This window comes from Molossus molossus, unplaced genomic scaffold (assembly GCF_014108415.1).
Source record: "Molossus molossus isolate mMolMol1 unplaced genomic scaffold, mMolMol1.p scaffold_m16_p_1, whole genome shotgun sequence".
In the NCBI taxonomy this organism is placed as follows: domain Eukaryota; kingdom Metazoa; phylum Chordata; class Mammalia; order Chiroptera; family Molossidae; genus Molossus; species Molossus molossus.
Genome location: NW_023425344.1, coordinates 214619035 through 214907392, shown reverse-complemented (window position 1 = coordinate 214907392; position 288358 = coordinate 214619035). Strand labels below are relative to the sequence as shown.

Sequence of the window (288358 nt, the reverse complement as noted above, 5' to 3'; positions counted from 1 at the left end):
CCCTTCAATCTGTAGGCCGACACTCAAACCAACTGCCAAACCAAACCAGTAAGTTCCCCATGGCACCTTTTTTTTTTTTTTTTTCCAGTCTTCACCCAAGGACATTTTTCTATTTCTCTTCAGATAGAGTGGCGGGGCGGGGGGAGGGAGAGAGAGAGAGAAACATCTGTGTGAGAGGAACACATCGACTGGTTGCCTCCTGCATGACCCAGACCAGGGCTAGGGCTAGGGCCAGGGACAAACCACAACCAAGACATGTGCCCTTGACCGGAATCAAACCCATGACTCATTGATCCACGGGCTGATGCTCTAACCACTGAGAAACCGGCCAGGGCCCCCATGGCTCCTTTTAAAATAACCACTTAGAGTTGAGCTCTTGATCTTTGCCCCAACCCCCTTACACATAATGAGTGCTTGCTACCCTAATCTCCATCTCCTGCTCACTCATGACCTGAGACAGAGAACTGCTCTTCTCCTGGTTCACTTCTAAACACCCCACCTCCATTCTGGGATCTGTAAATAATAAATCTTTTGACTTTACTCCCTTTGTGTAAGTGTATTGAACCTGTGCTTTCTATCAAAACAACCCCAGGATTTTGACATCCCCATGTGGAAGTTTGGATGCTAAGGGATTTAATTGCCGACCCAGTCTGGGTGGCTTGTACCTCCTCGTTCAGCAGGTCATAATCTGTATGTTCTTAATTTAATTCACCAACTATGGGTCTACCAAATCTCTCTTTTTTTTTTTTTGATGAATACTTCACCATATTTTTTGTTTTCATCATATATATATTTTTCATTGAAACACAATCGACATATAGTATTAGTTTCAGGTGTAAAACAGAATAATTCAATATTTGTATATATTGAAATTGCCACGATAAGTCTAGTTAATATCCATCACCACATCTGGTTACAATTTTTTTCTTATGATGCCCTCAAGGTCCTCCCATGTTGTTGTGAATAGCGAGACTTCCTTCTTTTTATGGTTGAATAATTTCCATTGCACATATATACCACACTTTCTTTATTCAGTCATCCATTGACAGACACTTAGGTTGTTTGCATGCCTTGGCTCTTGTAAATAATACTTCAAAAGATATGGGGGTGCACATATCTTTTTGAGTTAGTGTTTTTAATTCCTTTGGATAAATATTCAGGGGTGGAATTGGTGGATCATTTAATAAAAAATTAATCTCTTTTTAATTTTTTGAGAAGCTCTTGCTCTTGAGGGAGAATATTCTCTCCCTACACTTCCTTAGTCCCTCTTTTCACTCATAGGGTCTTTCTCTTTTTTCCCAGAGACTGCCAACCTTGGAGGATCTGGATTTCTAAAGTTATTTTTATAGATGCATTTATTATAGAAGTTGGCAGTTTTCTTACACACAACTGCCTTCATCTTGGCTGATCTATGCTGATAGGACCTGAGCTCATACCGTCAAAAGTGACCATTGCTAAAAGTAGGGAAGTTGGGATACCATTCTATTACAGCTGGAATTAAAAACTAAGGTTACTGAGCCCTGGCCAGTTTGGCTCAGCGGTTAGAGCATCGGCCTGCGGTCCTGAGAGACCCGGGTTCGGTTCCCGCTAAGGGCGTGTACCTCGGTTGCAGTTTGTCCCCGGCCCTGGTTGGTTGTACAGGTGGCAGCCACTCGATGTGTTCCTTTCACATCGATATTTCTCTCTCTTTCTCTGTTCCTCTCTCTCCCTCCCACTCTACCTGAATAAAAAATGGAAAAATGTCCTCGGGTGAGGATAAAAAAAAACAAAAAACTAAGGTTACTGATTATATAAAACAACTTTAGTTAGGACTTTAGTCAAAGCATTTCAATGATAATTAGAGAACAATATCAGACATAGTTCTCATTAGAAATAACTATTAAAAAGGTGAGACTAGGGAGGAGGTGATTATGTCTTTAGGTTGCCCAAAACATTTTTCTAGAGAAGGATGGGAGTGGGGAAGAGGGAGTGAAGGTTTGCAGCAGAATTGGAAAGAGAGAAGGAAGAGCTGTTTACGACTATATAATTACTGCAAGTAACATTCTTGAAGATATTTCAAGATGAAAGGAAAGTTTGGTAGGCAAGACTGGAAAATAAAACTGAGGAGGGAAGTTGTGGTCTTTTTCACTTTCATTATTGTTTTAAAGTTGTATTTGGCTTCTGCCAAGGAAAATAGGCATCAGAGCATACAAGGTATTCCAGGAATTAGAGAGCTTGGATGTTCTGCTGCATTAATGCCTAGAACTTTCTCCATTTGACAATCCATTGTTCTCAGCCATGACCTAGTTTCTATGCAGCTAACTGGGTCCCTGTGAGGCTTGTGGATTGAAAACCCTCTTGCTTTTAAATACTTAAAACTAAGAAAGTTGCTGCTGTTGATGCCTGTCCAACACATGTAGGTGTTAATTAGGGAGCAATTAAATGTTCTGAAGCTCTTTCTGTGGAAATTAATAAAGAATAGCATCTTAATATTTTGTGTAATTTAGATTACGGTGTTTTGATTTCCTTCTGTTTTTATAGTGTTGTTTACTATTAGGATGTGAATCATGGCTTGGGTACAGGAGGAGTTCGCTCCAAACTAGAATGTGGTTTGCCAAAAAAGATACTTTAGCTGAGAGTAAGCTTGTGTGTTGTCAGAATCATGTTGTAAGGTGCTGAAATAGAGTATATGATTTCAATCTTTTTCCTTAATTGTGAAAGGACCCTGTCCTAACTGATGGACCATTGCCTTGGCTTGTGGAGCCTTGCATGATGTTCACATCCGTTAATGCTGTCCTGGCCTCATGAAAAAAATACCAGAACTTGAGGAAAGAGAGCAGCCAATGCTTCTTCCAAATGGGAATTGAGAAGGGGGACTAAACAACAGCGATTCTCTCCCTGTCTCCTGCAGTTAACTTAGATTTCCCCATTCACAGAGGAAATAATGTAGCTGATGTTTGAATCAGTTTTTTTTTAATTATTAAAATTTTATATTTAAATGTTTAATATTCTGTCAGCTCATGAATGGACTGACCCAGGAGAGACTGGGGTTCCACTGCCCCATCGGCCTCAGAAGACTCCTTCATTTGTCTATCTGTCCTTTGTTTGCTTTCAGCACTTTGGCTCCAAGTTTTGTGATGAATTCTGTGCAAAATGGGAAGAGGCAATTCTGATGGCTGCTGTTTGTGAAAAGAGCTTGCTGAGCTCTTCCCCAGAGGCAGCAGATTCAGAGGCTGGATTTTTCTCACTGGTGAAGAGAACAGATGAGGACAATTTTGCACTGCAAAGACACGAGGTATAATAGTTGCTTTTCTGATGAGAGTAACAGATTCTTTAAACATAATTGAATTCCAAAATGAATTATGCCTTTATTCAGGTAAATTAAATTTTCTGATATTGAAATTTGTATATTAATGTGTTGTTTTCATTTTCCAGTACATGAACTGCTGTTGAGGTGAAATGACTGTGTGGTTTTATTTTTTATTTTTTTTATCCTCACCTGAGGACATTTTTCTATTTTTTGTTCAGGTAGAGTGGGAGGGGGAGAGAGAAACAGAGAGAGAGAGAGAAACATCGATGTGAAAGGGACACATCGAGTGGCTGCCACCCGCACGACCAACCAGGGCCAGGGACAAACTGCAACGGAGGTACATGCCCTTAGCGGGAACCGAACCCGGGTCTCTCGGGACTGCAGGCTGATGCTCTAACCGCTGAGCCAAACCGGCCAGGGCCTGTGTGGTTTTATTATAGTTTGTGTATTAGACATGGTTCTCCACAGAAATAGAACCAATAGGAAATACATACGTGCTCGTGCGCGTGCGCACACACATACACATATGGACAGAGACATAGAGAGAGATTTATTTTAAGGATTTGGCTTAACCGATTGTAGGCGCCATCTTGTCTGAAATTTGCAGGCCAGGCCAGCAGTCTGAGACTGAAGAGAGAGCTGATGTTGCAGCTCAAGTTCAAAGGCAGTGTAGAGTCAGAACTCCATATTCTTCTGGGTACCTTGGTCTTTTTCTATTTTTAACTTAAGGACTTCAACTAATTGTACGAGACTCACCGACATTATGGAGGCTAATTTGCTTTTCTCAGAGTCCACTGACTTAAATGTTAATCATATCTAAAAAATACCTTTATAACAACAATTAGACAGGTGTTTAACCAAAAACTGTACACCATGCCCTAGCCAAGTCAACACATAAAATTAATCACTATAGCTTATAAATGAATAAATGCATGTACATAAAATTATGTATATAAGTTTACAGTAAGTACCTACACCAGAATGAATGAGACAGTCATACTAGACCAAATCATCAGATTAAAAAACAAAGACATTTTTGAGACATAGATGTTCAGAGCTCACATAGAATTCTTAATATCTAGGGCTGGACAGAAAAGAGGTCATATTATTTGGGTGTTTTTCCCCAGTCCTGGGCCTGCAGTCCCTACTGCCATAACTGCAATGTGCAGCTCTGTCCCTTCACCCTGCCAGCAGCTGGACTTTGTGATAGAGAATTGGGTTTACTCAGCCATAGTATGGTCTCGCTTGGGACTCTACATCCAACTCAACCCTTGTATTTTACAAAAAGGGAAACAGGCTCAGAGAAAACTCTTAGAATTTGTTCACTGTAGTGAGACTCAGTGTAATATTTTTAAGCACTTTGTTTTAAACGTCAATCATCATAAGGAACATAAAACTCCTATCGCAATGGTGACAAGCCAATGAGGGCAACTCTTGAGCAATATTATTCCAAGTTGTAATTGGGGTAAACAATCAGTTAAGATCAAAGTTTAGCTAGCTCATAGCTTCTTCAAGGAATCAAAAACCATATAACAACCATTTCTGATTCATCACAATGTAAACATTCTTACTGCTTTTGCATGTGGGGGGAACTCTACGGGTGCAGAATATACAAGTTTATAAACAAAGTCCCTGACTTTCAGGTTGAAGTTTAAAAAATTATGATAATGAATTTTGTTTATTTGTGTCCTCTCTCTTTGTTTCTTGGTGAGTCTGGCTAAAGGTCCATCAATCTTATTTATCTTTTCAAAGAACCAGCTCTTTGTGAACTGGGCTATTTAAAAAAAAAATCAAACTCCACTCTGATCAGTTATTCCCACATGGAAACACCCGAGCAGTTTTCTAAAAAACCTGGGGCTGACACCCAGAGGAACTGTAAAGATAAGGGGTTAATGATGGCTTTGGGAAACTTGAAGGGACCATAAAAAGAAAGAAATTAATGACTGCCCTAACCCCTGTACCCCTTCTCCTCTGGAGAAGTCTGTATCAGCCCTGATGCCAATTAAGCACAGCCGGGAGGAATGTAAGTTTTTTCTTTGAATGTAGCTCTTTCTGTTTTTTGTTTTTTAATGTAGTTATTATTTTTTTTCCTGTAGTTTGTTCCTATATAAGCAAAGAACAAAGGAAGCTCGGGTCTGGGATTTGGGAGATCCCCCCAGCCCACTGGTGTAATAAAGTGCTCCTTTACAATTAGGCTGTGCATCTCTGGTTATCTCGCTGACACGTTACATTTGTTTCATTGATCTTTTGAATTTTTTTTTTTCAGTCTCTGTTGTTTATTTCTGCTCTGACCTTTACTATTTCTTTTCTTCTACTTGCTCTGGGTTTTTCTTTTTGTTTGCTTTCTAGTTCTTTAAGTTGTGAGGTTAGATAGCCAATTAGAAATTTTTCTTGTTTCTTGAGGTGGGCCTGTAGTGCTATGAATTTCCCTCTCAGGACTGCTTTCTCTGCATCCCATAGATTTTGTGTTGTTGTGTGTTCATTTTCACTGGTTTCCAGAAAGTTTTAAATTTTTTCCTTGATCTCCTTGGTAATCCATTTATTGTTTAATAACATGCTATTTAGCCTCCATGTGTTTAAATGTTTTTGAGTGTTTTTATTGTAATTGATTTCATGCCATTGTGATCTGAGAAGATGCTTGATATGATTTCAATCTTCTTGAACTTGTAGAGACTTAGTTAGTGTCCTAACATGTGGTCTATCTTTGAGAATGTCCCATGTGCACTTGAGAAGAATGTGAATTCTGTAGTTTGGGGCATAATTCTCTGTAGATATCTATTAAATACATTTGATCTAGTGCATCATTTAGAGTCTCTGTTTCCTTGCTAAGTTTTTGTCTAGAGCAGCGGTTCTCAACCTGTGGGTCGCGACACCTTTGGGGGTCTAACGACTCTTTCACAGGGATCGCCTAAGACATAACAGTGGCAAAATTACAGTTATGAAGTAGCAACAAAAAGTAATTTTGTGGTTGGGGATCACCAAAACACGAGGAACTGTATTAAAGGGTCACAGCATTAGGAAGGTTCAGAACCATTAGAGAGGATCTAACCAGTGTTATCAGTGGGGTGTTGAAGTCCCCTGTAATGATTGTATTGCTGTCAATTTCTCCTTTGAAGTCCTTCAGAAGTTTTTTTTAAAATGTATTTTGGTGCTCCTATATTGCGTTCATATATATTTTTTTAATCTTTATTGTTGAATGTATTACAGATGTTCCTCATTTATCCCCTATTGACCCCCTCCTCTGCACTTCCACCCCCCTCCTGCCTTTTCCCACACTGTTGTCTGTGACCACTGACTATGCATATAAGTTATTTGGTTTATTTCTTCCCACCCCTTAACCACCTTCTTTTTGAGGTTTGTCAGTCTAGCAACCAATTTGTTTTTCTTAATCCCTTCACCTTTTTCACCCGTTCCCCATCCCCCCTTCCATCTGGCAACCAACAAAATGTTCTCTGTATGAGAATGTTTCTGTTCTGCCTGTTCATTTTGTTTGTAGATTCAATTGTCGATAGATATGTATTCATTGCCATTTTGTTTGTTCATACATTTTATCTTTTTCTTCAAAAAGACTCTTTAACATTTCATATAATAATGGTTTGGTGGTAATGAACTCCTTTAACTTTTTCTTGTCTGGGAAATTCTTTATATGGCCATCGATTCTAAAAGACAGCTTTGCAGGATAGAGTAATCTTGGTTGTAGGTTCTTGCTTTTCATCACTCTGAATATTTCTTGCCACCCTCTGGCCTGCAAAGTTTCTTTTGAGAAATCAGCTGACAGCCTTATGGGTACTCCCTTGTAGGTAACTAGCTGCCTTTCTCTGGCTGCTTTTAAGATTCTCTCTTTGTCTTGAACCTTTTGCATTTTGATGATGATGTGTCTTGGTGTGGGCCTCTTGGGGTTCATCTTGTTTGGGACCCTCTGTGCTTCCTGGACTTGTATGTCTGTTTCCTTCACCAAGTTAGGGAAGTTTTCTGCCATTATTGTTCCAAACAGGTTTTCAATTTCTTGTTCTCTCTCTTCTCCTTCTGGCACCCCCAAGATGCGAATGTTGGCACACTTGAAGCTGTCCCAGAGGCTCCTTACGCTATCCTCACTTTTTTGAATTCTTTTTTCTTTTTGCTGTTCTGATTGAGTGTTTTTTGCTTCCTGATATTCTAAATCGATGGTTTGCTTCTTGGCTTTACCTACTCTACTATTGAATCTGTGTAAATTATTCTTTATTTCAGTTAGTGCCTCCTTCATTTCTGACTGTGCTTCCTTCATTTCTGACTGGTCCTTTTTTTAATGCTCTTTGAGGCCCTCACTAAGTTTATTGAGCATCCTTATAAGCAGTATTTTGAACTCAGCATCTGATAGGTTGCTTATCTCCATTTCGCTTAGTTCTTTTCATGGAGATTTGTTCTTTTCTTTCATTTGGAACCTGTTTCTTTGTCTCCTCATTATGGCTGCCTCCCTGTGTTTGTTTCTATGTATTACTTAATGAGAGGTATGGGGCTAGCTGAGACCAGATGCTACTTGTTTGAAAGAATTTAGGAAAACCTGAAGCAGGATCCAAGGCAGGCCAATCCTATGGTCAAGCAACTGCCAACAGCTTGGGTGGGCCTGAAAGTTGGGTGGGGTGGGGCCTCAGGGAATCACCTGGGCAGGGCAACCAGTGTGAGCCAGGTTGCTGGAGTCCCAGATATGGCGGATGTCTGCTACCCCAGGGAAGGGCTCACCAAAGGGACAAAGGCCTCTGACAGCACATTTGTCCTGGAGAAAGCCCCCTCTCCAGCCCTCGCTCCAATGCTAAACAGCTCAGTTCTTCCCTGTATGTCTCTGGTGCCCCTCGAGCTGCTTTCCCTCCAAGTTTAGAGGGAGTGAGTCCGATAAGCGGTGTGCGGGCCCTTTAAGGAGCTGCCTGGGACTCCAGCCTCCTCAGTCTCCCTGAGCCTCAGTTCCCGCTGGTTTTTCCAGCCAGAAGTTATGGGGACTTCTCTTCCTGGCACTGGAACCCTGAGCGGGGCACCTGGTGTGGGACGGGGACCCCTCAGTCCTCAGGAAGGACCTTCCCAGCCGAGGTGTCCTCCTAATTTTTATCTACCACACGTGGGTGTGGGACCAGCCTATTGCGTCTCCGCCCCTCCTACCCGTCTCAATGTGGCTGCTTCTTTAATTCTGTAGTTGTAGGACTTCCATTCAGCTTGATTTCAGGTGGTTTTGAATGGCAGTTGTTCTGTAGTTTAGTTGTAACTTTAATGTGGTTGTGGAAGGATGCAATACCGCATTTACCCATGCCGCCATCTTGACCAGAAGTCCTGGGTGCATATATGTTTACTAAGGTTATATCTTTCTGTTGGATAGATCCTTTCAATTTTATGTAGTGGCCTTCTTTGTCTCTAGTTATTGGCCTTCATTTTGAAATAACAACTGACACCACATAAATACAAAGGATTGTTAAGAAATACTATGAATAATTATATTCCAACAAATTGGGCAATCTAGGTGAAATGGATAAATTTCTAGAATCACAGTCTCCCAAAACTAAACTGGGAAAAGATAGAACAACTTGAACAGACCAGTAACAAGTAAGGAAATTGAAGATGTAATCAAGAAACTCCCAGCAAATAAAAGCCTGAGCTCAGATGGCTTCATGGGGGAGTTTTACTGAACGTTCAAAGAAGAACTAACACCTATTCTCCTCAAACTCTTCCAAAAAATTCAAAAAGAAGGAAGACTTCCAAACTTGTTTTTATGAGGCCAGCATAAATCTAATTCCTAGATGAGATAAAATCACTACAAAAAAAGAAAACTATAGGCCAATATCCCCAATGAACATAGATGCCAAAATCCTTTACAAAATATGAGCAAATCGGATCCAGCAATATATTAAAAAAATTATTCATCATGAGCAAGTGGGATTCATCCCCAGGATGCAAGGCTGGGACAATATTTGCAAATCAATAAATGTGATACACCACACAAACAAAATGAAAGATAAAAATCATATGCTCATATCAATAAATGCTGAAAAAGCATTTGACAAAATCCAGTAACCATTTCTGATAAAAATGCTCTGCAATGTGAGAATACAGGGATCATATCTCAACATTAAATAAAGGTCATATGTGAAAAACCTACAGCCAACATGATACTCAATGGGCAAAAACTAAAAGCATTTCCCTTAAGAACAAAAACAAGACAGGGATGCCCACTTTTGCCACTCTTATTTAACATAGTACTGGAAGACTTAGCAACAGTAATTAGACAAGAAGAAAAAAATAAAAGGGATCTAAATTGGAAATGAGGAAGTGAAACTGTTATTTGCAGATAACATGATATTGTACATAGAAAAACCCTAAAGACTCCATGAAAAATCTACTAGATATAATAAATGAATTTGGCAAAGTAGCAGGATACAAAATTATATACACAATGGAGTACTATGCAGCTGTAAGAAAGAAAGATCTCTTATCCTTTGAGACAACATGGAGGGACCTGGAAAGTATTATCCTAAGCGAAACAAGCCAAACAGAGAAAGATAAGTATCATATGATCTCATTTATTTGTGGAATATAATGAACATAACGGTCTGGGGAATGGGGTAGTCCCAGAGACATGGAAGTGGGGTACAGACACACAATCCCCAGAACAAGGGGTAGTGGGGGAGAGATAAACCACAGAACTTATATGCATGTATGCATGAAAAATGGATGTGGACAACAAAGCCGAGGACAGGGCAGAGAGGGAGGGGGAGGGGAGAATCAGTGCGGGGGTGGGGGGAGGAGAAACATCTGCAACAAAAATAAATTAATTAAACAAAAAAGAAATTGATGACATTCTTTTTAAAATTATTTATTTATTTATTTTATTTTTCTTACAGATGTTTCTCCTTTTTTACTCCATTAACACCCTCCTCCCCATCCCCCCCAACCCCATCCCTGGCTTTGTTTATGTTCATTGGTTATGCGTTCATTCATATAAGTTTTGAGGTTTATCTCTTCCATCCCCCCACCATCCCCTCTTCTGAGGGTTGTCAATCTGTACCCTACTTCCATGTCTCTGGGTCTACCCTGTTCCTCAGACTGTTATGTTCATTATATTCCACATATAAGTAAGATCATGTGGTATTTGTCTTTTTCTGCTTGGCTTGTTTAGCTTAGGATAATACTTTCCAGGTCCCTTCATGTTGTCTCAAAAGATAAGTTCTTTCTTACACCTGCATAGTACTCCATTGTGTATATGTACCACAGCTTTGTTATCCATTCGTCTACTGATGGATACTCGGGCTGTTTCCAGATTTTAGCTATTGTAAATAGTGCTGCTATAAACATGGGGGTACATATATTCTTTCTGATTGGTGTTTCAGGTTTCATAGGGTATATTCCTAGAAGTGGGATCACTGGGTCAAATGGCAGTTCAATTTTTAATTTTTTGAGGAAACACCATATTGTTTTCCATAGTGGCTGTACCAGTCTGCATTCCCACCAGCAGTATACTAGAGGCCTCTTTTCTCCACTCCCTTGCCAACATTTGTTGTTTGATGATTTGTTGATGGCAGCCATTCTGACAGGTGTGAGGTGATACCTCATTGTTGTTTTAATTTGCATCTCTCTGATGATTAGTGATGTTGAGCATTTCTTCTTATGTCTCTTGGCCATTTGTATGTCCTGTTTGGAGAGGTGTCTATTTAGGTCCTCTGCCCATTTTTTAATTGGGTTCTTTGTCTTCCTTTTGTTGAGTTGTATGAGTACTCTCTATATTTTGGAAGTTAACCCCTTATCTAATATATCATTGGCAATGATGCTCTCCCATACAGTGGGTTGCCTTTCCATTTTGAGGGTTGTTTCTTTTGCTGTGCAGAAGCTTTTTAGTTTGGTGTAGTCCCATGTATTAATGTTTTCTTTTGTTTCTCTTGACTTAGGTGATGTATCAGTGAAAATTCTGCTGCGTGTGATGTCCAAAATTTTGTTGCCTACATTTTCTAGGATTTTTATAGATTCACGAGTCACATTTAAGTCTTTTATCCATTTTGAGTTTATTCTTGTGTATGGTGTAAGTTGATGGTCTATTTTCATTTTTTTGCATGTAGCTGTCCAATTTTCCCAACACCATTTATTAAAGAGGCTGTCTTTACTCCATTGTATGCTCTTGCCACCTTTGTCAAATATTAATTGAGCATAATGTCTTGGGTCCATTTCTGGGTTCTCTGTTCTGTTCCATTAATCTATATTCCTGTTCTTGTGCCAGTACCAGGCTGTTTTGATTACAGTAGCTTTGTAGTATAACCTGATATCTGGTATTGTGATCCCACCTATTTTATCCTTCTTTTTCAAGATTGCTTTGGCTATTCGGGGTCTTTTTTGGTTCCTTATGAACTTTTGAAGTATTTATTCTAGTTCTGTGAAATATGTCATTGGTATTTTGATGGGGATTGCATTGAATCTATTGATTGCTTTGGGTAATATGGACATTTTAATTATGTTAATTCTTCCAATTCATGAAGAAGGTATGTGCTTCCACTTTTTTATATCTTCCTCTATTTCTTTTTTTAATGTCCTGTAGTTTTCTGAAAATAGGTCCTCTACTTCTTTGGTTAAGTTTATTCGTAGGTATCTTAATTTTTTTGCTGCAAATGGGATTGTTTTTTCAGTTTCTCTTTCTGTGAGTTCATCATTGGTGTATAAGAATGCTGTCGATTTCTTGACATTAATTTTGTATCCTGCTACTTTGCCAAATTCATTTATTAAGTCTCATAGATTTTTGATGGACTCTTTAGGGTTTTCTATATATAATATGTCTTCTGCAAATAATGACAGTTTCACTTCCTCCTTTCCAATTTGGATCCCTTTTATTTTTTCTTCTTGTCTGATTGCTGTGGCTAAGACTTCCAATACTATGTTAAATAAGAGTGGCGAAAGTGGGCATCCTTGTCTTGTTCCTGTTCTTAAGGGAAATGCTTTTAATTTTTGCCCATTGAGTATGATGTTGGCTGTAGGTCTTTCATATATGGCCTTTATTATTTCAAGATATGATTCCTCTATTCCCACATTGCTGAGCGTTTTTATCAGAAATGGATGCTGCATTTTGTCAAATGCTTTTTCAGCATCTATTGATATGATAATGTGGTTTTTATTCTTCATTTTGTTTATGTGGTATATCACATTTATTGATTTGCGAATATTGTATCAGCCTTGCATCCCTGGGATGAATCCCACTCGGTCATGGTGAATAATTTTTTTGATGTATTGCTGGATTCTATTTGCTAGTATTTTGTTCAGGATTTTGGCATCCATGTTCATCAGGGATATTGGCCTGTAGTTTTCTTTGTTTGTAGTGTCCTTTTCTGGTTTTGGAATTAGAATTATGCTGGCCTCATAAGACAAGTTTGGATGTCTTCCTTCTTGTTGAATTTTTTGAAATAGTTTGAGGAGAATGGGTGTTAGTTCTTTTTTGAATGTTCGGTAAAACTCCCCCGTGAAGCCATCCGAGCTGAGGCTTTAGTTTTCTGGGAGAGTCTTGATTACATCTTCAATTTCCTTAGTTGTTATTGGTCTGTTCAAGTTTTCTATCTTTTCCCAGTCCAGTTTTTAGAGACTATGTGTTTCTAGAAATTTTTCCATTTTGCTTAGATTGTTGAGTTTCTTGCCATATAATTGTTCATAATATTTGTTAATGATCTTTTGTATTTATGTGGTGTCAGTTGTTACTTCTCCTCTTTCATTTCTGATTTTGTGTATTTGGGTTCTCTCTGTTTCTTGGTGAGTCTAGCTATGAGTCCATCAATCTTGTTTATTTTTTTAAAAAACTAGCTCTTTGTTTCATCGATCCTTTGAATTATTTTTTTGGTTTCTATGTCATTTATTTTTGCTTTGATCTTTACTATTTTCTTCCTTCTATTTGCTGTGGAATTTTCTTTCTGTTTGCTTTCTAGTTCTTTAAGTTGTGAAATTAGATAGTCTATTAGAAATTTTTCTTGTTTCATGAGGTAGGCCTGTAGTACTATGAACTTCCCTCTCAGAACTGCTTTCGCTGCATTCGATGACATTCTTATACACCAATAATGAGTTCACAGAAAGAGAAATGAAAAAAACAATCTCATTTACCATTGTGGCAAAAAAATTAAGATACCTGGCAATAACCTTAACCAAAGAAATAAAGGACCTATTCACAGAAAACTACAGGATATTAAAAAAAGAAACAGAGGAGGATATAAATAAGTGGAAGCATATACCTTGTCCATGGATTGACAGAATTAATATCATTAAAATGTCTATCCTACCCAAAGCAATGTATAGATTCAATGCAATCCCCATCAAAATACCAACGACATACTTCACAGAACTAGAACAAATACTTCAAAAGTTCACATGGAACCAAAAAGACCCCAAATAGCCACAGCAATCTTGAAAAAGAAGAACAAAGTAGGAGGGATCACAATACCGAATATCAGGTTATACTACAAAGCTACTCTAATCAAAACAGCCTAATACTGGCACAAGAACAGGAATATAGGTTAATGGAACAGGACAGAGAACCCAGAAATTTATCTGAGACATTATGCTCAATTATTATTTGACAAAGGTGGCAAGAGCATACAATGGAGTAAAGACAGCCTCTTTAATAAATGGTGTTGGGAAAATTGGACAGCTACATGCAATAGAATGAAACTAGACCACCAACTTACACCATACACAAGAATAAACTCAAAATGGATAAAAGACTTAAATGTGACTTGTGTATCCATAAAATCCTAGGAGAAAATGTAGGCAACAAAATTTCATACATCACATGCAGCAGAATTTTCACTGATACAACACCTAAGTCAAGAAAAACAAAGGAAAACATTAATACATGGGACTACATCAAACTATAAAGCTTCTGCACAGCAAAAGAAACAACCACCAAAATGGAAAGGCAACCCAATATATGGGAGAGCATAACTGCCAATGATACATCAGATAAGGGGTTAATTTCCAAAATATATAGAGTACTTATACAACTCAACAAAAGGAAGACAAAGAACCCAATTAAAAAATGGGCAGAGGACCTAAATAGACACCTCTCCAAACAGGACATACAAATGGCCAAGAGACATAAGAAGAAATGCTCAACATCACTAATCATCAGAGAGATGCAAATTAAAACGACTATGAGGTATCACCTCACACCTGTTAGAATGGCTGCATCAACAAATCATCAAACAACAAGGGCTGGTGAGGGTGTGGAGAACAAGGGACTCTAGCACACTGAAGGTGGGAATGCAGACTGGTGTAGCCACTATGGAAAACAATATGGTGTTTCCTCAAAAAATTAAAAATTGAACTGCCATTTGACCCAGTGATCCCACTTCTAGGAATATACCCTATGAAACCTGAAACACCAATCAGAAAGAATATATGTACCCCCATGTTTGTAGCAACACTATTTACAATAGCTAAGATCTAGAAACAGCCCAAGTGTCCATCAGTAGAGGACTGGATAAAAAAGCTGTGGTACATATACACAATGGAGTACAGTACAGCTGTAAGAAAGGAATATCTCTTATCCTTTGAGACGACATGGAGGGACCTGGAGAGCATTATGCTAAGTGAAATAAGCCAATCAGAGAAAGACAAATAGCACATGATCTCACTTATTTGTGGAATATAATGAACAAAATAAGCTGATGAACAAAATAGACCCAGAGATTTGGAAAGGAGTATGGTTCAGACTAACAAACCTGAGGAGGGGGGCAAAGGGCGGGGGGGAGATAAACCAAAGAACTTATTATATACATATATGCATAACCAATGTACACAGACAACAATCCTTTGGGGGGGGTCAGGATCAGGAGGAGGATGTCTAAGGGGGAAAAAGGAGAAACATCTGTAACAAAAATAAATTAATAAAAAATTATAATAATGGAAACAATGAATAATTAATAATAACAACTAATAGTAATAATTACAAAGGAATGAATTACTGTGTTTGAGCCACTGTGCCCAATACAGGCTCTTTCTCATTTAAATCATCCTCCATATTGTTTGTGTACACAGCTAAGGACATGATTTCATCAGGGTCACCAAGGGTGCAGTTACAAACTTACTTTAAGTGGGTTGGCTCAGGTCCCCAGTCTGAGCTCCTAGCGCTAGCACTCATGGGCAGTCATGGCCGAAGCTGCACTTTCTTGTCCAGCAATGAGGCAAAAGTCATTTGCAAGGTGCTTTCCAAATTTAAGTTTACACTGGGCCAGTTTAACTCAGAGGCTGGGTTAAATCCGTGGGGGTTGGATCAATTTTATTGTTTGTTGGATTCATCTAATTAAAGAAGTAAAACTAGGAGGAGTCCGCGTCCTTAGGCTGAAATATTTGTGCTCTTCCTGTTGACACAACTAGGGCCTTGAAAAGTCCTCAAAACTGCTAAAGAATCATTTTTTAAAAAATCCTCCCCAGAGGACATTTTTGCACTTATCTTCAGATAAAGCGGGAAGGAGAGAGGGAAACGTCCATCTGAGAGAGACACATCCACTGGTTATCACCCACACGCCCCTAACCAGGCTGGGGACAAACTGCAACCGAGTTACCTGCCTTTAGCGGGAACCAAACCCGGGTGTCTTTGGTCCACGGGCTGACGTTCTAACCGCTGAGCCAAACCAGCCAGGACTAAAAAATCGGTTTTGATACTACAAACCCATGCCTCTCATTCCTTACTGCAACCCTTAATTGGGCAAACACGCAGGCAGAATTTATGCAGCAAATGGGGGGGCACGCCCACGCGCACAGCAGGGAGGAGGGGCTAGCGAAGGTTGTGAGAGTCTGGGCGGAGCCTAGCGCGGGGCTTGAGGGCGGGTGGGCGGGGCGGCAGCAGCACTGATCCCTGAGCAATTCTGCGTGGCTGGGTGCGGTCTGCCTTCCTCCCGTGGAGCCGGCGCGTGCGGCCGCAATGAGCTGGGACTTGCTGCTCTGGCTGCTGGCGCTGTGTGTACCGCTCGCGTTCGTGGTGCAGCTGGTGCGCTTCTTGAGGGCTGATGGCGACCTGACCCTGCTGTGGGCCGAGTGGCAGGGGCGACGTCCAGGTGAGGACCCTTAGGTGCCCCTCGGGAGTGGGAGGCCGGGCCCCTTGCAGCCGAGTCTGCGCTGCCCTAGCCTCTCTCTGGGTGGCATGGAGCTTCGGTGTCGCAAGGCTGAGCCTTTTCCAGCGGCTGCGGGTGGGGGAGGAAGAGGCGATTCCGCCTCTGTCTTTTGTACTGCTCGTCTGGACTTGCCTGGTCGCCAAAGTAAGAGAGTGCTGGAATGGACCGGCCCCCTGCGGACCCTAAGGTCCGGATCCCAAGGATTCTGGTGCGTGTGGGAGGACCGTACTCTGAGAAATAATGCCGCATCCCCCTGGTTTGTAAGGGAGACCCCTCTTGACAGGAGCCACGATTTCTACTTGCTGAAGTTGTTTTCCACCAGTTCTGACTGTCCCCGGGTTTTGAAATGGTAAAATGTGAGATTGTCAAAGGAAAGAAGTTCTGAACCTCTGTATATTTAAGAAAAAAAGTTTTTATTTGGGCCAAATTGAGGACATGTCCGAGAGGAGAACTCCAATAAGCCTTAAAACAGTGCTCTGACTTGGAAGATTGAGGACTACTTATATAGGTAGAGGGATAAGCGAGAAATACATACATTTCCAAGAGCAACAGTTTTGCTTCAGGTGGAAAGGACGTACAGCACAGATTAAGGGTGGGTCATCCTCCATGACATAGGCGAATCTGAAAATAAAGTTTGGAAACATTTATTCTTCAAGGCGACTTTTATCAGGATGCAGAAAGAACAGTTACTGCTTTCTATAATCATTTATTTTTCATGTTGAAACTGTTGAAAAGTATACATGATTAATCTCATGGAATATGTATGCCTAGAAAGGAATTTGAAAGGCTCTATATTCTCCTTTGGCTACTGATATTTAGTTAGATCAGTTAAAACATCCTTTCTTTTGCCACATAATCTGGAGTTCTCCACCTGTTTTACTGATTGGAATAGTACAAGTTGAACTCTGCCCTCATGCCATATCGCATGGGGGAGGAAAGTCTCCGCGTCCCCAACACTGTTGGGGGAAAAGTCTGCAGAGTTAGCTCTCTCCAGGCACCAGACTCTCCCTTCACTGAAGCTTCATCAGACTCTTTGCTTTACATCCCAGTCTTCAAAGACACAAATTCAAGGCTTGGTTTTTACCTTCCTGTACTCTTTTCTTACCAAGTACAGGCCTATCCAGAGATTTGAGTTATTCATAAGAATTATCATTATTTTTTTCTGTTAATCCTACAGGGGAAGATCTGTAGCATTTCACAGAGGAGGCGGCCTGGAAGGAATGATGAGTATGACTTCCCAAGTTTTAGGGAAATCATATTGCAAGCATAGTGGCAATTTACAATAAAAAATGTGTGAAATTCATTTACATCATGAGATAAGATGTTCAGAGAATAAAATAGTTCAGCATGACTGCCCCTGGGATGTGTATTTCTGGGTCAGGGCTTGGGTCATGCTGTGGAAATTAAGCCTGAAAGGAGAAAACCCCTCCTGAAGCTGTGAGGAATATGAAGGACCTTAATCTGGATTAGATCATAGGAGGTCAAGACTGTAAGCAGTGAAAACCAGAGCTATTGCCATTATTACATGTGAATTTATAAAAACTGGAAATAAGCCAGAGGTTGTGGATAGATATAGAGGTAGGGAAGAATTTGAGAGAAACTTAAAAAGGCAAAATCAATGGGATTTTGTGACTAACTAGAAAGAGGCGGGAGGGAGAAGGGATGTTGGAATTTTCACTTGTTTCTAGGCTGGGAAACAAAATCTGTGGTTTTGAAATGCAGAAGTGAACAGAAAGTAAACAGACTAATCCAGAAGGCCACTTGAATACCATTAACTAGAGATTTGTAACAGGTCTGTTGGGCAGACAGAATCGATTCCTTGGCTTCCTGAGGTTTTTCCCTGCTCTTGTGCCAGCCATCTAAAAAAAAAAAAAAAAAAGTATAACTCTGAAAAGAACTGAATTGGCATTTTGCCTGGAGTAAAGATCATCTTTGGCGTCCTAAGGGGGCATTCTTCCTGTCCCACTTGTATCTATGCCCTGCTGAATATTTGCTGATTGTTTACTAAACACATTCTATGTGCTAAGCAGTGTGCTTGGCCCTTTACACATATGACCTTTATTTTTTACAAAGGACTTGTACAAAGTAGGCTTTGCTAATCTTATCTTCCAGGTAGGGAAACTAATATTCAGAGAAATTTAATGACCTACCCAAAGTTAGGCTTTGGATCCATAAGGGCTAGGGGAAGTGTTTTTTCTGGACCAAGTTTCCTGTGTGAAAAGATTCATCATGTGAGGTTTACTTGGAAATGAGAGCTACTCTGCTCTCAACATGGGGCCAGGAGAGAAGGGAAGCAGTTTTCCTTCTGTGATGGGTGGAAATTGGTTCTTGGAGATTGAAAAAATATCTTAGAGGGTACACTGTTTTGTGTCCCTCCAAAACTCAGCCTTGCCCAACAAAATCTTATTCTTTAGTATTTAATTTCTCTCATTTGGGGGGGGGGAGGGGACAGAGTATAATGTGCAACACTGACATTATTGAGTTCATGGAGAATACACTACACATATGCAAGGTCAGTGCTGTAGAACTATGGCAAACTGGCAGACTATGGCTGTGACTGGCAGACTCTCTCTTGTCAGTTTGCTCCATCTCAGACGGAATACATGGGCCTACTGGCTGCTTTGTGGATATTTGTGTTTGTTCCTCAGGGTTTTTGTGTAAACTTGGACTTTGAAAAGTACATAAAAATAGTTTATATTTTGTTATTTAATTTTACACAAATTATTCAACCCTTAATTTTGTCAAGCACTGAAAAGGAAAAGTGTTGACAATACGTAGCAGCTATTTAAATTACAAGTTATTTTCACATATCAAGCAAAAGTTAAAAGTTAAAGTTACTAAACATAAATATTAAGAAATTTATGTAATTTTTTCAATGTTTTAATTTTGCTGGTAAAATAACAATGTTGGAGGATTTAATATACATTTAATTACATTGTTTTATGTAGTTATATAATTTGCTAACTTGCATATGTATTTTGATATGTTACCATTTATCTAAGTAAAAGTTATTCAACAGCCCTGGCCAATTTGGCTCAGCAGTTAGAGCGTCCGCCTGCGGTCCGGAGAGATCCGGGTTCGGTTCCCGCTAAGGGCACGTACCTCGGTTGCAGTTTGTCCCCAGCCCTGGTTGGCTGTGCGGGTGGCAGCCACTCGATGTGTCCCTTTCACATCGATGTTTCCCTCTCTCTCTCTCTTCCTATCTCTCCCTCCCACTCTATCTGTACAAAAAATGGAAAAACATCCTCGGGTGAGGATAAAAAAAAAAAAAAAAAGTTATTCAACAGCCCTGCCGGTATGGCTCAGTGGTTGAGCGTCTACCCATGCACCAAGAAGTTGCCAGTTCGATTCCCAGTCAGGGCACATGCCCAGGTTGTGGGCCAAATCCCCAGTCGGGGGCATGCAGGAGGCGGCCAGTTGATGTTCTCTTTCACTGATGTTTCTATCTCTCTCTCCCTCTCCCTTCCTCTCTCTCTAAAATCAATAAAGAAAAAAATATTTTTAATAAATAAATAAAAGTTATTCAGCAAATACAGATGTAAAGTTAAGTTAAAAGCATTTAATTTTTAAATTTAGCCATTCTGATGGAAGAGTAAACTTTATAGAACTTATGTATAAAGCTCAGATATATGTACGGTACATAAACAGATATATACTATATTAGTGGAATTAAAATTCTGTGGGGGTGGTTATTAGGAGAAAACATGACATAAAGAACTCCTGGGGGTGGGGTGATAATGACAAAAGTTAGAGGAACACAGGGACAGATGCGGGCTCCAAAACGGCCCAGACTGGAAAGCTGGGCAGACTCTATTAAGGTGAAAAAAAATTATCCTAATATCCTTTGGAGATTCATTATCTTTTTGTTACTTGAAAAATAAACACTACCCTCCCATAAGAGAAAATTAGAAATTCTCAAGGTTACATGGTGTAAAGTAAAGCTCTTTCCCAGCCTCGTCCCCCACCTACCCAGTATATTGCCCTGGAGGCCACCGCTATTTCCCACCTTTTATGTACTCTTCCAGGGAAATTCTCTGTGTTTCCAAGCATATATCTCACATAATGACATTTAAAGGTCACTAATTTTAGATGCTGCACGATGATCCAGAAAAGAATCTGTGGCACAAGTCCAGAGTAGGGAAAGTCTCAACAGCAGCACATGTGAGGAAGACTCAGGTTTTAGTTGACAGTAACCTCATTATGAGTCAACTGTGAAGTGAATGCCAGAAATTAGGCAAGCGTGGAGATATTTAGTGTCTTGAAGCAACAAACTGCAAACAACAGATGTCTTCTATAACCTGTGTCAGTCTCTGTGCTGGGCACTGGGGACACAGCAGTGACTGATCCAGCCACTGCCCAGGCCCTCACACAACCTGCCTACTGGGGGACAAGGGAAGCAATTTAGCCATCTCACCCTGCTCCGAATCGTACAGAACCCGTGGGAATCCTGTATCCTGCTCTGGCCAGCTCCTTCAATAGGGACATTGACCAACTAGAGCTTGTGCAGAGGGGTGTGAGCAGAAGAGTGGGAAACCTGATGCCATGTCATCTGAGGGAATGTAGCAGAAATTGGATGTGTTTATGTGTTTAGCCTTAGAGAAGCAACAGAGGAGAGGACTTAGAGAGGACATAACAGCTGTCTTCGAATAAGTGAAGGATTGTCATGTGCAAGACAAGCTTGATTTATTCTTTCTGATGCCACAGGGCATTGGATACTGCCAGGTAGAAGTTAAATGTACATCGTATGAGTATAAGAATCCTTGAACTCTTTGAATGATTAGACTGGTCCAAAAAAGGAGCAAGTTCCTCAGAGGTAACTAGCTTCTTCCTATGAGGAAATTAAGTAGAGACTAGTCCACCTGAAGAGAGAATTCTCAAACTGGGTTTGGGATTGCACTATACGTTTCCTTCCAACTTTGAGAATCTGCTTTCAGAGGCTTTTTAGGGAGGCCACTGTGTGTGCCCGATTCTTTGGAATTGGTAAACAAAAGTTGATGCTAAAGAAAAAAAAAAGATTTTCTTCTCCAGGAAGGTGGCAGAATTGTAGGTGTACTAAGGTAAATATTAGCCTGGGTTTTCCTCATTGGATTTAAATAATATTTGCATATTAGGGTAAAAATGAAATCTTTGTTAGTCCTATGCTAGTTAGTAAATAGTTACAAACACACTATATTTACCTTAGAGTCTGAGTATTGCAGAACTTTGGAACAATGAGTAGTTGATGAATGAATAAATGACACTCTGAATGTACGTTTTGCTATTCTTGAGAAAGTCCTTCAGGACGGTGGCTCAATTGTGCCTTTCCATAAAAACATGTCATGATGGGAAAGCACTGTAGCCTAGACACGGTATTTGGGATGTTTCCATCCTTAGTTCAGATATTTACATGGAACCTCTTTCCCGAGGACAAGTTGCTTTTTCTTGAATGGCTAAGAAACAGTTGGGTTTTAAAATACTGATCATATTAAAATGTGGGCACCATAGGCCAGTGGTCAGAGTGTGGGCTTTGGAGCTAGATATACCTGGGCTCATATCCCAGCTCTGCTAGGGCTCTTGGGTGTTTATTCGACAGTTATTTATATTACAGTGTGCTAGGCACTGAGGACATAGCAAGGAACAAGGTGGACAGGGTCTCAGCCTTAAGGGAGTTTATAGTCTAGGTAAATTAATTTCTGTAAATCTCAGTTTCCTTTTTTTTTTTTTATAAAATTGAGATAATTCTTATTTCATAAGGTTGTTGTGAGGGTTTTAATAAGGTTATGCATTTAAACACATAGGAAGTAATTAAAAAAATGTTAAGTCATTATAATTAGTAACCCCATTTCCCTGGCTGGAGAAATTGAAACACACAAATTAGTGAGTGAATATCTTATGTTTTGCTTCCAAAACGTCTTTTTATTAAATAATTTTAGCAATAATTACAATTGACATTTTATTAAACACGGTATGTGTCAGACACTGCTCTGAGAACTCTACATGTTTTAACTCATTCCTCTCAACAGTTCTGTGGAGGAGTTTTTGTTATTAATCCCATTTTCCAGTTGTAGAAAATTAAGGCTCTGGGTTCTCACACAGGAGCATTTCACTGCTATGTGTGGGGGAGCTGGGATTTGAACTCTGGCAGTTTCTAGAGCTCAGACTGTCCACCTGACAGGTTGTAGAATCACTTAATGAAATCAGTAAACTAGATTCCTGATTTTTAACTTTTCTAATTGAAAACCAGAAATGTATATGGTAAGTGGTACCTGGTTTGCTATTTTTAATAAATAGCACATATTTTAATTAACAAGGCACATAGGAACGTTGCATCACAGTGACTCTATGATTTCAGATAGAAGGTGGCTATCATCTCCTGCAGTGCAAATAAGTGTTTTCATTGGACAGGAGAATAAAGCACACCTCATTGTGTTATTACTGCAACATTTTTACAATCTTTAAAATAATATTTTTATTAATTAATTTTTGTTATAGATGATTCTCCTTTTTCCCCCATTGACACCCTCCTCCCGACATGCCCCCCCCCCCAGCATTGTTGTCTATGTCCACTGGTTACATATACACGCATATAAGTTCTGTGGTGTAACTCTTCCGTCCCCCCACTCCCCTCTTCTGAGGTTTGTCAGTCTCTACCCCATATCCATGTCTCTGGGTCCATTCAGTTCATCAGTTTGTTTTGTTCATTATATTCCACAAATAAGTGAGATCATGTGATATGTATTTGTCTTTCTCTGATTGGCTTATTTCACTTAGCATAATACTCTCCAAGTCCCTCCATGTCGTCTCAAATGATAAGAGATTTTTCTTTCTTACAGCTGCATAGTACTCCATGGTGTACATGCACCACAGCTTTTTTATCCACTCATCTACTGATGGACACTTGGGCTGTTTCCAGTTCTTAGCAATTGTACATAATTCTGCTATGAACACAGGGGTACATATATTCTTTCTGATTGGTGTTTCAGGCTTCTTAGAGTATATACCTAGAAGTGGGATCACTGGGTCAAATGGAAGATCAATTTTTAATTTTTTGAGCAAACACCATATAGATTTCCATAGTGGCTGCCCCAGTCTGCATTCCCACCAGCAGTGCACTAGAGTCCCCTTTTCTCCACACCCTCGCCAACACTTGTTTGATGATTTGTTGATGGCAGCCACATTTTTACAGTCTTTAACAAGAACATAAACTGGGCAAGCAGAATCCATTTCATCTTACTGTCATATACATTTCACAAGGGGTAAACTACCAAGTTCTCCTAAGATGAAAGTACAGGCATGTGGGGAACATTTTTACCAAATGGCCTTTATGTGATAGGCATCATATACGATTGACAGATGGGGAAAACGTGCCTTTAAAAGTCCAGGAATGGTTCCACCATGCCATAGAGTAGAACTTAGCATATTCAGATCCATTATCAGTACCTCCATTGCAAGAAATTGGAATATTAGAATTGAAAAGTAGATGGGACCTTTAGTGATCATCTTATCTGAATCCCTCATTTTATGGAGAAGGAAAGTGAGAAAGTGAGTCGAGGCAGACTTTCTATTTACTTAGCCTTTTCCTCCATCAGATTTATAGATACGTAGAGCCTTGAAGTCAGACCATGGAGTTATAAGGCTTACCTTGAAGTAAAGTCTGGAAAACTCACCCAAGAATCTGGAATACACAAAATGAGTTGATAATTGTTAATATGTATTCAGGCTTTTAAAAATTTTTATTGGGTAGGAGTTGTTTTCTTAGGATATTTAATTTAAAAATTTGAATCACTTTGAAGTATGATGATCATATAAAAGAGCACGTAGTTAATACATACAACTTGATGAGTTTGGGGATAAGTAAACACCTGTGAGACCATCACCACAATCAAGGCCATAAACAGGATATTTAAAATGTTAAGTTCCACACATTATATCTTCATAATTAGTGGCATTGTTTAAAACACTTTTTTTTTTTTTTTTGGCTAATCATTGGATATTATATGGGTGTAATTCTAGCTTATTTTCTCCCTTCAATCCTCACTTTTTTCTCAATAGAATGGGAACTGACTGACATGGTGGTGTGGGTGACCGGAGCATCAAGTGGGATCGGTGAAGAGCTGGTTTACCAGCTGTCTAAACTAGGAGTTTCTCTGGTGCTGTCAGCCAGAAGAGTGCATGAACTGGAAAGGGTGAAAAGAAGATGCCTTGGTAAGTAAATCTAAAACAGCAGCACTGCTTCCTAGAAATAAATCAGAATCCAAACCCAAATACAGTTTGGGGAATTTCAGTGGTAAGAGTAGGATTTTCCAGGGCAGTACACTCTGGTTCCACATGCTCCAAGTGTTTTGACCCAAATCCTCTTCCTTTTGTCATCTCTTAATTAGCTGCCGTTGCCATTTTCTTCCCTTTTTCTACTATCTTTCTACTTTTTTTTTTTTTTTTTGCACTACCTCTTGGCATTAGGGAATGACCAGCAATTCTCTCAAATGTTGGTGAGTTTTTAGTAACCAAATAAATGCTTTATATTTTTGTCTTAAAGAAGAAATAGTTTGGTTAAGTATGACATACATGATGTAAACATAAAAATTTAATAGAAAGAATCCTGACCTATGTTGTTGAAATGTCAGTTATTGAAATCCTATGGAATAGTATAAGCTTTTTGTTATAAAGGATGAAAGAACAGGAATTAAGTTTAAAGGGAATTAAGTTTAAGAAAATACAACTTGAGCTCTGGCTGGTTTGGCTCAGCAGTTACAACATCGGCCCGAGGACCAGAGAGGCCTGGGTTCGGTTCCCACTAAGGGCATGTACCTTGGTTGCAGTTTGTCCTCGGCCCCAGTTGGGGTCATGTGGGTGGCAGCCAATGTGTCTTTCTCACGTCGATGTTTCTCTGTCTCTCTCTCTTCCTCCCTCTCTCCCTCCCGCTCTGTCTGGAGATAAATGCAAAAATGTCCTTGGGTGAGGATAAAAAAAAATGCACTTGAGATATTTTTTATATTAATATATAGGGCATCAATGTTTATTTTTGTTTGAGTTTTAGTATAGTTATGTTCACATTGAAAGCAGTCTTAAATAATAAAGTTATTATTTCTCATGGACATTTATTATCTAAACTGAACCAGTTTCGAATATTCCAGCAGACCACTTTTTTGGTCACCTACCTGTCATTCTTCAGAAATCTTCCTTTTCATTTTGCTGATGGAACTGACCACACAGAAATAAAAGTTAGCTGCCAAAACCACAAGGGCTCTTCCATGATAGTGCTTTCAAAGGCCACCTGTGTTCCCGCCCTGGGCCATTTCTGTGGAAGTTGCTCCTCCAGTGTTGAGACTTGCAACCCCTGTACTGGCAGAGATGAACTGGATCAGCATGTCTTAGTTGGAATGAGGCTGATGGTTTTCCTTTTATCTGTCAGACAACCGGTGCAAACTTTTCTCTTTTAAAACAGTTCACATCTCACAATTTACTCCTTTGCCCATTAAGACTTTATGTACCTTATAGTTTCTCTACTTGCTTATTTTTTTTATTGGCATTACTTGTATTCCAAGGTTAGAGTTCAAGAGAATTAGTTGCAATTTTTTTTTTTATGAACAGAAATAAAAAGGTCCATTACAGTGCAACATGTTTCTTGGTTGCGAATTCCAGGATTTTGTACTTTTCCTTGTTTGCCTCCTGGGATCCTTAGCCTCTGGAAGGAAGCTTCTATATGTCGTGTCACTGGAGGGCTCTGAGCTTTTTACTGATTTTAAGCATAAACTTTGTTTTTCAATGTGTGTAAAAGAACAATAACTGCCCTGGCCAGTTTGCTTAGTGGTTAGAGCATCAGCCCGTGGACCAGAGAGTACTGGGTTCAGGGTTCAGTTCCTGCTAAGGGCATGTACCTCGGTTGCGGTTTGTCCCCGGCCCCTGTTGGGGTCATGTGGGTGGCAGCCACTTGATGTGTCTCTCACATTGATGCTTCTCTCTCTCTCTTCTTCCCTCTCTCCTTCCCACTCTATCTGAAGGTAAATGGAAAAAATAAATAAATAAAAAGAGCAATAATTTTGTGAACCTATAATAAAACAAAAGTACCTATGGACTTTAAAGAAATTGCTCCAGCCCTGGACAGTTTGCTCAGTGGTTAGAGCGTTGGCCTGTGGTCCAGAGAGACCTGGGTTCAGTTCCCGCTAAGGGCACATACCTCGGTTGCAGATTGTCCCCTGCCCTGGTTGGGTCGTGTGGGAGGCAGCCACTTGATGTGTCCCTTTCATGTCGATGTTTCTCTCTCTGTTTCTTCCTCCCTCTCCCTCCCACTCCATCTGAACAAAAAATGGAAAAATGTCCTCGGGTGAGGATAAAAAGAAAAAAAGAAATTGCTCCAAAATTTTGGCTTTTATTTTTAGTGTGTAGTATAATCTTGATTTCTTCTAGAGTCTGTTCCAATGTTAGACTGTTTATATATAAGTCGAAGAGAGACATTTTGTTTCCTGGGTACCCAGCCAGCTTTTTGTCCAATAAGATGTTACCACATTACCACCAGTCTTCTTGATCACGGAGAAACTCTTCTACAGGGCTACTCAGAAATGACTTTGTTGCCAAGTCTGGTTGTAGGATGGGTATTAAACTTAACACAGGTAGCAAGGAATTTCAATGAATTATTGCATGACTTCCACACTAATTTGTAAGTGTCTTTATTTAGAGAATGGCAATTTAAAAGGAAAAGATATACTTGTTTTGCCGCTTGACCTGACTGACATAAGTTCACATGAAGTGGCTACCAAAGCGGTTCTCCAGGAATTTGGTAAAGTAAGTAGCACTTTGAATTGATATGTTTTGCTTTGAAGTAGCTGCAAGAGATTCCCACGTGGTGCTATCATTAAAAGAGCTTGAAGCAAATGGGTCAGTGCAGTGAGACCAAGGCCCATGAGTTGGGCCTCTTAATCTCTGAGTCTTTGCCTTTGTGAAATTAGTACTTTTCATACCTTAACAAGTACTAACTCTTCCATGTGGAACAAAAGAAGCTAAAAATTCAGTGCTTTTATTTTTATGACATTTACTACTTTTCTTTCTTTAAAAATATGTTTTTATTGATTTTTTTTAGAAAGAGGAAGGGGGAGAGATAGAAACATCAGTGAGAGAGAAATATTGATGGGCTGCCTCCTGCACGTTCCCCACTGGGGATCGAGCCTGCAACCCAGGCATGTGCCCTGAGCGGGAATAAAACCAGGACTTGTCAGTCCATGGGAGGACGCTCAATCCATTGAGCCACAATGGCCAGGTGACACTTACTACTTTTCATAAAGGGTCACCTAAAATAGGAATTTAATTCCATATGTGAATTCTGTTTTTTATTTTATATTTTTATTACTGGCTTCTGGAAAGACACCATTCTGTTCCAATAATTCTTCAGTTAACACTATAAGCAATGATCCCTATCAGTCTGTCTACAGGTCTTCACCAAAGTGTCCCTTTTCTAATTTTATTGACTAGATTGATATTTTGGTCAACAATGGTGGAAGATCCCAGCGTTCTCTGTGTGCGGAAACTAGCCTGGATGTCTACAAGGAGCTAATAGATCTTAACTACTTAGGGACAGTGTCCTTGACAAAGTGTGTTCTGCCTCATATGATCGAGAGGAAGCAAGGAAAGATTGTTACTGTGAACAGCCTCATGGGTATCTTCTCTGCGCCCCTTTCTAGTGGATATTGTGCAAGCAAACATGCTCTTCGGGTAAGGCTGCTCAAAATAACTTTGATGGAACTGACCTAAATGTACATGTGGGATATGGCCATCACTGCAAGAGGTGATAGAAATGGGCAGTGATGTAGAGAGACATAGAAAAAGACCTTTGATAGATGACATCACCGGGAAATGCTGAAAAAGACTTGAGCCTCACATGCCTCTTTCTAATTTAACAAACATGTACTGAGCACCTGCACTGTGTCATACACTGCAGCAAATCCAGGGGGTACAAAGATGCTGAGATATGGTCCCTGCCCTCAAGAATTGTATAGTCTAGTCAACATGTCACCCTTCACCTTCTCCTCATTTCTACCGCATATTCATAGCAAGTTTGGGGTCTACCCCTCACTTCTTTACATACTTCAGGAAGTAGTCTTCCTCCCTCTTTCTGTGATTTCTTTTTCTTTTCCCCTTGTAGGTGGAATTTATCTTACCTGGTCTAAATATATAAGCATGTCAGAAATAGGAACTATCCACTAGATGATTAGCCCTGAACTTCATATCCCTTGCTAGGACTAGCTTTGACTCTGTTTACTTTGGGTACATTGGAAGAAGAAAGTCTAGTCAATGCAGAGGCTAGGAGAAGAGCTTGATTTAGTTTGCTTAACTTATGAGATGTGAATATTAGAAACGAATGAATTTTTAATGTTGGCTAAGAGTGGATATGAAGAAATGTTATTAAACTATAACATGGAACAAATTAAATCATAAGGCCAAGAGGAGAAGAGTGATTAAAGGAGACACATGATTTATAATTAATGCTGTTGAAGGTCAGTTTATATAGAACGTTTCACTGTTGGAATAATATGACGAATAGCTGAATGATCATCAGTTTCATGAAAATTTGAAGCTTTGGTTCCTTAGGACATCCTTTCTGTTGTGAAAAGAAGACAGTTGAAGAGAGTGATGAAATGGAATGCTACACGAATGATTTCCTCATAGCTGGTAATAAAGGGTATCAGTCACTTCCTGCAGAGCAGTTGGGCAAGCCTTAGGCTGGTAGGTGAGGGAAGGTGGCTACCCCATCTGTTTGTCACCATGTATCTCATAAGACATACAGGATGCTTTCAGTCAAACACATTATGAGTCGTCTGGCCTGCCCTCAAAGATTCACTGTTTTATTACAGGATTTGATCCTCTGACACAATGTGGCACATTGAGACTCTAGTTACTTGTAACATTAGCTGAACACTGAAACCAGAAGGCTCTTTGAAGGACACATTTCCTTTTCCAATGCCCAGCAAGCTATAGAGTGAACTTGTTTATCAATGAAAAGTTCACATGCGATACTAGGTGTGATTTCAAACAAGGAGAGGTTTTAGTGTCTGATGTGTTGGTTCTCATGGCGTCTGTCCTCTCTCCTCTCTGCTACAGAGGGGCAGAAAGTTAAGGGTATGGGAGTTCATTTATGTAGAAAGCCTTTTTCCTGTTCATCTGAATAGGCACTGTATTAGTTTCTGACAGAATGAATTCTCATAGGCCCTGTGTTCGTTAGGGGTCAGCATTAAGGGCTGGTAACTAAAATTGTTGGATCATAAATAAATGTACCCTGGGTTAACTATGTAGGCTTTTCAGTAGTTGACTTGGCTTATAACAATGTAGTCTTGGGTCATTTCCTAAATTAGGGAAAGTAGATGTTTACTCCCTGTTTGGTTTAGAATTGGCAAGTATCTTTAAGTCTAGAGGGTCTTACTGCCCAGGAAAGATCAATGTTAGCTGAAACTAATTGTCTGTTAAAATAATAATAAGTAGAAAAAGTTGAATTCTTTCTTGTTGAGAGGTTCTGTTGAGTACTGATCCCTCTTACTCCCTCTGGCCCCAATATTGGCACTTGAGACCACTTTGAGGGATAAAAAGAAAACAAATCTGAGAACATGTGCCCCTTTGGCGATATAGGGATTGGTCTAAGGAGGTCTATCAGAATCTCCAGGGGGTAGTTTTTCACCTAACCAGAGCTTCCCTACCATAAAAATCACTGATGGCACGATCCATTCATACCCAGAAAGAGCTGAGAATGCTATTCTTGATTTCCTCCAGTCTTATGGTTAAAAATGCCTAATAAGATTGCACAATTACATTTCCTGTTATTTATTCAGGCATTTCAGAACATATGTTTGTAATGTGCTCCTGCTGTCCTTCACAAATAGTTGAAGAAAAGTAATTTCATGCTAATAGTAAACATGAGATATGTCTGTATTTATTTTCTTTTTTCTTTTTATTTTTTGGCCTAATAGGGTTTTTTTAATGGCCTCCGAACTGAACTTGCCACCTACCCAGGTATCCTAGTTTCTAACATTTTCCCAGGACCTGTGCAATCAAATATTGTGAAGAATGCCTTAACTAATGATGCCACACAGGTAAAACTTCTAGTTGGGATATACTTTGAATGCTTTAGTAGTCATATATTGGTTTGGTATCACTGTGCCTCAGGGTTTTCATGTTAGAACTGCTTATGACTTATTTACAAATCTTAACTCGTGGCATTAGGAAAATTGTTAAGGTTAGCTGATAGTGCTTTCACAGCTAGTTTTAATAAAGGCTAAAGAAATTGCTGAGATACTACTGGTAAGTAATCTATTATGTGATTTAAAAAACCCAGTTTTTATCAATTCACAATTACAGCAATACTGAAAGATTCTGTGTGGCTGAATTTTAGTATATTAAACTTACTGGGATTTTTTTTTTTTCTTTATTGATTTTAGAGAGAGAGAAAGGGAGAGGGAGAGAGGGATAGAAACATTGATGAGAGAGAACATTGATTGGCTGCCTTCTGCATGCTCCCCACTGGCGATTTGGCCCACAACCTGGGCATGTGCCCTGACTGGGATTCAAACCGGTGACCTCTTGGTGAATGGGTCGACACTCAACCACTGAGCCACACTAGCTGGGCTAAACTTACTGGGCTTTTAAAAAGGAATCACAGTGAAGGAGCTTAGAAAAAGACTTGTTGCATTGTGATAATTTTAGACTAGCCTCACCCAGGCCTGTGCTGCCCTCAGCTCAGATTACACATAGTGGTTTATCAAATGAATAGCAAATGTCTCATGAAGAATCTAGTGTCACTCAATAATACAAAATCCCTTTAAAGACCGTGAAATTGTCCCTCTCCATTAAGATCTGTTTCTACTGAGACATAAATCTGTATATGCTTCTGTGTAAATGTTCACAGATATTTATATTTTCACACTTCTGTGGAAGCTCTAAGGTGAAATAGCATAATCATCTAGTTATAGGACTCAAAGGACTTGAAATGGTTATTATAGTGATCTGTGTGAGCACAGATGAGTTACTACCTTTCTGGACCTCAGGTGGCTTATTTATAGAATGGTAGTAGTTTAACTGGGTTAACAGTACCAGATTTGTTCACTGCCAAGAAACTGCTTTTATATTTTTCCTCCATTTTACCTCCATTGACCCTATGTTTTCTAGAATTTCATTTGTTAAATGTATGTATTAATTTGCTTAAATATTTTTATTACTAAAATGATATATAATTATCATTAAGTACATTATGATGATACAATTTGAATAAACAACAACCTTCATCTTTTAGTTAGCCTGCACTGTCTTATCTGGTAAGTGTATGATTCCTATTAGGCTTTTTGAAATATTAGAGACACCTATTAGTACCTATGGGGTCATAAGGGCCATGAGGTCACATTGAAAAGTCACTCAACTTCTGGGTTCTTTCTAGCTTAAAAGTTCTGTGAAATACCTTGAATAAATACTCACCATTCACTTAATTTTTAAAAAATTTCTTAGACTTTATGTAATGTTGGAGACCAGTCCTACAAGATGGCAACCAGTCGTTGTGTGCGGCTGATACTAATCAGCATGGCCAATGACTTGAAAGAAGTGTGGATCGCAGATCAACCTTTTTTGTCAGTGGCATATTTGTGGCAATATACCCCAACCTGGGCCATGTGGCTAACAAACAAATTAGGGAAGAAAAGGATTGAGAACTTTAAGAATGGTCTGGTAAGAACAATTTATACATTTCTTAATACACATCAATCTTTAGGAAAGTATGAAATTTTCTAGTGCTTAAAAACTTTTCTTACTAACCTCTACTAATCTCATGCTATCAATACAAAACATATAAAAAGTATTCTATCCCCCAGGCATATCTATTGGTTTATTATAAATTACTATTGGTCTTGGAGAAAGAAGCTTTCTAATCAGATCAAAGGTGGCCATTTTTCCTTCTACATTTACTGTTTGACCAGTGTATGTGCCAAATGCCCTTAGTCCTCACAAACTCCTGCTCATCCTATAAGTCTCAGCTCTGGTGTCAACTCCTTGGGTTGATACCTGACCTCCCACCTCACTTCTCCCCAGAACTCCGTGAACCTCAGCCCTGTGCCTACCTCTGTTAAAGCACTTACTGGACTGCTAAACTAATGCACTCTCGCTGTGTGATGCTGGGCCTTGACTTGATCCAGAAGCACTCTGCACATCTGAGATGTGCCTAAGTCCAGGTCCAAGAAAATATGCTGATCACTCATTATTTTGGAAAAGTGAGGAATATAAACTATTTCTGAGATTATTCTGACCATCAAAAGAGTTTAATGCAGAAACAGCACAGGAAACTTTGTAAGGAGTTAAGCCAAAAATTATAGATATTATCCCACAAAAAGTTATTTCGGTAGATGGTTTTATTGTTGAAGTATTTCAGTGATACTACCTTCTTTTAGAAATAAGTTAGTAGGGATTATATAAAGAGAATTCTAAAATTGGACCATGCCATATGTATTATTATATAACCTACCACTAAGCAATCCATGATTTGTTAGACATTTAATTTGCTTCAACTTTTTGCAGGACAGTAACAATGAATTAGTGAAAAAGCAAAAATGCTTAAAACAAAATGCTTAAAGAGACTTAAAAGTTATAAAATTTTCATGCTACATTAACCCATCCAGAGCTTGAAAAATCACGAAGGTGGGGGACTATACTCTTTCTACCAACTTGTACTATGGACCAGTTTGCTTTGGGCCAAATCATTTCTAAGTGTTTTGGTAATTCTGGGGCTTGGTAGTGTAGGATGGTTTAAAAGGTGAGCTTCATTCAAAGATTATATCTGGGTTTTAAATTTGGAGTACAGCTGATATAGTGATATTGTACCCACTGATGGATAAGAGTCCAGAGGGAAAGGCCACCTTACTGAGAGGTGACATAGCATCCTGGTGCCAGGTTACATGGGTTGAAATCCCAGCTCTACCCTATTCAGTCCCATGACCTCAGGCAAGTTACTTCTCTATAAGTCAATGTCCCCATGTACAAAATGGAGATTAATGATGACAATAGCATCTAGTCATAGGATTGTCATAGGGATTAATGAGTTAGTACATGGAAAACTCTTAAAACACACCATGGAGTTTCAGTTCCACTACAGCAGATGTTATTTTGTTGTATGTACACAATATCTAACTGTAAAATATAAACAGCACTCAGTAAATCCAGCATTTGATTACATCTAATTTTTGCTAACGATGACGGTCTTTCTCTTTCTACCACTGTCTTTAATATATGGCTCATTACATGGCCTTAATGCTTCATCACTTTTTAAAATGATAAACTGGGCATCATTTCATTTCCCAGCACCATTTCTGAGATATCATACTTCATTCCTCACACAAACCATAGAAACTATAAAAAATTGTTTCTCACTTTTTTTACTTCTCTCCTCCCAGTTTCTTTCCTCATTATTTTCTATTATGTATGTATGTGTGTGTGTGTGTGTGTGTATATATATATATACACACATATATATATATATATATATATATATTCATCTCCTTATTATGATTTGCTTATAAGTAAGTTAAGAGAATGCTAATATAGCTTTATCCCAAACTAAATGTTCTTGGTGACAATGCTTGAATTTGTTTCTCTCCATTAGGCTAGGAACAGTACATCTGGAACTTTGATGAATCATTATTTTTAGAGATAGAGAACAATAGCTGCATTGAATTTGTGTTTTATTTTTGTCTTAGTACAAATTCTTGGAAGTAGTAAATGCACATCTTCCCAAATAAAATGTCACATGAGTAAGTTGCCTTGTTTTACATTTTAAGCAATATACTAAAAGTTCACAAACCATTTAAGAGTTATCTGTCAAATATTTTAATTCTAAATATTCTGAATCTTTGGAATTACGAAGGCAAGTCAGTGTAGGTATGATATGCTGCTCCAGAGAGTAATAATAGAGACTTCAGCATTTGTAAAAGGACACGAGCAGATGCTTACCGGTGATAGAGGAGGTAATGATGGTAAGCCCATTCTGTAGATCTAGAATTTTAGCTGTTATTTTTATTCTACTCTAAGCATTTGCCCAGGTTTTATAAGGATCCTCAACAGCGAATCATACTTATATAGCTCCTTAAAACAGAAGTAATTGTCAAAAATTGGGGTAAATATAAGGAGGGGCTGATTTGTGTTACTGTCACTTTTTTTGCAGGATGCAGATTCTTACTTTAAAATCAGGAAGACAAAGCACGACTGACAAAGCACTTGCATTTTCAAGCCACCGGAGGGAGAAATTGAAAACAAGAAAATCGCCCTCTTCTTGTGCAGAAAAGACTAACTTGTGATTTTACTTCTTACTAGATATAACTTTCAACATGTAATAAACAACAAATAAAAGATTGCCATGAATCTTGCAGTAAAGATGGTGATACATACTACATTCTTGGATAAAAGAGCATTTTAACATACTTTAGCATTTATGCTTAAAATCGAGGTTAGCAAAATGTGAATAAAAGAATTACAGTAATCCATTTAATGTAAACATATGGAATATTACACGAAGCTTAAAAGGTCTGAGCGGCGGGAGATCACATCCACAACACAAGGCCAATGTAGAGCAAAATAGCTTTATTGCATATGTCTGGGTGCAGGTGTGCTGAGCTGAGACGAGCTCAGCATTGAACTTTTTTTGCTCTCTGGCTTATATAGATACAAACTACGGAAACTAGAAAAAAAAAAAAAAAAAACTACATTAAGAAAAACCCCACATTCTCTTGGCGCCACTTTTTGGTGCGAGGGCCGATACAAGCTGTCTCAGAGGTAAGGGAGGAGTCTACTTCAGCAGAGGTTAGGGCCATCATTAATCTTTCTTTTTATGGTCCCTCCAAGTGTTCCAAAGCCACCATTAACTCCTTATCTTTATGTCTCCGCTGGGTTTCAGTCCCAGAGTTTTTTAGAAAACTGCTCGGTGTTTACGTACAGGAATAACTGGTCAGAATGGAGTTTAATTTTGTTAAAACGTTAACCCTTTCAAACCTGAGTGCTGGGTAATGAGCAGATATAAAGAAATACCTGAATGGTTCTTCAGCCAAGGTGCTTACGCTCTCTTAGAAGAATTGATAGGTACAAATGACTGTAATTTGAAGCAGGAGGTAGGACTCATAGCTATGATTTATTAAACACCTATTATATGTCATTTGCTGTACTGAAGTACTTTGTATTAGTTAATTCATTTATTCCTATCCACCTTTATAGATGAAAAAAGAGATGCCCAAAGCAAGTTTGTGTTAACTTGCCCAAGGTCACAGGGCTAGTAAGGGGTAAAGTCAAGATTAAACTCCAGGAAGACTCCACTGGCAACTCCTTACTGTATAATTAATTTCGTTTTAATGTTTAGCACCTTACAGTAGATAACATGCATAGTACACAATGGAAAATCAACAAATGCCCCTTAACTACTGTCAAAGGGGGAGGGGTGTAACAAAAGAAGAAAACCATAGTTCTTTTTTTTTGCAATTTTTATTAATTTATTTTTGTTACAGATGGTTCTCCTTTTCCCCCCATTGACACCCTCCTCACATCCTCCTGTCCCCAGCATTGTTGTCTATGTCCACTGGTCATGCATATATGCACATAAGTTCTGTGATTTATCTCTTTCTTCCCCCTGCCCCTCTTTTCTGAGGTTTGTCAATCTGTACCCTACTTCTATGTCTCTGGGTCTATTTTGTTCATAAGCTGGTATTGTTCATACTCCACAAGTAAGTGAGATCATGTGATATTTATCTTTCTCTGATTGGCTTATTTCACTTAGTATAATACTCTCCAGGATCTTCCATGTCGTCCCAAAGAATAAGAGATCTTTCTTTTTTACAGCTGTGTAGTATTCATTGTATATATATACCACAGCTTTTTTATCCACTCATTTATTGATGGACACTTGGGCTGTTTTCAGATCTTAGTGATTGTAAATAGTGCTGCTATGATTATAGGGGTACATATACTCTTTCTGATTGGTGTTTCAGGCTTCTTAGGATATGTTCCTAGAAGTGGGATCACTGAATCAAATGGTAGTTCAATTCTTAATTTTTTGAGGAAACACCATATTGATTTCCATAGTGGCTGCCCCAGTCAGCATTCCCACCAGCAGTGCACTAGAGTCTGCACCCTCGCCAACACTTTTGTTTGATGATTTGTTGATGGCAGCCATTCTGGCAGGTGTGAGGTGATACCTCATAGTCATTTTAATTTGCATCTCTCTGATGATTAGTGACGTTGAGCATTTTTTTATGTCTCTTGGCCGTTTGTATGTCCAGTTTGGAGAGGTGTCTATTTAGGTCCTCTGCCCATTTTTCAATTGAGTTCTTTGTCTTCCTTTTGTTGAATTATATGAACACTCTATATATTTTAGAAATTAACCCCTTATGTGATGTATCATTGGCAATGATGCTCTCCCATATAGTGGGTTCCCTTTCCATTTTGATGCTTGTTTCTTTTGCTGTGCAGAAGCTTTTTAGTTTGATGCTGTCCCATGTGTTCATTTTTTCTTTGTTTCTCTTACCTTAGGCATTGTATCATTGAAAATTCTGCTACATGTGATGTCTGAAATTTTGTTGCCTACATTTTCTTCCAGGATTTTTATGGATTCATGAGTCACATTTAAGTCTTTTATTCATTTTGAGTTTATTCTTGTGTATGGTGTAAGTTGGTGGTCTAGCTTCACTTTTTTGCATGTAGCTGTCCAATTTTCCCAACACTATTTATGTATGTATGTATGTATGTATTTATTTTGTACGTGCCTCTAGCGGGAACTGAACCCGGGACTCTCTGGTCCTCAGGCCAACACTCCAACCGCTGAGCCAAACCGGCCAGGGCCCAACACTATTTATTAAAGAGGCTGTCTTTACTCCATTGTATGTTCTTTCCACCTTTGTGAAATATTAATTGAGCATAATGTTTTGGGTCAATTTCTGGGTTTGCTGTTCAGTTCCATTGATCTATAACCATGGTTGTTTTTTATAAGCAGTTCACAGTTTAGCTGTAGCCAAGGTAACATACATAAAATTACTAGAATAGTTGAAGTTGGAGGCCACCCTTGTGGCTATCCTTGAAAAAGAGGGAAGGTGATATGTGGTGGAGGTACGCCATGGGGTACAACAAGTAAAGGCGATAGAATAAATGCACACATAGCAACGTGTATATGTTCTAGAAGCATGATGATTAGTGAAGAAAGTAAAAGAACTATAACAATTCTGTTTACATAAGTTATGTGCATAGAAGGTAGTGCTCATTTTGCAAGAAAACATACGATGAAAAGGTAAACATTAGGTGTATTATAATGGTTGTTTAGGATGGGGAGAGGAATGGGGGGTGTAGTATGGGGATAAAATGAGATAAATAAGAGAGGGCTCTTGTGCGATCAGTGATGGAAATTATGATTAATAAATCAACACTGCACCTAGGGTAAAAAAAAAAAAGGATGGATTGGTGGAACAATTCTAGAATGTTACAAAATAATATGATGTGGCATGGTACAGATTAAGTGCAAATAGTTCAGAAAAGGGAGAGATTTGCAGATAGATTAGTGTGGAAGCTCTTTGTAGAGAAGATATGACTTGCACTGAGCCTCGAAAGGGTGGAATTTAGACTAAGAGAGGCTTCAGGAAATTGGGGTTCAGGTGAATTTTGTGTTACTTGTCATTGAATCTACAGTGCTTGGCATTGTGCTTGCCAGTGTTTAGGGTTGGTTGAGTAGGTAAGCCCAGCATTCTTTGCCTCCAGAATGTATTGAATGAAAACTCACAGAGACTGAAATTAGCATGGTATGGGGATCAAGGAAAAAGGAATTCAGTTTGCTTAATTACACCAGCCAATGAATGGTAGAAGAGGTATAAATAATTTTAAGAAATTCATCTATATGATGTTTTCCTATAGATGTAATTAATATCATATAAACCCTTTTTCATCCTCAGGCTCTCTCTCTTGTTAGCAGCCCGAGAAGGAAAGGCAGATTTTTGTCAAAGTTCATTTTCTCAAAGATAGTCTAGAATTGTGAAACCAAATGTTCACACATTGACTTTTCAAAAGTGTTAATTATTTTACACTGCAATCTCATTTCCTAATTATTATCTCCAGGGACCCTCTGAAATAGGAAGGAAATAGTGTGTTCCATTCTCCCAGTGCTGAAAGTGAGGCACAGGTGGGGTTGTGCAAGAAGGAGTCAGTAGAAGAGTCACCAGAAGCTACGGCTTTAGGGTTACTCTGCTCAACTCCTGGGTGCACTGGTAAGTGTTGTGAGACCTTAGACGCCATCAGTTATTGACAGGCAGATTTAATACACATCCTGTTTTTAACTCCTTTACTAAAGTACAATTGATGTATAATAAACTACACCAAATTAAAGGGTACAATTTGATGTTTTTTTTCTTTTTTGGTTTATTATTATACTTTCCTTCTTGATTAGCTTAGTAGTTACATACTCGTTTTTGTTTTTTACTTTTTAAGTGGTTATTCTATAGGTGATGCAGTCAAGTCTAATTTAATTACTTGGTTATCTTTACATTTTTTTCCTGGATAATGCGAGGATCTAGAACTCTTTAAAACTCTGTTAATTGCTGCATCAACTTATATATTGTTATTGTTATGTACTTTAACACATTTTAACCTCCAAAACTATTTTATATCATCACTATTAATATAGATTTAACCATATTTTTTCTTTCTTACTGTTCATCCTTTCTTGTACCCTGAGCTACTTCAGGATCATTTTGCTTTTGTCTGAAAATATACTTGTTTGCTTTTATGAGAATCTTCTGTTGAATTTACTGTTTGAAAGTGTCTTTATCTTCATTCTTAGAGAGTTGTTTTTGGGGAAAGGCTGAGTGTAGATTCTGTTTGCAGTTACTGTCTTTTAGCAAATTTAAGATATTCCACTGATTTTTTGGTTTCCATATATTCTATTGAGTAGTTGTTAGTTTAATAATACTGTTGCTCTTTTTTTTTTTTTTTATCCTCACCCGAGGACATTTTTCCATTTTTTGTTCAGGGACACATTGAGTGGCTGCCACCCACACGACCACCCAGGGCCAGGGCCAAACTGCAACCGAGGTACACGCCCTTAGCAGGAACTGAACCTGGGTCTCTTGGGACCACAGACTGATGCTCTAACTGCTGAGCCAAATCGGCCAAGGCACTGTTGCTCTTTTGATAGTACTATTATATCTTTGTGGCTGCTTTTTTGATTTCCTTTTTATATGTTTTTTTCTTATGATGTGGTCTAATTTACCATGCTTTGATCTTGCAGGGATTGATGGCACTTAACAATTTGATAAATTCTCAGTTATTACCTCCTCAGATGTTGCTTCTGCCTGATTCTCTTTTCCTGGAATTCCAATTACTTGTATGCTAGATCTCATGATAACCCCTATGTCTCTTATCCTTATTGTATTTTCCATTCTTTATTAAAATCCTTACCCGGGGATATTTTTTTCCATTGATTTTTAGAGAGTAGAAGGGAGGGAGAGAGAGGGGGTTGAATGGGAGAGAGAGAAAGAGAAAGAGAGAGGTGAGACACTCACATCAATTGATTGCCGGCAGCATGTGCCCTGACCAGGGCTGGGGATCAAACCTGCAACCCAGGTACATGCCCTTGACTGGGAATTGAACCCATGACCCTTTGGTCTGAGGGCCGATGCTCTAACCACTGAGAATACAGGCCAGGGCATATTTTCTATTCTTTTGTGTCATTTTTCATATCAGATATTTACTTCTGACCTAACTTCTAGTTCACTAATTCTTACTTGAGCTGTGTCCAGTTTCTATTCATTGAGTTCTTAAACTTGACTGATACATATTTCAGTTTGAGACTTGTCAATTCTTCTGTACAGTTTCTAATTCTCTGTTGACACTTTCAATCTTGTGTTTTATATCTTTAAATGTACCAAACGTAATAATTTTCAAGTCTGTGCTTAAAAACTCATTATCTGGATGTCCTGTTGGTCTGTTCAAATTAGCGATCATTTCTCTTGGGTTTTGTCATGTTGTCTTATCTCCTCAGGTGCTTTATTTTAGATTGTCCAATATTAAATATGAAAAATTATAAAAATAACTGGAAACGTCAGTCCAGAGAAGATTTACATTTGCTCTGGGTAGTGGCTAGATAGCCAGGGTCACCTAAATCTAGTTTTAGGGATTGTGAAGATTCAAACTGCATCAAACGGATACTTGGAAGAAAACTGCATCAAACGGATACTTGGAAGAAAAATATTTTATTGGAAGAGATTTTATTAAACATTATTAAGGTTTCTGAATTGAAGTATATGTAAAGAAAATAATTATATGAAAACATTCATACCTTCTCCCCATTTTACATGTTACAATACAACAGCACAAAGTTTGAAAATACTATAAAATTATATTTTAAATAAATATATATACATTATGTAGCCTTTAATAGCATCCATTATCATTATACTTAAACACAATGACATGTATATCTTTTAAGTATGTAAAAATTACACAGATATTGACTTTTGTAAGTCACGGCACCTATCACACATTTAAGAAAGCATTAAAAAATTTGTTTACCAATCTTATACAAATGTTATATATTTAACAAAGCCTACCACAATTGATAGGGCACAAATATTGGCCAATAATTCTAACTTTGTTAGACATAAAGTTTTTTTTTAATCATTAAGATGGCTAAGAGAATCAAATTCATAGAGCTTAGCTTTTCCCAGGCATCTGACTTGTGAGAGGAGAGAGGGAAGGTCAGTGAAGTCTGAGAAATCACCCCGTTACTCTTCTAGAATGAAAAAAAATAAAGACATCTCATTTGATGACAGTACATTTACAAGTCAAAATGAACTCTAATACAAATGTACATGGAGAGGCTTTGAAGAATAAATTGGATATCCCAGGGGAGGATCAGCCGCTTGTACCGTAAGGTTTCTTAAAAGTAGTGGATGAGCTTGTATACTGTAACGCTCCTCATCATCGTTTGTGGCATAAAGTAATTCCCAGGAAAGATTGGCCCACTGGCCTCTAACAGCTTCAGCATTTAACTTCCCAACCTGGATCAAGAATTCTTGAAGGGTAAGTACTCTCCCAGTGTAAACTCCCTGTAAAGTATAAAAGGGTGGATGGAGAAAAAAAGAGATTATATTATATTCAGGCTTTTATATTTTATTTATAAACTTAGAAAAAATTCCAATGTATTGAGGCAAACTTAGAAAGTAGTGTATTAAAATGTATACACAGAAGTTTCTTATTTTTAGAATTAAGAGTCATCTGTATTTGGTAATTATCTGAATAAGTATGACAGAAAAATTCCCTGACATTCATTTCACTCAATGAACAGAACAGCAAAATGCCACTACTTCTCTTTCCTCTCCTTCTCTATTCCTTCATCCCATCTGGCCTCAGCAGTGCATAAGTCATAAACACTAGCCGGTGGACAATCACATAATAGGCTCTTTTTAAAAAACAACTTCACTAAGATATAATTCACAGTCCATACAATTTAATCATGTAAAGTGTACAATTCAACAGTTTTTAAAGTATATTCAAATATGTACAACTATCACCAATTTTAGAACATTTTCACAACCTCAAAAAGAAACCTTGTATTCTAGCTGTTACCCTCCTATCCCTTCATTCCCCCAGTCCTAAGAACCATTCAAGTATTTTCTAATTCCATAAATTCGCCTATTCTGGAAATTTCATATGAATGGAATCATATAATATGTGGTCTTTTGTGAATTAGCATAATGTTTTCAAGGTTCATTCATGTTGAACATGTAATAGTGCTTCATTCCTTTTTTGTGGTCAAATAATATTCCACTGCTTGGATATACCACAATTTGTGACGAATAGTTGGGTTATTTCTATCTTTTGGCAATTATGAATAACACTGCTATTGACACCCATGTACAAGTTCTTATTTGTACCTATGTTTTAATTTCTCTTGGGTATATACCTAGGAGTGATGTAACTGGATCAGATGGTAATTCTATGTTTAATCACTTGAGAAACTGTCAGGTTTTTCAAAGTGGTTGCCCCATTTTACTTTTCTACCAGCACTGTAATAGAGTTCCAATTTCTCCATATCTTTGTCAACATGTTATCTGATTTTTTTCACTTTTTAAATATTTTTTTTCCCTTTATTGACCTGAGAGAGGAAAGAGAGAGAGAGAGAGAGAGAGAGAGAGAGAGAGAAACATCAATGAGAGAGAAATCGATTGGCCACCTCCTGCATGCCCCCTATTGGGGATTGGGCCCATAACCTGGGCATATGCCCTGATTGGGAATTGAACTGGTGACCTCTTGGTGCATGGGTTGATGTCCAACCACTGAGCCACACTGGCCGGGCTGATTTTTTTCATTTTAGGTAATACTTCATTACCTCACACACACTAGGATGGAGTCTTTAGGGTTTTCTGTATATATTATTATCATGTTATCTATAATTAGTTGCAGTTTTACTTCTTTTCTGATTTTGATGCTTTTTATTTCTTTTTCCAATACCATGGTGAATAAAAGTGGCAAGAATAGGCATCCTTGTCTTGTTACTAATTTTAGAGGAAAAGCTTTCAGCTTTTCACTGTTGCATATGGTGTTAGCTGTGGGCTTGTCATATAAGGCCTTTATTATGTTAAGGTATGTTATTTTTATACCCATTTTGTTAAATCTTTTTAAAGCACGGTTTCCTTCAGTCTTTTGAACATATTTATCACTATGAAATCTTTGTTAAATCTGACATCTGGTCACTCTCACAGGCAATTTCTGTCGTCTCCTCCTGCCCTCGGTGTATGGGTTAGACTTTCCTGTTTCTTTTCATGTCTCATAATTTTCGTTGAAAACTAGATATTTTAGATAACACTTAGCAATTCTGGGTGCTGAATTTCTCTTCCCCCTACTGCAGGGTTTGTTATTTTATTAGTTTAATGAGTTTCTGGATGATTTAGTGAAGTTAATCCCCATCTCCTGGCCAAGTATGAAGTCTTTGACGTTGCTCCTTGGGTAGTACAGCCTTGTGAATGCCCAGTCATACCCAGCTGTTAAATGCCACTGATTGTTCAATAAGGATAATATCATTTTCGATAATAATCTAGGGCATAAATTGCTCCAGAGACTGATTCAATTAAATTTGGGCTCCTTTGAAAGAATACCTTTGGAGATGAAAGTCTGAGGTTTATTCTGACCCTAGGAGGGCTCTTCTCTGCTCTTTCCAGGTTCTTTCTGTTAATCTACCCAGCCTATAGTTTAACTTATATTGCTGATTAATTTACCAACTGCCTCTTAATTACTTTTTACCACAACTTCCACAGTTTTTGAGAGAATCTTAGGCTTCAATATGTCCACACTGTTTTGTAAATAATGGTACTTCCTTTGGGAAGAGATTAGTTTTTTGTTCGTTTTTTGTTAATGGTTTGCTTCTCTTACTGGACAAAATCTCGGAGGAAGAAACGATGTTCTTCTCTCTGGGTGACACCTCTGCTTTAGGAGATAAGTGCTCAGTAAAGGGGAGCAGTAACCTCGAGTCTTCTTGTTTTGCCTCTCCCAGTGTGGAACCTCCACCCTACAGGAATACAAGGGTGATCAAGGCCCTAGTATTCTCAGTGGCACCATGTCCAATTTAAACCTCCACCCGATGAGCTGGGTTATCAGAAAGGAGTTCCCACATCTTGACTACACATTCTCAGAACCTAGCCGCAAAACAGGTAGCTGAGAGTAAGGTGAACAATGCTGAAGTCCTGTCAATTCTCCAACTGACAGCTGAGGGGGGAGGGAGCTGTGTTCCTAGCCATACTGCCTGAATTAATGTTTCTGTCTTACTGAGCTGGGAGAAAACGTGTTTTGGCTCAAATACTACAGTCTTTCACTGTACTTACTGGGTTTTAGTTGATTTTCTTGAATAAATGTTTCTTCATTTGCTGTATACTTTTAGGACCATTTCCAAGACTGTTTGTTTAAAATAACTTTCATCATTTTCATTAGGGAGCACATCTACAGAGCTTCCTAGGTTCTAATGCCAGACATGGAACCCGTAAGTGCATAACATCGAATCTTTCATACTGTGTACTCTCAGTAACATTTTAGTTTTATTTTATTTTTTTGGGGGGGTTATATATGTTTTTATTGATTTTTTAGAGAGAAAGGGTGGGACAGAAACATCGATCAGCTGCCTCCTGCACACCCCCTACTGGGGATTGAACCCACAACCTGGGCATGTGCCCTGACTGGGAATGGAACTGGGACCTCTCGGTCCATGGACAACACTCAATCTACTGAGACACACCGGCAGGCTACCACTGTTAACAGGAAACACCCATTAGCTTGAAGGGAAAAAGCTGTCTCGGTAAGCTCTGGTTTTCCACAGGACATGGAACCAGATTAGCAAAGTCAGGACCTGGGTAACCAATCCTGGCAGTGCAGGACTTTCTCTCATTAGATGCATGGGTCCCTGAGAAGAGTCTATGAACACTTTAAACTTCCAAGTAAATATTGGAGTGTAGGCATCTTTTCTTGGGGAAATGGTCCTTCCCTTCTCACAGGTCTAAGAATATGTTAAAATCCTGAGCTAGGGTAAGGAAGCCACCAGATACATATAGAGCCAGCCAAGCCTGAGAGCTTACAAAGCTGTCACTGAAGTTGGAACATGAACTCACAACAGACAACTGAGCACTGTTTCTGCTCCTCTAAATGTATTTCAAGTTCTTTCCAAAACAAGCTTTAGGAACCCCCAGGTTCAAATATGCCCTTGGGCTTGGTATGCTGCCATCTTGTATTCATGCTTGGGCATCCATTCATTATTAAACCCCTGGATAGAAGATGTGATGAAACAGAACCCCTCCTCCCTGGCATGAGTCCTCTTCTGATTTCAGAGGAGGCGGCACTGGCCAACATGGAAAACACACTGGATTTTTCTTTTGGAACTGGGCTGTGATGAGAAGTGCCTGCCAGGAATATCTCCATCTTTTCCCTGACCCTTCCCCTCCAGTTTCTGAAGTTGTAGCAAAAATAATAATCTTCTTTGAAGATACTGGATGATTCCAAAAACAAAAACACATGCTTCCAATGGACTGTGCTTTCAGATATTCTGGATTTGGTTCAGCTGCCAGATGAGCTGATTGATGCATTCACTTCGATAGCCAGGTGAGCCCACCTCCTTGAGGAAGCCTACTCTATCCTTGCTAGCTGATGAGCCACTGAGAGATGGAAAGGACATAAGAACCCTGAGATCACCTGGAAATTCTTCCCTGGGAAGGCAATTTCATGAATGAGGTCTTCCAAGCAAATGACACCAAACTTCCCCAGGTGCTCCTCAATCACTGTGTTGTCTGTCAAAGGGATGATTGTATTCTTGACTTTGGCCTGTCCACATTTCAAGATGAGTTCCTGGACAGACTTCAGATTTGGAAATCCCCAGGTCACATAAGGTTTGACTAGCCTCAGTGTTTTTATGGTTTGGGGGTCACTTTGACAAAGACACCACTGAAAATCTTCAGGCGAAGCCTTGCGATGGTCCTCTGTACCATCAAACTCACTCTATTAATCCTTTAGATGTGTACAGCAAAGGCCAAGGAGTGTTCATTTGGCACTTCCAAACCCCGAGGCTTCACTTCTAGTTGTCTAGGCGCACACTGTCATGTTGTTGCCGCCAGGCATCATGTAGGAACCATTCCAGTCACTTAAACTCGAGATCTTTTCCTTCCCTCTGCTCCTTCTTTTCCAAAACTGCCTGCTTTGCCTGGGTGGCTTTGAGGGCCTGATAAGCCTTCCTCTTTTTCAGAAGATTTTCGGGAACCAAAGGGATCTTTTTTCTTTGCTCTTCACCCCCACCCTCAGTTATCTGGAGCCTTTTCTATTCTCTTCCTTCAGTCCACAAGTATCCTTATTTTCCCTCAGTAACATTTTATTTTATTTATTTATTTTTCTTTCTTTATTTTTGTTACAGATGTTTCTCCTTTTCCCCCCACTCATTCCCCCCTCCCCCCCTTCCGCCCTCTCCCCAGCTTTGTTGTCCCTGTCCATTGTTCATGCATACATGCATATAAGTTCTGCGGTTTATCTCTACCCCACCACCCCTTTGTCTAGGGCTAGTCAGTCTGTACCCCACTTCCATGTCTCTGGGACTACCCCATTCCTCAGACTGTTATGTTCATTATATTCCACAAATAAGTGAGATCATATGATACTTGTCTTTCTCTGTTTGGCTTGTTTCGCTTAGGATGACACTTTCCAGGTCCCACCATGTCTTCTCAAAGGATTAGAGATCTTTCTTTCTTACAGCTGCATAGTACTCTATTGTGCATATGAACCACAGCTTTTTTATCCATTTGTCTACTGATGGGCATTTGGGCTGTTTCCAGATCTTTCCCTCAGTAACATTTTAAATGCAATGAGAACAAGTACTAAATCTCAAAAAAAAAAACTATTCACTATTTGAAGTCTTTCTTAATTTTCACAGGTCAGATATACTTCCAATAAAGTATAAATGTCAGCAAAAGAAATACTTTGCCACTTATAAATTAATTTTCCTTCTAGGAATCAAATCCAAAGTGATAATTCCTACAATTGAATTTAGCATAGAAATATAATCCTTTTGCTATAGTAAATTAAATTTATTTGACTATTCCATACGTCAGTTATTGCACAATGATTACACAACATTTTAAATTGGCTATTAAGTTTGTAAAAGTAAATAAGCAGTCGTTTTAGAATTGGACTATGTTGACCATGATTACAAAAGCCTTAAAACTAATTAATATAGGTAGAATGTCATATTTCTATCACTAAGTTCAAATACTTTATAACCGATTTCCGTTCAAGGTAATATATGAAAACGTTTAAAAATTCATTTTTAACCTTACCATATTAGGATCATAGCCCAGAGAAAACAAGTATGGTTTTTCTTGTAAAACTGCTTCATTCCACTTTTCATCAGATACCAAACCAATGTACCAGTCACTTTCATATTCTTCAAGGCAGTTAGTTAACTCTTTAAAGTCTTCTATTGGACCTAAACTTGCTTTATCAATCATTAGTTTCAGAGTATACCTAAAAAATAGAGAAACAAAGTATTTCAGATTTTTAAATCAACTTTATAAATGAAATAGATTTTGTTGAATCAATATTTTTTCTTTATTGTTGAATGTATTACAGATGTTCCTCATTATTCCCCCATTGACCCCTTCCTCCCCACTCCCACCCCCCTCCTGCCTTTTCCCACTGTTGTCTGTGTTCATTGGTTATGCATGTAAGTTCTTTGGTTTATTTCCTCCCACCCCCAACCCCCTTCTCTTTGAGGTTTGTCAGTCTAGCAACCAATTTGTTCTTAATCCCTTCACATTTTTCACCCATTCCCCCCATGCCCCCTCCCATCTGGCAACCAACAAAATGTTCTCTGTATCTATGAGATTGTTTCTGTTCTGCCTGTTCATTTTGTTTGTAGATTCAATTGTCGATAGATACGTATTCATTGCTATTTTGTTTGTTCATATATTTTATCTTTTTCTTCAAAAAGACCCTTCAACATTTCATATAATAACGGTTTGGTGGTGACAAACTCCTTTAGCTTTTTTTTTTTCCTGGGAAAGTCTTTATATGGCCATCGATTCTAAAGGACAGCTTTGCAGGATAGAGTAATCTTGGTTGTAGGTTCTTGCTTTTCATCATTCTGAATATTTCTTGCCACTCCCTTCTGGCCTGCAAAGTTTCTTTTGAGAAATCAGCTGACAGCCTTATGGGAACTCCCTTGTAGGTAACTAACTGCTTTTCTCTTGCTGCTTTTTAGATTCTTTGTCTTGAACCTTTTGCATTTTGTTGATGATGTGTCTTGGTGTGGGCCTCTTGGGGTTCATCTTGTTTGGAACTCTCTGTGCTTCTTGGACTTGTATGTCTGTTTCCTTCACCAAGTTAGGGAAGTTTTCTGCCATTATTGTTTCAAAGAAGTTTCCAATTTCTTGTTCTGTCTCTCTTTTCCTTCTGGCACCCCCAAGATGTGAATGTTGGCACGCTTGAAGTTGTCCCAGAGGCTCCTTACACTCTCCTCATTTTGTTGGATTCTTTTTTCTTTTTGCTCTTCTGATTGGGTGTTTTTTGCTTCCTTATATTCCAAATCGATGGTTTGCTTCTTGGCTTTACCTACTCTACTATTGAATCTGTGTAAATTATTCTTTATTTCAGTTAGTGCCTCCTTCATTTCTGACTGTGCCTCCTTCATTTCTGACCGGTCCTTTTTTATGCTCTTTGAGGCCCTAAGTTCACTGAGCATCCTTATAAGAAGTATTTTGAACTCAGCATCTGTTAGGTTGCTTATCTCCATTTCTCTTAGTTCTTTTCCTGGGGATTTGTTCTTTTCTTTCATTTGGGACCTATTTCTTTATCTCCTCATTACGGCTGCCTCCCTGTGTTTGTTTCTATGTATTACTTAACGAGAGATATGGGGCTAGCTGAGACCAGATGCTGCTTGTTTGAAAAAATTTAGGAAAACCTGAAGCAGGATTCAAGGCAGGCCATCCTATGGTCAAGCAACTGCCAACAGCTTGGGTGGGCCTGAAAGTTGGGTGGGGTGGGGTGGGGCGGGGCCTCAGGGAATTACCAGGGCGGGGCAACCAGTGTGAGCCAGGTTGCTGGAGTCCCAGATATGGCAGCTGTCTGCCGCCCCAGGGAAGGGCTCACCAAAGGAACAAAGGATCTGACAGCACATTTGTCCCGGAGAAAGCCCCCTCTCCAGCGCCAAACAGCTCAGTTCTTCCCTGTATGTCTCTGGCGCCCCTTGAGCTGCCTCCCCTCCAAGATTAAAGGGAGTGAGTCTGATAAATCCGTGTGCGGGCCCTTTAAGAGGAGCTGCCTGGGGCTCCAGCCTCCTCAGCCTCCCTGAGCCTCAGTTCCCGCTGGTTTTTCCAGCCAGAAGTTATGGGGACTTCTCTTCCTGGCACTGGAACCGAGCTGGCCGCCTGGTGTGGGACGGGGACCCCTCACTCCTCAGGGAGGACCTTCCAAGCCAAGGTGTCCTCCTGATTTTCATGTGCCACACGTGGGTGTGGGACCAGCCTGTCTGCCTCCGCCCTTCCTACCAGTCTCGATGTGGCTGCTTCTTTAATTCCATAGTTGTAGGACTTCCATTCAGCTGATTTCAGGCGGTTTTGAATGATGGCTGTTCTGTAGTTTAGTTGTAACTTTGATGTGGTTGTGGGAGGACACAATACTGCGTTTACCTACGCTGCCGTCTTGACTGGAAGTCTGTTTAATCAATATTTTTAAGACATTAAGTATTTCAGATCAAAAGGGAGACATGATGGGAGTTAAAATGAAGAAATCTAAATGAAAAATAATCCCCCCCCCACAAAAAAACAAAAGAAAGTATAAATTAAAGTGTACTCCTGATAAAATCACAATACCTACACTAAGCCATTTTTTCATTTTTTGGAAAGTGATTATTTTTAAAAATTATAAATAAATGTGTATCTCCTTCTAGGTTATTAAAAAATTCAACATATTCCTGCCAATGTTACAACTTGTATATATAATAACAATTAATTACCTGAAAGCTTTCAGTGTTAGCTGGAACAGTTCTGGCTTTTCAGTCAGCCAATCTTGTGCACTAGACCAAGGCAAAACACCACTGTACACTCTCAGTATATGACCAGGACCAGGATCCATATCATCTACTCCAAGTAAACTAAAATAACAAGTCATTACTGCATGAACATAAAAGTCTTTTAAAACTCTGTCCTTTGCAATTTCTTCTAGTACATTTGGGACATTTTCTTCTGAAGGAAAACATTCCAACTGCTTTAAAACAAATTGGTACCAGTCTTCTGGAAACAATAAGCTCATCTCCCGCATTTTGGAATTAGGCAAACAGTTAGATGTCCACTCTTTAGGTAAGCTTAACAGGTGAGAATGAGAACAACTGAACTCCATGAGGGGAATATATGCCATGTCTTCTTGTTTTCCTCTGTCAATAGCAGGGTATCCCAATAAAACTGTTTTGTAAAGACTATTTTCAGAAACTTTGACTATAGAATGATCACCAACCATCTGTGATTCTGCTGATCCTGGAAGAGGCACATTTATACTTTGCAAAACTTTTAATTGATCTTTTTCTTCATTTCCTTTTTTGGTAGTTGGCTCATCACCCAAAACATCATCAGACCAGTCATCTAAAGCTGCTGAATTTAAACTAACTGTATCTTCTGGGGATCTGGTTTGTGGTGAAGTATTCAACCCGGGCAGGATTATTAGAGATGCTGTCCGTTTATTTTCAGTTTTGTGAACATTTTCCTGCATGCTGGACCTTCTGGAGCAGTACTGAACAAGTATCCACACAAGTACTTTAACAAGGTCACCTTTAAATTCTCTTAAGTTATCATGAGAATCTATTATGCCAGAGAGGACATTCCTGGCATCAGAATAAAGTTTCACAGGCAAAACAGTACAGGGTGTCAAGACATTGCCAAAGTGTCCATTAATAGAACATATTTTTTCTTCTTGAACAAAGGCACCTTCAAAAATTTCGTCAACTCTTCGAGCTTCAGCAGTATGACACGATGTCTCTTGCAATTCTAACCCCTAAAAAAGAAATAAAAAATTACTCAAGTTTATGATGTTATTACACAGAGAAAAGCAACTAGTTTTGTAAATGCCCATCAACTGGTTTCTCAAAATAGAAATATTAAAAGTGGAAAAATTTTCTTTACCTCAAGAGTTACACTCAAACTTAATGGTACTTAAAATATCTGATGTTGGATACAGAGATAAAAAGTAATCCCACTATTTCAAAAGAAATTATAGAAATTCCACTAGGAATTAAAATAATTTTATTGAGTATGACTATGATTTTAAGAGACTATATCTGTAGTCAAAGTTGAATCACACTTATTCAAAACTTTTTTAAATTGTAAGAATTTTTGGAGGAGAAAAGTAAAATTGGAATTATATAATATGCACAGTAGTTTTGTATCTTTCCCATCCTACTTTATATGAGAGCATTATTCTATCGTATGGATATGCCACAATTTATTTAACCATTCTTAAGTTCCAGTTTTTTTTACTATAATAACATAATAATAATAATACAGATATATGTATTTGATTATTGTCTGTTTCCTCCCACTGTATCGTAAACTTCATAAAACAGCTCTGTGTTTGTTACAACTATATCTTCATTGCCTAAACCAGTACATAACACACAGTAGGTATCCAACAAATATATGTTGAAAGAATGAGTATTATAAATACATTCTTATATTTTATTTATTTATTTTTTTATCCTCACCCGAGGACACTTTTCCCTTTTTTTTTTTTTTTTTTTTGTTCAGATAGAGTGGAAGGGAGAGAGAGAGAGAGAGAGAAACATTGATGTGAAAGGGACACATCGAGTGGCTGCTTCCTGCATGACCCAATCAGAGCCAGGGACAAACTGCAATTGAGGTACGTGCCCTTAGCAGGAGCCGAACCCAGATTTCTCTGGACCGCAGGCCGACGCTCTAACCGCTGAGCCAAACCGGCCAGGGCCTTATATGAATTTAAACACACTTTGATTACTGCCTTGGAAGGAATGAATCACCTGAAGAGGATGTACAAAGTCCCTGCTTACCATCTTTCTTTCTTTCTTTCTTTCTTCCTTCCTTCCTTCCTTTCTCCCTTCCTTCCTTCCTCCCTTCCTTCCTTCCTTCCTTCCTTCCTTCCTTCCTTCCTTCCTTCCTTCCTTCCTTCCTTCCTTCCTTTCTTTCTTTCTTTCTTTCTTTCTTTCTTTCTTTCCTTATTTATACGCTTTTACAAAACTATCAGTGTATTTAATAAAAGATAATTCTATCAGGCTTTATTATGATCCAAGGAGAAGACATGAAATGTGACATCAGAACTTATTTTTTTTTTAAAGAATAGTTTACTGATTTTTTATTTTTAAGAGAGAGGAAGGGGGAAGAGAGAAACATTGATGTGAGAGTGTAACATTGATCCGCTGTCTCCTACACGCCCCTACTAGGGATTGAGAATGCAACCTGGCCATGTGCCCTGACCAAGAATTAAACCAGAAACCTTGTGGTGCACAGGATGATGCCCAACTAACTGAGCCACATCGGCCAGGGCCGTCAGAACCTATTTTTAAATCATGGCTCTACCAAATGCTAGTACACAATCCTGAGTAGGTCACTTAATCTCTCTGAGATTCCCTTTTCTTCTCTTTCAAAGAAAAATAATCCTAGCACATTGGGATATGAAGATTAAAGTAAGTAATGAAAGTGGTTTGTGAACTCTAAAGTGTTATATAAATGTTAGTAGATGATATATAGCTAAGCAAGCTCATGTCCAAAAATACTGAAAAAGACAGAAAAAAGATTGTCACCAAAAGGTATATCTTTATATGACACATGCCATGGAGCACAAAAGAACAATAAGAGGATCCACATTATTAGGGTTTATAAGCAACTCTAATAAGGCATTTTGCTCTAAAAGGAAAGAGAGAAACAGGGTGAAGCAGGTAGGTGCAGTGGGGTAAAAAAGTTTTCATTAAATTGAGAATGTTTATATAATATAGGTGTGGGAAAATATTACTGAGTCATATATATATATATTTTTTATCCTCACCTGAGGATATTTTTCCATTTTTTGTATAGATAGAGTGGGAGGGAGAGAGAGGAAGGGAGAGAGAGAGAGAAACATCGACGTGAAGGGACACATCGAGTGGCTGCCACCCGCACGACCAACCAGGGCCGGGGACAAACTGCAACCGAAGTACGTGCCCTTAGCGGGAACTGAACCCGGGTCTCTCCGGACTGCAGGCCAACGCTTTAACCGCTGAGCCAAACTGGCCAGGGCCTGAGTAATATTTTTGAGATGCCCAACTAGATAGGGATAAAAAGAACAGGACTGGACAAAAAGGGGGAAGTCGTATTCTGTTACTATGCTCTACTACACAATCAATACTAGTCTGCCTATCAATATGTGCATATTAAAATATACTTAAAAATCCCTAAGTGTAAGTAAAAGATAAATTGAGCTAAGTGTTTGATGTGTACACACGGGTAAATTTTTACATACATCTATAAAAATAGTACTAAAGAGGTTTCAAATGCACACTGACCTTAATGTTAATATAGCAGTAAGTATAGCCACATTCTAGAATCATTATCCATATTAAACGATCCTGAAAACGGCCCAAATAATGAGAACCAGGTAAGAGGAGACCTAAAAGAAATTAGAAAACAAGAAAACTAAGTAATTGTTCAAGCTTGTTTTATTTTTCCACACGAATCTTCAAAATGGATAACACACTTTCAACTACTTCACAACTCCTTCGACATTCTCTTTATGTCAAAAAAGAGAAATAACTATTCATTAGGTATCATGAAGCATTAAATTAAGCTCTCTGCAGCTGATAATACATAAAAAGTCAAGGATATAGTTTTCAGAAAACAATTACAATGTGCTATATTCTAATCTGCTATATTCCTTACTACATGTTAAATATATGAGGAAAAATGTTAAATACTGTATATAAAAGCCAAGTTCATATTAATGATTTAAAACATTGTGAACATTTTTATACACATACATAAAAAATGTTTTGTTGGGCCCTGGCCAGGCAGCTCAGCTGGTTAGAGCATCATCCCAATGTGCCAAGGTTGTGGTTTGATCCCTGTTCAGGGCACAAACAAGTATCAACCAATGAATGGAACAACAAATCAATGTTTTTCTTTCTCTCTCTCCCTTCTCCCTTCTCTCTACAAAAATCAATCACTAAAAAAATGTTTTGTGGTATTAAAATTTACATAAAATGCTACCTACCGTATTGTACAAATACTTTAAAAACATTTTTCTCTCAACATTATATCTGAGATTTGCCCATGTTGACTGCAAACAGCTTAAAGTCATTCATTGTAACTGCACTGAGAAATCACTGTATGAATACAGCTGACTTTGAATATTCACTTCTCATTTACTAAACATTTCAGATGCTTCCAATTTTTCACTATTTTAATAATGCTGCAGAAATTACCTTTGTGCAAATCTGTTTGTGCAAAGTATTGTGCAGGAAAGAATTAACATAGCAAAACTAACTGATAAGCTTTGAAAGCCCTGCTTACAAAGTTGGCCCTTGACTGGCATGTTGAAACTTGTATTTCAGAGCAAACAATATACTGTATACTGAACACTGGCTTTCCTTTTGTGAGTCTGGAATGTTGGTATGCATTAGGCAGAAAGGGTGCCTCATGACCAGCCCCAATAAAAGCCCTAGGCATTGAGTCTCAAATAAGCTTCCCTGATAGTCAACATATCACACATGTTGTCACAACACATTGCTGGGAATTAAGAACATTCTGTGTGACTACACTGGAGGAGTACACCTGGAAGTTTGCATCTAGTCTCTTTTACCCCATGTGACTTTTCCCTTTGCTGATTATGCTATGCATCCTTTAGCTATAAAATATACATATTTTTTATTCCTCACCCGAGGATACTTTTCTATTTATCATCAGATAGAGTGGGAGGGAGAGAGAGAGGGACAGAGAGAAACATTAGTGTGATAGAGCCACATTGACTGGTTGAGTGTAATTGATTTGATAATAAAGTATAACTTCTACTTTATTACTAAGGTATTGATTATTTTGGATGTGAGTTTAATCTTATGGGTATTTTAAAGAGTGGCACAGCACTGCATAATAAAAATTAATTGAAAATGGATACAAGTATTAAAAGTATAGAATATTTCCTATAAAGAGGAAAATGATTATTCACAAAAATTTATACTACAAAGATAAAGTTATTTCTAAATTATCTAACATAATTATAAATAGAAAAGTTCAACCCAAGTAAACATTTCATTTATATTCTAATTTTCAATTGCTACTGGCATCAGTTTTCTAGGAAGTCACTGGACATTTCTAAAACAGGTTTCAGGACTAAGACCTATGATAGGAGATAATGCACTGTTGTCATCAGCTTATACCTTATCTAAAACCAACCTTTAGAAGTATAATATAGTTGAATAGGATGAAATTATAAAAGTAATATGAAATTACAGTTATCATAAAATTAGTTCATTCTAATAAAAAAAAATTGCTAATTTACATTGCCCTTCATTTTGGGAGGCAACCAATCATTGACCAAAACCTTTATGTTATTTTGCCCTGTAACTTTGCTGTATAAGAACTAATACTACATGAGCAAACCCCATTAAACTCTTCAATCTGATCCTATGTAAAGCTATTTTCACTCTTTATGGATCTAAAGCTATTGCATCTACCTGATATGAACTCATAAATACATAAAATTTTGGAGAGATAAGTTGTTTTCATGTTTCAATGATGAGGCTACAACTTGGTTTTCAAGAAAAAAATTTTTTAAATTGTCAAATCAGCCCTGGCCAGTGTGGCTCAGTTGGTTGGACGTAGTCCTGTGTACTGCAAGGTTGCTGGTTTGATTCGCAGTCAGGGCACATGCCCGGATCACAGACTCCATTCCTGGTAGGGAGCGTGCAAGGAGGCAGCCTAGTAACGTTTCCTCTCACATGGATGTTTCTCTCTCTCCCCCTCACTCTAAAAATAAAATTTAAAAAATTGTTGACTACCTCAAAATAAGGAGCAGGAGATATACATCTATTTCATATTTAGTCTTTCTGCCTATATATCAAAGTATTAGAACTTGTATGATGGTTAGTTCAAAAGACTGTTTTTCTGCGTGTTCATGTTTTTGTACTTTAAATATATTAGTGAGGATTTAAACACAACCTATTTACTTACCGAAACTTCCAGCTACCATTGCAGACTGCAGTGCAGCGGTCAAACTTGGGATCATTTGGTAGTAGTACACTGTATCTGCACACACACAGGCTGCAGTGCCCACCACTCCTGGCCAGCTCTGAGTAGGTCGGGGAAACCCCACAAGGAACAAAGGAAGGGTGAAGAGGGGGAGTAGGGGAGAAGAGAGTAGTGTAGAAAAAACTATGAAGACCAACACGAATGGAGAGAAAACAATGTTGAGTATACATAAAATGGTGGTTGATTTTCTCTGTTTTTTCTCCATCCATGATGCCAAAAGTACAACCACAGCAAACTGCAATTTAGAGATGAATTGAATCAGACGATCACGTATGATACCAACCTGTAGAGACAAAAAAATAATTGCATTCTCAAAGAATCTTCTATATTCCTTTTTTGTTCTTAAAAAATAATTTTTAATTCTTCTTCTTTATTCAATTCACTTCATGAATTTTCAAGATCATAGAAGGAAAACTGTATAATTTATTGCCCCAATATTTTTGAGAATATAGCTTTTATATGAGGTTCTTTGTTACAATTTTCTCCAACCTCACAATAAATGAGACTAACTTTTTAAAAGTTTGGGCTCCCTAAAAAAAAAACAACAAAACTACTACAAAGCTATAGTAATCAAGACAGTATAGTCAAGGATAGGTATGTAAATGAATGACAATGAACTGAGAGTTCAGAGATAAGCCCTCACATTTGTCATTAGGTTTTTGACAAGGGTGCCAAGAAAAGTCATTGAGGAAAGAATAGTTTTTCCAATAAATGGTGCTGAAACAATAGTACATCTACATAAAAAAGAATGGATTTGTAATCCTACCTCACATCATATGTAAAAATTAACTCAAAGAGATCATAGAACCAAAGGTAAGAGCTAAAATTATAAAACTCTTAGAAGAAAACATAGTAATCTGTATGATCTTGGGATAGGCAGCATATATTAGATATGACACAAGAAAAAACTGATAAACTGAACATCAAAATTAAAAACCTATTTGTTTCAAAAGACATTATCAAGAAAGTAAAAGAAGCTACAGAATGGGAGAAAACTTTTATCACATATCTGTCAAGGAACTTGTATCCAGAATATATAAAGAACTTTTACAACTCAACAATAAAAGGACAAATAATCCAAATAACAGTGGGCAAAGTATCTGAATACAGTCGTCCCTCGCCACTTCGTGCTTCAACTTTCATGGCTTCACTCTATCGCGGTTTTTTCAAATATATCATTAAAAAGTTGATTGAGACAGTGAATGATACAGTGCGTGCTGGGTTGTCTGAGTCAATTATATAACACGTATTACAATTAAAATTAAAATTACTGTACGTATGGACTGTAGGCCTATGTATTCGAGCACCCCAGGAATCCTTCACGCCAAGTGCAACCGCTAGAGTCTGGAACAGATGAAACGTGATAAACAAGGGACGACTGTAGACATTTCTCCTAAAGACATGTATAAGTGGCCAATAAACATATGAAAAGATGCAATGATTAGCATTCAGAGAAACACAAATCAAAATTTCAAGATAGCAGTTCACACTCACTAGAATGACTATTATGAAAAAGTCAGTAATAACAAGTGTTTGTGAGGATGTAGAGAAATTAGAATGCTCATACACTTTTGGTGGGAATATAAAATAGTGCAGCCACTTTGGAAAAATATTTGGCAATAGCTTGAAGTGTTAAACACAGAATTACCAGATGACTGAAATTCCAGTCCTAGATACACATATGCAAGATAAATGAAAATATATGTCCAATAAAAAACTTGTACATAAATGTATATAGCAGCATTATTTATAATAGTCAAAAGTGAAAACAACCTACATATCTTTTTTTGATGAATGAGTCAACCACATGTGTTTATCCACAAAACAGGATATTATTTAGCCACAAAAAAGAATACTGATATATGATACAACATGGATGAACCTTGAAAATATAAGTGAAAGAAATCAGATTAAAAATAACACATATTGTATAATTCCATTCTCGTGAAATGTCCAGAATAGGCAAATCCATAGAAACAGAAAGCAGATTAATGGTTGCTAGGGCTGGATCAGGGGGTGGGTGTGATGAAGCGTAGGAATGAGAAATGACAATGTGTATCAGGTTTCTTTTGGGATGTTGAAAATATTCTAAAATTAGACTGTGGTGATGGCTGCAAAATTCTGAATATATACCACTGAACTGCATACTTTAAGTGGATGATTTTATGGTATATGAAATACATACACTTCAATAAATCTGTTAAAAAAATACATTTACCAGTAAGAGTCTGATCCCTGTATTCAGGCTTCTGTTCCACCACATGTCTATACTGGGGGTCAACAACTGCACTGCTGATACAATGACTGTCTCCAGTAAAGCATTTTCTGTATTCTGCCATACCTGCAGTGCACAAATCATCCTCTTGATTAGGGAGAATTTGATAAACTATGTAAATTATTAAAGTAAACAAAATCTTAATTAAATTTAGAAATAAGAAAATATTATTAAGTGAATACTAGGATTACCATTCTAAAAGCTCTTGTGAATCCAATGGAGACAGACAAAGAGTGGAGCCCTTGTAAGGAACTGTCCAGTGAAAGAAATGCTATCATAGCAAAAGGTGACACTAAGACAAACCAATAAGACAAATTTAATTAAGGCAAAGTAACCCCTTCTACCCTATTTTATTTTGGCCAATATAATGTTTTTTTTAAATGCCCATTTAAGAAATTACCTAAAAACAAAACAAAACAAAAAACCCCCAAGCAAATGAACAAACCAAAACATAAAATAAACCCTTATATAAAGTATGTTACATAAATAGGGAATTCTATAATATTTCTGTACACTTTGTAGATATAACACAAAGTTAGTAGATTTTTTACCTTCCTACCTAGATTTAGCAAAATCCGTCTGAGAACACCAATCTTCATGAGCCTTGCTTGTTTCTTTAAGAATAATGTCACAGTTTGTACATCCTTTGGATAGAAAGGGTTTCGGAAAATTCCCAAGATATAGACACTCTGAATTTCTCTAAGTATCCATAATATTATAAGTAACATCATCAAAATATAGCCAACAATAACCTGAGGACTGTTTTTGGAAATCTGTGGGCAACAAGCAAAGTGATGCAGCAAAATACTTTCTAAGAGAGCCAAGACTAATATAATGAGGTAGAAGAGACATTCCTTCCAAGGAAACTGTTTTTCTGAACCACTGGGTAAAGCCTTAGATTTGTTTCCAACTCTGTGTCCGGTTACACTGTGTTTGAAGACAAAACCCATCTCACTTAGGTTAAGACTTAGTAAGAACCCAAGTCCAGTCATGAAAAGAACCACTCCAATAGTGCTGGGAATGAAATACGATGTTACAACTGTTCCAGCAGAAATGATGAACATTATTAATAACCTGCAGAGAAATAAAAGGATTTGTTTAAAAAGAAAAAATGTCCTTCAAGAGTAAGTTACATATAACTTTAATATTTAAAATTATTACCGAAGGTGGGTTGCCATAGATGAGCCTCCCAGGCCAAACTCTAAAACCTGCTCCATTGCCCATAAGAAAAGTGCATCGGGTGGGGGCAGAATCCCTAGTGCCCACAGAAAGGGTAAAAATATAAACAAGACGTGTAAAATCTGATTCGTTTGTTCTAGAGCTGGTATATTTACCATGAACCTATAGAAAAAAGAAAATATTTAAATCATATAAAATAATATATAGAAGATAATCTTTTCAGGAAAAATAATACATACACCCCTTCCCCCACCTGCCATACACACCATCCCCCTCAAACAAAAGAATATTTACAGAAAGTCCTTCCCAATGTGCAAAAGATCAACACATATAAGTTGTGCTCATTGGCTTTTCCTTATATCAGGAACTACCCTACTTAATAGTGTACAAGTTTAGCACTTAGAGAATATGTGAATTCAAATGTGGAAAGAAGGAAGATATGATTAAAAGTAATTTACTGAATAAAACTGAATTTAGGAATCTGTAAAACTGAATTGAGCCCAGGGCAAAAATATTTCTCCATTAAATATCTAAAGTACATTGGCTAAATTCTACTAATGGTTTTTTAGAGTACAAAAATTTAAAATTTAAAATTGCAAGTAACTCTGCAAGTAAGTCTGGGAAAACCAAAGACTTTCTGTTGTTCACATATTAGTAGCTGGCAGAGAGGAAGCTTTTCTCTTTCTTCTACTGTCTCTTGTACTGTCCTGCTCCCAGTTCCCAGAATTTGAACTTAGTATAGTTAATAGCAGAAGTCAGCAACATTAGGTTATGCATGTGTCTTTGTGGGTTAGCCTGGAAACTTAACTAGCACTTATAATATTGTTTCATTTTGTACATACAGTGATATAGATTTGAGAACACAAACATGTACTATACAATCTCATAAATTAGAGATGGTTTTTCTCTTAAGCTAAGAAACTGGTTCTTGATAACAGCACTGACCAATTAAATACAACATCATTAAATGATTTTAAATAATTTAATAAAAACTTTAAAGCACAAAAGAATAAACACTATCAATATGTTAGTAATTTTTTTGGAATGAGGTTAAACATCTTGTCTGAAAAGCAACAATGAAGTTCCAGAGATAATTTTCAAAAGAGATGAATCTCAAAACTTTTAGTATAATTGTTCTTGAATACCTGAGCTGCTATAGTGCTTGAATACCTGAGATGCTAGAAATCAAAGTCAAGGAAAAAAGGCAACTTCTGTAATGATCACCACTTAAATGTATGTTAACAGTCCAGAAGCAAATACATAAAAACTACAGATATAATAATAGTATAACGTGTCTGGTCACACACATACCAGGACCATGCCAGCTAATGCACTCTGCATCATAATGCATGCTCTTCAAATTTTTATAAGCAGAGAATTAATGAATACAAGGTTAACAATGTGATGCTAAATTAGAGGACAATAATTTGTGTAGTATGGTTTAAAATAAAATTCATCTCATCCTGAGAAGAAAACACTTAAGTCACACACACACACACACACACACACCCATACACAATAAGCCACAGGAAGGTCAAGGAAAACAGGCATTTTTAAAGATAACACTTCTCCTTAGACTCATAAAGGGCAGGCTGACAGCTCTTGGGGGTGGGCGTAATGGAGAGGCAGGGGGTGTGGAAGGATTGAGCAAAAAAGAGAACTCATGGATGTGGATAAGTGTGGTGATTGTGGGGGGAGGGAGAGGTTGGAGGTAGAAGAGGGTATAGAAGAGATAAATGGTGATGGAAAATATTTTAAAAAATTACAACTTAAAGAAAAAGATAATACTTCTCTTGCTAACAGTCAAGGATAGGATAACATGTACAAATAATGTACACTTGGGAAATATTTTATCCAAATTAGATTTACTTCCCAAATCTTTTTGTTCTTTTTTTGAAAAAAAAAAAAAAAGTTTTTATTGATTTCAGAGAGGAAGGGAGAGGGAGAGAGAGAGAGAAACATCCATGATGAGGGAAACATTGATCAGCTGCCCCCTGCATGCCCCCTCACCAGGAATTGAGCCCACAACCAGGGTATGTGCCCTGACCGGGACTTGAACTGGGGACCTCCTGGTGCATGGGTTGATGTTCAACCTGAGCCCCACTAACTGGGCTTTTTTGTTCTTAACACAAACAATAAGCAACGGCACAGAAATGTACTTATATACAAGGGGATCATAAATAAATAGAAGCACATGTAATTGAGGTAACCAGACATTGTGATTATGTTCCTGTGTATATGACTCAGCACCAAATAGGTTATTATTGTGGTTATTTTATACAAAAAATGTTTAAATTTTATTTTACTTTTTTATCCTCACCTGAAGACATTTTTCCATTTTTTGTTCAGATAAAGTGGGAGAAAGAGAGAGGAAGAGAGAGAGAGAGAAACATCTATGTGAAAGGGATACATCAAGTGGCTGCCACCCGCATGACCAACCAGGGCCAGGGACAAACTGCAACTGAGGTATGTGCCCTTAGTGGGAACCGAACCCAGCTCTCTCTGGAGCACAGGCTGATGCTGTAACCGCTAAGCCAAACCAACCAGGGCAAAAATGTTTAAATTTTAATGCTTCTGATAATATAACAAGAATTTTCTATGGCAAAATATCTGAGCCCTCAAGAAAAAAACGTTTTGACTCTAACAACCATAAAAATATTTCAAATTCTATTACACTCACTATGATCCTCTTGCCCAGAGAAAAGATGTTCTTTATAATGGCTAAGATGATATAAATATGCATCACTCATTCAAACAATTCCTGAGAGTCTATGAACAAAGTAACACTAAGAGTCATTTAAAATTATTAATACACAACTATACTGGGTAGAATAAAGAATGCGAAGAGAGAAAAGATCACTACACTGTGGGACTCATCTCTTCAATGTTTACATTCTCTGATATAAAATTAAGACAATTTGATATATTAGACAAATGTTCAGATTTGAATACTGTACAAATTTCATACATTATTTATCTGCAGTATCATACCTACTATATAAAGACCTTCTTGAGTCTTTATTATTTTGTTAATCAGAAGCTAAATATTTTCTAAAAGTGAAGTGGGAGGTTGGGCCCACAACCTGGGCATGTGCCCTGACTAGGAATTGAACCGTCAACCTCTTGGTGCATGGGTCGATGCTCAACCACTGAGCCACATCGACAAGGCTACCTTTTCTTTTCTTTTTTTTTTTGGTCCTGACCCGAGGACATTTTTCCATTTTTTGTTCAGATAGAGCGGGAGGGAGAGAGAGGAAGAGAGAGAGAGAGAAACATCGATGTGAAGGGACATATCGAGTGGCTGCCACCTGCACGATCAACCAGGGCCGGGGACAAACTGCAACCGAGGTACGTGCCCTTAGTGGGAACCGAACCCGGGTCTCTCTGTACCGCAGGCCGACGCTCCAACCGCTGAGCCAAACCGGCCAGCGCAAGGCTACCTTTTCTTTTAGTTAAAAAAATCTTCATAATTCAAACTATAAATTTTAAAACTATATATGAAACCAAAATAGACTATAGTAAAAACATTTTTTTTTTTTTTAGAAATGAGTAATGCAGAAAAAGCAAGGTAACCAAATTATAAATTAACTTGAGATTTTTTTTTAAAATGAAAGAACCTATGCCCTGGCCAGTTTTGCTCAGTGGTTAGAGCATCGGCCCACAGACCACAGAGTCCTGGGTTCGGTTTCCACTAAGGGCACGTACTTCAGTTGCAGTTTGTCCCCGACCTGGTTGGGGTCGTGTGGGTGGCAGTCAGTTGATGTCTCTCTCTCATATCAATGTTTCTCTCCCTCTCTTTCTCCCTCCCGCTCTATCTGAAGATAAATGCAAAAATGTCCTCGGGTGAGAATTAAAAAAAAAAAAAGAAAGAACCTAGGGCATCATTTAAAATGCAAAGATGTATATAATTTCTGATTTCAGAAATGGCAGTGTGAGATAGTAACTTAAGAATCTGTATTCTGAAAACAATAATCTTATAAGCATAAATCTTTTAAAAAGGGGTCAAAATGTATATACATTTTAAATTCAATTTTACTGCTAACTTTTCAAAATCAAGCATTTAACTGTAATATATTTTACAGTTAGTAGATAAAAGTGGTAATGAGAAAAGTTATTAATGAATTTCCCATAAATTAATTTTCCCTTTACATATTTGATAAGATGAAGAACTACAGTATATTATAGTGTCCAATGGTCCATAAATGTAGCACAATGAGAAGAGATTAAGAGTTAAGGAATAGCAGACACGTTAAGAATAAGGGAGTTTCTGTACTTGCTAAATGTTTTTAAGTGCCTCATCTTATTTTGGGCTGCCATACACAACACCATAGGCTAGGTGACTCAACAACAGAAATTTCTCATAGTTCTGGAGGCAGGAAGTATGACATCACAGTGCCATCATGATGAGGTTCTAGTGAGAACTCTCTTCCTGGCTTGCAGACAGCCAATTTCTCACTGTATCCTCACATGCAGAGAGAGAGATCAAGCTCTCTGGCGTCTCTTCTTATAAGGGCAATAATCCCATCAGACTAGGGCCACCCTAATGACCTAATTACTCCCAAATACTGTCACACTGGTGGCTAGGGCTTTAACATATGAATTCTGAGGAGACACATATATTCAGCCTATGACATTCTACCCTGGTCTTCCAAAATTTGTGTTCTTATATGCAAAATACATTAATTCCATCCCAACAGCTCCCAAAGTCTAAACTCATTCCAGCATCAATTCTAAAGTCTAAAGTGCAAAGTTTTATCTAAATAGAGGTGAGACTGTAGGTATAGTTCATCCTGAGCAAAATGCCTCTCCGGCTTTGAACCTGTGAAACCAGACAAGTTATGTGCTTCCAAAATACAACGGTAAAACAGGCATTGGATGAATACTTCTATTCCAAAAGTAAGAATCAAGAAAGAAGGAAGGGGTAATAGGTCCTAAAGAAGTCTAAAACCCAGCAAGGCAAACTCCATTAGATCTTAAAGCTGGAGGATAATTCTCGTTGGTTCCATATTCTGCCCTCCAGGCCCCCATGGTGGCAACATCACCCAAACAGCTCTAGGTGGGGGTCCCATACCCACAGTTCAGTAGGGTTGTGCCAGCCCAAGGCTTCCAGGTGTGGCCTTTTAGCTTGTTGAAACCAAAGCAGCAGCCCTGACCATGTATAAATCACTGTCAGGGTCTTCTTTTCCTCTTCGTAAAGAATAGTGCATATTCACAGCCACCTAGGTCTTTTATGCTCATCCTGTCAGCCTTCATTCATCTCATATAATCCCATAAACTATTTAGTGACAGTTAAGCTACACCCTTGGTGTTCTTTTCAGAACATGCCGTCTCATTTTTTTGCAATATGAATAGGTCAAAAATTTTCCAAGTCTTTATATTCTGGTTCCTTTTTGCTTAGCAATTTCTTCTTCAATTCATTTCTCTCCTTTCATATTTTACTATAAGCACTCAGGAGGAATCAAGCTGTTCTTCAACACTTTGCTTAGAAATCACCTCAGATACATATTCAATGTCATCACCCTCAAGTTCAACCCTCCACAAAACATTAAAAAATGGTTCACCCAAGTTCTTTGCCACTTTACCAGTTTCTAATAACATGTTCTCATGTCTGTCTGAGACCTCACCAGAATAGCCTTTAATGTTATTTTTAGCATACACCTCAAAACTCATCAGCCTTCACCCACTACCTTGTTCTAAAGCCCCTTCTACACTTTTAGGTTATTGGTTACAGGAGCACCTTCACCTCTTGTTATGAAAATATGTCTTAGTCAGCTTGGGTTGCCATAACAAAATTCTGCAGTCTGGATGGCTTAAACAACAGAAATTTATTTCTCACAATTCTGGAGGTTGAAGTCTGAGATTAGAGTGGCATTATGGTTAGGTTCTGCTGAGAACTCTCCTGGCTTGCAGACAGCCAACATCTCATTGCATCCTCATGTGTTGGGAGAGATCAAACTTGCTGGCATTTCTTCCTATAAAGGGCACTAATCCCAGTAGGCCAGGGCCCCACCCTCATTATCCTAATTACCCCCCAAAGACCTCATTTCCAAATACCATCACATGGGGCGTTAAGACTTTAAACATATAAATTTGGAGGAACACAAACATTTAGTCCATTTCTACCTGGCCACTAACCTGTAAAAGAGAAATTTGCAATCTATAGAAAAACAGAAAGAAAAGTCAGATTTATAAAAGGCAAGCAAAAGGAGTTTAGAAAAGGCAAGCAAAAGGGGTTATCAAACAATTTTGTAAACAATTTTGGTAAACAAACATTTTTTTTCTATTTTTCTTCTGTAGCCAACTGATTTTAAAAAAATCAGTATTTCGTCTACATAGGTACTGTAACAAAATTAGATGTTATCTAGTCATCATAAATTCACTCAATCTGTACATAATATTTTTTTTTTTTTTTTTTTTTTTTTTTTTTTTATCCTCACCCTATTTTTCGATTTTTTGTACAGATAGAGTGGGAGGGAGAGAGAGGAAGGGAGAGACAGAAACATCGATGTGAAAGGAACACATCGAGTGGCTGCCACCCGCACGACCAACCAGGGCCGGGGACAAACTGCAACCGAAGTACATGCCCTTAGCGGGAACCGAACCCGGGTCTCTCCGGACCGCAGGTCGACGCTCTAACCGCTGAGCCAAACCGGCCAGGGCTGTACATAATATTTATGTATATAAATTTTAAATTCATTTTCTCCTCACAGTGAAGTTCTATCTCTTTTCACAGGTTTCAGCCAGCTATCATAGATTCAGAGCTCCTTACTTAAAGTAAAACACAGGATTGAAGTTTTGCTTATTTATCTTATAAAGAGCTTTCTTTTTACTCTTTAATAAGATTTACATACCCCTTTAGTACATATGTTTAACAGAGATTAGTCCTAAGAGATTACTCATCAAAACAAACTATCACCCAATGGTTTGTCTTGATGACTTCCAATTCATAGATACATTTTTAATACTAAGGAGAGTGCTCCTATTATGTATGCTTTAAGAGAAGCAAAGTAAGTTATAAAGTATTCAATAGTTTATTACCTGTATAAAAGATCTATAGAAACAAAGAAAAAAATATAAAGAGGTCTCATAAGAGGAATGATTTCATAAGTATCCTGGGTTTGGAAAGTCGCAGTCTCTATAGCTGTGTTTACAATCAGTGAATATTCTCCTGTACATAATGTTATCCATCCAAAGAAAAACAGTAGACCAGTGCCTCCTGCACTGCCATATAGCAAGGTCATCCTGTTCGGGAGCAGATACCATGTTCCAAGACCACACGTTATCCCAGCAAGAACAGAATGAAAAACCATATTGGCTATATATTTCTTGCCAGGAATTAGAAATTTGATAGTCTCAGCACCAGTACAACTTGTAAATTCATGCTCATCCTCTTCTGCTAAGATATCTGTGCTTAGCATTCTTTCTACCGTTGCCGACTTGTTTCTGGCATATAAACCTGTGAACTGGATGACCAATGCAGTGAAAAGCATTAGTCCACCTGAGAGTGCTGCCGTGTAATAGTCTTCTAGGATGCCTAATTGGTACAAAAGTGTTCCTATTCCACCCAAAACCCACGGCATCAGAAAAAGGATAATTTGATGAATATATACGTAAGGAGGGGCACAATAGCCTAATTTGAGTCGAGGGCCTCCAAGAACAGTCTGCGGAAAGCGCTTCAGAAAGAAGTCCTTTTTGTAATCATTCAGCAGAGGCACATCAGGACTCATCCTTCTCATTCAGGAGTATCCTGAAAGTCACATCCTTTTCTGTAACATAGCCGACTCTAAAAAAAAAAAAAAGTCACTATTTGAAAATGTCATACTTATAACATGTGGGAGAAACCCCATATTTCTATTTCATCTCCTCAATTCCTTCAAGGGCAGGATTTACAACTTCATTTCTCTACTTCCTCCCCATTGCCTGACACCTACTTGGCACTAAACAAATAGTTGTTAAGTTGTTTTCTATTTGAAAAACAACACATTATTAATTTATCTAGAACTTCATTATCTAGAATTAAGTCTTACATTAACTCACATTTTTAGATTTGAGACCAAAGGAAAGTTCAAAAAGCCAGTACTCTCAACTCAAATCTGGTTTAACTGATCACTTCCCTAAGAGCTTTTGTTGTTTGATTGTTAACTGTTTCCTCTATTATAAAGGTCAGCAATTTTTTTCTGTAAAGGGCCAAAGAGTGAACATTTTAGGTTTTGTGGACCATATGGTCTCTGTTGTAATGATTGAACCCTGCTGTTGTAGCAGAAAAACCATAGATAATACATACATAAATGGATATGAGTGGCTATATTCCAATAAAACTTTACAGTATTTACTAAAAGAGGCTGTGGGTCAGATGTAGCCTGTGGGTTATGGCTTACCAATCTCTGCTCTATAAAATAAGGATATTATCTATAATTGCCTTGAATTAAAATGGACATAGAAGTGGAAAACAGAAATGCTGTTAGTCACATCACTTAACAGTTATAGTATATTTAGGATTTTCTGAAGTTAAGTCCTGCTAAAACAGCGGCATTCTGACAAAAAGCCATTGGCAGCTCAACATGTAGTAGGAAGAACAATGATTTCATTGTTCAAATCAAAAGACGTAAGGTGTCCGAGTAATGCTTATTATTAGCTACCTTACCACAGGTAAACCACTTCATGATTCAAATTTTAGTCTCGCTGTTGTCAGTTTCCAACCTACCAGCACTAGTAAGCCTTTGAAATAATAACAAGACCTATACATGCTTTAGTCTAGATCAGCGATTTTCAACTGGTGTGCTGCAAGAATTTTTAACACTATTTAGTCAAGGGCATTGACCTCTTTCCCTTAGACTATCAAATAAAAAACAAATGACAACAGCCAATACAATAGCCATCTAATATGAATGCCCTCTCCTGAACCATAAATATATAGGTCATATATTAGAGCTGTAAATCATTGGTCACATCACATAATGAGGTTGTGTCTGATTGGTTAATTCTTGGTACCAGAAATCCTCATATACAAGTATAGGCACCTGATTTTTTAAAAAGTCACTATAGAGCAAAAAGAGTAGGTAATTACTATTATTATTATTTTTTGTAAATCAATCAAAATTATACCTATTTTTTTTGTCAGATTGGCAAATAAATATTTTTTTAGTGTGTTACAGATTTTTAGTAAGTAGTTTATGTGTGCCATGCAATGAAAAAGGTTGAAAAATCACTGGTCTAGATTATTTTAATTTAAGGGCTACACAATCTATGTATCAAATAACATGAATTCTCTTATTTTCAACCTTTCCTTTTTCTAGGATAAACTCAGTAGCTTATTCAGAAAAAGTTGCCTGACACAAGGTTAGCTAGCAAAGTATTACCTCAAGGATCATATGTTGTGCTAGAAAAGAAAAATTATGTTTAAAGCCATCTTTACAAAGATAGACATATAGACCAGTGGAACAGAATAGAGAGCCCAGAAATAAACTCTTACATATACGGTCAAATATTTGACAAAGGTGCAAGACCATTCAGTGAGGAAAGGACAGTCTTTTGCAACAAACGGTGCTGAGAAAATAGGGTATCCACATGTAAAAGAATGAACTCAGACCCTTACCTAACACCACATACAAAACTACCTCACAGTGGATCAGTCTAAATGTAAGACCTAAAACAATAAAACTCTTAGAAGAATACACAGGAGAAAAGCTTCTGACATTGGATTTGGCAATGACTTCTTGGATATGACAACAAAAGTACAATAACAACAACAAAAAGACAAATTAGACTGAATAAAAATTTAAAAAGTATGTGCATCAAAAGATATTATTAACTGAGTAAAAAGGCAACCCACAGAATGGGAGAAAATATTTGCAAATCATATACCTGATAAGGGATTAATATGCAGAATATAGAGAGAACTCCAAAAATTCAACAAGAACAAAAAATACAACCCTTCAGAAATTGGCAAAGGACTTGAATAGGCATTTCTCCAAAGAAGACAACACATTCCAATAAACAAATGAAAAGATGCTCAACATCACTAGTCATTAGGGAAATGCACATCAAAACTATGAGATACTACCTCACACTCATTAGGATGGCTACTATAAAAAACCCCAAAAGACAAGTATTGACAAAGATCTGGAAAAACTGGAACCCTTGTGCACTATTGTTGGGAATGTGAAATGGTACAACTTCTTCAGACTGACAAACCTCAGAGAAGGTGGGTGGGGGTAGGAAAGAGCTAAACCAAAGAACTTATATGCATATGTGCATGGCCAATGGACATAGACAACAATGCTGGGGGGGGAGGGGGATCAGGGAATCTGGAGGAAGGTATCAATGGGGGAAAAAGGAGAAACATCTGTAATAAATATTAATTAATTAATAAAAAAAGAATTAACAACAACAAAAAATAGTATGGTGGTTCTTCAAAAAATAAAAAATCAAATTACCATAAAACCTAGTAATTCCACTTAGGAAATCCTGCAATATGCTACAACATGGATGAACCCTGAAGACATTATGCTAAATGAAGTAAACCAGACACATTACAAATAATGTATGATTCTACTTATATGAGGTACTTAGAATAATCAAAATCATAGATTGAAAGTGGAATGATAGTTGTGATGGGCTGGGGGATAGGAGAATGAGGAGTTACTGTTTAATGGGTATGAAATTTTACAGGATGAAGAGAGTCATGGGGAAGGATGGTGGTGATGGCTGGAAAACAATGTGATAATATACTTGTGATAATATACTTAGTATCACTGCACTATACACTGAAAAATGGTTAAGATGATAAAATTTGTTACGTGTTTTAAAAATCATAAAAAAATTTAAAGTTGTCTTAAAATAGCCTTTCTTCCCATTAGTTTTCTACAAGTCAGTTCTATCCAATGAAAATCAGCCCTGCAGAGAGCTTTTGGGCATCACAAAAGGTTTTTGAGTCACCACTAAGAATAACTGCTTTACAACCCTTCTTCTTATACTGTTAGGAAGTTTTTTTGTTTTTATCCTAACCCAAGAACATTCTTACATTTATCTTCAGATAGAGCGGGAGGGAAAGAGGGAGGACAGGAGAGAGAAACATCAATGTGAGAGAGACACATCGACTGGCTGCCACCCACATGACCCCAACTGGGGCTGGGGACAAACCTCAACCGGGGTACCTACCCTTAGTGGGAACCGAACCCAGGACTCTGGTCCATGCTAAGCCAAACTGGCCAGGGCAGGAAGTTCTTTAAACTATAAATACTTATTGTCTGATATCTTCAAACCATTGGTTTTAGTTCTGTACAGGGCAAGTCATAGCTTTTATTCACATGACAGTCCTGCAAGTACTCACAAAACAGAAGAACCACAGGGAACTTATGTGGTTGATGGTTCAATCTCACGGAATGAAAAAATTGCCTCCATGCCCTTTGAATAAGTTTATCTCCTGTACTAATTCAGGCTCAGTGTACTGTATTTTGATATGATTGTTCTGTAGAAGCCATAAGTAATTCAAGGCACACTCTTGTAAGCAGGGGTTAACATTCTGATTTAAATTATCTATGAAGGATGCCATCTGCCCAGCTGGTGTGGCTCAGTGGTTGAGCATCGACCCATGCACTAAGAGGTCGCCAGTTAGATTCCTAGTCAAGGCACACGCCCAGATCGTGGGCCAAATCCCCAATAGGGGGCATGCAGGAGGCGGCCAATCGATGTTCTCTCTCATCGATGTCTCTCTCTCCCTCTCCTTTCCTCTCTTTCTAAAATCAATAAAGAAAAAAAAATGCCATCAGACAGGGAAACAAACTTGGATGGCCGACCTGGGCTTTTTGAACACTCTGGATGTGTCTGGAATTCCCCCAGGCAGTTAGGAAAAGCTAGCCTCTCTTGCTCCACTGAGGCAAGTCAGAACAAGGTGAGATGGCTTGCTGGGAAAGGAAGTAAAAAACTGAAGATACTTATAAACCAGAATATCTAGCCACATGTGTACTGGCCTGCTCCTATCACTTTGTCCTGATGAAATAAACAAAAGGCCAACTATGAAGCTTTCAGAGGCAACCTGTGTACCAGCTGGCCTGATACTCCTCTAAATGAATTTGTCCTCTAAGGGAATTTGTTAGTTTTTAGAACTTAGAGAATAGAATGAATAGAATGAATAGCAGGATAGATGTGTGCTGACCCAGTTACCTTTCGCCTCAGCTCCCTCCCACCTCCGTTCCCTCCCACTTATCGCTAACTGCCTCTGCTTCTGTACTTGCTTGCTTGCTCTTCCCCAAGGCCAACAAGAAATGCAAGATGCAGAAGTTTGTAACAAACCCCCTATAAAGTAAAAAATCAGCTGAAAGTCAGGGCTGATGTCCGAGCACTGGGGATCAGTCGCTGGCCGGCTCTGCTCTCTATTTGGCTCTGGTCTCTCAGTTCTCTCGCACCACAACACGTAACTTCTCACATTCATTTAACTTTTGATAGAATACTCTGTGATTTATATTCCAAACAGTGAAATATTCTGAAGATCTACAGTTAATGTGGAAACATGGCAAGATTCCCAAGATTATACTGCAAAGTAAAACAAACACACAAAGACCCATTTGTATGTTAAAAACAAGAGTATAGCCCTGGCTGATTTGGCTCAGCTATTAGAGCATTGGCCTGTGGACCAATGAGTCGCAGGTTCAGTTCTGGTCAAGGGCATGTGCCTCAGTTGCGGTTTGTCCCCGGCCCTGGTGGGGGTTGTGAGGGAAGCAAGCAGTCGATGTGTCCCTCTTGTGTCAATGTTTCTCTCTCTCTCTCACTCCCTCCCACTCTATCTAAAGAAAAATGGAAAAATATCCTCGGGTGAGGATTATAAAAAATAAAAATAAAAACAAGAATATATATACTTGTATGCATATATGGTTGTATAATTTGTACAGGAGTAAATAGTCTCAGAAGGCATACATACTATGCTGTGTTTGTGGGTGTATTTTACACATGACTTTTTCACATCTCTTCAGATGATCAAATATCCTCTAGAACTCTCTCTGGACCGCAGGCCGACGCTCTAACCGCTGAGCCAAACCGGCCAGGGCTCCTCTAGAACTCTCAACCCCATGCTCTACAAACACATACTATACTTTTCATTCTGGGTGCCCCTGCTCAAATCCCCTCCTTTGTCTACGATATCCTCTACTCTCTTCCCTAATTAGTAATCTTAGTCAACTTTCAAGATTCAATCTACTACTTTCTGTAAATTTTGCAGAACACTTGGGCCAAACCATACTTCTTTTCTCTCTGTGTATCAAAAGCATTGCTTGTTCAAACTACTCATTTTGTGATATGTTATCAACATAAAGCATTTCTTGTATTGTTCACCTCTCCACATATTATCTTTTCATGTCTTTCTTTCCTCTACTAGTAAGTTATTTGTGAGGGGATAAATCTTGAGATACTTCTGTTTCTCCATAATATTTATTTATTTATTTTTTATCCTCCCCCGAGGTCATTTTTCCATTTTTTGTTCAGGTAGAGTGGGAGGGAGAGAGAGAAACAGAGAGAGAGAGAGAAACATCGATGTGAAAGGGACACATCGAGTGGCTGCCACCCGCACGACCAACCAGGGCCAGGGACAAACTGCAACCGAGGTACATGCCCTTAGCGGGAACCGAACCCGGGTCTCTCAGGACCGCAGACCGACGCTCCAACCGCTGAGCCAAACCAGCCAGGTCTCTCCATAATATTTAATAAAATACCCTGGCATGGAAAGGCATGTCATATATTAATGGCATAGCTTAAATCAGATGATAAAAGTCGAAAATAATTAAATATTGCTGTTTAGAAGGGAAATTGGAAGTTTTTACTGTTTTTGAAAACTATTTCCAGCATATCCTGCTGCACAGTAAACCTATACCTTCTTTTTTTTTTTTTTGTCCTCACCCAAGGACATTTTTGCACTTATCTTTAGACAGAGTGGGAGGGAGTGAGGGGGAAGAGTGGGAGAGAAACATCAATGTGAGAGAGACACATAAACTGGTTGCCACCCACACAGCCCCAACGCCAGGGACAAACTGCAACCAAGGTATGTGCCCTTAGTGGGAACCAAACCCAGGACTCTCTGGTCCGTGGGCCAAGGCTCTAACTGCTGAGCCAAACTGGCCAGGGCAACCTATACATTCTTTATTCCCAGTTTTTACTTATTTGTAAAGTATCTTCATTTATTTTTATTATGGAATAAAAAATAGTATCTATTAATAGTATCATTGGGTCAGAGAAGATTTTGCTAAAGCAGCATATCCCAAAGCAATATAGGAGCAGGATGGGCCTGAGGGAGAAACATGGCTGAGTTTCTCCATTGGAAAAGGAAATTGCTGAACAATTTTAACATGTCAAAAATCCAATATTAATTTATTCCCTGTCCTATGCTACACTTTAATTTTCTTCATTGTAAGAATGGAAGAGAATGGAAGAGCTAGTTCAGACTAGGAGAGAAAAGCAGAGGTAGAACGGCAAGAACAATCAATAATGGAGCGAGAGCAGACAAAGAAGTATGAAGAGAATATAAATTCCCTCAAGAAGCCTTAGAAGCACGGGGGAGGACACTGGGATGGTGATTTGTTATTTTTAAAAATATTTTTTATTGATTTTTTTTTTTTTTGAGAGAGAGAGAAAGAGAAAGGGAGAGACAGAGAAAGAAACATCGATGGGGTGCCTCCTGCACACCTCCTACTGGGGATCTAGCCTGCAACCCTGGGCATGTGCCCTGACGGGGAATTGAACCTGAAACCTCTGTGGGGCATGGGACTGTGCTGAACCACCGAGCCACACCAGCCAGGGTGGTAATCTGTTATTTTAATGGGCTATAAAAAGAAAGGCTGAGAGAAAAAAAGAATAAAAGGATAACTAACTGACTAACTAAAGAAACATAAAAGAAAGGCTGAAGGGAACAGGATTATTTGCCCTACAGAATGTTTCTTGAAAAGGGGTCTGTAATTAAAGAAGTTTGAGAAATTATACACTAGACTGTCATCTTGAAGAGTCACAAAGAATATCAGCAAACTAAGATTCTGAAACATCTTTGAAGTTAAAAAAAACACCATGGCAAACCTGCTTAACATGTATCACTTTAGTTTTCCCAATTTATTTGACCATGGAACCCTTTTTTCCCATGATATCTAATAACAAATCATGTGTACAGTGTTTTATGGAAACTACTTTGAGAAATATTGGCTGGGTCTTTAATTAAGACCCTAAAGATTTAACTAAGCCAAGGACAATTAAAGAAATACACCAGTAAAGGAGGAATGTCATGAAAAAGGCACACAAAGAAAAAAATTTTGAGGGCAATTTGACAGGTAGTGAGTATATCAGGTTTCTGAAAGACTAAAATATGGGTATTTTTTCCCCTAATCTCTTAAGAATAAAAGAGGATTAGATAACAGATACTGTAAAGTAAGGCAAAAATTATAATAATCTGGTGCTGTTTGACTTTTAATTTAATTATATATCTTGGAGTATTTTAAAAATATTTTCTTTTTAGGAAGCAACAGTTACATTTACATAGAACAAGCTTCTAAATCCGAATCTGGATTGCTATATAGAAATAAAATCAGAATAATTAAAACTTAATCCCTGAATGAGAATTTGGCACTCCCTTTGAAAGACTGTTAATTCTTGGACAGATTGATGCATTTACGCAGCTGTTACTTTTAACATGTTAAATGATAAATGACTCGAGGCATAAAGATGGCATTATAACACTGATTTAGGCCATATGCTTTCTTTGTATTCTTCTCTAAAAGTGGGAAAACAAAACAGCCACAGAAATGTTGCTTTATTTGGAATTTGTATCATGTTCCTTATGCATTATCCAGAAGGACAGGAAACTGATCAATACGGTAATGTACTAGAATGGGAATTCTTAGTTACCAAAACTTTAACTCAGCAGTCACACAACATGCCAACCTGAAAGTACCTTAAAACAAAGCAAGGAATTTAAAGTGGTATTTTTCTGGGATTATACTAAATTTATAGTTCTCTAAATTTGGCAAGTAGAATTATAAGAATAGAATTTTTAGCAACTGTCTGATTTTTGTTTAGCAAAAATTACCTTTTAAAAATCTATCCATGCCCTGGCTGGTTTGGCTCAGCGGTTAGAGCGTCGGCTTGCGGTCCAGAGAGACCCGGGTTCAGTTCCCGCTAAGGGCATGTACCTTGGTTGCAGTTTTTCCCCAGCCACTTGATGTGCCCCTTTCACGTCAATGTTCTCTCTCTCTCCCTCTCTCTCCCTCCCACTCTATCTAAACAAAAAATGGAAAAATGAAAAAAAGTCCTTGGGTGAGGATAAAAAGAAAAAAAAAATCTATCCTTGCTGTGGCCGGTTTGGCTCAGCGGTTGGAGCGTCAGCCTGCAGACCAGAGAGTCCCAGGTTCGGTTCCTCCTGGGGGAACAACAACAACAAAAATCTCTCCTTTATTTTTATTGATTGATTTAATTCACTGAATCCACACATTTGTTTCTGTTCTATTAGATTCGGATTTTTTTTTTTAATGATTGAGAACACGTAACATGAGTGCATCAATCCATTTCAGTGTACAATAGAGTGTATAATAGAGTACTGTTAATTAGCAACATGTTGTACAGTAGATCTCTAGAATTTACTCATCTTGTATAACTAAAACTTTTTATTTATTAAATAGCAACTCTCCATTTCTTCCTCTCCCAAGTCCCTGACAAACATCATACTTCTGTTTCTAGAAGTTTGATGATTTTATCATGCACTATTTGTCCTACTGTGATTGGCTTATTTCACTTATCATTATGTCTTCAAGACTCATCCATGTTGTCCCATATGGCAGGGTTTCTGTATTTTTTAGGGCTGAATAACATTCCATTGTACATATATACCACATTTCTTTACCCATTTATCTGTTGATGGATATTGGGTTTGCTTTTACTTTCTAATTCCTAAAAATAATGTTGCGATGAATGTAATGGTTCAAATATCTCGAGATCTGGGTATTTGGATAAATATCAGAAGTGGAATTGCTGGATCATATGGTAGTCCACCGAGGACTCTCCATACTGTTTTTCATAACAGATGCACCATTTTGCATTCCCAGTATACAAGAGCTCCAATTCTCCACATCCTTGTCAGAATATATATATATATATAAGTTCTGACACACACATGTATGTATATATATGTATATGTGTGTGTGTGTGTGTATATATACATATATATATCAGCTATCCTAACAGGTATGAGGTTATACTGAATCCATACATATTTACTGAGTACTTCTGCACTGTGCCTGCATCAACTATATTTTTGTTGTACTTTCAGGAAATTTACTATCTTCTACTATATTTGTCAAATTTTATTAAGTTTTTGCTTTCATATTTTTAATTTCTAAGAGCAATTCTTTAATCTCTGGCTATTCCTTTTTATAGAATCTTATTATTATTTCATGAATGTGATCTATTACATATATGGATATGTTTGCATGTGTAGATAAATGTCATTTATTTGTTTGGGTAAATTGCTTCTTTGCCCTTTATTTCTATTGAAGTATTCACTATTCTTATTAATTTGAAAAAACTCTTTATATATGAAGGATATTAACTCTGAGATGTTAGAATCCTTCCCTGTCCCATGTTAATTTAATGTTAAAGTAGTTAGAAGATGCTGGTGAGGAAAGATTACATTTTGATCATTGTTAAGATAGACTAAATATTCTCCTTTCATAGAGAAATAGTTAAATAATAAATTAGTACTTTCCATAAATTTAAACTTCTGAATAATTTTTCAGTACTTATAATGTGACAGGTGATGGTAATAAGGCTCTGACACAAGGGAATTTACAATCCAGTAGGGTAGAGATCATTTTCCTCTTAATTGTTAATGGTAAAAGCAACTCTGAAATTATTTTAATTGTCACTATCAAGGGAATACACAAGAAACAAAGTTAGTTTATAAATAACCTAAAATTATTAAACAAAATGAAACTTGTCATGAAAACATAATTCCTGCTTATGTTTTAAAATTCCTGCACAATTTGAAAATCTCCAAGAATTAAAGAGACAGTGTCATTGGGGTTCCATTATAGCCCTTCGTGTTATAGCAATATTTGCTACGATGGCCATGATTGACTCTGTGTTGTGGTATTGGCCCTTACATACAACAGGAAGAAGCATGAATTTCATCATGTTGATAAATTGGACTGTCATAATTCTTTATAATTAATTCATTGCCACGTTTGTTGGTCCTGGCTTTGTCCCTCTGGGGTGGAAACTGGAAAATTCTCAGGATAGCACATTCCTCCAGTATTGTCAAGTCTATCAAGCATACAAGGCACCGTGGTCACATAACTACCAAAAGTGTAACAGGTGTATGCTGAACACAGACCATCACTGCCCCTGGATCAACAACTGTTGTGGTTACCAAAATCTTGCTTTGTTCATACTGTTTCTCCTATTAGTACCATTGGGTTGTATTCATGTTGCCTTCATTTTTGTTATGACGATGTATACACAACTTTATAACTGGCTCTCCTTTGGGTGGAACATGGTAAAGGTTCATCTGAGTGTAGCCTGGAGAGATCCTCTTCCAATTACTCCATTTGGATTAGCTGCGTTCACTGCTACCTTGTTTGCCTTGGGATTAACTTTGGGAACAACCATAGCCATTGGGATGCTGTTTTTTATCCAGATGAAAATAATTCTCAGAAACTAAACTTCTATTGAATCATGGATTGAAGAGAAGGCTAAAGATCGAATTCAGTATTGTCAACTAGATGAAGTCTTTGTTTTTCCTGTAGCATGGGAAGTTGATGGAAGAACTTTAAACAAGTAATTTACCTGGTCAGGGGTCCCAGAAGAGGAGGGACTGGAGTGGCCAGTAGAAAAAGGCTGTCACTTGTACACCTTAACAATAGAACAGTTGAAAAAAAAAGCAGATAAAAGAGTAAGAAGTGTTCAGTATAAAGTAATAGAAGATTACAATGGTGCCTGCTATCCTTTGAATAAAGGAATCAAAACATTCTTCACGAGCCCCTGTACTGAAGAGCCTTGAATAAGGCTACAGAAAGGGGAATTTGTTTTAGCCACAAGAGGGTTACGATACTGGTTGTATGGAGACGAAATTCTTTATGATTCCTTTATAAAAGGTGTTTCAAGAATAAGAGGGTGGTTCCCCAGAAACTACGTTGAAAAGTGTTCCCATGATGCTGAGACAGATCAAGCCCCAGAGGGTGAGAAGAAAAATAGATAGCCACTATTAAAATACAGTTATTCTTCAAGTCTGCCTCATTACTTGAAAACTGTACATATCACTAAAGAATTATGCAATAAGCCTAATCTGGTTAGGGTGTTCTTTTCCTCAAAGGTACCCCAGTGCCATGATCTAAATATTTTTATAATCATTTTGAAATGGAGAAGCCATTCTGCACATGCCTTTGAAATCCTGCCCCTCTTTGCCACCTTTTTCTCGCTCTAAAAGGAAAAGCACTTCACTCAAGTAAGTCAATTGCATTTTTTCTAGGATCTTTTATGTACACACTAGGGATCTCACGTGCAGATCTGGTTCCCCCTTTGCCAGGAGCATCTGCATGTGATGCTTTTATCCTGTTTCCCCCTCAACGGATATTCTTTATGTAACTTAATTTGTCAGATTCAATATATGTTCAAATGCTGTTACCTGTCTTTTAATAATGCTTTGTAAAGATCAATGAATGTTCTCTCTAAGAAAAAAGTTTGAAAGGAGCCCTGGCCCATGTGGTTCGGTGGTTAGTGTGTCAGCCTATGTACCGAAGGGTCACAGGTTCGATTCCCAGTCAAGGGCACGTGCCTAGGTTGCAGGTTTGATCCCTGGCCCTGACCAGGCGTGTGTTGGATGCAACCAATGTCTCTCTCTCACATGAATGTGTCTATCTCTGTCTGTCTTTCTAACTCTCTTTACTCTCTCCTTCCCTCCTTTCCACTCTCTCTCAAAATCAATGAAAAAAAATATCCTTGGGTGAGGATTAACAACAAAAAAATATGGAAAGGAAATATACTAAAGTTCTAATTTTCCAAGCATCACTACCTTTACTAATTTGGAAAATGGCCAGCAAGCACATGAGACAATGTTCAACAACATTATACAATTATAATCTACTCGACTAACAAGTATTGGTGAGGTGTGGAAAAATTAGAACCCTCAAGTGGTAATGCAAAACAGTGTAGCTGCTTTGAAAAATAGTTCCTCAAAGGTCAAACATAAAGTGATCACATGCCCTAAAAATTTCATTTCTAGATATTTACCCAAGAAAATGAAAACAAATCCACACAAAAATTTATACATGAACTTTCACAGCAGGAATATTAATAGCCCCAAAATGGAAACAATCCAAATGTCCACCAATGGATGAAATAAAAAGTGGTATACATACATACAATGGAAGATCATTAGGGAATAAACAAGAATGAAGTACTGACACATGTTATATCTTGGGTGAACCTTGAAAACAGAATGCTAAGTGGAAGAAACCAATCACAAAAGGCCACATATTGTATGATTCCATTTTTATAAAATGTCCAGAATAAACAAACCTATAAAGGCAGAAAGTAGACTAGTATTTGCCTACCCTGGTAAGGTCAGTGAGAATGAGAATGGGTGAGTAGTGGGAAATGATTGCTAAAAGGTACAGGGCTTCTTTTTGAGGTGATACAAATGTTCTAAAATTGTACAGTACTAGAGGTTGCACAATTATATGACTATACTAAAAAACACTAAAGTGTACAGTTTAATGGGTGTATTACATGGAATGTGAATTATATCTCAATAATATTCTTGCAAAAGAAAAGGTCCCAACTTAGTATTTTTGATGGCAGTTAATAACTAGTAGGTAGCTCTTTAAATAGAAAATGTAAGAGTAATGTACAAGCCCCCAAACATGTACATTACTGAAATGGCAATATCTGAACTTGGAATGATGAAGGTGTGGAGACTTATCATGAGTGACAGAGAATCCCCAATAATATAAAGGATGGTCTTTGCCCTAATTGCAGGGATGCGTTAACCCAAAACAAACAAACAAACAAACAAACAAACAAAACACCTAATATTATACAGCTAAATACAAGAAAGAAATAATAATAGAGCAGGTAATTAATCTAGAGGCCTGATAAATAACTTCTGATGGAGTAGACTTCACAGAAGTAAACGCTGGTCCTTGACAGAGAGCTATGGAGAAAGGGGGCAGATCAGTGGGTAAAGAGTTATTCATGGTCAGCAGGCCAGAAGTTGAGCAATTTGGGGTAAAAGTGGTTTAGTTGGCGATAAGGAGAGAAAAAGTCCAGTAACATCTAAGGGGCTTAATTTGTAAACTTTATTGGGGTAACAAAGCCTTTCCTAAATCAAGACTTAAAAGGCCATTTTCCATTTCACAAGGGACTCTCAGAAACAAAATTATAAAGTCAATAGACTAAAATAATCTTTTAAAAGAAAGTTAAAATCATACCGGATTGGTACCTCTAGCGACTGAGCTCATCTTACGTTGCACTTGAAGATTTTATAACGAAGAACGAGAAATCTGCCGCAATTAAAACTGCAAGAACAACGTGGCTCTGCTCTGTCTGGGAAATTAAGGCGACAAAGAAGTCCCCTGGCGGGTGATGGGGATGGAACATACCTCGAGTCACCCGAGGGAAGAGGCGATGCAAAGGCATCCCGGGAACTGCATTTTTGCAGGTGAACAGGTTGGGCGCTCCCACCGGGAGAATGCTTGCGTCCCGGACAGGGAGATAGAGGAGCAGTGGCGGCGGCGGGGCAGCCAGCTCACTCCTGTCGCGTCGTGGCCTGCTTCGCGTTTCCATGGTTATTGTCAACTCCGGCGGGCACCACCCGGCGCCGTACTGAGCGCGCGCTCGGGGGTGGGCCGGCGCCCAGCTCGCCACGCCCCCAGGCCTGCGTTCGCACTGGGTGGCCCCCTTCCGGCCGAGCAGCGAGGCGGAACGGGGAGAGTAAGCGCGCTTCGTGTGCTCCTGACCTGGGCCAATGCTCCCTTGGCCAGGGGCCGGGACAGTCGTTCGCGGTCTGGCCTTGCCTTGGGCCCAGACACCGTACAACGGCGAGAGGGCCGCAGAGCCAGCCCTACACTTTCACGCGGGCCGCACCCTTACGCAAGAGCGTCATCGCCCTGGTGACGTGACGTTCCTTCGCAGAGTAGTGTTCTCGCGCGGATAGATGCGCGGCCGCCATTTTACTAGCGTCCGGCGCCTGTGGTCTCAGCCAGTAACGGAGTTAGTGCGACTCCTACGACTTGGGGTCCTGCGACCCCCATTTACCACGTCCGCGCTGTGGCCCTCACCACCCAGTTCTCGACGGTAATAAGTGCCTTTAAGTGATATTTCATACGTCCTATTTGGCTTGAAAGATTTGGAACTGCACATAGTGCTCGCTATAGCCCCTTTATGACATTTTCCCCTCCTGAGGGGTTTTGACCACATATTTAAATGCGAGGAACCAAAATGCCCATCATTTAAACATGTCACTAAGGTATCTGTTTATTAATAAAATAACGTAAAGTCTCCGTGTTCCAACTGGGGTAAAAAAGTGGTGGACTGGGCTGTTGTTAGCATTCATTTCAGATCCGGGGATCATTACAGGGTGGCCACAAAGTCCCTGGTTTTGCTGGTGTAAAAATGACCCTTATGCTCTGTGCCCACTGCCTCCATTTTCCATTTTATTTCCCATGTTTCGGACACCTTCCAGGTTCCCGGTTGAAAGTCTTCAAGGCAGCCCCCGAGACCTTTAAATTGTCTCAAATGATGTGGACGCTCCTGTAAGGGAATTTGGAAGCCAGTTTGTCCGCATCAGTGTACCCGCCTCCCCCCCTTGTGATGGGTACCCCGACGTAGCAATTCTGCATAGTTGGGACTTCTGAGTGGCTTTAGGACCATCCATCCTTTGGAGTTCCTAATTTCAAATTTATATGTGCAATGTATTTTGTTGTTTATTTTCTGGTTTTACTGGAAATGATGGCTTAGCTCTTAAGCATTTAAGTTTTCAGGCCAAAATGGGAAACACTTTTTTTGTGTTAAAAGAAATTTAAGGCTTATTAAAAAAAAAAAAAAAAAAAAAGATGTAACTCTTTCCAGAGGAAAAGTGTAGCTGATTGGAAGCATGTGGAAGAAAACCCTGTGCAGTGTCAGTGGTGTGCATATACTTATCTTCAAGGGCATAATTTACTTGTGGAACCTTTTCATAGTTTGGTGTGAAGGGGAAATGTGCTCCTGGTTCATCGGTAATGTTTAAACTCTTTGGGGGGGAGACATAACCCCAGCCATCCTGGGTCAGGGTACCCACATTAAGCATCTTTGAAAACTCAGCCAGTTCTGCGCTGGCGGGTTTGGCTTAGTTGGTTGAGCTTCCTCCCGAAATGGAAAGCTTTCAATTCCCCCTCAGGGCACATGCCCAGGTTTCTGTTCCTGAGTGGGGTGGATGGGGATTGATTTTTCTCTCCTTCTCCCTCCTTCCCTCCCTTCCTCTTTCTCTCTAAAATCAGTAAAAACATATTTTAAAAAGAAAAATCACCTACTTGTAAGAAGTAAGCCTATTGTAGTTAAGAGTAAAGGCTCTGAAGTCAGGAGGCCTGAGTTGGAACCCTGATACCACAGCTCACTGCACTACTTGTGTGATCTTTCAGTTACAAAATCTCTCTGACACTGTTCCCATGTCTTGTAAAATTTGGCTAATAATAGAGACAGAATTTACCCCAGAGGGAGTTGTGTAGAAGATTGGACTAAATCAAATAACTAAAGCGTTTAGTAAGGAAACTTAACTGGCACAGCTTACTGCTTAGCTGTTATCTCTGTAGAGACGCTATATTTATAATGCCCATTTTCATCATTCTAAATTACACATGATCCAACCAGAATGAGCATTTTTGTTAAAATACCTGTAGTAGATATTTGGTGGTTAAAATTTTCTTTTTTTCCCCCAATGTTTCTACTTTGCTTTATTTTAGAATAAAATTGGTAGTTGGTTGTGTCCAAAGTAAGCATTCAACATTTATAGAAATAGTGGATGCTATTTGCCAGAAACTACAGTAATTACTGCATATACGAAGTCAGACAAAACATGACCCCTATCCTAAGGGAATTTACCAAAATTTTACTTGGGAGATTGACAAGGACATCAGTAATTACAGTGTGTGATAAATATTCACCAATAGAAACACAAGATTGAGACACAGAAATCATTATTGGGAAAGTCAGATGGCTGCAATGGAGTTTTAAAAGACAAGTAGAAGCCCTAGCTGGTTTGGCTCAGCGGCTGGAGCGTTGGCCTGCAGACCAGAGAGTCCTGGGTTCGGTTCCCACTAGGGGCACGTTATAAATAAATAAAAGACAAGTAGAAGTTAGCTGGATGAAGATGTGGGAGAAGAGATGTTCCAGGTAGGGGTACATTTATTCTTTAATTTATTCAACAAATATTTAGAGCATATATAAAGTCAGGTACACATACACCTTATTTAGTCTTAAACTTATGAGGTAGTAGCTTATTATTCTCATTTCAAATATAAGGAATCTGCATCAAAAAAGTAAAACAAATAAAGTCTGGAATCAAGCACATCTGTATGTCTCCAATATTCATATTTCTTTTGTTGTTACCCTGCTGATTCACATAAAATGAAATTTGATTAAAAAAAAATCTGGAGCTGCTTTTTCAGCCAGAGGAAATGTTTATTCAGGTGTTATAATGGCATACATGTTATTGTGTAATAGTAATGTCCATTTTCAGTTCACTTGTTACTCTTCTCAACAAAAAGTAAAAAACAAACAAACAAAAAGAAATGAACCATAAAATCCTCACTCTGCCCCATTGTCCATAGACCACTGACTGGAGGGCTCTGAAAATAATCATGCAGAGCTACAGAACAAGGGTATGATGGGTTAAAGAGGGGGTGAAATAGTCTTATGGAATTAGGAAACTGAACTTCCAGAGCAAGGCAGTAGAGTTGCTAAAATTTGGTAAAGGATTGGATTGGGGGTGGGTGGGATGTGGTGGTATGGAGACCAAAGAAAAAAGATGAGCCAAACCTTCAAACTGGATGACCACAAAGTTGGAGATATCCTAAAATAAATAAGCACAGGAGGAAGAATAGGTTTGGAAAGAAATGATTCACCTTGATACATGTGTTTGAGGGGTGTGGGATATGTCCAGTTAGAAATAATTAGATTGGACCTTGGGGGAGAGAGGTCAAGACAAGATTTGGGAGTATTTTACATTAAAAAAAAGTTGAAATCACAGATTGGAAGACAGTGCCACAGTTTGGATATTAGTGGACGTGAAGAAAATCATCAGGAGAGAAGAAAGGGACTCTGAAATAAAATAATCCATTTCTTACATAGTTTGTTGAAATTCATCTCATTGCCTTGTATCACAGATCTTGATAATCATATAAATGCATCCAAAGATCACATGAATGGGCATGTGGTGGGTAGAAATTTTAGTGTGCCCCAGCATGTGGGTTGCATGACATTGAGTTATGAAGATATGAAAGACAGGGAATGACCAATTGTTAATTACAAAGTTTCATACCAAAACTTCCTTTAATACAGAAAAATTCCATACTACATAAACATTCATAAACAGAAACATTAAACAGTGTTGAATGTAATCAGAATTTTTGCCATTAATTGGTTTTAAGCTTTGTTGTGAAATACAATATATTTTCCAATTAAAATCTTGAAAATCTTAGACAGTATTCCTGATGAGGAGTATAGGGTAAAGAGATAGAGTTTCTTAGGTTTTGGTTTTGATTAAAAATTCTGGCCCTGGAGGTTGGCTCAGCGGTTAGACCAATGGCCTGCGGTCCAGAGAGACCCAGGTTCAATTCCCGCTAAGGGCATGTACCTCGGTTGCGGTTTGTCCCCGGCCCTGGTTGGTTTGTGTGGGTGGCAGCCACTCAATGTGTACCTTTCACATAGATGTTTCTCTCTCTCTTCCTCACTCTCCTTCCCGCTCTATCTGAACAAAATGAAAAAATGTCCTCTGGTGAGGATAAAAAAAAAAATTCTGAATTTTCTTGTGTAGCTCTTAAATTTCATTATTATTTTATGTTAGTAATTTTACATAGTTTGTTGAACTATGTAAAAAGTTAGATTTTTAACTTTTGGAGTGTTTCAATTAATATTAGTTTTGAAAATTACCACTGAAAACTTAAAAAATTTATTAAAGTATAGATGGCATACACTGTTATTTTCAGGTGTGTTCAACATAATGATTTGACATTTAAATACCTTGCAATTTGATCACCATAAGTCTAGTTACTGTGCATCAGTGATAGAAACTTATTTTAGATAATTATTTAAAAAGAATACAGAATTACTGGGAGACTGAAAGTTACTAAATTGGAATATTTTAAAGGCTAGAGTGTCATTTTTAAAATTATGTTTAATTTTGTAAAAGTTTGTGAATATAACTTCAATAGAAGATCAAATTTTAACAATAACGAAACTCTGTAAATATCCACAGGAATATTTACAATTTGACTCTTCATAAAAATTAAGTTACACATAGATCTGAATTAATTACATTGATTCCTCTTTATTTGGTACTGTTGTAATGTGTCAGTGAGATAACCAGATATGCACAGCCGAATTGTAAAGGAGCACTTTATTACACCAGCAGGCTGGGGGGATCTCCCAAATCCCAGCCCTGGGCTTCCTTTGTTCTTTGCTTATATAGAAACAAAATACAGCTGTGGCCGATTTGGCTCAGCGGTTAGAGCATAGGCCTGTGGTCCCAAAAGACCCAGGTTCGGTTCCTGCTAAGGGCACGTGCCTCGGTTGCAGTTTGTCCCCAGCCCTGGTGGGGTCGTGCGTGTGGAAGCTACTCGATGTGTCCCTTTCACATCGATGCTTCTCTCTCTTTCTCTCTCTCTCTTCCTCCCACTCTATCTGAACAAAAAAATGGAAAAATGTCCTTGGGTGAGGAGGAAGGAAGGAAGGGAGGGAGGGAGGGAGGGAGGGAGGACTACATTAAAAAACCAGAAAGAGCTCTATTCAAAGAAAAAACTTACATTCCTCCTGGCTCCACTTAATTGGCATCAGGGCTGATATAGACTTCTCCAGAGGAGGAGGTTGCAGGGGTTAAGGCAATCATTAATCTTTCTTTCTTTCTTATGGTCCCTTCAAATTTCCCAAGGCCATCTTGTCTTTACGGTTCCTCTGGGTGTCAGCCCCAGGTTTTTTAGAAAACTGCTTGAGTGTTTACATGCAGGAATAACTGATCAGAACGGAGTTTGATTTTTTAAAAATAGCCCAGTTCAGTACACATAATTAAGAACTCTTAACTATGCAGGTTTCATAGTCTTTATCCCCATTGCCCTATACTAAGTTTTGAACATCAGTTAACCTCTTCTATTGACAGTGTTATCAGGGATGTGATCTGCTCTTATTAGCAATATTAATTTCTAAAGCTAGAATTGAAGTTAGCAACTGGAAATAGATGTCCTTTTCCTGGCATTTGCCTACTAGTTTCTTTGTTTATAAACGTACCAGCTGTTTAGAATTGTGTGCATATTATCTTCACTTTCCTATAAAATGAATATATAAGGAAATGCAATGGACAAGTTGCTTGATAGAATTTCTGTTTGAATTTGTAGTTTAGAATGGTGATGGGAGAGAGTTAGGTGTAATTTGCCTAAAGGTAGAAGAAACCTTATGTACCTTCTCACAATCTTTGTAGACTCATGGTAAAGTTGCTGTTGAATAGAAAAGTCCACACTGGTTAGAATTACTTCCTGATGTCCTAGTCAGGTTAACATATTAAAAAACATGAGAACTGGAGGTTACTCACAGATAAATATTTAGGAAAAATGAAACCATATTTGGTAAATAAAATTTATACATAAAATACAAATAACAGTATCAACAATATCTTTTGTTGGTGGGATGGTATATTGGAGGTACATTTTTTTTTTTTCCTCACTCGAGGACATTTTTTCCATTTTTTGTTCAGATAGAGCGGGAGGGAGAGAGAGGAAGAGAGAGGGAGAAACATCGACGTGAAGGGACACATCGAGTGGCTGCCACCGCATGACCAACCAGGGCCGGGGACAAACTGCAACCGAGGTACATGCCTTAGCGGGAACGGAACCCAGGTCTCTCTGGACCGCAGGCCGACGCTCCAACCTCTGAGCCAAACCGGCCAGGGCTGGAGGTACATTTTAAAACTTAGCTTGGCTCTAACAAATTTCTTTGACAGAAATTTTTTTGTTGTTGATTTATTTTTGTTACAGATATTTCTCCTCCCCCCACATTAACATCCTCCTCCCCATCCCCTCCACCCCATACCCGGTTCTGTTGTCTGTGTCCATTGGTTATGCGTACATGCATGTAAGTTCTGTGGTTTATCTCTTCTTTACCCCCACCACCCCCTCTTCTGAGGGTTGTTAGTCTGTACCCTACTTCCACGTCTTTGGATCTACCCTATTCCTCAGACTGTTATGTTCATTATATTCCACAAATAAGTGAGATCATGTGATATTTGTCTTTCTCTGCTTGGCTTGTTTCGTTTAGGATAATACTTTCTAGGTTCCTTCATGTCCTCTTAAAGGATTAAGAGATCTTTCTATCTTACAGCTGCATATTATTCCATTGTGTATATGTACCACTGCTTTTTTATCCATTTGTCTACTGATGGACACTTGGGCTGTTTCCAGAACTTAGCTGCTATTAGTAAATAGTGCTGCTATGAACATGGGGGTACATATATATATATATTCTTTCTGATTGGTGTTTCAGGCTTCTTAGGGTCTATTCCTAGGAGGAGGGGGATCACTGGGTCAAATGACAATTCAGTTTTTAATTTTTTGAGGTAACACCATAGTGTTTTCCATAGTGGCTGCACCAGTCTGCATTCCCACCAGCAGTGTACTAGAGTCCCCTTTTCTCCACACCCTCGCCAACACTTGTTGTTTGATGATTTGTTGATGGTGGCCATTCTGACAGGTGTGAGGTGATATACCTCATAGTCGTTTTAATTTGCATCTCTCTGATGATTAGTGATGTTGAGCATTTCTTCATATGTCTTTGACAGAAATTTTAGCTCTAGGAATATACTTTACAGATATTTTATCTTGACAAATATTTCACCTAAGTGTGCAGCAATAAGGTATTCCTACAAAGATGTACTTAGAACATTTGTAATAGAAAAACAAAACAAATTTTTCAGTAGGAAACAGGTTAAATAAATTAGGTAAAAATAAAGGAGGTATATATATATGTACTGGTATACAAATATATCTACCTTACATTAAGTTAAAAAATCTAAAAATTAGTTTGTATAATATGATCTTATGTGAAAATTAGATGTATGCCTGAGCAACCATGCTTCATATATGCTTATTTTGGAAGGATTCATTTGAAACTATGAAAGAAGTTAACTCTGAATGGTTTAACTAGGGTTGGATGGGAAAGGGAATTTTTTACCTTTATTTTTGTGCTGTTAATATAGTTTTAACAATTAAAATGTATAGTTTTTATCATCTTTAAGTCATAAAATAAGAAACAAATTTAAATTGACATTAAAAATTTCTTTCTATCCCCTTCAAAACTCACCAAGCCACTTATAACAAGAAAAATGGCATAGATTTTTATTTTTATAATAGTACCTTTATCCAGAAAATAATTTAGAAAATATAGTTGCTAGTTTTTATGAATAAATGATTGTACTATTGATGCCTTCATAGGGAAATGCTATATATTATTTTTAGTGTTATATTAGAGTTGAAAATTATAATATGTTATTTGATATACCAGTAAATATTGAGATCTGATACTCAGAGACTGCTTAGAATCTGGACCACTTCAGTGCTTCATCAGTAGGAATTCTTTAAGTTAGTTTATTTTATATTAAGTGAGAGCATTTATGGAATTTATGTATTCTCAAGATTGTTACTGCTAATATTGCATATAAAATCCTAATTTTTAGAATAGTATATGTAAAATGTACATATATTAGTGTATTTATATAGATATAAATGTATATATGTAAAATATTTGTACATTTAGAAACTATGTTATACATAATATGCAAAATAAAATACATAGCAGTCCTATTTTATTTAATCAGCAATGACTAAGTATTAATTGAAGAAATTTTATATGTGGCTTATCTTTAGCAATATAATATTAAAGTATAATTTTAAATAAAATTTATGCAAGTAATTAAAATTTTCTGTTTTACAGGATATGCTTTATAGGCTCTTAGTTTAAACAAAAAACCAATGTATAGAGATTAATATTGGAATAATTATCAATTCTGAATTTAAAAGATGCTGTTATTTGTGAATTTCAAGCCAAATATCAGATTCATGTTTTTACACAGAAATTTTCATCCTATAAGACTTTGTAATTAATAGAAAATGTATGCACCAGTAAAGACTAGCATGCAAGAAAGATGCAATTACTTGTAGAGGTAACTATATATTAAGAAACAAACTATGGATATTTTAAATTGTGATTTTTATAAAAAACTAGCTTATGGATTTTTTCCCTGTGAATATTTTTCTTTATAACTTTTTCTCCTGGAGACAATATTGAATAAAATTTTAAAGACAAGCCTTCTTTAAGGGTATAAATGCCCTTCCTAACACATGTAATAAAGCCAAACAAATACTCATATTTATCTACTGAAAAAATCAAATAAAATATTGTTATTTTGAATGACCCAATTAGTATAGAGGTGTACACTCTGAATTCCACAATTCATTATCCCTGGACAAATGCTTCTGTATCATTGGTATACCCCAAAGTACTCTGGGCTAGAACACTGGCCTATGAAAGCATAAAAGTTACATTTACTCTATTAAAAAAAGAAAAAAGACTTCTTTTGTTTATGTATGTCTCCTTTACACAGCATACATTTTCATTGAAAATATAGTACATCTTAAATACTAACCTGAATGTGTTGTGGATCCTTACAGAAATATTTTTTGTTCCTTTTTCTCCTAATGCATGTAGTGAAGTGTTTACTTTATGAGACAGTGTATAATCTTTTAAGAACAACAAGGGGGCCCTGAGCAGATTTTCTCCTCCTTTTGATTATAGCTCCAATATCCCATGCATTACTGCCTCCTCCCAAAGAAAATGATTCATTGTGTTCAGAAACAGAAGCAGCCCTACCTGAGAATACTCTGAAATACTTGTCTTTTCATAATCTCAGTTTACTAGACCAGTATTTTCCTCCTTATCAAAGCATGACCCCAATAACTGATTTTGTCTTTGTTGGATAAAAGGACATGGGAACTTTACTCCAGATTAAAATAGTGGGAATTTAATATTGTGAAGGAAAAAGCCAATGATTTTCATAGTGCTATAGAAAGCATATTTAATCAGAAAATATAAGATCTGAGTTATAATTCACTGTCAGCAAGAAACCTGATAATTTGACATTGGGCAAGTCTCTTAAATTCTTCAGATTTCAGTTTCCTCTGTTAAATGAAGACTATAACATTTTTATACATTTTTTTAAAAAGGTATATATTGCCCTAGCCAGTTTGGCTCAGCGGTTAAAGCGTTGACCTGCGGTCCAGAGAGACCCGGGTTCGGTTCCCGCTAAGGGCACGTACTTCGGTTGCAGTTTGTCCCCGGCCCTGGTTGGTCGTGCGGGTGGCAGCCACTCGATGTGTCCCTTCACATCAATGTTTCTCTCTCTCTCTCCCTTTCTCCCTCTCCCTCCCATCTATCTGAACAAAAAATGGAAAAATGTCCTCGGGTGAGGATAAAAAAAAAAAAAAAAAAGTATATACTTTTTTGTTTGTTTTTAAGTAACCATACTTTAAACGTAAGAGTGAGCTTTATTTATTGTTTAGTAGACCTAAACAAAACATGATTATTATTGGAAAACTAAACTGCTAACTTCTGTATTGACCACTTTACCTGGGACAGTGATTTCTGTTAGTATTAACATCATGTAATATGTCAGCATAATCAGAATTCATTAAGTACCAACCATTTACTTTCTGAGGGCTCTATTTTAAGGTCAATTAAATAAAAATGTTAAGGCCAGTATTGTTAAGATTTCTGCTACATAATAGTCAAATTATTTTATGTTTCACCTCTTTGATTAAAAGTAGTGGTCAAAGATGTTGAAGCCCTGGAAGGTGATTTTAAAGATGTGGAAGTGCTGGGCCTACCCAGGCAGCAATCAGAAACAATTAGGAAAATGTTCCAAATGCTTCATTCTTTCTCTAGGCTGCATGACAGATTACATTTAATATTTCAGGCTTGTTGAATTTTAAAATAAGGCCTCCAACTAAGCATTTTCAAGACAGCTCCAATCAAAAGATACTGCTTAAAAGTTTCTTATTGCTATAGAAATGAAAAGACTGATTGTCTACGTTGATTAGCTTGAAAGATTGCTTTGGGGAGAATTTGACTGTTCTGGTGACGTTTCCATAATTTACAACCTGTGAAGAAGAATTGAATCAAGTAGTTTAAAGCTTCCTTTTTAATTGATAATTTTATCCTGCTACTTTAACATAAAGAAGGGATCCTTGTAATGTATATTTTAAATGAATATATAAGTTATTTTATAATGATTTTTGAAAATTATTCTCAATTAGATCAAACAAAATAAATATATAGCATGATAAGTATACCAAACTATTGATACCTACTATGTCCAAAAGTTTTGTGCTTATCAGTTTGCAGATACAAAGATAAAAAATAAATATCATTTAATGTCATAGAACTAGCAGTTTAATGGATAGAAAATTCACAAGAAAAAAAGAACAAAGTAAGGAAAAATTTAGAACCAATTACATACACTTTGGTTATGATGAGTTGAGTATGGCTGATACTATCTCATTTGCTTATACATAAGTGCTAAATAGAGCTTATATCTCTGGTACTACATAATGTGGTAAGTTAGGAAAGTAATCACACAATAATATTTTATGTTTAGAATAAAAGTTATAATTTAGTGAAATTACATCATGCTTGGCAATGTATAGGAAAATGTTTAAATATCAAGAAAGACCATGCTGGCAAGAAGATTTTTAAAAAATGGATCTTCTAATTTTAACAAAGTAAAATTCAGTGATAGTGAGGATTCAGTTACATGGCATTCTCATTCATTCATGAATTCAATTAGTAAATATGTATTGTGTGATTATCAGGTGATAGACAATTTATTAGGAATTAGTGCTACACAGAAGGATAAAAGTACTTCCCATCATGGGTCCCTCTGGTGAGAGTGCTGGGGTTATACAAATCTATATGATCCCTTTGGAAATAAATTTAGTGACATTTATTAGCAACTCTATAAAAATACGCATACCTTTTAACTGATTAATACCTTCCTATGGAAACTATTCAATAGAAGAAAAACGATTTATGCATGTGTATTTATTACATATTTCTAATGTGTAAAATTGGAAGCAACTTAAATGTTCAAAACTTGTTTGATTAAGAAGATAATATTATTTCTTTTTGGTTCACTATAATACAAACAGTAAAATGATTACATTGGCTTTGTAATATGGAACACACTTAGATGTATAATGTGAAAAAACAAAAATTGTATTATTAAAATTCTGTATGTAAACTTACAAATGAGAAAACTTGGATTTTAGAAAATGATAGTTGTGTTAGCATGGTGGTATTTTAGAATATCATTTCAATATTTGTTTTTGAAATATTGTATATTATTTTAAAATAATTAATAAAACATTTTAATGTATACATGTATCCCCAAATTAAAACTCTTGGACATTGCTGGTGGAAATATAAAATGGTGCAGCTGCTGTGGAAAATGGTATGATGGTTCCTGAAAAAAGTCAACAGACAACTACCATATGTTTCAGAAATTCTACTTCTGGGTATATACCCAAATAATTGAATGCAGGGGCTCAGTCCGGTGGTGTGGCTCAGTGGATTGAGAGTCCTCCTTCCCGGTCAGGGCACATGCCCAGGTTGCAGGTGTAATCCCTAGTAGGGGGCGTTCAGGAAGCAGCCCATTGATGTCTCTCTCTCACAGTGATGTTTCTCTCTCTCTCTTTCTAAAATATCAATAAAGACATTAAAAAAAAAAAAAAGCAGGGACTCAGATTTTTGTACATCAGTGTTCATAGCTGTATTATTCACAATATCCAATTGGTGAAAGCAAACCAGGTATCCATCAGTGGATGAATAGATAAGCAAAATGTGGTATATACATACATTGGAATATTATCCAACCTTGGAAATTCTGATATGTACTACAACATGGATGAACCTTGAAGACATAATGCTAAGTAAAATAAACCAGTCACAGAAAGATGAACACGGTATGATTTCATTTATGTGAGGTACCTACAGTAGTCAAATTCATAGAAAGTAAGATGGTTGTTGCCAGAGGCTTGGAGGAGGGGAGATGGGGAATTATTATTTAATGGGTACAGAGTATCAGTTTTGCAAGTTGAAAAGATGTCTAGAGATAAATGGTGTGGATAATTGCACAATGTGAATGTACTTAATGCCACTGAACTGTATAATTAAAATGGTTCAGATGGTAAATTTTGTGTGTTTCACAATGAGATAAAAATGGTTGAAATGGTAAATTTTATGTTCTGTGTATTTTACTACAATGAAAATAATTTTTAAATGTTCCTGGAGCTGTGAATTAATTTCTAGATATGTATCAGAAATTGAAAAGAGGGCTAATTAATAGATTTAAGAGTATAGTACAGTGAAAAAATGAAACGCATAAAGCAGTTGGAAAAATAATTTTAAAATGAATATCACCAAATTCTATTCTGTGTTAGTCTTAAATTTATGATTTGAAATTAGTTCTGCTTATTTTTCATGCTTTGCTTTTTTAAGTACATGTATGTTCATAGTAGCAAAAAAGGTTATTGTCAGACTGAAATGAACTTTTAATGTTCATCCACAATTTTAGATGTGAAAGAGATGCTTGTTTGTGTTAGAGGTAAGAAACCAGAGGTCCAGAGAAGTTAAGATTATACAGATAGGTAATGACAGATCTGACTAGAATGGACCCCTTAACTTTTTTATCTTCACCTGAGGACATTTTTGAATTTATCTTCAGATAGAGCTGGAGGGAGTGAGGGAGGAAGAGAGAGAGAGAGAAGCATCGATGTGAGAGAGACATATTGACTGGTTGCCATCCACACGACCCCAACCGGGGCCGGGAACAAACTGCAACTGAAGTACGTGCCATTAGCGGGAACCGAACCCAGGTCTGTCTGGTTCGTGGGCCGACCTCTAACCACTTAGCTAAACTGGCCAGGGCTGGACCCCCTAACTTTTATTACAGTTTATTTAAGCTCTATACCATCTCACTCAGGCCAGATTCTAATCTTTTGAAAAATTAATCTTATGAACCATTCAGTTATTTATTTTCTGTTAGGAAATTCTTCTATCAGCATAAACTTTCTATGATATAGATTAAATCTGTCTTTTACTCCTACTTCTGACTTTCTCAAGAAATTATTAACCTCACAGCTTTTCTTTTCTCAAGCACTAGTTTTCTTGTCCTAAGAGAAGTTGCATTTTCTTTACTTTTAAACTAATCTGTTTTATGAACTGATGGCCAAATATCCTTTTCACCTCTAGTGTAGGAAGTGGGGAACTGTATTTCTTCAAATTACTCTTTATTATAGGACTCAAAAGAGAAATGATACTATCTCTTAGATCTTATTCATTGCTCTAAGTCAGAACACTTTTGGTTGTAAAATTGAACCTCATAAGTGGATTTATTGACTTATGTAATTGAGATGTCCAAAGGTAGATCTTAGGGAAAGACTGAACCCAGAAGCTCAAATACCTTTGTCAAGACTTTTTTCATCTCTGGGTTTGCATTGCTTTATTCTTCAAATAGATTTTCTCCTAGTGGCAGGCAAATGCTGTCAGAGGCTTCAGATTCACACCCTCCTAGTTAAGCAGTTACAGTGGAGGAAATACATCAAAGAATGCTCTCCCAGTGTCCATATCTCAATTTCAGATTTCTTGTGTCTACCCCAATGACAGCACATAGATTGGGGAGGAGTCTCTGAAAGGAATCTGAAGAAAGGGTGGGAAAATTATCTGGGCAGACCAAAAGAACAACTCCCATAGACTACTTGTAAAGTGAAGTAACTTTAAAAAAAATTCTTGATATGCCCAACCGGAGTGGCTTAGTTGTTGAGTGTCAACCCATGCACCAAGAAGTCACCAGTTTTATTCCCAGTCAGGGCACATGCCCAGGTTGGGGGCCACATCCCCAGTGGGGGGCATGTAGGAGGCAGCCATCAATGTTTTCTCTCATTGATGTTTCTATTTTCCTCTCCCTTTCCCCTCCTCTTTAAAATCAATAAAGAAAAAAATAAATAAAAATTATTGATAAATTAAACATTGATGTTCTTGTTCACCTTCATTAAAATATTTGTCTTCTTTTCGCTGCCCAGCATTTGAATCCCTTCTCTTTGTGAACTTTCCACCATGGGAGCATTAGTGGAAGGCAGGCTACATCTCCTACCACGGAAGTTGAAAAATACAGATGCTTTTTAAAAACTCACATAACTAAAATTTTGGTAAGCAACCTAAGTTGGCCATCTTCTTGCTGGGGCTTTTAATGTAAAAAAAGAAAAACAAACAAACATGGGAAACAAAAAAGCAAAAATAGTTAGAATTCATTCTGGTGGCAACAGGAACATCCAGGGCCCAGTAGAACCCATGCAGCAGCAAGACATTGGCACCCCAATTCAGTTGTTCTTGTGCCATAGCTCTGTGATTCTGACTACCCACTTCCCTTTGGTAATTACTCATTTTATGAGCCTGATTTTTCAGTCTTCCTTTTGATTGTGTGAGCTTTTCAGTATTCTATAAATTCCTTTTTTGTTAATGTTGACCAAGGTAAATTTGCAACCCAAACCACTGACTGGTAAACTCTACAAAATTTTAGCCAAGTTATTTTAAAGTATAATAATTATTTTTAAAGGTGCTAATCACTGGTGAATTAAAGTATGATCCATTTAAAAAATATTCTTAATGTATTTAACAGCAACAAATTCTAGAGTTTATCCTTTTGTGGCCTCCCTTTTATACTGACATTAAATCATTTGCAGTAGCCACTTTTATTTATTTTTTCACAAGTTTCAAAGTCCTTTATTTTCTACTACTAATAATAACAGCTAATGCATATGGTGCTTAACATGTCAGATGCTGTTCTAAGTGCTTTGCATATGTAAACTAGTTTAATACAAAAACCTAATGAGTAGGTACTATTCTTAGTCTAATATGCCTTATTCGGAACCAGTTGCTGCCTCCATTTTACATCCTCCATTTTATACTCTTCCCTAAGGTCTCCTACATTTCTTATTTGTTCTCTTTCTCATTTATCACTGAGTTTTATCTCTCTGCTAATAGTTTAATACAAAAGCTTTTTTGTGTCTCTTTTCTGGAAATCCTAACAACGATTTAACAAGATATACATTTATTTTGCTGCCACATAGAAAAGTCTGGGTTTAGGTATTCTAGAGTCACTATGGCAGTTCCATTGGGTTGATGTGGCAGTCCAGTTTTCTGTGCCATCATCCCTAGGGTTTTTGCCTCCTGATACGGCTACAGCTCCTCCATCACATTCTCATTCCAAGCCACAGGATAAAGGGAAGGGAAATTGTTTTCCATTCCTTTTTAAGGAGACTTCTTGGAAGTTTCCATACAACACTACGTCATACATGTCATTGGCCAAAACAAATGGCCACACTTAGCTGCAAGGAAAGCACTCTGCATAGCTAATCATCAGAGTTCTTTTACTGAAGGAAAATGATAGGACAGGTGCAGGGAGGTAGCTGGTTGTCTTCACCACAATTTCTACTTCTTTTATTTCTCTAAATATTTTCTCATCTTTCTACTTATGACATAGTTTATGTTTTAAGAATACTTTGTACATCTTTAGTTCAATTAGTACAGCAAAAACTTGGAACAAAAAAGCAAAATAGTGGTTCTTTTGTAATATCTTATTTTTTGTAATTACATGGTTTTTATATTATATAATTATGTTTTTTCCAATTATCTAAACAGTGTGGTTAAATTTTACCAACAAATTCTATTAATTCAGTTATTTTCAAAATATTATGGCTTCATAATGTGTTCAGTTTTTATAAAAGGAATGCATACTTTATTCCTTTAAAATGTTGTTACTGAATTTATTGAGGTGATATTGATTAATAAACGTATACAGGTTTCAAGTGTACAATTCTATAATACATCATCTATATATTGTATTGTATGTTCACCACCCAAAGTCAAGACTCCTTTCATCACCATTTATACTCCTTTTACCCTCTTCTACCTTCCCTCCACGCCCCCGTCCCTCTGGTAGTCACCATACTGTTGTCTGTGTCTGTGTCTATGAGGTATTTTTTTTTTCTTAATCCCTTCACCCTTTTCATCCATCCCCACAACTGTTCTCCCCTCTGACAATTGTCAGTCAGTTCTCTGTATCTTGAGTGTGTTTCTATTTTGTTTGTTAATTTTGTTCATTAGATTCCACGTATAAGTGAAATCATATGGTATTTGTCTTTCTCAGACTGGCTAATTATGGAATGCTTATTTTAAAACTAATTTATTTGTAGATTGTGATATGAAAATAAAATAAAGATTTTGCCCTGCCCAGTTTGGCTTAGCGATTAGTGTTGGCCCTCGGACCAAAGGGTCTTGGCTTCAATTCCCAGTCAAGGGCATGCATATGGGTTGCAGGTTTGATCCCTGGCACCATGTGGGAAGCAACCAATTGGTGTGTCTCTGTCACATCGATGTTTCTCTCTCGCTCCCTCCCTCCCTCCCTTCCTCCATTCTTCCCTCCACTCTATCTAAAAATCAATGTAAAAATCTCCTCAGGTGAGGATAAAAAAAAAAAAAAGATCCCTGAGACCTTACTGAATCCCCAAATTCATGAAGATTGTGTAAAATACAGTGGTAGTGTGTCTTAACTACCTGATAGTTTTGCTCTTAACTCATAAGCATCAGCCAAATGACAATTTGGATCAGATTCTTTCTTGCTAAAGAAATAAACTTGAACATTCAGAAAAATTGCCAAAATAGTGCACTTTCTTTTACCCAGATTCCCCTAATGTTAACATTTTACGTAACATTTTAAATAACAGAACATGGATTGAAACCAAGCAATTAACAATAAGTACTGTTAACGTATCTAAAGACCTTGTCAGATTTCACCCATTTTGTCACTAAAGTCCTTTTTCTGGTCCAAGATCTGATCCAGAACCCTACATATTAACTTAATCATCGTGTCTTTTTAGTTTCCTTCAATCTCTGACATTTCTTTAGTTTTTATCATTCAATGTCCTTGACCCTTTTGAAGAGTTATTGGCCAGTTATATGTAGAATATCCCTTAGTTTGGGTTTGTATGATCTTTTCTCGTGATCAGATTATGCTTTTGGCAAGAATACCATGGAACTGATATTGCCCTCTTATCAGTGCATTATATCAGGATATTGATATATCTTATTGGTGATGTTAACTTTAATCTCTTAAAGTGATGTTTTCCAGGTTTTTCCACTGTAAAGTTACTATTTTTCTATTCGTAATTTAAAGGTATCTTGTGGGGAAATTCTTAGAGACCATTTAAATATTCTGCCATCTATTAATTTTAGGATCCATATATGATTCTTACATGCAACAATTATTACAGTGGTGTTTGCCATAGACATCAGTATTCTTTACATGTTTCAATGTTTTTTTCTACACAACCAAGCAATTCTTCAATTCTCAGTGGACACTGACTGGGTGTACTATAAATTTAACTTAGTTCTGATACTATCTATCTGGAGATAGCATCAGATACCATGGGTTAAGACTGACCCCACTTCTTACACCAACCACAAGTTCAGGTTGTTAGCTGTGCTTCTGATAGACTGGCTATAAATTGCAGATTCCTGTGACTCCATCCTCAATAATTTGCTAGAGTGGTTCACAGGACTCAGAGAAACATTTACTTATGTTTACCAATTTATTGTAAAATATATTATAAAGAATATAGATGAAGAGGTACATAGAACTGGGTCCAGAAGGGTCTCAAGAGTAGGAGCTTCTGTCTCAATGGAACTGGGTTGTATCACCCTTCTGCCATATGAGTGTATTTACCAAACTTGAAGCTCATCAAACTCTCCTTTTTAAAGAGTTCTTATAGAGCTTTAATCTCCAGTCCCTATTTGTCTTCCCCTTCCCAGGAGTCTGGGGTGGGACAGAAAGTTCCAACTCTCTAATCATCTGGTGACCAGCCTTATCCTGATGCTGTCTAGTAGCCCCACCCTTAGTAACCTTATTAGCATAAACTCCTGTGTGCTTTAAACTCCTTATGAATGACAAAGATATTCCTTGGTCCCAGGAGGGATAAAAGGGCTAGAAGCCTCCTACACTCCTGGGCAGGAAGTTCTTAAAACGTCTTTAGAAAATTAATTTTCTAAGACTCAGATGGGAGAATAGATGGTTTTTATTGGTGTGGAATTATATTTCTGGGGTTGTAAAGTCCCTCAGTCCAGTCCTGGAAGAGGGGCATGCATGGGTTTAGCAAGGCCAGAAATAAAGCCAAAGTCCACAGTATCTGTTCAGTGGTGCAGCTGTGTCCATATTAGGATTAGTACAGTCCATTAGTCCATTGCGTGGGGAATGTAGGCATGGGAGCCCTGCAAGCAGTCAGCAAGTCTAGGACAGGGGTGGGGAATGTCCAGCCTTGCGGGTCACATAAGGCCCACAAAATCATTTGGTCTGGCCCTGCCAAGGCAACTGCAGGCAGGACTCGGAATTTCATAAATCTAGGAGCTTTTTTCATAGCAACATAAATTTATATTAAGTGAATCATTAATAATAAGATAAAATTTGAGGGGAAAGCAAGGAACATCCATTACAGGATAACCAGGACACATACGAGTACATGACAAGACCGACACATATGCTTTTCGTTAGCTGTCCAGGGTCCATCTGCCTGTATTGCAGTGACTCAGAGGACAGTCTATGCCAGGCAGGCTAGGAGTGTACACTTTGCAACAGTATTAACACACTGGTGAAACTGTGGCAATCTGGTGATGAGTGAAATACAATGAGATGTTTCCTTGTGATGTTTTTACCTTGCCTCTGATGGCTGATGATGTGGTCAACTTCTTTGTCAACACAGACGATAACTCTAATCCAACCTTTATCCACATGTCATGATCAACAGTCCTGGCAAAAACTGAATCTCAGGTGAAGACTAAGGAAATTATGGTACATAGAAAAGACCTCAAGAGTTGATGATACGAACATTGGATATGTTCCAAATCCAAGATGCGGGATTAGAACAGTGATCAAAGCAAAATAATCACGTCGCTGGTGACACACACGATGGATAGTTATTAAAACTTAAGTTGTGTGACATCCTACAAATGGTGACTACAAAGAAAAGAAATGTTGATGCACAGTGTCGATCTTTCCAAGACAAATGGAAAAATGATTATTTTTTTTTGTTGAAGTCAAAGGCAAACCTGTGTGCCCAGTTTGTGGCAACGAGTTAGCAGTAATGAAAAAATCCGATCTGAAGCATCATTAGAGCTCAAAACATGCTAAACTCAATGAATTGGAAAGCCAAATGCATCTGGATAAAAATCAATGCTCTTCAATGGAGTTTGGAATCACAATAAGCCGTTCTCATTAGGTCTCGTTGTGACAGAGACAACGTTATTCAGATGAGTTATGTAGTGAGTGAGCTAATCTCAAAGAAGCTGAGGCCTCACGTACAGGGAGAGTTTGTGAAAGAGTGCATGGTGGTTGCTGTGGAATTGTTAGCACCAGACAAAGTAAAATTTTTTTTTACTGGGAGAACCATCTCAGATCAGATTGCTGACTTAGCATGAGATATTGAAAAAACACTGAAGGATTCTGCAGAAGATTTCCAATTTATTCTCTCTGACAACAGACATAACAAATACTGCCCACCTGGCCATTTTCGTTTGAGGGATTACTGCAGTTTGACACATAAGAGGAGTTGCTGTCACTGGAAGCCATCCATGGCACTACAAAAGGTAAGGACTTGTTCGAGAGACTTATTTTATCAATGAAAAAACTTGAGCTAACATTTGAAAAGTTAAGTGGCCTTACTACAGATGGAGCTCCAGCTATGGTTAGTTTGCAAAAAGGGTTAATTGCATTTGTCAAGAAAAAACTGAATCATCCCAGTCTTGATCCAAGTGATTTAATTATATGCCACTGCATCATATACCAAGAAAGTCTTTGTTCACAGTTGTTGCAGCTTAACAATGTGATGTCAACAGTAGTGTAATGCATACATTTTGTCAAAAGCAGAGGGTTTAACATCTGCCAGTTTAAGGAGTTACTGAATGATCTTGACGCTGAGTACGGTGATCTTGTTTATCACTGTGAAGTGCAGTAGTTGAGTGGTGGGAAAGTGCTCATGAGGTTTTACATACTGTGGGATGAAGTCCAGTAGTTCATGGAAATGAAGGGAAAACCTATCAGGAAACTCAGTGATAGCAAGTGGCTGTGTGATTTTGCCACTTCATGGTGGACATTACCAAGTACATTTTAGAACTGAATGTCAAGCTGCAGGGCCCCAACTAGCTTCTCAGCTCCCTGCTTTCAAATGTGAAATTATTTGAAGCTAAATTAAGACTGTGGAAAGTGCAACTTGAAAAGAATAACACGGTGCATTTCCCCATTCTGGAAGGACAAAAGTCTTCTATGACACTTGAATATGCTAGTGAATGTGTGAAACTAATTGAGGCATTAATAAAAGATTCAAGGACCTGAGAAGTAAACAAGTGGAATTGAACACCTTTGCTGCACCATTCAATGTGGAACTAGCTAATGTGCCTGATAACCTACAACACAAAATCATTGACTTGCAAAGCAATGATGAGCTGAAAGCTAGGCACAACAACCTCCCACTGCTTGAGTTCTATAAATGTTCCATAAGCAATAACAAAGTTCCCCACTTTAGGAGACATGCAATGAAATAAGCATCTATGTTTGGAACAACTTAACTGCTGTGAGCAGTTCTTTTCAAAACTTACCATTGCAAAGAGTCAACTGTGCTCCAGACTGACCGATGCAAACCTGGAAAAGCAGTTGTGAGTAGCAACATCATCAGTACCAGCTAACATATACGCTTCACCAAAGAGAAGTAGTTCTAGTCATCACGTTAGGGATAGTTATTTAAATGTTTGACCAAATATAGCTGGCTAATTTTTTTTTTTTTTAATCCTCACCTGAGGACATTTTTTTGTTTTTTGTTCAGATAGAGTGTGGGAGGGAGAAAGAGAGAGAGAAACATCAACGTGAAAGGGACACGTCGAGTGGTTGCCACCCACACAACCCAACCAGGGCCGGGGACAAACTGCAACCGAGGCACATGCCCTTAGCGGGATCCGAACCTGGGTCTCTCAGGACAGCAGGCCGATGCTCTAACCGCTGAGCCAAACCAACCAGGGCTAGCAGGCTAATTTTTAAGTTGATAATTTGTAAGGCCTGCGAGTGATATTATAAATATCCAAATGTCCCTTGGTAGAAAAAAGGTTTTCTACCCCTGGACTAGGAAATTAAATATTCAGGTGTCTCAAGCTTGCAGTGGCCATGCCTATTTTGGCCCCTGACTCCCTCTCTGGTATGAAGGACAGGTTGGTACCTCCCTGGGAACTCAGACACTACTGGGCATGCATCTAAACTGCCTTTGTCCAGACCCTTTCCCCACTGATAAGCAAGGAATAGACCTGAAGTATTAAATTAGCTAATTTTCCCTTTATTCCTTTCCTGTTGAATAAAAACCAGGTTATTACGCTGGTAACACTACCACTCAGGAAATTCCAAGGGTTTTAGGAGCTTTGTGCCAGGACCCAGAGACAAAGACCAAATATATTATTATACGGTATAGTCTGTTGAGTACAGGAGAAAATTGTGTGCTTTTATTAGAAATAAAGATCTGTAAATGTCATCCTGATTGGAAATTCTTTTCATCAGTAGGCTAAAGACATGGCTGAGCCTGGCCAGTGTGGCTCAGTAGATTGAGCGTTGTCCATGGACTTTGAGGTCCCGGTTCGATTCCCAATCAGGGCATGTGCCCAGATTGTGGACTTGATCCCCAGTAGGGGGCATATGGGAGGCAGCTGATTGATGTTTTTCTCTCACACTGATGTTTCTATTTTTTCTTTCCTCTCTCTCTAAAAAAAAAAAAAAAAAAAAATCAATAAAAAATATTTTAAAAAAACATGGCTGAAATGTTTTGTGAAAGTTACAGGAAAAATTGTGTGAAAATGTTAAATTTTTTGTGTCATTTTCTACTTCAACTGAGAAGAGCACATATATATGATCCAATTATCTCTTTATTTTGGGGGTTAGTATGATTCTTGATGGGAGCAAGGAACTTCTGTGTTGAACCTTAGTTCTAATCCCATTTTTCAGTTTGTGGAGAATAAACCTTCTTGGCCTATAGCAAAGGATGGGGGAAAGCTATGTAACTAACAAGGAGCTAAAATTCCTATTTCTCCCCCTAACTTTTATTGGACAAGACGATAAAAAGGTCCTTCATTTTCTCAATTCAGAAACCTTTTCAGGTTGTTGTTGCCATAGGTACAATAGACAAGGTATATGGACACATATCAACTGATTGTATTTTCTGATTCTTTATATACACAAACTACTCTCAGACTCACATCCCCAGACCGTCCCAAGAGGTTCAGGTAGCCAGACCATGAGTTACATTGCCTTTAATTCTTATGTACTAATATCACTTATGTACTAATATCACTTTCATATAGTGGGGCTCCCACTACCAGTACAACCAGGAGTGGTCATGGGGAGATTAGCCTTTACCAAAGCCTTAATCCTTGGTAGTAGTATTAACTTTCTCACTCCTTGGGTTGAAAAAAACATTGTATAATTCTATTGGCTTTCCTATTTTGTCGTATATATATATATATATACTTAAATTTACTAATTAAATTATATGTACTTTCTTAAATTAACTAATTAAACTCATTTTTGTTTTACTAACCTTAGTAAAAACTAAACTAATACACTAGCTTTTCTTTAGGTAAATACAGCTTTACTCAGTATTTCAAACACTAAAGTAGAACATACATTTTTGTGTGTTTAGAAAATACATGAAAATTTTCATGTAGGAACTCCTGGATTAAGTTAGGGGAATGAATCACTGTCCCCCAATCTCTAAAAAATAAACAACAGCAAGAACAAAAAAATTACCATTAACAACCAAATATAGAAGGACCTAACCATGAACTTCAGATACTGGCTGCCAATAAAAGAAACAAAAATTCTGGAGCATAGCTAAGAAGTACAGTTAATAAGCTTTAAGGATAAAGAAAAATAATTGTTTAGGCTTTCAGCCAGAAATATCAAATTACCTATAATTGGAGAAAAAAATCACAGTATATTTGGGGGGGGGGGGAGTGGGGCTGGGAGCTTAATGAACTGGATGCACGATACTGTAGATTACTGTGCCACACAATAGGTTTGAAGCTTAATGAAGCATGATTTTGAAAAGAGTTTTTCCAACTAGGAAAATTGATTTGTGCATATAATCCACAAAATTCTTGGCTCAGATCACTAATGAAAATTGGTTTGAGGATGAACTTTGGGCTGATATTACATCTAAATGCTGAAATTTTTTCTGGAAATACAGTCACTAGTAGTTACACAGATATATGTTTTACTTTACTCCTAGAGAAATTTTATCTCTGCAAATTTGGCAAGGAGTAATCTGAAATTAATTTACAGAAGAGTAAGTGATGGGCTCTATGATACTCCTAACCATGTAGAGTTAAAGACTAGATTCCAACATTTACATGATTTCAAACTTTATGATAAACAACATTGTCCCATTAGACTTTCTCAGTACTGATAGTGAGAATGAATAGTTATAAACGGACTTTAGTGAATTTAAAATTAACGTGACATTGAAATACCGCAATTCTACAAACATCACAGGAGTAATATTTAAAAACTATTTGAAAGAATTCAAGATGGTGGTAGAGTAGGTGGAAACTACACTCACATCCTTCCAGGACCAAACTGGAATTATAACTAAATTATAGAATCATCCTGAATAACCAACTGAAAACTACCTGCAGAGAGCTCTCATAACCAAGGATTTACAGAAGAAGCCACATCAATACTGATAGGAAGGGTGGAGTCACAAAAAGGGCTGGCCCTGCTCCTTCCAGTGACAGCTGACGTTCCAGAGAGATGTATTAGCCATGTGTGTGGGTTCCCCCTGAGAATTGTGGGGTCTCAACCCCATGCCAGGCTACCCAGTCCAGAACAATAGGGCTGGGAAGAGATGCCCACATAAAATATGGCTGTGAAAAGCAGCTGGGAGAGACAGGAGTCTACTAGAGACATAGGTGCCCTCGTAAAGGGCCAGTGAACAAAATTGCTTTCACAGCCACTCACTCTGGGCTCTGGGAGAGGCAAGAACAGACTAGAATTGTGTGAGGAGAGTCGGGAGAGCTGCCAGGACCCTATGCTGAGTCATTCTCCCATACTGCAGACACCAACTTTCTTGGGTGGGACACTCCTCTGTGGCATCAGCCTGGGGGGGGGGGGATAACCCCACCCTCTAAACTCCCTCTTGCCCCACCCTGTGGAGATTAAGTCCTGCTGAGGAGTCAGGGAAGACTCAGAGGGTATCAGTGACTGAGTTGTGTAGCTTTGCTGCAGGGCCCATTCCCCCTACTTTACCATGAACCCAATTGGTGCTTCTCCTTAATGGGAGATGTGCTAGAACCACTCTCTGGACTTCCGGCAGGTGGGGCCTCCTGAGCACAGAGGGTGCTCAGGAGGCCCCACCTGCCTGCCTCCTAGTGGCTCTGCCCTGCTGAGGTCAGAGCAAAATCTGGGACAGACTGAGTAGTGTGGCTCTGGGGCAGGGGCCATAACCCCCACCTTCTCTGAAGCCTGACTGGCACCTCCACATGGGAGCTCCAAAAGCTCCATTCTCCCAACTCCTGGCAGCCCTACATTGTTGAGCTCCTTCTTCTCCTGGTAGAATCTGGGACAGAGTTGTGTGGCTCTAGGACAGGACCATTCTTCCCTTGCACACCTGACCAAAGCGGAGCCCTCTCCATATGGCCAAATCTCGGTCTGTTTGGGCTTGATAAACTCTGCTGGTCTCACCCTGATGACTCCCTGAGGCTCTGCCTCAACACAAAGATGTGTGAGCACCCAGTGGGTGTCCACTAGACTTGGTATACTCTGTTACATAGTGCTGAGTGGTTGTAGACCCAGCACTGGCACTGAGTTTGAACCTGTATCAATCTGGTGAACACCACTCATCCCTACCTGGTGATTCATTGAGAACCTATGTCATGCAACTTGAGTATCACCACAGGCTCTTTCAGTGGCTAAGCATAACAGGCAGTTGGCAAGCAGAGGCAGGTAGAGGCCAGTTTTGGGGTGCCTTGGGTATTTTATTGACCTGCTTCTGGGCTCAGTGTGGTAAAAGCGAGCCTTGGTGCACAGCTTGGTTCTTCCCATACACCTAGGCCCAGCAGAGGCAGACACACACTGTGGATCACTTGTAGCTCCAAACAGGTTGCCTGGGGCCAACATCTGACATTTGCCTGCATCAGAGGCCCAGAACCAACATACCCAATGACCAACTTCAGACAATATCAGAGCAGGATCCAATAAGATTTACAAATTGCATATCCAAAGGGAGATCTCGGCAGGCACCAAACCCTGCTGAGGTGAATTCTTTTTACTGGGGTCAGCACCTGCACATCAGTTCACATGCTGTGATTGGAGTTGAACCTCACAGTCAACCAGCCTGAGGGGCAATGCCATGCATGAATGGGCCAATAGTAATCAAGACTCAATTACAACAGGAGGGCCCACATATTTACACAAGGGACATTCCTGTAGCACCCAGCTCACATGATCAAGGAGATGCACCACTGTACTCCACAAGACACATACTACATTAGGACACCCCACAAAGATGGGGGGGAGTCAAAGAAGATCTATCTCATACATAGAAACAAACACAGCCCTGGCCGGTTTGGCTCAGTGGTTAGAGCGTCGGCCTGCGGTCCAGAGAGACCCGGGTTCGGTTCCCGTTAAGGGCACGTACCTCGGTTGCAGTTTGTCCCCGGCCCTGGTCGGTTGTGCGGGTGGCAGCCACTCGATGTGTTCCTTTCATGTCGATGTTTCTCTCTCTTTGTGTTCCTCTCTCTCCCTTCCACTCTACCTAAACAAAAAATGGAAAAATGTCCTCGGGTGAGGATTAAAAAAAAAAAAAAAAGAAATAAACACAAAGAGGCAGCCAAAATGGAGAGACAAAGAAACAGTCCCCACATGAAAGAACAGGGGAAATCTCCAGAAGAAACAGCTGAGTGAAATGGAGGCAGGCAATTTATCAGATATAGAGTTCAAAATAATGGTTATAAGGATGATCAACAGCACAAAAATGGACATTGAAACCATAAAAAAGAACCAATCAGAAATGAATACAATATCTGAAATGAAGAATACACTGGAAGGAATAAAGAGTAAATTGGATGAAGTAGAGGATCAAATCAGTGATTTGAAAGACAAGGTAGAAAAAAACACCCAATCAGAGCAGCAAAAATAAAAAAGAATTCTAAAAAAATGACGATAGTTTAAGGGATCTTTGGGACAACATAAAGCATAACAACATCTGCATTGTACAGGTACCAGGGTGGAAAAGAGAGGGAGCAAGGGATTGAGAACCTATTTGAAGAAATCATGACTGAAAACTTTCCTAACCTCGTGAAGGAAAAAGACACAAATCCAGAAAGTATAGAGAGTCCCAAAGAAGATGACCCCAAAGAGGCCCACACTAAGACACATCATCATTTAAATGGCAAATGTTAAAGACAGAGAATCTTAAAAGCTGCAAGAGAAAGACAGTTGCCTACAAGTGAGCTCTTAAAAAACTGTCAGCTGATTCCTCAACATAAACATTTCAGGCCAGAAGGAATTGGCATGAAATATTCAGAGTAATGAAAAGCAAGGACCTACACCAAAGACTACTTTACCCAGCAAGGCTATCATTTAAAATTGAAGGAGAAATCACTCCCCAACAAGAAAAAGCTAAAGGAGTTTGTTATCACCAAACCATTATTACAAGAAATGTGAAAAAGCCTGCTTGAATAAGGAAGAAGAGGAGGAGGAGGAGGAGGAGGAGGAGGAGGAGGAGGAGGAGGAGGAGGAGAGGAAAACAAAGGCACATAGTTAAAAGAAGAAATACATACCTATCAATAATCACTTTAAATGTAAATGGCTTATATGCTCCAATCAAATGACATAGGGTAGCTGAATGGATAAAAAAACAAGACCTATATATATATACTGTTTACAAGAGACTCACCTAAGAACCAAAGATATATACAGACTAAAAGTAAAGGGATGGAAAAATATTTCAGACAAATGGAAAGGAAAAATAAGCTGAGGTAGCAATACTTATATCTGACAAAAGAGACTTTAAAACAAAGGCTATAGTAGGAGACAAAGAAGGACACTACATAATGATAAAAGGAGCAATCCAACTAGAGGATGTAACCATTGTAGACATTTATGTACTCAACATAAAAGCACCTAAATATGTAAAGCAAATCTTAATTAACATAAAGGGAGAACTTAACAGTAAAACATTCATAGTAGGGGATTATGACACCCAATTGACATCGATGGATGGATCTTCCAGACAGAAAACCAACAAGGAAACAGTTGTCTTAAATGACAGATTAGACCAGATGGATTTAATTGATATCTTCAGAGTATTTCACCCCAAAGCAGCAGAATAGACATTCTTTTCAAGTGCACATGGAGCATTTTCTAGGATAGACCACATGTTAGGACGCAAAACAAATCTCAGTAAATTTAGGAAGATTGAAATCATATCAAGCATCTTTTCTGACCATAATGTTGTGAAACTAGAAATCAATCACAAGAAAAAATACTGAAAAACACATGGAGACATGGAGGCTTAATAACATATTATTAAATAATGAATGGGTTAACAACGAATTCAAGGAAGAAATAAAAAGCTACCTTAAAACAAATGAAAATGAGAATACAACAACCCTAAATCAGTGAGACACAATAAAAGCAGATAAGGAGGAAATTCATAGCATTATAGACCTGTCTCAGGAAATAAGAAAAATCTCAGATAAGCAATCTAACTTTACACTTAAAGGAACTACAGAAAGAACAACAAACAAAACCCAAAGTGAGTACCAGGAAAGAAAGGAAGATCAGAGCCTTTGGCTGGTTTGGCTCAGTGGCTAGAACATTGGCTTGCAGACCAATGAGTCGCGGGTTTGATTCTGGCCAAGGGCACATCCCTCAGTTGCCATTTGTCCTTGGCCCTGGTCAGGTTGTGCGTGAGGCAACTAGTTGGTATGTCTCTATCACATCGATGTTTCTGTCTCTCTCTCTCTCTCCCTCCCTCCCATTCTATCTGATGATAAATAGAAAAGTATCCTCAGGTGAGGAATAATAATAAAAAGATGAGAGCAGAAATAAATAAAATAGAGTCTGAAAAACAGTAACTAAGCTCATTGAAACCAAGAGCTGGTTCTTTGAAAAGATAAACAAGATTGACAAACCTTTAACCAGACTCATCACAAAAAAAGAGAGAGGACCCAAATAAATAAAATCAGAAATGAAAGAGGAGAAGTAACAACTGACACCAAAGAAATGCAAAGGATTGTAAGAAAATATTATGAACAACTACATGCCAATAAACTGAGCAATCTGGAAGAAATGGATAAATTCCTAGAAACATACCATCTTCCAAACTGAATCAGGAAGAATCGGAGAATCTGAATAGAATGATTACAACTAGTGAAGTTTAATCAGTAATAGTAAAAAAAAGCAAAAACAAAAAAACTACCAACAAACAAAATTATTTTAACTCGATGGGTTTACAGACAAATTTTTACCAGGCATTCAAAGAAGAACTAACACCTATCCTTCTCAAACTTTTCCAAAAACTTTAAGAGGAGGGAAGACTCCCAAGCTCATTTTACAAGGTCAGCATTCTCCTAATTCCAAAATGTGATAAAGACACTACAAAGAAAGAAAAGTATGGGTCACTTTCACTATGAACATAAATGCTAAAATCCTTAACAAAACATTAACAGACCAATCCAGTAATACATTAAAAAGATCATGATCCAGTGGGATTTATTCCAGGGATGCAAGTTTGGTACAATATCTACAAATCAATAAACTCGATACACCACATAACTAGAATGAAAGATAAAAACCACATGAACATACCAATAAATGCAGTAAAAGCATTTGATAAAATCCAGCACTCAGTTATGATAAAAACTCTCAACAAAGTGGTTATAGAAGGAACATACCTCAATGTAATAAAAGCCATATATGACAAACCCTCAGCCAGCATCATACTCAATGGGCAAAACTTCAAGTGTTTCCCTTACAATCAGAAACAAGACAGGGATGGTTGCTTTCACCATTCTTATTCAACATAGTACTGGAAATCCTAGCCACAGCAATCAGACAAGAAGAAGAAATAAAAGGCATCCAAATAGGAAAAGGAGAAGTAAAACTCATTATTTGCCGATGACATGATATTGTATATGGAGAACCCTAAAGATTCCACAAGAAAACTATTAGAACTGATAAATGAATTCAGTAAAGTAGCAGGATATAAAATAAATATCCAGAAATCAGTTGCAATTTTTTTTTTTTAATCCTCACCCGAGGATATTTTTCCATTTTTTGTACAGATAGAGTGGGAGGGAGAGAGGGGAAGGGAGAGAGAGAGAGAAACATCAACGTGAAGGGACACATCGAGTGGCTGCCATCCGCACGACCAACCAGGGCCAGGGACAAATTGCAACCGAAGTACGTTCCCTTAGCGGGAACCGAACCCGGGTCTCTCCGGACCGCAGACCGACGCTCTAACCGCTGAGCCAAACTGGCCAGGGCTCAGTTGCAATTTTTTACACTTATAATGAACTATCAGAAATGGAAACTAAGAAAACAATCCTATTCACAATTGCTTCAAAAAGAATAAAATACCTAGGAATAAATTTAACAAAGGATGTAAAAGATCTATACTCAGAAAGTTATAAGACACTGAAGAAAGAAATTTAAAAAGATACAAATAAGTGCAAGCATATACCATGTTCATGGAGAGGAGGAATTAACATCATTAAAATGACCATACTATCCAAAGCAATCTATAGATTCAACACAATTCCTATCAAGATATTAATGGTGTGTTTCACACAACTAGAAACAAAACACTCCAAATCACCACAACAATCCTGACAAAGAAGAACAAAGTTGGAGGCATCATGCTACCTGGTATCAAACTATACTACAAGGCCATAGTAATTAAAACAGCATGGTACTGTATAAAAACAGACATATTGATCAATAGAACAGAATAGAGAGCTCAGAAAAAAACCCATGCCTTTATAGTAAATAGTTGACAAAGGAGACAAGAACATACAATGGGGCAAAGATAGTCTATTTATTAAATGGTGTTGGGAAAACTGGACAGAGACATGCAAAAAAATGAAACTGGACCACCTTCTTTCACTGCACACAAGAATAAACTCAAAATGGATTAAAACTGAAACATTAACTTGAAACCATAAAAATCCTAGAAGAAAACCTAGGCAGTAAAATCTTGGACATTACTCAGAGCAATAATTTTTTTTGATATATTACCTTGGGTAAGGGAGACAAAACAAAAAATAAACAAATGGGACTGCATCCAACTAAAAAGTTTTTGCACAGCAAAGAAAACCAGCAGTAAAACAAAAGACAACCTACTAAATGAAGAATATTTTCACCAATGATACATCAAATAAAGGGTTAATGTCCAAAATTTTTAAAGAACTCATATAACTCAACACAAATGGGCAGAGGACCTGAATAGACATTTCTCCAAAGAAGACATACAGATGGCAATTGACATATGAAAAGATATTCAGTGGCAATAATCATCAGAGAAATGCAAATTAAAAGCACAATGAGATATCACCTCACACCTTTCAGAATGGCTCTCATTGTGGTGAAAAGGAAACCCTCGTGCACTGTTGGTAGGAATGCAGACTGATGCAGCCACTGTGGAAAGCAGCATGGAGTTACCTCAAAAAATTAAAAATGTAACTGCCTTATGACCCAGCAATTCTACTTCTGGGAATATATTTGAAGAAAGTGAAACACTAATTCAAAAGAATACATGCACCCTTATGTTCATTGCATTTTTATTTACAATAGTGAAGGTTTGGAAGCAGCCCAAGTGCCCATCAGTAGATGAGTGGATAAAAAAGCTATGGTACATTTACACAATAGAATACTACTCAGCCATATAAAAGAAGAAAATCATACCCTTTGCAGCAGTATAGATTCACCTGGAGAACATTATGCTAAGTGAAATAAGCCAATCAGGGAATAACATGTACCATATGATTGCACTCATATGTGGAATCTAATGAAGAAAATGAACTAACAAGCAAACTACACTCATAGAGAGCAGGCTGACTGCTGTCATTGGGGTGGGAGGGTTGTGGGGCTAGATGAGAAAGTAAAGGGAATAAGCAAAAAAAAAAAAAAAAAAAAAAGAAATGAAAAACATCATAGACACAGATAACAATATGGTGATTACCAGAGGAAAAGAGAGTGGGGGCAGGTAGAGGGTATAGAGGGCATAAATGGTGATGGAAGGAGACTTGACTTGGGGTTGGTGAACACATAATACAATATACAGATGATGTATTATAGAATTGTATATCTGAAACCTATATACTTTTATTAACCAGTGTGTGACCCCAATAAATTTAATAAAAAAGAAAAAAATTATTGGGCAAAGATTTTATCCATAATTAAAGTTTCTATATTTGTGAACATACTTTTTTTGATTATGAAACTAATTAAAAATATGGCTCCTGGAATTCAAGTCTATATTTCATTCTGTACATTACAACTCCAACCTGACATTAACATCTTGTTGTAGAAGAAAAAGGTCTCAGGTGTTTAGTTCCAAACCAGATGAGTAATGGATTATGAAACAATTTTTCTATTAGTACTTTTTCCATTTTGAATTTTAAATACAATCCCTAATACACATTTTTATTTCATGTTAGGGACTATATGTACTAGAGTCTTGGCAGAAAACAGTTGTCATAGTTAAACAGGGCCATTGAGGATGAAGGGTCTATTCCAAAAATGTGGATAGGACTAAAGGAAATGAACCAGGGTTGGTAAAGCATTACTTACTAACTTGCAACAGCCTTAGGCTTGAATGTGCAAGAGGAGAGAGAGTTCACCAGAATTTAGACTTTTAGGAGAACCCAAGAGGAGTTGTGGCCCTTTTAAAGGAATACACAATCTCACTCTTCTTCCACTGCTTGATATACTGCCAGTGTCTTCTGTTGGCTAAACCCAATTCCCCACTAGAGAGAGAAAGAACCTGCTTGAAGTTGTCCATAAAAGTCATCTCTAGAGACACAAAGCAGGAGAAAGGTGGAGAGTAGATCTGGAAGGGCAAATGAAGACTAGCACATTTTATTTCAGTAAAAGTGCAGTTGATTATATATTTGACTGCTAATTTTTCTTTTATCGGGCCTCCTTCATTTAGGTTATATGTCAGGTCCCTTAGGTCTTCTAAGTTTGCAACTCCTGGGAGAAATAATTTCACAGAGCTTGGGTATTGGTTCTAATATTGTTTTCTCTATCATACTGATATATTCAATCAAAGATTTGACAAGAGACTGTATATAATTGAGTATTTTGGTCTCCCAGATGGTGAGGTGCACATCTTTTATAAATGTAAAAGAACAGTAAAAGTAAAATGTCATGTAATAGAAGTGATATAGTATGTAATAGAGCCGATCTTTTACTTACATTATTCTTTTTGTTAGTTTTGTATATTCTGTTATCTGCTATATTATTATTCATGTGCTTTTTTAATACATAGGCCATTTATCTGTGGTAAGTCTTATCATATAAATGAATAACTGATTTATATCAAATGAATAGTACCATTTTTTAAAAACATAAACGCTCATAACTTTTTAATATTTTATACAATCTTACACCTTCAATTAAACTAGTGAGATTTGATTTTAGAAATTTTTAAAAATAATTTTTGTTTTCCCCTCCAATATCCTAAAAAGACTCATAAACAGAATGAATAAAATTACAAAATTCAGTGGGAAAGAAAACAGTATGTAAGCATTAATAATCGATCTCAAGGTTAAATAAATATTTATGACACAGGGAGGGAGAGCTGCTTATTTATAACCAAATATGAATTAAATTACTCTAAATATAATATTCTTTGTATTTATTTTATTTTCCTCATCTAGGCTCATAATAGTATTCTTTATTGATCTTTTGAATATAACTGAAAAACTGATCAAAATATGTGTAGGATCAAATATTATAAACAAATATATCTTTTTAAAAGTTGTTTTTGATGTAGTCCCATGTGTTCATTTTCTCCTTTGTTTCCTTATCCTTTGAGACTACATGGAGGGACCTGGAAAGTATCATCCTAAGTGAAACAAGCCAAGCAGAGAAAGACAAATATCATATGATCTCACTTATTTGTGGAATATGATGAACATAACGGTCTGAGGAATGGGGTAGTCCCAGAGACGTGGAAGTGGGGTACAGACTGACAATCCCCAGAAGAGAGGGTGGTGGGGGAGAGATAAACCACAGAACTTATATGCATGTATGCATGAACAGTGGACATGGACAACAAACTGGGGACAGGGCAGGGAGGGAAGAGGAGGGGGGAATCAGTGGGGGAAAAAGGGGAAACATCTGTAACAAAAATTAATTAATAAAAAATAAATTAATTTAAAAAAAAGGTTGTTTTTGAGTTACAAGAGAAAAGTGGTTTCCAATCAAAAACATTTAAAAAAAAATTTATTTTCTCTGACAATAATGCTTTTTAAAAAGTAAGTTTGGCTTTTATTATCTTTAATAGCTGTTTATTATTATTTCTCTTCTGAAATACTTATTTTGTACGTACATATTTCTCTTATAATGCATTAAAAAATCTGGAAATAGCACTATATTAGAACAATTCCATGATTCTAGTCAATCTTCATTGTTTCTGAAGTCTATTGTAGGTGTTCAAATTCCTGAAAATGTCAGTTAATTAGTTAATGCTAAATCTTAAAAAAAAAATTAAATGGTATTTACAGCCTTTAATATCAGAATTACTAAAGGATTATAATTATGTGGCTGATATTCTCATAGTTATTCTTTTTGAGAGTTAACAGTGGCCCACCTGTTAACATTAACAAATGTTTGGGCTTTAGTTTATTTGGTTTCTATTTATAGAGGTTTTAGATCTATTTCCATAAATATATTTTACCTCTATTCAAAACATAATATAACAATATAGTCATGCTTCCATTCACTATGCATGAACATATTAGAACTTTTACTCAACTTGAAAAATTATTTCAGCATCTTACTAATTGAAAGAACACACACACACACACACACACACACACACACACACACGCCAGAAGACAAAATCACAGATCAGGAATCTTGGCCATAAGCAACTTCCAAGGTTATACATCCTCAATTCAAGACACATTCTACACTCTTTTTTCAGCTACATTTTTCTAAAATTGTAAGTCATGCACAACTATCAGCCTGAGGCACTATATAAATAATTGAAAATAAAATTTTATTTAATTTATTCTACTTCTAAAGCATGACAGTATATCAATACATTTAATAAAAGTTTTACCCAAATCTAGAAAACAAGTCTTCTGATTGACTTCCAGCTAATTAAAAACAATAAGCCATTCAATCAACCCAAAGTATTCTATGAGTTACATGTGTTATCTAGATTAATTTTCAAATTTTTGTAATTGTACACCTGCACATTTGCTACTATCTCTAAATTAGCATTTTTGTTTGTTTTTGGAGGACAGGAAGTTTGACATATACAATGTATTGATTGAGATAAACTCTAATATTAAATTATCACAATTATATGAGACCTATATGTTGTATTTTTACTTGCATGTATTGTGCATGTGTATATGGTATGTATATATGAAATTCACAGATGTACACTATATTGTTGCTTAAAAACTCCAATGGTGGCAATTTAAAGACAATTTTCTTGTTAATAAGGGCTTAATACCTAAAAACGAACAGAGTCCTTCACAAGGTAAATTAATCAGGGAAATATGCCAATTTTGACTTTATTTCTATTCTATTTAATGACTGCATTCATTCTCTTTAGATTTAAAGCTCTTCATTCTACTGTTCCTCAACACTATAGAATTCCAGCTTGCTTTTCACCTATCTTTTAACAGTTTAACATAGATGGCTGGATCAAGTCCATTGTTCCAATTGTATGTAGCTTAAAAAGCTCTGCAGTATTTTACTCTTTTCATTGTATCTGGCTTCCTTGAGTGCTCTGCTCACTGCATTTTACTCGTACTCTCTCTGTTTTCTAAATCCATTTATGCCTATTCTTTCTCAGATACTTGTTCGTCTGGGAGCTCAAATTGACTTCTCCTCATTCTATTTCCTTAACTAAAAATGTACCATTAAGGCTGATTGAACTCTTTTAAAGCACTTCATAAAAAATGAAAGGCCATAAGAAAGTAGGCTACCATTGTTTGTAAATACCTGTTTTCAGCCAAATTGATAGAAATAAGAAATAATTGGAAACTTAAAAATGTTATTGATATATTTTTTACAGATTAGTCTTTTTTTGTTGTTCTTGAGAAACATACTTGTAAAACATTCAGCGAAGAGGAGTGATGAGGTGCGGCATTATGTTATAATTAAATATGGAACAAATAGAGCCAAACTACTAAAATTATCTAAAATATTTTCTAAAAGAATAATGTTTACAATAAGATGTAAAACACATAGGTCCATGATTAAAATCTACACGTGTTAAACCACATGATTTTTTCTATTTAAGATATAAATATTGTTATTTAAAAATAAATGTAACCATAAATGGTTTACAAATCCATAAACCGTAATTGGTTTACCAAAACAGTTAAAATCATCACTAACTTTTTCTTCTTATTTGTAACATTTAATAATGGAACTCTGCTGGTATAAAATATTTTTAAACAATTAGAAGTTAATTAGAATTATAAAATGTAAAACTAGATGAAAATGTAGAATATTATTTGTGAAAGTATTTCACATTTTTATTTTAATGTTTGATCAAAATATAATTAATGTAAATAAGTTACCAAAATATATTATCCCAATGGATTTTTATTCAAAGCATATAGAAATACTCTTATTTTAAATGATACAATATAAGGAAAAATCTATTCTAATTTTTAAATTAGCATTTCAGAATCATAGGTATTTTATATTGAAAATGATGATGTTGATGAATTGGCTTTTTGATTTACCTAAAAGAGCATGTAGTTAAGGTAAGGCCTAATAAAGAAAACATAAATGATAAATAATTTGATATCAGGTAATCAACAGTTTCACAGCTACTTCTAAGTTCCTTTGAATATACTATTTTATTTTCTGGTTACAGCATTTCATGTTTTTGCCAAAAAATCACTCATTTTATTTTAATTAGAAGGAAAAAAATCATTACCAAAACAAAATTTTAAAATAAAAATGCACAAATTAGATCTGAGAAATGTAGTTTACAAAAAATTTTATTCACAAATAAAAAAAGGAGTAAGAATAGAATATTATAATTCATATGTTTATATAATAAAACTTGTAGAAATGAAATATTACTAATAAAATGTGTACTTCTTGCTGACTGCAAACTAAAATTGTAATTTGGTATAGGTTTTCTTTAAAAATATTTAAATAATGAAGGAAAGTGCAGAAATGAACAAAGAAGGTAGTTAAACACTTGGAGGTCATCCAGAAGCTCTAAGTTTTATAGCAGAGCAATAAAAACTCAGCCATTTTCTATCCCATAAAAATCTGATTTGATTAGAGTCACTGAATAACCAAACACAACTGGACATACGTGCTATAAATAACTTACTTCTCTTTATGTAAATAACATTTAATTGAAGTTAAGGATCTACAGCATGAGTAACAGTAAGATCTAATGTTTTAAAACATTAAGCACTCTCATAATGTATGATAGTTCATGAATAAGCAGTGAAATGATGTTACTTAAATATAAAGAATCTTTTAAAACTAGTCATGAGTGCCTGCAAACACACACAAAAATTTATTCACAACCATAGTTGATTTTGTATCAATAGTCAGAGAATTCCATAAGTATAAAAATAGAAGTAAATTACATTCTTATTGAACAATTAATTCCAGTCCATCTTCGTGTATCAAAATCAGAAGATCACTTTGGCATTATATATGTTCAGTTCAGCATTGTAAGCTCCTAATCTGTAGTTAAAGTTCCCTAATTATGAGCTTTTCAAGTTGTTTGTGGAATTGTTCTTTAATTTAGAACAAGTCGAATAATCATGTATATGATTACATGCAAAATAAATCTATCAAGACATTTGCTGGAAGCAAAGAACTAATTTTACTATAAAAATTTCCCCTAAATACACTGAAAAAAAAAAAAAGAATAGTTTACAGTTTTTACATACATTAGGGCTCTACAATAGCTGATTAAATAGCACATTAGTAAGAATTAAATGTTGATTTACTTGTAGTAACCGAGAAGGCAATTAATTTGGACTTGAAAAAAATCTAGGATTTGCTGTTATCTGCTCTTTTCCTTTGAAAGCCTGTTTACCTATAAATGGAGACATTTCATATCAAATTCATAGGGTTATTACTGGGATAAACCATGTTAAAACATGGGCTAATGATTTGTAAATTTAAAACACTACCTGTCTGTTTTGTTGCAACGAGTTGTGAAGTGCATTACAGATCATTTGTACCTATAACTTAAAATTTCAGTTTGTGAATGATTTACTTATCCAATTTAGAGCAAATCTAAAGTCACTCCTATAAAAGCATCCCTCATATTCAATTACATTTTTATTTGTTTTGTTGAATAAGAAAGAGTGAAGTTATAGCTATTGCTTTATGTACCACACATAACCAATGGCTTAACCTATTTGGCATTCCCAGGAGATTATGTTGTATATCAGGCCAGTGTCATCACCATTATGGAAAAAAAGAATCAGAACAACCATGCTAAGTTATGTTAGTAATCACCCCCTCACTGCTTTTATATAGATTATTTATTGTATGTTTATATTAAAATATTCCTAAGGTTGGGTTTGTGTCTGTTTTTTCTTCAGCACCTAGCAATGCTTAAATACATGTTTATTATTATTATTGTTAGTACTACTATCAAATTATGTATTACAAATTAATTTATCTTCAAGGAGAACTTCAGATATATTTTAAAATTTATGAAATAAGATATCTCAAAATTTAATAATGTATACATAAAAATAAAATTATAGATCTCAAATATATTACAAATTTAAAGGAAAAATGGCTAAAAGAAAATACATCAAATGCTAAGTGGATGCTGGATAATGAGTTGTTTTTTCTGCTTTAAACTTTTATATTCTTGTAAATTTTTCTCCAGTGAAAACCTGTTACATTTACTTGTCCTACCCAGATTTTTATTTTAAAAGACACATTTTATTATAAAAGTAGCATATATTCAGTATTTCATTTATACATGTCATAAAAGAAAAAAAAAAAAAAGGCAGATGATGCCCAGTTAGTAACAAATAATGAAGAGCAGACCCTTATCACTGTAATGTAAGCATTTGTTAAAACTGAAGGGCAACAAAGACATCTTCTGGACATCTTAAGAACTGCACAATTGTTTTCTAAACAAAGGATTTTATTTCTACCTTAAGAGTAACCACACATTGAGAAGTATAAAATCAACTTTTATTAGGTTTGAAATTTTAAATATTACATAATTTAATTACAAATATAAAACATTTAAAGAAGAAGAGATACAAAATAGTTGCATACAATTGGAATTATTTTCCAAAATATCTTCAAAACTATTTCTAGATAGATTATAAAATACAAATATTTTAGTAAAATTAATTTATTTTCAGGTAAGGAACATAAAATATATGAAAACTATATGCAATGTTGAACTAATACTTGAAAAATTTAAATAGAATAAGTTATAAATCATGGAGCCCATTTATATCAAAATATGATTGGTAATTTAGTCATTAATTAATTGGAAGAACTGTATTTAACAAACAAGCACATAAAAAATCATATTTGATTGATTTGTGATATGAGCTAGTACTATGCAATGTAATAATTTAGAAAAATTATTTCCAGTGAAATATATCAGGGGTCCAAATTTTAAATGTCTACTCAGTTTGAATATGTGTTCTTTTTAGCCTAAAACCACTTGTAAAATTATAACACTATGGGCACAATGAACATATTTTGTGTATGAAACAGTTCTCAGTTATTCTTAGAGCATGAATGACCGGTTACACTCACATTTAGTCCCCCTTCAAGAACTACTGACGCCTCTAAACAATTCTTAGGGCAGACCTGATTTGAGGATTTTTTTCCAAGTATAGTCCTAAAAAAACAAATCTGTGATTCAACTAGATAAACTCAACTTGCTTTAGTAATAGTTGTATTTGGTAAAAACTGTATACTTTAGTTTATCCAAATGAATAGATATTCTACAAATGAAAGTATGCTTATTCCTTAAAATGACATTTCTTAGTATCTTTATATGATAGGCCATAACAAGATTTTGTAGCTAAAGCCTTCCAATACCAGGACTAAATAATTGAGTCTTTGGACTTTATGTTATTTGTACCTTTTCAAATTGTTGTATGATGTAACAGTTAATGATTTTTCAACATAGAAATTCAAATGAATAATTAAGATAACCACAAAGTTTAAGAGAGGGGAATATTCACTAAGGATGACAAAGATTATCTTCACATGAAACTGAAGTGCTTCAGTAACATAAGTAACACGATTATCTTATTTTTTTTCACTGACATTGCTAGTTTTTGCACAACTACTAAACAGAAATAGGTTTCTTGCTGTATGTTCATTTCTCTTTAGGTAGTTACATTCTATTTGATCTTGGGAAGTATCTGCCAGGAATTCTGTCAATAAAATATTTGAGTCAAATAATGGTGACAATTTTTTAATGGATCAGATAACTTAAGGTAATTCTGCAGTAAATAATTTCTGTATTTATTTTTATCCTCATTCAAATATATTTTTCCATCTATCCTCAGACATTGTGGGAGGAAAGAAAGAAGGGAGAGATAGAGATAGAGATAGAGATAGAGATAGAGATAGAGATAGAGATAGAGAGAGAGAGAGAGAGAGAGAGAGAGAGAGAGACATCAGTGTAAGGGAGACATCAACTGGCTGCCTCCAGCACGACCCTGACCAGGGCTGGAGACGAACCACAACTGAGGTGCGTGCCCTTGACCGGAATCGAACCTGTGACTCATTGGTCTGTGGTTCTAACCGTTGAGCCAGACTGGCCAGGGCAATTTCTGTATTTTATATGCGTAAAGTTAAAAAAAACATACAAAAGCCCTGGCCAGTTTGGCTCAGTGGTTAGAATGTCGGCCCATGGACTAAAGAGTCGTGGGTTCAATTCCAGTCAAGGGCTCATGCCTCAGTTGTGGTTCGTCCCTGGCCCTCATCAGGGTCTTCTGTGGGGCAGCCAGTGGATGTGTCCCTCTCACTTTGATGTTTCTCTCTCTCCCTCTCTCCGACTCTATCTGAAGATAAATGGAAAAATATCCTCAGGTCAGGATTAAAAAAAAAGACATACAAAAGAGAAAATGATCCTAATTTTGGCTATGCAAAATAGGATTATCCTGAGGGCTCAGTGGTAGACGTGACTGATTACAGCAGGAAAGTCAGTACAGCAAGAGCCACCAGGTGCTAGATCTGCTGCTGAGTAGGTCACTCTAATAGATGAGCCTCTCGGCTTTCAAGAGGCTGGTGGACAGTTAACAACTGGAAATCAAGGCAAATAGGTTTTGAGCAGCAGAATAAATTCTGAATGAGAAGTCGCAGGCTTTTCTACTACTGGTATCTAGGCATTGAAATGGTGTCTAGGGCTAGAGTCCAGATGGCAGGAAGGGCAAGTTGGGACTATAGTAGAGAGTTGAAGAATCTACAAAATTCTTGGTCTTTGTGATTTCAGAGAGTTGAATTTATCTATTGCTTAAAACATAAGTGAACTGCTTTGCATATTCAGCAGGTAGAAGTGTCTTGGGAGAGAATACATTTAAAGGTAGTTCCCATGTAATTATTTCAGTTTTCTCTCACGTAAGTACTAGGTGAGCACTATTCTACTTCGACAGTCATTTCTAAGCCGTTTTGAATTATGATGTAAATATACCAGACTTCAGAAAAGTTTTGGTGAATGTATGACAAGAAGCCCTATGCTATCTGACAGTTTTTCCCAGTGCTCAGAATAAATATGTAATAGTACATAACAATATTTTCTATTTTTATACATGAATAGCAGGTTTTTTTTTTTAATGATGGAAATGATATTAAAACACAGAACAGCTTTACCTTCCCTCATCTTGGTTGTTTTGGTACATTTGTGTAGCTGGAGATGCCATATTCTGATGTGATAAAAGAGACGGAGAGAGATTTATTCCTCTGAGTTGCCGAAAAGCTATTTCTGCATGAATGCTCCGAGGATTATTTGTCAGAAGCCCTGCATTCTTGTTTTTTTGGTCTGAAATTAAGAATTATGAAACAATGACAAACATTAAGTAATAAAATAAATGATAAAAATTTATTTGCCCTAGCCCTGGCTAGTTTGGCTCAGCAGTTAGAGCATCAGCCCAAGGACCAAAAAGTCATGGGTTCAATCCTTGGCCCCTACTGGGTCATGCAGGAGGCAACCAATCGATGTTGTCTATCACATCGATGTCTCTCTCTCTCTCTCTCTCTCTCTCTCTCTCTCTCTCTCCCCCCCCCCCCCTTCCTCCCTGCACTCTATCTAAAAAGTCAATAGAAAATTCCTTGGGTGAGGATTAAAAAAAAAAAAAATTGTCCTTCAGCTGAATGTATACTATACATATTTCAAAACAAGAATTACAATTTTTTAAATAAATATAGAATTGGAATATATTTCTAGCACTTAATGTGATGTTCAGTTTTATTGTGCAACAGTGGCCTGAGGCACTGTGGGATGTTAAAAGCAATGGAAGAGATAAGTAGTTACTCAGAGAAGGAGTAACTACTCCCATTTTCACCAAAATGGTAGCCAGTGAAGATATGGAATTAGGGGAAAGGTTTCATCTAAGCCTGAATTAAAATGTACATAATAGAATGAACCATTTCTATGCCCTGTCCTTGTAATATACTTTCTCCTTTAGAGCTCTACCTCTTGAAACTCCCACTAGTATGTCTTCATGAATATTTTACTTATGGTTTCAAGGATAAAGTCGGATCTTTTCTTTCTAAGATATCCTTTGTACCACAAGTCTTGTTATCAATATTTCTAAACCTTTGTTTTCTATTTTTAGCAGGATGTACTAATGAACTAGACTTAGTTGTCATTTGCTATGAAATAAACAAAACAAAATGAAAACTTTGAAAAAAATGTCAGGAATTGTGCAAGTATTGCAAAGTTCAAATTGTGAGCAAATGTTTAGTTACAACACATTAATAGTTGAGCAGAACCAAAAAATACTATGGAATGGCCACATGAAACTTGAACAAACATGCAATTTTAAAATGTAAATTTAAAACATTCCATTAGAAGTTAGAGTTTTGTTTTAAATGAAGTGGGTTTTTGTCCTTTTTTTGTTTAACATTCACTCTGAAACTGTCAAAATACCTTCAATTTCAGTATTTAAAGTGAAGTCAGATCCCAAGTAATGGCTAAGTCCACCAGGCAGAATTATATTTGTTATCTTTATGGGAGATGCTTTCACTTGGCCAAATGATCCACCATCCACAGGAGAGTTGGCAACAGGAACGAACTACAGAATAAAATAAAAACAACTAAGAACTCTCACCTCCAAAACTCAAATCAACAGGTTTAGTTCTTATCACAAGCCCTACTTGATAATAAAAATTTTTTAGGTCATGACTTCTATACTTGCCTAAAATCAGGGTTAGTATGAGGCAAAAACTGTGAAACAGTCTTTGGGTCTTTAACCTCCCACAGAACATTGCATTCTGTCTTTTCAGATGCATTGTATTCATCACTAGATCCAGTGTGATGGCACCGTCTCCTTTCCATATGGTCTTCACAAGGAAAATGTAGAATTAAGAAAATAAGAATTAGGCCTTTCCCCCTTTGTAAAGTTTGTTCTTTTTTTCTGAACAGAAACTTCTGGACAGTAGGAGCATATCTTTTACATCTTTGTGTTCCTCACAATACCTCATCAGGAGCCTTGCAGTCAATTAGTTTAAAAAAAAAAACAAAAAAACAAATAAAATGAGGACTAAGAAAAGCATCTTATAACAATCACTTTTAATGAATGTGTTAACCCTCTAAATAGTGTTTACCTTTTAAGTTAATTGAGGATTAAGAGGCTTTTTAAAGAATTTCGGGAATCAATGAGTAGAGGAGGGAGACTCTTCTTTACCCTAGGAATTTCTGCTTACTCTGTCTGCATTAAGACTGATCTTGTTTATATTTAAAAAAGTAAATTCTGAATATATGATTTAACTTATTTAGAGGCATAGGCTTTTGCCATTTGTATAAAATTACAGCAAATATTACCAAGAATGTAGCTTTGTAATGAACACTAAGACATCAGGCTTTTACTGAAGCTCGCAAGTCCCAAATTCCCTAACTAATTCCTCTGTGGGACTCTCTTCCCATCACAAATGTAGAATGTGGTCAAATTTTCTTCTGAAACCAAAGTACCGAAAATGTTCTGGTTTAAAGGACAACTTTAAATTACATTTATTTTTTCTTTATTTGCAGTTAAAAAAGAAAGAACAGCAGCAACTTCAAGAAAGAAAAATACATTAGATAATTGATAAACGTCAAAAGTATTTTTGTGTCTCCTAAACAGCTAAAAGAACTAATGGCTCAGTTTTGTTCTAGCCATGAAAATAAAAATTATTATTGAATCTTAAAATAGGTTTCCCTAAAATAAAGACTTCAAATATCCCCTTTATTTTACTAATCATATATAGATACATTTTTAAAAATTAAATAAAATACTTAAATATAGAATAAGTTGACATATATAAGAAGTTCTTACATATGGCACTGATTCAAATGGCAAGAATATGTATCTAGAACATCATGGCATAGTAATGGAGAAATGAGTTCACTATGTGAGACAAAGAAAAGAATAGCCAAAAAGCAAACAAACCATCTAGTGAAATACTCATCATTGACTAAAATTTGAGTTTATGTACTTTTTTTTTTGCTATATTAAGTCAATTAATAATATATATGGAAATTGTGGTTTTTAAAGTTGCTCCAAGTAATTTCTTTATATGTAATTTAGTGCATTTATATGTAATTTCCCAAATTTAATCAATATTACCTTAAAATAGAATTTATAAATTTTAATGTGACAATTTTTGTAGGTCTCTCACTGGAGTCCTCACATATATAGTGTGTTAGGCCGAACACCCCCAACCCCACCGGTGTCCACGTCCTAATCTCCAAAACCTTTGAATACATTACCTTACATGGCAAAAGGGACTTTTCTGGCATAATTAAATTAAGGATTTTGAAGTGGGGAGATTATCTTGGTTTATCTAGGTGGGCCCAATACAATGGTAAGAGTGAGAGAAGATGTAATTTAATGATAGAACCAGAGGTCACAGTGCTGCCAGTGTCCGAAGAGGGCCATGAGCCAAGGGATGCAGATAGCCTCTAGGAGTGAAAAGACAAAACAAATCCTCTTCTGGAGCTTCCAGAAGGAATGCAGCAGCCCTGCCAATACTTTTGATTTTAGCTCAGTAAGACTGATTTTTGGACTTGATCTCCAGAACTGTAAGATAATAAATTTGTGTTGTTTCAAGCCACTATATTTAAGGTAATTTGTTACAACAGGAAGAAACCAAAGTATTCCTTAGTTTTCCACTTCTTGAAGCAAGAAGTGACTTGCTCCAGAAATATAAAATAGAGAAAGGAAAAGGAGGCTTAAATCACTGAACTAAATTTTATTTATTTGTTCTCTTTTGAAAGACTGGAATCTGTGACAATAATATCAGTAGATGACATTACATGGGGCTCTTTCTTGGATATATCATACAAATTAGTAGCTAAGATTTTCTTCACAAAACAGTTTTTAGAATAAATTTTTGGAGACATAACCCACAATGAACCAATTTCCTTGGTCTCATCTAGATAATCTTTATTAACATTGTACAACATTAAGTCTCACAGGCCTCCGTAGCTACTTTGACCTATAATAGAAGCCTTTTGGTTAATCAGAAATGTCAAGATTAATTTTTTAAAAATGGGGGAATAGTTAAGAATTATATGTAAAATTCATATTTCTTTTAAAAAATTGTAAAACATAAAAATACATTTACTCGACAATCTTTTGATGAAGAGTCAAGGCCTTTTTTTGTAAGCAAGAATCCTTGATTGGTATTTTATCTGATTGTTCTTGGATAAATCCACACTTAAGGTTTTGCCTACAATTTCTAGTTTTAGTTTCTTTGAAGTAGCAAGAATTTAAAGGTATTGGAGAAAATTTGAACACAGGAAACTGTCTATATTTTAAAAATAATTTTCCCACATATTTTGACTAAATTTTTATAATTTTCTCCCATATTTTACCATATTTAACTCCCAACCTAATTTGATGTGTGTGTGTGTGTGTGTGTGTGTGTGTGTGTGTGTGTGATATTAATCTTTATCCAGACTTTCAAAAGTATCCCATTTGGTTTCCATAGAAAAAGAGAAATAATAACTTAAAATTTGCATTCATACTGTTTATTTAAAACAAGAGAAGTAATATAAAATTGTGAAAAAACACAGCCAACTCTTGAAAAATATGTGAATCTGTTGCTGAGGGAGTCTAATAGTATAGGATGTTCAGTGTGCTCTGGGATTTAGTTTGCTTTACCAAGGGAATGGAGAGTCTCAGGTAATCTAAGTGAAAACATCTACAATAAGTCTCATTTGTTTCCTCAGTATAACTTTTTAAAACATTTATCTTGCCCTGGCTGGTTTGGCTCAGCAGTTAGAGCATTCACCTGCAGACCAAGGAGTCCTGGGTTCAATTCCAGTCAAAGGCACGTACATACCTCGGTTGCAGTTAGTCCCCGGCCCCAGTTGGGGTCGTGCAGGTGGCAGCCAATTGATGTGTCTCTCTCACATCGATGTTTCTCTCTCTCTCTCCCTCCCAGCCTATCTGAAGATAAGTGTAAAAATGTCCTCGGGTGAGGAATTAAAAAATTTTTTTTATCTTTATTGTTGTAAGTATTACAGATGTCCCCCCTTTTCTCCCCCACTGACCCCCTTTATTCTACTCCTGCCACCCCTCCTTTCCCCTGCCCAGGCCTTTACTGCACTATGGTCCATGTCCATGGGTTATGCATACATTCATATAAATTCTTTGGTTATTCTCTTCCATGCACTGCCCCCCCCCCCCTTCCCTCTGAGAGTCATCAGTCTGTTCCATGCTTCCATGTCTCTGGATCTATTTTGTTCAGCAGTTTATTTTGTTCATTAGATTCCACATATAAATGAGATCATGTGATACTTGTATTTCTCTGACTGGCTTATTTTGCTTCACATAATAACCTCCAGGTCCATCCATGCTGTTGCAAAGGGTAAAAGATTCTTCTTTTTTTATAGTCGCATAATATTCCATTGTGTAAATGTGTCACAGCTTTTTTACCCACTCATCTACTGATGGGTACTTGGGCTATTTCAAGATCTTAGCTATTGTAAATAGTGCTGCTATGAACATAGGGGACATATATTCTTTCTGATTGGTGTTTCAGGTTTCTTAGGATATATTCTTAGAAGAGGGATTCCTAGGTCAAATGGCAATACTATTTTTAATTTTTTGAGGAAACACCATAGTGTTTTCCATAGTGGTTGCAACAGTCTGCATTCCCACCAGCAGTATTCTAGGTTCCTTTTTTTCCACATCCTCATAACAACTAATGAAGTTGAAGCAGTAATAAAAAAAACTCCCAGAAAACAAAAGTCCCAGACCAGTGCTTCACAGGGGAGTTTTACCAAATATTCAAAGAAGAATTAACACTCATCCTCCTCAAACTATTCCAAAAAATTCAAGAGGAAGGAAGACTACAAAACTCTTTTTATGAGGTCAGCAAAATCCTAATTTCAAAACCAGACAAAGGCTCTACAAAGAAAGAAAATTATAGGCCAATATCCCTGATAAATATAGATGCCAAAATCTTCGATGGCAAGAGCATACAATGGAGTAAAGACAACCCCTTTAATAAATGGTATTGGGAAAATTCGACAGCTACATGCAAAAAAAAAATGAAGTTAGACCATCAATTTACACCATATACAAAAATAAACTCAAAATGGATAAAAGATTTAAATGTGACTGGTGAATCCATAAAAATCCTAGAAGAAAATATAGGCAACAAAATTTCACATATCACACACAACAGAATTTTCACTGATACAACACCTAAGGCAAGAGAAACAAAGGAAAAAATAAACACATGGGACTACATCAAACTAAAAAGCTTCTGCACAGCAAAAGAAACAAGCATCAAAATGGAAAGGGAACCCACTATATGGGAGAGCATAATTGCCAATGATACATTAGATAAGGGAGTTAATCTAAAAAATATATAGAGTACTCATAGAACTCAACAAAAGGAAGACAAAGAACCCAATTAAAAAATGGGGAGAGGACCTAAACAGACACCTCTCCAAACAGGACATACAAATGACCAAGAGGCATATGAAAAAATGCTCAACGTCACTAATCATCAGAGAGATGTAAATTAAAACAACAATGAGGTATCACCTCACACCTGTCAGAATGGCCGCCATCAGCAAATCATCAAACAAGTGCTGGCGAGGGTGTGGAGAAAAGGGGACTAGAGTACACTGCTGGTGGGAATGCAGACTGGTGCAGCCACTGTGGAAAACAATATGATGTTTCCTCAAAAAATTAAAAATTGAACTGCCATTTGATCCAGTGATCCCAATCCTAGGAATTTATCCTAAGAACCCTGAAATACCAATCAGAAAAAATATATGTACCCCTGTGTTCATAGCAGCATTATTTACAATCATTAAGATCTGGAAACAGCCAGAGTGTCCATCAATAGATAAGTGGATAAAAAAGCTGTGGTACATATACACAATGGAATACTACGCAGCTGTAAGAAAGAAAGATCTCTTATCATTTGAGACACGGAGGGACCTGGAGAATATTATGTCAAGTGAAATAAGCCATTCAGAGAAAGACAAATATCACATGATCTTACTTATTTGTGGAATATAATGAACAAAACAAACTGATGAACAGAATGGACTCAGAGACATGGGTGTGAGGTAGAGATTAACAAACCTCAAAAGAAGTGGGTGGGGGGAGGGAAGAGTTACATCACAGAATTTATATGCATGTATGGGTAACCAACAGACACAGACAACTGTGCTGGGGGTGGGAGAATCAGGAGGAGAGTGTCACTGGGGGAAAAAGGAGAACCATCTATAACAAACATAAATTAATTAAAAAACAATTTAAAAAATCCTCAACAAAATATTAGCAAATCGGATCCAGCATTATATTTAAAAATTTATTCACCATGACCAAGTGGGATTTATCCTAGGGATGCAAGGTTGGTAAAATATTTGCAAATCACTAAGTGTGATACATTACTTAAACAAAATGAAAGATAAAAATCAAATGATCATATTAATAGATATATAAAAAGCATTCAACAAAATCTAACATCAATATTTTATAAAACACTCTCAACAAAGTGGGAATAGAGGGATCATACCTCAACATATATGACAAACATAGAGCAAAAAATCATACTCAATGGGCAAAAACTAAAGCATTGTCCTTAAGAACATGAACAAGACAGGGATGCCCACTTTTGCCACTCTTTTTCAACACAGTACTGGAAGTCTTAGTTTTAGTATTGGAAAGGAAGAAGTGAAACTGTCATTATTTGCAGATGACATGATACTGTATGTAGAAAACCCTAAAGATTCCACCAAAAACCTACTAGATTTAATAAATGAATTCAGCAAAGTAGCAACATTAACATCCTCAATATAGATTTTAAAAGTAATCTTTGTTTGCTAAGGCCCATGGCTGTCTGGCTTTCACTTACATTAGAAGCTGACTTACATTTTCACTGCCCCTCACCCTACCCCAGTCCAAGTTTTTGTATCTCAATCCTCTTAACTGGTTTCCCTGTCTCTAGCTTCTTCTCCCTATATCCTTGCAAAGGCACAGCTCTAATAATGCTGCTCCTTTTCTTTTTTTTTTTTTTAAAAAACAAACATAGTTTCCCCCTGGCCAGTTTGGCTCAGGGGTTAGAGTGTCGACCCTCGGACCAAAGAATCGCGGATTTGATTCCGGTCAAGGGCATATACTTCGGTTGTGGTTTGGTCCTTGGCCCTGGTTGGGGTTGTGTGGGAGGCAACCAATTGATGTCTCTCTCTCTCGCATCCATGTTCACCTCTCCCACTTAATTGGAAGATAAATGGAAAAGTATCCTCAGGTGAGGATTAAAAAAGCAAAAATAACTTTTCTGTGTTAAATTTAGTCTTTGGAGGATGGTCAATGATAGAATTTCCTAATTATATGCTTTGGTGGCTTTTCTCTCTCCAATCTCTTTCCTACCATGGTCAGATACCTTTTTAGGGTTCATCAGTAAAAGGCCCAATTATTCTGCCAATATACAAAAAAAAAAAAAAGAGGTTCATATATCTCCTTTTAGATGAACTACACAGTCCAGAGAGTTGAGGTTAGAATTCTTTCCTTCCCTTCCTATCTGCTAAGTGGAAAGAGTTTTGTTAGTTTCTGTTTATAAAAGTGTTACGTTGTAGTTTCTTACCGTCTAGCATTATCAGATATGTTGAGCAAGAGGCACACATATTTTAAATAATATGCTTTATGCCAAAATATATTATTAGAAAAAGGAGCTTCCCTGGAACGCGCACACACGCATGAGTGTGTACTGTGCTCTAGTCAGCCGATCAAGCCATTGATAGTAATCACTAAAAAGATACTAAATAATCTGCAAAAACATCATAGCCTAGGTTTACATATCTAAGTAAAAATGCACAAGATAGAATGTTCATTTATAGTAATCTATATATTTTAAAGTAAAAAATATAAATAATTATTACCGAATTTTTCTTTGCTTGTAGTTCAGAGAAGTGAAATTCAGCTTTTGCCCTATCATCTGAATTCACAGGAATTCCATCTAACATCTGTAAATTAGGTAGTCGAAATATGAGCATGTGGCGATGTAGCATTTTTCTACAAATCTGAATAAAGATAAAAATAATGTATTCCTTAAGAAAACCTTTTATTTCAAAGTTTAACCTTTATAGAGAAGGAAATTTAGCGTGGCAGCAAAGAGGCAGATAACACAAATATGAGCTCCCTTTTTGAAAGATTTGTCAATTTTCTGTTATGATAAATGAAGATAAAATTTTTTCTTTTATCTAACCAAGGCTACCATTTGGAGGTTTAGTCTTTTTTTTTTTTTAGAGTAAATATATATAATATTGTTCATTAACTCGAGGCAATCCCAACTCAGGAATAAGTTTATATTATAAAAATTCACTTGTAAGTAATTAGTTTGAAACATATTTTCCAATAGGCACTATCCAATTTAATTCAAAACTCATCTATTGAATTGTATGATCCATCACTTCATAGTGCCAAACTACTCTTAAAAATATTTGCATATGTGCATAAGAAGGTGTATGGAAAGAGTTAACATAGTGGGCCCGAGGCTATCATTTTTAAAAAGGTCTGCTTGGAAGGATAGCTCTTGATTAATGTTTGGTGCTGGATTTTGGAAGTGTTCCCACCATTCCTTAACTGACAAGGATAGTTCACTGTACCTAGACTACTCATACAACAACATGACTTATGCTCAACCTGCTTTCCTTCTGGGAGTCTGGAAGTTTGGTACATGATAGGCATAGGGTACCTTATGTGACCAGCCCCCAACGAAATTTTTGAATGCTAAGTCTATTGGGATTCCCTGAGCAGAAACATAATACACATGTTGCTGCATTTATGTTGCTGGGTAAGGAGTGTGTACTGCATGGCCCCTCATGGTAGAGAAAAAGCATAAGGAAGTCTGCACATGGATTCCTCCAGACTCTGGCTGTGTCTTTTTTACTCCTCATCTGGTTGTGTAACTTCACTATATCACTATAATAAATCTTAGTTATGAGTACAACTATATGCTAAGTCCCACAGCCAGCCTTTCTAGCAAATCCTTGAACATGGGGGTGATCTTGGGGCCTGACAACATGGTCATGTGCTGCACTGTTTGTGATAGCAAAACAGTCATCAAAAAGGATGAATAAACAATCTATTATTTTTAATCCTCACCCAAGGATATTTTCTATCGATTTTTTTTCAGAAGGAATGGAAGGAAGGGTGGGAAAGGGGGAGAGAGAGAGAAAGAAACAGTGATGTGAGAGAGACACATTGATTGGTTGCGTCCCACATGGTGCCAGGGATAGAACCTGCAATCTAGGCACATGCCCTTGACTAGGAATTAAACCCGTGACTCTTTGGTCCACAGGCCAAGACTCTAACCACTGAGCAAAATTGGCCAGGACAAACAATCTATTTTTTAAAATGTCGCAAATACGTATACATTAATAGAGAGAGATCGCTAAGACATATAATTGAGTTAAAAAAATGACCACAATTTTGGCCATAAATCAAGTTTAATAAATATCAAACATTGCAATAAATAGACTGGTTCCTCTGATTAAATATAATAATGTGGTAGGATAGTACAAAGCTAAGAAAATTCCTGGGCACTTGGTATGGGAAAACTGAGACAAGAAAATTAAACAAGGCCTAATAGTTTGGGCAGCTTGCAGCCACCTTGTGAGTCACAAGACCTTATCTTCCCCAACCAAGGGCACTTGAGAGAAAATAATTTATATCTCTCCTCCCTAACCAGAGAATACATAGCTTAAACCACCCTGTCAGGGAAAATAGAGAACAAAAACCCAATTAATGCCATTTATGCCAGCTAAACCCAAGGACAGAAATAACAGAAACCCTAAAAACATTTGGATTGTATCACGTGAGGGGATAATGTTAGACACAACAGATAGCTATTAGGGCAGGAGGAGGAGTGGGGGTGGAGTTTATCTCATCCCCTGAGCAAAGAAGTCAGAAGTTTTGGGCTTTGCCAAGATAAAAATCACCAGATGGTCTCATAAATTCTTGGAAAAGCTTCAGCATTGTAAAAAGGGAACCTTGAAATCTAGTTTATCTGGCAGGGGAACCTTGAAACCTATAACGGGAAAAGTATAAAACCCTTGAATCCCTACCGGGTAGGGTAGTCAGAGTAGCTGAGTTGCCCACTTGTGCTTTATGTTGAGTGTATTCTTAATAAATTTGCTTGCTTTGCTTCCTTATTAAATTTTCTTACTTTGCTTCAATACTGTTTTCTGTCACTCATTTGAATTCTTTCTTGTGAGTGTGACAAGAGCCAATGAGGGGAGAACCCCCTCTAACTCGGGTGGTTCTCTGGTACAATAACATTAGAAATAAATTGCCGCCCTGCCAGTTTGGCTCAGCGGTTAGAGCGTCGGCCTGCGGTCCGGAGAGACCCGGGTTCGGTTCCCGCTAAGGGCACGTACTTCAGTTGCAGTTTGTCCCCGGCCCTGGTTGGTTGTGCGGGTGGCAGCCACTCGATGTGTCCCTTCACGTCGATGTTTCTCACTCTCTCTCCCTTCCTCTCTCTCCCTCCCACTCTATCTGTACAAAAAATGGAAAAATATCCTTGGGTGAGGATAAAAAAAAAAAAAAAAAGAAAGAAATTGCCAAGAGATAACTGAAAACATTTCATAGATTTGAACTTAACATACACACCTCAATAACTCATGGATTAAAGAAGAAATCTTTTGGGAACTAGATTTTAAGAAACAAAGAACAAGAAAACACCACTATCTATCAAAACTTTTTAGGATGCTGCTAATACAATATTTTGTAGCCTAAAATTTATTCACTTACAAGAAATATCAAAAATTAATGAGCTGGTGCTTTAGCCCAGGGAGGAAGCAACTGCCCCACTAGAATGTCACTCTGACTGCAGGGAGGAGTTAGCACCTAGCACAGAACTATAATCTGAGGCTCATTAACTGTCAGAGACTACCAACCAGCCTGCAGGTAGGGGAAAATCTCTGGATTCTTTGAACCTTGGACCAAGTCTTGGACCAATTCTATGGTTGTTGAATTTTGTGGCTCTGGGGACTGAGCTGTGAAGGTGGATGCCTGAGCCCCGGCGTGAGCCATTAACCTATGCTGCAGAAACTATTATCTCAGGTAGAGTTTTCCCATCAAAGTAGCTATAGTATGGGGGGTGGGGAAGCAACTGCCCTACCCATTGAAATTGTACCCCACCTGCCAGGAGAAGTTAGTGCCTAGCACAGAACTGCCACCTGAGGATCATTAACTGTCACAGACTACCAGCCAGCCTGCAGGCAGAGACTAATCTCTTGGTACTTTGACCCTTGGGCTGGGCTCATGATCATTGGGCTTGACTCACTGTCATTGGGCTCAATGGCTCTGGAAACCAAGCTGTGAAGGCTGAGGCCTGGTTTCCTATGCTCAGCCATTAACCCACACTGCAAAAACCATTTTTTTTCAGGTAGAGTTTTTCTATCAAAGCAGTTATAGCCCAGGAAGGTAGGGAAAGCAACTGCCCCACCCTCAGCCTGCCAGTTGGGAGGGGTTTGCACCTAGCACAGAACTGAAACCTGAGGCTTAACTGTCAGGGACTACCAGCCAGTCTGGAGGCTTTGAGCCTTGGGTCTGGCTGTTGTTGGGTTTCATGACTCTGGGGACCAAGCTGTGAAGGTGGCTGCCTAGGTCTCTGTGCTGTCATTAACCAATGCTACAGATACCATCTTTCTCAGGTAGAATTTTGCTTTCAAAGCAACTTTAGCCTGAGGGAAGCAATTGCCCCACCTGCTGGAATTCTTTCACCCTGCCCACCAAGGGGAGTTTCCATCCAGTTGAGGACTATAAGCTGAGGCACATTAAGTTACCAAGACTAACAGTCAGCTTGCAGGCAGAGCCATATTGATATCAGCAGACTAATATTTGAGTCTTTGCCTGACCTGTGACTCTACCTGGGAAAGTAAGACCAGACATTGGTGTTCAGCTTGGTCCCTTCCATACACCTCCAAACCCAGCAGAGGGAGACACAATCTGTGGAACATTGATATCCACAGAGAGATTTTGGCAGGCTCCAGACCATGACTGCTGAAATGGTGAAACAGAGAAACACATTCCAAATGAGAGAACAAGAGAATTCCCCAGAAGAAGGGCTAAATGAAATGGAGATAAGCAAGTTATCAAATATAGAGTTTAGAGTAATGATTATAAGGATGCTCAACAGCATGGGAAAAGATATTGAAAAATGATCAACTGGAAATCAAGAATGACATAGCAGAAATAAAAAACACATTGGAAGGTATAACCAGCAGATTAGAAGAAAAGGATCAGATCAGTGAATTAGAAGACAGGGTAGAAAAAAATTACTCAATCAGAGAACCAAACAGACAAAACAATTAAAAAACAGGTGGACAGTTTAAGATAGCAGTGGGACAATATTAAAACATAACAACATCCACTCATAAGAGTATCAGAAGAAGAAAGTGAGCAAGGGTTAGTGAATCTGCTTGAAGAAATAGTGACAGAAAACTTTCAAACTTGTTTGATTAAAAAGGGATACAAGTTCAGGAATCACAGAGAGTCCTGAGCAAGAAGAACCCAAAGAGGCCCACACCAAGACACATCATAATTAAAATGCCAAAAAATGAAAGACACAGAGAGAATCTTAAAGGCAGCAAGAGAAAAGCAACAGGTTACCTACAAAAGAGCTCCCATAAGGTTGTCAGCTGATTTTTCAACAGAAACACTACAGGCCAGAAGGGAATGTCATAAAGTGTTCATGGTAATGGAAAACAAAGATTCAAATAAAAGACTACTCTCTCCAGCAAGATTATCATTCAAAATAGAAGGTGAAATAAAGAGCTTCCCAGACAAAAAAAAAAAGGCTAAAGGAATATATTACCACCAAACCAGCATTACAAGAAATGTTAAAGAGACTGCTATAATAATGTTCTCTTTCATTGATGTTTCCATCTCTCTCTCCCTCTCCCTTCCTCTCTCTCTAAAACCAATAAAGAGATAGAAGTTAGGATTTTGGGGAAGATGGCGGAGGACAGGACCGGAGGGAGGGTGAGTGTGTGAGAGAGTGAGCAAGTGTGTGAGAGAGTGTGAGTGGATGCGAAGGTGGATGACCAAACCCAAGCAGTGCAGAGCCACGGAGCAGAAGGTTCCTTCTGTGGATGTGAGCAGCCAGCTACCACGGTAAGCGGCCCTTCAGGGCGCTTCTTCCTGTGCCTCCAGGAGATCCCACCATTTTGGAAGATCTGGGGTCTTCCCTGGAAGGAGGCAGTGGGAGAACTAGGGCCCAGCAACCTGAGCCCACCAGTGCACCTGGCACCATCGGACCAGTGGACACTCTGTGTCAACACAGACCAGTGCACAGTAGTGGAGCTCCCAAGGTGTTGGTCTCAGAAACCGCAGACAGCCCAGAGCCCAGCACCATCCCCCATAGTAGCAGCCCTATCAGAGTCGAGATTCCACCAGCAACAGAGGCTGGTAAGCAGACATCCATGCCCAGGCAACAGAAGCACAGACCAACAGCTGTGACCCATCCCCAAAAACTACAACAAAAGCTGAGCAGGAGTTGAGCTCCATGGGGCAGTGGCACTCCCCAGTCACCAGTGGTGGGACCTGGGGCCCCACAGAAGCCTGTGCTGTCCAGCAGCTTACAAGAGCAGTGGGAAGCCAGAGCCCTAGAGAGACTGATGCAATCCAGAGGCCCGCCCATGGGACCTGCAGGGAGTGGGGGCACCAGAGAGGCCTGTGCGACACAGCAGCCCATAACATAGGCATAGAGCCGGGTCCCCAAAGGGACTGTGCGATCCAGTTACCCACTGGACACCGGAAGGCCTGTGTGACCAGCTGCGCACAAGATAGGCATAGAGGATGTGAAAAATGGAGGCGGAGTGAATGAAAGCTACGCGGACGATCTCCCAGGACCAAACAGGAATTACAACTAAAATAAAGAAAAATCCTCAGAAAAAAAGCAACAGAAAAGCAGCAGGACAGGACCATATAACCAGGGAAACTGGTAGGCTCTTCAGAGGCACGAGAGAGTGGCGGGCTAGGAGCCCAGGGACAGCAGCAGTCTTAGCTGTGAGCAGCACCCTTGGGGAATAAAGACCAAGCCTGCTCCAGAGTGCAGAGAGCCAGGACAGAACGCTAAAACAGTCACAGCCACTCACCTGGGGTCTACGGCAGAGGGAGGGCAGACTGGGCTGGAACTCTGTGGGGAAGAGCACTCAGAGTTTTTGATGAGTTTCGGCCACAAAGGATGGTGGCCAGTGTGCTCCTTCCAAGAGCTGTGGGGAAAAGCAGCAGACCCCCACCCCTCAGAGATTCAGCCTTTCCCAGGTAAGGCAATGAAATGCAAATTGAGGCTCATTAATAAAGAGCATCTATCCCACCCTCTGGAAATCCTCTTATGCACAACACCAGGGGTACATTGCAAGGCAATGAGTAACTGAGACTACTAGCCACCAGGAAAAAGCTAGAGGATAACTGAACCTTTCCTGGGCTTGCAAATCTACCCAGGAAAGTAAGACTTGACAGTGGTGTTTAACGTAGGCCCACCCAGGCTCATCCAAACCCAGGAGAGGGAGCCACAAATACCAGAACACCAACACCCACAGAGAAAATTTGGCAGTCTCCAAAACCCACTGAGACAGCCAAAATGGTGAAACAAATCCCAAATGAAAGAACGAGAGAACCATATCAAAGATAAAATAAATGAAATGCAGGTAAGCAAATTATCAGGGGTAGAGTTAAGAGCCATAATCTTGAGGAACCTCAACAGCATTAGTAAGGACTTCAGTACCATGAGTGAAGATATAGAAACATTGAAAACCAACCAAGTGGAAATGAAGAATGACATAGCAGAAATTAAGAACACATCGGAAGGACTAACCAGCAGAGTAGAGGAAGCTGAGGACCGAATCAGTGAATTAGAAGATAGGGTAGAAAAAATCAACAAATCAGAAAACCAAAAGGAAAAAACAATTAAAAAACAAGAAGACAGCTTAAGAGAACTGTGGGACAACTGGAAACGTAACAACATTCATATAATAGGAGTCCCCGAAGAGGAAGAAAATGGGCAAGGGTTAGAGAATATATTTGAAGAAATAGTGACAGAAAACTTTCCTAACTTGGTGAAGGAAGAAGGCATTCAAGTTCAAGAAGCACAGAGAGCCCCAAGTAAGAAAAACCCAAACAGGCCCACACCAAGAGACGTAGTAATTAAAATGCCAAAAATTAAGGACAAAGAGAGAATCCTAAAAGCATCAAGAGATGAGTAACAGGTGACCTACAAAAAAAAACCTCATAAGGCTCTCAGCTGACTTCTCAATAGAAACACTACAGGCCAGAAGGTAAAGGCATGAAGTAATCAAGGTCATGAAAAACAAGTATCTGAATCCAAGACTACCCAGCAAGGCTATCATTCAAAACAGAAGGTCAAATAAAGAGCTTTCCAAACAAAAAATGTCTAAGGGAATATATTAACACCAAACCAGCACTGCAAGATATGCTAAAAGGACTGCTGTAATTAGCAGGAGAAATAGGAAGAAAAATAGAACCACACTAAACAAAAATGGCAATAAATAAGTGCATATCAATTATCAGCTTAAATGTGAATGGTTTGAATGCTCCAATAAAAAGACACAGAGTAGCTGACTGGATAAGAAAGCATGACTCACATATATGTTGTTTACAAGAAACCCACCTCACAACAAAAGACTCACATAGGTTGAAAGTGAAGGGATGGAAAAAAAATCTTTCAAGCAAATGGAAAGCACCAAAAAAGCTGGGGTAGCAATACTCATATCTGATAAAGTAGATTTCAAAATGAAGGCCATAACTAGAGACAAAGAAGGTCACTATATAATATTGAAGGAATCTATCCAACAGGAAGATATAATCCTGGTAAACATATATGCACCCAATATAGGAACACCAACATATATTAGAAATCTTCTGGAGGACTTCAAATGAGAAATCAACAGCAATACAATCATAGCAGGGCACTTCAATACCCCAGTGACATCACTGGATAGATCATCTAGACAAAGAATTAACAAGGAAATAGAGACTCTACGGGAAGCACTAGATCAACTGAATTTAATAGATATCTACAGAGAATTACACCCCAAAACTGCAGAATTCACATTCTTCTCAAGTGCACATGTGACATTCTCAAAGATAGACCACATGTTAGGGCACAAACTAAGTCTCTACAAGTTCAAGAAGATTGAAATCATATCAAGCATCTTCTCAGATCACAATGGCATGCAAGTAGAAATCAATTGCAACAAGAACATGCAAAGTCATTTGAAAACATGGAGGCTAAATAGCATGTTATTGAACAATGAATGGGTTAGCATGGAGATCAAGGAAGAAATTAAAAACTTCCTGGAACCAATGAAAATGAACACACAACACAAAATCTATGGGATGCAGCGAAAGCAGTCCTGAGAGGGAAATTCATAGCACTACAGGCCCACCTCAAGAAACAAGAAAAAATTCCAATTGACTACCTAACCTCACAACTTAAAGAACTAGAAAGCAAACAGAAAGAAAACCCCAGAGCAAGTAGAAGGAAGGAAATAGTAAAGATCAGAGCAGAAATAAATGACATGGAGACCAAAAAAACAAAACAAAACAGAAAACAATTCATAGGATCAATGAAACAAAGAGCTGGTTCCTTGAAAAGATAAACAAGATTGATAGACCCTTAGCTAGACTCATCAAGAAACAGAGAGAGAGAACCCAAATACACAAAATCAAAAATGAAAGAGGATAAATAATAACTGACACCACAGAAATACAAAGGATTGTTAACAGATATTATGAACAATTATATAGCAACAAATTGGACAAACTAAGCGAAATGGGCAAATTTCTAGAAACACATAGCCTCCCAAAACTGAACCGGGAAGAGACAGAAAACGTGAACAGACCAATAACAACAAAATAAATTGAAGATGTAATCAAGACTCTCCCAGCAAACAAAAGCCCAGGCCCGGACGGCTTCATGGGGGAATTTTACCGAACATTCAAAGAAGAACTAACACCCATTCTCCTCAAACTATTTCAAAAAATTCAAGAAGAAAACTTCCAAACTTGTTTTATGAGGCCAGCATAATTCTAATTCCAAAACCAGAAAAAGACACTACAAAGAAAGAAAACTACAGACCAGTATCCCCGATGAACATAGATGCCAAACTCCTGAACAAAATACTAGCAAATCGGATCCAGCAATACATTAAAAAATTATTCACCATGACCAAATGGGATTCATCCCAGGGATGCAAGGCCGGTACAATATTCACAAATCAATAAGTGTGATATACCACATAAACAAAATAAAAGATAAAAATCATATAATAATATCAATAGATGCTAAAAAAGCATTTGACAAAATCTAGCACCCATTTATGATAAAAACGCTTAGCAATCTGGGAATAGAGGGATCATATCTCGACATAATAAAGGCCATATATGAAAGACCTACAGCCAACATCATACTCAATGGGCAAAAACTAAGAGCATTTCCCTTAAGAATAGGAACAAGACAAGGATGCCCACTTTCGCCACTCTTATTTAACATAGTACTGGAAGTCTTAGCCACAGCAATCAGAGAGGAACAAAAAATAAAAGGGATCCAAATCAGAAAGGATAAATGTCATTATTCGCAGAAGACATGATACTATACATAGAAAACCCCAAAGACACAATAAAAAATTTACTAGACTTAATATATGAATTTGGAAATGTAGCAGGATACAAAATTAACGTCAAGAAATCAATGGCATTCTTATACACCAATGGTGAACTCACAGAAAGAGAAACTAAAAAAACAATCCCATTTACCATTGTGGCAAAAAACTAAGATACCGAGGAATAAACTTAACCAAAGACATAAAGGACCTAATCACAGAAAACTACAGGTCATTGAAAAAAGAAATGATATAAAAAAGTGGAAGCACATACCTTGTTCATGGATTGGAAGAATTAACATCATTAAAATGTTCATACTACCCAACGCAATGTATAGATTCAATCAATCCCCATCAAAATACCAAGGACATACTTCACAGAATTAGAACAAATACTTCAAAAGTTCATATGGAACCAAAAAAAACCTTGAATAGCCACAGCAATCTTGAAAAAGAAGAACAAAGTTGGAGGGATCACATTACCAGATTTCAGGTTATACTACAAAGCCATTATAATCAAAACAGCCTAGTACTGGCACAAGAACAGGCATATAGACCAGTGGAACAGAACAGAGAACCCAGAAATGGACCCAAGGCAATATGATCAATTAATATTTGACAAAGGTGGCAATAGCATACAGAGAAGTAAAGACAGCCTCTTTAACAAATGGTGCTGGGGAAATTGGACAGCTACAGGCAAAAAAGTGAAACTAGACCATCAACTTACACCCTACACAAGAATAAACTCAAAATGGATAAAAGACTTAAATGTGAATCATGAATCCATAAAAATCCTAGAAAAAACTTTAGGCAACAAAATTTCAGACATCATATGCAGCAGAATTTTCACTGATACATCACCTAAGGCAACAGAAACAAAGGGGAAAATGAACACATGGGACTACATTAAACTCAAAAGCTTTTGCACAGCAAAAGATACAATCATCAAAATGGAAAGGCAACCCACTGTATGGGATAGCATAATTGCCAATGATATATCAGATAAGGGGTCAATTTCCAATATATATAGAGTGCTCATACAACTCAACAAAAGGAAGACAAAGAACCCAATTAAAAAAATGGGCAGAGGACCTAAATAGACACCTCTCCAAACAGAACATACAAATGGCTGACAGACATATGAAGAAATGCTCAACATCACTAATCATCAGAGAGATGCAAATTAAAACAACTATGAGGTATCACATGATACCTGTCAGAATGGCTACCATCAACAAATCATCAAACAACAAGTGTTGGTGAGGGTGTGGAGAAAAGGGGACTCTAGTACACTGCTGGTGGGAATGCATTCTGGTGTAGCCACTGCGGAAAACACTATGGTGTTACCTCAAAATTTCAAAATTGAACTTCCATTTGACCCAGTGATTCCACTTTTAGGAATATACCCCAAGTAGCCTGAAACACCAATCAGAAAGAATATATGTACCCCCATGTTCACTGCAGCACTATTTACAATCGCTAAGATCTGGAAACAGCCCAAGTGTCCATCAGTAGACGAATGGATAAAAAAGCTGTGGTACATATACACAAAGGAGTACTATGCAGCTGTAAGAAAGAAAGATCTCTTATCCTTTGAGACTATATTGAGGGAAAGTATTATTCTAAGCGAAACAAGCCAAGCAGAAAAAGACAGATATCACATCATCTCACTTATTTGTGGAATATAATGAACATAACAGTCTGGGGAACAGGGTAGACCCAGAGATGTGAAAGTAGGGTACAGACTGACAACCCTCAGAAGAGGGGGTTGGGGGGGGGAGGGAAGAAATAAACCACAGAAGTTATATGCAAGTACGCATAACCAATGAACACAGACAACAAAGCTGGGGATGGAGTGGGGGGGATGGAGAGGAAGGTGTCAATGGGGAAAAAAAGGAGAAACATCTGTAACAGAAATGAATTAAAAAAAAAAAAAAAAAACAGAGAAAAAAAAATCCACAAACCTAGGTATAAAAATGGACAAAACATATATAATGGAGATTTAAAAAGTTCATGAAAGTACTATCATAACAATACATTTAAATTTTAGATGAAAAGGACAATTTTATAGAAAAATAATACTTCTCAACACTGACTTTTGAAGAAATATAAAACATGACTAGATTTATAGCCATTGAAGAATTTGAATAAATAGCTTAAATTTACTTATTAAGCACAGATGGATTTAGCAATGAGATCTAATGATCCTTCAAGGAATACATGTCTTTTATATATGCTAATTCAAAGACTAGAAAGAGAGGGAGAACTCCCCAAGTAATTTCAGGAGGCAAGAAAATAGCCTTGATGAACTTGGAAAGTATGGTATAAGAAGATAAAATTACAGGATGATATTACTTATTTTCATAGATACAGATATGTATGCTACATGAAATCTTAGCAAATTGAATCCAGCAAATGACTAAATAGTATTCATCCCAGGTATTTCAGGGTGGTTAAACACTACAGTCTATTAATGTAATTTACATATTAACAAATTAAAGAGAAAACTGCATTACCAATTAGTCAAAATCCAATATCCATGATAAATTTATGTAGTAAACTTGAATTAGAAAGAAACTTCCTTAAAATGTTGAAGGTTATCTACCGATAACCTAGAGTAAATATCATATCTAATAATGACAGCAGAAGCATTCTTTTAAACTCAGTAACCTACTATGATTGCTCCTATTTAGCACTGTACTAGAGGTCCTAGTCAGCACATTAAGAGAAGTAAAGGAAGTAAAACAAATATGAATTGGGAAGAAATAATTGAGTAATTTACAGATAATATGATAATCTACAGAGAAAAATGCAACAAAATTTACAATCCATTAGAACTAGAAATAGAGAGCTCAGCAAAATTCCTGGATAAAGAATAATATTTTAAAAATCAGAATGTCTATACTCCAGCAGCAAACAATTAGGAAAATGTAAAAAGATATTGTTTAAAACAGCTATTAAAACAACAGATTAAATTTAGCCAAAGATGATTAAAACCCTTAGGAGAAAAGTATATGTCTTTATTAAAGGAGATAAAAAAAAATGTAGGGATTTTTATGTTTATGACTGAGTAAGCTTATAAATATTAGGTGAGACTGCTTATTATATTTCTTTCTTAGTGGAAATAGCTCTCTGATGTGTCACTACTGGGCTCTCTCAATCTTTTCACTTCTCCACTGGGGAAGTAGAGTGACTTAATAAATCTGAAAATATTAAATTGGGCATGTTTAGCTTCTGTCTTTCCTTTTGGGAAAGAGTTTATTGTTGGGAGAATGCTTTCCGCCCCTTCAGGAGAAGCTCTGCTCGCATGTGGAAAGTCCTAAGTCAAATATTTCTGCTACTGGGTGATCGTTATTGCCTATTTTTGGAATCTGTTAGCAGGCCCACTTGGCTTTCTCACTAAGCTAAGCAAAATATTTTCACCTCTCCATCTGCCACTATCATATTTCCCAATTTGTTTAGATGTTAGGTGAATAAAGGTGCTACTTATTAGATGCCTTCAGAGACTCCAACAGGGAAGGTGGCAAATTTCTCCTAAAATTAATTTATAAATTCAATGCAATTCTAATTAAAATATAAAGATTGTCATATAACTTGAGAAAGTATAAAGGGCCAAGAATAGCCAAGACAGTGAAGAAAGAAAAATAGAAGGTGGAAAAGAAGGAGGGGTGCTTACTCTACCAGACATCAAGACTTAATATAAAACTATAGTACCTTTGAGACGACATGGAGGGACCTGGAAAGTATTATCCTAAGTGAAACAAGCCAAGCAAAAAAAGACAAATACCACATGATCTCACTTATTTATGGAATATAATAAACATAACAGTCTGAGGAATAGGGTAGACCCAGAAACATGGAAGTAGGGTACAGACAACCCTCAGAAGAAGGGGTGGTGGGGAGAGGGAAGAGATAAACCATAGAACTTATATGCATGTATGCATAACCAATGGACATGGACAACAAAGCCGGGGATGGGGTGCGGGGTATGGGGAGGAGGGTGTCAATGGGGTAAAAAAGGAGAAACATATGTATCAAAAATAAAAATGAAAAATAAAATAAAAATAAAAAAAAAAACTACAGTAATTAATACACTGTAATATTGGTATATAGGGACTGACAAATAGGTCAATGAATATAATGAAGAACCCTAAAACTGATCCTCTTATCTATGACAACGGCAGTTTATATTGGAACCAGTTGGAAGAAGACACTAGTCAATAAATTGTGCTTGGATAACTGTCTATGAATAAAAAAAAAATTAAATCCTTTCTCACTTTATAGAGAAATAAAATATATACAACTATAAGTAAAATAACTAATACATTAGAAATGTAACATACTCACTGGATTGCCATAAACTGTAAGCTCTCTGAGAGAAGAGAGGCCATCAAGTTTTTCCAGTTCTGCTATATCCTATTAAAAAGTTAATAAATTATTATTTGGTTAGATACAACATCTTCAGATATACACTGATTTAAGGCTAATTATATGTTAGATTGCAGCTAGCTCATGATTGAATCCTGTGAAGTGGACTTGAGTGACAATATTCTGTATTGTTGATTAAAGACAAGTCTGTGTGATATTGATTCCAAATATATGATTTGCAGAGATGATATTCTAACATGGGAAAGCGGCCATATAGCAATATTTGCAAGAAAAGACCATTTTTTTTTTTTTTTTTTAGAAAAGTTATTATCTATTCTAGGACTCAGATTATAGTTGGTTAATTCCCTAGAGGATTGACCCAGAAATATGGGAAAAGGGTGAATCCAGCCTATACAATTTCAAATGTATATATTCAATACAACTTTAACCATAAAAGAGCATGTGATATCGAGCAGACTGTATCCTGCATTATTTTGTTTGTTTGTTTCCCTTGCTCAAGAAGATATATCTGAAAAGAAGTTGTTAAGAGTGATGTCAGCAAGTTTACTCTTTTGTTTTCTTCTAGGAGTTTTGTGGGTTCATGTCTAACATTTAAATCTTTAATCTGTTTTGAGTTTATTTTTGTATATGATATAAGAAAGTGGTCTAGTTTAATTTTGTTTGTATGCATCTGTCCAGTTTTGCCAACACTACTTATTGAAGAGACTGGTTTTTTTTTTTCATTAAAAACTTTTTTTTTCTTTATTGATTTTTTAGAGAGAGAGAGGAAGGGAGAGGGAGATAGAAACATCGATGAGAAAGAACATCAATTGGCTGCCTCCTGCATGTCCCACACTGGGGATTGGGCCTACAACATGGGCATGTGCCCTGACCAGGAATTGAACTGTGACCTCTTGGTGCACACTAGCCAGGCTGAAGAGACTGTCTTTTGCCCATTGTATATCTTCGCCTCCTTTGTTATAGGTTAACCAATCATATAAAAGGATTTATTTATGGGCTCTCTATTCTATTTTGTTGATTTATATATCTGTCTTTATGCCAGGACCATATTATTTATGAAGGTTAGTACTAAGGTTAAAAGAAAAAAGGATCAAACTCAAGTCAAACTATAATAAGTAGTTAAGAGATATACAACACAAACAGATCTAAAATATGACATCAATAACATTAAGCATGGAGGGGGGAGTAAAAATAGAACCCTTATAGAATATATTTGAACTTCAATGCCCATCAGCTTAAAATAGACTGCTATAGATAATGAATGATATACATAAACCTATGGTAACCACAAACCAAAAACTTACAAAATATATACAAAGAACAAAGAGAAAGGAACCTAAACAAAACACTAAAAAAACCCCAGAAAACTATAAGAGAAGAGATCAAGAGAAGAAAGGAACAGAGGACAACTACAAAAACAATATAAAAACTGAACAAGCCCTGGCCAGTTTGGCTCAGCGGTTAGAGAGTCGGCCTGCTGTCCAGGGAGACCCGGGTTTGGTTCCCGCTAAGGGCACGTACCTCAGTTGCAGTTTGTCCCTGGCCCTGGTTGGGTTGTGCGGGTAGCAACCACTCGATGTGTCCCTTTCACGTCGATGTTTCTCTCTTTCCCTCCCACTCTATCTTAACAACAACAACAAAAAAATTCCTCGGGTGAGGATAAAAAAAAACACAAAAAACTGAACAAAATGGCAATAAATACATAATTGTCAATAATTACTTTAAATGTAAATTGATGAAATGTTTCAATAAAAAGACATAGGGTAGTTGAAGGATTTAAAAAACACGACCCATCTCTATGCTGCTTATGAGACTCATTTCAAATGGAAAGACACACACAGACTGGAAGGGAAGAAATGGAAAAAGATAGTCTATGCAAATGGAAATGAAAAAAAAACAAACAAAACTAGAGTAGCAATACTTATAGCAGACAAAATAGACTTTAAAACAAAAAATGTAAAAATAGACAAAAAAGACATTACATAATTATAAAAGGGTCAATCCAAGATGAAGCTATAACCATTGCCCTGGTCGGTTTGGCTCAGTGTTTAGAGTGTTGGCCTGCAGACCAATAAGTCTCAGGCTTAATTGTGGTCAAGGGCACATACCTCAGTTGTGGTTCCTCCCTGGCCCTGGTCAGGATTGTACAGGAGGCAACCAGTCAATGTGTCACTCTCACATCAATATTTCTGTCTCTCCCTCCCTCCCTCCCACTCTATCTGAAGATAAATAGAAAGATATTCTTGGGTGAGGATTAAAAAAAAAGATATAACCATAAATATCTACACACCTAACATAGGAGCACCTAAATATATAGAGCAATTATTAATGGACATAAAGGGGAAATCCATAGTAATACAATAATAGTAGGGGATTTTAACAATCTATTCACATCAATGAATAGATCATTCAGATAGAAAATTAGTAAATAAATAATGGTCTTAATGTCACATTAGAAGAGATCAACTTAATAGACATAATAACATTTCATTCAAAAACTGCAGGATACATTTTTTTTCTAAGTACACCTGGAATATTCTCCAGGATAGATCACATGTTAGGCTACATGCAAGCCTCAATAAATTAAAGAAGACTGAAATTATACCAAGCAAGTTTTCTGACCATAATGGCCTGAAACTAGAAAGTAATTACAGGAAGAAACTGGAGAAACACAAGTAGATGGAGATTAAACAACATGCTAGTAAACAACCAATGAATCAGAAAGAAAATTAAACAAACAAAAAAAAAACTGTCTTGAAACACATGAAAATGAAAACACAACTTTTCAAAATTAACGGGATGCAGAAAAGCAGTTATAAGAGGGAAGTTCGTAACTATACAGGCCTATCTCAAGAAACAAGGAAAATCACAATCTACCTTTACACTTAAAGGAGCTAGAAAAAGAACAAACAAAGCTCAATGTAAACAGAAGGAAGGAAATAGTTAAGATCAGAATGGAAAGAAACAAAATAGAAATTAAAAAAATTAGAAAACATAAATAAAATAAAGAGCTGGTTCTTTGAAAAGATAAATAAAACAGCCAAACCTTTAGCCAAGCTTGTCAAGAAAAAAAAGAGAGCCCAAATAATTAAAATAATAAATGAAAGAAAAGTTAACCCCAGTACTACCAAAATATAATAAACAGTTGTATGCCAAAAAATTCAACAATCCTAAAGAAACAGATAAGTATCTATAAGTATATAACTCTCCAAGGCTGAAACAAGAAGAAATACAAAATCTAAACAGACCAATTACTAGTAATGAACTTGATGCAGTAATAAAAAAATATCCCAACAAATAAAAGCCCAAATGGCTTCACAATTTTTAAAAGTATTTAAAAAAATTGAAGAGGGAAGAACACTTCCAAACTCACTTTATGAAGCCAGAATTAGCCTAATATTAAAACCAGATATAGACATTTCAAAAAAATATCCTTGATGAACAGAGATGCAGAAATTTTCAACAAATTATTCGCAAACTGGATTCAACAATACAATAAAAGACTAATACACCATAACCAAGTGTGATTCATCCCAGGGATGCAAGGATGGTTCAACTTTTGTAAATCAATTAATGTGATACATTGCAATAACATAATAAAGGATAAAAACCATATGATCATCTCAATAGATACAGAAAAGCATTTAACAAAATTCAACATCCTTTTATAATCAAAACCCTCAACAAAGTGGTATAGAAGGAACATATGTCAACATAATAAAGGTCATATATGACAAAGCCAGAGCTAATATCAGACTCGATGATGAAAACCCGAAAGCCTTTCCTCTGAGATCAGGAACAAGACAAAGGTGCCCACCATCGCCACTTCTATTCAACATAGTATTGGAAGTTCTAGCCACAGCAATCAGACAAGACAGTTATTTCTTTTTTTAAGTCATCCAAATTGGAAAGGAAGAATAATGTCTCTCGTGATTTATAGATGACATGATTACTATATATAGAAAATCATAACAATGCCACAAAAAAACTATGAGAACTAATAAATGATTTCAGTTAAGTTGCAGGATACAGAATCAATATATAGCAATCTGTTGGGTTTTTATACACCAATAACATATAATCAGAAGAAAAATACTAAGAAAACAATCCCATTTACAACTGCATCAAAAAGTAAAAAATACCTAAGAATAAATTTAATCAAAGAGGTGAAAGACCTGTGTTCTGAAAACTATAAGATATTGAAGAAACAAATAAATGGAAGGATATACCTTGCTTATTGATTGGAAGAATTAATATTATTAATATATTCTTACTACCTAAAGTAATATACAGATTCGATGCAATCCCTATTAAAATACAAATAGTATTCTTCTCAGAATTAGAACTAATCCTAAAATTTATATGGAAAGTTTTCTAACTGGAGAAAGAGAACAGACATCCAAGTCCAGGAAGCACAGAAAGTTCCAAACAAGATGAATCCAAAAAGACCCACATCAAGACATACTGTAGTTAAAATGACAAAAGTTAAAAATAAAGAGGCCTGGCTAGTGTGGCTCAGTGGATTGAGTGTCATCCCATGAACTGAGAGGTCCTGGGTCCTGGTTCGATTCCTGGTCAGGGTACATGCCTGGGTTGGTTGCGGACTTGATGTCCAGTAGGGGGAGTGCAGGAGGCAGCCAATCGATGTATCTCTCTCACGTGGATGTTTCTTTCTCTCCCTTACTCTCTCTAATAATAATAATAATAATAATAATAATAATAATAATAAATAAAGAGGCGATCCTGAAAAAAGCAAGAGAAAAATTAGTTACATATAAGGAAACCCTATATAGCTATAAGCTGATTTCTCATCAGCAACTTTATAGGCCAGAAGGGAGTGGCAGGACATCTTCAAAGTGCTGAAAGAAAGTAACCTACAACCTGGAATAGTTTACCCAGCAAGATTATCATTCAGAATTGAAGGAGAGATAAAGAGTTTTCTTGACAAGCAAATAAATAAGTAAAGGACCTCATCACCATCAAACCACTTTTACAAGAAATGTTAAAGAGTCTTTAAGTAGAAAAGTAAAAACCACAACCATAAATAAGAACATTTGAGAAAGGGAAAACCTCACAAGTAAAGCCAAATATTCAATAAATACAGCACATTAGACATTTAAAAAGCTACTACAAAGGTTAAATGAGATGTTTAAAAGTAGATGCAGTTGTTGGATGCCAGATAGGGGAATCATTTAGACACAAGGACCAAGCAGTACCGTAAAGCTAAATTAAATAACATCTTTCAATTGTGGTTCTGTGATTCTTCTTGCAGAAGCAAGACTGTTGGCAACAATTTTCCGAAATGTGATGGCTAAGTCAAAAGTTTCACACTGGAATATGTTATCAAGAATATGCCGTTTATGAAAGACTTTAAAGTGGCCCTGGCCGGTATGGCTCAGCGGTTAGAACATTGGCCGGTGGCCCAGAGAGGCCCAGGTTTGTTTCCCACTAAGGGCACGTACCTCAGTTGTAGTTTGTCTCCAGCCCCGTTTGGGGTCGTGTGGGTGGCAACCAGTTGATGTGTCTCTCTCACATTGATGTTTCTCTTTCTCTCTTCTTCTCTTTCTCCCTCCCATTCTATCTCTGAAAATAAATGCAAAAATGTCCTTGGGTGAGGATTAAAAAAGACTTTAAAGTAAATTAAGGAAGAACTGCATATACTTTTTTTGGAAGTATTGTTTTGCTATTTTTTTGTGTGTACCTTTTCCCTTCTAGCCTATAAATCCTTGTCAACTCAAGGGTTATAATCTGATTGCCCAGTTGTGGAAATTAATAATGCTGTTATCCTATCCACGTTGGTAAGAATCTAGAGAGAAAATTACTCCAAAAGAAAATTTGAACTGAGAGTTAAGAATTTTGCAGAACATACATAATATTTTTAGTAGAATTAAAAAGAATATTCAATTTAACCTTCTTGCTCCTCTCAGTTTTTTTTCCCCCCAGTCAAATGTATGGTCATATTAAGGTCCTATATTACCAAATGTCAGCATACATTTAATGGTAAAATAATCAATCTAAATTCAGTGAAAAATATCATTTCAAGGATAAAATAAACAAATAAGGGCTGATAATTAAATAATCAATTCACCTTCAATCCCATGGTTTATCCTAGGGGTTGTTCTTTAGCTATATTAAATTTTGATAATAAATAAGATTGACTAGGCATTACCCTGTTTAAGTTACTGGGGAGGAAGTTGCTGTATCAGTTGATATGCCACTCACTCACTTCCTTTAGGGGGTTAGGGATACTCCTAGGGAAAAGCAGGTTACCTGGCCTAAACTCCTTGGAAGTATGCTGGTAACTAGATGTATTGTCAAATAGACCAATGCTATATACTAGAAAGAAGGTCCTTATTTAATAGATGCTCTTATCAGGATCTTTCTGGTTCAGGACTGTTTATAATAAATAAACCTAGGATCTATAGAATTATCAGGCATGGCTCCCTATAAAACATCATATAAACTCAAGTATAAAATGGAGATGTTTCATAAATAAAACACTCCCTTATTGTATGGAATCATCTCATTTGGAGAGCTCATATTTTATTCTAAGCTGGACAGTGTATGTGAGATGTGGAAAGAAAGGATCTCAGAAGCCATCGGAATGTCCCAGAGATCCTGTATATCCCTGAAATTATTTGTAAAATGTGATACTAGGTAAGATCTTTGATTCATGTAAGTCTAACATGATAGTCATTTGTATTAACTTGGTTGCTATCACTGGAAAGATTCCCTATAGGATAGCAATTTTCCTAATTTAGATTTCTTATGGATAAAGCTTTGGAAGAATCATTGGGTTTTGCAGGCTTATCTCAGATGAATTTTGTTGAACCTTGATAAGTAAATTGCATGACATTTTTTTCTTCTTCTCTGATTGTATATTTCCAAGTTGCTATGTAGAAAAGGACACTGCTCATGATTTCCTTCTAGGCTTGAACAGGCTTCTATATCACCCCTTTTCTGGTAAGTAGAGCTCAAGTAAGTAGAGCCACAGAAAAACTTTGCTTGTGTACCTATTATGTACCAGGCATTATGTTATATACTGATATAAATGATGGCAGGACAGACTCAGTCCCTGCCCTTTTGGGGTAGTCTGCAGTTCCTTTTGCCTTGGAGTTTATCTTGGAGATATGGGCAGAGTATTAAAATTGGTAAAAGGAGGGCTAACAGATTTTCACCAAAATACTGAGAGAAATGTTAGGGCTGTATAAGGTTATATATACCCTATCATCTGCATGCTATCTTGAGAGAGTTGAGCAGACTCAGTTGGGGCAATGGCCTAATGGAAATAGGTTGAATTATGAGCAGTTAAAACTAAGGCAGGATCCTAAGGAAGCCTTGAATAGAGGTGAGATAGATTTTTTTTAAATCCTTACCCGAGAATATTTTTCTATTTATCTTCAGATAGAGTGGGAAGGAGAGTGAGGGAGAGAAAGGGAAAGAGAAACATGGACATTAGAGGGAGTGGTTGCCTCCCACACGACCCCAACCAGGGCCAGGGAGGAACCACAACCGAGGTATGCACCCTTGGCCAGAATCAAACCCCTGACTCATTGGTCTGTGGGCCCACGTGATACCACTGAGCCAAACCGGCCAGGGCTGAGATGGAATATTAAAACATATTCAGGAATTGATTTAAATGTCAGGTAGAACAAGTCCATATATCAAGTTTAAAGGATCAGAGAAAGTCTGGGATTGAGATGCAGAAAGAGCATGAACCAAGAGTAGTTGAGAACAAGAGATCTCTTAGAGAGAACTGCTCAGAAGAGCCTTCGAACACTTAGAGCTAACCTTTTCTAGCAGGTGGATGCATGTGGATTGGTTGGATTTATAAGTCTAGAAGCAGAGTGGACATCTTTGCAACACAGACTATTTATATGCCTGTTTTTACATGGCATATAAATGATAAATAAAACACTAGCAAAATTTTTATTGGTGTATTTGAAAGGTTTATGTTCCAAGGAATTAAGTAAATCTTGTAACTCTCATGACAAAAACAAAATAATGTTACCTGGATTTTATTATATCCTAGGAAGAGTTTCTCTAGTTTTACCAAAGGTTGTAAGTTGTTCAGCTCTCGTAGTCTGTTTTCTTCCAGATGAAGTTCCAACAGGGAGCTTGGTTTGGCAAAGGCACTGTCATTAAATGCTCGGATGCGGTTATGGTCCACTACCAATTCCTGAAGTACTAGTAAGTTGTCAAGCCCTTCAACATGACTGATTTCATTCCCTGGAAAGAAAAAAAATGTCATGATATATTGAGTGAGCTCAAACTTTCTGAATTAAAGGTTATCTATCTTCATTAAAATAGTTTTCATACATTTATTTTTGAAAAAGTATTAAAAAGAACATATTTCCAAGGAGAAATAGAAATATAATTTATAAGAAGGCAGCATTGTCAGTAAATAATATTTCTAAAAATTTCCTCTTTATATTTGAAAGATCAAAGTGTGACATACACAATGCATTGACTTGATCCCATCTGTCTGGTCAGTAAATGAGACTATTTGACAAAAGTAGATATATAGCCTGGCCAGTGTGACTCAGTGGTTGAGCATCGACCCATGCACCAAGAGGTGGCTGGTTCAATTCCCGGTCAGGGCACACGCCCAGGTTGTGGGCCAAGTCCTCAGTGGGGGGCATGCAGGAGGCGGCCAATTGATGTTCTCTCTCATCGATGTTTCTGTCTCTCTCCCTCTTCCTTCCTCTCTAAAGTCAATAAAGAAAAAATTAAAAAACTAAAGTAGATGTATAAAAATACTACAAATGATATGCTTCCTGCATATATCTGATTATTCTAGTAGGCATTCAAATAGGTATATCTAATTATTTATTGAAATAAACTAATTTGTTGTGTTAAGTTGGAAAAATACACCTTAATTATGTTTTTATTTCTTTCATAAAAACATATTTTTGTACTACAACCACATTGAAAGATTAAGAATTCATTACATTTTTTAAAAACCTCAATTCATTCTTTATAACCTGTGATTTCTCTCTACTGCAGCAATCAATAGCTTTATAAGTATTAATGATAATTTATATTAGAAGATGACCTTTGAGTTGACTAAGTACTTTTATATGTGTTTTTTATTAAAGTCTCAAAATAGGACAGAGAATATTTTCATTTTTAATAATCATAAAACAGGAGAAATTAAGTGATTTGCTCCAAGACATAAAAGTGGCAACACCAGGCCTAACCTAGACCTTTTACATTTTAAGCTCAATGCTGCTTCCACTATGCCATAAAACGCTGCATTCTCTCATCATCCCCTTTGTCTATTATAAACTAAATTGTGTGTTCCCCCCTCCCCCCATTCATATGTTGACGTGCTAATCTCTGGTACCTGAGAATGTGACTTTATTTGAGGATAGGGTTTTTTAAAGAAGTGATTAGGTTAAATGAGGTCATTGGGGTGAGCCTTCATCCAATATAACTGATGTCCTTATAATAAGATGAGGTTAGGACACAGAAACACACATAGGGAAGACCAAGTGAAGATACAGAGGCCATGGACAAGCCAAGAACAGAAGCCTTCAGAAGTGACCAACCCTGCTGACATCTTGATCTTGGACCTCTAGCCTCTAGAACTGTGACAAAATGAATTTCTGTTGTTTAAGCTACCCAGTCTCTGGTACTTTATTATGGCTGCCCTAGCAAACTAATATATTACTGAACACATGATCCCAGGATCTTGAAATTCTTCACCTTGAAAGTTAACATATTTCATCTAATTTAAGATAGCAACAATTGTTAAAATATGTCAATATTTTATGTACACTAAGAAAGGAAAAAAAAAACTCAGTTAAGTAAACCATGACATACCACCAATTAATAAACAACCAGATTTCATGCCCTGGCCAGTTTGGTTCAGCAGCTGGAGAGTAAGGTGTGGACCGAAGGGTCATGGGTTCAATTCTCAGTCAAGGGCATGTACCTGGGTTGCAGGTTCAATCCCCGGGCCTTATCAGGATCATGTGGGAGGCAACCAGTTGTTGTGTCTCTCTCACATGGATGTTTCTCTCTCTCTCTCTTCCTCCCTCCTTTTCACTCTACTTAAAAATCAGTGAAAAAAACTAGGAAAATGGCTGTGGAGTGAATGGAAGCTACACAGACCATCTCCCAGGACCAAACTGGAATTACAACAAAAATAAAGACAAATTGTCAGGAAAAGGCAATCGAAAAGCAGCTTGGAGGACCACATAACCAGGGACACTGACTCAATCCTGGGCCCTGGGGAGAGGGGGCGCCCCTCCCTTGGAGATTCAACCCCACCCAGTGGCCGTTGAAATGCGAACTGAGGCCCATTAACAACCAGCATCTGCCTCACCCTCTGGAAATCCTCTTACACTGAGCACCTGAGGGAGTTTTTCATTCAACTCAGAAACCAAGGTTCTTCAGGTGACCACTACTAATAGCCTTCAGGCAAAAAAGCTAGAGGATAACTACCATTCCCTGGGCGAGCAACTCTAGCCAGGAAAGGAAGACAGTGGTGTTTAAAGTGGGTCCTCCCTGCCTCATCCAAACCCAGGAGAGGGAGCCACAAACAGCAGAACACCAACACACACAGGGAAAATTTGGCAGGCTCCAAAGCCCACTGTGATAGCCAAAATGATTAAACACAGAAACAAAAGCCAAATAAAGGAACAAGAGACCTCACCGAACATGAGAAAAATGAGGTGCAATTAAGCAAGTTAGCAGAACTAGAATTCAGAGCCATAATCTTGAGGAAGCTCAACAGCATGTGTAAGGACATGAGCACCATGAGTAAAGACATAGAAATGTTGAAAATCAACCAGTTGGAAATTAAAAACCACCAAGACTAAATGAAGAATGACATATCAGAAATAAAAAACACATTGGAAAGTCTAAATAGCAGAGTAGAGGAAGCTGAGGACCAGATCAGTGAATTAGACAATAGGGTAGAAAAAATCAACCAATCAGAAAACCAAAAGGAAAAAACAATTAAAAAGTAGGAAGACAGCTTAAGAGAACTGTGGAACAACTGGAAGCGTAATAACATTTGCATCATGGGAGTCCCCGAAGAAGAAGAAAATGAGCAAGGGTTAGAGAATATATTTGAAGAAATAGTGGCAGAAAACTTCCCTAACTTGATGAAGGAAGAAGGCATTCAAGTTCAAGAAGCACAGAGAGCCCCAAGTAAGAAGAACCCAAACAGGCCCACACCAAGACACACAGTAATCAAAGTGCCAAAAATTAAAGACAAAGAGAGAATCCTAAAAGCAGCAAGAGAGAAGCAACAGGTTACCTCCAAAGGAAACTCCATAAGGCTCTCAGCTGACTTCTCAAAAGAAACACTACAGGCCAGAAGGGAATGGCATGAGGTAATCAAGGTCATGAAAAATAAGGATCTGAATCCAAGACTACTTTATCCAGCAAGGCTATCATTCAAAATAGAAGTTCAAATAAAGAGCTTCCCAGACAAAAAGAAGCTAAGGGAATACATTAGCACCAAACCAACACTGCAAGAAATGTTAAAAGGACTGCTGTAATTAGCAGGAGAAATAGGAAGAAAAATAGAACCACACTAAACAAAAATGGCAATAAATAAGAACATATCAATAATCACCTTAAATGTAAATGGATTGAATGCTCCCATAAAAAGACACAGAGTAGCTGATTGAATAAGAAAGCATGACTAATCTATATGTTGTTTACAAGAGACTCACCTCACAACAAAAGACTCATAGGTTGAAAGTGAAGGGATGGAAGAAAATCTTTCAAGCAAACAAAAAGGATAAAAAAGCTGGGGTAGCAATACTCATATCTGATAAAATTGATTTCAAAATGAAGGCCATAACTAGACACAAAAAAGGCCACTACATAATATTGAAAGAATCTATCCAACAGGAAGATATAACCTTGATAAACATATATGCACCCAATATAGGAGCACCAAAATATATTAAAAATCTTCTGGAGGACTTCCAAGGAGAAATCGACAACAATACAATCATAGCAGGGGACTTCAACACCCCGTTGACAGCACTGGATAGATCCTCTAGACAAAAAATTAGCAAGGAAATAGAGAGTCTAAATGAAGCACTAGACCAAATGGATTTAATAGATATCTACAGAGAATTACACCCCAAAACTACAGAATTCACGTTCTTCTCAAGTGCACATGGGACATTCTCAAAGATAGACCACATGTTAGGACACAAACTAAATCTCTACAAGTTCAAGAAGATTGAAATCATATCAAGCATCTTCTCAGATCACAATGGCATGAAACTAGAAATCAATTGCAACAAGAACATGCAAAGACATTTCAACACATGGAAGCTAAATAGCATGTTATTAAACAACGAATGGGTCAATGAAGAGATCAAGGAAGAAATAAAAAACTGCCTGGAAACCAATGAAAATGAAGACACAACACAAAATCTATGGGATGCAGCGAAACCAGTTCTGAGAGGGAAATTCATAGCACTACACACCTACCTCAAAAAACAAGAAAAGTCTCTAATAGACTATCTAACCTCACAACTTAAAGAACTAGAGAGCAAACAAAAAGAAAACCCCAGAGCAAGTAGAAGGAAGAAAATAGTAAAGATCAGAGCAGAAACAAAGGACATAGAGTCCAAAAAAGACAACTCAAAAGATCAATGAAACAAAGAGCTGTTTTTTCTGAAAAGATAAACAAGATTGATGGACCCTTAGCTAGACTCACCAAGAAACAGAGAGAGAGAACCCAAATACAGAAAATCAGAAATGAAAGAGGAGAAGTAACAGCTGATACCATAGAAATACAGAAGATCGTTAACAACTACTATGAACAATTATATGGCAACAAATTCGACAATCTAAGCAAAATGGACAAATTTCTAGAAACACATAGTCTCCCAAAACTGGACCAGGAAGAGATATAAAACTTGAACAGACCAATAACAACAGAAGAAATTGAAGATGTAATCAAGGCTCTCCCAGCAAACAAAAGCCCAGTCCCAAATGGCTTCACGGGGGAGTTTTACCAAACATTCGAAGAAGAACTAACACCCATTCTCCTCAAACTATTTCAAAAAATTCAAGATGAAGGAAGACTTCCAAACTTGTTTTATGAGGCCAGCATAATTCTAATTCCAAAACCAGAAAAAGACACTACAAAGAAAGAAAACTACAGGCCAATATCCTTGATCAATATAGATGCCAAACTCCTGAACAAAATACTAGCAAATCGGATCCAGCAATATACCAAAAAAATTATTCATCATGACCAAGTGGAATTCATCCCAGGGATGCAAGGCGGGTACAATATTCGCAAATCAATAAACGTGATACACCACATAAATAAAATGAAGAATAAAAACCACATGATCATATCAATAGATGCCGAAAAAGCCTTCGGCAAAATGCAGCATCCATTTCTGATAAAAACTCAGCAGTGTGGGAATAGAGGGATCATATCTTGACATAATAAAGACCATATATGAAAGACATACAGTCAACATCATCTCAATGGGCAAAAACTAAACGCATTTCCCTTAAGAACAGGAACAAGGCAAGGATGCCCACTTTCACCACTCTTATTTAACATAGTACTGGAAGTCTTAGTCACAGAAATCAGACAGGAAGAAAAAATAAAAGGGATCCAAATTGGCAAGGAGGAAGTGAAACTGTCATTATTCGCAGAAGACATGATACTATATGTAGAAAACGCCAAAGACTCCATCAAAAACTTACTAGACTTAATATATGAATTTGGAAAAGTAGCAGGATACAAAATTAACGTCAAGAAATTGATGGCATTCTTATACACCAATGATGAACTCACAGAAAGAGAAACTAAGAAAACAATCACATTTACCATTGTGGCAAAAAAATTAAGATACCTAGGAATAAACTTAACCAAAGAAATAAAGGACCTATTCACAGAAAACTACAGGTCATTGAAAAAAGAAATAGAGGAAGATATAAAGAAGTAAAAGCACATACCTTGTTCATGGACTGAAAGAATTAACGTCATTAAAATGACCATACTACCCAAAGCAATCTATAGATTCAATGCAATCCCCATCAAAATATCAACGACATACTTCACAGAACTAGAACAAATACTTCAAAAGCTCATATGGAACCGAAAAAGACCTCGAATAGCCACAGCAATCTTGAAAAAAAAAAGAACAAAGTTGGAGGGATCACATTACCAGATTTCAGGTTATACTACAAAGCCACTGTAATCAAAACAGCCTAGTACTGGCACAAGAACAGGCATACGGACCAGTGGAACAGAACAGAGAACCTAGAAATGGACCCAAGGCAATATGATCAATTAATATTTGACAAAAGTGGCAACAGCATACAGAGAAGTAAAGACAGCCTCTTTAATAAATGGTGCTGGGGAAATTGGACAGCTACATGTAAAAACTGAAACTAGATCATCAACTTACACCCTACACAAGAATAAACTCAAAATGGATAAAAGACTTAAATGTTACTCATGAATCCATAAAAATCCTAGAAAAAACTGTAGGCAACAAAATTTCAGACATCACACGCAGCAGAATTTTCACTGATACATCACCTAAGGCATAGAAACAAAGGAGAAATCAACACATGGGACTACATCAAACTCAAAAGCTTCTGCACAGCGAAAGATACAATCCTCAAAACGGAAAGGCTACCCACTGTATGGGAGAGCATAATTGCCAATGATACATCAGATAAGAGTTTAATTTCCAATATATATAGAGTGCTCATACGACTCAACAAAAGAAAGACAAAGAACCTAATTAAAAAATGGGCAGAGGACCTAAATAGACACCTCTCCAAACAGGACATACAAATGGCTAAGAGACATATGAAGAAATGCTCAACATCACTAATCATCAGAGAGATGCAAATTAAAACAACAATGAGTTATCACCTCACACCTGAGAATGGCTGCCATCAACAAATCATCAAACTACAAGTGTTGGCAAGGGTGTGGAGAAAAGGGGACTCTAGTACACTGCTGGTGGGAATGCAGACTGGTGATGCCACTATGGAAAACAATATGCTGTTACCTTAAAAAATTAAAAATTGAACTTCCATTTGACCCAGTGATCCCACTTCTAGGAATATACCCTAAGAAGCCTGAAACACCAATCAGAAAGAATATATGTACCCCCATATTTGTAGCAGCACTATTTACAATTGCTAAGATCTGGAAACAGCCCAAATGTCCATCAGTAGACAAATGGCTAAAAAAGCAGTGGTACATATACACAATGGAGTACTATGCAGCTGTAAGAAAGAAAGATCTCTTATTCTTTGAGAATACATGGAGGGACCTGGAAAGTATTATCCTAAGCGAAACAAGCCAAACAGAGAAAGACAAGTATCATATGATCTGACTTATTTGTGGAATATAATGAACATAACAGTCTGAGGAATGGGTTAGTCACAGAGATGTGGAAGTGGGGTATAGACTCACAATCCCCAGAGGAGGGGGTGGTGGGGGAGAGATAAACCACAGAACTTATATGCATGTATGCATGAACAATGGACATGGACAACAAAGCTGGGGACAGGGAGGCAAGGGAGGGGGAGGGGGGAATCAGTGGGGGGGAAAAGGAGACACATCTGTAACAAAAATAAATAAATTCATTAATAATAAAAAAATCAGTAGGAAAGTACCCTTAAGTGAGGACTAACAAACAAACAAAAAACAACAAAAAAAGAAACAACCAGATTTCAGACATATTAAATGTAAAAAGTGTGTGTCTCAGAATTGATGAAATATGGTAAATTTACCATATTTTGCTCTATTCTTATAGAGAAATTTATAACATCACAACCTTCAATAAAATTGCTCACAGAATTTGTTTTCAAAATCATAGATTTTGAAACATTACCAGTGCCTTATGTATAAAATTTAAAAATTTATTCAAGCGCCCTGGCCGGTTTGGCTCAGCGGTTAGAGCGTCGGCCTGCGGTCCTGAGAGACCCGGGTTCGGTTCCCGCTAAGGGCGCGTACCTCGGTTGCAGTTTGTCCCCGGCCCTGGTCGGTTGTGCGGGTGGCAGCCACTCGATGTGTTCCTTTCACATCGATGTTTCTCTCTCTCTCTCTGTTCCTCTCTCTCCCTCCCACTCTACCTGAAAAAAAAAAAAAAAATTTTTATTCAAGCAAAATTGAGAAAAATGACTCAGTTGTGTTAATATATTATGTTCTTGAAATTATCTATTTAGACTACCACTTTTAACATTTTAACATTTAAGTCCAATGGTATAAAAAGCACATCAGATAGCTTGAATGACTGAATAATGTCTAAAGTAGCATATTTTGGCCATAATTCATTTTAAAATGCTCATTAAACATATTTAAGAAAGAAAACTTCAAAACAACTATGCTAAATGTGATTTCAGGACTCTTACATTTCTATAACTAAAATAATTTACAATTGTTTGGGAAACTCCCTCCTATTTAAATAGTTGGATTTTAGATACATTTGACCCTTAATCCTTAAGATTCTAACTTCCTTCCCCACAACCCCACAATGCTTTTCCCCAAAGACTCCACCCTTGCCCACCTTCTTGAAAATATTACACAGCAGTAGAAATATAGGTTCCTTAGCTCTTTCATGGACCCTGGCATAGCCTCATTTCATCACTGCCTACATTTGTATACTCCCCTACAGCTTTTGCCCTGGTCTTAACCTTAGGCTGATCTCAGAATCATCTCCTCCTGTTCAGTATCTTTAACCTAACTCACCTCTTTATAGACCTCACTAGCCACCATCTATGGGATCTTTTACCTTCTTTGAGTATACAACCTCTATCTGTTGCCTTTACTGCCTATCCAACCACTTCCCTCTGAACTGTTTTCACTTTGGTTTTTGCTCTTACCATGTTTCCAGTGTGCTGCAAGAAGTACACTGACATGCTACAAAAATTTAAAATATGCAATACCTGACTATTTAGTCATGGGCATTGACTTCTTTTCCCTTAGATTGTCAAATAAAAAAATGCAATGGCCTATACAGTAATAGCCATCCAGTGTGAATGAATCAAAATTATACTTACTTTTTTGTCAGATCAACAAAAATATATTTTTAGGTATGTTGCAGAATTTCAATGGTTAGTTTATGTGTGCCATGAGATGAGAAAGGTTGAAAAGTCACTGCTCTAAAAGCTGCGAATGGTCTCCTTTTTGTTGAATCCAACTGTCTACATCCAATATTTTTTCTCATAGGTCTCACTCTTTTCATTTGATTTTGAGGCCTTTCGTCCTCAGTTCCCCTGGCATTCGGAATTTGCATTTCTTGGTTTTCTTTCATAATTCTTTGCTAGTTTATAATGCGCAGGTTGGGGGGGGGGCAGGTGTGAAGGTTAAGGGGTAGTGTGTTAGGGTTGTGTGCCTCCACATCTCTTTTTGGCCTTTCACTTCTTTTTTTCTTTATATTTATTTCCTAAGTAAGCACAAACAGTTATGACTTCATGAGCCACTTCCACTGGGATAATTCTAAAATATACATCTCTAGTCCTGACCTGTGGTTTAGTACTACAGTTTGGAAAAGTTCCCATTTTTCTATCTCGAAATTGTCACAATATAGCAGGATAGTTAAGAAGCTAGGAAAATTCCTGGGCAAGTGGAATAGGGAAAGTGAGACAAGAAAATTAAACAAGGCCCAACAGTTTGGGCAGCTTGCAGCCAGTTGTGAATCACAAGATCTTAATCGTCCCCAACCAAGGACACTTGAGAGAAAATGGTTTATACCTCTCCTCCCTAACCAGAGAATACATAGCTTAAATCACCCTGGCCTTGGAAAAGAGAAAACAAAGACCCAATTAATGCCATTTGTGCCAGATAAATCCAAGGACAGATGAAGTCTGAGGGACAAATAACAAAAACTCCAAAAGAATTTGGATGGTATCACTTGAGGGGGGAATGTTAGGCAGGATAGATAGCTGCTAGGTTTGGCTAGGGAATCTTGAAACTTACAGGGGGGAAAAGTATAAAAGTCTTGAACCCCTACCAGGTGGGACCCTCAGACTAGCTGAGTTGCCCGCTTGTGCTCTTGCCAAGTGTACCCTTAATAAATTCGCTTGTTTTGCTTCCTTAATAAATTAACTTGCTTTGCTTCAATACTGCTTTCTGTCACTCATCTAAATTCTTTCTCACAGGAGTACACTTCGACCCAGGCAGCTCTCTAGTAACAACACAAACTGATCTTTTCATCCTGCAAATGAGCAACCTTTCCCAGTGACTTTATCCTGCTATTGCCCAATTTCCTAATGAAATCATGAAAAACATCTCAAACTACTTTTTTCTCTCCTTATATATCTATTTAGTTATTAAGTCCTAGTATTTCCTTCTTTTAAATTACAGCTTTCACCTCTTACTCATTGTTCCTGCTGACACTACTCTAGCCTGGGCCCTTATTGTCATTCATGCTGGATAGATAATGCATGTGCTTTGGAGTCAGAGCTGTGTTTTACTCTGTACCATACCACTTACTGGCATACAAATTTGGACATATTATTTAACCCCACTGAAATTCATTTTCTTTTCTTGTAAAAGCATATAAATTACTGTGTTGGGTTGCTGTGAAGGTTGAATGAGATGTAGAAAACCATCGTGACCAATGATTCAGTAAGTGGCAGCATTACTGTCAGAGGCCGCCTGCATAAGGCTGCCTCATTTTAATTTGCCATGCTAGACACAACAACACAACACATGCTTCTACATTGTTAGATTAAAATAGATCTTCCAGGGTTAGGTTGTCCGCTTTTTTTTTGTATGTCAATGTATCTTTTAAAAGATCTGATATTGTTGTGTCCAGTTTTTAGTTTTTTAAGGCTAAGTCTCCATGTTCTTGAACTAACTGACAAACACCTTTGATAGGCAAAAATATGCATTAAAAATTTTAAATATGGTCTAGAAAAATCTGTCCTTCAGAAAAAAATTACTATACTCGGATCAACTATACAGCTATCTTCCCATATGTCTCACTAATGTATCTCTCAACCTTTCTTCTGTGTCATTAAATAATTTTTTACTTTTTATGTCTTTTATTAAATTTATTGGCATGACATTGGTTAATAAAATTATATAGGTTTCAAGTGTACAATACTATGAAACATTATCTGTATATTGTATTATGTGTTTACGACCCAAAGTCAAATATCCTTTAATCGCCATATATTTGACCCCCCCAAATTGTTAGACTAATGCTCCAAACCCCACTTTTTCTTATGCCACTCTTCTAAAAATTTACATTTTGTACTTATTTTCAACTGTAAAATGAGCATTATCCATCACAATGATCATGTTTAGAATCTTATAACTCAGAGAACTGTATATTCTATTTTCATCAGGTTGGTCTCTTTTCAAGTGCTGACCCATAGACACCATAATCTTGCCCTTGTGACTCTCTCCTTCCCCCACATCCCCACTTGCAAAGCTCTTGGTCAAGTTCACCTTTAATTTAAATTCTATTTGTCTTTCAAAGAGTCCTAGATATATAGAGGGGTTCATGTTTCAATATCTCTTTTCTCTAAACTTCTATTGCACTTAAGGTAATAACACATAGTCAAAACTTAATTTATCTTTGTTTCAGTATGTTTCTACAGGTAGATCAGATCTTAAACTACTTTAGAGCAAGGATCTAAATTATATATAATTATAATAATATGATATTTCTGTATCATTTTTAGTATTTAGCACAATTCTGAGTTTAATAAGTACTTGTGAATTACTCACTGGTTATTTTTTACTATTTTAAAAATAGAATATGATATAAAAGTAAATTATGATGGAATACTATACATAGTCCTAGGATATTGCATTTTCTAAGGCTAAAAAATGTTGCATTCTCTAGGGTAATATTCAATAGTCTTTAAATATTGCATTAACATTATTTATATAAATAACCCTAGAAAAATCCATTTGTGATTACTAAAATATTTTGTCAGTGAATCTATTCTAAGTAAATGTTGATGCTTGTATTTGTTTATCAAAAAGGATGATAATCAAGACAGTTTTTTAATAACAAAGACTTACATATTAACAGTGTTGCTACTCACCTTGTAGAAAGAGAAATTTTAAATTTCTTAGTCGGTTTAGTTGTAGTTGAATTAAATTACAAATTCCATTGTAGCCCAAATGAAGAACTTCTAAGTTATGCATTATTGGAGGCAAATTTTCATTGCTCGTTATATCTCTGAAACACATGCAAGTTTGATCCCATTAACCCAATTTCAAATCAGCAATATAAAAAGACAGTCTCATGTGTACTAACCATAATTTGAAGTTAAAAAAAAAGGACGAATTTCCTAATGTATCAGAATTAAACTGTAATAACCTGTCTCCATATTTTACATAATAATAAATTTTTAGTCTTTAAAAATATACTTATATGGTAAAGTACACAGTTACTTAAAATGAAAAACAAGAGCAAGTGCAATTAGCCAAGAAAGAGAAAAGAAATGCATCCAGATTGGAAAGGAATAAATAAAACTGTCTTTATTCTAAGATGACATGACCTTGTATTTAGACAATCCGAAGGAATTCACCAAAAACAAACAAATCAAAAACACCAAGAAAAATTACTGTACTAATAAATGAGTTCAGCAAAACCACAGGGTAGAATGTTAATATACAAAAATAATTTGGATTTTTATATATCAGCAATAAATTGAGAATAAAATTGAGAATTTTATCTACAATAGTATAAAAAGGAATAAAATACTTCAGAAACATTTAACAGAAGAAGTTCAAAATGTATACAAAGAAAACTACAAAACATTACTCAGATAAATTAAAGAAGGTCTACCTAAATGGAGAAATATTCAATGTTCATGGATTAGAAGATTTAGTATTACTAAAATGGCAGTTCTATTCAAATTGATCAATAGATTCAATGTGATCTCTATCAAAAGCCCTCCTCCCCAGGAAATAACCATCTTTTCCTAACACTTGTAAGAATATCCAAAACAATCTTTAAGAAGAGCAACACTGAAGGGTTTATAATCCTTGATTTCAAAACTTATTATATAAAGCTGTAGTAACCAAACCAATCTGATACTGGTAAAAGGACAGACACATAGATCAATGGAGTAGAACTAAGAGTCCAGAAATAACTTCTACATTTATCATAAAATGCTTTTCAACTTGTAAATCATTTGTTTAATTAAGGGCTTATATCAGAATATTTAAAGAACTCAATAACAGAAAGTCAAACAAATGAATTAAAATATAAGCAAAAGATTTAAATGGTTCACCAAAGTAGATATAATAATGGCTAAAAAGCATATACAAAGCTGCTCAAATAGCATCAGTCATGAGGGAAAAATGCAAATTAAAATTATAATGAAATAGAATTTAAAAACCACTAGAGTAGCTATAATAAAAAAGATAGACAATAACAAGTGTTGGTGAGGCTATGGAGAAATTAGAACCCTAATAAAATATTGTTGGTAACACAAAATGGTGCAGCCACTTTGGAAAGTAGTTCTGCAGTTTCTTAAAAAGTTAAACACTACATTACTATGTGACCCATCAATTTTACTCCTAGATGTCTATCCAAGAGAAGTGAAAATGTAAGTGCACAAAAATATTTCATACAAATGTTCATATCAGCATTATTCATACTTCTCCCAAAGTGGAGATGATCCAAATGTCTATCAACTGATGAATGGATAAACAGTCGTATATCTATACAATGGAATACCCAACATATTCAGCAATTAAAAAAAGGGAACTACTAATACATGCTATAACATGGATGAACCTCAAAAACATTATGCTAAATGTAAGAAGTCAGGTACAAAAGACCATATAGCATATGATTCCATTCATGTGAAATGTCTAGAAAACGCAACTCTATGGAAAGTGAATTAGTGGCTTTCTGGAGCTGGAGGTGGAAAAAGGAATTGACTGAAAACGGATCTGAAGGATCCTTTTGGAGTGTGATGGAAATGTTCTAAAACTATTGTGGTAATAGTTGTACAATTCTATACATATAGTAAAAATTATACACTTAAATGAGTGAATATAGTATGTAAGTATATACTTCAATAAAGCTGTTAAAAACTAATATGAATAGTCCCTAATATAAAGGACGTACATAAATCAAATGTTCATAGCAGCTTTAATCAAAATAGCCTCAAACTGGAGACAACCCAAATGTTTACCAATGATAAATAAATAAACAACTTGTCATATAATCTATATAATGGACTACTACTCAGCAATAAAATGAATCACTGACACTTGCAACAAATCTCAAAAGAATTATGCTAAGTCAGACACAAAAAGACTACTTACTATATGATTCTAATCATATGAAGTTCTAGAAAAAGGCAAATTTTATGTATAATATAATATATGATATGATATAATATAATATACAGAATATGTAAAATGTAATATGTAATACATAATATATAATATGTAATTTATAATATATATATATATTTATGTTCTTCCAAAAAGGTGTAGGAAGGTGGAAAGTATGTTCTCATCCTCTTCATTAATGTATCTTTTCCGTTGATGCTGGGGCATTAATAATCAGATAAATAATGTAGAAACAAAAATAAAACAAAGGAAACCTAAGCCTATGTTCCTAGGTTAGAAGTTCTTTTGTGGGGTGATGAAAATGCTCTGGAATTAGATGGTTGTAATAGTTGCACAGCTTTGTGAATATACTAAAGTAATCACTAAATTGTACATAGAGGGTAAATATATGGTATGTGAATTTTATCTAAATTAAAAAAACACAAAGTCATTAAATATACAAGGTTTGCTTCATTCTCTCTTTTTACAACATGGGTGAAATGGAGGAAGCAGGGGAAAAAATCAATGACAAAGGAGTGTTTTAGTATCTATTTATTTGTGAAGTTCATCTTTGGCATATAGCAATTAAGTATTAAAATAAACTAAATGTATGTTACTGCTATCATTAATGTGACTCACTGCTTTTAAAATTCCCAACCAAAATTATTAATAATTGTTAAAAAAACAAAAGAACAATACCTGTTTATTTTTGAAATTCCTTGCTGTCCATAGCCACTTGAAGGCACTTTCTGGTAGAGCAGCTGTCTGTTGGTCAAGTGACTCTGAGGCTTTAGTCTGGGCATGATTGATTCAATATGATTATAGTTGAGGCATAAGACCTACCAAAAGAATACCTTATTAATCAGGCATTAAAAATAAATGCATATGTATATATGTGTGCGTGTATATATGTGTGTGTATACATGTATATATATATATTTTTGGTTTGAGATTATTAACATCTTAAAAGCTATTAAAATGGTTGGGCTGTACAACATAATTTAATAATATCAGTTTTATTATTTCTTTTTAATTTAATTAATTAATTTTTGTTACAGATGTTTCTCCTTTTCCCCCCATTGACACCCTCCTCCTGTCCCCCGCCCCCAGCATTGTTGTATATGTCCATTGGTTATGCATATATGCCTATAAGTTCTATGGTTTAGCTCTTCCCTCTCCTTGTCTCCCTTTTCTGAGGTTTGTCAGTCTGTACTCTACTTCTATGTCTCTGGGTCTATTTTGTTCATCAGCTTGTATTGTTCATTATATTCTACAAGTAAATGAGATCATGTGATATTTGTCTTTCTCTGACTGACTTATATCGCTTATTGTAATACTCTCCAGGACCCTCCATGTTCTCTCAAAGGGTAAGAGATTTTTCTTTCTTACATCTACCTAGTACTCATTGTGTATTTATACCACAGCTTTTTTATTCACTCATCTATTGATGGACACTTGGGCTGTTTCTAGATCTTAGCAATTGTAAATAGTGCTGCTATGAACATAGGGGTACCTATATTCTTTCTGATTGGTGTTTCAGGCTTCTTAGGATATATTCCTAGAAGTGGGATCACTGGGTCAAATGGTAGATCAACTTTTAATTTTTAAAGGAAACACCATATTGTTTTTCACAATGGCTGCACCAATCTGCATTCCCACCAGCAGTGTACTAGAGTTCCCTTTTCTCCACACCCTCGCCAGCCCTTGTTGTTTGATGATTTGTTGATGGTAGCCATTCTGGCAGGTGTGAGGTGATACCTCATTGTTGTTTTAATTTGCATCTCTCTAATGATTAGTGATGTTGAGCATTTTTTTCACATGTCTCTTGGCTATTTGTATGTTCTATTTGGAGAGGTGTCTATTTAGGTCCTCTGCCCATTTTTTAAATTGAGTTCTTTGTCTTCCTTTTGTTGAGTTGTATGAGTACTCTATATATTTTGGAAATTAACCCCTTATCTGATATATCATTGGCAATTATGCTCTCCCATATAAGTGGGTTCCCTTTCCATTTCAATGATTGTTTCTTTTGCTGTGCAGAAGCTTTTTAGTTTGATGTAGTCCCGTGTTCATTTTCTCCTTTGTTTCTATTGCCTTAAGTGCTATATCAGTGAAAATTCTGCTGCGTGTGATGTCTGAAATTTTGTTGCCTACATTTTCTTCTAGGATTTTTATGGATTCATGAGTCACATTCAAGTCTTTTATCCATTTTGAGTTTATTCTTGTGTATGGTGTAAGGTGATGATCTAGTTTCATTCTTTTGCATGTAGATGTCCAATTTTTCCAGCACCACTTATTAAAGAGGCTGTCTTTACTCCATTGCATGCTCTTGCCACCTTTGTAGAATATTAATTGAGCATAATGTCTTGTGCCGATTTCTGGGTTCTCTGTTCTGTTCCATTCATCTATAGGCCTGTTCTTGTGCCAGTACCAGGCTGTTTTGATTATAATGGCTTTGTAGTATAACCTGAAATCTGGAAATGTGATCCCTCCTACTTTTTTCCTCTTTTTCAAGATTGCTGTGGCTATTCAGGGTCTTTTTTGGTACCATAAAAACTTTTGGAGTGTTTGTTCTAGTTCTGTGAAGTATGTCGTAGGTATTTTGATGGAGATTGCATTGAATCTATAGATTGCTTTGGGTAGTATGGACATTTTAATGATGTTAATTCTTCCAGCCATGAACAAGATATATGCTTTCACTTTTTTATATCTTCCTCTATTTCTTTTTTCAATGTCTTGTAGTTTTCTGCAAATGGTCCTTTACTTCTTTGGTTAAGTTTATTCCTAGGTATCTTAATTGTTTTGTTGTGATGGTTAATGGGATTGCTTTTTTAGTTTCTCTTTCTATGTGTATAAAAATGCCAATGATTTCTGGATGTTAATTTTGTATCCTGCTTTTTTGTCAAATTCATTTATTAAATCTAGTAGTTTTTTGATGTAGTCTTTAGGGTTTTCTATGTACAATGTGATGTCATTTGCAAATAATGACAGTTTCACTTCTTCTTTTCCAGTTTGGATCCCTTTATTTTTTCTTCTTGTCTGATTGCTGTGGCTAAGACTTCTAGTACTATGTTAAGAGTGGTGAAAGTGGACATCCCTGTCTTATTCCTGTTCTTAAGGGAAATGCTTTTAGTTTTTGCCCATTGAGTATGATGCTGGGTGTAGTTTGTCATAAATGTCCTTTATTATGTTGAGATATGATCCTTCTATTCCCACTTTGCTGAGAATTTTTACCAAATGCTTTTCAGCATCTATTGATATGATCACATGATTTTTATCTTTCATTTTGTTTGAAGTGTATCACATTTATCGATTTATGAATGTTGTACGAGCCTTGCACCCGTGGGATAAATCCCACTTGATTGTGATGTATAATTTTTTAAAAATATTGCTGGATTCGATCTGCTAAGATTTTGTTGAGGATTTGGCATCTATGTTCATCAGGGATATTGGCCTGTAATTTTCTTTCTTTGTAGTGTCTTTATCTGGTTTTGGAATTTGGATTATGCTGGCCTCATTAAAAGAGCTTGGAAGCCTTTCTTCTTCCTGAATTTTTTGGAATAGTTTGAAGAGAATAGGTTTTAGTTCTTTGAATGCTTGGTAAAACTACCCTGTGTAGCCTTCTGGACCAGGGCTTTTGCTTGCTGGGATTTTATTGATTACTTCTTTTATTTTCTGTATTGTTATTGGTCTGTTTAGGTTTTCTGACTCTTCCCTGTTGAGTTTTGGAATAGTATATGATTCTAAGAATTTGGCCATTTCTCCTAGGTTGTCGAATTTGTTGGAATGTAACTGTTCATAGTGTTTCCTTACAATCCTTTGTATTTTTGTGGTGTCCATTGTTACTTTATCTCTTTCATTTCTGATTTTATTAATTTGGGTTCTCTCTGTTTCTTGGTGAGTGTAGCTAAAGGTTGATCAATCTTGTTTATCTTCTCAAAGAACCAGCTCTTGGTTTCATTGATCTTTTGTATTTTTTTTTTTTTTTTTTTTAGTCTCTATTTCATTTATTTCTGCTTTGATTTTTATTATTTCCTTCCTTCTACTAACTCTGGGTTTTTCTTTTTGTTCTATTTCTAAAATTTTAAGTTGTTGGGTTAGATAGTTTATTAAAAAATTTTATTTCTTAAGGTAGGCCTGTATTGCTATGAACTTCCCTCTCAGAACTGCTTTTGCTGTGTCCCATAAATTTTGTATTGTTGTGTGTTCATTTTCATTAGTTTCCAGAAAGTTTTTTTATTTATTTCTTGATCTTATTGGTAACCCATTTATCATTTAATAACATGCTATTTAGTCTCCATGTGTTTGAATGTTTTCATTGTAATTGATTTCTAGTTTCATGCCACTGTGATCTGAGAAAGATGCTTGATATGATTTCAATCTTCTAGAATTTGTGGAGACTTACTTTGTGTCCTAACATGTGGTCTATCTTCAAGAATGTTCCATGTGCACTTGACAAAAATGTATATTCTGCAGCTTTGGGGTGAAATGTCCTGTAAATATCACTTAATCCAACTGATCTAGTTTGTCATTTAATGACTCTGTTTCCTTGTTAATTTTTTGTCTAGAAGATATATCCAGTGGTGTCAGTAGAGTGTTAAAGTATTCCACTATGATTGTGTTGCTATTTATTTCTCCCTTGTAGTCCTCCAGAAGTTTTAAAACATATTTTGGTGCTCCGAAGTGTGGTGCATATATGTGTACCAGGGTTATAGCCTCTTGTTGGATTGATCTCTTTAATATTATGTAGTGACCTTCTTTGCCTATTATTAAGGCCCTTGTTTTGAAGTCTATGTTACCAGATATGAGTATTGCTACACAAACATTTTTTTCATTTCCATTTGCCTGAAAAATTTTTTTCATCCCTTCACTATCATCTTGTGTGATTTTTGTTGTGAGGTGGGTCTCTTGTAGACAGCATATATATGGGTCATGTTTTCTTATCTAATCATCGACCCTATGTCTTTTGATTGGAGCATTTAAGCCATTTACATTTAGGGTTATTATTGATAGATACTTATTAGTTGCCATTTTTATTTTATGCCTGTGTTCTCTCTCTCTTTCTATTTCTTCTTCTTCTTACAACAGTCCCATTAGCATTTTTTGCAGTGCTGCTTTGGTGGTGGTAAATTCCTTTAGCTTTTTTTTTTTTTTTTTTGTCTGTGAAGCCCTTTATTTCACCTTTAATTTTGAATGATAACCTTTCTGGATAGAGTAGTCTTGGATTCAGACCTTTGCCTTTCATTTCTTTATATATGTCATGCCACTCACTTCTGTCCTGCAGTGTTTCTATTGAGAAATCAGCTGAGAGTCTAATGGGAGCTCCCTTGTAGGTAACTTTCTGTCTCTCTCTTGCTTCCTTTAAGATTCTTTCTTTGTCCATAATGTTTGCCATTTTAATTATGATGTGTCTAGCTGTGGGTCTTTTTGGGTTCATCTTACTTGGGACTCTCTGTGTTTCCTGGACTTGTGTGACATTTTCCTTCACCAAATTAGGGAAGTTTTCTGTCGTTATTTCTTCAAACAGATTCTCTATTCCTTTCTCCAAGTCTTCTCCTTTTAGTATCCCTATAATGCAAATGTTGTTACATTTTGTTTTGTCCCAAAGCTCCCTTAAACTGTCTACCTGGTTTAAAATTTTTTCCCCATTTGCTGCTCTATTTGCATGTTTTTTCTACCTTGTCTTCTGACTTGATGATTTGTTATTCAGCTTCTTCTAATCTACTCTTGAGTCCTTCTAAGGTATTTTTCATATCAGCTATGTCATTCTTTATTTCCACTTGATTTTTATTCAGAGCTTCTATTTCTTTTTTAATGCTTATGTAGTTCCCACTGAGCTCTTTATAATTCCCAGTAAGTTGCTTGTAGTTCTCACTAAATTGTTTGAGCACCCTTAAAATCATTGCTTTGAATTATTTTTCTGAAAAATTGCTTGCTTCCATTTCATGTAGTTCCTTTTCCAGTGATTCCTATTTTTCTTTCATTTGGATGTTGTTTCTTTGTCTCACCATTTTAGCAGTCTGGTAGTTCTGGGCCTGGTGAGGGATGTTGGGATGTGTAGGCAGGTAGGTCAGTGTGCATCAAATAAGGCTGCTGTGCCTCCATGTTTTGGTGCATGGGGCCTTTTGCCTGCTGTGGGTCCTGCAGGATTGACAGCTGGTGGCTGGTACTGGTCTGTTGTGGTAGGTGCTGCTGGGGTGTGTGGGTCCAGCTGGTGTGCTTCTGGGGTGTGTGGGTTCAACTGGTATGCTGCTGGGGTGCGCTGATGCCTGGTGAGGCTCAGTTCCTGATCAGTTGTTGCTAATGCTGCTGGAGGTGAGTGTTAGCTCCCGGTTTGTACTGCTACTGCTGCTGCTGTTGCTGGGGGTGTTTTCAGTTCCCAATCCTCTGTTGCTGTTGGGGGCTGAGGATGCTCAGCTCCCAGGACTTTGTGCTGCTGGGGAGGGACTCCACTCCAAATCCCCTGCTGCAATTGTTGGGGGAGGGTCTCAGCTGCTCAAGCCTTGCTGCTGCTTGGGCTGGGGCACTGCTCTTGATTAGCCTCTGCTGATGCTACTGGGGATGGGTCTCAGCTGCCAATCTGCTGCTGCTGCCTGGGGATGGATGTCTGTTCCTGAGCCTCTGCTGCTGGGGGTGTGTCTCAGCTCCAGAGTCCCAGCTGCTATTGGGGTTGGGGGCTCCACTCCTGCCCAGTTACTGCTGCTGTTGGGGAAGGTGCTGGGCTCCAAAGCTGGTACTACTGCTGCTGGGTGTTGTGCTCGGCTCTGCTCAGGCTGCTGCTGTGCGGGATGGTGCTTGGCTCCCAGCCAGTTGCTGCTTCTCCGAGTAGGTACCTTGACATTGCCACTACTGTGTGCTGGTCTGCTACTGTGCGCTGGTCCACATTGACACAGTGTGGTCCACTGGTCCAACGGTGCAAAGTGCCCGGTGGACTCAGGTCGCTTGGCCTTAGCCGCTCCATACTGCCTTTTCCCAGAGAAGACCAGGGATCTTTCAAAGTCATGGGGCCTTCCGGCCACGCAGAGAGAAGCACCCTGACATGGTGCTTGCTGTGGAGCTGGCTGCTCCCTGTCCACAGCACAGGAATCCTCTGTCCCACATCTGCACTGCTCGAGGTTGCTCATTCACACATCTACTCACACTCTCTCTCACACTCACTCACACTCTCACAAACTCACCTTCACTCTGGTCCTGCCTGCTGCCATCTTTGAAAATTAATAATATCAGTTTTAAAATGGCAAATTTTTATATTGAAAATTGTCTGGATGTGGCTTTGAAAATTTTTTTAAATTATTGACATGCCGGGAAATGACAACATTTTAAACAAAATAATGGGGACGCTAGAAAGCTGCTTAACTATCTCAATCTGCACTGACTTCTCCAAGCCTGATTTAGATGAAGTAACTCTTTAGTCAGAGAGATTGCTATTTCCCTATGTTTAAAAGACCACAGGAGATGGCTCCATTAAGGTCCAGGACAAGAGTCAATGAGGCTAATTTGAGAACTGCAGTGTTCTGTAACTTCATACCATACCCATTCACTATAGAGGCAGCTTTTCCACACCCTCTCCTACACTGAGTAAGATTTACTGCTTATAAGACAATCACATAAAACCAAAATACTTTTGGAGGGTAATACTTTTTCTTGTTTGTGAAAAAAACAAAACTTTCAGGATATATTTTTCTTTAATAACATGAAAATACATTTAATCAAAAGTAAAGAAGATTACAGCTTACACTGAAAACTTGGAAAGAAAATTTGTGACTCACCTTCACATTAGGCAGATAGACTAACCCACTGAATGAGGTAAGATTATTGTTCTGTAGATTCACATTACATACATTTCTGAATTGGTCAACTGGAATCAAATCCACAGTTCTGAATTTAGACAAAGTAAATACAGTTACAATTTCAATAGGAAAATTATATAGGTGAATCCTTCATGCACCATGCCAAAAGCATTTTTAAAACAGCTTATCTGACAAATGTTATGAGAAGGAATTGCCTTCATGTAAAATGGGTCAAATGATTAGATAAATACATTTTTTGGAGGAGCACATATGTAAACAAATGATGAATTTCATTGCTTTAAAAAATGTCTATTACTGCATAAACATAACACTACCATAAAAAAAACTTTAAAAAGATCTTCAATTTCTTTATAAATTCACATGCTCCTGAAATCATAGTGAAGTTGGTATGGTAGATCATAAGATTTTCAGGTTGCAAACTGCAGAAGATAGAAGTAAAATAGGTTATTTCTGAAATGCCAGGAAAGAGGAATGGGAAAGAAAAGGTGAAAGCAGATAAAATCTTTGACAACAGAGTTTTCTGTGGGATCTCCTGAAAACTTCTATTGCATTTCACTTTGTAAAGAAAATGCTTGATTCCTAGTTCATAGCTTTACAACTTTTCCACTTTCCTTTGAGTTGTGATAGAGAAGAGCATAAAGCTAAAACACTTTGCTCTATCTACTTCTTTAAACAAATTTTAAACCCTGAAGTTCCAATTATGACATACTTTTATTCATTCAACCTATTTTCATTAATATTTCCTAAGTGCAGACAATATGTTAGGAAAGGTTATAGCAAATATGAAAAGACACTGTCTCTGCACTCAAGGAGTAGGATCCAGAAAAATTGAAAAAAAAATTATCATAATTATTATCAGAATTAGACATAATGACATTTTAGGAAAAGAAAAACCTATTTGGGGAAGTCAGGAATTACTTTGCAGGGGAGAAAGATCTTAAAATGAGACTTGGAGAATTTATAGGCATTTGTTAGGCAAATTAGAAAAGAAAAAGTTCTAGGCATTGAAACAGGCATAAGCAAAGGCAGGAACATGAAACATCATCTTATACTGAATTGAAGAACTAGAATATTTTAGAATTTCTGGAGCATAAAGAGTTATGGGGCAATAGAAGTAAGGATTACAAGAGATAAAAATAGGTAATTAAAAGGTTTTCTGTGTTGTACAAAGGGACTTTAAATTTTATTATATAAACAATGTAAAGACACTGAACAATGCTGACAAGGGAAGTGTTCTGAAACAATTTGCATCTTAGAAGGCAGTGTGGATAATAGGTGGACTTGCAGGGAAGGTTATAGATGACAACAAAAAGATCAAGAAAGTTTCTAAAATAGTTCATTTCCCAACCTAGGCCAATGGCAGTGACTATGGAAAGAAGGGGGTAATTATGAGACATACTTAAGATAGGCTCTGTAGAACATGATGACTAATTAAAAATGGAGGACAAAGGAGAGAAAGAAATAACTCTTAGATTTTTGGCTTGAGCAACAAGAGGTGGATGCTGTTTTCTAACTGGAAGCAATAGAATATTCAAGTGAGGATTCTAGGTTTGGGCTAAATTTGGGGGTCCCTGTCATAAATTAAAACTATGGCTAAAGATGTCTGCCTGTGATGAGTGCAGAATAAGAAAAAGAGAGGCAATAAAAGGATTTATTAACCAGGAGGACAGTGATGACATTCATGAGAATAGCATCAGAGGAATGAGGCCAGAATGCATTAATTAGGCTGCTCTGATGTGAGGAGCAAACTTAGTATATTCTAATTTTTAAAAGTTTGGTTATAAAAGAAAAGAGAACTATAAAGGTCTTATAAAAAGACTGATAACATTTTTTACCATAGTGTGTGATGCTAAAAATCTTATATTAGAGTATTGCATAGGGTGGTAAAGTTACCATGAGATTTAGAAGTAGAGTAGATAATTTTCTGAATTATCAGTTATATTTGGATAAGATGTATACATTATAAACCTTAGAAAATGATAATAATTACATATTTAAATATAATGTAAAAAATATGTAATGAAATGATTGTACCTGATGGATGATGAAGTCCAATTTAATTCTTGCATTTGCGTGAAGTTTGAATGTCCTTGTCGTTCTGCGATCATGTCAGAAGTTAGTCTTCCACCAAACAAATCTTTTGCACACTCAGTCTCTGGAGGGTCCTATATATGAGAACATTTAGAAAGTGATATTTTTCTCTTACAGATAACTAAGTGACATTAATTCTTTGGTTCAAGGTCAAAATGGAATGGATTCATCTCTCCCTAAAATTTACAACTAAACCCCTGCACATTATATATAAAATAAACATAAGGAGACTGAAAGGCACAGAGAAGAAGACAGACCAGGTAGGGGGCTGAGGAATGACATTGTGGTGAGTTCCCTGGTGTGTTATTGTTATTTATTTAAAAAAGAATACACACACACACACACACACACACACACACATAGATACATACGTGTGTGTGTGTGTGTGTGTGTGTGTGTGTGTGTATTTGGTCTTCATCCAATGTTTCTGGCCAGGCCATATGGTTAGGCATGAGGGTAATGGAAACCTGGCTTATTAAAGTTATGCCCATATGGGTCATGGCCCTGTGGAAATTTGAGTGATACCATAAAGTAGGTCATGTTGATGCCCATTAGAACGTCCTTCTGGATTTGGAAGATAATGGATTGATAAGCAGATATCCCCCTATGCTTAGTTAAGGTGGCCACATGGATCTATGAAATAGGTGAACATTGGAGGGGGGGTTATAGCAATGCAGAGATGGGCTGAATCTAGACATATTCCTCTTATACCCCCTGAGGCATAAAATGCTAATAATACTGTTCTGGTCTGCCAGATTCCCCTGGCTAGAAGGCCCTGAACATAGCTGGCAAATCAGACTGAGGCTGGTAGCCCTGGGGGCTGCCTACAAATGAGTCTTGATAGGGATAAATACTGACTGTGGATGGGGTTTTGCTTACCTAGTGGTAAAAGCAAATGCTCATATTGCTATAAAAAAACTGGAACAGAAGGGATTACAATTTGGACAACTGGCCGTTATTTCTTCAGACCAAGGAATACACTTAGTCTAAAGAAATAACAGTAATGGGCAGAAAGATATCCTCCTAAGAGTAACAGCTTGATAGAGAATTGGAATGGGCAATTGAAACATTGGCTTTCTAAAATAGGGGGAGATAAAAGCATGTAGGGCTGGTTTACACGTTTTCATGAGTGCTCACAGTGTTAACATGAGTAAGACTAAACGTATGTTCTCACTGGATAGATTTGGAGAAGATAAATAGTAGTTATGGGTAAAGGGATTAATAAACAGGTATATAATAAGGAAAACCCAATATTACATTAATACCTCAAAGAGGTTTTCAAAACACATTATAGTCCTGGGTTTTAAACTTATTTTCTCTGGCAGTCCTTTTTTCCCCTTTTTATTAAATTTATTAGGGTGACACTGGTTAAAAAAACTATACAGGTTTCAGGTGCACAGTTGTACAGCACATCATCTGTATACTATATTGCGTATTCACCAACCTCCTCTGGTCAATTCTTTTATTTTTAGCTTTAACCTTTTTTTCATGTTTGTTTGTTTGTTTATTTATTTTGTTACAGATGTCCCTTCTTTTCCCCCCATTTACACCCTCTTCCCCAATCCTATCCCACCCCCACCCTTCACAGTATTGTTGTCTACATCCATTGGTTATGCATATACACATGTAAGTTCTTTGGTTTATCTTACCGCCCTCCCACCCCCACCCCTGAGGATTTTCAGCCTGTTCCCTACTTCCATGTCTCTGAATCTACTTTGTTCATTAGCTTATTATGTTCATTATATTCCACAAATAAGTGAGATCATGTGATATTTGTCTTTCTCTGACTGGCTTTACTCTTACACTACTGTCACATTCACAAAACTTCTGACACCAAATGTGTAGGTTTTTCACACATCAAGTAATTCTCCAAAACCAGGTGAGTGTCCTAGAATTAAACTAAATTCAAACACTCTCTGCCTGACAATAGCATCAGATCTCATGGGCTAAGGGCTCTTGTCCCACAATACTGCCCCACCCCCACTTCAGATGCCTATTGCAAGTTGTCACCTTTGCTTCTGACTGGCTATAAATAGGAGGTTCCCATGACTGCCTGTTTAGGTTTAATTAATTTGCTAGAGCAGTTCATAAAACTCAGGAAAACATTTACCTAATAGATTACTGGCTTATTTTAAAACAATATCACTCAGGCTGCCATCAACAAATCATTAAACAAAAAGTGCTGGTGAGGGTGTGGAGAAAGAGGACTCTAGTGCACTACTGGTGGGAATGCAGACTGGTGCAGCCACTATGAAACACAATATGGTGTTTCTTCAAAAAATTAAAAATGGAACTGCCATTTGACCCAGTGATTCCACTTTTAGGAGTATATCCTAAGAAGCCTGAAACACCAATCAGAAAGAATATATATACCCCTATGTTCATAGCAGCGCTATTTACAATAGCTAAGATCTGGAATCAGCCCAAGTGTCCATCAGTAGAATAACAGATAAAAAAGCAGTGGTACATATACACAATGGAGTACTATGCAGCTGTAAGAAAGAAAGATCTCTTACTCTTTGAAATTACATGGAGGGACCTGGAGAGTATTATGCTAAGCGAAATTAGCCAGCCAGAGAAAGACAAATATCACATGATCTCACTTATTTGTGGAATATAATGAACAAAATAAGTTGATGAACAAAATAGATCCAGAGACATGGAAGTAGGGTACAGACTGACAACCCTCAGAAGAGGGGGTGGGAGGGCGATAAGAGATCAACCAAACAACTTACATGTGTATATGCATAACCAATGTATGTAGACAACAATACTGTGAAGGGTGGGGGTGGGACAGGATTGGGGAAGAGGGTGTAAATGGGGGGAAAAGGAGGGACATCTGTAACTAACTAACTAACTAACTAATTAATTAAACAAACAAACAAACAAACAAACAAACATGAATAAAATGTTAAAGCTAAAAATAAAGAAATTGACCAGAGGAGGTTGGTGAATACGCAATATAGTATACAGATGATGTGCTGTACAACTGTGTACCTAAAACCTGTATAGTTTTTTTAACCAGTGTCACCCTAATAAATTTAATAAAAAGAAAAAAAGAACTGGCAGAGAAAATAATTTTAAAACCCAGGACTATAATATGTTTTGAAAACTTAGATATTAATAAGCATAGTAAGTTTGGGTATCTACTATCAGTAGTGATAAAGCAATGTTAAATATGATTATAGCCTACAGATGTGTGAATATGCATATGTTCCATATGGACCAAATACTGAGTCATAAAACAACTTACAATTGAGATTCCATCCAAAGCTTTCAGTTCTGGAAGATGAAATATTACAAAACACCTGTAGTTCTCTTGATTCCATACAATAATGTTTCCATACACGTCTAGAATGACCAAGTTGCATAAACCCTGGGTAATAAAAATACATACATTCAAAATACATACATTTAATTTCTTCCCCTTAAGAGTTTAACTATACTTGAATTTTAGTTGTTGTTTTTTAATCCTCACCCGAGGATATTTTTCTATTTATCTTCAGATAGAGTGGGAGAGAGGGAGAAAGAGGTAGAGAGGAAGAGAGAGAGAAACATTGACATGAGAGAGACACACTGACTGGCTGCCTCCTGCACGACCCTAACCAGGGTGGGGGACAAACTGCAACCAAGGTATGTACCCTTGACTGGAATTGAACCCATGACTCATTGGTCTGCGGGCCAATGCTCTTTGCTCTGACCACTGAGCCAAACTGGCCAGGGCAAATTTTAGTATTTGAATTACCCTATCATTTCATAGTAATTTGAGTGCTTTTAAGTATACTTTTTAGTGTGTTACTCTTTCAGACCATTAAGTGCTTTTAACTATACTTTTTAGTGTGTTACTATTTCAGACCAAAATTGTCCAATTTTGTACAATATTCAGTGGTCTATGATATGATCAGAATCCTTTTTTAGAATGTTAGTACTAAATGTATCATCTATCAGTAGTAATGACTTGGAGGGAACTTAGCTAAGTTTAAAACAAAAACTTTGTTTATGGAATAATGGCCTATTAAATAGTATGCATATATGTATACAGATATAACAGAACTGAAAAACTGCATTCTGATGAGGGATATAACTAGAGTGCTGCTACCTTCTGAGAGTGTGGCAGAGTTCATCTTAAGGGAAAATGTGCTTTCTTATCAGACGAGACATTTTGATGTGCCCTTGTTATGAAGGAAAGGAGTCTCCTGAGAAGATATGGCTGGGAGAGATTAAGGTAAGAGGGAGTAAAACTACTCTGCATCATAATATGAAATGGTTTATTTTGTTGCTGGTGTTGTTGATTAGGTTGCCTCTGCAGTTTGGGAAGAAGTATTATGTTGGGCAAGTAAGATGGGGAGAAGGCTGAACTTAAGAAAAGATGGGAAATGGACCTACACTTTTGTTAGGAAATAAAGCCCTAGAACTGTGGTATAAGCAAAAGAAAAGAGGCCATGGTGAGAGTTTCAGTGGTAGGAAATGGCCGTTGAACTTTATAAACAGTTAAGTCAAACATTACATTTGAAATGAATTCCTATTCTGGGCTGTAGTAAACTTCCATTTTATCCAAACTTTCAGCAAAGCCTGTTATACAGTAGCTTGGATTAGAGGTTTCTTTGGGAGAATTAAAGAGAGCAAAGGTAGGCAGAGTTGAGCATAAAGATGGAGCCACCAACATAGATAACAATGCTGAGGGTGAGGGGGTGGGATCGGGAGGAGGGTGTCCATGGGGGGAAAAAGGAGAAACATCTGTAACAAAAATAAATAAATTAAAAAAAAAGATGGAGCCACCAGTAAGAACCAGTAAATAAGTGAGAGATTATCAAGAATTGCTCTGAGACCAGGAAATGTTAAAGAATCTTACTTCCTATCCAAGTTGGAAAATCCTTTGAAATACCGAGGAAGGCACTAGTTAGGGGGAATGGGGTTTGAGTTATTTTACTTGAGTATTCAAAAAAATTTACCCATGACGTTATCGGCCTGGGAACATTATGGTTACACATACACATGTTTGTATGTATACATAAAGTGAATACAAATACATTTAGTAAACCTTGTTATTCTTGATTTATATTTTCTTCTTTACATTTTTCTGTATTTTCCAATTCCTGTACAGTGAACATGAATTACTTTCATAGTACAAAGAAACAATATTTTTAAAGACAAAAACATTACCCAAGATAGTCACCTTTAAATTGTAGATCTCCTGATTGAGAGCAACATAGTTATTGCTTATGTATAATTCAATTAGAGTAAAAGCTTTTTGTAAACCACTCAATGAAGTGATTCTGTTGTTCTTAAGAGAAAGGGAGTGAAGATGAAGCATGTTATCAAAAGTATGCTTCTCCAAACCAGTGAGAAGATTATTATTTATGCTGAGGCGGGTTAATTTAGTTAGCTTGGAAATGCCTAGAAAAATAAACAAATTCAAGAAAAGATTCAGATAGCACTGAAAGGGTAATTTAAAAAAATAACTGACTGGTCATTTTACTGGTTCTCTTTTTCTAAATTCAAGTGGCTTTATGGATTCTATAATATTAACCATCATAGTTTTTCCTTTTATTTAAGGATATAGTGTGTATAGTATAAAGTCCCAGCTAATGTATTAAATTCCAATTTTGGATTTCTAACTAGACTCATTCTTCTTAGTTGTTAAGGGAAGGTATTATATAGGAAATACTAAATTTTGCTTTCAAATAACCTTCAAGTGATATACTTAAGATTTTCACCATCACAGTAACATAAAGGTTTACGCAAAGCTCCCATTTTATTTATTTATTGTTATTTGTAAATATTTTATATCAAAATGATATTTTATGGTTACATTAAAAAAAATTATTGACACTATTACAAATGTCCTCCATTTCTGCCCCTTTGCCCATCTCCACACAGCCCCTGCCCTCCCCCAAATTCACCACACTATTCTCTATGTGCATGAGCTATGCATGTATGTTCTTTGGCTAATCTCTTCACCTTATTTTGTCCAATCCTCCCCACACTCCTCCCCTCTAATATCTGTCAGTCTGTCCCATGTATCCATGCCTCTGTATTTATTTTGTTCATCAGTTTATTTTGTTCATTAGATTCCACAAATAAGTGAGATCATATGGTATTCATCTTTCTTTGACTGGCTTATTTCCCTTAGCATAATAATTTCCAGGTTCATCCATGCTGTTGCAAAGGGTAAAAGTTCCTTCTTTTTTATACTCCATACTATTTTCCACAGTACCAGCCCCTATTTTAAAACAATGGTAAGGAACTGGAGTACAATATTTCTCATTGTGGCATCATTTGTATTAAAAAGAACCAATTAAAAGTACTCTAAGACAGAACTAAAAAAATGCCACCTCTCACCCCAATCTCACTCCTATGTATGTTATATAGTGTAGGCACTTTATAACTGTAGGTAGGAAGGTGCAGCTGAAAGATAAGAACTTTGGAGTCAGAGCTGGTTTCAAATATGTCACTACTAGATTTGGGAACATAGGTAAATTATGTAAAATGATATAACCTCCGAGCCTCATTTTCCTCATACATAAAATGGACATAATAAAATCCACTTCTAAGTGGTTATGGAATTTAATGAAATGGCATTTGAAAAAGCATCAACTTACAGATTTTGGCAAATAATTGGTCCTCAATAAATTTTATGCACTCCCCTTTCACACCAGCTTCTCTCATGGGGCTACACAATGCTAAAAGTAAATCAATCTAGGGTATGGTATGGTAAAACCACCAAAGCAGAAGTTCATAAATGGATATTAAACCTATCTACTTCTGGAAAAATGAAGAGAGATTAGCTGTTAAAGTTTAGTGCAGTTTATCTTCTCTGAAAAGTGGGTATAGCGAAAGTGGGTAGGTTGGAGGACTCTTCCCGTAAAGGAAATAGGGTTCTCAATTGTATATACAAAGCAAAACTAGCACCCTTTTGTATGGGAATGGAAGACTGGTGATGGTTTGCAACACACATGCCTGAGCTACCCTCAGGTTTACTCAACTGAAATCCACAGAGAGGCCTGTGAATCTGTATGTTCAGTTAGGTATCCCAAGTGATTCTTATGCTCAAGCGAGTTTTAGAAATATATTAACAGCCATTAAAATAAAGTGTGACAAATGTTATACATGCTGTTTTAAAATATATTTAATATTTGCTTTTGCATATGTAATTTTTTGAAATAAAACTTTCTATTTTATGAAAAAGGTAGTACCCACACGCTAAAAATAATCCAACAATTCAGAAGTGAATAAAATATAAATTAAGTCTTTTTTTCCAGCCATGATTTCCAGTTCTTACCTTTTGTTCTTCCCAAGGGCAGCCCTGTTACTAAAATGAACATGCAGAAATATTCCATATCCACATGTGTGTCTGTGTACCCAGACATTAGTAAAGCTGCTTAATTGTACTTGTACATGGATCCATATAAAAGATTATATAGTACCTTTGATTTTTAACTTCTTGTGAATAAATTTTTCATTTTTGTTAGTCTTCGAATTCCCTAATGTAACCTTAATTCTATATTTTGAAAAATAAACTGAGCTGGTTTATATTTTTAAAAAGCACCTCACTCATTCATTCATTTTTTTTTCAACTCTACAAATATTAATTACTGCCTAGTTTGTAATGTGCTAGGTTGCATAATGGATGGTAAACACTGGCACAGAGGGGAGGAGAGGGAAGGGGGGGGAAGTGAAAGTCAGCTCGCTGGGCTCATGTTATTCAGCAGGCGATCCCACTAATAGGTGCTTAGAAGACTGCTCCAAACCTGGGAACTTCTCTAGAGATTTTCCACTTCAGAAATTGTATCCTCAGTGTTATTCATTTTTTGCTCATGTCAATTAGATGTTCATATTCTAATACTTTCAATTTCTTAAATACCTTACCTTCTATCTTTGAGATACAGTTTCCATCTAATGTGAGCTCTTCTAAGTTAACACAAGATTCCAAGCCTTCCATTTTAGTTAGATTATTGTTGTTGAATGATGCCCACTTCAAATTTTCCAATTTTCCTAAATTTGTGATTTCAAAGAGATGCTGCCCATCTAAATTTAAGGCAGTTATCTGTAGAATAATTAACATTATATGTTACCTCTGAATCTCATCAATAAATTCAATGTTATAAGATAAAACGATTAGTGAAATAATGCATATATAGTAATGTCAAAGGAATTCCTTCACAATAAAGATATTGTGAAGCCCTTAGATTGCAAAATAGTAAATTTTGATAAGATTATAACTCCAAGAGGGACTTACATGGCATATGGTCATTGTGCTGTGCCAGTCAGATTCCCACTTTAGTGAAGGACTTGTCCCAGCTGCTGGGAATGCTGTTGGCAGAAGCTTCCAGCTGTCAGTCCCTTCAGGGACAGCCTCAGCTGCAGAGAGCTGCCTTGCCCAAGGTCACGCTCCATCCCCGTTGGCCCATATCCAATGACAGAGGGAAATAAAGGCGCGGCCATCTCAGCCCAACTTGGAACAAATTTAAACTGCCATTCTAATTCCAGAACTCCTTGTGTAGTTAGTCAAGGCTGTCACTGGACCTGCATCACAGCTAAATATCTATGCATAGCCTATGATACAAGTACTGCCACCAATATCTTCCATTTTCAAGGTTCATCTTTTCTTAACCCAGTTTCTGTCTTTGGTAAGATATATAAGGGTGCTTCATGCAGCAAGAAGCTGCTGGTGCTCCAGAACCTTTTCCTTTATCCTTGGCTGAATTTAGATTGGTTCCTCTATTCCCATGCCAGATTTTCCCTTTTACCTTGCCACCCAGACTTGTGGTTTGACCTCTGACTCTGAGCTTTAAAGTTTGCTTGCTTATTTTGACATATTATCAGAATCTACTCTAGTTTTGTAGTCTACCTTTATGCTAAATCTACAGTTCTATGGTGACTACCATCAAGGCCTGACCCCGTAATCTAACTATATACAACTTGACCTCCCTATTTAATTTTAATTTAGCTCTTCCAATTTTCTGCCCCTTACCTGTATCCTCTTTATGATATACAGACCAAAGCTGACTAAAAATCAATTGAAATTAAGCTTTTTTTATTGGGTTTAATAGAACTGGCCTTTACCTTTGAGTACCAGTTTCCATTCAGATGTGAATGTGGTCCTAACTTTGAAGTCTGTGTCAGAATTTTGGCAGAAGGCCATATACTAAGCATTCGTGGACACTCCTCTTTAGTGCTAGAATGCCGTAAGAGAGAGAACTATAAAATAAGAAAAACATGATGAATAAAGGAAATGGCATATAGAAGTTTATTTATATATAATGAAAAGTACTGCTTCCTAGATGAGTGACCCAATGAATACTTTTAAAATATGACACGTTCTTTGCCTTAAAATGTTTTCAATGTCCAGATAAAACTTAAATTATGTATTTTACTCTATATTTGTTTTAGCAGATATTTAACCATTACAAATAATATTTATAAAGGTGTGAAAGGAACACTGTATTACAAACACCCATATAATTCATTCATGAAACCAGTTTAAGAGCTAGACTATTCCTACTACCTACCCTAATCCTTTTCCTCTTTCTCCTGACACCATCACTCAAGTGAATCAATTGATTCCCTAAGAAGTGATCAAATGATCTCAAATTTTCTATCTATCATTTGCTTGCTTTATTGACCTATGTTTGTGTCCATAAACAATATATCATTTGTCTGCACATACTTGAAATTAATATAAAATGAATAATATGTATGAAGTCTTCTATGGCCTGCTTTTTTGCTCAACATTATATTCATGAGATTCATCTGTGCTGCTGCATGCAGCTGTAGTCATTGCGATATAGCATTTCCTATCAATTCTCCTGTTAATGAACACTGGGGCTGATTTCAGTTTTTTGTTATTATAAACGTTCCTCCACAACATTAGTATTCAAAAATATTATGTGTGGCCCTGGCCAGTGTGGTTCAGTAGTTAGAGTGTCAGCCCATGGACCAAGGGGTCATGGGTTCAATTCCTGGTCAACAGCATGTACTGGGTTGCAGATTCAGTCCCTGGCCCCAGTCAGGGTCATGCGGGAGGCAACCAATTGATGTGTCTCTTTCACATTGATGTATCTCTCTCTCTGTCTCTCTGTCTCTCTTTCCCTCTCTCCCTTCCACTCTATCTAAAAACAATTCCAAGGGAAAAAATATTATTTTGCATAACTCCCGGTGTATATAATAAGTGTTTCTTTAGAGTATATACAAATATTTACCCAGTATATATGCTGGGTTGTGAGCTATGTAAATATTCAGCTTTACTAGATAATGCCAAATTGTTTTTCCAAAGTGGTTGCATCAACTCTACCCGTTACTTCAGATCTTTGCTGAAACTTTATATTGTCAGGCCTTAAAATTTTTGCTTATTGGTGGCGGTAATAAGTTTTAATGTTCATTTTTTTGAATACTAATGTTGTGGAGTATCTTTTCCTAAGTTATTTGGCTGTTCCTCTCCAGTGAAGTGTCTGTTTAAATCTTTTGCCCATTTTTCTGTTTTGAGTTATCTTTTTCATGATATATTCTGGATATATAAAGAATGCCTGTTGTTAGTTAGATGTGTTGTAAATTCCTTTTCCCAGTACATACCTTGGCTTTTCAGTTTCTTCGTGGTGTGCTCTTTATTTCTTGTGTAATAAATTCTTCCCTAATTCAAGGTCATAATGATAATCTGTGATATTTTCTTCTAAAACATTTTGGTTTTTCTTTTTACAGTGAAGTGTTTTTTTTTTTTATCAAAAATTTTCTAATGTTGACATAATTACAAGTGTCTCCCTCCCATCCACTCCCCTTTATACACCTCCACCCACCAGTGCCTCCCCCTACCTTGGTCTTCACCAATCTATTGTCTGTGTCCATGGGGTGTGCATATATATTCTTTGGCTAATACCTTCACCTTCTTAATCCAGTCATCCCCTCCCCCTCCCCTTGGGGACTGGCCAGTCTGTTCTTAATGCATTTGTCCCAGTGTGTTTTATTGACTAGCCTCCCTAATCTATAAAGGCAGCTCTGTTATTTATCAAGTTTCCAGGTATGTATGGGTCAATATTGGGTCTTTATATTCCATTTCTTTGGTCTATTAGTCTAACTCTGTGCCGATTCCATATTGTCTTAAAGGATTTTAGTAAATTTTAATTTCTGGTAAGGTAAATCCCCAACTCTTCTTTAGGAATTAATTAGGTTTTGTTTTTTTCAACCACAAACATATAATACCAATACCAGGTAGATAATTCACTAAATGATTTATCATGGATTCTAAGCTTACCTTATTTATAGAAAGTTAAATGAGATACATTTAAACAAAAAATTCAAGTGATATGATTGTTATATATTAGTTGAGTTTTTATTAGCATGCAAAGAGGACATGAAATCTTAATAACAAAAAAAGAATATGGGAAATACTATTTGTATATACTAAATAGCACAAGAAATATTAAATAGTAAAATCTAACCTGAGTAATCTTTGTTCCACTAATAAATTTCATAGCTGATGTTGCTTCTTCTTTAGATATTAGGAGTCCATCTAAATGAGTAAGGGTCTTTAATCTGCCAATAACACTCAGCCTTAATGTGGCTGGCTTGAGAAAAATAACAAAAGGTTAATTTTTACAAAATATTATATATGTTATGGCATAGAAAGGAGTGCTTCTTCATTCCTTCCCATATAACTCAAAATTATGCATCTCTTATTTATTTTATTATATATCTAAAAATAAAGGCTTAATTTAATTCTTTACATAATAGTAGAAATTAAGTTATATTGTTGAATTAATTTGTTCTGTTTGGAGGTGGATGGTTCTACTCGTATGAAGGGGGGAAATCCCATAAAATGTTGAAAAGTGACCAGTGAAAGGTTCAAAGAACAACTGCAGTGCCTCCTTTTTATCTAGATCAGCAGTCAGCTAGTCAGCTATGGGTGTGATTCAGTACGGATCTTCAGCCCTTGACATTTAATTTGGCAACAGGGAGATAGCTGTACTGGGATCATTCAGGAAGTCAGCTTTGGCAAAAGCAAAATATCCTTTAATTTTATGGAGCAAAATGAAAGAAATACAACAATATAAACATTAATATGGCCAATTGAGTAGAACCAATCATGCTTTAGTCCCTTTTAAAAATGTTGAACACAGTCTTATATACATTTTTGAAAAGCAAGAAAGGAGGATTCATGAAATTATAAATTTGACGCTTGTTTTAAGTACTTGGAGATACACTAAAATATAATCATTGAGTGCTGATATTTCTTAGCATGAACCTACCTATTTTTTTTTATCAGAAAATGTGTTCAAATTTTATTTTATAGTAGAACATAGCAGGGGAGGTGACAAATTTGTTCCCCCTTCATACTATATTTCTTTCACTTTATTCTATTATTCTTAGTTCCTTTGCTTCATTACAGTAGAGTTCTAACACAAATGGCAATAGCATTTAACACTCTTAAAGACATAATACTCTCATTAGATTACAAAAAAAGTCCAATGTGAAATTATAGCCTTTTTTAGAGTGACATTTGATTTATTTGATCACTATACTAAATTCAACTTATGAAATACTTAAAGAAATTTGAATACAGCAAAGATAGTTTGCCTATTTCTGGTTATCACTGAATAGTAGTGAGAAAATGAAATAAAAATAATTGTTTGCTTTTTTATCACATGTCTGTTGCATACCTTTTGCCATGGATTATGTTGAATATCAAGAGTGAGAAGGTTTGTAGTATGTTTGCATAACATATTTATTTCATCGCCAGATTTTTTCAGTTGATTCCAACTCAAGTCTAAGTGCTTCAGTTTCATCAGACCTCTAAATCCCTCAAGGGTTATCACATGGTTATGGCTTGCATCCAAATATTCAAGGTTATACTGCAGTACATACAAATAGAAGTGATGCTGAAAGGATCATGGTTTGTATTTACATAAGTATTCTACATGCTTTTTGATAATCCTCACAGAAATCTAAATAGTATTATACTGCAATCATGGTATCAATGTATGCATTTTCCTAAAGAGCTACAGGTATTTTATTTTAGTCATTCTCTCTTAATTTTCACTTCACCCTTATAACACAAAGTGGCATTGTTTGTTTTTAGAGAAGAGAAGGCAGAGAGAAACTGGGAAGATAATTTTCCCCAACAAACAAGGAATTACACTTCTTAATATTTAGGCTTTTGTTTTTTACTATTGAACCCATAACCTGGTTTAAAATGTTTATCTTCAGAGGTAGAAATCGAAACTATTCTGATTTTCTTATTTAAAACTACACAATTTTTAATGATTTTGAAAAATCATTAAAGTAACATGTTCTCTGTTGGAAATTTGGAAACTACAATAAACAGGTACAAAGAAAAAAATAGAAAACATAATTCTATTGCTCAGAAAGAATGACTGAAAACACTGTTTTTTATTGCATTGACATATTTTTCTTGAATAAAACAGATTGTATTACATAGAATTTTGTATCCTTTTAAGATATCATTAAATGTTCTTCAAAATTATTTTTAATGATTGCATAATATTCTAATGTGAATTACTAGGATTGTTTTAAACATTTTTCTATGGATATTTATGTAGCTTCTTATCATTGGTAATACTGCAACTAATGACCATGGTCATGATATTTTAACTGAGATGCTGATATTTTATAGAAAGGGTTTTTAGAAATGAGATTACTGCTTTTAAGTATTTCTGTATTTTAAGACTCTTGACAAATAACTGCCAAATAATTTTCAAGGATGTTTGTACCATTTTTTTTCTTCCCACAGTAAAATATGAGAATGCTCATTTTCTAAACGCCCAGCAATCCACCTGCTTCATTTTAATTGAAATTCTTAATTACTAGTCAAGTCAAACATGTTTCCACTTGTTTACATTAGCCATTTTCAAATGTTTGTTTATTTGTTTATTGTGCTTCTTTTCTTTGGCCATTTATCTATTCAGAGATTCATTTTATTTATTTGTAAGAAGTCTTTGTTATTCATATGTATTGCAAATACATTGTTTTCATAAGGTATACACTAACTTAGACACAGAACGAGAAAGAGATAAAGAGTACTCTAAGAAGATATTTTGCAAGAGAAAAAAATGACGACAGAGTGAATGGAAGATACACAGACGATCTCCCCAGGACCAAACGGGAATTACAGCTAAAAAAAAAATACAAAAAGCAACAGAAAAGCAGTGGGGGCAAGACTATATAACCAGGGACACAGGTAGGATCTGTGGAGGCACGAGATGGTGGGAGGGCTGGGAGCCCACGGACAGAAGCGGTCTTAGCTGTGAGCAGCACCCTTGGGGTTAAAATACCAAACCTGCTCCACAGCTCAGAGGGCTGGAACAGAACACTGAATTGGCTACAGCCACTCACCTAGGGCTCTGGCAAAAAGAGGGCAGACTGAACTGGATCTCTGTGGGGACACCTGGGATTTGGAGGGTGCATAGAATTTTTTCTGAGTTGTGGCCACAAAGGATGGTTTCCAGCTTGCTCCTTCCAAGTGCTGTGGGGAAAAGCAGCAGCCTCTCCCTCTGAGATTCAGCCACTTCCAGGTGAGGCAAATAAATGCAAATTGAGGCTAATTAACAACCAGCATCTGTACCGCCCTCTGGAAATCCTCCTAGCAGAACACCAAAGCTAAATTCCAAGGCACTGAGTAACTGAAACTAATAGCCTCCAGGCAAAAAGCTTAGAGGATAAACTGAACCTTTCCTGGGCTTGCAAATCTACCCAGGAAAGTAAGACTTGACAGTGGTATTTAATGTGGGCCCTCCCACGTTCATACAAACCCAGTAGAGGGAGCCACAAACAGCAGAACACCAACACTCAAAGGGAAAATTTGGCAGGCTCCAAAAGCCACTGAGATAGCCAAAATGGTGAAACAAAGAAACAAATCCCAAATGAAAGAACGAGAGAACCATATCAAAGATAAAATAAATGAAATGCAGGTAAGCAAATTATCAGGGGTAGAATTCAGAGCCATATCTTGAGGAAGCTCAGCAGCATGAGTAAGGACATCAGCGCTATGAGTAAAGATATAGAAACATTAAAAACCAACCAAGTGGAAATGAAGAATGACATAGCAGAAATTAAGAACACATCAGAAGGACTAACCAGCAGAGTAGAGGAAGCTGAGGACCGGATCAGTGAATTAGAAGATAGGGTAGAAAAAATCAACAAATTAGAAAACCAAAAGGAAAAAACAATTAAAAAACAGGAAGACAGCTTAAGAGAAATGTGGGACAACTGGAAACGTAACAACATTCACATAATAGGAGTCCCCGAAGAGGAAGAAAATGGGCAAGGGTTAGAGAATATATTTGAAGAAATAGTGACAGAAAACTTTCCTAACTTGGTGAAGGAAGAAGGCATTCAAGTTCAAGAAGCACAGAGAGCCCAAGTAAGAAGAACCCAAACAGGCCCACACCAAGACACATAATAATTAAAATGCCAAAAATTGAAGACAAAGAGAGAAACCTAAAGGCAGCAAGAGATAAACAACAGGTTACCTACAAAGAAACCCCTATAAGGCTATCATCTGACTTCTCAACAGAAACACTACAGCCAGAAGGGAATGGCATAAAGCAAGATCATGAAAAACAAGGATCTGAATCCAAGACTACTCTATCCAGCAAGACTATCATTCAAAATAGAAGGTCAAATAAAGAGCTTCCCACAGCAAAAAAAAAAAAAAAGGCTAAGGGAATATATTAGCACCAAACCAACACTGCAAGAAATGTTAAAAGAACTGCTGTAATTACTGGAAGAAATAGGAAGAAAAATAGAACCACACTAAACAAAAATGGCAATAAATAAGTACAGATCAATAATCATCCTAAATGTAAATGGTTTGAATGCTCAGATAAAAAGACAGAGTATTTGACTGGATAAGAAAGCATGACTCACATATATGGTGTTTACAAGAGACCCACCTCACAACAGAAGACTCACATAGATTGAAAGTGAAGGGATGGAAAAAAATCTTCTAAGCAAACGAAATGCAAAAAAAAAGCAGGGTACCAATACTCGTATCTGATAAAATAGATTTCAAAATGAAGACCATGACTAGAGACAAAGACGGCCACTACATAATATTGAAAGGATCTATCCAACAGGAAGATATAACCCTGGTAAACATATATGCACCCAATATAGAAGCACTGAAACATATTAACAATCTTCTGGAGGACTTCAAAGGAGAAATCGATAGCAAAACAATCATAGCAGGGGACTTTAACACCCTGCTGACATCACTGAATAGATCATCTAGACAAAAAATTAACAAGGAAACACAGACTCTAAATGAAACGCTAGATCAAATGAATTTAATAGATATCTACAGAGAATTACACCTCAAAACTGCAGAATTCACATTATTCTCAAGTGCACATGGGACATTCTCAAAGATACACCACATGTTAGGGAACAAACTAAGTCTCTACAAGTTCAAGAAGATTGAAATCATATCAAGCATCTTCTCAGATCACAATGGAATGAAACTAGAAATCAAATGCAACAAGAATATGCAAAGACATTTGAAAACATGGAGGCTAAATAGCATGTTATTGATCAATGAATGGGTTACCATGGTGATCAAGGAAGAAATTTAAAAATTCCCAGAAACCAATGAAAATGAACACACAACAACACAAAATCTATGGGATGCAGCAAAAGTAGTGCTGAGAGGGAAGCTCATAGCACTACAGGCCCACCTCAAGAAACAAGAAAAATTTCCAATTGACTACCTAACCTCACAACTTAAAGAACTAGAAAGCAAACAGGAAGAAAACCCCAGAGCAAGTAGAAGGAAGGAACTAGTAAAGATCAGAGCAGAAATAAATGACATGGAGAACAAAAAAAAAAAAAAAAAACTAATTCAAAGGATCAATAAAACAGAGTTGGCTTTTTTGAAAAAAGAAACAAGATTGATAGACCCTTAGCTAGACTCACCAAGAAACAAAGAGAGAGAAACCAAATACACAAAATGAGAAATGAAAGACGAAAAATAATAACTGACACCACAGAAATACAAAAGATTGTTAACAGATATTATGAACAATTATACAGCAACAAATTGGACAATCTAAGTGAAATGGACAAATTTCTAGAAACACATAGTCTCCTAAAACTGAACCGTGAAGAGTTAGAAAACTTGAACACGCCAATAACAACTAAGGAAATTGAAGATTTAATCAAGACTCTCCCAGCAAACAAAAGTCCAGGCCTGGACAGCTTCACGGGAGAGTTTTACTGAGCATCTAAAGAAGAACTAACACCCCTTCTCCTCAAACTATTTTTAAAAATTCAAGAAGAAGGAAGACTTCCAAACTTGTTTTATGAGGCCAGCATAATTCTAACTCCAAAACCAGAATAAGACACTACAAAGAGAGAAAACTACAGACCAACATCCCTGATTAACATAGATGCCAAACTCCTGAACAAAATACTAGCAAATTGGATCCAGCAATACATCAAAAATGTATTCACCATGACCAAGTAGGATCCATCCCAGGAATGCAAGGCTGGTACAATATTCGCAAATCAATAAATGTGATATACCACCATAAACAAAATGAAAGATAAAAATCATATAATCATATCAATAGATGGTGAAAAAGCATTCAACAAAATCCAGCACCCATTTCTGATAAAAACACTCAGCAATGTGGGAATAGAGGGATCATATCTCAACATAATAAAGGCCGTATATGAAAGACCTACAGCCAACATCATACTCAATGGGCAAAAACTAAAAGCATTTCCCTTAAGAACAGCAACAAGACAGGGATGCCCACTTTTGCCACTCTTATTTAATATAGTATTGGAAGTCTTAGCCACAGCAATCAGACATGAAGAAAAAATAAAAGGGATCCAAATTGGAAAGGAGGAAGTGAAACTGTCATTATTTCCAGATGACATGATATTATACATAGAAAACCCTAAGGACTCCATCAGAAATCTACTAGACTTAATAAATGAATTAGGCAAAGTAGCAGGATACAAAATTAACGTCAAGAAATCAACAGCATTCTTTTACACCAAAGATGAACTCACAGAAAGAGAAACTAACAAATAACTCCATTTACCATTGCAGCAAAAAATCTTAAGATATTTAGGAATAAACTTAACCAAAGAAGTAAAGGACCTGTTTGCAGGAACTACAGGACATTGAAAAAAAGAAATAGAGGAAGATATAAAAAAGTGGAAGCACATACCTTGTTCATGGATTGGAAAAATTAACATCATTAAAATGTTCATACTCCCCAAAGCAATGTATAGATTCAATGCAATCCCCATCAAAATAGCAACAACATACTTCACAGAACTAGAACAAATACTTCAAAAGTTCATATGGAACCAAAGAAGACCCCGAATAGCCACAACAATCTTAAAAAAAAAAAAAAAAAGGACAAAGTAGGTGGTATTACAATACCAGATATCAGGTTATACTACAAAGTGACTGTAATCAAAACAGCCTGGTACTGGCACAAAACCAGGCAATTAGATCAGTGGAATAGAACAGAGAACCCAGAAATGAACCCAAAACATTATGCTCAATTAATTATTGACAAAGGTGTGAAGAGTATATAATGGAGTAAAGACAGCCTCTTTAATAAATGGTGTTGGGAAAATTGGACAGCTACATGCAAAAAAATGAAACTAAACCATCAACTTACACCATACACAAGAATAAACTCAAAATGGATAAAAGACTTAAATGTGATTCATGAATCCATAAAAATCCTAGAAGAAACTGTAGGCAACAAAATTTCAGACATCATATGCAGCAGAATTTTCACTGACACATCACCTAAGCAACAGAAACAAAGGAGAAAATGAACACATGGGACTACATCAAACTCAAAAGCTTCTGCACAGCAAAAGAAACAACCACCAAAATGGAAAGGCAACCCACTGTATGAGAGAGCATAATTGCCAATGATACATCAAATAAAGAGTTAATTTCCAAAATATATGGAGTCCTCATACAACTCAACAAAAGGACAACAAAGAATCTTATTAAAAAATGGGTAGAGGAGCTAAATAGATATCTCTCTGAACAGGATATACAAATGGCCAAGAGACATATGAAGAAATACTCAACATCACTAATTATGAGAGAGATGCAAATTAAAACAACAATGAGGGCCCTGGCCAGTTTGGCTCAGCGGTTCGAGTGTCGGCCTGCGGTCCGGAGAGACCCGGGTTCAGTTCCCGCTAAGGGCATGTACTTTGGTTGCAGTTTTTCCCTGGCCCTGGTTGGTCGTGCGGGTGGCAGCCACTCGATGTGTCCCTTCACGTCGATGTTTCTCTCTCTCTCCCTTCCTCTCTCTCCCTCCCACTCTATTTGTACAAAAAATGGAAAAATATCCTCGGGTGAGGATAAAAAAAAAAGAAAGAAAAAAAACAACAACAATGAGGTATCACCTCACACCTGTGAGAATGGCTGCCATCAACAAATCATCAAACAAGTGTTGGCGAGCCTGTGGAGAAAAGGGGACTCTAGTGCACTGCTGGTGCGAATGCAGACTGGTGCAGTCACTATGGAAAACACTATGGTGTTACCTCAAAAAATTAAAAACTGAACTTCCATTTGACCCAGTGATCCCACTTCTAGGAATATACCCTAAGAAGCCTGAAATACCAATCAGAAAGAATATATGTACCTCCATGTTCATAGCAGCACTATTTACAGTAGCTAAATTCTGGAAACAGCCCAAATGTCCATCAGTACACGAATGGATACAAAAACTGTGGTACATATACACAATGGACTACTATGCAGCTGTAAGAAAGATCTCTTATTCTTTGAGAAGACATGGAGGGACCTGTAGAGTATTATCCTAAGTGAAACAAGCCAAGCATAGAAAGATATATATCACATAATCTCACTTATTTGTGGAATATAATGAACATAACAGTCTGAAAAACAGGGTAGTCCCAGAGATGTGGAAGTAGGGTACAGACTGACAATCCCCAGAAGAGGAGGTGGGGGGGAGATAAACCACAGAACTTATATGCATGTATGCATAACCAATGGCCATGGACAACAAAGCTGGGGACAGGGCAGGGAGGGAGGAGGAGGATGGTGTCAATGGGGGAAAAAGGAGAAACATCTGTAACAAAAATTTAAAAATTTTTAAAAAATGCAAAAACAAAAGAAAAAAACAAACAAAAAGAGAATATTTTACAACTTGTTTTAAGATAAAAGTAATATTAGTATAGATTTAAAATGAATTGATTTATTTATAGTTTAATTTAAACAGTTGTTTGAATTCACTGTAAAATTAGTTATTGCTATAGAATGCATAGTTCATATTCTTGGAATGGCATTATTATAGTGGTTCAGGTTTCAGGATTTCAATGTACAGGTCATTAAAATGTAAAAAATTTTCTGAAATCCCAATCTTGTGACTGACTTTTTATTCTCTTGAGTAAGCATAAAAAACTATCATTTATTATCATCATAATTTCTTGAACTAAAGGATATTTGGTAGTAAAAAAAATGTATTAAGGACATAATCTTAATAGAACATCCTTTAAAACTGAAATCAATTATACATTTTCTTCAGACTTTTCTATAGCAACACTTTATGCCAGAAGAAAATGAAATAATATTTAAGATGCTCAAGAAATTGTAAGTCAAGGATTCTATATCTAACAAAACTGCATCTTAAGTATAAAAGACATAAATAAATTATTATCAATATGCAGTAACTGAAGGGATATTGTTTCCATAAGCCCTTCCTGAGTAATCTATAATAGAATATTTTTCAAACAATCAATATGTCTAGAGAGATACCAACCTAAGGACTGGTATTGAGAATTAAATATACAGTTACCAATTAACTAAAAGGGAGAATTGCAGATTATAAGGCTATATGCTCTCACAAAGTAGATATAGTATGAAGATTTTACTTATTTTTTAAAATGAGAGGAATGGAGAGAACATATACAAAAAGTATCTTTCCAGTAATCATATTGATGAGAATATTAGTGCTGTCATTCTGAGACTACTGTGTGTGTAATAGGGGATAAAACAAATGAATATTATTAAACATTCTATCACCTTATATCCTTGAGAATCAAGATTCATGATGTAGGAGAAAGAAGATATCGATGTGAATAACAGAGAAGAGTTAAGCTAAGAGATTTGCAGTATTGAATCTGAATTGCAGGTGTTTTGTTGAGTTATAACTTGAAACCTGTACGATTTTGTGAACTAATATCACTCCAGTGAATTCAATTAAAAAATAAATAATTAAATAGGACTTTGACTTACCAAAAGAAACAAGGAAGGGAGTTTAATACTGAAACCTAAGGCTAGAAAACAAGTAACAGCTCCCACAACAGTGGTGGAAGCAGTAGTGCAAGGGCTTTGATATGTTTGCAAGGAGGTAGAGAATGAATAAGAGCTGAGAACGATGATGTATTCTGGAAAGGTATGTCAATGACCTGGGACCCATGAAACTGGGGATGCTGGATTGCAGTTCTGAAACCACATATGTAATTGGTTTTGTTATATACTATATAGCAAGGAAAGCAAAAGCCAGACAGGATCCAAACTGATGTGTATATGAGTATTACTATATTTGTCCTATGAATTATGAGGAGGAAAACACAAGTCAAACAAGAGTTACACATGTCACATTCAGGTAGAAAGGACAAGACAGGGACAAAGAAATAACATGGATAATGAACAGACGGGAAGAACTGACAATACTAGAAGTGAAGTAGTAAGAGCAGAATAAAATGGAAATGACACTTTCCAAAGGATATTTTAAAAACAAGTCTGGCCCTGGCCAGTTTGGCTCAGCGGTTAGAACGTTGGCCTGCGGTCCGGAGAGACCCGGGTTCGGTTCCCGCTAAGGGCGCGTACTTCGGTTGCAGTTTGTCCCCGGCCTTGGTTGGTCGTGCGGGTGGCAGCCACTCGATGTGTCCCTTCACATCGATGTTTCTCTCTCTCTCTCCCTTCTTCTCTCTCCCTCCCACTCTATCTGTACAAAAAATGGAAAAATATCCTCGGGTGAGGATAAAAAAAAAAAAAAAAAGTCTGGAACAGTTTTAATAAACTTATTTTAAAGTAGCTAGAAATAAGATATGACCACAGGTGTATATTTGGTTTGCAAATGGAATATAAATCTACGATCTATTTTAGAAAAAGTAACATAGTATAGTGTATGTAGGTTTTGTTCCTGGTCTGGGCTGTATAATCTTGAATATGGTATATATGAGGTCATAATTACAAAGATAATTTATCCATTAAATTAATAATTCTGTGTTACTTAAATAATTTCAAGAGAACAGCTCTTACCAAGTGGTATACATCATCTAAACAAGTAAATTCATTAAAGCTGATAGTAAGTTTTCGAAGTCCTGTTAACTTGGAGAGATCTCTCAACTTACTCAAGCTGTTTCCATGTAGATTCAGACTCTGAAGTAAAATAAAATATAAATTAAGAAATAAGGCATATTATACTGTACACCATAGTTACTTAAATAACATTAAGATTGAGCCAATTAGAAAAATCCATGTATGGTTTTAGAAGGTATAGTTTATAATAGCATTATTGGGTCAGGTTCTTAATTTGATTTTTTGCTTGGTCTAAGTTTATCAATAATTGACACGAAATTCTTTTAAGAAAATAGTTAAATATATTGTTGAGATGCATATTTCTGAGGCTAGCCAGTGAACAATATTAGGCCCTAAAGATTTTGGATATTAGCTAGGATACATCACGAGAGAGAGGATAGCAAGGATATATATACCTTGACGGCAGGGAGCCATAGGAGGGCACTGGACTAAGGAAGAAAGGCTAAGTGTAGGTGCTGAAGTAGGAGAACAGAACATCAAAGGAGGAGGTGGAAGGGTGGCTAAGACAATTTCTATATCAGAAATTGGCCGAGATTTTCCCTGTCCATTTGTCCTGGGCTATATAAAAATGAATGTTGTTATATATTTCAGATTTGGGGAGACATTGATGTTTACATATCTTTCCCTCTTTCATTGTGAATGGTAGCAAGTGAAGATTAAATTTATATATAGCCTACAAAATAAACAATGGCATAAGAAAATGTTTTAATACTAATTTATCACACTATTCACAATAAATGGGTATTATGATAAATCACGTGTCTACCTCCCAATCCTCTTCACTTATCTCTACCACCTACTACCATATTATATATACTATGGCTATAACTAAATTCCTGGCAGAGAGAAACAACTAAATGTCAAATAATTGTCAAAACTTAGCTAAAATTGTTAAGAAGGGCCAATTTATGCAGACTAGCTTATTCTACAAGTCACATATAGGTATCATCCATGATAAATTCTACAGATACCTTATGTTTAACATGTACACAATTAAATTCATCATCTTCCCTATATATTTGCTTGGTAGTCTATGGTGTCAATCCTGATTAAGAGTTTCACTGCCTGTATAATAGATATTGTTGATCACCCCCTTTCTCTCTTTTCTACATTCATTTGATTCTAGAAATGTTTCTCAAACCAATCCAATCACTCCATACCATCACCACTATCAGTGTCTTAATTCAGACTATTATTTGTCCTTTGTACTACAATAGTTTGTACTGGATTGCCATACCACCAAACTGACTTCAGGTAAATCTAACCACAAATTGTCAAAGTTAGAGTCTTTACAGAGAGTCTGTTACTTGGTTTTTTCCATTTTTATTAATTTATTTTTGTTACAGATGTTTCTCCTCCCCCCCCCCCCAGATGCTCCCTTCCCCCTCCCCCCTCCCACAGAGAGCCTGTTTCTTAAAAAATCTAACATTTTTAATTTGCCTTCAAAACTTCATCCTAATGTGGCAATAATCTCCTACTCTTCCGTCTACAGCTTTACATTGCTTCCTTGTATTTCAACCTACACCTCTACTTTCCACCATCACACATCCTATGTTGTAGTCACACTGAATTTCTCAGTGTTCCCTGAAAACACCATGCTCTTTCAGAACTATGTATTTCCTCTGCCTAGAAGATGCAAACAAAATTTATCATATCCTTCAAAAATCTGCACAGAACTCACCTCTTTCTGTAGAACTCTCCCAGCAACTCCAAGCTCCCTAATTTTTTAAATATCTGTCTCCTTCACTAAAATGATGACCTTGCTACAGGGAAAAGAATTTTCTTCATTTTGAACCCCAATACTTACCTCATTGCCTAAAACATAGCAAATTCTCAGTAAATGCTAGATGAATAAATCATTGCAAAAGCCATGCTACAATTGACAACCTTAATTTTTAGTATTTTTTAAAAATATTTTTTTCTTTATTGATTTGAGAGAGAGAGGAAGGGAGAGGGAGAGAGAGTCAGAAACATCGATGAGAAAGAACATCGATGCTTCCTGCATGCCTCCCACTGGGGATTGGGTCCACATCCTGGGCATGTGCCCTGACTGAGGATCGAACTGGTGACCTCTTAGTGCATGGGATGATGCTCAGCCACTGAGCCACAATGGCCAGGCCACTAATTTTTAATATTTAATTGTGCTGTAATAGAATATAAAATTATATGTTACAAATCTAGGATTTTTATTTCTATATATTTATTTATTTTTATGTATGTCTTCATAAAACTCAATCCAGTGGGGAAAAGAAAATAAGAGCTATGTACCCGAACTTCTCTTATGGTAATGGCATACAGGAAGGAAAACAAAGGATGTGTTGTCTAAACATCCTTGTTGTAATATCTAATATTCTTACTAGAAGCCCTATGAAGTTTGCTGGCTTTTAAGCAGTATAAGCAAATTGAAGATGAAAAACCCTTCCATTCTTATGTTATGGGTGTTGATTAAATTGATGCATTCAGGTTGAGGTCAGAATAGGCCAAGGCATTCTGAAATTGTACGCTCCTCTGCTCTGTTTTTTGGTTTTGTTTTTATCTTACAAACCAAAGATAATCAAGAGACTCCCTTCAGTTGTATTTTTTTAAACTTCTAATTAATCCCTTTAGGTCAACAGAAATACATGTTATAGAGTTTCAATCCAATCAGAAGACTTTCATTATTATACCTTTTATTACGAAGTCTTTATTATCAAAATTTTATTACTCAAAATATGAAATCTTGATAGTATAGTGCAGAAACAATAATTTCCCCATACTTTGAGCTAGAAGATTGCTCCTCCTATAATCACCATACTGCACATTTATAAATAAGATACTAATGTTACCATTATGTTATGAAGTTTTCCTTCCTCTCTAATAATTGGCTGGGTAAAGACTTAACCTGCTTGATTTGAGATATGGTGGATGCTGATGATGCATTTTCACCAAAGCAGTCATCTTAAACTTCTTGAAAAAGATGTTTTACATATTTTCAGAAGCAGATTTAAAACTATTTACCTCACTTACTATTTTAAAATATAATTTTGTATTCACTTTTTGTTTTACATGGTCACTTGAGAAAAAGTTGTCATTATAAACAATGGATCTAGAAATGTCACAATGGAGCAAAGTATACTGACGTCTGAGATAACAATAATCAATGCAATATATGTATCGATCATGTATAATAAAAATTGTACACTTGAAATCTATATAATCTTATTAACCAATGTTACCCTAATCAATGTAATAAAAAAAGATAAAATCGCTTCTGAATTTTTATTTTTATCTCAGCTTTCAGAGCAAACATATAAGGATAGTATTGTATAGGAATAACTCATCTTCTCAAGCATGCTTATGAATTTATCAATCAAATGTCAATTTGCTTAAAACTTCTGCAGGTTCAAGCAAACAACCCACTTTCTCTGTAAAAACCACTTACTCTTTATGAAGACATTGTTTTAAAACAAGTAGCTAATGCAATATCTCATGTGTCCTGGGTATTATGCTAGATAATGGCAGAGCTGATGCTAATCCATACAGTGTTTGAGTAAATTAGAAAAACACATTCTTTCATTAAGACACTTTTATTTCCAGCTATAGAAAATTTGTCACAATATGCTGATTTTGTTAATACAAGAAATTTTTTGTGCAATTAACACCACACAGTCTTTTTTTGTTTATTAATCCTCACATAAGAATATTTTCCCATTGATTTTTAGAGAGTGGAAGGGAAGGATGGAGAGGAAGAGAAAGAGAAACATTGATGTGAGAGAGACACATCTATTAGTTGCCTCCCACACATGCCCCAACCAGGGCCAAGGATCAAACCTGCAACCCAGGTACGTGCCCTTGACTGGGAATTGAACCCGCAACCCTTCATGGGCCAATGCTCTATCCACTGAGCCACACCAGCCAGGGCACACTGCACAGACTTATATTGTTGCCCTAGTGCTGGGGATGTACATGATTAATAACAGTTACAGCCTCTACCTCTATGGAATTTACAGTCTAGGAAGGATACCCAGCATATAACAAAGGAATGTGACCTAGACTCAGAGGCAAGAGAAGATTTTAATGTGTAAGTACAGATCTAAAATATGTGTGGGAGTTAGCTAAGAGAAGGAGGTCCGGGGAGAACTTTCCATGCAGAAAGACTATCAAGTACAGAGGCTCTGTGTTGACTGCAAGCAGCGTGCATTGTAGAAATAGGAAGGAGGCTGAGCATAGAAAGCTAAAGGGAGGGTAATATGAAAAGAGTTTGGAAAGGTAGCCCAGGGACCAGGTCATGCAAAACTTTATAGGCTATATGAAGGACTTTTGTTTGTTTGTTTGTTTTATTTTTAAAACAATGAAAAATCATTTGAGGATTTTGAGTAGAAGTCACGAGTGGTGACAAAGCTGACATGATCAGATTTACATTTTGAAGAGATTACTCTAGCTTCAACATGGAGAATGAGTTGGGGGCTCAAAGTGGAAGCAGGGCAGGGCCTCTGTCGCCTAGCTCTGGGAGGCACCCCTCTCCCTTGTATTGAGTTATATTCAGTTATATAGTGAATGGCATCAAAAGAACACATTAACTCTGCACATTAATATGCCATGTGTGGTGTCTCCTGGAATTGGGCAATGTGGCAATGGCAAAGGAAGCTGGGTTAGGAGGCTATGGCAGTAGTCAGAGATAAAGGTAGTTTGTATACAGTGGTAGCAGAGATGAAATGGACAGATCTGAAAGTCAAGATAGGGAGGTAGCATCTCAACAGAATTGCCTCAGTGTCAAGTAAGTCATTTCAATAAATTAACACAAATTCTGTTGACTAAAAATTTTGTAAAGGTAATGCTCCCGTATTCTGTATTGATTAATCCTGGAAACTGATTTGAAACTTATCTGTCTTCATCTTAATCATTTAAGGAGAATTTATTTGCTATTCAGGAATAAAATCCCTTGCAAACTAGCAGGCTACCTCTAGACCTAACTATCTTGTATGGTAGCCACTAGTCACATGTAGCTATTGAGCATTTGAAATGTGGATAGACTGAATTGGGATGTGCTGTAAAACTACTCCAGAATTCAAAGACTTATTATGAAACTTTCTGATTTTTAATTTAATTTTTTATCTTCACCTGAGAACACTTTTTTTCCATTTATCTTCAGATAGAGTGGGAGGAAGAGAGGGAGGGAGAGAAACATCGATGTGAGCGAGACACGTCAAATGGTTGTCACCCACAGGACCCCAACTGGGGCCAGTGACAAACTGCAACCAAGGTGCATGCCCTTAGCGGGAACCGAACCTGGGACTCTTGGGTCTGCGGGCCATTGCTCTAACTGCTGAGCCAAACCAGCCAGGGCTGAAACTATTTGATTAATGAATCTTAATATCAACTGCATGTTGAAATGATAATATTTGGGGTAGCTGGATTAACTAAAATATATTACTAAAATTAATTGTTCCTTTTTAATTTTTTTTATTTATTGATTGATTTTAGAGAGAAGGGAGACAGACCAAAGAGAATGAGAGAGAGAGACATTGATTTGTTGTTCTACTTATTTATGTGGTTGATTCTTTTTTTTTTATCCTCACCTGAGGACATTTTTCCATTTTTGGTTCAGATAGAGTGGGAGGGAGAGAGAGAGAAACATCAACGTGAAAGGGACACATCGAGTGGTTGCCACCCACACAACCCAACCAGGGCTGGGGACAAACTGCAACCTAGGTACGTGCCCTTAGCGGGAACCGAACCCGGGTCTCTCTGGACCGCAGGCCAATGCTGTAACCGCTGAGCCAAACTGGCCAGGGCTGTGGTTGATTCTTGTATGTGCCCTGACCCACAACCTTTGTATATTGGGATGATGCCCTAACCAACTGAGCTACTCAGCCAGGGCCAATTTTTTAAAAATGTTTAAAATGTGGCTAATAGGAAATTTAAAATTACAGCTATGGTTAATATATTACTACCAGACAGCACAGATCTTGTCCACCCAGAAGGAAAGGGTTGGGTACTTTTAAATTTGACAGCATAATGCCTGGCCTCATCAGATAGGTGCTTTAATATCTTTAGATTTCATATGATAAAGTCTGATTCCAAATTCAAGGTTCTTGTCCTAAAATTTCATTCATCATAATACTTACCACAATTTGACTATATATGGTAGTCTTGGCAAGGGAAAGTATCGTTTTATCATCCAAACAAGTAAGTTTCGGTCTGGGCTTGATCCTGGGGTCCATTTTTATAATTTCATCATCAAATTTCAATTCTTGGGACAATATTGACCCTTCTGAATTTTTTTTGCTTTCTTCTAGAATACCATTGTTGAATGAAGAAAATAAAGAGTGAGCCTTGACCTAAAAAGTATATTAAAAATATTGAAAAGTTGGTTGTTGTATTTATCATTTTGAAAAAGAAATAGGCTATATAGAAAACATAAATTAAGTTATTTCAGTTATATAGTAATATCTGTGACGATCAGAATTAGAAAATCTGTAAGAGTAGATTAAACTGTGGGCTAAGGATAGGTGTATTCATTCCCTCCCACTAAATGTTCCTTAAAATGGGCAAAAAGAATTTAAAAAATTCTATAATAGTGGATAGGGCATGAACAAAAGACTAGAAATTGTGAGACATAAATCAGAAGGGAATGAATTGACAGAGAAATAGGAGCAGAAATATAAATCTAGCCAAAACAAATGCAGGAGATAACCACTCTGAAGAGCAGATCCAGAGAAACTTGGTGTTCAGAGTGTACAAGTTAAACAGCAAGAGGATGCTCCAGGTAATTAAGTAATCAGGAAATTAGGTAATTATGGTAAGACTTACATATGGATAAGCAAGAACACCATGAACAGACAGAAATGGCTCTAGAAAAAACCAAAATGGTCTATAAGAGAATTTTTAAAAATCTGGGAGAATAAAGCATCCATAATAGACTAAAGCACCTACTATAGAAAAAAATAGGGTAAACACTTCAGTGTCAAAATAGAAATAATAAGTCGAATAAAAATATTCAATAAACGCTTTGAAAAACCAAATGGATATGGCAGCAGATCAAATTAGTAATGGGGAAGCTGATATTGAGGAAATCTTCCAGGACATAGAATTTTAAAAATGAAAATGTAAAATATGAAAGAAAAAAAAATTACAAGATGTGGAGGACCAATTCAGAATGTCCAATGTTTATTTAATAAAGGTTTCAGGAAGCTTGATAGAAAATAGAAGAGAGAATGTAATCAAGGAATTAAGAGAAGAAAATTTCCCTGAAGTAAAGAAAGAACTGAATATTCAGATCAAAAGAGCTCATGAAGTGGCAAGCAGAAGAATGATGGAGTCTGCTGACATCACTGCACAGTCACAAGAGTCAGGAACTGCCCACCTCCCAACTTCTTATTTAAATTTCTTCTATTTACTATTTCTCTGGGTTTCTGTGTCTTTTGCTGAAAGCATACTTGACCAATGCAATCCCATTCATAATAACAATATAAAATATAAATGCCCAGAACTATACTTAACATGAATTAAGACCTATATAAAGATAACTGTAAGAGAGGACTTGAGTAAATGGAATAACTTATCATGTTCCTGGATGAGAGATCCAATACTGCAAAGTACTCATTTTACCAATGCTCATCATCACTAATCATCAGAGAGATGCAAATTAAAAGAACAATGAGGTATCACCTCACACCTGTGAGAATGGCTGCCATCAACAAATCATCAAACTACAAGTGTTGGCAAGGGTGTGGAGAAAAGGGGACTCTAGTACACTGCTGGTGGGAATGCAGACTGGTGCATGGAAACTACTATGGTGTTACCTCAAAATATTAAAAATTGAACTTCCATTTGACCCAGTGATCCCACTTCTAGGAATATACACTAAGAAGCCTAAAACACCAATCAGAAAGAATATATGTACCCCCATGTTCACTGCAGCACTATTTACAATAGCTAAGATCTGGAAACAGCCCAAGTGTCCATCAGTAGACGAATGGATAAAAAAGCAATGGTACATATACACAATGGAGTACTACGCAGCTGTAAGAAAGAAAGACCTCTTATCCTTTGAGACTACATGGAGGGACCTGGAAAGTATCATCCTAAGTGAAACAAGCCAAACAGAGAAAGACAAGTATCATATGATCTCACTTATTTGTGGAATATCATGAACATAACAGTCTGAGGAAGGGGGTAGTCCCAGAGACGCGGAAGTGGGGTACAGACTGACAATCCCCTAAATAGGGGGGTGGTGGGGAAGAGATAAACCACAGAACTTATATGCATGTATGCATGAACAGTGGACATGGACAACAAACTGGGGAAAGGGCAGGAGGGAGGGGGAGGGGGGAATCAGTGGGGGAAAAGGAGAAACATCTGTAACAAAAATTAATAAAAAAAATTCAATACAATCTCAATCAAATTCTAATTTTAAAATAGAACTTAACAACTAATTCTAAATTTTATTTGGGAAAGATTATGCTCAAGAGTAGCTGAGAATTTATTTTTTTAATGAGTTGAGGTCAGGGAAGGGAATTTGCCCTATAACTTATCAAAACATATCATCAAGGTTGCAATAACCAAAACAATGTGGTAGCAGTCCAAGATTAGACAGAGATCAATGGAACAGAACAGAAAGATCTATAAACAGACTCCTTGTATATGAAAATAATTTTAATAAAGATGGCATTTTAAAGTAGAGCAAAAAAGATGCTTGTCAAGTAGCTGTTCATTTTTAAGAAAAGATTTATTTGATCACCCTACTTATCTCACACAATATAGAACAATAAATACCTAAATGGAATTAAAAAGCTAAAAGTTTCAGAACAACCTATATAAGATTTGGAAGAAAATAAACAATATTTATATAAGCCTTCTGAAATGAGACACAGAATTCAGAACCCACACTAGAAAAGATAAAAAAATCTGACTTCTTAAAAATTAATGTGTAGCCCTGGCCAGTTTGGCTCAGCAGTTGGAGCGTCGGCCTGCGGTCCAGAGAGACCCAGGTTCAGTTCCCGCAAAGGGCGCGTACCTTGGTTGTGGTTTGTCCCCAGTCCCTGGCCCTGTTTGGTTCGTGCGTGTGACAACCACTCCATGTGTCCCTTTCACAGTGATGTTTCTCTCTCTCTCCCTCCCACTCTATCTGAACAAAATATCGAAAAATGTCCTCAGGTGAGGATTAAAAAAAAAATTAATGTGTAAATTAAAAATAAAAATGACAGATAAGTTTTTTGCTACAAATAAAATTAAAATACAAGTGACAGAAAATATTTGCAACCTACAGACACGATAAAGAATTACTATCGAGAATATAAGAATTTTTCCAATCAGTATGAAATGATAGAGTCCAACAGAAAATGGTCAAAGGATATAATAGGAGATTTATAAAACTATAAATAGTCCATAACATATGAAATAATAAAATATCCTTTTTATTGTCCATCAGAGTGAGGAAAAAAAAGATTGATAATATCTTGTGTTAAAGATGCAAAGTAGCAAATACTGTCATACACTGTTGGAAATTTGTAAAATGGTAAAACCTTTGCAGAGAATGCTGGCAAAACCTATTAAAACTGAAAATGCATATACTCTTTGACTATCCAAATTCTTCAAATCCATGCTGCAGAGAAACTTCCATATCTGTATAAAGATGCATCTACAATGATGTTCACTGAAATATTATTTTAAATAGTAATAAAACTGAAAGCAACCTATGTTTCATCAACAGGGGAGTCAAATAAATAAGAGTATTACTGAATAGTATGCACCTACTAAAAGAATGAAGTATAGACCTATGTGTGCTAAAGTGAAAATATGTCCAAAACATACTGTTAAAGGCAAAATTAATCACAGAATACTTAGAACTTGATTTTACAATGTAAAATGGTATGTGTTTTATATATGTAAATACATAGAAAAAATTCAAAAACAAACTCATAAAGCTGTTAACAGTGGATGCCTCATGAAAGGGAATGGGAATGAAGTGAAAGCAGATTTTCATGTTTATTCTATATTCTTCAATGTAGTTTGACTCTTTCCCCATGGGACTCTAGCCATATATTACTCATGTAATATATTTGCATAATTAAAATATTTAGTTGTCATAATGATTTGTTTTAAAATTTAAGTATATATACATATATAATTATTATTATTAATGCTCTGTCCTCATTTAAGGAATTTTAGTTTTAAAAAATACATTCATACCCCTGTAATATACTCAAATTCGACGATGTATTCTGGCAAAACGAGGTCATGATCAAAGATAAACCATTTGCACTGTCTAAAGCTGCAATCACAGTTTCTTTGTCCCACTGTAGAATCTAGAGAAAAATCAGAAACAAAAACAGGCAAAACAAAATACTCTTCAAAATGAAACATAATATACTTTTTTAATTCTTGCAAAGATGAATAAACAACAAATTCAATAAATTCCAACTATTGTGCTAGTGTGAGTTTTTCTTATATCTTCTCACACTACCTAGACACTTTGTTTATTCTATAAATACTTATTAGTCATCCTTTTGCTACATAGACTAGTAGGGTTTACTTTTATTCATATTATTTCCCTTTTTATACTTTTTCACTTTTCTATTCAATATGTGACCACATAGTTTGACAAATGTATTACTCTAAAATCTTTGTTATTAAAAGATAGGTTTTATCTTTTGAAATACATATTTTATATCATACATAATATTACATGTATATAAAATATAAAAGTTTACAAAATAAAATATTTATGCAATGACACTGAAGTTAGCGGATAGAAAAATGGAAGCTCATTAGTAGCCAGGAACATTTTTTTTGTAGAACAGTTTATAAACTACTCTAAGTAGAGATTAAATTATAACTATCTGTATTAAATACAAACATTTTATATTCAGAAAGATGAAAGCACATTTCTCTTTATGGCAGACATACTTAGTAAACATTTTCGAGGAACGGACACTGAATTAGCCATTGGATAGTTGGCTTGACTGATGGAGTCCTGTTCACGAGCCTGAACACTCTGGCCAAGGAAAACCTTTGTAATGAGGAGGATGCCTAATTGAAAAAATAATTCATTTTAGTAATTTTCCAACATTACCTTCCTTATTAGCCTCAGACTTGACTGTATGTTCTATAAAGGCAGAGATCCTGGCTATCTTGTTGCCACTGGGTAGCTCAGAGACCACTGCTTGATCCAAAATAGGAGCTCAATAAAATACTTGTTGAGTAAATGAAGTGCTCATAAAAGGGGATTCCTGTGATTATACCAAACCAAGCTTTACAGAAAAGGAAATAACCCAAGAATTTAGCAGTGTGTTAACTAATGAAAAACGTCATCTCTGGATCATCAGCACCTAGCACGTGGCTTAGAGCATAGGAGATATTCAATACATATCTACTGAATGGATGCACATTCTTTTCCCTTTAGATCTTAGGGAACCTTGAGATTCACTAAATCCTAAGGATCCCCAGGAGTCACTGAATCCTATAGACTCATAGAGTAACTTTTAATTACTATGCATAAAACATTCAGATGCTTTTTTTAAAAAGTACATATAAGTTATAGAATGTTAATTGGTAGAAACTAAATGCTTTGGAAAGCATATTCCAGAAGGATACAGAAAAACACCATAGGTGTTTCTTAGAATGGGAATGGAGAAGAATGAGAAAAAAGAATAAAATGTTTTTTTTTCAAATAAAGAGCTCTTTCTAGATTTAATAATCTGCTAATTTTCTGATTATTATTAACTAAATGAAAGTCCACAGAATATACATAGATCATCTCAGCAGAGTTATAGTCTGTAACCTAGAATGTCACTCATATAAATAAGTTAACCAAATTTCTGACCACTCAATCTTTAGTAGCTGGACAGTTGAGACCAAAGAATAGGTGTCCCTTACTCCCTGACCTGATCAATTCTCCGTATTATATATGCTTTGGTATTCTGCATTAATACTTTATCTTTGTAGTTCTTATAATAATTGTAATTTTACGTTTATTTGTATAATCATTAATGCTTGTAAGCACCACAAAGGAGAAACTATGTCTAGTTTGCAGTGACAGTCCCTATCACCTACCAAGTGCCTAACACACAGTAAGCACTTAATAGTGGGACTGAAGAATGAGCAGTGGAAGAGGGTGAGACGAGAGAGGGCATGATGAGCTGGTCTTTTTCCCCTAATCTGTAGGTACTAGGGAACCTCTTTCAGAAGTTTCCTACAAATTGGGTTATGTACTTTTTTTTATATTTAGTCAAGATGCAAATAAAGTTCTGATGACTGAATAAATTATATACCAAAAGTTTATCTTTAAAAAGACAACTTATAAAGCCATCCATATACTTCACCAGGTTTTATTATCATCTTAAATGTTGATAATTAATAACAAATAAGGCCTGACATTCTGAGAGCTCTATATGATGATTATTGCATAAGTGGGCCAAAGTCTCTTTCTTATGAATTTGGGGTGTGTGTAATATATATATATATATATTTTTTTATTTTAGGACACAATTAACAAAATCAGACTGTGAAAAATATTTGTCACATAAGTTGGATTAAATATGAATAACAAATGAGTCATCCTATTAATGCTGATACATAATAAGCACAGTAATATTTGTTGACAACCTAACTAAAGTAATAGGTTAGAAAGTTATGTATCACTACACTAGTAAACACTAAATAAAATGGGTTTCAGAAAAATCTCCCAGGTTGATAAAACCAAGTATCAAAAAAGTTATGAAAATAATAAATTTGAAGACGTAGAACTTAAAATTTCAGAGATAGTGTATATTTGTATTACCATGTCTAAAGAGCTCATCGTCAAAAGAGTTTTTCTTCTCGTCCTTGTACTTTTTCTGTAGAAATTCAATTCTGGGACACTCACACATACTTAGGCTGTTTGCAAGAATAACAGCTTCTTTTCTGAGAGGCAGCTGTAATGAAAAAACAAAGTCAGTACTTTTACAAAATTGACAGTACTTCAGCTTCAGTATAGTGGGTTTATTATTTTATGTTTATGTGTCTGGTCAAAAAAAAAGTGCAGACCAGACTCACTGAAAAGAAGTATATAACCTTCAGGTGCAACGTCATTTTGTAAATCCATTTATAGAATATATTTTAGATAGGTTTATGAAAAATGACATAGAACAATATTTGTTTTTGTACAAGCAGCCAGAGTCAGGATTGACAATGCTGTGTGGGGCAGGAGCTACAGTTTTACACCTTTCCAATGCTACCCCACTAGTAATGGTGCATGTTCAAAAAAAAATCCCATGAGAATGCGATATTACATTAGTGAAGGTTCTGACATCTATATTTTTTTCTAATAATATATCTGGTCTAATAATCTACCTTGTTTTCCAGATGTATTTCACTCTGCTAATGCATGGGAATCTTAGTTTGCATTGTGACTAGATTTATTTCTTCAAAGTATGTTATCAGAAATATTTACATTACGTGTTGTGAAAGCAGCTCTAAAAAGCAAACAAAAATCTCTAGTTTTAGCCATCCAAAAAACTAGAGTAAGAGAGATTATATGACCTATCCAAGGCAGAAGCAGTATTTGGCAAAGTCATGATTTGAACTAAGTTCTACTTCTCCCTGTCACTATCTCAGTTTTGAAATTATTATTAGTTTAATATTAGTAGCCAAATTATCTAGAAATATGTCTTTTCTATAAATACTGGATTGCTTATATAATTTTTTTATTTTTTATTTTATCCTCACCCGAGGATATTTTTCCATCCTTTGTTCAGGTAGAGTGGGAGGGAGAGAGAGGAACAGAGAGAGAGAGAGAAACATCGATGTGAAAGGAACACATCGAGTGGCTGCCACCCGCACAACCGACCAGGGCCGGGGACAAACTGCAACCGAGGTACGTGCCCTTAGCGGGAACCGAACCCGGGTCTCTCAGGACCGCAGGCCGACGCTCAAATCGCTGAGCCAAACGGGCCAGGGCACTTATATAGTTTTTCTTATTGAAAGCTGTTGTCCAAAGGCTTAAAAAAAAATTACTGATCTGTGGCTCATATGACCACAAATTCCACTTCCCAGTAAATATAACTTTCTCAGATTTCTAGGGAATAAAACTAAATATCCATTAGATGCAAGCTATTTGTATGGCATTGTGAGGCTAGAGCGTGGCCTTGGCCCTCAAATAAGAGAGTGGGACATGGAAACTATACTCAATAATAAAAACATACAAGTTATCACAAGATGCATCAAATAAGATATTCTTGTTTAACTGAAGTGGTTAAGAAGGATTTGGTAGAGGTAATGGGATCATGGCCAGGCTTTGTGAAGATTAGACAGAAGTCCAATAATCAGAAACTTTATAAAGGAAAGTATTTTTAAGAAGAAAAAACATATAAAGGTCAGAAATAGGTATGAATGCCATTCATCCATCTGCCCAACTATCTGTCTTTGATTCATCAGACTTCAACTAAGAATCTATAAACAAAGTCCCTACCCTCAAGGACTTTTAGAGAAATTCACAAAAATGATTATATTTCAATATAACTAATGTGTTATAACAAAAATTCCTAATTGATTGCCACTTAACTTCCACTTATCCAATTCACAGCATTAACTAATATTTTCCATTCTCTCTATAACTCAAAGTATGGTTATAGTCCATATAAGAGGGTACTTTTGAAAATACTGATGTACTTCTAATTCCACCTAGTCATGTTATGTGCTAATCAAAAGTCAGTTCATTTTGCCTGGCTCGTATGGCTTAGTGGCTGAGCATTGACCCATGCACCAAGAGGTCGCTGGTTCAATTCCCAGTCAGGGCACATGCCCAGGTTGTGGGACAAATCCCCAGTGTGGGGCATGCAGGAGGTGGCCAATCAATGTTCTCTCTCATCGATGTTTCTCTCTCTCCCTCTCCCTTCCTCTCTCTCTAAAATCAATAAAGAAAAAAATTTTTTTAAATCAATTAATTTTGTTTCTAAACTTGTTTATTCTGGTTATATGTGTTATTGAAATTATGTTCATTGCATAAAGCAATGAAATATGAGAGAGATTGAGAGTTGTTTCTATAAAAACTAAGTGGAAAGCTTTGGTAAGATTCCATAGAGGCTAATCATTAAATACTTCTGTCAGGGCATGTGTAGGTGAAATAAATGAAAAATTTCCGTGGTGGCAGGGAGGATCAGACAAACAAACTAAAGATGGATTCTTGCACTCAAGTTGGAAGAACAGAGAAGGACAGAGAGAAATAATGATTGGTGCCTGGATGACGCTCTAACCAACTGAGCCACACTGGCCAGGGCAAGTTCATGCTCGATTTTAAAGAAACTGAAACTAAAATGTAATATGGTTGTGGCTGATGCAAGGAAGTCTTCCCCAGAGTTCCAACCTCATACTCAAAGGCTTTGGCCTTACATAAAAAGATAACTTAATGTAAGTTTATCTTTTTCAAGCTATACTAAAGGGTTCCTTAAGTACATTATTTGTTTATAGTTCTCCATTTTAACTTACTTTTTGATAAACCTGTAAACTAAGTAAGAGGGCCCCTACTGTCTAAGAATTCAGGAAAGGCTTCCCAGAGGAGAAAGCCCTTGAGCTGAAACTTGAAGGATGTTTCCACAGGGAAGAAGGAGGAAAAAGCATCTAATCGAAGGGAGGCACTGAGGTGTGTTCAGGAAAATTACTAGTAAAGGACACACTTCATTGGTGACATTTGGTGCATCTGGTAATAGGGAGCTAGGCTGGAGCTAGATTGTGAAGGGTCTTAAATGCCAGGCAGAGGGATATGGACTTCGTTATTGGAAGTAATGGGAAGCTGCCAAAGGTTTCTCATCATGAGCACAGTGCAGTGTGCACTGTGAAATAATGTTTAGGAAAGAGTAATTTTCTCTACTGTGAAAAGTGGAATGAGTCAAGTGCAGGCAGCGTTGCCTATTAGAAAACTACTGGCAAAGACCGGAAGGAATAGTCTAAGTGGCGGCAGGCGAAGGCGAAGGCGAAGGCAAAGGTGGAGGGAAAGGAAGAATGCACGTGCTATAGCACAGGAAGAGCTCCTAAAATGACAAATGACTAGGTGTAGAAACAATGGAAGAGGGAGAAATCGAACATAATTCCAAGGCTTTGAACCTGGTCAGTGGAGGGAACGACAGTATTGTTAGAAATATGGAAAGAAGACTGGGAAGGCGCTGCTTATGGGCAAAAGATCAAAGGCTTGTTCTAGACATATTGTATAAGAAGATAAAGCAGCTTATTAAGATAATGCAGGAATGGCAGCTGTGTGTCAGAGCAGAGGTCAGGAGATGGGCTGGCTGAGGATGTACATTTTGGAGAAAGCCAAAGTAGAATAAATGATACTCTCTGTGGCTATGGACTGTGTTCTTGGGTATCAAAGACTAAATATTTGATCTTCCCCACACCAGCCAGCCCTCTGCCTCAGCCAGATAAGCCAAATCCTTCTAAATTGCTTACACAACACATCTTTTTAATCAGATCCCATTTCTTAAATGATGCAGAACATAAATATCTGTCTTTAATCACTGTGTGCACATCATAACACAAATCTAGCTTATCTGAGCTACATGTTACACAGTGACTTTTCCAGCCAATTATATTCCCCAATTTCTAAGGTCTTAACAATGAGAATAATTGATGTTGGGTGTAGAAAGAAGGGCAGGTTAGTAAAATTTAGTCTTTGGGTATTCTCATGTTTTGAAGCAAGATAAGGAACCAAAAGGAAACAAAGATAGGACAATCAGAAAAATAAGAGGGTAATAGTATAATATCATGGATGACAAAGGAGAGTTTCAAAAAGGAAAGAGCAGGGTGGGGGATGGGAAGGAGGGTGTCAATGGGGTAAAAAAGGAGAAACATCTGTAACAAAAATAAAATCAAATGAATAAATATTAAAAAAAAAAACAAAAAGGAAAGAGCAGTCAATAGTATGAAATGTTTCAGACAATAATGGTAAATGTTATCAAAAATTTCTTATGTGCCAGGAACTGGTCTAAGAACCTTTTTGATAAATTTTAATAATACATTTTGCTGTTTTCTGTACACCTTCAAAAACTGGTGTATATGTTAAACTTAGAGCACATCTCAGTTCTGACTGGTCACGTTTCAAACGCTGAGCGGTCACATGTGGCTACTGGCCACTGTACTGGACAGAGCAGCGCATAGGGCTGCTGGGAGGATTAGAATAGCGCATCCCCTCTAGGGGGAGCAGGGGTTAAAGCATCAGCACAAGGTCTGGCAGGCTGCAGACACACAGAAGTGCTGGCCTCATCCTTCCCCCACCCTCTGTGCCCATGATGGTTTGTAGTCCTCTGAAATGATTCTGAGTGCTTCACTCGGCCCTCTAAAATCCCCATTTCTCCACTTCCTTCTTACTTCTCTTCCAGAAAGTACAGTGAGGGCACTCTCGCCACCCCACCCTGCTGACGCACTGTCATCTCTGGCCTGAGATGCTGTAAAGAATGGTAAAAGCTACCATTTTAACCATTTTTAAGCATACAATTCACTGGCATTAGGTATAGTCACAATATTGTGCAACCACCACCACTGTCCATTTCCAGAACTTTTCATCACCCCAAATAGGAGCTCTGTACTCACTAAGCAATAACTCCATATCCCTCTATCCTCCTCACCCCCCGTTAGCCCCTATTCTACTTTTTATACCTACCAATTCGCCTATTCCAGGTACCTTGTATAAGTAGAATCATAAAGTATTTATCCATTTGTGTCTGGCTTCTTTCACTTAACATAATGATTTCATATCCACCCATGTATCGAAATGCCATTGCTTTTTATGGCTGAATAATACTGCATTATATGTGTACACATTTTGTTTATCCATTCATTTGTTAATGAACATTTGGGTTGTTAACTTTTTTGGCTCTTGTCAATAATGATGTTATAAACACTGATATGCAACAACTTTTTTTTTTTAAATGCAAATCTCACTAAATCCTAACAACTCTGTGAAGTAGATTCTGTTATCATCTTCATTTTACAGACAGGAAGAAACAGCTCAGAGAGGTGAAGTCCCCTAGCCGGTGAGCAGCAATGGTTCCGTTTCCTGTGTTCCATCATGGGAAAAGGGTTAGGAAGCACTGCTCTGTACCAGTGTGCTTCAGCTGCCTCAACAGGAGGGTGGAGGACTGAGGAAGGCTGACGATATTTTGGGGTTCAGGAGTGACCAGGAATAGAGAATGATGCTGGCATCCAGGTGGGGACAGTGAAGTAGAGAATAAAGAAATAGTGGCAGTAAAAGGAAAGAGAAAAATAGTATGACAACTAGAAAGCAGAGCAGTGTTAAATAAATGTTGTTGTTTTTTCAAGATGGAGAGGACAGTTGAAAACATTAAAGAAGTAGATTTCAAGATCAACAATAAAAGGATCACAACATAAAATATAAGATGACTAGAAAGATTAAATAGTCATACAAATAAATTAGTGGACTTATTCTCGTACAATCCAACAAATGATGCTATACTTGATAGCACCAAGCTTTCTGTGAAACAGAAGTTTGCTACAAGCACCTATGGATAAAAGGACGGAGTCAAACTATGCTCAACCCCTGGCAGAGCGTCATTCTTCAGGAAGAGAGCGTTACTCCAAACGACAGTGTGTGCTACCTTGCTCGTTTCCTTGTCTTTGAATCCTTTTTCAAGTATTTGTAACAGACGTTTTTTCTTCACTGTAACTTCAGGATCAAAAACATAAAAAAGGCATTCCAGCATTTTTCGATAACTCCTTAAGAATAGAGACCAAAAAAAAAAAAAAAAAGTGAGAGCTGATTTTAAAGAAGCTTAGCCATAGATAAGATGACTCTATGTCTTTCCCAGGATACATCCCATGTATCCCAATTACATGGGATGTTCCAGTGTCATTATTAAACCTCCATCCCACCCAGTCTCAAAAAGAGCCCCATCGTGGATAAACTAGGTTATCTTGGTCGAGGGAGAGGAATGGAAAGGGAATATTTACTAAGAAGGTATATTTTCAATATTGTAAACATTTAAGACAGAAAGACATTTTTATAAAATAAAATCAGACATTTAAAAAAATGTTCCTTATGGGATTTAACTTCTTACTCTGAATCATGCATATCTTTATTGTCCAAAAACGTTTGGAATTTATCTTCAAATTTTAGTCTCAGCATACGGTTGTTAACTTTGATGACACGCTTCACTTTCACTCCTGTAATACCATATGTCCTGAAGTCCCATGTACAAAAACGTGATAGAATTAGTTCATAGCAGGAATTAAACCTATATGGGGATAGAGAATATATACAAAGAAAATAAGAGATTTCTCCTTAAAATGTTGAAAAATACAAAGTTACATATGATAATAGTTATAAACCATATTTTATGTTCTTTTTCCCCTAAAGATACATTGTCATATTGTAGCTCCATGTTGGTTCAAAATGGGCACAATTATTTAATCAATAAAAGAGATGCTAAACTATGAAATGTAAAAATAATAGTTCTTATTAATTATTATGTATTTATTTGGAAGATATATTAATGCAGTAGAGAAATCCTGCATTTCTGAAACATTTTCTCTTTTGGCTTCAGTGAAACTACATGTTTCTTGCTTTCTCCTTCATGGTTTTCATCTCTGATTCTTTTTCCTCTGACAGACTCCTGAATGTTGGATTGCTCTAGGACTGAGTCTCTCATCTTGTTTCCACGAACACGATGCCTAGGTAATTTCATCTGGTTCTTAGGCAATATATAAAACAAAATATCATGCACACACACACAAATTCCAACATTTTATTTCGAGACTTTATCTCTACCCAACTCATCTGGATATACCCAGATCCGATATATCCAGCTACCTGCTTGATATATTCACTTGCATACGTAATAAGCCTCTCAAACTTAACTCGACTAATGCCTGCCCCTAAACATGTCCCTCCTGAGTGTTTTCTAGGCCAGTGTATGGCACCATCATGTAACTAGTAGCTTAGGTCAAAACCCCAGGAATAAACCTTGCCTCCTTTCCTCCTCACCAGTATCCAATTCTTCAGCAAGTCTGTTTGGCCCTACATTTAAAACACATCCTGAACATGACCCTATTTTATCATCACCACTGTGATGAGCCTACTCCGAATCAGCACCATCTCTTGGTGGGACTGTTGCAATAACTTCGTAACTAGGGATACAGAAGTGAAAGAGGCAGGGTCCCTGCTCTCATGAAGCCGATATTACAAGGGAGTTGCGCGCGCGCACACACACACACACACGCACGCGCGCGCGCACGCACACTAAGACATAAATAAAATAATTTCTAAACCGATAAGTGCTTTGAAGAAACACAGGCTTGGAGTAAGGAATAGAGAGGGGGTTACTTAAGAAGGGTCTTGGATAAGATCTTTCAGAGAAGATATTTGAGCTAAGATTTAAAGGAGAAGGAGGAGGGGCCAGCCATTCGAAGATCTCCTGAAAATGTACTGAAGCTTTTCTCTGCTGCCCTCATCTGGCCATGCTAATAATAATTCTGGCCCAGAATTTAGATTAAGATCACATTTTAAAATGAATCGATTTGAAAAGGAAATTAAGTGATCCTACATGGTATATTTTTTCCTCTGATAAGATGCCTATTCTTACTAGCACAGTAAATCAGGGCCTGAGCATGGGTGAGGACTAGGATTACAGAGGCTCCCGAGGGGCAGTTTCTTCCTAAGACCTGAGCTCCCAATTTAGAGCATTTCCTTTTTCACTAGCACAGACTGAACCAGTACCGGCAGGAGCTGCCGAATTACTCCTCCCTTAGAGTTGAGAAGTGAGCTGCCAAAACCAAACTAATCCCAGAGGAGCTCACAGTCTGGTGGAGGAGACACATGTGTAATGTTCCAATCCAGCATGATGCCGCTACCTGTGGAGGCCTGGCCAAACAGCCACATCAGCATATAGAGTGGGAAACGTGCAGGCTCATCTGTGGAGGGGTAATTTTCCGGGCCTAAATCAGTCCGAGTCACCCCTAAATAGCATGTCCTGGAATCACTGAAGCTCTCATTATTACTTGCTCTCTGATTATTGTTATTCTTCTTTTATTCTGATAGAAACTAGTGCTGTAGACATTTTATGTAGATAAGGTATTTGTTATATAGTAACAAAAGGGTAATAAAGAATTATCCTTGGGAGTAATCAAGGACAGATAGACGTGATGAATGGACAAGACCTAGTGACTAGTCTGTTTTCCCAAGAATGCAAGGACCCAGAATGGTATAGGAAACTCCATGAAATGGGATCCTTTCATAAAACTTTTCTTTGTCTGGGAATCCAGCCCCTAAATTTTTCCTCATATGGCATTCTAGAGCCCTGGAGATAGGAAACCCTAGTGCTAAGAGGACATGGGCTTTGTGCTAACTGGGTTCCTAGAAGTAAAACAGTTCTTTCAACTACATGGCCATGTTGGGAATGAAAAAAACATCATTCACACAGTGCTGGATATTGCTGAAGGAGGGAGAACCAGACCATGCTGATAGAATTACTGCAACTTTAATATTATTAATACTTCACAGAGGATGGCAGCTTTTCACAGCATTCCTGAAAACATGCCACATGCACTGGGGGGCATGCCATTCTGGTTTGAAATATACCCATTTTACCTGAAATAATGAATCTCTAGTACTTTATATAAAATAATATCTAAATCTGCTATATTGCTTTTGCAAGGAGGCCCATAGGTTTTTTAAAATATGTTTTTATTGATGTTTTAGAGAGAGAGTAAGAGATAGAAACATTGATGTGAGAAAGAAACATCAGTGGGCTGCCTCCGGCCTGCCACCTACTGGGGCAACCTAGGCATGTGCCCTGACTGGGAATTGAACCAGGACCTCTCAATCCATTGGATGACACTCACTCCACTGAACCACACCAGCTGGGCAAGAAGGTCCATAGATTTAAGGGCAAAATTCAAACTACTAACCTAGCCTGACAGACCCTTAACACTCAGGCCCCTGTCATGTGGAATTACTTGTAGTTCTCCAAGTGTATTGCACTATTTCCACATCCTTTCACATACTATTTCCTCTGTATGGAAAGTCCTTCCCCTAACTCTTTGTATAGTTAACTTCTAGCTGTCCTTCAAAATTAAGATAAAAGCATCTCCCTCAAGTATCCCCACTTCCAGATGACTTTCTCTTCATCCCCATTCTGCTTTGATCTTCACACAGCTGACCCCAGCTACTTTCTTTCTCTTTTTTTTTTTATCCTCACCCGAGGACATTTTTCCATTTTTTTGTTCAGATAGAGTGGGAGGGAGAGAGAGAAAGAGAGAGAGAAACATCGATGTGAAAGGGACACATCGAGTGGCTGCCACCCGCATGACCAACCAGGGCCGGGGACAAACTGCAACCGAGGTACGTGCCCTTAGCGGGAACCGAACCTGGGTCTCTCTGGACCACAGGCCGACGCTCTAACCGTTGAGCCAAACTGGCCAGGGCCCCACCTACTTTCATTTTACACCTCCATTGTCCATACCTGCACCATTACCCCAAAATTGATTACTGTTTTTTACCATAATCTTCTATACCAGATTGCAGGCTTGATGAGAGAAAGAACTATGTCTTAATTGCCCTTTACTCCTAGCACGTAGCATAGAATCTGGCCCATAAATAGAAGCTCAATGGATGGGTACCAAGCAAATGAACAATGTAGAAAAGACTCTAAGATTAATGTGATGCAGTCTCTGTTTTCATTAGTTTATTAAACAATGCAGTGAAAAGTAGTGGGATAAGCACAAGCCACATTATAATCGAGTATAAAATAGAAGGGATACAACTCAGTCTATGAAGATTCAAAGAGAAATAATAATGACTACATCTGACAGAAATGACAAGAAAGGCCCTCACAAAATAATAACTCTTGATGTCAGCCCTGAAGATACAGTAGATTCTGACAGGCAATGATGGAGTGAGGGCAAGGGATGCAAGGCATTCTGGGTAAAGCATTCTGAAGAAAGCAGAACAATCAAAACCACTTACGTGATGGTGTATCAGGTATGATTGAAGTGCAGTGAGGCACACACAGTGTGGATAACTCTGAAGGGGTTTGAAAGGAGTTAGGATAGTTCAGAGACCATACAGTGAAGAACATTGAAAGTTGGGGTGAAGAGTTTGAACATAATTTTTAAAGTAACCAGAGGCTTTTGTTTTTAACAGAGTCCTCTCTGTGTATGAAGCATGCCAGCAGTGACCAATTGGAAAGTCATTTAGATATCTTTACTGATTGATTAGCAAACACTGAGAGCCTACGACATGCAGACACTGTGCAAGATGTAGCAATAGTCTAAGAGAAAGTTATGAGGACTATGTGTAGGTGATTTTAATCACAGTGGAGGACAGAATGAATGTAAGAGACATTATGGAGGAAAACCTGTGGATCTTGGCCTGACTGGATGTGGAGACTGAGGGAGAGAATATAATCAAGAATGGCTTCCGTGTTTACTGCGCCTCCATGACTGAGAGGATGGCAGTGCCACCAACAGGAATGGAGGAGTCAGAGGAAGGTGTGGTTTGTGGGCAGGAAGACAAAAACAAAAATATAAAAATTAAGAACTAAGTATTTTCACATTATCTTGTCTCATCCTACCATTAATTTGTAGTAATCTTTATTTTTCTCATTTTTACAGATGAGGTTCAAATAAGTTAAATAACTGTTTCAAGACTGCACGGTTGGAATCTGAACTTAGGTTTTCTGACTCTAATCCTGTTGTATATTTTATTACTTCATAGCTGAGCTCCCTTGTAAATGTGTCCAGTCTGCCTTGCCAGTTGGCATCCAGCTAGAAGTGTCTAACAGGTAGTAATTTAAGACTTGAGTAAAAGAGAGATTGTAATTATAAGTCATTTTAGAAAGTGTAGAAAATAGAGGAGATTGGCAAGGGTGAGTATAAAGAGAAAATAGAAAATATCTAAGTATAAAAAGCAATAAAGGTGAAGGTACAAGGAAGAAATAGTTAGCAGCATCAAGTACCACAGAGGTTAGGAGAGTACTCTCATTCTGTTGGGCACCTTCACTCGTTAGTGGAACATGAATGTGTGAACAGCCACAGTGGTGATATACATTATTGACTAAGATATTCAGTTACACAGAGAGATATCTACAAACGTTCATTAATATACAGATAATGCATTCATTTAGCAAATGTAGAATGTGCATGTTTTTAAATGGTTAGAGTATAATAAAATCCATTAACATGTACTTCAAAATTCTCAACAATGGTTTAATAAATACTGTTAAGTGACTTGCTGAGTTAAACCTATCAGAATAAAACAAATAGTTTATGCTGCTATAGTTCCCTGAAATAGTACAGCATGAAATCTTCATATATCATTAGATTAATTACTATAAGTCATTATATACACAAAATTGATTTTTTTTTTTTTAATCCTCACCCGAGGACATTTTTCCATTTTTCACTCAGATAGAGCGGGAAGAAGAGAGAGGAAGAGAGAGAAACATCGATGTGAAAGGGACACATCGAGTGGCCGCCACCCACATGACCCAACCCGGGCTGGGGACAAACTGCAGCCAAGGTACATGCCCTTAGCGGGAACCGAACCCGGGTCTCTGTGGACCGCAGGCTGACACTCTAACCGCTGAGCCAAACCGGCCAGGGCTATATACACAAAATTGAAACTGATAAGTGATTATCTACAAATCACTGCTAAGTGAAACTACACTGTATAGAGATACATAAGGATCCTGCAGTGGCAGAAGCCCTCTTGAAGCCCTTGCCTCAGGAGCCACCCAGGCCAGCTTGCATCGGGGTGCTGTGATCCCTTACCTGGAATCCTTGGCTCTTATGAAGCACCTGCACAGCAGCTTGCACACTGTGGTTGAGATTGAGCCTCATAGTCAGCCAGCCTAAGGGTTGATCCCACACACAAATGAGCCAACAGCAATAAAGACTCAATTATAACAGAAGGGCCTACATAACCCACAAAAGGGACATTCCTAGAGCACCACACTCAGGAGACCAAGGAGAACATACCACTGGGTCCCACAGGACACTTACTACATAAGGCTACCCAAGAAGACTGGAAGTCATAGGAGATCTATCTAATACATAGAAACAAGAACAAAGAGATAGCCAAAAAGGGGAGACAAAGAAACATCCCCCAAATGAAAGAACAGGAGGAAACTCCAGAAAAAGAGCTAAATGAAATAGGGGCAAGCAATCTACCAGATATTGAGTTCAAAGTAATGGTTATAGGGATGCTCAAGGAACTCAGTAAGAAATACAACAGCATGAAAAAGGACATAGAAACCACAAAAAAAGAACCTGTCAGAAATGAAGAATACTATATCTGATGTCAAGAATACACTGGAAAGAATAAAAAGTAGGTTGGGCCTGGACGGTGTAGCTCAGTGGTTGAGCATCAACCTATGCACCAAGAGGTTGTCAGTTCAATTCCCAGTCAGGACACATGCCCAGGTTGTGGGCCCAATTCCATTTTGGGGAGTGCTGGAGGTGGTCAATTGATGTTCTCGCTCATCGATGTTTCTCTCTCTCTCTCTCCCTCTCACTTCCTCTCTCTCTAAAATCAATGAAGAAAAAAATTGTTTTTTAAAAAGTAGATTGGATGAAGCAGAGGACTGAATCAGAGATTTGGAAGACAAAACACCCAATCAGAGCAGCAAAACAAGAAAGGAAAAAAAAAAAAAAAGAATGAGGATAATTTAAGGGAACTTTGGGACAACAGGAAGCATTAACAACATCTGCATCAGAGGAGTACCAGAAGGAGAATAGGTACCAGAAGGGATTGAGAACCTACTTGCAGAAATAATGACTAAAATATTCCTTGACCTGGTGAGGACAAAAGGCACACAAGCACAGAGAATCCCAAACAAGGTAAACCCAAAGAGGCCCACCCCAACACACACTGTAATTAAAATGGCAAATGTTAAAGACAAAGAGAAAAAAATATAGCAGCATGAAAACAGCAGTTAATTACTTACTAGGGAGCTCCCATAAGACTGTCAGCTGATCTTTCAACAAAAACATTTCAGGCCAGAAGAGATTGGCATGATATATTTAAACAAATGAAAAGCAAGAACCTACAATCAAGACTACTTCACCAAGCAAGGTTATCACTTAAAACTGAAGGAGAAACAAAGAACTTCCCAGACAAGGAAAAGCGAAAGGAGTTCATTGCCACTAAATCAATATTACAAGAATTGTTAAAGGGCCTGCTTTAAGAAGTAGTAGTAGTAGAAGAAGAAACAGAACAAAACAAAACAAAAGGAACAGAGTTAAGATAATAAAATGGCAATCAATGCGTACATATCAATAATCACTTTATTTTATTTTATTTTTTATCATCCTCACCCGAGGACCTTTTTCCATTTTTTGTTTAGGTAGAGTGGGAGGGAGAGAGAGGAACAGAGAGAGAGAGAAACATCGATGTGAAAGGGACACATCGAGTGGTCGCCACCCACACAACCAACCAGGGCCAGGGACAAACTGCAACCGAGGTACATGCCCTTAGCGGGAACTGAACCCAGGTCTCTCCAGACTGCAGGCCGATGCTCTAACTGCTGAGCCAAACCGACCAGGGCATCAATAATCACTTTAAACGTAATCATTTAAATGCTGTAATCAAAAAGACATTGGGTAGCTGAATGGATAGTAAAGCAAGACCCATATATATTCTGTCTACAAGAGACACACTTCAGAATGAAAGATACACACAGACTAAATGTAAAAAGATAGAAAAGACAGTTCATGCAAACGAAAAGAAAAAAAGATGGGGTAGCAATACATATATAATTTCACAAAATTGACTTTAAAACAAAGGCTACAGCCTTGGTCAGTTTTGCTCAGTGGTTAGAGTGTTGGCCTGCGGTCCCAAGAGACCCGGGTTCGGTTCCTGCTAAGGGCATGTACCTTGGTTGCAGTTTGTCCCTGGCCCTGGTTGGGTCGTGCAGGTGGCAGCCACTCAATGTATCCCTTTCACATCGATGTTTCTCTATCTCTTCCTCTCTTTCCCTTCCATTCTATCTGAACACAAAAAAAGGAAAAATGTGCTGGTGTGAGGATAAAAACAAAACAAAGGCTATAGTAAGAGACAACAAAAGATACTACATAATGATAACAGGAGCAGTCCAACAAGGAGATATAATTCTGATAAACATTTATACATCCAACATAGGAGAATTTATGTAAAGCAAATCTTTATGGACATAAAGTGAGAGAATGACAGTACTACAGTCATTGTAGGTGATTTTAACACCCCATTGACATAAATGGGTAGATATTTCAGACAGAAAATCAACAAGAACACAGTGGTGTTAAATAACACACCAGATCAGATGGCTTTAATTGATATCTTCAGAGCATTTCACCCCAAAGAAGCAGAATATACATTCTTTTCTAGCACACATGGATCATTTTCTAGGATAGAGCACTTGTTCAGACACAAAATAAGACAATACATTTAAGAAGATTGAAATCATATCAATATTCTCTGATCAAATGATATGAATCTAGAAATCAGGCACTGGAAAAAAACTGAAAAATCACACCAAGTCATAGAAGGTAAATTACATGTTACTCAGCAACAAATGGGTTAACAATGAGATCAAGAAAGAAATCAAAAGTTACTTTGAGCCCTGGCAGGTTTCACTCAGTGGTTAGAGCATCAGCCCACAGATCAAAGTGTTGCGAGTTCGATTCTGGTCAACAGCACGTGCCTTGGTTGCGGTTTGGTCTCTGGCCCTTGGTTGGGGTCATGTGGGAGGTAACCAGTCAATGTGTCTCTTTCACACTGATGTTTCTCTCTCTCCCCCCTCCCCGCTTCGTCCTTCCCTCCCTCCCTCCCTCCCTTCCTCCCACTCTGTCTGAAAATAAATGGAAAAATATCCTTAGGTGAGGATTAAAAAAAAAGTTACCTTGAAACAAATGAAAATGAGAACACAACAACCTAAATTTTATGGGGCACAATAAAAGCAGTCCTAAGAGAAGAATTGACAGCATTACAGACCTACCTGAGGAAACAAGAAAAAACTAAAATAAACAATTGCACTTTACACTTAAAGGAACTGGAAAATAACAACAAACAAAGCCAAAAGTGAGAAGGAAGGAAATACTAAAGATCAGAGCAGAAATAAACAAAATAGAGTCTTTAAAACAAACAAACAAACAAACAAACAAACAAACAAACAAACAAAAACCTCAAACAAAACAAAACAAAAACAAGATCAATGAAACCAAGAGCTGGTTCTTTGAAAAGATAAACAAGATTGACAAACCTTTAACCAGACTCATAAGGAAAAAAAGAGGACCCAAATAAATAAAATCAGAAATAAAAGAGAAGTAACAACTGATACTGAAGAAAAACAAAGGATTGTAAGAAAGTATTATGAACAATTATATGCCAACAAATTGGGCAATCTGGACAAAATGGATAAATTCCTATAAATATACAATCTTCCAAAACCAAAGCAGGAAAAATCAGAGAATCTGAATAGACAGATTACAACTAGTGAAATTGAAGCAGTAATAATAATAATAATAATAATAATAAAACTCCCAACAAATAAAAGTCCTGGACCTGATGGCTTCACGGGTGAATTTTGCCAAACATTCAAAGAAGAACTACCACCTATCCTTTTCAAACTATTCCAAAAAATTCAATAGAAGGGAAAACTCCCAATCACTTTTTATGAGGCCAGTATCATCCTAATTCCAAAACCATATAAAGACACTACAAAGAAAAGAAATTATAGGCCAATATCCCTGATGAACATAGATGCTAAAATCCTCAACAAAATATTAGCAAATTAGGTCCAGCAATACATTAAAAAGATCATACACCATGATCACGTGGGATTTGTTCTGGGATACAAGGTTGTTACAATATCTGTAAATCAATAAACTTGATACACCACATAAACAAAATGAAGGATAAAAACCACATTGATCATATTGATAAATGCAGAAAAAACACTTGATAAAATCCCTCAACAAAGTGGGAATAAAGGCCATACATGACCAACCCACAGACACATCATACTCAATGGGCAAAAATGAAAAGTGTTTCCCTTAAGATAAAGAACAAGACAGAGATATTCGCCTTCACGACTCTTATTCCATGTTATGGCTGGAAGTCCTAGCCATAACAATCAGACAAGAAGAAGAAATAAAAAGCATCCAAATTAAAAAGGAGGAGGTAAAACTGTCATTATTCACAGATGACATGATATTGTACATAGAAAACCCTAAAGACTCCACCAAAAGCTACTAGATCTAATAAATGGCTGCCATCAACAAATCATCAAACAGCGAGGGTGTGGAGAAAAGGGGACTCTAGTACACTGCTGGTGGGAATGCAGACTGGTGCAGCCACTGTGGAAATCAATATGGTGCTTCCTCAAAAATTAAAAATGGAACTGCCATTTGACCCAGTGATCCCACTTCTAAGACTATATCCTAAGAAGCCCGAAACACCAATCAGAAAGAATGTATGTACCCCTATGTTCATAGCAGCACTATTTACAATTGCTAAGATCTGGAAACAGCCCAAGTGTCCATCAATAGATGAGTGAATAAAAAAGCTGTGGTACATATACACAATGGAACATTATGCAACTGTAAGAAAGAAAGATCTCTTATCCTTTGAGATGATGTGAAGGGTCCTGGAGAGTATTATGCTAAGTGAAATAAGCCAATCAGAGAAAGACAAATACCACATGAACTCACTTATTTGTGGAATATAATGAACAAAAAAAGTTGATGAACAAAAGAGACTCAGAGACATAGAAAGGAGTATGGTTCAGACTGACAAACTTCAGAGGAGGAGGCGGGGGGAGAGGGATGCGATAAACCAAAGAATTTATATGCATTATGCATAACCAATGGGCATAGACAACAATGCTTGGGGAAGGGGTTGGGATAGGAAGGAGGGTATCTGGGATGTGGGGAGGAGAAACATCTGTAACAAAAATAAATAAATTAATTAAAAATAAAATAAAATAAAAAGAAATAAAAATGAATTCAGCAAAGTAGCAGGATACAAAATTAATATTCAGAAATTAGTGTCATTTCTGTACTACAATAATGAACTATCAGAAAGAGAAACATCTCATTTACTATTGCAACAACAAAAAATAAGGTACCTAGTAATAAATTTAACCAAGGAGGTAAAAGACCTATACTTGGAAAGCTATAGGACATTGAAGAAAGAAATTGAGGAAGATACAAATAAGTGGAAGCATATACCATGTTCATGGATAGGAAGAATTAAATTCATTAAAATATTCATACTACCCAAGGCAGTCTATAGATTCAATGCAATTCTTATTAAAATACCAAAGGCATATTTCACAGATCTAGAACAAATATTCCAAAAATTTATATGAAACCAAAAAAAAAAAAATTTCAAATAACCTCAGAAATCTTGAGAAAGAACAAAGCTGAAGATATCATAATACCTGATATCAAACTATACTACAAGGCCCCTGTAATCAAAACAGCCTGGTACTGGCATAAGAACAAGCATATAAATCAATGGAACTGACCAGAGAGCCCAGAAATCAACCCACACCTATACAGTCAGTTAATATTTGCCCTGGCCGGTTTGGCTCAGCAGTTAGAGTGTTGGTCTGTGGTCTGGAGAGACCTGGGTTTGGTTCCCGCTAAGGGCACATACCTCGGTTGCAGTTTGTTCCCAGCCCTGATTGGGTTGTGTGGGTGGCGACCACTTGATGTGTCCCTTTCACATCGATGTTTCTCTCTCTCTCTCTCCCTCCCACTCTATCTGAACAAAATATCAAAAAATGTCCTTGAGTGAGGATAAAAAAAAAAATATTTGACAAAGGAGGCCAAAGCGTACAACAGAGAAAAGACAGTCTCTTCAATAAATGGTGTTGGTAAAATTGGACAGATACATACAAAAAAAATAAAATTAAAATAAAACTAGACCATCATCTTACACCGTGCACAAGAATAAACTCAAAATGGATAAAAGATTTAAATGTAAGTCATGAAACCATAAAAATCCTAGAAGAAAACAGGCAGTAAAATCTCATACATCTCTCATGGTAGTATGTTTGCTGATATGTCTCCTAGGGCAAGAGAAATATAATAAAAAATAAGCAAATGGGACTACAGCAAACTAAAAAGCTTCTGCACAGCAAAAGAAACCTTCAACAAAATGAAAAGGGAACCCACAATATGGAAGAACATATTTGCCAATGATACATCTGAGAAGGGGTTCATTTCCAAAATATATAAAGAACTTACACAACTCAACACCAGGAAGACAAACAATCCAATTTAAAAATGGACAAAGAATTTGAGTGGACACTTCTCCAAAGAAGACATAAAGATGGACATAAAATGCTCAATATCACTAATCATCAGAGAAACGCAAATTAAAACCACAATGAGCTAGATATCACTTCACACCTGCCAGAATGGCTACCATCAATAAATTAACAACAAGTGCTGGCAAGCATGTGGACAAAAGGGAACTCTCATGCATTGTTGATGGGAATGCAGACTGGTGCAGCCACTGTGGAAAACAGTTTAGAGTTTCCTCAAAAAATTTAAAATGGAACTGCCTTTTGACCCAGTGATCTCACTTCTGGGAATATATCCTGAGTTCCAAAACACATATTTGAAAGAATATATGCACCCCTAGGTCTATAGCAGCATTATTTACAATAGCCAGGATCTGGAAACAGCCCAAATGCCCATCAGTAGATGAGTGAATAAAAAAGTAAGGTGAATTTACATAATGGAATACTACACAGCAGTGAAAAAGAAGGAAATCTTACCTTTTGCAACAGTATGTCTGGACCTAGAGATTTTTATGCTAAGTGAAATAAGCCAGTCAGAGAAAGACAAAGCATATGATCTCACTTATATGTGGAATCTAATGAACAAAATAAACTGACAAACAAAATAGAAACAGAGGCATGGATACATGGAACAGACTGACAGCTATCAGAGGGGAAGGAGTTGTGGGGGACTGGATGAAAGAAGGTGAAGGGATTAGCCAAACAACATAAACACATAGCCCATGGACACAGACAACTGTGTGGTGATGGCCCGAGGGAAGGGGGAGCGAGGGCTGGGTGGAGGCAGGGAAACGTGGGGGATGAGGGAACATCGGTGATAGTATCATGAATGAAAATAGATTTGGTAGATTATTTTTGAGGTTTGGGAATGCACAAATATTTTTCCATATAAAGTAATAATCATTGTTTCTTCACTTTACACCATTTCGGTTTATAAAAGTTTCCATAGAAACGCTCTACTATAGAATAGTAGGGAAACGTATATGTGAGTTCTAGCTCTACTCTAGTTCATGGGCTAAATCATTGGCTTTAAAAATATTAATAAAAGAGAAGTCAGTGCAGTTTAAAGCACTTTAGTCATTATTTATTAACATACATAAAAGATCAGAGTTAAGGTGGCCAATCCTGTAGTACGCTAAAAGTAAAAAAAAAAACGGTCCTTGAAATTCTGCCAACATATATTTGATTTTCTCCTTAAAATGGATCAAGGTTATTTTTATTAAAACGAGTAAACAATTGTTAATGTTTATCAAAATCAATCAAAGCTATCTAATTTACTATCAGGCTGACATAGTTACCTAAGTGGCTTAGTCATTGCTTTTGCATATTTTTTTCCACCTAATCCTACTTGTTTTGCAAACAGCTTACTTTATAAGTTAAAAAGAAATACAAGTAATTTAAAAAGTATGTTTAGATTGAGTGAATATAAATGAAAAGCTGAAAAATTATACATGCACCTTTCAGAGAGACACCATTCAGGTTTTGCACTTGAAAAATTAAGGCCTCTACTTGTTTGTATGGGAACTGGGATGAACACCTTTTGTATTTTTTACATAAAAATCCAGTATGGTGGTTAAGCAAACATTGGTTACTGCTGGGTAAATGGATGTATTGATACAAAATAAAGATTTTAAATGGTCTCTTTCTTCCTTAGGCAAAGCTTCTCACACTTTTCCACCAAGCTACTCCCAAGGTTCTTGAAAACTACATCTAATAGAAATCAGGGAACTTGGTTTAAAGTAACCCATAACAAGCACACATTTTCCTTTCTAAAAAGTTAATACAAATTTTGCATTTTATTCCATTAAAAAAGTCATAGTTTATTTCTACACTGACTGTGAGTAAAATCATCCTTCAGGGTGATATGCCAAGTCCATGTTTCTTGGTCACTCTCTCTACACATCCAAATTTGCAGTATGCTTCTAGGGTTCTAGGGCAATCTTTGGTTTGTTCATGGGTTTCTCAATTTTGAGAAAATGATTGCAGAAATGTGAAAGTAATAATTAGTGATATTTTTCTGCAAAGACAACACAACTACCTCCTTGTGTCTATCAGGAGGCTTTGTTTCTGAGTTGTGGATGCTAGCTTCCTCCTTCTGGTGGCTCTATTTTTGTCTAAATACACTGTTCACCTGGATTCCTGTTTTGTATTTTTTGTTTGTTTTTTTATCCTCACCTGAGGATATTTTTTCCATTGATTTTCAGATAGAGTGGGAGGGAGGGAGGGAGGGAAAGAGAGGGAAACATCAATGGGAGAGAGACACATCAACTGGTTACTTCCCGCACGACCCCGACCAGGGTACATGCCCTTGAGGGGAATCGAACCTATGACTCTGATCTGTGGGCCGACACTCTAACTGCTGACCCAAACCGGCAAGGGCTGTATGCCTTATTTTAACTCATACAGTCTATGTGTACCCTGACTCTAGCTAGCTCTACACAGCTTGTTTTGACTTGGATCATGGAGGCTCCAGAAAATTCATTAGGCAGCTTTCTCTGGTGTTTGCAACCTGCCATTGTCAATCCCGCCTTGCCATTCCTTTTCTGTTCTAACTTCTCAACCAATATTCAGAATCCAGAGCTATCTATCCAGAAATAAACAGCATAAACATACATAAAATTAACACTTGACCATAAACTTCTAAATTATATACTGCTCTTGGGCTAAGAGAACTTGGGTAAAGAGCAATAAAATACCATTAGGTTGTTTTGAAGGTTAGCTCAAGGCAATGATGTGAACAGAAAGATGAGAAAGATGTATAGATGGTCAAGGAGGTAACTGCCAATTCTCAAGGAATGAATATTCTCTATAAAAAGTGTTTTGAAAATGGGACATTTTAACAAGTTGATATTTTAATTAATCCTAAGCACTTAAAATTATTTTTAAAGCAATAACTTTACATTTCAAACAGATTTACCAGTCATCAGATCGAGTGCCTTCTTCAAAGTGGATATTTCCTACAGTCTCCAACTCCATTAACAAAAATGGGATCAATAACCCACAACTTTTCTTCTTTCGCTTTACTTCAATACGATAAATTGCTTCAATTCTATTTAAGGAAAAAATATAAAGCTATTAAAATAATCTACAAATCACAACATTAAAATTCATGATTGATTTTTTTTTTAAAAAGCTGATTTTAAAATACAAGGCTTTTTGTTAATGGATAAAGGCAGTGTGGTGTTAATAGTTAAATCATGTAAAAGACATTCTATTTACATGGTTTAACATAGTTCAGCCAGTTCCTGTTCCAACTATTGAAATCAATGTACCAAATAGCAAAAAGTTTCCATTTTAGGCAACCAAAATCACCTCAATTTGTTAACTTCAGAATAAGTGGAGGTTAGAAAACTTTCCCGGCTCCACCACTTGCTCTCATATCTTAGACAAGTCACAACATTTTTATGCTGAAGTTTCTCAGTAAAATGGCAATATTAGTAATAGTACCTATACCCAAACAGGCTTTTTTGAGGCTTATATGCAAAATGCATGTAAAGCTCTTAGCAAAGAGTATGACACAGAGTAAGAACTCAATAAATGTTAACTACTATTTTGTTAGTATTATTACAGGGCAAACTAACTTATCTACTTGCTGCCCTAGAAAATTAAAAAAGAAAATCACAGTACTTACTGTCGTCTTGCTTTATATTTCTAGTTAATATTCAACCTGAGTTTGTTTCTACATTATTCCAGACTATTGTGTATGTGCTTTTCCCAGTCTCCTCTATGCCATGAGCTTTTGCACTGATAACAGTTCATGTTAAAAAACAAAAAAACAAACACACACACACACACACCAAAAAACCTGATGTTTTTAGTTTGCAGATACTAGAGTAACGATGTGACAGGAAGCCACTCAGGGGAAGTTCACTGTTCCTAACTGAGTAAAAAACTACATGCCAGCCCTGGCCGGTTTGGCTCAGCGGTTAGAGCGTCGGCCTGCGGTACAGAGAGACCCGGGTTCGGTTCCCGCTAAGGGCATGTACCTCAGTTGCAGTTTGTCCCGGCCCTGGTTGGGTCATGTGGGTGGCAGCCACTCGATGTGTCCCTTTCACGTGGATGTTCCTCTCTCTCTCTCTCTCTCTCTCTCTTCCTCTCTCTCCCTCCCACTCTGTCTGAACAAAAAATGCAAAAATGTCCTCGGGTGAGGATAAAAAAAAAAAAAAAAAAAGAAAAGAAAAACTATATGCCAGCTTGCCCTGGCCGGTGTGGCTAAGTTGGTTGCCAAAAGATTGCTGGTTTGATTCCCGGTCAGGGCACATATCCATGTTGTGGGTTCCATCTCCAGTCAGGGTGCGTGCAGGAGGCAACCAACTGATGTTTCTCTCTCACACTAATGTTTCTCTCTCTCTCTCTTTCTCCCTCTCCTTTCCTTTCTAAAATCAATAAAAACATATTAAAAAAACAACAACTATATGCCAGTTTTGAACCAATGATGACTATTTCTACTAGAAAACACATTTCATGTTTTACTTAATAATATAATTCTCTCCACTCCTGAAGGAGGGCACTGAGCTCAACTTAAAGGCTCAGAACATTCTATTCTCTCATGTTTCAAATTTGAACAACTAGATAAGTCATTAAACATACTCATCTAGTTTTTTGTTCCAGAATGTTACTCTTTCATTCAAGGCATTTAGTTTTGTCAATATCTTCTGCTGAAGACTTGATTCTTCTTTGACAGTTTCAGAGTTCTTTGATATTTCAAGCTCCATTCCTTTATTGTTATTGGATCTTTCATTTTGCCCTTGGCCAGATCCTTTGAGTTCATCCAGTTCCCGTTCCAACTATTGAAATCAATGTACCAGAAAGCAACAATTTTTAATGGACTCTATTAAATATATAGTAAATTTAAATTAACAAAGTAGAAATATAGAAAATAAATAGGCCAAATTTCATTAAAAACATGGCCAGCATGTGATTATCACTTTGGTATAAATTTAGTCAGCCAATTTATTTTGATTATGTGAAAGGCAATATTAAATATTTCAAAAGTGGCAGTTCTCTCAACTGAAAATGAGAAAAACAAAGAAACTGGTTTTTAAATATTACTGATGAGTTTGCTTGTATTAAAGCTAAAGTAAAATTATAATAAGTGTTTTGGTATAAATATTTAAACTTCAAATAAAGTGACTTTTTCTACACTTACTTTAAAATTTTTCAAGATGTTTCAACTACTCTGGTATTCTGAAAAAAATTAATCATAAAAATCACACAAAAGCATACACACACACACACACACACACACATATACATACATTCTTCCTTTTGCCTCTCTCTCCTTTATGGCTTAATATAGCAATATCTTTATTTAAATTTTTTATATATTTTTTTAAAAAATTCATAATGAACATTTTTACACTTAAAAATATTGCATTTAATATGATTTATCTTGATTATTGAGGTCTGGGGCCCTTTCTTAAATTCTGGGCTCATGGTAAGTGCATCACTTGCCTGCCTTACCCTAATCCCAGCCTTGTAGGATATTTCATGATAAATTGTACTGTAAACAGAGAGGTGTATATAAATAGAAATTTATTAATTTTCTGTAATGCCTCGCTATGATGGCTATATCCATCTATTAAAAAATGAATTAAGCACATTTATAAAAATGTCTATGGTTCATATAACCTATGGCTATTATTTTTCACATTTGCAGGTTTTACTTAATACATGGATCTGCACATGAAAATGGCAGATATGAAATGATTTTCATATACTGGTTCTCCTGTGATGTTTATTCAAAAAATAATTTAAATTTTGTTAATGTTTTACTTTAAGAATATCTTTCTGATTATAATATGAATTTAAGCCTGTCCATTTTTGATAGAGTATTAAATATAGTTTTAAAACTTGTTTTTAATGACTGCATGCTATTCTATCTTAAGAATAAATAATTATTCCTCTTTTGTTAAACATTTAGGTAGTTTCTAATTTTTTTGTTATTATAAACAGTGTAGTGATGAATATCCTTATAGATAAATATATATCCAAATCTTTAGAATAGAACGTTAGAAGTAGCTTTAGTGGATCAAAGGCTATGAACATTTTTAGGCCGGTTAATATATATATGGCACAATTATACTCCCATCAGTGGTGTAATAGTGTCACACCCATCTTCACCAGGCTGAGTGCTATCATATGTTATGCTATGACAATTTTACAGGTGAAAATGGCTGCTTGCTATCTTAATTCACACTCGGAGATTAATAATCAAGTTGAGCTTCTTTCAGATGTTTATTAGTCATTTTTAATTTCTTTTTAAAAATGATAGTTTATGTACTTTGATCAATTTTTCTATATAGATATTTCATTTTTTGTTGTTTTATTTATGAGTACATTTACACTAAGGATATCATGTTTGTTGAAAATAATTTTTTCAGATTGTCATTTAGTGTTTACTTTCATTAATTATGCTTTTTAGTACAAAAGAATTTTACCTTCTTTTTTCAATCAAATCTACATTCTGTTCCTTTGTGATTTCTAATATTTCTTTTATTTGGCAGGCTGAGACCAGTTAAATCTATATATTCTTCCATTTTTTTCATGTTTTTATAGTTACATTTAAATATTTTTTCCTATTGGTATTTACTTTGCTAAAATCTGAATTAAGGATCCAAACTCCCTACCCCCAAGTAGTTACCTATTTTTGTAACACCATTTGTTAAATAACCCATTATTTTCTCATACTTAAAAATTATATAGTTCTTTTATATACAAAGTTCTGTTTTGAGGTAAATAATCCTTAATATTTTAGGATCTACTTTTAGTAAAGGAAATCTAATTTGTTCTAAATAAAAAAGTACACACAATATATCTACTAAAGTATAGCTTGATATGAAGTTCCTACCTTGTTATATATCTTAATAATATTAGTAAAGGGATATTTCATCCCTTTAGACAAGAAAATGAATTTTGAACACAACCTACCAATATCCAGTAAAAATGAAGCTAAAATAAGTCTAACAGATCTCTATAACTCTGAATCATTTTAAATTAATTAAAAATGTTTTATATTAAAAGTTTTTAATTTGTATATATTAAGCCTATATCTTTTTTGAACTATAGGTTTCTAAGCACAGAATGAAGCTTAGTTAAACACCTAGAATCAATACATTTTAGGAACAAGCTTGACTTGAAATTCAATATTAATTAAAAAAACAATATATAAGTATATGTGTATACATACATAAAATTATAATGCTATCTTATCCATCAGTTTTCCTAAGATGTGGCCACTGAAACTTTACAGTATTAAATCTTACATTTTTTTTCACAAAGCTGAATAATTTCATTCGTTCTTCTGGCAACTTCTGCAATTTACATTTTCGATCATTCAGTTTTTCAAGGTCTTCATTAAGATGCCTCTGAACAGTTTTTATACGCATATTGTAATACATAATTTTTTTCATTGCTGTGGTCTAAAAGTGAGAAAAAAACAAAAGATTAGCTGAAATATAAACATTATAGGTAATTATTAGCAGTATATTATAAGTGCAATATATTCTAAATAACAATTTGAAAGTTTTGCATGCTCATTTACTACTAATGATGATGTTAACATGATAATGACTACACAGAGTCTGTATTTAAACTTAAAAAGCAAAATATAAAATTCCAAAGATTTTCTTGGGAATAATATTTTAAATGTGAGGCATATTCACATTTATTTCCAGGATGACAAAATAAAGATACTACAGATAGAATTCAATATATAAAACAGTATCATTTAGCTAATGAGGTAGTACTACTAAAGCAAATATATAACTATATTTTCCCTATATGATTAATTTAGGGAAAAATTAAAGAAATTAAAAAGAATTAAAAGCAAATATGATATTAAATCTATTTTTAAAAAGCATGGCTAAGAATAGGTTTCATGTGTTTTTTTTTCAAATCTATAAAAGGATGCTCTAAATGAACTTGTTTTAGACTGAGCAAATTACTAAATTATCAATCTAATCCAACCCAGGCAATTCTATAAAATAGCAGACTCATATATCCAGCTACTTATTGGACATATCCCCTTGGATGCTCAAAAATTATTCAAAATTTATAAGCTTAAAATTAAACTGTAATTCTCCCTTCTAAACCTACTCCTCCCATACTCATTCTCATCTTATGAAATAGCAATTTCCTCCCCTCCTTCAGTTGTTTGGGCCACTAACTTGGAATTACTTTATACTTCTTTCCTCTGCACTTCACAGCCAATCTATCAGCAAATCCAGAAGAGTCTAACTACTATCAAAATCTGACTACTTTTCACCACCACCTCTACTAAAACACTGTATCAAATCATCAATATCTCTCATCCAAGTTACTGGAATTTAACTGTTCTCTCTGCTTTCACATTTTCCCCTCTAATCCTCTATTCTTAATCCATTATCCAAAAGGATCCCTTTAAAACATAAATCATCTCATCATCCCTCTACTTAAAATTTTCCAGTTGCCCCAACTTTCTCATAGTAAAAGCCAAAGTCCTTACAACATTCTACAGAGTCTCCCATGATCTGCCCCCCACCACTGGTCTTCTCTCTCCCTTACTTTCTTAGCTCCAGCGACACTAGCCTCTGCTGTTCTTCAAATATGAGGCATGTTCCTACATCAAGGTCTTTACACTTGCTGATCCTTGAACAGCTTGCTTTCTTAATTCTTTCAAGTCTCTACTCAAATGTCACCTTAGCAAATCCTTTCCTAACAATTCTATATAAAATAGCCAACACCCTCCCTATCCTCTGCCCCTACCAACAATCTTTTCCTTCACCTTTGTTTATTTTCTCCATAGCATTTATCATTTATCTCTGCTTTCACATTTTCCCCTCTAATCCTCTATTCTTAATCCATTATCCAAAAGGATCCCTTTCATAGCATCTGATATACTAGTTTTTTTCTTATTTAGTTGCTTATTATCTGTCTTCTCTCAGCAGAATGTGAGCTACAAGAAAGCAGGGAATTTGCCTGTTTAGGTCACTCTATATGTCTAATGCCTTGAACTGTGCCTGGAATGTAACAGGCATTAAATATTTGTTAGATAAACGAACCATGAAGCATAATTTCATGAAGCATATTCACTCTGCTCAACTTTGCAGAAACAGCCTGATGTAAAACTACAGGGATGATAATGGAAATTTTAAAAATATGGTTGTTTAAGTTTTGCTGTTATTTTAGACTTAACACTGTTAGAAAAGACATTCCTCCTGGGCCCTCCAATGACTCCAAACATCTGCTTGTAGATAAGAACTCTAGCCCTTTGCCTAATATTAAAAGACAATTTACTTCTTAGATTGGGGTGGGAGGGATGATAATCTCAGTTTTGGAAAAAAGAGCGAATGGAATTTGAGAATAAATTCTCAAACCAGTAAGAGAAGAGAAACAAGTTAAGACAAAAGGATAAAGACATTCTTTATCTATGTTGAGATGACGGGTGAACCACAGGAAACAATGGGAGGGCCACATGGTTGGCACATTCTACATACTCAAAAGCTATTTGTTGGATGGTTAACTGAATGAACAAATGGGGCAGGGAGAGGTAGAAATATAACGTGGAAAGACTATTAATAAACATGGTGGCTCCCTAGGCACTCCATTCTGAAATTATAGATCCTCTGGTGGCACATCAAAGTAGATCCTTTACTGGGAGGTTCACCAATAGTGGCAGTTCTGGAATAGTTCTCTTCAAGATTTCAGAGATCTTCAAGATTTTGGCAGTGTGGTGGTTCCACTTATATTTTCAGGAAATCCCAAATCATCTTTAATTAGATTAGAATTGACCTAATCCTGGCATACTATCATCCACCATGGATACTTTTTAATTTTGATACATAAAATTTCAAATGAGAGGAAGTTACTTGTTTCATTTCTACTTTATTTAGGCTTTATTAATGTTTATGTATATAGCACTAGTTTAATTATTCTTAACACTGATGATAATTTTTCAGATTTCCTTTTAGTGTTGTATAAATTAAAATGTTTTTTATTATTATTTTACCTTTCAGTACTGCCATCAAAATTGAGATAGTAGTACTAATTTTATTACTGGTATACGTTTGTGTGAAATATCCAGCTCACTGGGGCAAAAGTAGAATTGGTAACAAGAACTGACAAGATAATACTACCTACCATATGTGAACACAGCCAGAAAGAAGCAGTTGATTAAACTCAAGACACAGACACCTGATTAAGGATGCACTTACATCTGCCAGTTCCTTGATCGTCTTTGCTGACACATCATATGTGTCAAGTCTCTGAAGGCAAGGCAAGTGATACAGCACATGTGTGGAATAATTACACAGCAGACAAACTGGGTTGGTTTTATATTGAGGATCATTCAGACATAAATCCTTTAAGTGATGAAGCCTGGTTAAGTTAGTAAGGTCCTAAAACAGCAGCAGTAATAACGCTTAGTTAATTGCAACTATTCATTTTTAAGGAGGCTTTTAAACACTTGAGATCACCATAATGTAATGTAATGCATTCTAATTAGCTGCTTAAATATGTTCAAGTGATTTAGATGGATAAAATGTTTTTGTCTAATGAAAACCATGCTAAATATATGTAGATCATTAATAATTAAATAGCAGACTCTATATAACTATGCATGTAAATTGTACTTTTAAAAAAGGCCAAACAATATTTACTAAATCATGTATTCCACCTGGAACATTGGAGCCAGTCACTTGAGCACATTTATTAAGACTGCGTTTCCTCCTGTGCACAGCTCCCTTGTAACACCATCCCCTTGTGCCTGTAGGTCTTACACTCCCCTTACCACCATTACCCAGACTTACACCGAGGAACACAACTCGCCATTTTCCTTGGCCTCCAGATCTGCTCTTCTCATCAAAGGCTATGGGACCCCTGCTCTATCACAATTACCATTAAATTCTTGAGTTTTAGTTGTTTTAAAAATATTTTTGTTTTTTTCTGTAAATGCCTTTTCTGTCTATTAAGGACAACTGAAACATAGCTTTCTCCAGAGGGCCTCGTTTTTCTCACAACCTATGGAGGTGGAGGGTTTGATAATGCACTTCCAGACTGATTCTCCTTAACTTTAAATCTTTTATCCTGAAGTTTCAGTCATCTTTACACCTTCCTTTATTTGGCATCTGGCCCTTGCTTCATTCACCCTTCAGTCTTGTTTCTTCCAATTTAAGCCCTGACATTTTATGTTTTGGCCACATACTGAACAACATGAAGTTTCGGAATGTATCAGACCCTATCTTATCTTTAATATATATATATTTTTCATTGATTTTTTGGAGAGAGGGAGGAAGGGAGAGGGAGAGAGAGAAACATGATGAGAAACATCAATCAGTTGCCTACTAGCATGCACCCTAACTGGGGATCAAGCCGAAATCTGGGCACGTGCCCTGACTGGGAATGGAATAGGTGACTTCCAGGTGTGTGGGACGACGCTCAATCTACTGAGCCACACTGGCCAGGCAACCCTGTCTTATCTTTAGACCTTCACTCATGCTGCTGCCTTTGACTGGATTGGACTTCACCCCAATTTAATCTCTGAATCATTCAAGACAACTGAAAAATCATGTTTTCTGAGAGCTTTGTTTCATCCCCCAAGCTTGGGGTAGATGCTCCTCCTATGAATTCTTAGCCCCTGGGCTTACCTTTGTTATAGAATTTATCATGCCCTACTGCCAATTGCTTGTGTACCCACGAGTCTATAAGCCAAGGGTCCACATGGGCTTTGGCCCTAAGGATGATGATTATATATATTTTTTAATTTAACCTGCACCCGAGGACATTTTTGAATTTATTTTCAGATAGAGCATGAGGAGGAGGAGAGAGAGAGAGAGAGAGAGAGAGAGAGAGAGAGAGAGAGAGAGAGAAACATCTATGTGAGAGAGACACACTGAGTGGTTGCCACCCACACGACCCCAACCGGGGCTGGGGACAAACTGCAACCGAGGTCCGTGCCCTTAGCAGGAACCGAACCTGGACTCTCTGGTCCATGGGCTGACACTCTAACCACTGGGCCAAACCGGCCAGGGTGGTGATTACATTTTTAAAGTGTTGGAAAAACAATAAAGAAGAAGACGTGACAAAGGCCATATGTGGCCCACAAAGCCTAAAATATTTTCTACCTGGTCTTTTATAGAAAAAGTCTGGCAATTCCTGAGATAAACTCTTTGAGAGTATAGTTTGTGTCCTGTTTAACATTGCATTCCCAGCATTCAGCATTTAGAACACAGTAGGCACTAAATAAATATGTGAATTGAATTGAATGATTATTACTTTCTTTCACCTCCAAGATATCCTCATATTGTCCTTAGTAATTGCATAACTAGGGTGGTTCCTGAGGTAGGAGGGTGCTGTGGTGGAGTTGGACTTGAAAGGAAGCAATGCTAGTTAGGAGAGTCAGAATCAGAGTTAAGGAAAATCTAAAGCAAAAACCAGGAAACATTTAGTTCTGATGATAAAGTACAAATAGAATAGGGAAGCAAGTAGTGAAGTCAGGCTGCTGGAGTAGAAAGTAAGACAGGGTTAGGTAGCCAGCATGTCTCCAGATTCTCTCTGGACAAGTGAGACTTTGGCTCAATGGCAGAACTTGAGGCTGGGGGCTGGGCCCGTGACAGGAGTGGAGCTAAGCAGATACCAATATAGGAGGTAGAAGTAGATAAAAGGTATTTAAAGTCATTTGACTTGATGAGATTATTTACAGAGTGCATGCAGAGAGAAATAAGAAAAGACCCCAGGACTGACCTGGGAAGTCCATTTTTTTAGATATTACAAAAGGAAGAGTAATCAGAAGAGGTATAGCTAGAAAGATCAGAAGAAAACTAAGACAAATTAGTACTTTAAAAGCTAAATAAATAGTTATTTGTTTGGTTTTAATAGTGTCAGATCATTAGGGTCAATCTAATCAGCTAACTCTAAAATTTCCAGCATATTGCGTAGTCCAAAATGATTAAATTATTTCTTAACAGCAGCTATTTAGTTCATTTCCTGCAATAAGATGGTTTATGATCCAGGTTGGTAAATAAAAATGTATTACACTTAAACATACCTTGAAAGAACATATTTGATTACCAGAGAGGTTTAATTTTTCCAGTTGTTCATTGGGATCAAGACACCGACCTTTAATTTAAAAAACAAGATGAAAGAATAATTAAATATTGTTTTACCCCATGTTTATTTCCTGTCATATTTCTGAATTGTATGTGGGCATCATTCCTTGCATGTAAGACTAACAGTAACACTGTATAATTAGTAACCACTGATTTAGAATTATAAATCATAGATTTAGAAATGCTTGGCAAAGATATCATACAAAAAAGTCTAAAAGAAAGAAATGTTCTTTTTATACTGATAAAATATTATTGTAGCATTATTTTACATTCCAAATGAAACAGTACATACCAATGCTGCTTATTAGATTTCCAGCAAGGTTGAGATCATTTAAATTCTTCAAAGTTTGCAAGCCCTAAAAATTTAGACAGTATGCAATTTAGGAGAAATCATTAAAATCTCTATTTATAGCCCTGGCCAGTTTGGCTCAGCGGTTAGAGCGTCGGCCTGCGGTCCTGAGAGACCCGGGTTCGGTTCCCGCTAAGGGCACGTACCGGTTGCAGTTTGTCCCCGGCCCTGGTCGGTTGAGCAGGTGGCAGCCACTCGATGTGTTCCTTTCGCATCGATGTTTCTCTCTCTCTCTCTGTTCTCTCTCTCCCTCCCACTCTACCTGAACAAAAAAAAAAAAAATGGAAAAATGTCCTCGGGTGAGGATTAAAAAAAAAAACATAAAAAAAAATCTCTATTTATAAACCATCTGATCAATCCGGTTAGTTCTCCACATGTTCTGAGCACTGGGCACAGAAGTAAGTGGGTGCCTCAGTGAAGCCATCGTTGTGTCTCTGGCACCTGACAGAGTTATTGGAGGAGGAGGGAGCAGGGAGGGAAATGGCGAGGGAGTGAGGAAGAGGAATAGGAAAAGGAGCACATCACACAGACTGTGTTTATAATTTTAGGCAAGTTATATATCTTTATATCTCTTTTTTACTTTAAACCTCCAAAGAGGAAATAACACTTTACCTCTTAGGCTTGGTGGGAGGAATAAAGAAAATAATGTAGAGGAAGTTCTCTATGTTAGTTCTTCTTAACAGTTATTAAACTAATCATGAATATTTTGGCTCTAAAGCATAATATGATCTTGGACATTCTGGTTTAAACTCTATAGCAGTAATTAACTTTATATATACAGTGAAATTATCTTACCTCAATATTTTTTATTGTATTGTGGTTCAGCCAAAGAACCTTCAACCTTGATAATTTCTCTAAATTTTCTATTTTGGAAATTTTATTATAAAATAAATACAGTTTTTCTAAATGTCTACATTCTTGAAGCCCTCCAATTTTCTGTAAAAAGAAAGAAACAAAAAAAAAAGAGCAGACTGAGTAGTGTTAGGTTATGTTTTGCTATAAATACTTTTAATAAAGTAGATATTAAGTACATTCTCTTTTCTTTTTTTTTAAATACTCACCCAAGGATATTTTTCTATTTATCTTCAGATAGAGTGGGAGGGAGAGAGAGAAACATCGATGTGAGAGGGACACATCGACTGGTTGCCTCCTGTAGAACCCCAACCAGGGCTGGGGACAAACTTCAAGTGAGGTACATGCCCTTGACCGGAACTGAACCCACGACTCTTTGGTCTGCAGACTGACGCTCTAACTGCTGAGTCAAACCAGCCAGGGCAAATACGTTTTCTTTTAAAAGTCACATTTTATTGCAAATCAATATCCAGCAAAATTAATTTTTTTATCCTCACCCAAAGACAAGTTTGTTGATTTCTGAGAGAGAGAGAGAGAGAGAGAGAGAGAGAGAGAGAGAGAGAGAGAAACAGCAATTGGTTGCTTCCCACACATACCCCAACTAGGGATTGAATCCACAATTTAGCTATGTGTGATTGGGAATTGAACCCATGACCTTTCGGTGTATGGGAAGATGCTCCAACCAACTGAGTCACACCAGCCAGGGCTAACAAAAATTTTTAAAAGAAAAACATAATCTCTCTACCTAACTATTTCAATTTCATATTCTCTTTAAATTTAAATAAACTCTATACCCAATTCTATTTGGTTATAATAATAATAACTATACAGTTTTGTGTTTTTTAAACATAAGATCATGTAAAATGTTTTCATAATTTTCAAATTATTATTATAATTTAATCATTACAAAATTATTACAAAATATTTCATGAAATTTATAATCATTTTCTTTAAAATAACCCTATATGTGGCATATTAATATTTCAAAATTTTAGCTATCATAAATAATACTACAATAAATAACTTCATGCATACAGTTGTTTTCTGCTGCTGACTTACTTCTCTAGGACAAAATCTTAGAATAGGGATTTTTGAGTCAAAAGGTATGTACTTTTCTCTGGTTCTTCATACATGTTGTAATATTGCTTTTCAATATAAATGTTATAATTTTTACACTACCAATAGTATCTAGGTGAACTGATTTAATTACTAAGTAATACTGGGTATTATTTGTTCTGATTTGATTACTAAAAAGTAGATATGTCTATGTTTTAATTCTTTATTTCTAGTTTTTCCTATGTATAAATCTATTTCTACCTTTTACCTATTTATCTGTTTTTGTTTTACTAGGTATAGGGTTTTATTGCAATTCATCAGGTATGGTCTCTTTTTCCCTCTCACCTTTTTTGATCCATGTTTCAAACATATATTTTAATGAATTATTTTTCCAAAGCCAAAGAATTCAGTATAAAATATTTCATGTAAAGTTATATGTTTAGACTTACCTCTAGACAACATTCAGCTATCCAAAGTTCTTTTAGTTGCAAACAAGTCTCTAATCCTGAAATTTCTTTTATATCTTGAGCAATGATTGTGAGACTTGTTAAATTAGGAAATAATGATAATCCGACTATATGGGGATACCCTGAGAAAAACATCTCCAGTTTTGAAGCATCTGATCCTTCTTGTCCAACAATCTCATAAGATAAACCATTGCATAAACACTGTTTTTAAAAAAGAAATGAGGTTATTACTGACTTAAAATAAAAAAGTATTTTTTCCATTAGAAATTATAAACTGGCAGTTGCACTGATACCATTTTTTAGTCTCACAAGAAAGAATGTTGTACCATATATATGATTTTTCTCTGATTTCAAAGGTCATGCAGGAGAAGAAATCCAGGTAAGCTCCTGAAAGGAGTATAAAATATTCCATTTAATATTCTTGAAAATAAATTTGGCTTTAACTCACCAGTTCTTTAATGATTTCTTCTTGGTTTAGATTTTCACATTCAATCATCTTCCATCAAGAATAAGGGTGATAATATTTTCTATGAATAAAAATTTAAAAATAAAATAAATACTAGAGTTAGGTCATTCTCTTTTAAAAGGATCCTTAAACCTACTTAGGTGCAACCTGTGGCTTGAAAGCTTCACACAGTACATTACCAAGTATCTTGTCTGGGCCTCAAGACAGTTCATTCCATCTATAAAGTTTTCTGTTAGAATGTTATTTTTTATTCTGAATTTAACTGTCTCTATATACCTTCTTCCTGTTTGTTTTCATTTTACCTTCAGGGTTCAAATAAAACAAGTAAATTTTCTTCCACACTATGAGTCAAATTTACCACTTGAAGAAAATAGTCATCTCTCATCTACACCTTTACAGTGCCCCCAGTTAATGTCTTTTGGTTCCCCTAAGTGTACTTAGAGAGCAAAGAAAAGAATCCACAGGGCTTAGCAACATATCTGGCATGCTAATAAATATTTATTAAAATGAATTAGCCAAGTTCTTCATTTTAGATGATATGAACTAATTAATACCTAAAAAGCTTCAATAAAATTTAAGCTATTTAAATTTTTCATAATTTTCAATATTTTCATTATATTGTTCCAGACATACACTATTTAAAAAATATAAGAATACTGGTTTTAATATTATGACATGACAAAGCAAGATGTAGAAATGGTGTATATTGTGATCCCACTTTTTACAATGATAACTCCACTACAGATATGTGTGTGTGTATATGTGTGTGTGTGTGTGTGTGTGTGTGTATGAATATGCAAGGAGAAAATATGGAAAGTTACACACTAAGATGTTAACATGAGTTATCTTAGATGCAGGTGAATGAAAGCTGATGTAGTTATAATAGGCATGCCAGGTTGGGTGGGGCTAGATTTAGGCAAAAATAGGAAGAAAAAACCCCACACTTTCATTTGTTTGTTTGTTTGTTTATTTATTTTTATCCTCACCCAAGGACATTTTTCCTTTTTTTTAAGATAGAGTGGGAGGGAGAGAGAGAGAGAAACATCGACGTGAAAGGGACACATCGAGTGGCTGCCACCCGCACAACCCAACCAGGGCCGGGGACAAACTGCAACTGAGGTACATGCCCTTAGCTGGAACCAAACCCAGGGCTCTCTGGACCGCAGACCAACGCTCTAACTGCTGAGCCAAACCGGCCAAGGCATTTATTATTATTATTATTTTTAATCCTCACCTGAGGACATTCTTCAATATCTTGTTCAGATAGAGTGGGAGGGAGAGAGAAAGAGAGAAACATCGACGTGAAAGGGACACATCAAGTGGTTGCCACCCGCACAACCCAACCAGGGCCGGGGACAAACTGCAACTTCGGTACATGCCCTTAGCGGGAACTGAACCCGGGTCTCTCTGGACTGCAGGCTGACTCTCCAACCGCTGAGCCAAACCAGCCAGGGCTGTTTGTTTGTTTTTAATCCTCACGCGAGGATATTATTTATCTTCAGACAGAGTGGGAGGAAAGGAGAGAGGAAGGGAGAGAGAAACATCGATGTGAGACACATCGATTGGTTGTCTCCCGCATGACCCCGACCAGGGCTGGGACAAACCTTGACCAAGGACCAAGGTACATGCCCTTGGCTGGAATCAAACCTGTGACTCTTTTGTCCATGCGCTGACGCTCTAACCACTGAGCAAACCAGCTAGGGCAAAAAAATCCACACTTTTTAAATAACATGTTTAGTATTGTAAAGCATGAATATATAACCACTTATTTATTCATTCTAATGTTGGTAGACATTTGGACTGTTTCCAGTTGAAGCTAAATAGTGTTTCTCTAAACATTTTTGTCATACGGGTACACATTTCTACTGGGTTTATTCCTACAAGTGGAATGAGAAAGAAGCTGTTTCTCCAACATAGATGATTCTCACAAACAATGCTGAGTAAAGGAAGCTACACAATGAGTATATACTGTGTGACTCAATTCATATGAAATTTGAAAACAACTACTCTTTGGTATTAGAAGTCAGGATGGAGTGAGTCACTAGGAGGAGGCAATGAGGGGCTCTGGAGTGCTAATGAAGATATATTTCTTGATCTGGGTGCCAATTAAAGGGTTATATGTTCACTTTGAGAAAATAAAATTAGATTCCTAAGATATGTTATGCTTAAATGAAATTTTACTTAAACTTCTACTTAAAGAGCATTTATAGGTTCACTTTTATTCATCTATGCAAAGTAATATAGGAAGTGAGCCATGAAGATACATGGCGATAGAATATCCTAGCAAGTGCAGAGGACCTAAGGTGAGTGTGTGTTAGGTATAGCCAAGAAAAAGTTAGGAGACCAGAGTGGCTGGAATGGAGTAAACAAAGAGGACAATAGTAGAAGCTACAGGTATATACATAAAATGTTAAGGCAAAAAACAGGTGGCTAGAGTCCATTTGGTTACCTAACTTCTTTCCCCAAATCCCACTGGAATAATTAGGGAAATATGAAAATAAGAAAGAAATGTATAGTAGTGCTAGGAAAAGAATAATGATTGCCAAAAATTTGAGAAAGGTCTTTTGAGTGAAAATAAAGCAAATGGCATCAGATTGGAAGAAAATCCCATCAGCACAAACCAGCCCAAAATTCAAGGTACTAGAGAAAGCAGCTTTATAAAACCATCCTAAAAATTCCCTAAACTCAGAGTAGCAGTGATGAGGAAGAGGGTGGCTGTGGCCATCCTAAGGGACCAAATAAAAGGATTCTGATATCTCTATCAGAGCACTGCACACAGTCTGTATTTGCATTCAGGCTTTGTAAACTGGGGACAGAGTTCCACCATGCTGAATCGAGGAGGGAGGGAACCCAGCTGGCATCACAAAGAAATGTATCCTGATGCACTGGATTTTCTGCTCATTCATTAACTGATGCACTGAAGGCCTAATATCTACCAGTTTGAGAATGATGGGGTGGGAGGAAAGAGAAGACTTCTTTGGTAAGTTAGTAAAGAGCTCAAGGAAATGAGAGCGTGTGAGCTATGAGAAAACCTGGGGAAATGCATCCAGGCAAATGCAAAAAAAAAAAAAATTGAGTGAGAGCACTTGGCATATTTGCCAAACAGCAAGGAAAATGAGATGGCTAGAGCACCGCCAGGGAAATGGAGACTGGTAGGAGGTGAGGTCAGAGAGGTATTTCAGGGCCAGGTCATGTACCATCTTGTAAGGATTTTGGATTTTATTATGAATAAGATGGAAAGCTATATTATGAGGATTTCGAATGGTAGAGTAACATGAGCTGTCTTAAGTTTTGAAAAAGATCACTCTAGCTACTCTTGAAAACAGACTTGTAGGGATCAAAGGCAGAAGCAAGGAGACTAGTTAAGGGATAGGTATAATAATATAAGTGAGAGAGGATGGTGGTTGGAGTAGGGTGGTAGTAGTGGGGATGATAAATAGTTAGATGATAGGTCTATATTGATGGTAATAGTGATCATTCCTTTCCTGCTTCCTATTGGCAATTATCTCATACCCCATTCTTGGACAATTCCAAGTTATTACAGCATAGGCTGCAGGAATGGCCAGGCAAGGAAGCTATTAGCAAGAAACAACTTGAAATAATTTAGATATTCCATCAGAGGCCAATACATCGACACAGGCCACAGTCTTCCCTTCCTAGGCTTATTCGGATGGCACACCAAGTAAAGGAAGTCCTGTAGCACTTCCTCTCATCTGAAGAGCAGCCCGTACATTTTGGTTTAATGTCTGTGAATGTCAAAGGAAAGCCTGTCTTACCATCACCACACAAGGGACAAAATACCCCCACAGTCACTAAATGGTAATCCAAGTTATCTAGTCTAGGTCCAAGATATCTATTTCAGAATAAATTAACTGTTCCCTTTGTTATTCACTAAGTCATCACATGTACTTGAGTCTGATGTTGGACTTTCCAATATGCTCTCTCTCAGCTGTCTACTTCTGTAGTATTACCTTGTTTTAATTATTGTGATTTATATTGTGAATTCCCACATCATATTCTGTTTTGGAAATGTCCTGGCTATTCTTTAATATTTGTTTTTTCAAATAAGATTTATAATTATTTTGTTTTGGTTTTTTAAAAATTCACATAGGGTTTTGAGACTTCATTGTAAAGAATTATTTAGGAAGAACTTCCATCTTTCCAGTATTGAGTCCTTCTTGAGAACTAGGTAGAGCTCTCCATTTATTTAAGAAGACTACTTTTTCTTGATAAAGAAATATGCATATTTGGGATACTACCCTAACCTTGCATTCACCTTGTTTTCCCTTCATCAATGCCCTCATTTAGGAAAAATACCTTGTAACTCATAGTTACTTAGCAAAACAGAATTTAATTTTAAAACTCCAAGTTCTATAAGTTGCATAGTTAAATCTGAATTATGAGAACCCTGGACCTTCCTGGTACTTATAAGCCTTGTATGTTTTTTCTAGTCACAAGTGGGCTCAAGGCTTCTAGCTGACGCTTTTCATTCCATCAAGACAAGTGTCCTGTTGGCCAGCCTGTACTCTCTCTCCTGCACTTTGGGAAAGCTCCTACCCATCTAAGAGCCCACAGGTTTTCTCTAGTCCCTCCAGGAAACCTGAAACCACCCAGAGCTTCGATAACTTTCACCCTTCAAATCTCAAATCTCCGACTGATTCCATCACCTCTCTCTTCTGCTCTGGAATGCTGCTGGAAGATTTCACAAAACCAGCATGGAGTTGAAGTCACTACAAATGCATGCCTCTAACTTCATTTGGATCTTCACCGATAGACATTTTATAGTTTGCTCTTCAACTTCCTTTCTTAGGGAGAGCAGGATCTGGGACTCCACATAGGGACTATTTTAAACTTCCACTACTCTTCCCACGTTCTCTCTCTCAGCAGATAATCTTGTCCCCATCTTCACAGAGAACAGTGATGCCATCATAACACTCAACCCTTAAATTCCCTCTCCTAAAAATGTATTTTCTTCTCTTCCTGACTCCTGGCTTGGTAAAAGCATTCTTTCTGTCGTCCAAAATGAATCTCTCTTCCTGTGTACTGATCCCATCCTCTTAAGTTTCTTTCAGAATAATAATGTTAACCTTTCCTCCTTCTCACCTGTTCTTATTTTTCTTCTCTAGGGTCTCTTTATTTTACATATGAATGTTAGGTGGCTCCTAACTTTAAAAAAAAAAAATCTCCTCCTTATATTCTATGAATAGCCAGCTGGTTTTAGGTACCCTCACAGAAAAACTTCTAGTCATTAGCAATACTTCATTACCTTCAATCAGTTCTCAGCTCACTGCAGCCTGATTGGGGACACCTCAGGCCTTTACAGTTTCTTTTACCAAGATCAACAAGAATCTAATTGCCAAAGACACTGGGCATATTTCAGCTCTCAACTTGACTTTGACATGGCATTTGACAATGATGATGACTCTCTTCATTAAGTTTTCCTCTTTGGTTTTACTTTTTCTCCTCCGCTTCACTTTGTTATTTCAAACCTACTTTTCTAAGCAACTGTGTCCTTCTTGGTGAAAAATTACTAATCTTCCTTTCCCCTGTGCAAATCGACATCCAACTACCCACATGGAAAGCTCCAACTGAATGTGTCACAGGCATCTCAAATTTAGTATGTGCAAAGCTGAACACATTATTTTTCCAGTCAGCCTGCTTCTCCTAATGTATGCCTTCTTTTTGCAAATGACTTCATCCTTCTAAACATCTAAGTCAGAAACCTGGGACTTACTCTCATCTACTTTTTTACTTTTCCCCCCCAAGTTCACTCACTGATCAAAATCCTTCTGCATGTATCTCTTAAATGTCTATCAACGTTTTTCCTCTTCTCCATTCCAGTTGCCTCTTCTTTGGTTCAGGACTTCATCATTTCACCTTAACTGGATGCCTTCCCTATAGTCCCACTTCCCGCCAATCTGTCCTGTACACTACTGTGACAGCCAGCTTCCTGAAAGGTAAATCTGCTCCCACCAGTCCCCTTGGAAGGTATTCATCGTTTCTGTGCTCTGACTCCTGCATGCCTCTCAAGCTCATCAACCACAAATTCCCCAGAGCACCCCAGGCTTTGGCCACAACTGTATCTCTGAACAGGCTGGAATATTTTTATACTTTGGCATATACTGTTTCCCTAACCTGAAATGTCTTTCTCTCTTGACTTTATGGTATACTCCATACATCCTTAAAGATTTAAATCGAGAATTTTCTATGTGAAGACTTTCTCTCTGGTGGTTTTATTGTCATTCTCTTCCTGTGACTCCATTTAAGGCCTGCATATATGCCCTGTATATGGAACCTGTCCCACTGTTGTGATGCTTGCATGTCTCTCCTCCCTGCAAAGTTACACGTTCATTGATGGCAGGGATCATGAACATATCACAGTGCCTGGTACACACATGGTGTTTGATAAACGTTTGTTGAATGGTTTGAATGAACTGTCATACCACAGGGTCCTTAATGGTATAAAGTAAATACTTGCTGTACATGACCAATCAGAGTATAATAATAATTAAAGTGTAAAGGACCATGTTTCTATCTGCCATGAGAGCTGGGTAGAGTGTCATTCTGGGAAAATAAAATTTCTTTTCTATAAACTAGAAGCCCTGTGTGATCAAATTGTTTCCTCTCTTGGGTATAAAGTGGTCTGAATCCATCCATTATAACTGATAGGCCAAACGCCCTTGTGGCTGGAGGTGAGCACTATCAAGTTTGGCAGAGGAGCACTTGTTTCTCTCTGCCTAGTACCTTAACCGATGCAGCAAAGGCTGCAAACGTGGCTATGGGCCACCCTCCCTTTCCTTCTCTTAAGCTTTGCTCTGGCCTCAGATAAAGCCATGTCACTGTCTCTCATTATTAAGTCTACTGCACCAGGCCCTGGTCCTTTGACTTCAACTGCGCTTCTCTCCTGTCTTCCTCTGGGTGTGGAAGGAGAGCAAAGACCCCCAGGGCCAGACTACATGTAGTGTACGCCCAAAGGCCACCAGGTACAGACACTCACCATATCCCAGAGAGAAGACGGATTCCGAGGCAATTGAGACAGGCCAGAGTTCACTGCGACCTCTCAATTCTTGTCTTGCAGTAGCAGGAGCGGCACCCTCTCTAGCCCTGGGCCCGGTGTGTGTACACGCCACCCTAACGGTTGCCTAGGAAACTCCTGGGGGTGGGAAGGGAGCTGAAAGGGGCGGGGAAAGCAATGGCCGACCGGTTCTGGATCACGTGGTGGCACCTCCAACCAATCAGCAGAGGCAGGGGTCTACCCGGAAGACCCGGCTGATGCTCCTTGGAAATTGGTGCAGTGCCTGCGGCCGGCGGGTCTTTTCAGGCGGGTCTTTTCATGCCGGCGCGCAGTTTTTAACCTGCTTTCACTGAATCAGGGGACAGGACTGAAAAGAAACGAGCTGTGGGCATCCTGGAGGGGACCTAGTCCTTTTCTGCTCGAGTCCCAGCTCTGTCCCATTGAAAATCTCTGACCCTTGGGGCCTAGAAACCCGGAGCCTCGCTGGACTGGAATCCCCAAAGCCAGGGGCTGTGATGTCACAAAGAGGCCCACGGACAGACCCTGATCCGCGGGCTGCGTGGCCTCCGCTTTGTGGCCCGCGACCACCGCTTTGTAGAAATGCAGCCCGGCGCCCTTAGAGCCGAATCGAAGCATCGCGCAGGCAGACAAACGCCCCTGGTGCCCGTCAGCGAAGAAACGGGCCCTCCAAGGGTCTTGTTCTCGGGCAGGTTTTGAGGGCTGTTTAAGTATTCTAAAATGTACAGGAGGCAAAAAATATTTACCAAATAAAGGAAAATTTAAAGAGGAAAAGTGAGGAACTTTTAAAAGTGTGGGCAGAGGGGCTGACGAATGAACTTCGTGAAAGAAGGCAGCTGTCATTTCGTTCTCTAGTTCTGCGCCGTCCAGTGAGGTGGCCACAGCCACAGCCACATGTGGCTCTTGAACACTTGACACGTGGCCAGTCCGAACTGCGATGTGCTGTCAAGTACCCATAGTATTTTGAAGACTTAATATGAAAAAATAAACTATTTTTGGTATTAATTACATGTTGAAATGATATTTTTAATATATTGGATTAAATAAAAATGTAATCTTAAAATTCTGGTTTCTCTTTACTTTTTAAAAGTGGTGATTAGAAAATTGTAAATTGCATGTCTGACTTACATTGTTTCCGTAGGACACGCTACTATATTTTTTGTGGTTCAGTTGGTTTGTGTAGAATATTTATGACGTCCATGCAAAACAGTGTCTGTAGTGCTTGTTCCTGCCACCAGATGGCCACCTCATTCAATAGACTATAGTTTTAAACTGCTTTCTCAAGAAAAATATAGGGCAGATTTTAAAAATATTTCCATTACTCTAACAACTACCAATAATTCAACATATTTGTCATGATTCAATTAATATTGACTGTTGTATACATACATAAACATAGAAAAAGGTAAATTTTTCCTACATTTTAAAAAATGTTTTTATTGATTTTTTTTAATCCTCACTCGAGGACATTTTTGCATTTATCTTCAGATAGAGCAGGAGGGAGAGAAGGAGGAAGAGAGAGAGAAACATTGATGTGAGAGAGACACATCGAGTGGTTGCCACCTACATGACCCCAATCAGGGCGGGGATGAACTGCAACTGAGGTATGTGTCCTTAGCAGAACCCAACTGGGACTCTCTAGTCCGCAGGCTGACATTCCAACCGCTGAGCCAAACGGTCCAGGGCTTTATTGATTTTTTAGAGAGAGGAAGGGAGAGAGAGAAAAAAACATCAATGGGAAAGAGAGAGAGAAACATCATGTGAAAGAGAAGCATCAGTTGGCTGCCTCCTGCATGCCCCCCACTGGGGATGGAGCATGCAACCAAGGCATATGTCCTGACCTGGAATGGAACCGGGATCTTTCAGTCCATGAGACCACACTCAATCCACTGAGCCACACTGGAAACTCTACATTCTTTTATTTCACAGAACTTTTATTTTTCATCTGTTATTAATTGGTTAGTTAAAATAGATTAATTGTAAAATGCTTGTGACTTGTTTATGGGTTTAAAACAAATACCAAAGAAATCTGATTCATATTTGTACTTTTAATGTTATCTTCTCTGAAAATCTCGTTGAATAAGATTACCTGTCTGGATAAATTTTAATCTTAGCATATACAGACTAAATAATAGTTTAGAGATCTAACTTTTAGATTAAGAAGTTGGATCAGAAATCAAGTTGGTGAATTATCTATATCAAGCTTCTCTTTTGGGGGATGCAGCTCTTTTGAATAAAAGTATAGTGATTATCATAGTATAGTACTAGAAATCTGTTGTGACTTTTCTAATCAGTACAAGACTCAGGGAGAGCTAACAGTTTTCTTTATATTATATAAGTAACTTTAAGAATGTTATTTCTAGGTTAAGATCAAGGATTTGGCTAGCCAACTATTGAGTCAGAGTTCCTGCATAGCTGTAGACTAATTGGTGAGTTGCTAAACTAAAGTCTTTGTGTTGAGTAATTCTTAAAGAAAGAATGTTGTTAACATTCTGGTGGTATTTGGAGCAAAAGGTGATTACAGTTAAAAGCCATAAAAGGAATACAAAAACAGTGATCAGTTTCTTTAATCTCCTTTTCTCACTTTAAAGTTTATGATATGGTTTTATGTGTCTAAGAAACAATGGAAATTGAAACCACTAAATGTCAAACAAACTAAACATTAAAAGTAAAATACGACTTCATTTCATTCATCTCTCTGTTCATACTCCTAGACAAAAGACAAACATATAAATGTAATTTCTTTATTTATGGGTAAAGGTATCTTGAATCTAAAAGCAATTGGGAAGGTATATTACCACTGATTATAACAAACTTACTGGCCATTGTCTAATTTAAAGAAGAATCATTTAAATAAAACGGAGGTGACTTTACAGACCTAAGTAAGAAAATCTTGAGTTGCATAATAATTTGATAATTCAAACCTTCTAAATTATTAAATTTATTTCCCCAAAAGCTTTATGCTTACTGATAGAGAACTCTGGAGACATTCAAATTACAATTTGGCTTTGTAATGCCTTTAAGTTTAATTCCAGAGAATGAAAAATCTGAAGATTTCAAATGCTAATTTAATTTTTATATTCTTGTTAACATTTGATCCTTAAGCAAATTAATACTTTCCAGTTAATGGTTTTATTAGATTATGTGTGAAAAAAATTGTGTCACACATTTGAATTTGATATATCACACACACACAAAATGAATGCAGCACATCTTACAGCTCACTGTGACAATGGAAAAGATAATTACATGGAGTTTCTAAAGTCATAAGCAGAGGCCCGATTATTATTAATGTCTAGCAGTGAATATATATCATTCAATTAAAAGTTAGGAGTTGTTCTGCAGTAAAGTTTTAATTAGACCAATAGAATGCTATTTCTAATGGATCTATCTAAGAATGTTAAATAATCTTTGTCCATGATTTGTTGATATATAATTAATAACTTTTCTTAAAAAGCAGCCAGAATGGCCCAGCTGGTGTGGCTTAGTGGTTGAGCATTGACCCATGCACCAAGAGGTCGCCGGTTTGATTCCCAGTCAGGACACATGCCCAAACTGTGGGCCAGATCCCCAGTGGGGGGCATGCTGGAGGCAGCCAATCGATATTCTCTCTCATCAATGTTTCTATCTCTCCCTCCCTCTCCTTTCTCTCTCTCTAAAATCAATAAAGGAAAAAAAAAAAAAAAAAGCCAGAATGGAATTGTAACAAGGCACTGATTCTGTCTCAGACAATATAACCTCTTTATTTTACCATCCCATTTATATTTGCTTTTAGCTAGCTCTAAGGTAGCAAATTGAGGGACAGTGATTTAAAAAAAAACACTTTTTTTTTTTTTTTAAGAAAGTAGAAGAGAGAGAGAAAGTGTTCATTTTGTTGTTCCACTTATTATACATTCATTGGTAGATTCTTGTATGTGTCCTGACCAAGGACGGAACATGCAACCGTGGTGTTCCTGGACGATGCTCTAACCAATTGAGCTGCAAATTCTTTACTCTTAACCCTCCTTTTCTTTGTATCTTTTATTGATATAGCTGGCTCAGAAAGTTGATTGTATTCCTAAGGTCACAGCACAATAACATCATTTGTCCATATAAGACCCTTGTTTTATTTTATCTCCAGTTCCACCCCAACTCTAACCACGGGTTCAAGTCTAATGTATCTTATAAACCTTGAGTTATGCATTTATCTTTGTACCTGTCTTTGTACATTGTCTTGATGTGTCTGTTAACATGGCCTTTACTAGATTAGCCTGTTTCTTGAATTCTTCTGCTGGGAGTTGTCAATGCTCTCTTGCTGCCCTAACTGTCCTCAGTATCGTCTAACCCCCTCTGTCTTAGCCTTTCTAGCACTACACCTTGCTGTAAATATCCAGACAGATACCTTCTAGTATTGAATGCTCCCAGGTCCACCAGTCTTTCTGGGTTCTTAGCTATAAACACTTCTCCCTGACCTACCTGACTACCTTGCCTATGGCTAGCTGCTCTTTGCTGTCTCTACTGGGCCTAGCCTACTGTGACCTTGGCACCAGGAGGGACTTAGAGCCAATGAATTGATCTTTGGACAATTTGGTACTATTCTTAGTTGTGATATTCTGTTTCTTTTCATTATTGAAAACATGGCCCTTTTCCAAATAATGCTCTCAAATTTTATGTTGCTTTTGTAGTGGTAAAGAACTTCCTGTCCTATCTCATATAACCCACTGGGTGGTTGGAAGGGACAAGGGATGGAGAAGAGTAAACTTGTGGAGGAATTTTGTAAAAATGTTGAGTCAGGGCTGAGTTAGGAAGGATGCTGCACCCATCATAATTTCCTAATTTTAGTGTATGTAAGAATAACTTAAGGTGCTCATTTAAATTTTGTATTACTGATCCTATTGCCAGTGGATCTGACTCAGTAGGTCTGAGGTAGGGCCCAGGAACAAGCAAGTTAAGCTAGAATGTCAAGTAATTCTGATGTAGTTGGTCTCTTGCCCATACTTTGAGAAAATATTCCTCTATGGTGTGTTCAGAACATATACTTGGGGGGAGGAAAGACCCTAATAGTCTGAGTGTTCTAGAATAGATGCAGTATGGATCATCTTTGTGATTTTCAAATGCCTTTTGGGTCTTTTATGGTGCTTGGCTTGTTTTCCTTAAGCATTTTGATAAGCTTGGAAGTCAGGATGAAGAAACATGGAAGGAATTTTCAATATCTATCTATCTATCTATCTATCTATCTATCTATCTATCTATCACTCTCTCTCATAATAGTCCACAAATCCCAAAAGTCCTAGAGACTGTTGGAGCTCAGTGGCCTGCCCCAATCATGCATATTATTGAGTGTCTTGAAGGGAGATAATGCCAGAGAATTGACTTTTACTGTCTCATATGTGGATTAATTTAGCTCAGTAAACAGCCAGTATTGCTACTCACAATTCAGGATCTCATTAGCAAATGGACCAGGTCCCTGGAGTTGTGTGACAGTCATCCAGAACATGATTGTACCCCAATTCAACATGCACCGAAAGGTAGTGTACCTCAGTTGGGGCACTGTCGCAGACTGGTTCGAAGAAAGTCTCAGAGTACCTGCATCACTGTATTCTGGGACAAGTGAACATACCTCATCCTAGAACCAGGATGGTAGCTTCAGCGATGCTACAAGCGTACTGGAAGTTTTGATACTTACAGCTTATCTCAGGAATGCTTTGCTTGGCTGTTGGTTTCTGGACAGAGTCCAGAAAAACCACAGGCCTTACTGGGAGAGCAAAATGCCAGCTCTGAGACAGACCACATATTATCAAACCTGTAGGAAAAAGTGGCATATATAATACACTCAGGTTTATAGTCTTTTAGTGATGCGGAATAGTCATCATGGACAGCTAATTCTCAAGATTGGCCACCAGTGGCTTTAATTCCAGTGGGCAATGAAGGCTGCTGTCGTGTTGGCTCCTGGGGATGCCACATAGAATGAAATGAGCGTGGAGCTTTGTGGAATATTTTTAATATGGTAACATTGGGGCAATATAGTTATCAGTCCAAGTTTATAGTTCCTGAAACTTCTGACGTTGGTCAAACTTGTTGGGGAACTGTAGGGTGATAGTTGCAGGCGCTGGGGTTGCTCCGTGACGACAGTCATCCTTTGGCAGGGGCCTCATTACACAAGAGCTGATTTCCCCCCACTGCTTCTCTCAACTTCTCTCAACTTATAACTGGCATAATGGCTTCCCCGCCCAAATGCAAAGGGGAGGTGAAGGCTGTAGTCAGGCTAGCCTAAGTACATCAGTTTAAGATGGTCCTCAAGGGAGCCACCAAGTTTGAGAATAATTATGCAGAAACCCGAGCTAGTATTTAAGGGGCATTGAGTCAGCTCCAACCAGTAGGCACAGTAATCTGGAGAGAATCACAGCAATTTCTAGTTAGGTGGCTCAAATAGTTTGACTATTCAGAACTTCCTTGAACTCATTATCTAGAGTGGCTTTATTCTGTTCCAACTGAGTGAGCTAGATTGCTAGATGAAATGAGCAGTCTAGGCCAAGATTAAGCTACGGGTCTGCTACTGACACTGAAGCTTCCACACCCAGCCACTACCTCTAAGTGCCCTTCAAAATTCACCACAGTTAAGATGTAGATTCCCCATAGCAGCCAAGCGGGAGATTGTATTTATTATCACTAGAGATTTTAATCTCTAACCTTCCTGAAGAGGTGGTTAAAAAGGAAGTCCAAACTTCAAGGCCTCTGTGCTGAAATATTTCAGACTTCAAGGCATCAGTACTTTATAATATTTAGGAATGTTATGATCTCCCACATGGCCTTGGCATTCCCAAGTGGTACCCCTCTAGGCATACTCGGGGTTAATGGGCAGAGTAGGCAGGGATCGACAGGACCCAAGAGGTTAACTTCAGAGCTTGAAGGTGTCACAGCTGCATAAAAGCTCCTATCCCATGCATGACAGCTCTAGAAAGCAAAAAGCCAAGGGAGTGGAGAGCTAGTGACTCAGGTTTATCTGGGAAGTGGGTGGAGACTTGCAAGATGAAAAGAGGCTGAGAAACAACAGAAGGCCAAGTCACCAGAAATGAAGCCACATCTGAGGGGGAAACCAAGACAAGCAGGGATTGAAAGCTGAAGTCTAAGCCACTCCATGCCCAGATGGAAAATATCAGTCAAAGCCAGGACCCAGAATATTATAGGATCTGGACGTGCCTGGTGGAGACCCTGGGTTGATATCACAGGGCTGGTGTGGAAGAGCAGTGTCCCTTGGAGGAGGTGACTTTGCTTAAACGATCTTCAATGTGTCTTCTTCTAGAGAGAATCCTCACACTTCATTTATTTATTTAGCCACAATATATTATTTACTATGCTAGTCAGTTCTATAAAAGGTGCATATAAACCAGTGAGAAAAAAGACATCTAAGAACTCAGTGATACCTTGTTTAACACAACATATAGGAAGAAGTTTGTTTTTACAAAATAACTCTCAGTTAACCCGTACTGGTCATCACAATGCTCTTTTACAACAACGCTCCTGGCAGGGGACCCAGCTGGTTTGCCCAGAACTGTGTTTGTTTGGTTTGTGTTTTTTTCAGGTAGCAGAATAAGTTAGGCATTAGAGCTGCACTGCTCATTAAAAGGTATACATGGGCTTTTCCTGATGCAGTCAAATTCATAATCCTTATCTTCCTCTGGCCTACTGGCAGCCTGTAGGGCTCCTTTAATGAATTGCTCCTTGATGCTGACGATAGCCTTACATGTATAATTTACAAGCAAAACTTATTAGTATCTAAAAGATGCAAATAAGTAAATAAATAAGAGGCTGACTGATTACTTTAGAGACATTTCATATACCTTCTATTTTTTCTTTAGAGAATTCAGAAAAGATGAAAAGCTTTAAAGAAGAAAATAGATATTTTTACAATCTTAGATGTAACATCTGTTACAATATTACAATCTGTAAGGATTGGTGAGCTTGTTCATAGTTTGCTGAAATGTATTCAGCCTTGGGAAGTTAAGCATCTCTCTCTGAGGTCAAGGGCCTGTGACTGCAGTCCTGTGGGCTGTCCTCCTGGGGCACTATGGAGTGCTAGCTCTGGTCTTCTCCCCTTATTAGAATCTAAGCTCAGCTTAGTAAAGCTGTCTGATAATTCACTATGAGATATGAGCATTCTATGCACACTGAGATACGTACTTGGAGATGCTGCCATTTACAATAGTACTGACTTACCAGATTTATAAAGTCAAAACATGACAGGCTAGAGTAGGAACAGCATTTGACAGGAAGATCTAACGTCTCCACAGTAAAGCTGCACAGGAAGCCATGTTTCTATTGAACAGTAACATGATTCCAGAGGATCATCTAGCTGTCCAACAGAGCAACTTTTTCTCTTCATAAGATAGTTGGCTTCTTGCTATTAAAACAGAAAGCTAATCCTTTGACTGGTGTTCTAATATGCCATGCCCATTTTATTTTTATTCTCCTTTTTACTGAGTTTTAGAGAGAGAGAGGGAGAGAGAGAGAGAGAGAGAGAGAGAGAGAGACATCGATGAGAGAGAACATCAATGGGCCACCTCCTGCATGCCCCCCACTGGGGATCTGGCCCACAACCTGGGCATGTGCCCTGACCGGGAACCAAACCAGCAATCACTTGGTGCATGGGTCGATGCTCAACCAGTCACACCAGCCGGGCTGTCATGCCCATTTTAAAGAGAAAAAGTTCAGTGTTCTTTCTTTCTTTTTTGCTTATTTTTCAAGTGAAATGAAAGAGACCCAAAGTGTTTCTTTTTCTTTATTGCCATGTGCAGGTATCCTGGAGACTATCTTCATGCTAAGGGTTTTTGTTTGGAATTTTCTCTTAGGTTATTCCCCAGATATGATCGATCATGGTCTTACACCAAAGAGGGCTGCAGTGGAACAGATGACCAATGACTCAAGACAGTTCATAAGTTCGCGCAAGCCACAGAGCTTGTGTGGTCCTATCTGCTCTGTGACACCAGTGGTCAAACTTGTATTGTGGTGTACATGGAGTTGTAAATATGGCCTGGCTCTCAGTCCTTTCACATAAGTATTCCCCTCAACTCTGCTTGGCATTCTCATGTAGACTTAAGCTTCTACCAGGTACTACTTCAGGTTTCCCCTTATAGTGGAGTTCCTACCTACCCCTAAATTTGATGGAAAGGCAGATTTATGGATAAAGAGCTCTAAGAAAGAAGAGAAAGAAAACAATTTCTCCTCAGACCAGCTTAACACTCCCCCACCCCCCACACCGGCAAAGACCTAGAGACCTGGGATTTCTGGGATTTCCTCACATATTTGTCAGGCCTGAAAATTAGGCCATGCCACTTCACAAAGACTCTTGGAAGATGCTACGACACTTTTCCCCAGGAGATGTTGGGGTCATATGAATAAGGCCAGAGCCCTTTAAATTAGAACTAACTCCCAGAAACAGGAATCACTAATCTGGGGTTTCAGTGATTGTAGTCCTAAATTAGAGAACACTCTGATTTTTGCTAATGCTCCTACTGAGCTGTCCAGGGTTCTGACTTCCCCATCTAGTATCCGTATCTTTTCTGTCCTTGGTCTTGATGCTGGTGATTTTGCTTTACATTCTGAATACTTTGGGTGTAGTCTCTGAGCAGTAATCTTGACTAACTCTGTAGTTTACCTTGGGCTCTGTTGAGTCAGGCCCTTGTTAATGACATACTGTGTACAAACTGAAAAACTGACTGTACTATGTCAGGACTTTTAAGTTGGAGAGCATGAGGTTTAAAGTCAGAAGACAGACCTGGCTGGTTTGGCTCAATGGTTGGAGCATCGGCCTGAGGACCAGAGTCTCAGGTTCGGTTCCCGCTAGGGGCATGTACCAAAAAAAAAAAAAAAAAAAAAAAGTCAGAAGACTTAGACTTTAGTAACAGATGCATTAGCCATGTAATTTTATTTATTTATTCTTTGCAATTTTTATTTATTTTAGCCATGTGATTTTAAAGAAGGCTTTGAAGATTTTTTAGAGCCTTGGTTTTCTCATCATCCTTGAACAACACAATGTGAAATATAAATGACAAAAATACAATGCAAAGAGTGTTTAAAAATATTTGAGAAAAAATATCTGACTGAAAAAGTAAACAATGACACAAAAGGCAATTCACAAAATAATAAAGACAAATTACTCAAAGGATATCTAAACATTAATTCAAAACTGACCAAAGACCTACATATAAAACCTAAAACTATAAAACTCTTAGGAAAAAACACAGCTATACGTCTTTTGATCTTGGATTAGGCAATGATTTTTAAGGTAGAACATCAAAAGCACAAGTAACAAAAAATAAAATAGATGAATTGGACCTTTTTATGCTGCAAAGGACATCATCAAGAAAGAGAAAAATAATCCACAGAATGAGGGGAAATTTTGCAAATCATGTATCTGATAAAGAACTTGTATCCAGAATATATAAAGAACTTTTACAACTCAATTAAAAAAGACAAATAGTCCAATTAAAAAATGGGCATAGGATCTGAATAAACTTTTCTCCAATAAAGATTCTCTCTCTCTCTCTCTCTCTCTCTCTTTCTCTCTCTCTCTCTCACACACACACACACACACACACACACACACGGCCAATAAACAAACAAAAAGATGCTGAACATCATTAGTTATCAGGGAAATGCAAATCAAAACCACAATGTGATACTACTTCACACCCACTAAGATGGCTGTAATAAAAAACAAAACAAAACAGATAATAACAAGTGTTAACAAGGATGTGGACACATTGGAACCATTATACAATGATGGTGGGCTTTTTAAATGAGGCAGTTAATTCAGAAAATAATCTGACAATTCCTCAAACAATTAAACAGTCTCCAAATGACCCAGCAATTCTAATCCTAGGTATAAACCCAATATAAGTAAAATAAAAAATGCAAATATACACACAAACACTTATAGCAGCATTATTTATAATAGCCAAAAAGTGGAAACAACCTAAATGTTTATCAACTGATGAATGGATAAGCCAATTGTGGTATTCATACAGTGGAGAATTATTCACAAGTAAAAAAGAATGGAATGCTGATAAATACTATTACACAGATGAACCTTGATCACATTATGCTAAGGGAAAGAAGCCAGACACCAAAGGACACATAGTGTATGATTCCATTCATATGAAGTATCCGGAATAGGCCAATTTATTTTGTATATTAGTGATCGCCTAGGACTGGATTTGGAGTTGTGAGTGACCGCTAATGAGTATGAGGTTTCTACTGAATTATACACTTTAAATTGTATTGTATGCAGCCCTGGCCGGTTTGGTTAGAGCAAAGGCCCTTGGACCAAAGACTTGTGGGTTTGATTTCAGTCAAGGGCACGTAACTTGGTTACGGTTCGGTCCCTGGCCCTGGTCAGGGTCGTGCTATAGGCAACCAATTGATGTGTTTCTCTCACACTGATGTCTCTCTCTCTCTCTCTCTCCCTCTCTCTCCTTCCTTCCCTCCCTCCCTTCCTCCCTCCCCCCCTCCCTCTCACTCTATCTGAAGATAAATGAAAAAATATCTTCAGGTGAGGATAAAAAAAAATTGTATTATATACAAATTATATCTCAGTAAAGCTGTTATTAAAAATACAAATTACCAAGAAGCACGTGAAAAAAATTTCTAATTCATTGGTCTTTAACTAAATAGAAAGTTAAAATTATGCAAGATATCCTATCTCTCGCCAGATTTTGGAAATTAAATATGTGTGTGTGTGTGTGTGCACGTGTGCACACGCACTCAAAGAACCATTCAGAAGTAATCAACATCTATCATGTATATTTTGATTAGCTTCTCAAGCTCAGAATATCTTAAAAGGTGTTTTAATTGTGAATCCAAAGCATGGAGAATTCAAGTTACAGATCTCCTAATTTGTGTTTTTGCCCAAAGACATAAAAAAATCTTTGCAGTTTTACTCAAATGTACAAATTAAGAAAATAAAACTGGATTCAATGAAAAGTGATCAACTTCTTTCCACCCCTGCTGGAGGATATTAGAAACATCTATGTGTTATCTCCTCAGATAGCAGATTAAATAACAGCAGCCACTCCCCGTGGACAGGAGGAGCCTGGTGTGTTCCAAATGTGTTGTGCGACATTTGTGAATGCTGTAGTGGTCCCCTGGAGAAAGCCAGCTGTCTTGTGCACCAGCCTACTACAGCTTCTGTAAATTAGTTTCAATCAAACATTCTTTCACTGCAGTAGGAAATGGAGAACTTTTCCATATCAGATTCTGTAGAAGAGTGGACATGTTGTAAAATGAGCTGCATGCCATGTAGACAAATTAAGCCCCGGACCAACCCCACACACAATGATTTCAGAGAAATATGAGGCTTCAGAGTGAGTCTCATCTTGAGACAAACACTTATCTTACTTAAAAGAACCTCTGCAGTATATTTATCTTTATGTAAGATTTGCCTTTCAGAACAGAGGAACTACTACTAGAAACAGACCAGTGGTAGCTCAATATAGGGGATCATTCCTCATCTAATTTGCTTTAAATGCCTGAAGTATTTACTGTTGACTCTTTGGTTTTTGCAAATATAAATACCTAGGCAGGGCTTTTACTATTATAAACCTTTTTCTAGAAATAATTTGTCATGTGCTATTTATTATACCGTAATAATATTCTTTACGTATGTCAACCCATTTAGTGCTCTCCCAAACCCAATGCTGAAGGTACTATTAAAATATCCAGGTTATTGCCCGGCTGGTGTGGCTCAGTGGATTGAGCATTATCCCATGGATGGAGAGGTCTCGATTTAATTCTGAATCAGGGCACATGCCCCAGTTTCAGGCTCGATTCCCAGTAGGGGGTGTGCAGGAGGCAGCCGCCGGATGTCTCTCTCTCTCACATCGATATTTCTCTCTCTCCCCCTTCCTGTCTCTCTAAAAAAATTAATAAAAACCATATTAAAAAAGTCAAAAACATTTCAGACCAATTCATAACTCAGAGCAACTATTTTCAACCAATGTGCTGTGGCATACTGATGTGCTGCAAGAAATTTTAAAACATGTAATACCTGACTATTTACTCAGGGGCACTGACCTCTTGGATTGTCAATAAAAAATGACAACAGCCAACACAACTACAGCTGTCTGGTGTGAATCAATCAAAATTATACCTATTTTTTTTGTCAGACTGGTAAAAAAAAAACATATTTTTTGGTGTGCCACAGAAATTTAGTAATTAGTTTATGTGTTCCATGAAATAAAAAAGGTTGAAAATCACTGGCTTAGAGCAACTATGCAAGCCCTGGAATTCCATCATTGACTGTGTGTTATGCCCATAAAATTTCAAATCAGTCAAGCTTTGTCAGTTCACAGGAGTGTAAGTGAAAAATAAATAACACTGATAGCCCTGGCCGGTTTGGCTCAGAGATTAGAGTGTAGGCCCCTGAACAAAAGTGTCAGGTTTGATTCCCTGTAGAGGGCATGTACCTGGGTTGCAGGTTTGATACCTGGCTGGGCCATTTGGGAGGCAACCAATCGATGTTTCTCTCTCTCTCTCTCTCTCTCCCTCTCTCCCCCTTCCACTCTCTCTAAAAATCAATGAAAAAATACCCTCAGGTGAGCATTAACAACAACAACAAAATAACACTGATAAACATTGATAATTCCAAACTATAGCATAAACCTAAAAATTTCTTTCCGCAGATAGATAATTATTTGTATACATCCAGAGGTGGAATGTAATAAGTAAAGATAGCTATGAAGCCCTGGCCTGTTTGGCTCAGCGACTGGAGCATCAACCTGTGGACTAAAAAGTCACGGGTTCAATTCCAGTCAAGGGCAAGTGCCTCAGTTGTGGTTTGATCCCCGGTCCTGGTTGGGGTTGTGTGGGAGGCAGCCAAGCAATGTGTCTCTCTCACGTCGATGTCTCTCTCTCTCTCTCTCGCTCTCACTCTCACACTCTATCTGAAGATAAATGGAAATATATCCTCAGGTGAAGATTTAAACACAAAAAGATAGCTGTGAAAATTGCTAAAACTGAAACAGTGTGCGCACCTTTTTCAGCAGAGCAAAATGAAGTCATTATCAAAATGAAATTTTAATTAGATTGGAAATGAAAATGTTCTATCAAAATGGAAAATTTCAGTTTCCTCTAACAAGTAATATCTAAATATACTTAACTGGCTATTTCTTCCATACATTCACAATTAGAGTATTGATTAGTATCTGATGAAATATGGAAAATACTTAGAATCATATCCTCAAACTCCTTATCAACTAAGAGGCTTGCACAGTTACTCCGGTTTTTAAACGACTTGCATTAATGTTTCTCAGAGGGACAAAATAGCATACTCCAAATTATTTTGTGTGTAACTGCTTTATCCTAACATTTCTCAAAGTTTCAGTACCTATTCAACAACCACTTAAATGTTATATCATTACAGTTTTCTGTGTTCTTGGCATGTCGTTAATATTGAAACTATCAGAAATTTTCATCTGGTATTTCTAATGTTTTAGGACATTCTAAACAATAGGTTTGAAAAGTCTCACACGTGCCCCCTGATCACATGACAGGATTAAACTCCACGGAAAGATGGCAGTGGAACAGTTTTTCATCTTAAAGATTTTAAATAGGCTAATTTTCCTATAGGAAGATTAAAAATATCATGATGATTCATGATAATAAAAAAAATTTCTTGGTGGTTGTCAGAGGGGATAATGTTTTTATAGCTTTATTGAGGTTAGACACACACACACACATAATTGCACATACTTATAGTGAACTTGATAAGTTTTGACATATGTATATGCCTGTGAAGCTATCACAACAATCAAGATAATAAACATGTCCATCATACTTTTGAAGATACCAATAATGTAAAATTTTGATGATCATTAGATCCTCAGGGGTATCTGGCACTAGTAGGCCATATTTATTGTCTATCAAGTGAACACATTTTCTCTAATTTATTGACACATCTTTTGAACATTAGTGTACTAATGAAACAAAGATTGGGCAAAATTTAAGCTTTCAAATTTCAGCATTTTTGAGGAATATGTGAATGGTGCTGAAGTTGAATATAAACATGGACAGAAATGAAATCCTCAATATGTGTATGGTGGCGTAGCAGCCCCTCAAAGCCTCACAGGTCAGCTCACGCCCTACATTTCTAGAGAAGGAGCAGCAGATAAGCCTGGTCATCCACCCTCTGTGTTGGACTGAACCTTATTTTTTTCACATTATTTTATAGACAATATAGGAAGCAAAAAAGCAGAAGTCTTGTTTGAAAAGATGGGTCTAAATATGGGAAGTCACTTCTGAGTTTCGGCTTTTCTGTCAAATATCTTCCACCTTATCAGGGAGAGCTGTAAAGGGGAAGCAGGAGCAGCAAGCCTCCAATTTCTCAAATGAAATAGCACAAATAAATATAAGCACGGACAGCTTCTAAATTGTGTGGCTTTGGCTCAGTGTTTCTGAAAGGAAACATAGCTGCTTTCTGTCCTACCTAGGGCATCCTATTTGCCCTCAGTGCTGGTAGGGATGAGGTCTGGTAAGCTTTTTCCCCGAAGGTTTTCCTGATAGCTCTTTCCTGTACTCCACTACTTTCAGCCCTGTTCTGGAAACAATTTGAGGACGCAGCGTTTAACCTGGGGGTTGCAAATTCCCCTGTCTCCATCTGCCACCAACACCAGTTTCCACCCCTCCCCGCGCAGACCTACGTCCACTCCACAGCTGATAGTGGTCACCCTCAGAACTGTGGTCTTGAGGTCTCCAGCTTCCTTTCTCTGCCTCGGTTCCCAGGACACCAGTTCGGGCTTAACTTTGTGAGTTAGGAGGGCGGCTGGTCTAATCAGTCATGCTCCAGCTGGGGGTTGTTTCTACCTGCGCATCCTCTCCTTTGATTCCTCCCCAAATGAGATTAAGATTCCAGTGGATTTGGCACATCCCCTCGGCGGGGCCTGCCGTTAGGGGGCCCGGGCTGACGTGTGCCGAGGAAGACTCGGCCGAAGCAGGCCATTTTCACCTGCGTAATACCAGGCTGGGGAGCAGCGAGGCAGCAGCGCGGCCGTGACTGGAGTAGGAGGAGGAGCGCAGGCGGCCGCGGCGGGGCCGAGAGGAAGAGGAGGGGGAGGAGGAGGAGCTGAAGCGGCGAGAGCGGCAGGCAGCAGCTCGGCCGGAGTTGCAGCTGCGGCGGCGGCGCTGACACCTCCGCCTCCCCACGCCCCGAGTCCCGGCGGGGGCAGCAGCAGGGAGCACCGGCCGGTCCAGCCACTGCACCTCCGCCCCGCCGAGCCGCTGTCGCCGCGCCCCGGGGACCGCCAGCTATGGCCGCGCCGCCGGATCCCCAAGAAGAGCTGCTGCCGCCGGCTGGCCCCGGGTCCCAGTGGTTCGGGGGCCGGGGGGAAGGGGAGAGCGAAGCGTTGACGCCGAAAGGGGCCAAGCCGGCGCCGCAGGCGGGGGAGTCTGGCCCGGGGTGGAGCGCCGGGGCCGAGGAAGCAGCGCCCCGGGAACTGGGCTCGAGCCCCGCCCGGTCGCCGCCCGTTGCCATGGAAACTGCATCCACAGGTAAGGCGGGCGGGCGCTGCTGCCCCGCAAATGGCGTCGGGGACCCTGGTTCCCCAGCCGGTCCCCTTTCCGCACCTCGCCTCTGCACCTTCCTCGCGCTCTCTACCTTGGGCACCAACCTCACCCCCACACCCCCACACACCTCGCTTCGCCACGGGAGACTGTAAATATTAGCGGACCGGTAGAAAACCAGAATTTCCTTTTTCCAAAGACTTGTAAGAAAACAAAATACTATTGATTCTTTTATTGAATGATCATCATTATTTCGGGTTTTAAAATGGTCCTCCTAGGCCAGCCGCAGCATCCTGGAGCTGGAGCGCCCGTGTACAAGTTTCTTCATTCTGCCAAGGGTTTGGGGGCTGTTAGGGGCCTTTTGGCCGGTTGCGATGATTTTGGGGGGCGTGTTTGCGCGCAGCGTGCGCGCCTGCAACGGGGACGCTGACAACAAAGCGACGGGCGGGTTCACTGCCCCTAAACCCGACTCTGTCCGGGGTAGATATGTGGCTTTAACTGGCCCTCACCGTTCCGGCACGAATCGCCACACCCTACTCCCTCCGGTTTCCCCTCCCGTCCTCCCTCTCTCCCTCTCTCCTCGCAGAAAACAGAAATCCCAAGGTGTGTATGTCTAATTAAAAGGGACAGCGTTGCAAGAGTGTTGGGGAGTTGTGGCAGCCCCCGCCCCAACCCTTTGGTTCCCAGCTGCCTGGATGCTGGGAGCATTGAATCTTGCAGGGAGCCCTGAAACTTGGAACCCCTTCAGCTGGCCGGCCTGGCTGTGGCGTTAAAAGACTTGCCTGGTGGTGAGTGGAGGAGGTACAGTTTACCAGCAGCCTGGACTCTCCCGGTCCGGCCACCCGTCGCCTGACTCCCCGGCTTCCGAGCTGGAGCTCGAAGGTGCCCTGAGGGGACCAGGGGCCCTGGGGCATCCTGGTCAAAGGATGCGGGAGGCACGTTCTGTGGAGGAGCCACCGGCCTGGTAGCGGTGTTTTTCCAGGGAGTGGGGGAGAGGGTGCTGTGCTGTGTTGTTCCCCGGGAAAGCTTCGCCGTGGTAGGATGGAAGTGTGTAGTTTTGGAAATGTAGCCTTCACAGGCCTGGGGTGGTGGGCGCTCCCAGCGGAGGGGAATGGCATCGAGACTGGCATTTGAGCTCTCGGCAGCTGATTTAGGGGAACCCCTTCTTAAGCCACCACCTCCCTCATGGGTCATGTGGTGTGGCCTTGGGCAGCTTTTCAACGGGAAGATTTGGGCTGAGAAAAGGAGGTTTGGGGAATGCGCTGAATAAAACGTCAACATTCTGAAGGGAAGAGGAAAAGCGGGAACCATATACAATCAAAAAAGAAAAAAAGAAAGACTTAAATCTGAAAACAAACAACAAAAAAATTCGTCCTGTGTTAATTATAATATGGAAGTGGGGGTGGGGTGGGGAGAGAGGATTTAAGACTAAGAATGGCTGCCTAGCCTGTCTTTCAATTTATTCATCTAACTAAAGTGAAAAAAACTCTCTACAATTGCAAAATAAGATGGCAAAAGATAATAGGTAAATGAGGGTACCCTTTTTGTTGGCTTATCATTACCCTTCTTTGATGAGGGTAGGTCATGGTTCAGAACTTTCTTTTTTTTTTATCCTCACCCGAGGACATTTTTCCATCTCTGTTCAGATAGAGTGGGAGGGAGAGAGGGGAAGAGAGAAACATCGAGGTGAAAGGGACACATCGAGTGGCTGCGGCCCACACAACCCCAACAGGCAGGGGACAAACGGCAACCAAGGTATGTGCCCTTAGTGGGAACTGAACCCGCGTCTCTCTGGACCGCCGGCCGATGCTCTAACCGCTGAGCCAAACCGGCCAGGGCTGTGGTTCAGAACTTTTATCCACCATCATCAAAGTAAATTATTTCTTTATAGACACAGCCTACCTCCCATCACTGTCACCAAGGTCGGGTGAATTAGGGCAAGGAAGCTAGGTGTCCTGTGTTCAGTAACATACTATCCACCAAAATGGGTTGCTATATATAAAATACTTAGAACAACTCCAGCTGCCACAAAGTAATCATTTGCAACTTTCATCATCATCATAATTATTATTATTGTAGAAATACTTTACCTTGTTAGCTGTCATAGGGGTTTTCTGTCCTAGGCAACAAATACACTAATAAAATCAAACATGATATTAAGTCTGGATGGCAGGAAAATGAAGGGAGGGGGGAAAGGAGCACATACTTTGTAGAAATAAAATTTTATTTTATAGCACATATTTATATAGAAATTGTAAACGTTATTTCTGAAGGAATTTCTCATATTAAACAATTGTTGGTTGTTTAATGTTTTAAACATTGTTTGGTAGACTGGATGCACTGTTATAAGAGACCCAGATGCCAGAAATGATATCTAAGTAAATAAGGAGATCTTGAAAAATCCAAATAGATCCTGGGCCACCTTTGTTGTTTGTTATTTTGGCAGTTCTATTGCTAGAAGCAAAGTCAGCAGGTGTATTTTCATCTTTATTGGATATAAAATCCAGAGGAAGCCTATTAAACACACTGCTTTACTTTTATGAAAGAATGGTGCTCTAGCCCTGGCCAGTGTGGCTCAGTTGGTTTAGTGTCATCCCATGCACCAAAGGTTGCTGGTTCAATTCCTGGTCAGGGCACATGCCCAGGTTTTGAGTTCGGAGGGGCTTGTAGGGGGTGGCTGATCCATGTTCCCCTCTCACATCGATGTTTCTTTCTCTCTCTCTGAAAAACACCACCAATCATGCCATCTGGACAGAAATTCTGTCATTTACTGTTATACGTTAATGGAAACATTTCCAAAAATATTTTTCAGTAGTGCCCGAGAATGAATATATGTTTAAACATCATTAAAGCCAGACTACAAAATTATCAGCAATGTAATTTCAGGTATTCGTATTGCTTCTGCTCCTTTTGTGGTACAACATTCTTAACAGAAAGTAACACTTCCTTTAATTTTTCATGTCTAAAATTTATAATGGGTATGTGAAGTGACATCTGTTGCCAAGGGAACTTTTAATACACCATGTGTAGCTACAACATGTTAGAGTTGTTACTTGGAATCAGTGCCATCATCAAATAACTCCATACAAAGGAAGTTAAGAGCAACTGTTTTGTTTTGTTTTCATGATCAGTTATTCCTGGAACCTAGTCAAAGGAGCTAACACAAGGATAGAAGAATGGCCCTTTGTTGAAAGGAAGAACTTAAAATAGAATATTTGAGCAAAATTCAGTCTAAGAAGTTAGCTCAGTGGCCGCTCTGGAAATTAACTCATTGACTGCTTCATGTTTGGAGGGCAAAATGAACACCAGAGTGGCAAATGGTGTGGAGAAATCAGTCCAGTAAGATTCGTTTTAGTAATATTGACTTATGGATAATTTGACTTAAATTTTTAGATGACTGATAAAAAAAGAGATTTTCTTAATTTACCTTACTTGGACCACAGTGCTCACAAATTTATATTGTTCAAATGCTGTGACACTCTATTAGAAAAACTATTTTTAGTCTATAATGATTTAAATAACTTTCAGAATGAGTATATCTCTATGTTTATTCTGTTTCATATAATAAATTGTATGATATACATACCAGTAATCTTCTAAAATCTGTGTGGAGGCTGTCTTCATTTGTGGATGTGTTTGATAGATGTGTGTATACTATTTATTTATTTGGAGTCATTCCCGGTAATCCCCTTCTGAAGCTGTAAATGTCAAACTTCTGTTTTCTTTCATATTTTGAGAAAGCATCAGTTTTATTAAAATAGGAGGGAAAGTACATTTCCTTTTGCAATATGTTACAGAACATATAAAAAGAATAAAAGAGTTTCTATTGCACCTTATTTTTCTGGGTAAGGCCTCTGGATATAATAAGTAACATTTCTGGCAGTAAGTATAGTATATGTCTTTTTATATAGGGCATTGGAATGAGTTTAAACTAAAATGTAGAAACAGTCACACACCGTAAAAATACATTGATAAGTTTTATCAAGGCTTTTAGCATAATTTCCTCTTCATGAACTTAGTGTTCCAGGAAACTCATCCTGCTCATTGCTCCTCAAATACACCATAGGCCTTTCTGCCTGCTTCTTTTTTTCCAGGCTGTCCATCTACTTCTTATTCTGAGAATTTGGTGAAGAGTTGTAGATTATCTTGCTTAGTATATGGTCTATCCTGAATAGCACAGATTATGGAAAGTTTTTATTGTCTGTAAAGTGAAAAATCATTGCAGTTCAATTCAAGTTAGTAAACATGTACTGAATACCTCCTTTGGGTAAGAATCTGTGTTAAACACAGGTTGTGGTTACCTAGGATATGGGCATCTTTCTGTTTCACATTAGTGTTGAGTTAAGCATCTCCTTTTGTGTCACTTTTCATTTTCCTCATTCTCAAGTCATTGCTGGAAGCTAGACTAAATGGGCATTATAATAATTTAACCACACGGGCACAAGGGTATGAATTAGTTTTCTGAGATCGACGAAGGATAAATAAATATGAGTACAGATTGCTCAGACAACATAGCTGGGGAAAAATAACATCTATGTCTGTCTGTCTGTCTGTCTATCTATCTATCTATCTATCTATCTATCTATCTATCTATCAACTGTCTGATTCTGTTGTCTTCATGAATATAGCTGTGACTGAAAATTACTCAGAGATCTCTGGATTAGTTAGCTGTGCTTTTATTTTAGAGTTAAAATAAATCATTAACGAAGGGAGCTTTGGAAAAGACACTGTGAAATATAGAGAGCAGAGAAAGAGTGGGTGTTTGAGAGAGAGATTAAGAAGGGAATCCAGTTATTGAGGGGAGTGGGAGGCTGAGCTGGAGTGGAGGACAAGCTCATTGGAGGAGGGGAGTCCAGAAGAATGGAAGGCCAGAAGTGAAGTTACTACCTGTATGACTGCTGCGATCAGAGCTTAGAGAGTGACAGGAAACCAGGTGCCCATATCTTTAGGAAAGGACGGAGTGGCCTGGGATTAAAAGCTAGAGATTTTTAGAGGGTAGGGAAGATCAGTTGCCTGTAAAATTATAAATGTGAAGTCCTGACTATAGATTCTGCAAACTCTATTAATATGTACAGAATGTAGGAGATGCTACTTAAAATAGTTTATTGTGGGGGATGGGAGCTCTGAGGAGTGTAATTAACTAAATATGAGCTAGTGCTATGGTGAAATTACTAAAATAGCTTAGACAGTATTAATGGAAAGTCTTGGGAGCACATTATATGAGGCAGTTTCCCTAGATTCTGTTCTAGGCAGGCCAATGTCAGAGCCTTATACTTAATGGTGTGAGCCATACTTTGTGAGACATTAATGAGCTAGAGGGCAGGGGCACTGGATTGGTGAGGCTTCTAGAGAGAATGCCACTTGAGAAATGGTTTAAGAAATTAGGAATTTTTTTACCAGGAGAAAAGAAGAATTAAAGGAGATCTGAAAGTTATGTTCAAATATTAGAAAAACGATTATGAAGCAAAGAAAGAAGACTTGCCCTGGGTGATTTCACAGGGCAGAATTGGGACTGGTGGCTAAATCAGAGAAGCAGATTTCTGGGTAATGAAGGAGAAAATTGTAATAATTAGGACTGCCCAGAGAGCAATAGATTGTCTCCCCGTTACTGATACTCAAGTAAAAGCAAAATTACTGTTTATTAGGGGAAGTTTAGGAAGAAAGGTATTAGTTACACCAAGATCTTTATACCTTCCTAAAATAAAACAATATCCTGACTTTACATTGTGATTGTTAACATGGGCATATTTCAAAAGCGAGCAGCACACAAATGAAACCAGGAATAGTGAACATCGCAAAAACTACATTTAACTTCAAACTGACTACCTAGAATGCACTCTACCAAATTGCGACCTGTTAAAAATTCTTCTCTAGTTCTCTATTGTTGAGAAAAACTTTATAATGGAACGTGCTTGCTTCTTAAGAATGACACAATCTTATCCAGTTATGGGTTATTAACCTAAATGTGAGACATGTCTGCAAGCCTCTCTTATTTATTCTTTTTCCTGAACTATCATTTTTTTCTACTGTATTTAATTTCATACATATTCAACATATTCTAAAATGTTTGGGGAATTCATTAAATAATTCTGTAAAATTAAAAGCATCATATAAATCTCTCTTTAATCCTCTGCCTCATTATCTGTATATTTATGTCAGATTATTCATTGAATTACCACATTTTCTGGATTGGCTAATGAATTACATGTTAACTAGATCAATTCTGCATTGTAACTTCCATGTTCAATCCACAAATGGATTTTCAAATTTATTTACTGCTTGAGATTATTATAAAATCAATTATAGTCCTGGCTAGTTTGACACAGCAGTTTAGAGTGTCAGCCCTCAGACCAAAGATTTTCGGGTTCGATTCCTAGTCAAGGGCATATACCTGGGTTGCAGGTTCGATCCCTGGTCCAGTTTGGGTGCGGGAAGCAGCCCATTGATATGTTTCTCTCACATCACTGTTTCACTCTCACTCTTTCTTTCTCTCTCTCTCTTCCTTCTCCCTCCCTTCCACTCTATCTAAAAATTACTCTATGGAAAAATATTCTCAGGTGAGGATTAACAACAACAACAAATAATAATAAAACCAATTATAGACCAAATTTTGCTTCCAGAATGTGAGGAATTTATTGAGTATCTCATATCCTTCACAATACCTAGAATTTTGTTTTATGCATAGCAAATCTTTATTCATTAAAAACAAAAAACAAATCTTGGATAACGTAAAATTGTGTGTATTCAAGTTATTGCTGAACTAGTTGATTAGCATAAGAATAAACACCAATGTCATGTCTACCTTGGCATGAATTTTTCAACTGATCATGAAAAATCAGGACTTCCCAAAATGTCATCTGTAGACTACCTGCTTCAAGATCACATGAGGTGATCCACAGACCTCAATCCAGAGAAACAAGCCTGCCAAATGCATATTAAAACTTTAAGAAACAGCAATTTATAGAATCTCTTTATGCTCAGCATTTTTGCTAGGAGTTGTAGGGAGCAGAGGACCATGAGCTATGTCCCCTTCCCCCATTTCTTCTGAGCTTACTGTAGAGATGGGAAATGTGACCGACTCACAAAAAACAAAGATAAACCACTCAAGTCAGAAAACAGCCTGGATGGTACAAGCTATAAATGCTGCAGGAATTTTATAATTTTATGGATTCCAAAATACTTGGTCTCTTGAAAGAGGTGAAGTGTGACTTACACCTAATGGGTGGATAAACTAGGAATAAGTGGACGTGAGCAGAAAGGCAGTTCAGGTGTGGGAAGAAACATGGGTGATGCCGTGGAGATGAGCAATGACAAGGGTGGTTTAATCCACCCAGACAAATAAGGGGAGGCAGATTGTGGGGAGGCTCAAAAGCTACACATGAGACTGTAGACTCCTTGTTTATGGATTATGGGACCTTTGAGGGTTTATATATGGAGGAAGTAATATAAGGAAGATCAGTGAAATAGTGGCATAGAAGATGAACTCAAGGGGGATGATCCTGAAAGACAGCTGACCCAATAGCCTCAGGGCCTTGAAATAACCATGGGAAGAAAGAGGAAGGAAGGTGAGTGGCTTCACAGGAACATTCAGTAGAAGTTGGTGACTGACAGTATTTGGGGGAAGGGGAGGAGTGAATCAGCTCTAAAGTTCTGTGCACTGTAACCAGGCAAACACTGGTTACTACAGAGATATGGGAGGGGGACCTGGTTAGAGAGGTGAGGATAAAGAATTAATTTTTAGTCATACAAGGCTTGAAATGATGGAAAGCCATTTGAGTGGAAATCTCCACTTGGCACTGTAGTTAAAATAATAGATTTTGGAGATGAAAACAGGATTATGTTGATAGAGAGTTAGAAAGAAGAACAGCCATAGAATAAATTAGATTTTTGAAAGAGGGATTCTGTAGTATGGGAAGAACAGAGGGCCAAGAACAGAGCAAGAGCTCCTTGTCTCTTACCAACTGAGTGGCATTGGGCAAGTTATTGAACCTCTCTGAGCCTCCGATTCCGTAGTAAGTACATTTCTACATGATCAGATCTTGTGGAGTGCCTGGCAATCAAATGGTAACTACCCATCATTATAGTATCATGGAAGCCAAGATGGCATGACATGAAATGAACCCTGACTGAGAAAGCAGATTTTTCCCGTCTTTGCTTTGGCGTCTAATATCATGTCAACTAAAAGTTTGAATGATAGAACTTGGGAATCCACAGGAACCTCAGCTGAAAGAAATAGTTACATTTAAAGAGTATACATTTTTTGTGTGTGTATGTCGAGGGCTGACTTTCAATAGACCCCAGCAGGGAGCTGCTCTGCTACCTACGAAACCCTGAAACCCCGATACAGAGTATACATTCGACAGGGATAATTGTAAGATCTTGTAATAGGATCCTCAAACAAACTGCACGAGCAGAATTGGACTCATAGTGAAAATGAAAAACATATAAAGAAAAAATTACAGGATTTTTTGTTAACTTAAAGTTAACTCTAAGTCAGTGCATGCCTTCAGGTGATGAACTGTTAGTCTCGTTCACTCAAGATGCTCAGAATGAGGACGTGAGAGCTGTGTTTGGCTCTGGAAGGGTAGATCACATTGGGCTGGGCAGAGTCCCGAGTGCACTTAGAGCTCCAGGGTGCAGGTGGTAGCGGAAACTTTGACCCTGGTTGAAAGAACTGAGGACTGACAGCCTGCACAAGAGAAGGAGGATGGGCCATGACAGCTGTCTAAAAGGACATGAAAGGCTTTCAAGTGGCATAGGGACTGTGCGATTCTGGAAGATGGAGCTGTGGTCAATCAGAAGCTAAGCTGCAAAATATGAATGTTCTCTGGGCTGCGTCATTTGGTGGTGAGTTTCTTGTCACAGGTGGTATGTAAGCATAGTTTGGCTGGTCATTTATATGACATGGATTTATTAGACAAGTAATTCTTTTGTCTTTTCAGGCTCACAGATCCCCAATAGAAAAACTGATGAAAGCTTTGGAATCTCTACCTAGGAAAATACACTTACAAACACCATTTTGCATGCAAATTCTGGAATTTTTCAGAGACTTTTTATGGATAGAAGAATTAAATAACTTTCCATTTCTTAGAAATCAATAATTCTAGATACTCTCATATAGATTGCTGTTTACACAGGGATGATAGTTTCATGATTCAATAAAATCTCACTGAATCATCCATTATTCAACAAATATTTATTAAACACTTATAACATGTGTGTGTTTGTATACACACACAGGTATATATTTGAGTAGGTGGGACTTAAATACATAACCAGGATATAAAAATAAGTGCAGTAAAATAACAATATAGTCATACTATGAGGAAGAATAGTCCTAGCTGGTAACACAGGTACATTTTCAAGAATGTTTATTTAAACCACATTCTTCTTAGGGTCCTACTTAAAATAGTCAGCTAAGAATTTGGGGTCCTTCCTATCCTTTTATCAATGATGATTTTCTTATATGTCTTTGTTCATATTGTATCGAGTGCATTAATGTTTCTTTCTCCCTCTGTAGACCGAAAGTCCCCTGAGGTCGCTGTTATGTCTCGATAGTCTAGCAGAGACATAATAATGTCTCTGATAATCCCTAGCAGAGGGTCAAATATATCAGTATCAGAATTTCATCATTTGATGGTTTCATTTTTTTCTTTGATTACATAAAAAGATCTTAATACCATATTGGGATTATAACACATTTTATAAGACTCTTCACAGAATAGTCTGTGAATCAAGGTCTATTCAAAGATTTTAGTAGTAGGACTTGGATTTTTTATGTATAATTCATGTGACAAATATTAAATCAATTAAAATGTAAATTCTTGCTTCTATTTATATGTTACAAGAATAAGCAACAAAAATTTTTCATATGTCAAACCACCTTGAACAACAACAAAAAACAAAACTCTGGCCCTGGTCAGTTTGGATCAGAAGTTAGAGTGTCGGCCCAAGGACTAAAGAGTCGCGGGTTCGGTTCTGGTCAAGGGCACGTACCTTGGTTGCGGTTTGATCCCCAGCCCTGGTCAGGGTCGTGTGGGAGGCAACTAGTTGATGTGTCTCTCTCACATCAATGTTCCTCTCTCTCTCCCTCCCTCCTTGCCTCCCTCTTACTCTATCTGAAAAGCAATAGAAAAATATCCTTGGGTAAGAATTAAAAACAAAGAACTCTGGAGTCCTAACTTAGAAAATAAAAACAGTTTTGGCTGTTATGATTAGAAGTAGCTGATGATAAATTAATTCTGTTAACATTTTAAAAATTAATTGGATGAATGTCCTTGATAAGGCATTCAATTATCCTGGGAATTTACATAATAAAATGCAATCGTTTGCTCTGAGATTACTTTGGCACATTTGCCATTAACAGCTCCTCCTCCTCAGCACCTGGTGGCTCACCTAGCAGCTCTGCCCTCAGAAAGGGGACATTGAGGTGTGGCCATTGCAAGTTAGAGCTTTATTTTCTGTTGATAATGGAAATGGTATGGCAGATTAATCTGTCATTAGTTTGTGGAAAGCAAGATATTACAGTCTTTTCAGTTCAATTCTAGCCTTTTGAAATCTAAGCAGTTAAAACGAAAGAGGCTCCAGTGAAATGGGGCGTAACAGCAGGTTTGGGCTGGGTAACATATTATTTTGGGTGCCCCAGCAAAGGTGGTCTGGCTGGAAGGCTTTAGATGAGATGTGTAAATGGATTCAGGCCCTGTACTCACCTCCTCACTGCTGGGCTGGGTAATCTGGGCCAGCTTCCTCCTTTCTTACTCTGCTCTGCTTATGTATGTTGCTGTCTCGTCCTGTGGCAAGAAAAGTCTGTGGTTCGGGAGTTTGAGCTGCTCAAGGAGGAGTGTAGCACGGAGTTGAGCGTTCTTCTCGGGGAGGGTTCAAGCAGAGACTGTGATCACTAATCAGGGGTGTTTAAAAGGAGACATTTTTCAGTGGGAAGTTGAACTAGATTACCTCAAATATTTTTTATTCCTTTTGTCTCAGGATTCCACCATTTTACAATAAAAGCATAGTTGTTAAGCACTAAGTCCTGTGAATGACTTTGAAATGACACATACATTTTTAAATATTGGGGCTTCATACCTTTAGCTAAAACTTGTCTGAGCCTATATGAGCAAACCAAAACACCATTAATCTAAGTTAACAAGTAACTTTAATACTTAAACATATTTTCCACTTACTACTTACTTACAGCTGCTCCGAAGATGTCTTTGATTAATAAAATGGAAACACTGATGAATCATTATGTTCTTAAAAACACTATTGATAGATAAAAAATATTTTATAATGTAGTGTACTCACGATAAACAGTGATAAAGAGATGGGAATTATCATTCTTCTATATACTTACATGCCAGATATTATGCTAAATGCTGGATAGAACATTTCTCAAAGCCTGTTTCCTCAAGAAACATAGTCGAATGAAGGAGAAATATAAAGCAAATATATTTTATTGTGAAGAAATAGAAGTATGTACATGGTGCTATGTCAAACATCATACCAGAAGGGAAGGTTAGAGAAAGCTTTTTGCTGGAAGTGATTCTGGGACCGAGTGTTAAAGGATGAGAAATCAGCAGAATAAAGCACAAGGAAGACTATTCAGAGAGAGCAGCACTACTGAAAACCATATTTCTCCCTTCTTGCTTTTTCTAAAAGGAATACTTTGTGTTTTTGCCTCCCAGACTCTAGGTTTCTAGAATGGTGGCAAAGGGTACATAGCTCTTTATTTGAATTTGTCTTTAAGACTCTAGGTTATTCCTGGTTCATAAGCAAAAGCAGTCTCCTCAAAGTGATTGCTTCTCGGAGAATGCATGTGACTTTCAGAATCGGCAGAATGAATCTCGAGTAGGGATGGAGACGCCTGGCTAAGGACCAAGGCACTCAGAGCCATACTAGACAAAGTCAACTTTCTCTAGTAGCAAGCCTTTTAAAACATTATTTTGTATTACAAGATACATGGATATATTAAGGAGTAAATTCACATGTAGTTTTTAAATGTGAGACTCAGTAAACTTCCCACATCATATGTTCAGGGCTACAGCCACAGGCCCTTGGGATAAACACTTACTCTTCTTTTTCTATTATGCTTACTTAGATGGAACTATATGGGACACTAGGCAGAAAGGTGTCTGGGTAGGTGCTCTGGGGTGAGTACTGAGAACCTCAGGAACAAAGTAGGAGGGTTTGCATGTGTGTGCATGTGTGTGTGTGTGTACATGTTTATGTGTATGTACCAAATCAGAGATGGGTGCTGAGATGAGAGGAACACTGGGATTAATGAGTGATATCTGCGAAGGGTGGAAAATGAGAAGGAAAAGAAACAAAGTTGGGCCAGGATTTATCCCTTTCAGGGATGGGGAACCTTTTTTCTGCTGAGGCCCATTCAGATATTTATAACATCATTCACAGGCCGTACAAAATTATCAGGTTAAAAATGATCCTGCTATATTTGGTCAGGCTCATTTGGTGAGGCATGTGATGTTAGCTGGTATTGATTTTGAGGGGCCTTATGTGTCCCACAGGGTGCATGTTCCCCATCTCCTTCCTCACAAACACACCAGTGAGCCTTAGCCAGGAAGGGGTAGGGGAGAGGTCATGGTTCTGGTCCTGCTTCTTTTCTTCCATCATCCTCACTATGCAACATCACTGACCTTCTATTGTATCCCAACCTGGTTCATGGCCCATAATGACCCACCCCTGGCTGGTGTCTTATAGATAGCAAGGCTGTTATTACAGAGAGTTCTTCATTTTTTTGCAGTTGTTCCAAGTTCATATTTTTAAATATAGAGCCTTCATTAACTGTATGTTTATAGTTCTAACTGTTGTTGTTCATAATCAACTATAGTGTAGATAGGTCTGATGATGGAAAGTTTTTTCTCCTCTGGCATGTCTTCTGTAGAATTGTCCATGACGGCCACCTGCAATAACTTCTTCTTCTGGGCCCTTGAAGATGTCATATGCTACAAAATTTGGGGGGAGAATCTTCTAGGGAGAGGTTACAGGGAATACAAATGAATAGAGTTGTAATGCTGGGATAATGATAAGTGGTTGTATGTGTGTCTTTATTCTCCTGGGGAAAGGGAATGGTACTGTACTGGGAAAAGCTTAAGGCTATTGGATGGCATATTAAGAACTTCAGATTTTATTCTCTGTTGACAGAGAAAAGAGTCTTACAGACATCTTTATTTCATTTTTTTTTTTTTTCCAGCAAGATAGATGCTCTTTCAAATTTGTGTTAGGAAAGCACTCTGGCAATGTGGAAGGCTGGAGTGGACACCTGGCAAGGGGTGGGGGTGAGTTCAGAGGCTTCTGTGGCAGCCCCACAAGACATGGTAAGGCCCAGAGTGTGGTGGTGGAGAGCAAGAGGGGTTTGGATGGAGAGATGTTTATGAAGTACACAGGATAGAACTTGGAGATGAAAAAGACAAGAATTATTTCAGCTTCTGGCTTGGACATGTGGATACATAGTGATGCTCTTAAGTGAAATGCAGATACAGGAAGAGAGAAAAAAAGTAAAACACTTTTCAAAGATAATAGCACCACATTGCAAATGTAATGTATTAATATTAAAATTATATTTTGATGATCTTGTTTTTAAGGTAATAGTCATCCAGAGTATTGATTATACAGATGTAGACAAACCATTAGGAATTGCAAAGCTAGTGCTTTTATAAACACTGAACAAGAAATGCAAAGTATGAACTCTTTTAAATTTTAATTTTTAATTGATGCAGGGAATCCACAATGTCAAGTTCATGTATCAGGTGATTAAATTTTTACTTTGGTTATAGATTTTACTTTATTAGCTCTTTATGATATAGAGAAATGTGAACTAGTTCTATTGATTGAACATAGGTTGATTGCACAATTGCATCTTTATAATCTCTTTATTTAGCATCCATAAATATTAAGTGAAATTGTTGGAACCTTCCCTACCCTTCACATGACAGTCTAAGCAACCCCAACCCCCCCCCCCCCTTTCCCCAGGGCCTAGTGTAAGAAATTGGTTACTCTGGTTGCAAACTCAAGAGGTCCCCACCCCTACCTGACTCTTAAAATTCCTTTCCCATTCTATATTCACAGTGTTGTTTTTTTCTCCAAGAACAGAGGTTTTGACCTTCACTTACATCCAATGTTTTTTGATTCACTTGGTGAGGCAACCAAGGATTGTATCAGCAACTCTATTCAGACACCTGGGGATGACAGTTTATTTGTGAATACCTGGTTCATTTCTCATATTTGGAAATATGTTCCCCGAAGGCTTTGTGTATTCTCACTATTGTGTATTCATTACTTAGAACAATATAAAAGTGGTCAAAACATATTTATTGAATGAAAGAATAAGTAAATGAATGGCTAGTTTTCTTTGGTGGAGAACTGGGGAAAAAACAAAACATCTAGAAGCAAAAAAGTCTAAGCCCTAAAATTTCCAGGTACTCCATTTAGAAGGCTTCATGTGCTTTTTCCTGCATGTTGTTTTTGTTTTGTTTTTTTACTTCTGTGTTTTTCCATTTTAAAGCACTTTTTCTACATAATAATCACAAACACTTCTTTTTCTTCTCATGAAGAGCAGGGCCACTATTCCAATCTGGTTTTTATCCCCCTGCCATCCCTGAGGTTGTGTTTAGAAGTCAGACCTGCCTGATTGGGCCTGGGAGAACGCCCACAAGCTCTTCCTGTTCTCTGGCCCCTGCAGGTCTCTCCGCTCCAGTGCTAACCCAGCCTGTATTCTTGTAGACAGGCAGGGAGCAACGGGGTCCCAAGAGGATGCTGAGATTCTCAAAGCAGCCTTTTTCATGGAGCAAATTAAGGACAAACACAAATCATTTTGGGATTTCGACCTAAATCTTAACCCATTTATTTTCTTAAAATAAATCTCTTTTTTTTCTAGTGCCTTTAAAATGTTTGTAAAAAAGCACTATGCCATAATTGTTGCTTTCTAAAGGGAAGATTTGTAAAACAAATGACACTAGTGACAAAGTTCCAGTGTCTAAATAACCTATGAACATTGTATGAAGTTGAACCATTTGTTGGACGCAGGTTCTACAAGTTTTGCATTTCTTCCAGAGTTTTGCACTCACAATTCTAGTCTCAGATCACACGTGCCTTCCTTTTTCTGTTTTACCTTATCTTTAAAAGTATACAGTTACATATGCTTAGCAGATGTTACTAACAGGTATTTAAGATAAAATAACAACAATAGCTGTAATTTATTAAACATCATCCACATGTCAGGCTGATCTGTGATTTAACTTAATTATACCATTTAATCTTTCAACAATACTGAGATGTAATTTACAGACAGAAAAATGAACAAATCTTATTTGTAGGGCTCAGTGAATGCACATCCATGTAGCCATCACCCAGATCAAGAAAGAACATTTCCACCATCCAGGAAGGCTCCATTCATTCTCCTGCCCCAGTCAGTCCCCCATTCCCAGAGGCAACCGTTGTTCCAGCTTCTGTCACCACAGAATAGTTTTGCCTGTCTTTGAACATATAAGAAGGGAATGATTTTGTATCTGGCTGCTTTTTTTTTTTTGCTTACTAAGATGCTTTTGAGATTCATTCATGTTATACATGAATTGAGTTGTTTGTGTGTGTGTGTGTGTTACTGTGCAATATTCTACAATATGAATATATGACAGTTTGTTTATCCATTCACTTCTTGATGAAAATTTGGGTTCTACCCTTATTTTTTGGCTATTATAAATAAAGCTATGGAAAATTTTGAACATACTATTTTGTGGATAGGTGGAAATGTTTCTCTTGATTATGTACCTAGGAGTATAATAGAAAGGAATAGGGTAGACCTATAAATAGTTTTATTAGAAACTCCTAAAAGTTTTCAAAAGCAGTTGTATTATTTGTTTTTGTTAATCTTCACCCAAGAATATTTTTTCATTGATTTTTAGAGAGAGTGGAAGGGAGGGAGGAAGAGAAAAATCAATGTGAGAGAGAGACACATCGATTGGTTGCTTCCCTCATCACCCCGACCAGGGCTGGGGATTGAAACTGCAACCCAGGTATGTGCCTTTGACTGGAATTGAACCTGTGACCCTTTGGTCTGCGGGCTGATGCTCTAACCACTGAGCAAAACTGGCTAGGGTGAAGCAGTTGTCTCATTTTTGACTCCTATCAACAATATATGAACATTTTTGTTGTTCCACGTTCTCATCAGCACTACTCTTGTCATAGTCTAATTTTAGATATTCTAGTGGATTTGTAGTGGAATCTTCTTGTGGTTTTCTTTTTCACTGAAATGTATCAAGATATAATATGTGTATGATAAGATGCACTCATTTTAAATGTATAGGTTGATGAGTTTTCAAAAGTTTATAAAACCTTGTAACCAGCATCCAAATCCATTTTTAGGTATAAATATTTTGTAACTGCCAATTAGGTCAAGTTAATAGTATTTTTCATATCTTCTCTATTAACTCTTTGTAACTGGGGTTGTGCAGGTAATTAAGCAATAATGCTTAGTGCATCCATTTTATGGACCTAGAATGGAGCTAGTTATGTACTGTCTTTGGGAACACTAAAAAAATATTTTTAAAAATAATTTTTAAGCACTTAAATTTCTTGCACATTTCTCAAATAAAATAATTTCTCAAATTATTTTTTAAGTGCTTAAAATTCTAGTTTAGGAAGGCTGTTCTAGATCCTAATTTTTTTTGGTGAACTTATTTCAATCATTCTGAAAGGGATTTTTAAGTCATCAATTATGATTGTGTGTTTTAATGTTTAT

The 288358-nt window shown here is 37.2% G+C and overlaps 3 protein-coding genes and 2 pseudogenes across 4 annotated transcripts; 2 read left to right on the top strand and 3 right to left on the bottom strand.

Annotated features, from left to right (window-relative positions):
• Positions 1 to 16133: 16133 nt before the first annotated feature.
• DHRS7 (dehydrogenase/reductase 7) lies at positions 16134 to 35075 on the top strand. Its single transcript, XM_036279494.1, has 7 exons — positions 16134 to 16326; positions 24415 to 24567; positions 27038 to 27144; positions 27829 to 28068; positions 30315 to 30437; positions 31843 to 32058; positions 34541 to 35075. The coding sequence occupies exons 1-7, from the start codon at positions 16194 to 16196 to the stop codon at positions 34583 to 34585; spliced, it is 1017 nt and encodes a 338-aa protein (XP_036135387.1). The 5' UTR covers positions 16134 to 16193; the 3' UTR covers positions 34586 to 35075.
• Positions 35076 to 40830: 5755 nt separating this feature from the next.
• On the bottom strand, positions 40831 to 81403 carry PCNX4 (pecanex 4). Of its 2 annotated transcripts, XM_036241939.1 has the most exons (12): positions 81237 to 81403; positions 66652 to 67396; positions 59596 to 59775; positions 58994 to 59508; positions 58626 to 58726; positions 58378 to 58500; positions 56082 to 56442; positions 53423 to 53526; positions 49877 to 50907; positions 47202 to 47388; positions 41268 to 41447; positions 40831 to 41131 (listed from the first exon to the last, which is right to left on the bottom strand). In XM_036241939.1, exons 2-12 carry the CDS (start codon positions 67347 to 67349, stop codon positions 40994 to 40996), a joined length of 3618 nt encoding a protein of 1205 aa, XP_036097832.1. In that variant the 5' UTR covers positions 67350 to 67396; positions 81237 to 81403; the 3' UTR covers positions 40831 to 40993. The 2 variants fall into 2 exon arrangements, with proteins under 2 accessions (XP_036097832.1, XP_036097837.1); XM_036241944.1 differs by having other exon boundaries at positions 41068 to 41447.
• Positions 45419 to 46453, bottom strand: LOC118640883 (annotated as a pseudogene).
• On the top strand, positions 77702 to 78835 carry LOC118623468 (annotated as a pseudogene).
• Positions 81404 to 120446: 39043 nt separating the features above from the next.
• Positions 120447 to 248103, bottom strand: LRRC9 (leucine rich repeat containing 9). Its single transcript, XM_036280590.1, has 32 exons — positions 248025 to 248103; positions 247559 to 247777; positions 245997 to 246137; positions 245145 to 245208; positions 244792 to 244862; positions 241961 to 242143; positions 239033 to 239188; positions 236358 to 236554; positions 234685 to 234816; positions 219540 to 219716; positions 219081 to 219198; positions 213275 to 213407; positions 211402 to 211524; positions 210685 to 210800; positions 206619 to 206831; positions 200452 to 200571; positions 190817 to 191008; positions 189599 to 189724; positions 187230 to 187364; positions 186033 to 186210; positions 183340 to 183560; positions 181417 to 181539; positions 178107 to 178237; positions 176031 to 176139; positions 168964 to 169103; positions 166014 to 166150; positions 153997 to 154214; positions 145944 to 146012; positions 131847 to 131987; positions 124389 to 124533; positions 123110 to 123278; positions 120447 to 121668 (listed from the first exon to the last, which is right to left on the bottom strand). The coding sequence occupies exons 1-32, from the start codon at positions 248070 to 248072 to the stop codon at positions 121629 to 121631; spliced, it is 4485 nt and encodes a 1494-aa protein (XP_036136483.1). The 5' UTR covers positions 248073 to 248103; the 3' UTR covers positions 120447 to 121628.
• Positions 248104 to 288358: the final 40255 nt, after the last annotated feature.

Excerpts from the sequence above, each read along its gene's own strand:
- DHRS7 (XM_036279494.1), top strand. The coding sequence starts at position 16,194 with ATGAGCTGGGACTTGCTGCTCTGGCTGCTGGCGCTGTGTGTACCGCTC. Across the intron at positions 16,327-24,414 it reads GTGGCAGGGGCGACGTCCAG|AATGGGAACTGACTGACATG; the intron begins GTGAGGACCCTT and ends TTTTCTCAATAG. Across the intron at positions 30,438-31,842 it reads TAACTAATGATGCCACACAG|ACTTTATGTAATGTTGGAGA; the intron begins GTAAAACTTCTA and ends AAAATTTCTTAG.
- PCNX4 (XM_036241939.1), bottom strand. The coding sequence starts at position 67,349 with ATGAGAAGGATGAGTCCTGATGTGCCTCTGCTGAATGATTACAAAAAG. Across the intron at positions 58,501-58,625 it reads TCACAAGAGCTTTTAGAATG|GTATGGCAGAATACAGAAAA; the intron begins GTAATCCTAGTA and ends TGTGCACTGCAG. Across the intron at positions 56,443-58,377 it reads CAGGGATCAGACTCTTACTG|GTTGGTATCATACGTGATCG; the intron begins GTAAATGTATTT and ends TTGTCTCTACAG.
- LRRC9 (XM_036280590.1), bottom strand. The coding sequence starts at position 248,072 with ATGATTGAATGTGAAAATCTAAACCAAGAAGAAATCATTAAAGAACTG. Across the intron at positions 244,863-245,144 it reads AAATCTAATAAGCAGCATTG|GTCGGTGTCTTGATCCCAAT; the intron begins GTATGTACTGTT and ends TTTAAATTAAAG. Across the intron at positions 154,215-166,013 it reads AAAATTTCTCTTTCTACAAG|GGAATGAAATCAGTCATGTT; the intron begins GTGAGTAGCAAC and ends TTTTCTTTCCAG.